This window comes from Oncorhynchus mykiss, chromosome 23, assembly GCF_013265735.2.
Source record: "Oncorhynchus mykiss isolate Arlee chromosome 23, USDA_OmykA_1.1, whole genome shotgun sequence".
NCBI classification, from domain to species: domain Eukaryota; kingdom Metazoa; phylum Chordata; class Actinopteri; order Salmoniformes; family Salmonidae; genus Oncorhynchus; species Oncorhynchus mykiss.
In genome coordinates this window covers 2,458,769-2,747,126 of record NC_048587.1, presented here as the reverse complement: position 1 = coordinate 2,747,126, position 288,358 = coordinate 2,458,769, and the positions used below count along the sequence as shown (strand labels likewise).

Here is a 288,358-nt window from a genome sequence, read left to right as displayed (position 1 = left end):
TGAAACTCTATTCCACAGTACTACACAGAGCCATGACTACATGGAACTCTATTCCACAGAGCCATGACTACATGGAACTCTATTCCACAGAGCCATGACTACATGGAACTCTATTCCACAGTACTACACAGAGCCATGACTACATGGAACTCTATTCCACAGAGCCATGACTACATGGAACTCTATTCCACAGAGCCATGACTACATGGAACTCTATTCCACAGAGCCATGACTACATGGAACTCTATTCCACAGAGCCATGACTACATGGAACTCTATTCCACAGTACTACACAGAGCCATGACCACATGGAACTCTATTCCACAGAGCCATGACTACATGGAACTCTATTCCACAGTACTACATAGAGACATGACTACATGGAACTCTATTCCACAGTACTACACAGAGACATGACTACATGGAACTCTATTCCACAGAGCCATGACTACATGGAACTCTGTTCCACAGTACTACATAGAGACATGACTACATGGAACTCTATTCCACAGTACTACATAGAGTCATGACCACATGGAACTCTATTCCACAGTACTACATAGAGCCATGACTACATGGAACTCTATTCCACAGAGCCATGACTACATGGAACTCTATTCCACAGAGCCATGACTACATGGAACTCTATTCCACAGAGCCATGACTACATGGAACTCTATTCCACAGTACTACACAGAGCCATGACCACATGGAACTCTATTCCACAGAGCCATGACTACATGGAACTCTATTCCACAGTACTACATAGAGCCATGACTACATGGAACTCTATTCCACAGTACTACACAGAGACATGACTACATGGAACTCTGTTCCACAGTACTACATAGAGCCATGACTACATGGAACTCTATTCCACAGAGCCATGACTACATGGAACTCTATTCCACAGAGCCATGACTACATGGAACTCTATTCCACAGAGCCATGACTACATGGAACTCTATTCCACATCAGGTAACTGATGCAGCAGTAGAATTATATATATTTTTTAAAACAGATTAAAAAACACCTTATGGAACTGCGGGGACTGTGGAGCAACACAAACATTGGCACAGACACATGCATACACACACACACACGCACGCACGCACGCACACACACACACACACACACACACACACACACACACACACACACACACACACACACACACACACACACACACACACACAATAACATACGCACTGGATTTAGTACTGTAGATATGTGGTAGTGGTGGAGTAGGGGCCTGAGGGCACACAGTGTGTTGTGAAATCTGTGAATGTATTGTGATGTTTTTACAATTGTATATTGTATTTTGCTGGACCCCAGGAAGAGTAGCTGCTGCTTTGGCATAATACATGTATCCATAATAACTACAAATGAACCAACACTAGACAGTTTTTGTATTAAACTGCTGTATCCATCTACCCTGTGCTGCAGTCCATCTTGCTGCTGGCTCTACTGGTCCCCGTGATGGTGCAGTCCTCCCTGCATCCAGTGGACTGTGATGAGGTCTATAGATCAGGTTCTGGACAAAACGGGGTCTACACCATCTACCCTGCAGGACCTACCTCACCTGTCCAGGTCTTCTGTGACATGGGGTTTGAAAGTGCATATCTAGGAAAGTGGACGGTCAGTTTCAATGTGTGGTATTGAAATACACTTAAAGACTAATTTACCATGAACAATCTCTCTCTCTCTCTTAATCTGTCAATTAAACAATCTCTCTCTCTCTCTTAATCTGTTAATTAAACAATCTCTCTCTCTCTTAATCTGTTAATTAAATAATCTCTCTCTCTCTTAATCTGTTAATTAAACAATATCTCTCTCTCTTAATCTGTTTATCAAACAATATCTCTCTCTTAATCTGTTAATTAAACAATCTCTCTCTCTCTTAATCTGTTAATTAAACATTATCTCTCTCTCTTAATCTGTCAATGAAACAATCTCTCTCTCTTAATATGTCAATTAAACAATCTCTCTCTCTTAATCTGTTAATTAAACAATATCTCTCTCTCTTAATCTGTCAATGAAACAATCTCTCTCTCTTAATCTGTCAATTAAACAATCTCTCTCTCTTAATCTGTCAATGAAACAATCTCTCTCTCTTAATCTGTTAATTAAACAATCTCTCTCTCTCTTAATCTGTTTATCAAACAATCTCTCTCTCTTAATCTGTCAATTAAACAATATCTCTCTCTTAATCTGTCAATTAAACAATCTCTCTCTCTCTTAATCTGTCAATTAAACAATCTCTCTCTCTTAATCTGTTAATTAAACAATATCTCTCTCTCTTAATCTGTAAATTAAACAATCTCTCTCTCTTAATCTGTCAATGAAACAATCTCTCTCTCTTAATCTGTGAATTAAACAATCTCTCTCTTAATCTGTCAATGAAACAATCTCTCTCTCTTAATCTGTCAATTAAACAATCTCTCTCTCTTAATCTGTCAATTAAACAATCTCTCTCTCTTAATCTGTCAATTAAACAATATCTCTCTCTTAATCTGTCAATGAAACAATCTCTCTCTCTCTCTTAATCTGTCAATTAAACAATCTCTCTCTCTTAATATGTCTCTAAATCAGCTGATTCAGAGCCGACAGGATGGATCAGTGAACTTCTACAGGAAGTGGGATCAGTACAAGAGTGGTTTTGGGAGCGCAGCTGGAGAGTACTGGCTGGGTAGGAACTGGTTTAACTTCTAGCCAACAGAACGTTCTCCTCCTAGAACCTTGTTCTACCACTGACTTCATCCGGTTTGTCCTAGTTCATTCAAGGCCATTTGTCATTGTATTCAGACAACACAGTGAACTGCTATGTTGATTTCATTCTCCAGGGCTGGAGACAATGCATCTCATGACTATGAAAGGAACCTATGAGCTGAGGGTGGACATGGAGGACTTTGAGGGGAATAAGGTCTATGCTCAGTACTCTTCCTTCTCCGTTGGACCAGAGGCTGAAGGATACCTGCTAACACTGGGCTCATTCAAAGATGGAGGAGCAGGTGGGTGACAATTTATATTGTCCAAGAAAAAATAACCCAAGAAAAAAAGTATACTAAAATAGTCCAAGAATATACTGTAGTACCATAATATAGTCCAATAATATACTGTAGTACCAGAATATATTGTAGTACAATAATATAGTACCAGAATATACTGTAGTACCAGAATATAGTCCAATAATATACTGTAGAACCAGAATATACTGTAGTACCAGAATATAGTCGAAGAATATTGCACCTGAATATAGACCAAGAATATAGTACCAGAATATAGTCCAAGAGTATAGTACAATAATATAGCACTAGAATATAGTCCAAGGGTATAGTACAAAAATATAGTACCAGAATATAGTACCAGAGTATAGTACCATAATATAGCACTAGAATATAGTCCAAGAGTATAGTACACGAATATAGCACTAGAATACAGTCCAAGGGTATAGTACAAAAATATAGTACCAGAATATAGTACCAGAGTATAGTACCAGAGTATAGTACCAGAATATAGTACCAGAGTATAGTACCATAACATAGTACCCTAATATAGTCCAAGAGTATAGTACCAGAACATAGTACCAGAATATAGTCCAAGAGTATAGTACCAGAGTATAGCACCTGAATATAGTACCAGAATATAGTACCAGAATATAGTACCAGAGTATAGTACCAGAGTATAGTGCCAGAATATAGTCCAAGAGTATAGTACCAGAGTATAGTACCATAATATAGCACTGGAATATATTACCAGAGTATAGTACCAGAATATAGTGGCATAATATAGCACTAGAATATAGTACCAGAGTATAGTACCAGAGTATAGTACCATAATATAGCACTAGAATATAGTACCAGAGTATAGTACCAGAATATAGCACTAGAATATAGTACCAGAATATAGTACCATAATATAGTCCATGAGCATAGCACTAGAACATAGTACAAGAGTATAGTACCAGAATATAGTACCAGAGAAAATTACAAGGAAAATAGTGCAAGAAAATCTGTCAACAAGGGTTCATTACTAGGGATGCACAATATATCGGTGAACATATCGGAATTGGCCGATATTAACTAAAAATGACAACATCAGTAGCGGCCTGATGTCTAGTTTAACGCTGATGTGCAAAACCGATGTCAGAGCTGACGTGCAAACCTATACAACGTAATGACGCCACGTAAAATGTTGCGCTACACGTGCAACACAGCATTCCTAACCTCGCCCACAATGTCTGCTGTGTGGATCGAGCAGACAACAAGTCCAGCAGTCATTTGAAAGGAAAACAACATTTCAGAGAGACGACTCAAAGATAATGGAATTCATTGCCCTTGACAATCAACCGTCCTTTGTAGTGGGTGATGTTGGTCGAGCACCGGTACACACTACCAAGTAGGCGCTATTTTTCAGATGTTGCCCTACCGAAGTTAGTATTAGCTAGGTTGCCATTTGTTGTTTGCATATTGAAATGGAACTTCAGTTCATGAAAATACATTTTTCAGATGTTGCCCTACCGAAATTACACAGTAATAGCGTCACTGCTATTAGCTTCACAACATACTATGGAACTATGGGGGTGGCACAGGGTTCAATTCTCGGGACGACTCTTTTCTCTGTATATATCAATGATGTTGCTCTTGCTGCGGGCAATTCCCTGATCCACCTCTACGCAGACGACACATTCTGTATACTTCTGGCCCTTCTTTGGACACTGTGCTATCTAACCTCCAAACGAGCTTCAATGCCATACAACACTCCTTCTGTGGCCTCCAACTGCTCTTAAACGCTAATAAAATCAAATGCATGCTTTTCAACCATTCGCTGCCTGCACCCGCATGCCCGACTAGCATCACCACCCTGGATGGTTCCGACCTTGAATATGTGGACATCTATAAGTACCTAGGTGTCTGGCTAGACTCTAAACTCTCCTTCCAGACTCATATCAAACATCTCCAATCTAAAATCAAATCTAGAGTCGGCTTTCTATTTCGCAAAACAAAGCCTCCTTCACTCACGCCGCCAAACTTACCCTAGTAAAACTGACTATCCTACCGATCCTCGACTTCGGCGATGTCATCTACAAAATAGCTTCCAATACTCTACTCAGCAAACTGGATGCAGTTTATCACAGTGCCATCCGTTTTGTTACTAAAGCACCTTATACCACCCACCACTGCGACCTGTATGCTCTAGTCGGCTGGCCCTCGCTACATATTCGTCACTAGACCCACTGGCTCCAGGTCATCTACAAGTCCATGCTAGGTAAAGCTCCACATTATCTCAGTTCACTGGTCACGATGGCAACACCCACCCGTAGCACGCGCTCTAGCAGGTGTATCTCACTGATCATCCCTAAAGCCAACACCTCATTTGGCCGCCTTCCCTTCCAGTTCTCTGCTGCCTGTGACTGGAAAGAATTGCAAAAATCGCTGAAGTTGGAGAATTTTATCTCCCTCACCAACTTTAAACATCTGCCATCTGAGCAGCTAACCGATCGCTGCAACTGTACATAGTCCATCGGTAAATAGCCCACCCAATTTACCTACCTCATCCCCATCCTGTTTTTATTTATTTACTTTTCTGCTCTTTTGCACACCAGTATCTCTACCTGCACATGACCATCTGATCATGTATCACTCCAGTGTTAATCTGCTAAATTGTAATTATTCGCCAACCTCCTCATGCCTTTTGCACACAATGTACAGTGCCTTGCGAAAGTATTCGGCCCCCTTGAACTTTGCGACCTTTTGCCACATTTCAGGCTTCAAACATAAAGATATAAAACTGTATTTTTTTGTGAAGAATCAACAACAAGTGGGACACAATCATGAAGTGGAACGACATTTATTGGATATTTCAAACTTTTTTAACAAATCAAAAACTGAAAAATTGGGCGTGCAAAATTATTCAGCCCCTTTACTTTCAGTGCAGCAAACTCTCTCCAGAAGTTCAGTGAGGATCTCTAAATGATCCAATGTTGACCTAAATGACTAATTATGATAAATACAATCCACCTGTGTGTAATCAAGTCTCCGTATAAATGCACCTGCACTGTGATAGTCTCAGAGGTCCGTTAAAAGCGCAGAGAGCATCATGAAGAACAAGGAACACACCAGGCAGGTCCGAGATACTGTTGTGAAGAAGTTTAAAGCCGGATTTGGATACAAAAAGATTTCCCAAGCTTTAAACATCCCAAGGAGCACTGTGCAAGCGATAATAGTGAAATGAAAGGAGTATCAGACCACTGCAAATCTACCAAGACCTGGCCGTCCCTCTAAACTTTCAGCTCATGCAAGGAGAAGACTGATCAGAGATGCAGCCAAGAGGCCCATGATCACTCTGGCTAAACTTTTTCTTCTTTTTTTTCTACTGTGTTATTGACTGGTTTATTGTTTACTCCATGTGTAACTCTGTGTTGTTGTCTGTTCACACTGCTATGCTTTATCTTGGCCAGGTCACAGTTGTAAATGAGAACTTGTTCTCAACTAGCCTACCTAGTTAAATAAAGGTGAAATAAAATCAATTTTAAAAAACGTTGTTTGGGTCTTGCAAAAAAGATACAGTTGCACTGTCAAAGCCGTACAAAAAAAAGTCTGCAAACAAGCAAACACCGGGCATGACCGATATGTTTTCAATACCGCGTTGGTAATAAAGCATCATTGGTCGACCGCAACTTCTGGGGAAGCCAGCATTAGCTTGGTACTTAGCTAGCATCAATACAACCAGCCTGAAAACAATGACCAGTAGAAACTGCAGTCATTTTCATTATTCTTGGCAATGATTTAGGAATCCTTGTGAGTTAGTATTAGCTAGGTTGCCACTTGTTGTTTGAAATGGAACTTCAGTTCATGAAAATAAATAGCTAGCCAGCTACTTAACCCTGTCTCCCAAAGCTAACGTTATAAGCAGCTAGCTAGCTTCATCTGGTTAGTGAGGCTCGACCGGACCGGGTTATGTGTTGTGAAGCTAGCCACAATAAGGATTAGGCACAATAGTGGAATTTGCAGTTTGCTTTCAAAATAAAAGTATGTCATTGACAGTGATGCAAATGAATACAAATAGTAGAATTATGCCATACTTGTATTTTGAAGGCTAACCGCAAAGTCCACTATTGTGGTTAATCCTTATTGTGGCTAGCTTCACATAGATGGGTCCGATGAATAATAAAATAAGATCTGTCTTACAAATTAGGGTTATTTTAGATGATGACACCTAGCTATATAGTTAGCTAGCTAACTAAAGCTACTGAAATAGATGTTTGCTAGCGAACTATAGCTACTGAAACAGATGTCAGCTAGCTAACTATAGCTACTTAAATAGATGTTAGCTAGCTAACTATAGCTACTGAAATATATGTTAGGTAGCAAAATATAGCTACTGAAATAGATGTTAGCTAGCGAACTATAGCTACTGAAATAGATGTTAGCTAGCTAACTATAGCTACTGAAATAGATGTTAGCTAGCTAACTATAGCTACTTAAATAGATGTTAGCTAGCGAACTATAGCTACTGAAACAGATTATGTCGTGTTTTGGGGGAAGAATATTGTTTTCATCCATCAACTAGCTAGCTTTTTTATGACCAGGACTGTAGGTGTGAGAGACAACTTTACCAGCATCATAGCATACGTATTGATGAATCTTTGTAACATGAAATACAAGTGATAGTGTAATCAATATGAGTGATGTGTAATAACTATGTAAAAAAAATATTAACGCCTTAAATTATTATGTGACGTGCAGTCATATTCAGGTCCTGATTGGTCAACAAGCTTAATTGACACGTCAAATTGTGTTAAATAGTAGATATTTTGACACGCAAAGACCCAAACGGCGTTCCATAGAAATCCTGGTTGAGAATGAAACGCCGGAACAAATTAACAACGAAACAGCACAGCAAGTAAGTGAAAGAAATAGGTTGTGATGATGTTTTTCTGGTAATGGGGACATACGTAAATGCCAACAAAATAACTTTTTGGTCAGTGTGGTGTTTGTGTGTAACCTTTATTTCACTAGGCAAGTCAGTTAAGAACAAATTCTTATTTACAATGACGGCCTACCCCGGCCAATGCTGGGACAATTGTGCTCCGCCCTACGGGACTCTCAATCACGGCCGGATGTGATACAGCCTGGATTCGAACCAGGGACTGTAGTGACGCCTCTTGCACTGAGATACAGTGCCTTAGACCGCTGCGCCCATATGTGTGTGTTAACTATTTAACTGTACTAGAATGCTTAAAAGGCTGCAAACATGTTTTATATCGGTTATCTGCATCGGTATCAGGTTTTTTTGGGCAAGGAACATATCGGATATCGGTATCGGCCAGACATGTCATATCGGTGCATCACTAGTTCATACCTAAAGCTGGTGGAAGTATTATCATTAAGTTACCTAGAGTCCTTATTTATCTCCTCTGTTTCCTCAGGAGATTGTCTGGTTTTTCACAATGGTCACAAATTTACAACGTTAGATAAAGACCAGGACCTTGCCGACGCCAACTGTGCCCAGGTGTACTACGGAGGATTTTGGTACACCAACTGCCATGTTACTAACCCCAATGGGATATATGCATGGGGCGAGTCTACCTTTGGTATTGGCATCAACTGGAAATCATGGAAAGGCTATACATACTCCCTGAAAGCCATCACCATGAAGATCAGACCAGCCCCAGCCCCTCAATAATTTCTAACACAATTGGAAAATCGGATTTTTCAATAACAATTATTGCCATACAAACATTTCCAGCACATGCACATATTCCATTTATAAGGGAGTCTTTGTTTTAAGTAGGGTTTGTGTTTGGGTCTTCAGAGTTTAGAAGGTGCAGCAGGATACAGAAGATCTCAGATCTACTCTGAAGTGCAGTGTTGCCATAGCAACAGAACCCTGACTGCAGTGGGGATTATATGACTCTGACCCATCATTTAACTATCTCTGTCTCTTACCTTAACACACTGTCTGTCTCTTACCCTAACACACTGTCTGTCTCTTACCCTAACACACTGTCTGTCTCTTACCTTAACACACTGTCTGTCTCTTACCCTAACACACTGTCTGTCTCTTACCCTAACACACTGTCTGTCTCTTACCCTAACACACTGTCTGTCTCTTAACTTAACACACTGTCTGTGTCTTAGCCTAACACACTGTCTGTCTCTTACCCTAACACACTGTCTGTCTCTTACCCTAACACACTGTCTGTCTCTTACCTTAACACACTGTCTGTCTCTTACCTTAACACACTGTCTGTCTCTTACCTTAACACACTGTCTGTCTCTTACCTTAACACACTGTCTGTCTCTTACCTTAACACACTGTCTGTCTCTTACCTTAACACACTGTCTGTCTCTTACCTTAACACACTGTCTGTCTCTTACCTTAACACACTGTCTGTCTCTTACCCTAACACACTGTCTGTCTCTTAACTTAACACACTGTCTGTCTCTTACCCTAACACACTGTCTGTCTCTTACCCTAACACACTGTCTGTCTCTTACCCTAACACACTGTCTGCCTCTTACCTTAACACACTGTCTGTCCCTTACCTTAACACACTGTCTGTCTCTTACCTTAACACACTGTCTGTCTCTTACCTTAACACACTGTCTGTCTCTTACCTTAACACACTGTCTGTCTCTTACCTTAACACACTGTCTGTCTCTTACCTTAACACACTGTCTGTCTCTTACCTTAACACACTGTCTGTCCCTTACCTTAACACACTGTCTGTCTCTTACCTTAACACACTGTCTGTCTCTTACCTTAACACACTGTCTGTCTCTTACCCTAACACACTGTCTGCCTCTTACCTTAACACACTGTCTGTCTCTTACCTTAACATACTGTATGTTATGATCACCAACACTTGAAATAAAGACAGATACTGTACCTGCAAAATGATGAATTCTCCCGCAGTTTATTGTGCAATGTTTAGAACCAACGGTCTTTGTTGCCATGCTAAACAACACATCACTTTAAGCTCCATATTGAAATAGCATCAGTTTATTATCTATGTGACTTTAGAGTAGTTACAGTACATGTGTGTAATGACTTCAGCCAACCATGTTGAATTGAGTTTGTGGGTCAGATGGTGAAGTGATTCCAATAATGAGGGTAGACCTATTGAGTGGCTTAAAGAAATACATCACAACATCAGGTCAATTGAGTGAGAAATGCCTCTTGTATGTGTGTAGATCTTTGTTTTGCTCTCACTGATTGATGCATTGTCATCTACTTCTACATGTGTCACATACAAACCTATTACTACCTGTCAGGGCAAGGAGATTGAGGTTGTAACCTCATATAAATATCTTGGAATTTTAATTGATGATGGCCTCTCTTTTAAATTGTATATTCAACAACTTACAAAAAAAATTAAGCTGAAGTTGGGATTTTATTTTAGGAATAAGGCCTGTTTTTCTTTTGAAGCCAGAAGGAGGCTAGTATTAGCTACATGTATGCCTTTCTAGACTACGGGGATATTTTATATAACGTTCAGAGCGCCCACTTGATGCTCTGGCCGATGATTTGTTTACCTCTGGATAACATGAAAACAGCCTAACCAGCTCTGCTGGCAACAATTTCATTACGCTTTTTTCAGACGTTTACTGACAGCGGCCATATTCAACGGGTGTTGTACACTTTAGCTTAATGTTGACGCTACCCATCCCGGTAGCGGGATAATTGTCATCAGCAACCGCTGAATAGCATAGCATCACAGTCAAATAATGTTACTAGAAAATATTCATATTCATGAAATCACAAGTGCAATAGAGGAAAACACAGCTTAGCCTTTTGTTAATCCACCTGTCATCTCAGATTTTTAAATTATGCTTTACAGCGAAAGCAATCCAAGCATTTGTGTAAATTTATCGATAGCACAGCATAGCATTATGTACACTAAGCATTAAGTAGCTTGGTCACGAAAATCAGAAAAGCAATAAAAAAAATTGTTTACCCTTGATGATCTTCAGATTTGTTTCACTCACGAGACTCGCAGTTACACAACAAATGTTCCTTTTGTTCCATAGAGATTATTTTATTTATACCCAAATACCGACGTTTGTTTGTCGTGTTATGTTCAGAAATCCACAGGAAAGAGCGGTCACCACAACGCAGACGTATATTCCAAATAATATCTATAATGTCCACAGAAACATGTCAAATGTTTTTTTATAATCAATCTTCAGATAGTTTTTAAAATATATATTCAATAATATATCAGTGTGTAGCTTTTTCCATAACAGCAGGAGGAACAATGCCGGCTTTACTCAATTGCGCACAAACTCACTCTGAGAGCCCCCACCTCTCCACTTGCGCAATGTGATCCTTCACGCTCATTTTTCTAAATAAAAGCCTGAAACTATGTCGAAAGACTTTTGACACCTTAGCCACAGAAAAATCTGGCTGATATCCCTTTAAATGGAGGATAGGCATGCATAGGAACACAGAGGTTTCAAAATAAGAGGCACTTCCTGATTGGATTTTCCTCAGGCTTTCACCTGCAATATCAGTTCTGTTGTACTCACATACAATATTTTTACAGTTTTGGAAACTTTAGAGTGTTGTCTATCCTAATCTGACAATTATATGCATATTATAGTTTCTGGGGCTGAGAAAAAGGCTGTTTCAAATGGGTACGTTTTTTAGCCAAAAAAGGAAATTCTGCCCCCTCTACACTCAACAAGTTAAGACATGTAGCTAGCTAGCTAGGTAAACAATGAACCTAGCTAGGTAAACAACGTCATGTAACGTTAGCTAACAAGCCAGCCAGCTAACAATAGCTAGTTAAACAACAATGAACATAGTGCCAAATCATGTTGTTTAAAGGGATATAATTTAAAGGGATATCAGCCAGATTCTGTGGCTTCCCTAAGGTGTCACTGTATGAATATGCTGGGAGCTAACCAACCAGGTTCAATGTTAGCTAGCTAGGTAAACAATGAAGCTAGCTAGGTAAACAATGAACCTAGCTAGGTAAACAACGTGTAAGATCACACACGTCACGTAATGTTAGCTAACAAGCCAGCCAGCTAACGTTAGCTAGTTAAACAACAATGAATATAGTGCCAAATCATGTTGTTACTATCCTGCATGAATCTGCTCAACAATCTGCTGGGAGCTAAACAACCATGTTCAAACTTAGCTAGCTAACATTAGGCTCAAACTAGCAAAGCCAACGGCTCTGGGATACGAATAATAACGCCATACTCGTAACGTTAGCTAGTGAGCCAGTCAACTAACGTTAGCTAGCTAGCTAACAGTACACTTTAACTTGAAAATAAACTTTCTGTCAAATTTAGAAACGTGTAATATCTGAAAATGAAGCTAGCTAAAGCTAGACTATCTTACCCGTATACATCATCATGCATGATGGACGCATCTCCCTGTCAGGGATGCCATACCACGGCTGCCCTTAGTTTGAAGATGTAATCCGGAGACAGGTGTTTTCTCCATCTCTTTAGCTATCATACTCTAATTACACTGATTTTAAAACTTGATCCTCCAGAAAGTGGAGAGCAACAATTATGCAGCTCCACTACACGATACATTTCATAAAAAGCCACGTTCGACAGTATTACCAACAGACTGACCAGCTCAAATAGACAGAAGCCCTCTATATGGCAGACCAATCTGAAATCCTCTCTCGGCATGTCCAGCCCACTCATTATCTCAGCCAATCACGGCTAGTTGGAAGGTTGCTGACTTTTTCTGTGGCTTAACCAATAAGGCTCGTAATTTATCAATTGTATTTGTATTTACAGACAGCATACATGTTTGTTATTAAGGCACATGAAAGTTCACATGTTCCAGAAGGCATTTCTGCCAAAAAACACATTTTGATTAAAACATATTTTTATTAAATGTTCTCCTGTGAAGTTGTGACTTGCGACACACGCCTAGTTTCCTGAAATGGGTCACAATTGACAACAGACTTTCAACACGCTTATTGGGAAGGACACTCAACATGCACATCACTTACACAAATGACTGATGATTGGCTGAGATAAATTTATGATAAAAAGATTGTGGGGGCTGTCTTGTTAGACTTCAGTGCAGCTTCTCCCATTATCGATCATAGTCTGCTGCTGGAAAAACGTATGTGTTATGGCTTTACATCCCCTGCTATATTGTGGATAAAGAGTTACCTGCCTAACAGGAAACAGAGGGTGTTCTTTAATGGAAGCCTCTCTGACATTATTCAGGTAGAATCAGGAATTCCCCAGGGCAACTGTCTAGGCCTCTTACATACTACTGGCTTTGAGTAAAGCCATTGTGTCTATGTATGCGGATGACTCAACACTATACAGGTCAGCTACTGCAGCGACTAAAATGACTGCAGAAGTCTGTAATAAAGTGCTACTCTGCCTTTTTAACAACACTATCAACAAGGCAGGTCCTACAGGCTCTAGTTTTGTCTCACCTGGACTACTGTTCAGTCGTGTGGTCAGGTGACACAAAGAGGGACTTAGGAAAATTGCAATTCGCTCAAAACAGGGTAGCACGGCTGGTGCTTGGATACACACAGAGAGCAAACAATAATATGCATGTCAATCTCTTCTGGCTCAAAGTGGAGGAGAGATTGACTTCATCACTACATGTATTTGTGAGAGGTATTGATATGTTGAAAGCACCAAGCTGTCTGTTTAAACGACTAGCACACAACTCAGACACCCAAGGAAAAACGTTTAGTCTTGAAATCTTTGGTTGTTTACTACACTACTCACTCTGTGAATCCTTAAAGAGATGGGTGGGGCTAAGGCTTAATAAGAGGGTGTGAACGATGCTGATTGGGTGCAGACGAATTAGAGCTCTCCATGTACACTACCGTTCAAAAGTTTGGGGTCACCTAGAAATGTCCTTGTTTTTAAAGAAAATGAAAAATTTTGTCCATTAAAATAACATCAAATTGATCAGAAACACAGTGTAGACATTGTTAATGTTGTAAATGACTATTGTAGGTGGAAACGGCTGTTTTTTAATGGAATATCTACATAGGCGTAGAGAGGCCCATTATCAGCAACCATCACTCCTGTGTTCCAATGGCAAGGTTGTGTTAACTAATCCAAGTTGATCATTTTAAAAGGCTAATTGATCATTAGAAAACCCTTTTGCAAATATGTTAGCACAGCTGAAAACTGCTGTCCTGATTAAAGAAGCAATAAACCTGGCCATCTTTAGACTAGTTGAGTATCTGGAGCATCAGCATTTGTGGGTTCGATTACAGGCTCAAAATGGCCAGAAAGTACTTTCTTCAGAAACTCGTCAGTCTGTTCTTGTTCTGAGAAATGAAGGCTATTCCATGTGAGAAATTACCAAGAAACTGAAGATCTGGTAGAACCCTCAGAACATGTGACACAGTGTGTAATCAACCCATTATGAAGACTCCAGAACCCTCAGAACATGTGACACAGTGTGTAATCAACCCATTATGAAGACTCCATAACCCTCAGAACATGTGACACAGTGTGTAATCAACCCATTATGAAGACTCCAGAACCCTCAGAACATGTGACACAGTGTGTAATCAACCCATTATGAAGGCTCCAGAACCCTCAGAACATGAAACAGTGTGTAATCAACCCATTATGAAGACTACAGGACCCTCAGAACATGTGATACAGTGTGTAATCAACCCATTATGAAGACTCCAGAACCCTCAGAACATGAAACAGTGTGTAATCAACCCATTATGAAGACTACAGGACCCTCAGAACATGTGATACAGTGTGTAATCAACCCATTATGAAGACTCCAGGACCCTCAGAACGTGAAACAGTGTGTAATCAACCCATTATGAAGACTCCAGAACCCTCAGAACATGTGACACAGTGTGTAATCAACCCATTATGAAGACTCCAGAACCCTCAGAACATGTGACACAGTGTGTAATCAACCAATTATGAAGACTCCAGAACCCTCAGAACATGAAACAGTGTGTAAATAACTCATTGAGAAGACTCCAGAACCCTCAGTGTGTTTGATAGTGACACAGTGTAATCATAATGAATCCCCTCTATGTAAATGCTGAAGCTGTCCTAGTTAGTTCTATTCTCTCTGTGTTGATGCAGTAAAGAGAAAACCCTGCAGCAGGATTAAAGACTTCACATTCAGTTTCCCCTAAAATATCAGCACCTTGTTTACCGCACACTCCTCTATCGCTCTCTTTCTCTAGCTCATTTCTCTCTTCTGTCCTCTTCTTTCCCACTCTCACTCTCTCATTTCTCTCTTCTGTCCTCCTCTTTCCCACTCTCACTCACTCATTTCTCTCTTCTGTCCTCTTTCCCACTCTCACTTTCTCATTTCTCTGTTCTGTCCTCCTCTTTCCCACTCTCACTCACTCTCTCACTCTCTCTCTCTCTCTCTCTCTCTCTCTCTCTCTCTCATTTCTCTCTTCTGTCCTCTTCTTCCCACTCTCACTCTCTCATTTCTCTCTTCTGTCCTCCTCTTTCCCACTCTCACTCTCTCTCTCTCTCTTTCTCTCTCTCTCTCTCTCTCTCTCTCTCCCTCTCTCTCTCTCTCGCTCTCTTTCTCTAGCTCATTTCTCTCTTCTGTCCTCTTCTTTCCCACTCTCACTCTCTCATTTCTCTCTTATGTCCTCCTCTTTCCCACTCAATTCAATTCAATTCAATTCAAGGGCTTTATTGGCATGGGAAACATGTGTTAACATTGCCAAAGCAAGTGAGGTAGATAATATATAAAGTGAATATATATATATATATATATATATATATATATATATATATATATATATATATATTCTCTCTCTCTCTCTAGCTCATTTCTCACTTCTGTCCCCCTCTTTCCTCTTCTCCCTCTCCCTCCCTGTGGTACTGTGCGTGGGCGTGGAATACCTCTCTACCCCCCACCAGGCCCTGCACCAATCACTGAGCCTCGTCTCCACTGCATGGTGGAGAGTTGTGCTCGAGCAATGAGGTTGGGGCTGCTCATCTTCCTCTCCTCCTCTCTCCTCTCCTCCTGTCCACTCCTTTCCTCTCCTCGCCCTTATCTCTCCTCTCCTTTACTCTCATCGCCCTCCTCTCTCCTCTCCTGTCCACTCCTTTCCTCTTCCTCTCCTCCTCTCTACTCTCCTCCCCTCCTCTCCTCGCCCTTATCTCTCCTCTCCTCTCCTCCTTTCCTCTCATCGCCCTCCTCTCTCCTCTCCTCCCCTCCTCTCCACTCCTTTCCTCTCCTCGCCCTTATCTCTCCTTCCTCCCCTCCTTTCCTCTTCCTCTCCTCCTCTCTCATCTCCTCCCCTCCTTTCCTCTCATCACCCTCCTCTCTCCTCTCCTCCCCTCCTTTCCTCTCATCGCCCTCCTCTCTCCTCTCCTCCCCTCCTCTCCACTCCTTTCCTCTCCTCGCCCTTATCTCTCCTTCCTCCCCTCCTTTCCTCTTCCTCTCCTCCTCTCTCATCTCCTCCCCTCCTTTCCTCTCATCACCCTCCTCTCTCCTCTCCTCCCCTCCTTTCCTCTCATCGCCCTCCTCTCTCCTCTCCTCCCCTCCTGTCCACTCCTTTCCTCTTCCTCTCCTCCTCTCTCCTCTCCTCCCCTCCTCTCCTCGCCCTTATCTCTCCTCTCCTCTCCTCCTTTCCTCTCATCGCCCTCCTCTCTCCTCTCCTCCCCTCCTCTCCACTCCTTTCCTCTCCTCGCCCTTATCTCTCCTTCCTCCCCTCCTTTCCTCTTCCTCTCCTCCTCTCTCATCTCCTCCCCTCCTTTCCTCTCATCACCCTCCTCTCTCCTCTCCTCCCCTCCTTTCCTCTCATCACCCTCCTCTCTCCTCTCCTCCACTCCTTTCCTCTCCTCGCCCTTATCTCTCCTTCCTCCCCTCCTTTCCTCTTCCTCTCCTCCTCTCTCCTCTCCTCCCCTCCTTTCCTCTCATCACCCTCCTCTCTCCTCTCCTCCCCTCCTTTCCTCTCATCACCCTCCTCTCTCCTCTCCTCCACTCCTTTCCTCTCCTCGCCCTTATCTCTCCTTCCTCCCCTCCTTTCCTCTTCCTCTCCTCCTCTCTCCTCTCCTCCCCTCCTTTCCTCTCATCACCCTCCTCTCTCCTCTCCTCCCCTCCTTTCCTCTCATCACCCTCCTCTCTCCTCTCCTCCCCTCCTGTCCACTCCTTTCCTCTCATCATCCTCAACTCTCCTCTCCTCTCCTCCCCTCCTCTCCACTCCTTTCCTCTCATCACCCTCATCTCTCCTTCCTCCCCTCCTTTCCTCTCATCACCCTCCTCTCTCCTCACCTCCCCTCCTTTCCTCTCATCACCCTCCTCTCTCCTCTCCTCCCCTCCTGTCCACTCCTTTCCTCTCATCGCCCTCCTCTCTCCTTCCTCCCCTCCTCTCCACTCATTTCCTCTGATGGGTTCAGTTCTATAATTCATGACAGTCATAGTGTTAAGAGCGTATCTTCCTCCACTCAGTCCTTCTGTTTTAGAAAGAGAGAGAGAGAGAGTGTCCTGCATGGTCCAACCTCCAAACCTCTCTACTGGTCAGAAAGAAAGGGCTTCAGCTCAGCTTGAACAAAGAAGGGAATGCTTAACGGAGGGACTAGTTATCTAGTTAATCAGGTGGGCTGATACAGTATTGTATCTCAGTAGAGAGATGAAGGGACTGTAGTATAGATCAGTAATGAAGAGGAACTGTACATTCTGAAGGGACGACAGGTAGACTGAAGGAGAAAGAGAGAGAGACCATTTGTACATTGTTGAAACACTGTATATATAATATGACACTTGTAATGTCTTTATTGTTTTGAAACTTCTGTATGTGTAATGTTTACTGTTAATTTTTATTGTTTATTTCACTTTTGTATATTATCTACCTCACTTGCTTTGGCAATGTTAACACGTTTCCCATGCCAATAAAGCCCCTTGAATTGAATTGAATTGAATTGAGAGAGAGAGACAGAGAGAGAGGACCACAAATACAAATTCCATCTAGACACCGTTGCCCTAGAGCACACAAAAAAAACGATACATACCTTGGCCTAAACATCAGCACCACGGGTAAGTTCCAGAAAGTTGTGAACGAGCTGAGAAACAAGGCAAGAAGGGCCTTCTATGCCATCAAAAGGAACATAAAATTCAACATACCAATTAGGATCTGACTAAAAATACTTGAATCAGTTATAGAACCCATTGCCCTTTATGGTGGTGAGGTCTGGGGTCCGCTCACCAACCAAGACTTCACAAAATGGGACAAACACCAAAACTGCATGCAGAATTCTGCTAAAATATCCTCTGTGTACAACGTAGAACACCAAATAATGCAGAGCAGAATTAGGCCGATACCCACTAATTATCACAATCCAAAAAAAGAGACGTTAAATTCTACAACCACCTAAAAGGAAGCGATTCCCAAACCTTCCATAACAAAGCCATCACCTACAGAGAGATGAACCTGGAGAAGAGTCCCCTAAGCAGGCTGGTCCTGGGGCTCTGTTCACAAACATAAACACACCCTACAGAGCCCCAGGACAGCAGCACAATTAGACCCAACCAAATCATGAGAAAACAAAAAGATAATTACTTGACACATTGGAAAGAATTAACAAAAAAACAGAGCAAACTAGAATGCTATTTGGCCCTAAACAGAGAGTACACAGTGGCAGAATACCTGACCACTGTGACTGACCAAACTTAAGGAAAGCTTTGACTATGTACAGACTCAGTGAGCATAGCCTTGCTATTGAGAAAGGCTGCCGAAGACAGACCAGACTCTCAAGAGAAGACAGGCTATGTGCACACTGCCCACAAAATGAGGTGGAAACTGAGCTGCACTTCCTAACCTCCTGCCCAATGTATGACCATATTAGAGAGACATATTTCCCTCAGATTATTCAGATCCACAAAGAATCTGAAAACAAATCCAATTTTGATAAACTCCCATGAACTCTCTATTGGGTGAAATACCACAGTGTGGAATCACAGCAGCAAGATTTGTGACCTGTTGCCACAAGAAAAGGGCAACCAGTGAAGAACAAACACCATTGTAAATACAACCCATATTTATGTTTAAATGCAGAAAAGTGGTAATTAACTACAATGGCCAGAAACCATTGCACCTATTCTTCCCAGCACCACACACAGAAGGCATGAGAGAGGAATGTAGCCTACACAACGCAGCGAGGAAACGAGACGGAGAGGGGTAGAGTTTGTGAGGAAGCTCTAACTCGATTGATAGTAGTAAGTCTTGAAAGTATGACTTATCTACTTTGAAGAACTACTAAAACAGTGATTTGGTCAGACAGCTCTGCAGCGTGGGCAGCTGTAGCAACCCAATGATCATGGGACACCCTATCCGCTGGCCAAGGCAGGGGAGCTTGGCTCGTTGGGGAGCACAGAGAACTTTAGATGGTTGTCTGGTTACTGCCTGAGATGAGATGATGACTTTATGAAATTAAATAATAAAGGCATCAAATTAAACAACAACTGGAATATGTTATTAAAGTAAAGAGAATAAATGATGGTTAATTAGTGATGAGCAGCAATGGGCAGTCATCATAGGGCTTTTATTCATTGTTTTATTATGTGTTGTTAGAGACAAATTAATGTTATCTCTGTCTCACTGTGACAGAGTGGCAGAACAGAGGAGTGAAGAGGGGGTATCTCTGTCTCTCTGTCTCACTGTGACAGAGTGGCAGAACAGAGGAGTGAAGAGGGGGTATCTCTGTCTCTCTGTCTCACTGAGACAGAGTGGCAGAACAGAGTGAAGAGGGGGTATCTCTGTCCCTCTGTCTCACTGAGACAGAGTGTCAGAACAGAGGTGTGAAGAGGGGGTATCTCTGTCTCACTGTCTCACTGTGACAGAGTGTCAGAACAGAGTGAAGAGGGGGTATCTCTGTCTCACTGTCTCACTGAGACAGAGTGGCAGAACAGAGTGAAGAGGGGGTATCTCTGTCTCACTGTCTCACTGTGACAGAGTGGCAGAACAGAGTGAAGAGGGGATATCTCTGTCCCTCTGTCTCACTGTGACAGAGTGTCAGAACAGAGTGAAGAGGGGGAATCTCTGTCCCTCTGTCTCACTGTGACAGAACAGAGTGAAGAGGGGGAATCTCTGTCCCTCTGTCCCTCTGTCTCACTGTGACAGAGTGTCAGAACAGAGAAGTGAAGAGGGGGTATCTCTGTCCCTCTGTCTCACTGTGACAGAGTGGCAGAACAGAGTGAAGAGGGGGTATCTCTGTCCCTCTGTCTCACTGTGACAGTGTCAGAACAGAGAAGTGAAGAGGGGGTATCTCTGTCCCTCTGTCTCACTGTGACAGTGTCAGAACAGAGAAGTGAAGAGGGGGTATCTCTGTCCCTCTGTCTCACTGTGACAGAGTGTCAGAACAGAGAAGTGAAGAGGGGGTATCTCTGTCCCTCTGTCTCACTGTGACAGTGTCAGAACAGAGTGAAGAGGGGGTATCTCTGTCCCTTTGTCTCACTGAGACAGAGAGTCAGAATAGAGGAGTGAAGAGGGAGTATCTCTGTCCCTTTGTCTCACTGAGACAGAGAGTCAGAACAGAGGTGTGAAGAGGGGGTATCTCTGTCCCTTTGTCTCACTGTTCCACATGACACAACTGCACTTCTACATACAGGGTTGCTCTAGGATAAGGTTTCCCATACTGCACTTCTACATACAGGGTTGTTCTAGGATAAGGTTTCCCATACTGCACGTCTACATACAGGGTTGTTCTAGGCTAAGGTTTCCCATACTGCACTTCTACATACAGGGTTGTTCTAGGCTAAGGTTTCCCATACTGCACGTCTACATACAGGGTTGTTCTAGGCTAAGGTTTCCCATACTGCACTTCTACATACAGGGTTGTTCTAGGCTAAGGTTTCCCATACTGCACGTCTACATACAGGGTTGTTCTAGGCTAAGGTTTCCCATACTGCACTTCTACATACAGGGTTGTTCTAGGCTAAGGTTTCCCATACTGCACTTCTACATACAGGGTTGTTCTAGGATAAGGTTTCCCATACTGCACTTCTACATACAGGGTTGCTCTAGGATAAGGTTTCCCATACTGCACTTCTACATACAGGGTTGTTCTAGGATAAGGTTTCCCATACTGCACCTCTATATACAGGGTTGCTCTAGGATAAGGTTTCCCATACTGCACTTCTACATACAGGGTTGTTCTAGGCTAAGGTTTCCCATACTGCACTTCTACATACAGGGTTGTTCTAGGCTAAGGTTTCCCATACTGCACGTCTACATACAGGGTTGTTCTAGGCTAAGGTTTCCCATACTGCACTTCTACATACAGGGTTGTTCTAGGCTAAGGTTTCCCATACTGCACTTCTACATACAGGGTTGTTCTAGGATAAGGTTTCCCATACTGCACTTCTACATACAGGGTTGCTCTAGGATAAGGTTTCCCATACTGCACTTCTACATACAGGGTTGTTCTAGGATAAGGTTTCCCATACTGCACTTCTACATACAGGGTTGTTCTAGGATAAGGTTTCCCATACTGCACTTCTACATACAGGGTTGCTCTAGGATAAGGTTTCCCATACTGCACTTCTACATACAGGGTTGTTCTAGGATAAGGTTTCCCATACTGCACTTCTACATACAGGGTTGTTCTAGGATAAGGTTTCCCATACTGCACTTCTACATACAGGGTTGTTCTAGGCTAAGATTTCCCATACTGCACTTCTAGATACAGGGTTGTTCTAGGATAAGGTTTCCCATACTGCACGTCTACATACAGGGTTGCTCTAGGATAAGGTTTCCCATACTGCACTTCTACATACAGGGTGTTCTAGGCTAAGATTCCACAGTCACAGATCACTCATATCTAAACCAATACAGTCGGTCAGCATCACAGTCACAGATCACTCATATCTAAACCAATACAGTCGGTCAACACCACAGTCACAGATCACTCATATCCAAACCAATACAGTCGGTCAGCACCACAGTCACAGATCACTCATATCTAAACCAATACAGTCGGTCAACACCACAGTCACAGATCACTCATATCTAAACCAATACAGTCGGTCAACACCACAGTCACAGATCACTCATGTCTAAACCAATACAATCGGTCAACACCACAGTCACAGATCACTCATATCTAAACCAATACAGTCGGTCAGCACCACAGTCACAGATCACTCATATCTAAACCAATACAGTCGGTCAGATACAAGTGACAGTGCAGACTGGCCTACAATCAATACAATCAGCAGCATTTGTCTTTGACCACTCCGCCAATAACCTAACATAGCAGGTGTAAAATACCTTAAACTAGAGCACATTCTGGTCTGGAAGAGAAGAAACAACACTGCTGGGGAGTAAATGTGGAGGAGATGGAGTGTCAACTTGTTAACGTCCAAAAGCGGAAGTCACGTTACAGAGTCTCTCTTTCATTTCCCCTGAAAACCAGAACATTGGTTTGTTGACGACCCTGCTGAGGACTCTGACACTGCAGGCTTCGTCTCCTTCATTCTCTCCCTCACATCCCTCAGCCAAGCCAGCTACACTGCTTCCTGTTGGCATGGTGTCTAGAGACCCATCACTGATGGTAGAGACCCATTACTGATGGTAGAGACCCATTACTGATGGTAGAGACACATTATTGATGGTAGAGACCCATTATTGATGGTAGAGACCCATTACTGATGGTAGAGACCCATTACTGATGGTAGAGACCCATTATTGATGGCAGAGACCCATTACTGATGGTAGAGACCCATTACTGATGGTAGTGACCCATTACTGATGGTAGTGACCCATTACTGATGGTAGTGACCCTGGACTGATGGTAGAGACCCATTACTGATGGTAGAGACCCATTACTGATGGTGAGACCCATTATTGATGGTAGAGACCCATTACTGATGGTAGATACCCTGGACTGATGGTAGTGACCCATTACTGATGGTAGAGACCCATTACTGATGGTAGATACCCATTACTGATGGTAGTCACCCATTACTGATGGTGAGACCCATTATTGATGGTAGAGACCCATTACTGATGGTAGATACCCTGGACTGATGGTGAGACCCATTACTGATGGTAGTGACCCTGGACTGATGGTAGAGACCCATTACTGATGGTGAGACCCATTACTGATGGTAGAGAGACCAATTACTGATGGTAGAGACCCATTACTGATGGTAGAGACCCATTACTGATGGTAGAGACCCATTACTGATGGTGAGACCCATTACTGATGGTAGAGATGGTAGAGACCAATTACTGATGGTAGTGAGACCCATTACTGATGGTAGAGACCAATTACTGATGGTAGAGACCCATTATTGATGGCAGAGACCCATTACTGATGGTGAGACCCATTACTGATGGTAGAGACCCATTACTGATGGTGAGACCCATTACTGATGGTAGATACCCATTACTGATGGTAGTGACCCTGGACTGATGGTAGAGACCCATTACTGATGGTAGAGACCCATTACTGATGGTAGAGACCCATTACTGATGGTAGAGACCCATTACTGATGGTAGTGACCCATTATTGATGGCAGAGACCCATTACTGATGGTAGAGACCCATTACTGATGGTAGTGACCCATTACTGATCGTAGTGACCCATTACTGATGGTAGAGATGGTAGAGACCAATTACTGATGGTAGTGAGACCCATTACTGATGGTAGAGACCCATTACTGATGGTAGAGACCCATTACTGATGGTAGAGATGGTAGAGACCAATTACTGATGGTAGTGAGACCCATTACTGATGGTAGAGACCCATTATTGATGGTAGAGACCCATTACTGATGGTAGTGACCCATTATTGATGGCAGAGACCCATTACTGATGGTAGTGACCCATTACTGATGGTAGTGACCCATTACTGATGGTAGAGACCCATTACTGATGGTAGAGATGGTAGAGACCAATTACTGATGGTAGTGAGACCCATTACTGATGGTAGAGACCCATTACTGATGGTAGAGACCCATTACTGATGGTAGAGATGGTAGAGACCAATTACTGATGGTAGTGAGACCCATTACTGATGGTAGAGACCCATTATTGATGGTAGAGACCCATTACTGATGGTAGTGACCCATTATTGATGGCAGAGACCCATTACTGATGGTAGTGACCCATTACTGATGGTAGTGACCCATTACTGATGGTGAGACCCATTACTGATGGTAGATACCCATTACTGATGGTAGTGACCCTGGACTGATGGTAGAGACCCATTACTGATGGTAGAGACCCATTACTGATGGTAGAGACCCATTACTGATGGTGAGACCCATTATTGATGGTAGAGACCCATTACTGATGGTAGATACCCTGGACTGATGGTAGTGACCCATTACTGATGGTAGAGACCCATTACTGATGGTAGATACCCATTACTGATGGTAGTGACCCATTACTGATGGTGAGACCCATTACTGATGGTAGAGACCCATTACTGATGGTGAGACCCATTATTGATGGTAGAGACCCATTACTGATGGTAGATACCCTGGACTGATGGTGAGACCCATTTCTGATGGTAGTGACCCTGGACTGATGGTGAGACCCATTACTGATGGTGAGACCCATTACTGATGGTAGTGATCCATTACTGATGGTAGAGACAATCCTATAGGACCATGACCAAACCAACCTCCATTGGTCATGGTTCTGGTGACGTCATTATGGTTTTGCCTGTCAGATGAAAGGGAAGGTAACCGTGGTGGAATAAACAGGGCTAAGAGGAGGGAGGGAGGACAGAGACTCAGCACAGACAGAAGAAGAACACAGGACCATGCTGGGAATGTTGCTGAATAGCCAATAGGTTTACTGTCTGTTATCATCTCCACTAATGGAAAATCCCATTCAGTACAGAGCAGAACGTTCCACAGAAGGAAAGGTACATCTAACATACAGTATCTGAACTGTAACAACAATATGAAATGTGTTTCTACATTCCACCAGAGAACTGATCCACATAGACTCTGAACCAGTCCAGAGAAACAACGGTAGGAAGACGCTGTTCGGTAGCTTCAGCTTCAGGAAAAACATAGCAACAAAGAGTCTGTTTACACCACACACCAGCTATATGACAAAGAGGAAATTACAATGTGAACATGAAGAAGAACACAGACGTGGAACACCCTGGAGTTAGAAGAACACAGACGTGGAACACCCTGGAGTTAGAAGAACACAGACGTGGAACACCCTGGAGTTAGAAGAACACAGACGTGGAACACCCTGGAGTTAGAAGAACACAGACGTGGAACACCCTGGAGTTAGAAGAACACAGATGTGGAACACCCTGGAGTTAGAAGAAGACACTATGTCTTGTGCCGTACCCACCAGCCCTGTTCAACTCTCTCTCCTGTTAGTTAGCCTGCAGGCTGCAGACATGCCTGCGCTACTGTATTACTGGCAGAGAGCCAAGTCTATATTACTAACCAGCATCACTGCAGTCCATCCATCACACTACAACACAGCACAGCACCACGCTAAACCTTTTGATAAACAGGTGAGGATTCCTCAGGCTGATACCACGGAAACAAGCAGCACCATGCCACACGGAGCAACAGAGAGGCTGAGAGGCTGAGAGAAGCTGAAAGAGGCTGAGAGAGGCTGAGAGGCTGAGAGACCACAGTCCCCTCTACTGTCCCATGTCTCTCTTCACCTGCTAACTCTGTCCTAATGGCCTATGTCTCTCTACCCCCGTGTCTCTCCTCCTCCCCTGTGTCTCTCCTCCTCCCCTGTGCCTCTCCTCCCCCGTGCCTCTCCTCCTCCCCTGTGTCTCTCCTCCCCTGTGCCTCTCCTCCTCCCCTGTCTCTCCTCCTCCCCTGTCTCTCCTCCTCCCCCATGTCTCTCCTCCTCCCCTGTGTCTCTCCTCCTCCCCTGTGCCTCTCCTCCTCCCCTGTGCCTCTCCTCTTCCTCTGTGTCTCTCCTCCTCCCCGTGCTTCTCCCCCGTACCTGTCCCACTCCCCAATAAGAGCCCACCCACACGGTGTGGTGTGAAGCTGCCGAGCTCTGTGGAGGAAAGGAACCAGGACAAAGGAATGAGAGCACCGGGAGACACTGAGCTTAACTCAGCCCCTCCTCCTCCTCCTCTCCCCCTCTCCTCCTCTTCCTCTCTCTGTCCTCTCCTCTCCTCTCCTTCTCCTGTACCTTTTTCTTCAGTTGCCGTTGGGCTTGTCTGATCTTCCTCTTCTTAAGCTTCTCGTCCTCAACAGAGGTGTCCACAATCGCTCTCTTCTTGATCTGAGATGCAGCCTGAGCCATGGTGCTGGGGAGCTGCGATGGAGCTGGCTGATATCCTTATAGAGCAGGATAGCAGGAGGAAGTCCTACCAGGTCTGGAAACAGCTCCTCTCTGTAGTATTGTATCCTACCAGGTCTGGAAGCAGCTCCTCTCTGTAGTATAGTATCCTACCAGGTCTGGAAGCAGCTCCTCTCTGTAGTATAGTATCCTACCAGGTCTGGAAACAGCTCCTCTCTGTAGTATAGTATCCTACCAGGTCTGGAAACAGCTCCTCTCTGTAGTATAGTATCCTACCAGGTCTGGAAACAGCTCCTCTCTGTAGTATCAGGGAGGAGGGCTGGGTGGTGATGGTGTGATGATGATGCTCTCTCTCAGGACAGCAGCAGAGGTAGTAACGTTAGCTAGCTATCTAGGTAGCAGGGAAAATAAAACAGACCAAGCTGCTCCTCCCTGAGTGGTGTGATCCAGTGTTGTAGTATCCAGGAGGAAGATGGAGTCTGGCAGCAGACAGACGGCCAGGACGGATCCGTCTCTAGAGAAACAGAACCAGCTCTCTCTCTCCTCTCGCCTGCTGACGTCTTCATGTGGCTCGTGGCCCTACCTGAACCACTACCCATCACATTCCCTTCTCCCAACACAGCATCCCTCAGACAGGACAGGCAATGTAATGAGAGGAAGGAAAGTAGGTAGGGCAGCGAGAGATTGAGTAGGAAGGAGAGAGAGAGAGAGAGAGAGAGAGAGAGAGAGAGAGAGAGAGAGAGATCGAGTAGGAAGGAGAGAGAGAGAGAGGCAGCTGAGACTGGGAGGCAGTGTTACACCACCAGCTGGAAGTGCCTGAGTGAAAGGGAGGATAGGAGAGGGAAGGAGAGGAGAGGAGAGGAGGAGGGGAGGAGTGGGGAGGGGAGGGAAGGAGAAGAGGAAGGGAGGGAAGGAGAGGAGAGGGGAGGGGAGGAGAGGGAAGGAGAGGAGGAGGGGAGGAGAGGGGATGGAAGGAGAGGAGGAGGGGAGGGAAGGAGAGGAGAGGGAAGGCGAGGAGAGGGAAGGAGAGGGGGAGGGGAGGAGAGGGAAGGGAAGGGGAGGAGAGGAGGAGGGGAGGAGAGGAGAGGGAAGGGAAGGAGAGGAGGAGGAGAGGGAAGGAGGGGAGGAGAGGAGGAGGGAGGAGAGGGAAGGAGAGGAGGAGGGGAGGAGAGGAGAGGGAAGGGGAGGAGAGGGAAGTGAAGGAGAGGAGAGGGAAGGAGAGGGGAGGGGGATAGGTGGATTACTGGTTCTACAGACAGGGGAGGGGGATAGGTAGATTACTGGTTCTACAGACAGAGGAGGGGGATAGGTAGATTACTGGTTCTACAGACAGAGGAGGGGGATAGGTAGATTACTGGTTCTACAGACAGAGGAGGGGGATAGGTAGATTACTGGTTCTACAGACAGAGGAGGGGGATAGGTAGATTACTGGTTCTACAGACAGAGGAGGGGGATAGGTAGATGACTGGTTCTACAGACAGGTACAGAGGAGGGGGATCTGTAGATTACTGGTTCTACAGACAGGGACAGAGGAGGGGATAGGTAGATTACTGGTTCTACAGACAGGTACAGAGGAGGGGATAGGTAGATTACTGGTTCTACAGACAGGGGAGGGGGATAGGTAGATTACTGGGTCTACAGACAGGGACAGAGGAGGGGGATAGGTAGATTACTGGTTCTACAGACAGGGGAGGGGGATAGGTAGATTACTGGTTCTACAGACAGGGGAGGGGGATAGGTAGATTACTGGTTCTACAGACAGGGGAGGGGGATAGGTAGATTACTGGTTCTACAGAAAAAGGAGGGGATAGGTAGATTACTGGTTCTACAGACAGGGACAGAGGAGGGGGATAGGAAGATTACTGGTTCTACAGACAGGGACAGAGGAGGGGGATAGGTAGATTACTGGTTCTACAGACAGGGGAGGGGGATAGGTAGATTACTGGTTCTACAGACAGAGGAGGGGGATAGGTAGATTACTGGTTCTACAGACAGAAGAGGGGGATAGGTAGATTACTGGTTCTACAGACAGGTACAGAGGAGGGGATAGGTAGATTACTGGTTCTACAGACAGGGGAGGGGGATAGGTAAATTACTGGTTCTACAGACAGGTACAGAGGAGGGGGATAGGTAGATTACTGGTTCTACAGACAGGTACAGAGGAGGGGGATAGGTAGATTACTGGTTCTACAGACAGAGGAGGGGGATAGGTAGATTACTGGTTCTACAGACAGGTACAGAGGAGGGGATAGGTAGATTACTGGTTCTACAGACAGGGGAGGGGGATAGGTAGATTACTGGTTCTACAGACAGGTACAGAGGAGGGGGATAGGTAGATTACTGGTTCTACAGAAAGAGGAGGGGGATAGGTAGATTACTGATTCTACAGACAGAGGAGGGGGATAGGTTGATTACTGGTTCTACAGACAGGTACAAAGGAGGGGGATAGGTAGATTACTGGTTCGACAGACATGGGAGGGGGATAGGTAAATTACTGGTTCTACAGACTGAGGAGGGGGATAGGTAGATTACTGGTTCTACAGACAGGTACAGAGGAGGGGGATAGGTAGATTACTGGTTCTACAGAAAGAGGAGGGGGATAGGTAGATTACTGATTCTACAGACAGAGGAGGGGGATAGGTTGATTACTGGTTCTACAGACAGGTACAAAGGAGGGGGATAGGTAGATTACTGGTTCGACAGACATGGGAGGGGGATAGGTAAATTACTGGTTCTACAGACTGAGGAGGGGGATAGGTAGATTACTGGTTCTACAGACAGAGGAGGGGGATAGGTAGATTACTGGTTCTACAGACAGAGGAGGGGGATAGGTAGATTACTGGTTCTACAGACAGAGGAGGGGGATAGGTAGATTCCTGGTTCTACAGACAGAGGAGGAGGATAGGTAGATTACTGGTTCTACAGACAGAGGAGGGGGATAGGTAGATTACTGGTTCTACAGACAGGTACAGAGGAGGGGGATAGGTAGATTACTGGTTCTACAGAAAGAGGAGGGGGATAGGTAGATTACTGATTCTACAGACAGAGGAGGGGGATAGGTTGATTACTGGTTCTACAGACAGGTACAAAGGAGGGGATAGGTAGATTACTGGTTCGACAGACATGGGAGGGGGATAGGTAAATTACTGGTTCTACAGACTGAGGAGGGGGATAGGTAGATTACTGGTTCTACAGACAGAGGAGGGGGATAGGTAGATTACTGGTTCTACAGACAGAGGAGGGGGATAGGTAGATTACTGGTTCTACAGACAGAGGAGGGGGATAGGTAGATTACTGGTTCTACAGACAGGTACAGAGGAGGGGGATAGGTAGATGACTGGTTCTACAGACAGGTACAGAGGAGGGGGATAGGTAGATTACTGGGTCTACAGACAGGGACAGAGGAGGGGGATAGGTAGATTACTGGTTCTACAGACAGGGGAGGGGGGTAGGTAGATTACTGGTTCTACAGACAGAGGAGGGGGATAGGTAGATTACTGGTTCTACAGACAGAGGAGGGGGATAGGTAGATTACTGGTTCTACAGACAGAGGAGGGGGATAGGTAGATTACTGGTTCTACAGACAGGTACAGAGGAGGGGGATCTGTAGATTACTGGTTCTACAGACAGGGACAGAGGAGGGGGATAGGTAGATTACTGGTTCTACAGACAGGTACAGAGGAGGGGGATAGGTAGATTACTGGTTCTACAGACAGAGGAGGGGGATAGGTAGATTACTGGTTCTCAACAATGTATTGTTGTCATCCTCAGCCATCACATGCAGTGCTGTACGAATTCTCTATGGGCCCTGGTAGAGACAGAGGCTGAGACGGAGAGACTGAGAGAGTGAGGCAGGGACTGCAGTGGTTGAATATTTAATGATAAGGAGGAGGCGGGGCTGAGGCTCTCTCATGGGCTGTGCCATGTGTAAAAGGAGCAGGAGGAGGCTGTGATTGGCTGGAAACATAGAGAACGAGGCTGTCATTGGCTACCTGGCTGGGATGTAACTGTGAGTGGGGTAGAGTTGGAGAAGTGGCAGCACCAGATGGTTTCTACACAGTAAGACAGACAGTGAGTCAGTCACATTACAGATCCTACTGTTGTCACTAGACAGTATCTACATTTACACAGCTTCATACCGTTCCTTTACCAGAGACCTGCCGGAGTATACAGTATTACAGACAGTGAGTCAGTCACATTACAGATCCTACTGTTGTCACTAGACAGTATCTACATTTACACAGCTTCATACCGTTCCTTTAACAGAGACCTGCCGGAGTATACAGTATTACAGACAGTGAGACAGTCACATTACAGATCCTACTGTTGTCACTAGACAGTATCTACATTTACACAGCTTCATACCGTTCCTTTACCAGAGACCTGCCGGAGTATACAGTATTACAGACAGTGAGACAGTCACATTACAGATCCTACTGTTGTCACTAGACAGTATCTACATTTACACAGCTTCATACCGTTCCTTTACCAGAGACCTGCCGGAGTATACAGTATTACAGACAGTGAGACAGTCACATTACAGATCCTACTGTTGTCACTAGACAGTATCTACATTTACACAGCTTCATACCGTTCCTTTACCAGAGACCTGCAGGAGTATACAGTATTACAGACAGTGAGACAGTCACATTACAGATCCTACTGTTGTCACTAGACAGTATCTACATTTACACAGCGTCATACCGTTCCTTTACCAGAGACCTGCCGGAGTATACAGTATTACAGACAGTGAGACAGTCACATTACAGATCCTACTGTTGTCACTAGACAGTATCTACATTTACACAGCTTCATACCGTTCCTTTACCAGAGACCTGCAGGAGTATACAGTATTACAGACAGTGAGTCAGTCACATTACAGATCCTACTGTTGTCACTAGACAGTATCTACATTTACACAGCTTCATACCGTTCCTTTACCAGAGACCTGCCGGAGTATACAGTATTACAGACAGTGAGTCAGTCACATTACAGATCCTACTGTTGTCACTAGACAGTATCTACATTTACACAGCTTCATACCGTTCCTTTACCAGAGACCTGCCGGAGTATACAGTATTACAGACAGTGAGTCAGTCACATTACAGATCCTACTGTTGTCACTAGACAGTATCTACATTTACACAGCTTCATACCGTTCCTTTACCAGAGACCTGCCGGAGTATACAGTATTACAGACAGTGAGACAGTCACATTACAGATCCTACTGTTGTCACTAGACAGTATCTACATTTACACAGCTTCATACCGTTCCTTTACCAGAGACCTGCCGGAGTATACAGTATTACAGACAGTGAGACAGTCACATTACAGATCCTACTGTTGTCACTAGACAGTATCTACATTTACACAGCTTCATACCGTTCCTTTACCAGAGACCTACCGGAGGATATAGTATTATAGATAGTGCACCCAAGGGCAACTATATCTTTCCAAACCTAAACAAAAAATTGTTTTAGATGCTAACAAATGCTAACCAAGTACTAGTGAATTCTCAATAGCGGACACTAGCTAAATGCTAACAGGCTCAAGGCAACATAAATGAATTGCAAGGACAGACAGAGTCAATACATATTAGAATCACCTTTGGCAGTGATTACAGCAGTGAGTCTTTCTGGGTAAGTCTCTAAGAGTGATTACAGCTGTGAGTCTTTCTGGGTAAGTCTCTAAGAGTGATTACAGCTGTGAGTCTTTCTGGGTAAGTCTCTACGAGTGATTACAGCTGTGAGTCTTTCTGGGTACGTCTCTAAGAGTGATTACAGCAGTGAGTCTTTCTGGGTAAGTCTCTAAGAGTGATTACAGCTGTGAGTCTTTCTGGGTAAGTCTCTAAGAGTGATTATAGCTGTGAGTCTTTCTGGGTAAGTCTCTAAGAGTGATTACAGCTGTGAGTCTTTCTGGGTAAGTCTCTAAGAGTGATTACAGCTGAGTCTTTCTAGGTAAGTCTCTAAGAGTGATTATAGCTGTGAATCTTTCTGGGTAAGTCTCTAAGAGTGATTACAGTTGTGAGTCTTTCTGGGTAAGTCTCTAAGAGTGATTACAGCTGTGAGTCTTTCTGGGTGAGTCTCTAAGAGTGATTACAGTTGTGAGTCTTTCTGGGTAAGTTTCTAAGAGTGATTATAGCTGTGAGTCTTTCTAGGTAAGTCTCTAAGCGTGATTATAGCTGTGAGTCTTTCTAGGTAAGTCTCTAAGCGTGATTATAGCTGTGAGTCTTTCTGGGTAAGTCTCTAAGAGTGATTACAGCTGTGAGTCTTTCTGGGTAAGTCTCTAAGAGTGATTATAGCTGTGAGTCTTTCTAGGTAAGTCTCTAAGCGTGATTATAGCTGTGAGTCTTTCTGGGTAAGTCTCTAAGAGCGATTACAGCTGTGAGTCTTTCTGGGTAAGTCTCTAAGAGTGATTACAGCTGTGAGTCTTTCTGGGTAAGTCTCTAAGAGCGATTACAGCTGTGAGTCTTTCTGGGTAAGTCTCTAAGAGCGATTACAGCTGTGAGTCTTTCTGGGTAAGTCTCTAAGAGTGATTACAGCTGTGAGTCTTTCTGGGTAAGTCTCTAAGAGCGATTACAGCTGTGAGTCTTTCTGGGTAAGTCTCTAAGAGCGATTACAGCTGTGAGTCTTTCTGGGTAAGTCTCTAAGAGCGATTACAGTTGTGAGTCTTTCTGGGTAAGTCTCTAAGAGCGATTACAGCTGTGAGTCTTTCTGGGTAAGTCTCTAAGAGTGATTACAGCTGTGAGTCTTTCTGGGTAAGTCTCTAAGAGTGATTATAGCTGTGAGTCTTTCTGGGTAAGTCTCTAAGAGTGATTATAGCTGTGAGTCTTTCTGGGTAAGTCTCTAAGAGCGATTACAGCTGTGAGTCTTTCTGGGTAAGTCTCTAAGAGCGATTACAGCTGTGAGTCTTTCTGGGTAAGTCTCTAAGAGTGATTATAGCTGTGAGTCTTTCTGGGTAAGTCTCTAAGAGTGATTATAGCTGTGAGTCTTTCTGGGTAAGTCTCTAAGAGCGATTACAGCTGTGAGTCTTTCTGGGTAAGTCTCTAAGAGTGATTACAGCTGTGAGTCTTTCTGGGTAAGTCTCTAAGAGCGATTACAGCTGTGAGTCTTTCTGGGTAAGTCTCTAAGAGCGATTACAGCTGTGAGTCTTTCTGGGTAAGTCTCTAAGAGTGATTACAGCTGTGAGTCTTTCTGGGTAAGTCTCTAAGAGCGATTACAGCTGTGAGTCTTTCTGGGTAAGTCTCTAAGAGCGATTACAGCTGTGAGTCTTTCTGGGTAAGTCTCTAAGAGTGATTACAGCTGTGAGTCTTTCTGGGTAAGTCTCTAAGAGTGATTACAGCTGTGAGTCTTTCTGGGTAAGTCTCTAAGAGTGATTACAGCTGTGAGTCTTTCTGGGTAAGTCTCTAAGAGCGATTACAGCTGTGAGTCTTTCTGGGTAAGTCTCTAAGAGCGATTACAGCTGTGAGTCTTTCTGGGTAAGTCTCTAAGAGCGATTATAGCTGTGAGTCTTTCTGGGTAAGTCTCTAAGAGCGATTACAGCTGTGAGTCTTTCTGGGTAAGTCTCTAAGAGTGTGTACAGCTGTGAGTCTTTCTGGGTAAGTCTCTAAGAGTGATTACAGCTGTGAGTCTTTCTGGGTAAGTCTCTAAGAGTGATTACAGCTGTGAGTCTTTCTGGGTAAGTCTCTAAGAGCGATTACAGCTGTGAGTCTTTCTGGGTAAGTCTCTAAGAGCGATTACAGCTGTGAGTCTTTCTGGGTAAGTCTCTAAGAGCGATTACAGCTGTGAGTCTTTCTGGGTAAGTCTCTAAGAGTGATTACAGCTGTGAGTCTTTCTGGGTAAGTCTCTAAGAGTGATTACAGCTGTGAGTCTTTCTGGGTAAGTCTCTAAGAGTGATTACAGCTGTGAGTCTTTCTGGGTAAGTCTCTAAGAGCGATTACAGCTGTGAGTCTTTCTGGGTAAGTCTCTACGAGCGATTACAGCTGTGAGTCTTTCTGGGTAAGTCTCTAAGAGTGATTACAGCTGTGAGTCTTTCTGGGTAAGTCTCTAAGAGCGATTACAGCTGTGAGTCTTTCTGGGTAAGTCTCTAAGAGCGATTACAGCTGTGAGTCTTTCTGGGTAAGTCTCTAAGAGTGATTACAGCTGTGAGTCTTTCTGGGTAAGTCTCTAAGAGCGATTACAGCTGTGAGTCTTTCTGGGTAAGTCTCTAAGAGCGATTACAGCTGTGAGTCTTTCTGGGTAAGTCTCTAAGAGTGATTACAGCTGTGAGTCTTTCTGGGTAAGTCTCTAAGAGCGATTACAGTTGTGAGTCTTTCTGGGTAAGTCTCTAAGAGCGATTACAGCTGTGAGTCTTTCTGGGTAAGTCTCTAAGAGCGATTACAGCTGTGAGGCTTTCTGGGTAAGTCTCTAAGAGCGATTACAGCTGTGAGTCTTTCTGGGTAAGTCTCTAAGAGTGATTACAGCTGTGAGTCTTTCTGGGTAAGTCTCTAAGAGCGATTACAGCTGTGAGTCTTTCTGGGTAAGTCTCTAAGAGCGATTACAGCTGTGAGTCTTTCTGGGTAAGTCTCTAAGAGTGATTACAGCTGTGAGTCTTTCTGGGTAAGTCTCTAAGAGCGATTACAGCTGCTAGGCTTTCTGGGTAAGTCTCTAAGAGCTTTGCACACCTGGATTGTACAATATTTGCCTATTATTCTTTAAAAAATTCTTCAAGCTCAAGCTGGTTGTTGTTTTTTGCAAGACAGCCATTTTCAAGTCTTGCCATAGATTTTCAAGCAGATTTAAGTCAAAACTGTAACTCGGCCTCTGAGGAACATTCACTGTCTTCTTGGTAAGTACCTCCTTGTGTTTTAGGTTATTGTCCAGCTGAAAGGAACATTCATCTCCCAGTGTCTGGTGGAAAACAGACTGAACCAGGTTTTCCCTCTAGGATTTTGCCTGTGCTGAGGTCCATTCCATTTATTTTGTATCCTAAAAAACTCCATAACGATTACAAGCATACCCATAACATGATGCAGCCACAACTATGACTGAAAATATGAAGAGTTTTACTTAGTGATGTATTGTATTTTCCCCAAACATAACGCTTTGTATTCAGGACAAAAAGTTAATTGCTTTGCCACATTTTTTCCAGTATTACTTAATGCCTTATTGAAAACAGGAAGCATGTTTTAGAATATTTGTATTCTGTAGAGGCGTCGTTCCTAACTCAGTTGCCGGAGAGGAAGGAAACCGCTCAGGGATTTCACCATGAGGCCAATGGTGAGTTTAAAACAGTTAGAGAGTTTAATTGGCTGTGAGACGAGGAAACTGAGGATGGATCAACAACATCGTGGTTACTCCACAATACTAACCTAATTGACAGGGTGAAAAGAAGGAAGCGTGTATCTTTGTAGTGACTGGGTGTATTGATACACCATCCAAAGTGTAATTCATAACCTCACCATGTTCAAAGGGACATCCAATGTCTGCTTTTTTTTTACCCATCTACCAATAGGCATCCTTTTTTGCGAGGCATTGGAAAACCTCCCTGGTCTTTGTGGATAAATCTGTTTGAAATACACTGCTCGACTGAGGGACATTACAGATAATTGTATGTGTGGGGTACAGAGGTGAGGTAGTCATTCAAAAATCATGTCCATGCAACTTATTATGTGACTTGTTAAGTACATTTTTATTCCTGAACTTATTTAGGCCACAAAGTGGCTGAATACTTATTGACTCAAAACATTTCAGCTTTCGCTTTTTGTACAAAGGTCTAAAAACAAAGTTTCACTTTGACATGATGGGGTATTGTGTGTAGACCTGTGACAAAACAACTCAATTGAATCCATTATACATTCAGTTTGTAACAAAACAAAATGTGGAAAAAGACAGAAGGTGTGAATACTTTCTGAAGGCGCTGATTTAAATGGAAACGTAAAATCAGATTTTCTGACATATCAATAACTAAGCCATCTAATCCCGTAGCTTTGGGCCTACACACAGAACTTGGTGTTATTTGGAGTTATGGTTCATCTAATCCCGTAGCTTTGGGCCTACACACAGAACTTGGTGTTATTTGGAGTTATGGTTCATCTAATCCCGTAGCTTTGGGCCTACACACAGAACTTGGTGTTATTTGGAGTTATGGTTAATCTAATCCCGTAGCTTTGGGCCTACACACAGAACTTGGTGTTATTTGGAGTTATGGTTCATCTAATCCCGTAGCTTTGGGCCTACTGTCACACCCTGGTCAAAGTATTTTGTGTTTATCTTTATTTATTTGGTCAGGCCAGGGTGTGGCATGGGTTTTTGTATGTGGTGTGTATGTATGGGGATTGTAGCTAGTGGGGTGTTCTAGCTAAGTCTATGGCTGTCTGAAGTGGTTCTCAATCAGAGGCAGGTGTTTATCGTTGTCTCTGATTGGGAACCATATTTAGGCAGCCATATTCTTTGAGTTTGTCGTGGGTGATTGTCCTTAGTGTCATTGTTCTGTGTTAGGTTACACAAGTATAGGCTGTTTCGGTTTTCGTTAAGTTTATTGTTTTGATAGTGTTTGTGTTTAGTGTGTTACTTCATTAAACATGGATTGCAATAGACACGCCGCATTTTGGTCCGACTCTCCTTCTCATCAAGAATACCGTTACAGAATCACCCACCACAAAAGGACCAAGCAGCGTGTCAACAGGCAGGAGCAGCGCGAGGAGAAGCGCAATAAGGATTTCTGGACATGGGAGGAAATCCTCGACGGGAGAGGACCCTGGGCTAAACCAGGGGAGTGTAGCCGCACTAGGGTGCAGCGGGAGAAGAAACAACAGGAACAGCCCAAGGAGGAGTACAGTATGGAGTATACTACTTGGGAGGAGATCGACAGGTGGGCGGCCGACCCAGGGAGAGTGCCGGAGCCCGCCTGGGATTCGCTGGAGCAGTGCGAGGAGGGTTACCGTAGAATGGAGGCGGTGAAAGCAGAGAGGCGCTGGTATGAGAAGGCAGCACGGCGACGCGGATGGAAGCCTGAGAGGCAGCCCCAAAAATTTCTTGGGGGGGGGCTAACAGGGAGTATGGCTATGCCAGGTAGGAGACCTGGGCAGACTCCCTGTGCTTACCGGGGGGCTGGAGAGACCGGACAGGCACCGTGTTATGCAGTGGTGCGCACGGTGTCTCCAGTGCGGGTGCATAGCCCGGTGCGGTATATTCCAGCTCCGCGTGTCTGCCGGGCTAGCTTGAGCGTCGAGCCTAATGCCATGAAGCCGGCTCTACGCAGCTGGTCCCCAGTGCGTCTCCTTGGGCCGGTTTACATGGCACCAGCCTTGCGCTCGGTGTCTCCGGTTCGCCTGCATAGTCCAGTGCGGGCTATTCCACCTCGCCGCACTGGCAGGGCGACCGTGAGCATTCAACCAGGTAAGGTTGGGCAGGCTCGGTGCTCAAGAGCTCCAGTGCGCCTGCACGGTCCGGTTTTTCCAGTACCACCTCCACACCCCAGCCCTCCGGTAGCAGCTCCCCGCACCAGGCCTCCTGTGCGTGTCCTCGGCCCAGTACCACCAGTGCCAGCACCACGCATCAGGCCTACAGTGCGCCTCGCCTGTCCAGCGCTGTCGGAGCCCTCCTCCTCTCCAGCGCTGTCGGAGTCTCCCGCCTGTTTAGCGCTGTTAGAGCCTTCCTTCTCTACAGCGCTGCCGGAGTCTCCTGCCTGTTCAGAACTGCCAGTTAGCATAGAGCTGCCAGTTAGCATAGAGCTGCCAGTTAGCATAGAGCTGCCAGTTAGCATAGAGCTGCCAGTTAGCAAAGAGCTGCCAGTTAGCATAGAGCTGCCAGTTAGCATAGAGCTGCCAGTCTGCATGGAGCTGCCAGTCTGCATGGAGCTGCCAGTCTGCAAGGAGCCGCCAGAGCTGCCTGTCTGCAGGATGCCGCCAGAGCTGCCAGTCTGCAAGGAGCCGCCAGAGCTGCCAGTCTGCAAGGAGCCGCCAGAGCTGCCAGTCTGCAAGGAGCAGCCAGGGCCGCCAGTCTGTATGGAGCAGCCAGGGCCGCCAGTCTGTATGGAGCAGCCAGGGCCGCCAGTCAGCATGGAGCAGCCAGGGCCGCCAGTCAGCATGGAGCAGCCAGGGCCGCCAGTCAGCATGGAGCAGCCAGGGCCGCCAGTCAGCATGGAGCAGCCAGGGCCGCCAGTCAGCATGGAGCAGCCAGTCAGCATGGAGCAGCCAGTCAGCATGGAGCAGCCAGAGCTGCCAGTCAGCATGGAGCAGCCAGTCAGCATGGAGCTACCAGAGCTACCAGTCATCATGGAGCAGCCAGTCAGCATGGAGCAGCCAGAGCTGCCAGTCGACCAGACTCTCCCAGATCTGCCAGTCGACCAGACTCTCCCAGATCTGCCAGTCGACCAGACTCTCCCAGATCTGCCAGTCGACCAGACTCTCCCAGATCTGCCAGTCGACCAGACTCTCCCAGATCTGCCAGTCGACCAGACTCTCCCAGATCTGCCAGTCGACCAGACTCTTCCAGATCTGCCAGTCGACCAGACTCTTCCAGATCTGCCGAAACCACCAGCCAGCCAGGTAGATTCATCAACCTGCCTGAGCTTCCTCTCACTCCTGAGCTTCCTCTCACTCCTGAGCTTCCTCTCACTCCTGAGCTTCCTCTCACTCCTGAGCTTCCCCTCAGTCCCGAGCTGCCTCAGTCCCGAGCTGCCCCTCAGTCCCAATCTGCTCCTCAGTCCAGTGGGGTTCTGGGTGAGGACTACTAGGCCATGGTCGGCGGCGAGGGTGGACTATCCAGGGACGCGAGGAGAAGGGACTAAGACATTGATTGAGTGGGGTCCACGTCCCGCGCCGGAGCCGCCACCATGGACAGACGCCCACCCGGACCCTCCCTATTGTTTTGAGGTGCGTTCGGGAGTCCGCACCTTAGGGGGGGGGTTCTGTCACACCCTGGTCAAAGTATTTTGTGTTTATCTTTATTTATTTGGTCAGGCCAGGGTGTGGCATGGGTTTTTGTATGTGGTGTGTATGTATGGGGATTGTAGCTAGTGGGGTGTTCTAGCTAAGTCTATGGCTGTCTGAAGTGGTTCTCAATCAGAGGCAGGTGTTTATCGTTGTCTCTGATTGGGAACCATATTTAGGCAGCCATATTCTTTGAGTTTGTCGTGGGTGATTGTCCTTAGTGTCCTTAGTGTCATTGTTCTGTGTTAGGTTACACAAGTATAGGCTGTTTCGGTTTTCGTTAAGTTTATTGTTTTGATAGTGTTTGTGTTTAGTGTGTTACTTCATTAAACATGGATTGCAATAGACACGCCGCATTTTGGTCCGACTCTCCTTCTCATCAAGAAAACCGTTACACCTACACACAGAACTTGGTGTTATTTGGAGTTATGGTTCATCTAATCCCGTAGCTTTGGGCCTACACACAGAACTTGGTGTTATTTGGAGTTATGGTTCATCTAATCCCGTAGCTTTGGGCCTACACACCGAACTTGGTGTTATTTGGAGTTATGGTTAATCTAATCCCGTAGCTTTGGGCCTACACACAGAACTTGGTGTTATTTGGAGTTATGGTTCATCTAATCCCGTAGCTTTGGGCCTACACACAGAACTTGGTGTTATTTGGAGTTATGGTTAATCTAATCCCGTAGCTTTGGGCCTACACACAGAACTTGGTGTTATTTGGAGTTATGGTTAATCTAATCCCGTAGCTTTGGGCCTACACACAGAACTTGGTGTTATTTGGAGTTATGGTTCATCTAATCCCGTAGCTTTGGGCCTACACACCGAACTTGGTGTTATTTGGAGTTATGGTTAATCTAATCCCGTAGCTTTGGGCCTACACACAGAACTTGGTGTTATTTGGAGTTATGGTTAATCTCGTAGCTTTGGGCCTACACACAGAACTTGGTGTTATTTGGAGTTATGGTTAATCTAATCCCGTAGCTTTGGGCCTACACACAGAACTTGGTGTTATTTGGATTTATGGTTAATCTCGTAGCTTTGGGCCTACACACAGAACTTGGTGTTATTTGGAGTTATGGTTCATCTAATCCCGTAGCGTTGGGCCTACACACCAAACTTGGTGTTATTTGGACTTATGGTTCATCAGAATAAGTTTTTAAAAGGTTTTCCACATTATGGGACTTCGAGGCAAATGTGTTCAATATGAGGTTTTAAGTTGGACTGCTTCCAACACTGCCCCCTATAGGCAGTCAGGACCATTATTTGTTATCAAGTTACTCATGGAATCTAGTTCCTGTTTGTTATCAAGTTGTTCATGGACTCTAGTTCCTGTTTGTTATCAAGTTATTAATGGACTCTAGTTCCTGTTTGTTATCACGTTATTCATGGACTCTAGTTCCTGTTTGTTATCAAGTTATTCATGTGCCAAATTAGAAAAAAAGTTAGCAATCTCTGCTTGAGTTATTTGGCCAAAAATATGAATTCAGACAATAACAATAGGTTTGACAGCTTCGTTGTGAACCCCTAAATATATTTTTGGGGGGTATTGATGGTATCGAATATCATACCGTGGAAATCTCAAAATACCCCGGTATACAGTATAAACGGCATTCTGCCCAAGCCTAGTTCCTACCTACTGACAAAAATACCTACTGACAAGATAAACACCATTAGATCTGAGCCTGCTGTCTGATCCTCAGAGAAACAGAGATGTTAAAACCAGAGAGAGAAACCCCAGTAGCTCTGAGCCTTGTGTCTGATCCTCAGAGAAACAGAGATGTTAAAACCAGAGAGAGAAACCCCAGTAGCTCTGAGCCTGCTGTCTGATCCTCAGAGAAACAGAGATGTTAAAACCAGAGAGAGAAACCCCAGTAGCTCTGAGCCTGCTGTCTGATCCTCAGAGAAACAGAGATGTTAAAACCAGAGAGAGAAATCCCAGTAGATCTGAGCCTGCTGTCTGATCCTCAGAGAAACAGAGATGTTAAAACCAGAGAGAGAAATCCCAGTAGATCTGAGCCTGCTGTCTGATCCTCAGAGAAACAGAGACGTTAAAACCAGAGAGAGAAATCCCAGTAGCTCTGAGCCTGCTGTCTGATCCTCAGAGAAACACAGATGTTAAAACCAGAGAGAGAAACCCCAGTAGCTCTGAGCCTGCTGTCTGATCCTCAGAGAAACAGAGATGTTAAAACCAGAGAGAGAAACCCCAGTAGCTCTGAGCCTTGTGTCTGATCCTCAGAGAAACAGAGATGTTAAAACCAGAGAGAGAAACCCCAGTAGCTCTGAGCCTGCTGTCTGATCCTCAGAGAAACAGAGATGTTAAAACCAGAGAGAGAAATCCCAGTAGCTCTGATCCTGCTGTCTGATCCTCAGAGAAACAGAGATGTTAAAACCAGAGAGAGAAACCCCAGTAGCTCTGAGCCTGCTGTCTGATCCTCAGAGAAACAGAGATGTTAAAACCAGAGAGAGAAACCCCAGTAGCTCTGAGCCTTGTGTCTGATCCTCAGAGAAACAGAGATGTTAAAACCAGAGAGAGAAATCCCAGTAGATCTGAGCCTGCTGTCTGATCCTCAGAGAAACACAGATGTTAAAACCAGAGAGAGAAACCCCAGTAGCTCTGAGCCTTGTGTCTGATCCTCAGAGAAGCAGAGATGTTAAAACCAGAGAGAGAAATCCCAGTAGCTCTGAGCCTTGTGTCTGATCCTCAGAGAAACAGAGATGTTAAAACCAGAGAGAGAAACCCCAGTAGCTCTGAGCCTTGTGTCTGATCCTCAGAGAAACACAGATGTTAAAACCAGAGAGAGAAATCCCAGTAGCTCTGAGCCTGCTGTCTGATCCTCAGAGAAACAAGAGCTTCTCTTACTAATGCTACTACAGAGGATTAGAAGGTAACATTAAAGTCACAGACCAGGGGAGAGGGAGACCTAAAGAGAAGCTCATCCCTGCTGTCTCTCACCACCCTGCACTGGGATCCACAGCATTACAGGACTGCCGGGTATTTCTGGATGTGAAAGAAAGACAGTACAGTTTTCTAACATCAAAGAGAGTCGTGGAGAAGCTTTGTGATCTCAGCTCTGTCAGGTCCTATGTGTTTAATGAGCTTCCTCTGGCAGCAGCAGATTACACTCAGATGATGTGGCCCCAGGATGGATAATCACTGTATTATAACGTTACTGTACTGGAGGTTATAATACTAAACACTCTGATCCAACAGAACACCACATATCACACAGCCTATGGGCCCTGGTCAGAGGTAGAGTATAGGGACAGGCCTCTGATCCAACAGAACACCACATATCACACAGCCTATGGGCCCTGGTCAGAGGTAGAGTATAGGGACAGGCCTCTGATCCAACAGAACACCACATATCACAGTAGTTAGTATATTCTGATAGATAGGTGAGACAACCACATATCACAGTAGTTAGTATATTCAGATAGCTAGGTGAGACAACCACATATTACAGTAGTTCGTATATTCAGATAGCTAGGTGAGACAACCACATATCACAGTAGTTAGTATGTTCAGATAGCTAAGTGAGACAACCACATATTACAGTAGTTAGTATATTCAGATAGCTAGGTGGGACAACCACATATCACAGTCATAGTCAGTACATCAACTGATAAACAGTCCTGATGTCCAGTTTTAACACTGTGTCTGATCAGACATCAACTGAGGATTGAAATGTCCCTACCTTGGCAAAAGCTGTTGGTTCCTTAGCTATAGTCAGATAGAAATAAGTAAGTAAAGAAGAATGTGATCTTAACTGACTTGCGTAGTTAAAAAAGGTTAAATATAACATTGACATTTGAATTGTAGTTGTATGTTTTGTAAGACAGTTCTCAGAGAGAACGTACTCTTCAACAACGGTTACCCACATGACTGTAATGTTGATCTCTGGGTCCCTCTAGTGGCCGCCCAGAGAACCTGCACCCTGCTACTGAACGTTCTGTCTAAGATCAGGTCTGTGGGTTGAGTGCATCATAACAACGGGATTACAACCTCTGACCATGGCACTGTGACTGGTAACCTCATGGGTACACTCAAAATGGCTGACGTGATCTCAGTAGGAGATAGAGGGTTATACGAGATAGGTTTCAGGGCTATAACATTAGGTGGATAGATATAAGAGAGAGGGTTATACGAGATACGTTACAGGGCTATAACATTAGGTGGATAGATATAGGAGAGAGAGGGTTATACGAGATAGGTTACAGGACTATAACATTAGGTGGGTAGATATAGGAGAGAGGGTTATACGAGATAGGTTACAGGACTATAACATTAGGTGGGTAGATATAGGAGAGAGGGTTATACGAGATAGGTTACAGGACTATAACATTAGGTGGATAGATATCCCCTCTCCTTCACTACACACTGGAGTCTCAGGCACCATCTCCTGTCTGTGTGGAGCTGGATCCTTGCAGAGCTGCAGTGGACCTAAATCTAATCCAATAATGGGAAGTATTGACAGCGTCCCAGATGACACCCTATCTCCTGTACAGCGCACTACGTTTGGCCAGGGCCCATAAGGTTTTGGTCAAAAGTAGTGCACTATGTAGGGAATAGGGTGTCATTTGGGACATAGTTTGCTTCCTTCTGTCTTGTTGACATCTATCAGAGAGAAATGGGATCAAAGTGCATTTCATGTCTTCTCCACTAGGTGGCATCAGTGTGCTGAGAGGAAGATGGATCATTCCAGAACTACTGTGTTGGTGAGGACCACACACACACACACACACACACACACACACACACACACACACACACACACACACACACACACACACACACACACACACACACACACACACACACACACAGAACATAAACAGTGCAGGGCACAGTTCCTGCAATCAACAAACAAGACTATTCATGTTTGCAAAGTTGGGCAATACGGCAATCAAAGCAACGGTTTCAAATCATTCAAACTGTTCCAACCAACTAGACATAACCCTACCCCTAACCCTACCCCTACCCCTAACCCCTAACCCCTAACCCTAACCCTGTTCCAACCAACTAGATCACTTTCATTTTCCTGGATGTCACAGACATAACACTAACCCTAACCCCTAACCCTAACCCTAACCCTAGATCCCTTTCATTTTCCTGGATGTCACAGACATAACCCTAACTCTAACCCCTAACCCTAACCCTAACCCTAGATCCCTTTCATTTTCCTGGATGTCACAGACATAACCCTAACCCTAACCCCTAACCCTAACCCTAGATCCCTTTCATTTTCCTGGATGTCACAGACATAACACTAACCCTAACCCCTAACCCTAACCCTAACCCCTAACCCTAACCCTAACCCTAGATCCCTTTCATTTTCCTGGATGTCAATGACATGCCATGCTATCTCCACACACTGAGTTAAATACCCAAACGGACCCATATAAGACCCATATTGTCAACGCATCTAATCAACATCTTAGTCATATTTCCCACAAAGCTGGCAGTATAATAATGACCGTGTCTTTCTGAAAGAGAGACCAGAGGAAAACCAATAATGACCGTGTCTTTCTGACAGAGGAAAACCAATAATGACCGTGTCTTTCTGACAGAGGAAACCCAATAATGACCATGTCTTTCTGACAGAGACCAGAGGAAAACCAATAATGACCGTGTCTTTCTGACAGAGACCAGAGGAAAACCAATAATGACCGTGTCTTTCTGACAGAGACCAGAGGAAAACCAATAATGACCGTGTCTTTCTGACAGAGGAAAACCAATAATGACTATAGCTAGGTATAGCTAGGTATGTACAGATGGTATTTATAGCTGGTATGTATAGCTGGTATGTATGGCTAGGTATAGCTAGGTATATATAGCTGGTATTTATAGCTGGTATGTATAGCTAGGTATAGCTAGGTATATATAGCTGGTATTTATAGCTGGTATGTATAGCTAGGTATAGCTAGGTATATATAGCTGGTATTTATAGCTGGTATGTATAGCTAGGTATAGCTAGGTATGTATAGCTGGTATTTATAGCTGCTATGTATGGCTAGGTATAGCTATGTATGTATAGCTGGTATGTATAGCTATGTATGTTTAGCAATGTATGTATAGCTAGGTATAGCTAGGTATAGCTATGCATGTATAGCTAGGTAGAAATAGCTGGTATGTATAGCTGGTATGTATAGCTAGGTAAATATAGCTGGTATGTATAGCTGGTAGATATAGCTGGTATGTATAGCTATGCATGTATAGCTGGGTAGATATAGCTGGTATGTATAGCTGGTATGTATAGCTAGGTAGATATAGCTGGTATGTATAGCTGGTATGTATAGCTAGGTAGATATAGCTGGTATGTATAGCTGGTATGTATAGCTGGTATGTATAGCTAGGTAGATATAGCTGGTATGTATAGCTATGCATGTATAGCTGGGTAGATATAGCTGGTATGTATAGCTGGTATGTATAGCTAGGTAGATATAGCTGGTATGTATAGCTGGTATGTATAGCTGGTATGTATAGCTAGGTAGATATAGCTGGTATGTATAGCTGGTATGTATAGCTGGTATGTATAGCTAGGTAGATATAGCTGGTATGTATAGCTGGTATGTATACCTGGTATGTATAGCTAGGTATGTATAGCTGGTATGTATAGCTGGTATGTATAGCTGGTATGTATAGCTAGGTAGATATAGCTGGTATGTATAGCTAGGTATGTATAGCTGGCATGCATAGCTGGTATGTATAGCTATGCATGTATAGCTAGGTAGATATAGCTGGTATGTATAGCTGGTATGTATAGCTAGGTAGATATAGCTGGTATGTACAGCTGGTATGTATAGCTGGTATGTATAGCTATGTATGGCTGGTATGTTCTGCTGGTATGTATAGCTATGTATGTATATCTAGGTAGATATAACTGGTATGTATAGCTGGTATATATAGCTGGTATGTTTGGCTGGTATGTGTAGCTGGTATGTACAGCTGGTATGTATAGCTGGTATGTTTAGCTGGGTAGATATAGCTGGTATGTTTAGCTGGTATGTATAGCTGGTATTTACAGCTGGTATGTATAGCTGGTATGTTTAGCTGGGTAGATATAGCTGGTATGTATAGCTGGTATGTATAGCTGGTATGTTTAGCTGGGTAGATATAGCTGGTATGTTTAGCTGGTATGTACAACTGGTATGTACAGCTGGTATGTATAGCTGGTATGTATAGCTGGTATGTATAGCTGGTATATTTAGCTGGTAGGTATAGCTGGTATATATAGCTGGTATATATAGCTGGTATGTATAGCTGGTATGTATAGCTGGTATGTATAGCTGGTATATTTAGCTGGTAGGTATAGCTGGTATATATAGCTGGTATATATAGCTGGTATATATAGCTGGTATGTATAGCTGGTATGTACAGCTGGTATGTATAGCTGGTATGTATAGCTGGTATATTTAGCTGGTAGGTATAGCTGGTATATATAGCTGGTATATATAGCTGGTATGTACAGCTGGTATGTACAGCTGGTATGTATAGCTGGTATATTTAGCTGGTAGGTATAGCTGGTATATATAGCTGGTATGTATAGCTGGTATGTATAGCTGGTATGTATAGCTGGTATATTTAGCTGGTAGGTATAGCTGGTATATATAGCTGGTATGTACAGCTGGTACGTATAGCTGGTATGTATAGCTGGTATGTACAGCTGGTACGTATAGCTGGTATATATAGCTGGTAGGTATAGCTGGTATATATAGCTGGTATATATAGCTGGTATGTACAGCTGGTACGTATAGCTGGTATGTATATGTATGTTTAGCTAGGTAGGGATGGTCCCACCTTCCTCCTCCATGCTCTAATCCCCTGTCTGCATGTTCTCATTCCCCAAAGCCACCTGGAGAAACTATATGTAAAACACCTTGGTTTATGGACACTGGACAGCTATAAAGGTGTGACGCTGCCATCTGTAGTCCTGCCTACCTTATCTAGTTCAAACAGCCTTACTGCCATTGTGATGTTTACCTCAGAGGCCTGATACTGTAGGACACACTGGACTTCCCCCTGTCCAACTGGTCTACTGGTGATGCATACAGCAACAGGTATCAGTTACGTCACCCAGCTGGAGAACATTTACCACCAAATCCATGCAATAGTCATTGACACAACAGTCAAAACGTTTGTCTAGAATCCTCCAGACAGTGTGTACTGTTCATAATGGAGCAATCAGCCAATCAACTGAATGAGCTTGGGGGTCGTTGGAATCACTCAGCTCTCATTGTTGGAAAAATCAACATGGCAACAAAAGGGCAATAATTTCAGCTCATTGTGTAAAGAGAAAGGGGTCGGAGGGTCGGAAGCAGAACTCCAGGAGAAGGGGGAATGGGATGGGGAACAGGGCTCTATTGAGGGGGTTTAGCTGTGTGGCTGGACCAATGAGGAGAGAGGATAGCAGGGGCTAGTGGGCTGTGTAGCTGGACCAATGAGGAGAGAGGATAACAGGGGCTAATGGGCTGTGTGGCTGGACCAATGAGGAGAGAGGATAGCAGGGGCTAGTGGGCTGTGTAGCTGGACCAATGAGGAGAGAGGATAGCAGGGGCTAGTGGGCTGTGTAGCTGGACCAATGAGGAGAGAGGATAACAGGGGCTAATGGGCTGTGTGGCTGGACCAATGAGGAGAAAGGATTATAGGGGCTAATGGGCTGTGTGGCTGGACCAATGAGGAGAGAGAAGCACAGGGGCTAGTGGGCTGAGGCATTAACAAAGGGTTGTGGGGAGGGGATGGTGTGTGTGTCGGTCTTGTTGGTCATGCAGGGCAGCAGGGATAAGGCCCAGCACACAGAGGCAGCAGGGATAAGGCCCAGCACACCGAGGCAGCATGGATAAGGCCCAGCACACCGAGGCAGCATGGATAAGGTCCAGCACACCGAGGCAGCATGGATAAGGCCCAGCACACAGAGGCAGCATGGATAAGGTCCAGCACACAGAGGCAGCATGGATAAGGCCCAGCACACAGAGGCAGCATGGATAAGGCCCAGCACACAGAGGCAGCAGGGATAAGGCCCAGCACACCGAGGCAGCATGGATAACGCCCAGCACACAGAGACAGCAGGGATAAGGCCCAGCACACCGAGGCAGCAGGGATAAGGCCCAGTACACCGAGGCAGCATGGATAAGGCCCAGCACACCGAGACAGCAGGGATAAGGCCCAGCACACCGAGGCAGCAGGGATAAGGCCCAGTACACCGAGGCAGCATGGATAAGGCCCAGCACACCGAGGCAGCATGGATAAGGCCCAGCACACAGAGACAGCAGGGATAAGGCCCAGTACACCGAGGCAGCAGGGATAAGGCCCAGCACACCGAGGCAGCATGGATAAGGCCCAGCACACAGAGCCAGCAGGGATAAGGCCCAGTACACCGAGGCAGCATGGATAAGGCCCAGCACACCGAGGCAGCATGGATAAGACCCAGCACACCGAGGCAGCATGGATAAGGCCCAGCACACAGAGGCAGCATGGATAAGGCCCAGCACACCGAGGCAGCATGGATAAGGCCCAGCACACCGAGGCAGCATGGATAAGGCCCAGCACACCGAGGCAGCATGGATAAGGCCCAGCACGCAGTGACAGCAGGGATAAGGCCCAGCACACAGTGACAGCAGGGATAAGGCCCAGCACACCGAGGCAGCACAGGGTTTTGTATCCATGTGATGGCAAACTGAGGGGCTCATACATTTCCCAACCCATCTTGTCTCTAAGCCCATTCCCCCTTCCCCAACACCCGCCCCACCCCATCCTGTCTCTAAGCCCATTCCCCCTTCCCCACCACCCACCCCACCCCATCCTGTCTCTAAGCCCATTCCCCCTTCCCCACCACCCACCCCACCCCATCCTGTCTCTAAGCCCATTCCCCCTTCCCCACCACCCACCCCAACCCATCTGGTCTCTAAGCCCATTCCCCCTTCCCCACCACCCACCCCACCCCATCCTGTCTCTAAGCCCATTCCCCCTTCCCCACCACCCACCCCAACACATCCTGTCTCTAAGCCCATTCCCCCTTCCCCACCACCCTGGCCTGGGACAAAGACAGCTGCCATAACCAGCAGAGGAGAGTAGAGCAGAGATGAGCTCTGTGTTTATCCTAGTGAGGTTTCATATTGTGACCCCAGCACTACAGCCAGTTACTGATTGACATGTTGGTTTGTTGCCAAAAGACAACAGTAACTCCACTATAGAGCTTGGACTCTGCAGTGTATTTCACACTGAACTGACATTAAAACAACCTTCTGACTTTCAGGCAAATCCAGTTGAATTTGTTGTTTCAAACAGGCAATATCTTAGGCCGTATGTTCAGCATCTCACAACATGTAGGGTTCCTTTACAATGTTTATGTTTTGTTAAGGTGGCTTGAAGCAGATGTGATGAGAAGTGAGACTGGGCATGTCAATCTTCCTCAGCATCAAACCTGTTCTCTGTGGCTGCAGGGCTGTAGGCAGAGATAGCCTGGGATGAACCTAAATTGACAGACTCCTTGATTTCTTTGCCTGAATCTCCTAATAACCAAACGACAACACCAGGTCAGAAACACCAGCCCTCCATCCAACACAATGGCTGGAGAGCTAGAGACCATGACTCTACATAACACTATAGCCTGTAGATCCTGTTGTTACTACAGACAGACTGACAGTCTTACAGGCAGACTGTAGATCCTGTTGTTACTATAGACAGACTGTAGATCCTGTTACTACAGACAGACTGTAGATCCTGTTGTTACTACAGACAGACTGTAGATCCTGTTGTTACTACAGACAGACTGTAGATCCTGTTGTTACTATAGACAGACTGTAGATCCTGTTACTACAGACAGACTGTAGATCCTGTTGTTACTACAGACAGACTGTAGATCATGTTACTACAGACATGCTGTAGATCCTGTTGTTACTACAGACAGACTGTAGATCCTGTTGTTACTACAGACAGACTATAGATCCTGTTACGACAGACAGACTGTAGATCATGTTGTTACTACAGACAGACTGACAGTCTAACAGACAGACTGTAGATCCTGTTGTTACTACAGACAGACTGACAGTCTAACAGACAGACTGTAGATCCTGTTACTACAGACAGACTGTAGATCCTGTTACTACAGACAGACTGTAGATCATGTTACTACAGACAGACTGTAGATCCTGTTGTTACTACAGACAGACTGTAGATCATGTTGTTACTACAGACAGACTGTAGATCCTGTTGTTACTACAGACAGACTGACAGTCTTACAGACAGACTGTAGATCCTGTTGTTACTACAGATAGACTGTAGATCCTGTTACTACAGACAGACTGTAGATCCTGTTGTTACTACAGATAGACTGTAGATCCTGTTGTTACTACAGACAGACTGTAGATACTGTTACTACAGACAGACTGTAGATCCTGTTGTTACTACATACAGACTGTAGATCCTGTTACTACAGACAGACTGTAGATCATGTTGTTACTACAGACAGACTGACAGTCTTACAGACAGACTGTAGATCCTGTTACGACAGACAGACTGTAGATCATGTTGTTACTACAGACAGACTGACAGTCTAACAGACAGACTGTAGATCCTGTTGTTACTACAGACAGACTGACAGTCTAACAGACAGACTGTAGATCATGTTGTTACTACAGACAGACTGTAGATCCTGTTACTACAGACAGACTGTAGATCCTGTTACTACAGACAGACTGTAGATCATGTTGTTACTACAGACAGACTGTAGATCATGTTACTACAGACAGACCAAAGGGCTTGTTCTAAAAGCTAAAACTAAAAGGTCATTCACATCAAAGCAGCCCGTCTCGCCGCTCATCCTTGTGTTGTTCCTTGTCTATGAAACACGTTAGAGGGCCTATCTTTACAACAGCCTTGTCTACAGACACGTTAGAGGGTCTATCTTCACAACAGCCTTGTCTATGGAACACGTTAGAGGGTCTATCTTCACAACAGCCGTGTCTATGGACACGTTAGAGGGTCTATCTTTACAACAGCCTTGTCATCTCAGACACTTGTTTACAAACACAGGTGCAGGCAGTAAAGCAACAAACAAACCTCCACTGAGAGACTGCCACTGAGCACGGCATCACACAGCCCTCCAGGTATTGTCATGTCAAACACACAGAAACCTTCAGATTCAGAGGAATGTTTGTTCTCTCCACTAACCTTTCAAATTATTGGAAATAATCTGGGGTCAAAAAGAAATAGAGTTTACACATAATGTTGTGAGGCAGCAAGGAAAATAATTTAAATGTAACGTCACCAGCAATGGTTAAAATGTTAGGAGAGAAGTGTCACGTATACTCCCCCCCAGGCCTCTAGGTCATCAGGCGGCTGTTTATCCCTCAGGCCTCTAGGTCATCAGGCTGCTGTTTATACTCCCCTCAGGCCTCTAGGTCATCAGACTGCTGTTTATACTCCCCTCAGGCCTCTAGGTCATCAGACTGCTGTTTATACTCCCCCTCAGGCCTCTAGGTCATCAGACTGCTGTTTATACTCCCCCTCAGACCTCTAGGTCATCAGGTTGCTGTTTATACTCCCATCAGGCCTCTAGGTCATCAGACTGCTGTTTATACTCCCCCTCAGGCCTCTAGGTCATCAGGCTGCTGTTTATCCCTCAGGCCTCTAGGTCATCAGGCTGCTGTTTATACTCCCCCTCAGGCCTCTAGGTCATCAGACTGCTGTTTATACTCGCCCTCAGGCCTCTAGGTCATCAGACTGCTGTTTATCCCTCAGGCCTCTAGGTCATCAGACTACTGTTTATACTCCCCCTCATTCCTCTAGGTCATCAGACTGCTGTTTATACTCCCCTCAGGCCTCTAGGTAATCAGACTGCTGTTTATATTCCCCCTCAGGCCTCTAGGTCATCAGACTGCTGTTTATACTCCCCTCAGGCCTCTAGGTCATCAGACTGCTGTTTATCCCTCAGGCCTCTAGGTCATCAGACTGCTGTTTATCCCTCAGGCCTCTAGATCATCAGACTGCTGTTTATCCCTCAGACCTCTAGGTCATCAGACTGCTGTTTATACTCCCCTCAGGCCTCTAGGTCATCAGACTGTTGTTTATACTCCCCCTCAGGCCTCTAGGTCATCAGGCTGCTGTTTATACTCCCCTCAGGCCTCTAGGTCATCAGGCTGCTGTTTATACTCCCCCTCAGGCCTCTAGGTCATCAGGCTGCTGTTTATCCCTCACACCTGTCACCATCGTCTCGCGCCTCATGACACTCACCTGGACTCCACCTTGATTATCTTCCCTGTATCTGTCACTGCCCTTGGTTCTTTCCTCAGGTTATTGACTCTGTTTCATGTCGGTGCGTTTTTGGTTTGTGTTGATTGTTTTAGTTATTAAAACATTCACTCCCTGAACTTGCTTCCTGACTCTCAGGGCACTCATTACAGAGATTATCAAAAGTAGTGTACTATATAGGGAATAGGGTGCCATTTGAGATGCAAACAATGTTTTGAAACAACAGTTTCCCCTGTTGGAGTACAGCATTAGAGGTTAAAATCAGCTGCTGCTGCAGGGGCCTCATAGTACCCAGTACAGGACAGGGTTCAGTACCCAGTACAGGACAGGGTTCAGTACCCAGTACAGGACAGGGTTCAGTACCCAGTACAGGACAGGGTTCAGTACCCTGTACAGGACAGGGTTCAGTACCCAGTACAGGACAGGGTTCAGTACCCAGAACAGGACAGGGTTCAGTACCCAGAACAGGACAGGGTTCAGTACCCAGTACAGGACAGGGTTCAGTACCCAGTACAGGACAGGGTTCAGTACCCAGTACAGGACAGGGTTCAGTACCCAGTACAGGACAGGGTTCAGTACCCAGAACAGGACAGGGTTCAATACCCAGTACAGGACAGGGTTCAGTACCCAGTACAGGACAGGGTTCAGTACCCAGTACAGGACAGGGTTCAGTACCCAGAACAGGACAGGGTTCAGTACCCACTGCAGAGCAGAGTTCAGTACCCACTACAGAGCAGGGTTCAGTACCCAGTACAGGACAGGGTTCAGTACCCAGAACAGGACAGGGTTCAGTACCCAGAACAGGACAGGGTTCAGTACCCAGAACAGGACAGGGTTCAGTACCCACTGCAGAGCAGAGTTCAGTACCCACTACAGAGCAGGGTTCAGTACCCAGTACAGGACAGGGTTCAGTACCCACTGCAGAGCAGAGTTAAGTACCCACTACAGAGCAGAGTTAAGTACCCACTACAGAGCATGGATCAGTACCCAGTACAGGACAGGGTTCAGTACCCAGTACAGGACAGGGTTCAGTACCCACTGCAGAGCAGAGTTCAGTACCCACTACAGAGCAGGGTTCAGTACCCACTGCAGAGCAGGGTTCAGTACCCAGTACAGGACAGGGTTCAGTACCCAGTACAGGACAGGGTTCAGTACCCAGTACAGGACAGGGTTCAGTGCCCAGTACAGAACAGGGTTCAGTACCCACTGCAGAGCAGGGTTCAGTACCCAGTACAGGACAGGGTTCAGTACCCACTGCAGAGCATGGTTCAGTACCCACTACAGAGCAGGGTTCAGTACCCGCTGCAGAGCAGGGTTCAGTACCCAGTACAGGACAGGGTTCAGTACCCAGTACAGGACAGGGTTCAGTACCCACTACAGGACAGGGTTCAGTACCCAGTCAAGACAGAGTTCAGTACCCAGTACAGGACAGGATTCAGTACCCACTACAGAGCATGGATCAGTACCCAGTACAGGACAGTGTTCAGTACCCAGTACAGGACAGGGTTCAGTACCCACTACAGAGCAGGGTTCAGTAGCCAGAGCAGAGCAGAGCAGGGTTCAGTACCCAGTATAGAGCAGGGTTCAGTACCCACTACAGAGCAGGGTTCAGTAGCCAGAGCAGAGCAGGGTTCCTTGATTTGGAAAGAAAGCATTCACAGAAATGGAGATGAAAAGTAATTGTCATTGTTTTGAGGAGTCTAATGGAGGACTCTATATTTTTGATAAGGAGCTGCCTGGAGGAACAGCCTCAGTCTCCACTCTGCCCTGTGCTCCAGGGGAATACAAGGTAATACAATACCCATACAAGAGCACAGAGCAGTGCTACGGACCGTTACCATGGAAGCAGAACAGTCACAGAACACATCCATCCAACGTTATGTAGTACCACCAACTAGCCAAATGCTGCAGACTCTATGGAAAGAACACAACTATGAAGTAGCCAATAACTGTCTGTGTGAAGTCCAAGTTAATTTCTAATAGGGTTGGGTGGTATACTGTATACGGTGTACCATATCTCAGGGTATTTCAAAATACCACCAGTATGATTTTACAATACCATCAATGCTGTTTTTGTTGATATAAACATTAATATTAGTTTAGTTATTGTTAAATAAATACCTGCAGTAAGTTGTGCTCCAGGTAATAGATAAAGCATATTGCATTCAACATTTCACCTGGTATCGTCATTTTACATGACGAAGCTTACCAGTACTAGTTATCTAAAACAGCAGATTGAACCAGTCAACTGTGTTTGTTTACAAAGAAGCACAACGAGCCAAATGGGAGCTGTGTAAGAGAGGTGAATCACTCCGGCAGACCCACTTAAGAGAGGTGAATCACTCCGGCAGCCCCACTTAAGAGAGGTGAATCACTCCGGCAGCCCCACTTAAGAGAGGTGAATCACTCCGGCAGGCCCACTTAAGAGAGGTGAATCACTCCTGCAGCCCCACTTAAGAGAGGTGAATCACTCCGGCAGGCCCACTTAAGAGAGGTGAATCACTCCGGCAGGCCCACTTAAGAGAGGTGAATCACTCCTGCAGCCCCACTTAAGAGAGGTGAATCACTCCGTCAGCCCCACTTAAGAGAGGTGAATCACTGCGGCAGGCCCACTTAAGAGAGGTGAATCACTCCGGCAGGCCCACTTAAGAGAGGTGAATCACTCCTGCAGCCCCACTTAAGAGAGGTGAATAACTCCGGCAGGCCCACTTAAGAGAGGTGAATCACTCCGGCAGGCCCACTTAAGAGAGGTCAATCACTCCTGCAGCCCCACTTAAGAGAGGTGAATCACTCCGTCAGCCCCACTTAAGAGAGGTGAATCACTGCGGCAGGCCCACTTAAGAGAGGTGAATCACTCCGGCAGGCCCACTTAAGAGAGGTGAATCACTCCGGCAGCCCCACTTAAGAGAGGTGAATCACTCCGGCAGCCCCACTTAAGAGAGGTGAATCACTCCGGCAGGCCCACTTAAGAGAGGTGAATCACTCCTGCAGCCCCACTTAAGAGAGGTGAATCACTCCGGCAGGCCCACTTAAGAGAGGTGAATCACTCCGGCAGGCCCACTTAAGAGAGGTGAATCACTCCTGCAGCCCCACTTAAGAGAGGTGAATCACTCCGTCAGCCCCACTTAAGAGAGGTGAATCACTGCGGCAGGCCCACTTAAGAGAGGTGAATCACTCCGGCAGGCCCACTTAAGAGAGGTGAATCACTGCGGCAGCCCCACTTAAGAGAGGTGAATCACTCCGGCAGGCCCACTTAAGAGAGGTGAATCACTCCGGCAGCCCCACTTAAGAGAGGTGAATCACTCCGGCAGGCCCACTTAAGAGAGGTGAATCACTCCGGCAGGCCCACTTAAGAGAGGTGAATCACTCCGGCAGCCCCACTTAAGAGAGGTGAATCACTCCGGCAGCCCCACTTAAGAGAGGTGAATCACTCCTGCAGCCCCACTTAAGAGAGGTGATCAAGTCACTACTAATATTTGCCAGCCATATAAACTGAACAAAAATATAAATGCAACATGTAAAGTGTTGGTCCCATGTTTCATGAGCTGAAATAAAAAATCACAGAAATGTTCCATATGCACAAAAAGCTAATATCTGACAGGTGTGGCATATCAAGAAGCTGATTAAACAGCATGATCATTACACAGCTGCACATTGTGCTGTGAACATTAAAAACCACTCTAAAATGTGTAGTTTTGTCACACAACACAGTGCCACAGATGTCTCAAGTTTTGAGGGAGCGTGCAATTGGCATGCTGACTGCAGGAATGTCCACCAGAGCTGTTGCCAGAGAATTGTTTATTTCTCTATCATAAGCCGCCTCTAACGTTGTTTTAGAGAATGTGGCAGTGTGTCCAGATGACCACGTGTATGGCGTCATGTGGGCGAGCAGATTGCTGATGTCTGTTAAATAGCCATCACTAGCCAGCTTCCACCCGGTTACGCAACCCTGCACCTAAGAGGCTGCTGCCCTATATACATAGGCTTGGAATCATTGCCTACTTTAATAATGGAACACTAGTCACTTTAATAATGTTTAAATAATGTTTTAAATATTACCTCAATTACCTCGACTAACCGTTGCCCCCGCACATTGACTCTGTACCGGTACCCCCTGTATATAGTCTCCACATTGGTACCCCCTGTATACAACCTCTAAATTGACTCTGTACCGAGTACCTCCTGTATATAGCCTCCACATTGACTCTGTACCGGTACCCCTGTATATAGCCTCCACATTGACTCTGTACCGGTACCCCCTGTATATAGCCTCCACATTGACTCTGTACCGGTACCACCTGTATATAGCCTCCACATTGACTCTGTACCGGTACCCCCTGTATATAGCCTCCACTTTAACTCTGTACCGGTACCCCCTGTATATAGCTTCCACATTGACTCTGTACCTGTACCACCTGTATATAGCCTCCACTTTAACTCTGTACCGGTACCCCCTGTATATAGCTTCCACATTGACTCTGTACCAGTACCCCCTGTATATAGCCTCCACATTGACTCTGTACCGGTACCCCCTGTATATAGTCTCCACATTGACTCTGTACCGGTACCCCCTGTATATCGCCTCCACATTGACTCTGTACCGGTACCCCCTGTATATAGCCTCCACATTGACTCTGTAGTGGTACACCCTGTATATAGCCTCCACATTGACTCTGTACCGGTACACCCTGTATATAGCCTCCACATTGACTCTGTACCGGTACCCCCTGTATATAGCCTCCACATTGACTCTATACCGGTACCCCCTGTATATAGCCTCCACATTGACTCTGTACCGGTACCCCCCTGTATATAGCCTCCACATTGACTCTGTACCGGTACCCCCCTGTATATAGCCTCTACATTGACTCTGTACCGGTACCCCCCTGTATATAGCCTCCACATTGACTCTGTACCGGTACCCCCTGTATATAGCCTCCACACTGACTCTGTACCAGTACCCCCCTGTATATAGCCTCCACATTGACTCTGTACTGGTACCCCCTGTATATAGCCTCTACATTGACTCTGTACCGGTACCCCCTGTATATAGCTTCCACATTGACTCAGTAATGGTACCCCCTGTATATAGCCTCCACATTGACTCTGTACCGGTACCCCCTGTATATAGCCTCTACATTGACTCTGTACCGGTACCCCCCTGTATATAGCTTCCACATTGACTCTGTACCGGTACCCCCTGTATATAGCCTCCACATTGACTCTGTACCGGTACCCCCTGTATATAGCCTCCACATTGACTCTATACCGGTACCCCCTGTATATAGCCTCCACATTGACTCTGTACCGGTACCCCCCTGTATATAGCCTCCACATTGACTCTGTACCGGTACCCCCCTGTATATAGCCTCTACATTGACTCTGTACCGGTACCCCCCTGTATATAGCCTCTACATTGACTCTGTACCGGTACCCCCCTGTATATAGCCTCCACATTGACTCTGTACCGGTACCCCCCTGTATATAGCTTCCACATTGACTCTGTACCGGTACCCCCTGTATATAGCCTCCACATTGACTCTGTACCGGTACCCCCCTGTATATAGCCTCCACATTGACTTGGTACCGGTACCCCCTGTATATAGCCTCCACATTGACTCTGTACCGGTACCCCCTGTATATCACCTCGCTATTGTTATTTTACCTATGCTCTTTAATTATTTGTTACTTTTATTTTAAATTTCTTTCCTTAACTTCTTAAAGCATTGTTGGTTAAGGGCTTGTAAGTAAGCATTTCACTGTGAGGTCGACACCTGTTGTATAGTTTAAGGTGCAGATCTAGTGCAGGGTTGGATACATCATCTCCACTTGGCCAGCCTGTCATTTTTGTCCCAGTCCTCATCGAATACCCTGGCAGTACCGCTGTCCTAAACACTCAGACACCACCCTGGTCTGTTATTGGGCCATCACATCATGGTTGGCTGGCTGGCTGGCTGGCTGGCTGGCTGGCTGTCCTAATGAAGTTATTTTCGGCTTTGGCTACATCTATGACCATTAAAATATCAAAATGCTTTCTTTTTGTTGACCAGTGCCTGGAGGTTTTGGTGAAGTATCTGAGTGGTTGGTGATATTGCTTCTGAAGTTGAGAATTCCCAGTTACCTGCTAGATGGCTAATTCATATCAGAGAACATCTAGTGTGACAGGAGAGGGAGGGAAACAACATGGTGGATAGATATGGCTGCTGACCTATCAGAGAACATCTAGTGTGACAGGACAGGGAGGGTAACAACATGGTGGATAGATACGGCTGCTGTCCTATCAGAGAACATCTAGTGTGACAGGACAGGGAAGGAAACAACATGGTGGATAGATACGGCTGCTGTCCTATCAGAGAACATCTAGTGTGACAGGACAGGGAGGGTAACAACATGGTGGATAGATACGGCTGCTGTCCTATCAGAGAACATCTAGTGTGACAGGACAGGGAGGGTAACAACATGGTGGATAGATATGGCTGCTGTCCTATCAGAGAACATCTAGTGTGACAGGAAAGGGAGGGAAACAACATGGTGGATAGATATGGCTGCTGTCATACTTCATAACCACCAAGGATGGAGGGGTTGATGGATGGAGTAAAGGTGGAGGAGAGGCACCAAGGAAGCCAGTCTGACAGCCTGTTTGGGTGAGGCAGAGGGAGGGATGGAGAGAAGGAGGAGGAGGAGAGGAGTCTGTCTGTTTGGGCGAGGTTAGAAGGATGGTAGATGGATGGATGGAGGGATGAGGGATGGAGGGAGGGAGGGAGGGAGGGAGGGAGGGAGGGAGGGAGGGAGGGAGGGAGGGAGGGAGGGAGGGAGGGGTCTGTCTGTTTGGGCGAGGTCAGCTCCAGTCCCCTGCTGGTATTCAGCCAGCTATCTCCTAGGCAACTGACATGAGCCACAAATAGAACACCACCACACTGAATCCCTACGCCGCACCGTGCCACACCAGACCTACACACTCAGATCCTTCCACCATGACAGATAACGCCTGGCAATAACACAGAGACCGGTCCACATCCGCCACACCTAACACATTACATCATCACTCATTCATAAACATGACGGCCTTCTAAAGTCCTTCCTTCACAGCGGCGGGAAGGGGGGATGGGGTGGGGAGGGGGGGTGAGGCGGGGTGAGGTGGGGAGGGGGCGTGAGGCGGGGTGAGGCGGGGAGGGGGGTGAGGCGGGGTGAGGCGGGGAGGGGGCTGAGGCGGGGTGGGGGGTGAGGCGGGACGAGGCGGGGAGGGGGGCTGAGGTGGGGATATGTCTATCCATCCATCCATCCATCCATCCATCCACTGAGATGGAAACATCAGCCACTTCTCAGCAGTAACCAACACAACACCCACTCAATATCTGTTCTGTCTCCGATGTGAACATGTCAGTCTAATGAAACTCTAGTTCTGTCTCCAATATGAACATGTCAGTCTAATGAAACTCTAGCTACCTTCACAATGAATACAGGTCAGTAGATGGAGAGATATAACCCCATTCTGTAAATCTATCAACAACATCAAATCACTGGTCACTTTAGCTTGGAATCACTGGCCCCTTTAATAATGGAACACTGGCCCCTTTAATTATGGAACACTGGTCACTTTGAAAATGGAACACTGGTCACTTTAATAATGGAACACTAATATCTACTGTACTGTTGGCGCAGGTATGTGACCAATAGATATTACTGTACTGTTGGAGCAGGTATGTGACCAATATATATTACTGTACTGTTGGAGCAGGTATGTGACCAATAGATATTACTGTTGGAGCAGGTATGTAACCAATAGATATTACTGTTGGAGCAGGTATGTGACCAATAGATATTACTGTACTGTTGGAGCAGATATGTAACCAATATATATTACTGTACTGTTGGAGCAGGTATGTGACCAATAGATATTACTGTACTGTTGGAGCAGGTATGTGACCAATATATATTACTGTACTGTTGGAGCAGGTATGTGACCAATAGATATTACTGTTGGAGCAGGTATGTAACCAATAGATATTACTGTTGGAGCAGGTATGTGACCAATAGATATTACTGTACTGTTGGAGCAGATATGTAACCAATATATATTACTGTTGGAGCAGCTATGTGACCAATATATATTACTGTTGGAGCAGGTATGTGACCAATAGATATTACTGTTGGAGCAGGTATGTGACCAATAGATATTACTGTACTGTTGGAGCAGATATGTAACCAATAGATATTACTGTACTGTTGGAGCAGGTATGTGACCAATAGATATTACTGTTGGAGCAGGTATGTGACCAATAGATATTACTGTACTGTTAGAGCAGGTATGTGACCAACAGATATTACTGTACTGTTGGAGCAGCTATCTGACCAATAGATATTACTGTACTGTTGGAGCAGGTATGTGACCAATATATATTACTGTTGGAGCAGGTATGTAACCAATATATATTACTGTTGGAGCAGGTATGTGACCAATATATATTACTGTACTGTTGGAGCAGATATGTAACCAATAGATATTACTGTCGGAGCAGCTATGTGACCAATATATATTACTGTTGGAGCAGGTATGTGACCAATATATATTACTGTACTGTTGGAGCAGGTATGTAACCAATAGATATTACTGTTGGAGCAGGTATGTGACCAATAGATATTACTGTACTGTTGGAGCAGCTATGTGACCAATAGATATTACTGTACTGTTGGAGCAGGTATGTGACCAATATATATTACTGTTGGAGCAGGTATGTGACCAATAGATATTACTGTTGGAGCAGATATGTGACCAATAGATATTACTGTACTGTTGGAGCAGGTATGTAACCAATAGATATTACTGTACTGTTGGAGCAGCTATGTGACCAATATATATTACTGTACTGTTGGAGCAGGTATGTGACCAATATATATTACTGTACTGTTGGAGCAGGTATGTGACCAATAGATATTACTGTACTGTTGGAGCAGGTATGTGACCAATATATATTACTGTACTGTTGGAGCAGGTATGTAACCAATATATATTACTGTTGGAGCAGGTATGTGACCAATAGATATTACTGTACTGTTGGAGCAGATATGTAACCAATAGATATTACTGTTGGAGCAGCTATGTGACCAATATATATTACTGTTGGAGCAGGTATGTGACCAATAGATATTACTGTTGGAGCAGGTATGTGACCAATAGATATTACTGTACTGTTGGAGCAGGTATGTAACCAATAGATATTACTGTACTGTTGGAGCAGATATGTAACCAATAGATATTACTGTACTGTTGGAGCAGATATGTGACCATTAGATATTACTGTACTGCTGGAGCAGGTATGTGACCAATATATATTACTGTACTGTTGGAGTAGGTATGTAACCAATAGATATTACTGTTGGAGCATGTATGAGACCAATAGATATTACTGTTGTAGCAGATATGTAACCAATAGATATTACTGTTGGAGCAGGTATGTGACCAATAGATATTACTGTTGGAGCAGGTATGTGACCAATAGATATTACTGTACTGTTGGAGCAGCTATGTGACCAATATATATTACTGTACTGTTGGAGCAGGTATGTGACCAATATATATTACTGTTGGAGCAGGCATGTGACCAATAGACATTACTGTTGGAGCAGGTATGTGACCAATAGATATTACTGTACTGTTGGAGCAGCTATGTGACCAATATATATTACTGTACTGTTGGAGCAGGTATGTGACCAATAGATATTACTGTACTGTTGGAGCAGGTATGTAACCAATAGATATTACTGTACTGTTGGAGCGGCTATGTGACCAATATATATTACTGTTGGAGCAGGTATGTAACCAATAGATATTTCTGTTGGAGCAGGTATGTGACCAATAGATATTACTGTACTGTTGGAGCAGCTATGTGACCAATATATATTACTGTTGGAGCAGCTATGTGACCAATATATATTACTGTTGGAGCAGGTATGTGACCAATAGATATTACTGTTGGAGCAGGTATGTGACCAATAGATATTACTGTACTGTTGGAGCAGGTATGTAACCAATAGATAGTACTGTACTGTTGGAGCAACTATGTGACCAATATATATTACTGTACTGTTGGAGCAGGTATGTGACCAATATATATTACTGTACTGTTGGAGCAGCTATGTGACCAATAGATATTACTGTACTGTTGGAGCAGGTATGTGACCAAAAGATATTACTGTACTGTTGGAGCAGGTATGTAACCAATAGATATTACTGTTGGAGCAGGTATGTGACCAATAGATATTACTGTACTGTTGGAGCAGATATGTAACCAATAGATATTACTGTTGGAGCAGCTATGTGACCAATATATATTACTGTTGGAGCAGGTATGTGACCAATAGATATTACTGTTGGAGCAGGTATGTGACCAATATATATTACTGTACTGTTGGAGCAGGTATGTAACCAATAGATAGTACTGTACTGTTGGAGCAGATATGTAACCAATAGATATTACTGTACTGTTGGAGCAGATATGTAACCAATAGATATTACTGTACTGTTGGAGCAGGTATGTGACCAATAGATATTACTGTACTGTTGGAGCAGGTATGTAACCAATAGATATTACTGTTGGAGCAGGTATGTGACCAATAGATATTACTGTACTGTTGGAGCAGATATGTAACCAATATATATTACTGTTGGAGCAGCTATGTGACCAATATATATTACTGTTGGAGCAGGTATGTGACCAATAGATATTACTGTTGGAGCAGGTATGTGACCAATATATATTACTGTACTGTTGGAGCAGGTATGTAACCAATAGATAGTACTGTACTGTTGGAGCAGATATGTAACCAATAGATATTACTGTACTGTTGGAGCAGATATGTGACCAATAGATATTACTGTACTGTTGGAGCAGGTATGTGACCAATATATATTACTGTACTGTTGGAGCAGATATGTAACCAATAGATATTACTGTACTGTTGGAGCAGGTATGTGACCAATAGATATTACTGTACTGTTGGAGCAGGTATGTGACCAATATATATTACTGTTGGAGCAGGTATGTGACCAATAGATATTACTGTACTGTTGGAGCAGCTATGTGACCAATAGATATTACTGTACTGTTGGAGCAGGTATGTGACCAATATATATTACTGTACTGTTGGAGCAGCTATGTGACCAATAGATATTACTGAACTGTTGGAGCAGGTATGTGACCAATAGATATTACTGTTGGAGCAGGTATGTGACCAATATATATTACTGTACTGTTGGAGCAGCTATGTGACCAATATATATTACTGTTGGAGCAGGTATGTGACCAATAGATATTACTGTTGGAGCAGGTATGTGACCAATAGATATTACTGTTGGAGCGGGTATGTGACCAATAGATATTACTGTTGGAGCAGGTATGTGACCAATAGATATTACTGTACTGTTGGAGCAGCTATGTGACCACCTCTATGATGTGAGCCTCTATGATGTGATGTGATCCTCTATGATGTGATTCTCTATGATGTGATCCTCTATGATGTGATGTGATCCTCTATGATGTGATTATCTATGATGTAATCCTCTATGATGTAATCCTCTATGATGTGATGTGATCCTCTATGATGTGATTCTCTATGATGTGATCCTCTATGATGTGATGTGATCCTCTATGATGTGATTCTCTATGATGTAATCCTCTATGATGTGATGTGATCCTCTATGATGTGATTCTCTATGATGTGATCCTCTATGATGTGATGTGATCCTCTATGATGTGATGTGATCCTCTATGTGATGTGAACCTCTGTGATGTGAACCTCTATGATGTGATCCTCTATGATGTGATCTTCTATGATTTGATGTGATCCTCTATGATGTGATGTGATCCTCTATGATGTGATCCTCTATGATGTGATCCTCTATGCTGAGATGTGATCATATATGATGTGATGTGAACCTCTATGATGTGATGTGATCCTCTATAATGTGATGTGATCGTCTATGATGTGATCCTCTATGATGTGATCCTCTATGATGTAATCCTCTATGATGTGAAACTCTATGATGTGAGGTGATCCTAATCCATGTTAAAGTGCCAGTTCTCCAGATTGATACAGGAGACTGCAGTTTGTGACATATTGCAAGGACAATACCAGGAGGACAAGATCTTCAACCAGAGGGTACTTCTCAACTCCATTTAGGGACACCACATTTTAGTCCAGACATCTTTTTCAGTCAGAGGGGTAACTGACTACTGTCATAAACCTCACCTAGTCAGAGAGGGAACTGAGTACTGACTGTCATAAACCTAACATAGTCAGAGAGGGAACTGAGTACTGACTGTCATCAACCTAACCTAGTCAGAGAGGGAACTGACTACAGACTTAAACCTAACCTAGTCAGAGAGGGAACTGAGTACTGACTGTCATAAACCTAACCTAGTCAGAGAGGGAACTGAGTACTGACATAAACCTAACCTAGTCAGAGAGGGAACTGAGTACTGTCATCAACCTAACCTAGTCAGAGAGGGAACTGAGTACTGACATAAACCTAACCTAGTCAGAGAGGGAACTGAGTACTGACATAAACCTAACCTAGTCAGAGAGGGAACTGAGTACTGACATAAACCTAACCTAGTCAGAGAGGGAACTGACTACTGTCATAAACCTAACCTAGTCAGAGAGGGAACTGAGTACTGACATAAACCTAACCTAGTCAGAGAGGGAACTGAGTACTGACATAAACCTAATGTAGTCAGAGAGGGAACTGACTACTGTCATAAACCTAACCTAGTCAGAGAGGGAACTGAGTACTGACATAAACCTAACCTAGTCAGAGAGGGAACTGAGTAGTGACATAAACCTAACCTAGTCAGAGAGGAAACTGACTACTGTCATAAACCTAACCTAGTCAGAGAGGGAACTGAGTACTGACATAAACCTAACCTAGTCAGAGAGGAAACTGACTACTGTCATAAACCTAACCTAGTCAGAGAGGGAACTGACTACTGACTGTCATAAACCTAACCTAGTCAGAGAGGAAACTGACTACTGTCATAAACCTAACCTAGTCAGAGAGGGAACTGAGTACTGACTGTCATAAACCTAACCTAGTCAGAGAGGGAACTGACTACTGTCATCAACCTAACCTAGTCAGAGAGGGAACTGAGTACTGACTGTCATAAACCTAACCTAGTCAGAGAGGGAACTGAGTACTGACTGTCATAAACCTAACCTAGTCAGAGAGGGAACTGAGTACTGACTGTCATAAACCTAACCTAGTCAGAGAGGGAACTGACTACTGTCATCAACCTAACCTAGTCAGAGAGGGAACTGAGTACTGACTGTCATAAACCTAACCTAGTCAGAGAGGGAACTGAGTACTGACTGTCATAAACCTAACCTAGTCAGCGAGGGAACTGAGTACTGACTGTCATAAACCTAACCTAGTCAGAGAGGGAACTGAGTACTGACATAAACCTAACCTAGTCAGAGAGGGAACTGAGTATTGTCATAAACCTAACCTAGTCAGAGAGGGAACTGACTACTGACTGTCATAAACCTAACCTAGTCAGAGAGGCAACTGACTACTGACATCAACCTAACCTAGTCAGAGAGGGAACTGAGTACTGATTGTCATAAACCTAACCTAGTCAGAGAGGGAACTGACTACTGACTGTCATAAACCTAACCTAGTCAGAGAGGGAACTGAGTACTGTCATCAACCTAACCTAGTCAGAGAGGGAACTGACTACTGACTGTCATAAACCTAACCTAGTCAGAGAGGGAACTGACTACTGTCATCAACCTAACCTAGTCAGAGAGGGAACTGAGTACTGACTGTGATATTACTGAAATGCAGGAGAAGGAGAAGAGGGCATTTCCTTCCAGAACATGACCCATCGTCATTAGGTTAAATCAACTGTACAGATTGACAGAGTGCTTTCCAAAGGGCTCCCTATTCCCTAAATAGGGCACTACTTAATACTACAGTCCTATTCCCTAAATAGACCCATAGGGAATAGTTTGCCATTTGGGCCACTGACAGAATGGCAGGAGAACACAGAGGAAGACGAGGGAAGGCGATCTCGTTGTGCTGAAAACAACCAAGTACACACAGCAACACAATGCCAGGGGCTGGTAACTCACCAGGCATGAAATTCTGTTAAACTGTTCTCCAGTGAACTAGGGCAACTAGCTAACACAGTTCCTTACTGTACTGAGACTGGTATAAAGTCTCATAAGGACAGGGTTTCTACCAGTCTAGATAACACAGTTCCTTATTGTACTGAGACTGGTATAAAGGCCTCATAAAGACAGGGTTTCTACCAGTCTAGATAACACAGTTCCTTATTGTACTGAGACTGGTATAAAGTCTCATAAGGACAGGGTTTCTACCAGTCTAGATAACACAGTTCCTTACTGTACTGAGACTGGTATAAAGGCCTCATAAGGACAGGGTTTCTACCAGTCTAGATAACACAGTTCCTTACTGTACTGAGACTGGTATAAAGTCTCATAAGGACAGGGTTTCTACCAGTCTAGATAACACAGTTCCTTACTGTACTGAGACTGGTATAATGTCTCATAAAGACAGGGTTTCTACCAGTCTAGATAACACAGTTCCTTCTTGTACTGAGACTGGTATAAAGGCCTCATAAGGACAGGGTTTCTACCAGTCTCACATCCCTCTTTCCTCTGTGTTGAAACGTACTAATCACAACAACAGTTCTTATTAACTCTTGTAATAACCTCTTAACTCTTGTAATAACCTCTTAACTCTTGTAATAACCTCATATTAATCACAACAACAGTTCTTATTAACTCTTATAATAACCTCTTATTAACTCTTATAATAACCTCTTATTAACTCTTATAATTGTGACCTGACTAACACACAACAAGTCTTCTCTAACAGCTCTTATTAGAAGCTGTTATTATCCACACAGCAGGTCAACAGCTATCACATGGAGGCCTGCAGACACCCCAGCATGGGGTAGCACCTGCTGCACTTCATCAGGGCTTCTGCTGAGTCCCTGGAACCCCATTAAATCATTAAAGACTTCAGCCACCCAGATCATAGACTGTTCCCTCTGCTGAGTCCCTGGAACCCCATTAAATCATTAAAGACTCCAGCCACCCAGATCATAGACTGTTCTCTCTGCTGAGTCCCTGGAACCCCATTAAATCATTAAAGACTCCAGCCACCCAGATCATAGACTGTTCCCTCTGCTGAGTCCCTGGAACCCCATTAAATCATTAAAGACTCCAGCCACCCAGATCATAGACTGTTCTCTCTGCTGAGTCCCTGGAACCCCATTAAATCATTAAAGACTCCAGCCACCCAGATCATAGACTGTTCTCTCTGCTGAGTCCCTGGAACCCCATTAAATCATTAAAGACTCCAGCCACCCAGATCATAGACTGTTCTCTCTGCTGAGTCCCTGGAACCCCATTAAATCATTAAAGACTCCAGCCACCCAGATCATAGACTGTTCTCTCTGCTTCTGCTGAGTCTCTGGAACCCCACAATGTGGAGCAGAAGGCAAACAGCCATATGATGAAGCAACAGGTGGACCCAGAGGAATAAACATGTATGACAGCCTTTAGCACCAGGAACCGTAAGCACCACTAGTTCCCCCTACAGCGGTCTGCAACTCTCCTCATGATATCTCAATGTGGAGTCTCAACACAAACTACATCACAAAGAACACAGCCGGTATTCCCTCCTCTGCTCAGATCACTACATAACTAACAACAACTCAGCATTAGTACTGAATAGCAAGTAGCCATCTCTCTCAGGCAGCAACCCAACGCATAGACACCAGGCTCTCTTCTATCTCAACTCCAACACACCAGTCTCACTGTTTACTGCTGGCCTAGAGAGAATATGTCTTTATTCCTACAGACTAGTCCCTGTTTACTGCTGCCCTAGAGAGAACATGTCTTTATTCCTACAGACTAGTCTCTGTTTACTGCTGCCCTAGAGATAACATGTCTTTATTCCTACAGACTAGTCTCTGTTTACTGCTGCCCTAGAGAGAACATGTCTTTATTCCTACAGACTAGTCTCTGTTTACTGCTGCCCTAGAGATAACATGTCTTTATTCCTACAGACTAGTCTCTGTTTACTGCTGCCCTAGAGAGAACATGTCTTTATTCCTACAGACTAGTCTCTGTTTACTGCTGCCCTAGAGATAACATGTCTTTATTCCTACAGACTAGTCTCTGTTTACTGCTGCCCTAGAGAGAACATGTCTTTATTCCTACAGACTAGTCTCTGTTTACTGCTGCCCTAGAGAGAACATGTCTTTATTCCTACAGACTAGTCTCTGTTTACTGCTGCCCTAGAGAGAACATGTCTTTATTCCTACAGACTAGTCTCTGTTTACTGCTGCCCTAGAGAGAACATGTCTTTATTCCTACAGACTAGTCTCTGTTTACTGCTGCCCTAGAGAGAACATGTCTTTATTCCTACAGACTAGCCTCTGTTTACTGCTGCCCTAGAGAGAACATGTCTTTCTTTACCTTCTTTCCTTTCTTCTTGCGGTGAGCAGCCGTCTTCCCAGAGTCCTTCTCCTTGGCTTCCTCACTCATGTCGCTGTGTGCGCTCCTCCGCTAATTAATCCAGCATGAAGACTAGAGCAGGGCTACTGTCAGACATGTCCATTCAGAGAGGAGAGGTGGCCAGCTGGTTGATCGAGAGGTTGAGGAGCTCTCTCTAGCTCTCTTTCTCTCACTCAATCACTCACTCATACAAAACAACTCTCTCTCTCAGCTCCACTTCCTCTGTTCTCGCTCTGCATCCCTCTTTCTCCCACACACTCCACAAGTTAGAGTGTCAGAGCAGCAACAGGCAGGAGAATCAAATAAATTAATATTCCTGAGAATCAATAATCCGTGGGCTCAGTATCTCTCTCAGCGTGGTGGTTGGTTGGCTGTTGGCCGCTGCTGCCTTCCAGCCCACACCTGTATAGACCTACACTGTTGCCTTCCAGCCCACACCTCTATAGACCTACACTGCTGCCTTCCAGCCCACACCTCTATAGGCCTACACTGCTGCCTTCCAGCCCACACCTCTATAGGCCTACACTGCTGCCTTCCAGCCCACACCTCTATAGGCCTACACTGTTGCCTTCCAGCCCACACCTCTATAGGCCTACACTGCTGCCTTCCAGCCCACACCTCTATAGGCCTACACTGCTGCCTTCCAACCCACACCTCTATAGGCCTACACTGCTGCCTTCCAGCCCACACCTCTATAGGCCTACACTGCTGCCTTCCAGCCCACACCTCTATAGGCCTACACTGCTGCCTTCCAGCCCACACCTCTATAGGCCTACACTGCTGCCTTCCAGCCCACACCTCTATAGGCCTACACTGCTGCCTTCCAGCCCACACCTCTATAGGCCTACACTGCTGCCTTCCAGCCCACACCTGTATAGACCTACACTGTTGCTCCACACTGTCTGTCTATAGACATACTCTGTTGCTCCACTCTGTTGCTCCACTCTGTCTCTCTATAGACCTACTCTGTTGCTCCACTCTGTCTGTCTATAGACCTACTCTGTTGCTCCACTCTGTCTGTCTATAGACCTACTCTGTTGCTCCACTCTGTCTGTCTATAGACCTACTCTGTCGCTCTGAGCCTCACAGTCTAAATGGTACTGATGGAAGATCGCTTTCTCTCTCAGCTGATATGGAGGGAAAGAGAGAGAGAGATAGAGAGGGAGGGGTGAGAAGGAGATTGTGAGGCACAATAAGGGTGATAAAGAGAGAGAGAGAGAGAGAGAGAGAGAGAGAGAGTGAAATACATCCACAGACAAAGAGTGACAGAGAAAAGTGAATGGTATAAGAGGTCTTTACTAGTGAATGGTAGATATGAGATGTCTTTACTAGTGAATGGTAGATATGAGAGGTCTTTACTAGTGAATGGTAGATATGAGATGTCTTTACTAGTGAATGGTAGATAGCTGAGAGGTCTTTACTAGTGAATGGTAGATAGCTGAGAGGTCTTTACTAGTGAATGGTAGATAGCTGAGAGGTCTTTACTAGTGAATGGTAGATAGCTGAGAGGTCTTTACTAGTGAATGGTAGATAGCTGAGAGGTCTTTACTAGTGAATGGTAGATAGCTGAGAGGTCTTTACTAGTGAATGGTAGATAGCTGAGAGGTCTTTACTAGTGAATGGTAGATAGCTGAGAGGTCTTTACTAGTGAATGGTAGATAGCTGAGAGGTCTTTACTAGTGAATGGTAGATATGGCCATAGCATCATGTCTTCCAGATCAGAAATAGTCATTTGACTGGGCCTGCCTGCCTGCCTGCGCCTGCCTGCCTGCCTGCCTGCCTGCCTGCCTGCCTGTCTGTCTGTCTGTCTGTCTGTCTGTCTGTCTGTCTGTCTGTCTGTCTGTCTGTCTGTCTGTCTGTCTGACAGACAAAGGACCCACCCTGACAGAGGCTGTGGCCCTGCTTGACCAGACAGACAGAGAGGACCCACCCTGACAGAGCGCCATAAGGCTGTGGTCAACAGTAGTCCACTACACTATAGAATGCATTTGGGACACAACCGGAGACTCATCACATGATGTTGTGTTATTAGGTGATGGTTTGACTCTACTGTTTGAATGAAATAAAGCTGTTGTACTACCCTCTCTCTGTGTTTCAACAGGAGCCTCACCAGTCTGCTCTCTGCTGGTGGATAGAAGTAAAGACATACAACCACACACAACAAGACGGAGGTAAACTGAGGCTGTTGTGTTGTGTTAAACAAAACCTATACTAATGAAGCATGGTGATGGTCAGGACAACTGATACCAAGCTGCTCTGAGGTCTCCAAAACACAGCTGTGGTCTGATGGGGGTGGATATTGTAGGGAACACTGTCAGTTTCTCTCCCTCACTCTGGAAAGAACAACCATACTGTCGCCCCGGAGTGTCTGTGCTCCTGTTGGCCTCAATATGTTGTGACAGGGGTGTAGGAGCAGTGTAGCTTGGTGGACAGCCTCAGTTGTTTCATTCCCAGGCTGACAGCTCATCAGGACCAATGGACCTCTGTCCATGACTGTGTCCCAAAATGGAACCCGATCTTTTGGTCAAAAGTAACACACTATGTAGGAAATAGGGGCTTATTTGGAACGCAGGTTAAATCCCCACGAATGCTGCCTCCAGACCCTCCTACCAGGATGCACCAGGAGCCACCAGTAACATGATCAACTAGTCCACCATGTCTGTGTTGTAGACTGAACATGGATCTGACTAGACTAGAGGTCGATCGATTAATCGGAATGGCCGATTTCAAGTTTTCATAACAATTGGAAATCGTTATTTTGGGCCGATTTGCTGATTTATTTTTATTTTTATACCTTTATTTAATCTTTATTTAACTAGGCAAGTCCGTTAAGAACACATTCTTATTTTCAATGACGGCCTAGGAACGGTGGGTTAACTGGCCTAGGAACAGATTTTCACCTTGTCAGCTCGGGGGATCCAATCTTGCAACCTTACAGTCAACTAATCCAACGCAATAACGACCTGCCTCTCTCTCGTTGCACTCCACAAGGAGACTGCCTGTTACGCGAATGCAGTAAGCCAAGGTAAGTTGCTAGCTAGCATTAAACGTATCTTATAAAAAACAATCAATCATAATCACTAGTTAACGACACATGGTTGATGATATTACTAGATATTATCTAGCGTGTCCTGCGTTGCATATAATCTGACTGAGCATACAAGTATATCTAAGTATCTGACTGAGCGGTGGTAGGCAGAAGCAGGTGCACAAACATTCATTCAAACAGCATTTTTGTGCGTTTTGCCAGCAGCGCTTCGTTATGCGTCAAGCATTGCGCTGTTTATGACTTCAAGCCTATCAACTCCCGAGATGAGGCTGGTGTAACCGAAGTGAAATGGCTAGCTAGTTAGCGCGCGCTAATAGCGTATCAAACGTCACTCGCTCTGAGCCTTCTAGTAGTTGTTCCCCTTGCTCTGCATGGGTAACGCTGCTTCTATGGTGACAGTTGTCGTTTTGTTGCTGGTTCGAGACCAGGGAGGAGCGATGAGAGGGACGGAATCTATACTGTTACACTGACAATACTAAAGTGCCTATAAGAACATCCAATAGTCAAAGGTTAATGAAATACAAATGGTATAGAGGGAAATAGTCCTATAATTCCTATAATAACTACAACCTAAAACTTCTTACCTGGGAATATTGAAGACTCGTGTTAAAAGGAACCACCAGCTTTCATATGTTTTCATGTTCTGAGCAAGGAACTGAAACGTTAGCTTTCTTACATAGAACATATTGCACTTTTACTTTCTTCTCCAACACTTTGTTTTTGTATTATTTAAACCAAATTGAACATGTTTCATTATCTACTTGAGGCTAAATTGATTTTATTGATGTATTATATTAAGTTCAAATAAGTGTTCATTCAGTATTGTTGTAATTGTCATTATTACAAATACATTTTAAAAAATTTAATCGGACGATTAATCGGTATCGGCTTTTTTGGTTCTCCAATAATCGGTATCGGCGTTGAAAAATCATAATCGGTCGACCTCTAGTTTCCTCCCGCAATAAACACCCGCATTTTAAGCCCCGCCTACACAAACGTGTGATTTGTTGGGGGGGGAAAAAAAGAACAAATCGGCAATTGTTATGAAAACTTGAAATCGTCCCTAATTAATCGGCCATTCAGATTAATGGGTCGACCTCTGGAGGAAACCCATCTGTCTAGAGAAACTATGCAGTACACAATTCACTGCAACTTTTTGATGTGAAGCAGAAGGCTTGAATGTTGGACTGGAAGTTGTAGAGTGACGAAAGTGACTGAGCTATCAGCACCACTGAGGCGGCAGGTTATGCAAAGGCCCAATGCAGTCGTTTTCATATCAATATCAAAAGACAAAAACCCCCGATAATGCAGTCCTGCAGGAAAACTGCATGTTGACTTCACTGGGCCTTTACAGTAAAGCCCCCAGAACAGAGATGTCAAATCCCAGAAACAAAATACTGCATTTTTATTCAAATAAACAAACAAACAACAGGTCTATTTAACCTCCTCTTCACCTGCAACTCTTTTCAAGTGGTATTTGCTTTAGGAAGAGGGCAGGGCAGAGAGGTCTGCAAACAGGGACACGCAGCATCTCCTCCATAATAACAATCAATATGACATCTGTAGACTTGTACATTATACTGCACTAGTCATTGAAAAGTCCATGAGGAAATCATCAGCATTAATAAGTGATGTAAATTAGTGTGTTGGCAGAGGTCTGTCCTAGCACTGTGCACTGTGTTCCTTTCAGGGTGATGAGGAATGGAACATGGCCACTATAAACACCAGCTATACTGTATATAGACTACAGTCTCTGGGTCAACTCACTATAAACACCAACTATACTGTATATAGACTACAGTCTCTGGGTCAACTCACTATAAACACCAGCTATACTGTATATAGACTACAGTCTCTGGGTCAACTCACTATAAACACCAGCTATACTGTATAAAGACTACAGTCTCTGGGTCAACTCACTATAAACACCAGCTATACTGTATATAGACTACAGTCTCTGGGTCAACTCACTATAAACACCAGCTATACTGTATAAAGACTACAGTCTCTGGGTCAACTCACTATAAACACCAGCTATACTGTATATAGACTACAGTCTCTGGGTCAACTCACTATAAACACCAGCTATACTGTATATAGACTACAGTCTCTGGGTCAACTCACTATAAACACCAGCTATACTGTATATAGACTACAGTCTCTGGGTCAATTCACTATAAACACCAGCTATACTGTATATAGACTACAGTCTCTGGGTCAACTCACTATAAACACCAGCTATACTGTATATAGACTACAGTCTCTGGGTCAACTCACTATAAACACCAGCTATACTGAAATAAGACTACAGTCTCTGGGTCAACTCACTATAAAGACTACAGTCTCTGGGTCAACTCACTATAAACACCAGCTATACTGTATAAAGACTACAGTCTCTGGGTCAACTCACTATAAAGACTACAGTCTCTGGGTCAACTCACTATAAACACCAGCTATACTATATATAGACTACAGTCTCTGGGTCAACTCACTATAAAGACTACAGTCTCTGGGTCAACTCACTATAAACACCAGCTATACTGTATATAGACTACAGTCTCTGGGTCAACTCACTATAAACACCAGCTATACTGTATATAGACTACAGTCTCTAGGTCAACTCACTATAAACACCAGCTATACTGTATATAGACTACAGTCTCTGGTTCAAGTCACTATAAACACCAGCTATACTGTATAAAGACTACAGTCTCTGGGTCAATTCACTATAAACACCAGCTATACTGTATATAGACTACAGTCTCTGGGTCAACTCACTATAAACACCAGCTATACTGTATATAGACTACAGTCTCTGGGTCAACTCACTATAAGGACTACAGTCTCTGGGTCAACTCACTATAAACACCAGCTATACTGTATAAAGACTACAGTCTCTGGGTCAACTCACTATAAACACCAGCTATACTATATATAGACTACAGTCTCTGGGTCAACTCACTATAAAGACTACAGTCTCTGGGTCAACTCACTATAAACACCAGCTATACTGTATAAAGACTACAGTCTCTGGGTCAACTCACTATAAACACCAGCTATACTGTATATAGACTACAGTCTCTGGGTCAACTCACTATAAACACCAGCTATACTGTATATAGACTACAGTCTCTGGGTCAACTCACTATAAACACCAGCTATACTATATATAGACTACAGTCTCTTGGTCAACTCACTATAAAGACTACAGTCTCTGGGTCAACTCACTATAAACACCAGCTATACTGTATATAGACTACAGTCTCTGGGTCAACTCACTATAAACACCAGCTATACTGTATATAGACTACAGTCTCTGGGTCAACTCACTATAAACACCAGCTATACTGTATATAGACTACAGTCTCTGGGTCAACTCACTATAAACACCAGCTATACTATATATAGACTACAGTATCTGGGTCAACTCACTATAAAGACTACAGTCTCTGGGTCAACTCACTATAAACACCAGCTATACTGTATAAAGACTACAGTCTCTGGGTCAACTCACTATAAACACCAGCTATACTGAAATAAGACTACAGTCTCTGGGTCAACTCACTATAAACACCAGCTATACTGTATAAAGACTACAGTCTCTGGGTCAACTCACTATAAACACCAGCTATACTGTATATAGACTACAGTCTCTGGGTCAACTCACTATAAACACCAGCTATACTGTATATAGACTACAGTCTCTGGGTCAACTCACTATAAACACCAGCTATACTGTATATAGACTACAGTCTCTGGTTCAAGTCACTATAAACACCAGCTATACTGTATAAAGACTACAGTCTCTGGGTCAACTCACTATAAACACCAGCTATACTGTATATAGACTACAGTCTCTGGGTCAACTCACTATAAACACCAGCTATACTGAAATAAGACTACAGTCTCTGGGTCAACTCACTATAAACACCAGCTATACTGTATAAAGACTACAGTCTCTGGGTCAACTCACTATAAACACCAGCTATACTATATATAGACTACAGTCTCTTGGTCAACTCACTATAAAGACTACAGTCTCTGGGTCAACTCACTATAAACAGCAGCTATACTGTATATAGACTACAGTCTCTGGGTCAACTCACTATAAACACCAGCTATACTGTATATAGACTACAGTCTCTGGGTCAACTCACTATAAACACCAGCTATACTATATATAGACTACAGTATCTGGGTCAACTCACTATAAAGACTACAGTCTCTGGGTCAACTCACTATAAACACCAGCTATACTGTATAAAGACTACAGTCTCTGGGTCAACTCACTATAAACACCAGCTATACTGAAATAAGACTACAGTCTCTGGGTCAACTCACTATAAACACCAGCTATACTGTATAAAGACAACAGTCTCTGGGTCAACTCACTATAAACACCAGCTATACTGTATATAGACTACAGTCTCTGGGTCAACTCACTATAAACACCAGCTATACTGTATATAGACTACAGTCTCTGGTTCAAGTCACTATAAACACCAGCTATACTGTATAAAGACTACAGTCTCTGGGTCAACTCACTATAAACACCAGCTATACTGAAATAAGACTACAGTCTCTGGGTCAACTCACTATAAACACCAGCTATACTATATATAGACTACAGTCTCTTGGTCAACTCACTATAAAGACTACAGTCTCTGGGTCAACTCACTATAAACAGCAGCTATACTGTATATAGACTATAGTCTCTGGTTCAAGTCACTATAAACACCAGCTATACTGTATAAAGACTACAGTCTCTGGGTCAACTCACTATAAACACCAGCTATACTGAAATAAGACTACAGTCTCTGGGTCAACTCACTATAAACACCAGCTATACTGTATATAGACTACAGTCTCTCCTCTGTTGACTTTAGTTTATTTGTTGGTATAAAATAGACAAGTGAAAGACAAACAGTGCAGATGAAAATGTATGCAGGTTGGGAACCAACGAGGGCTTATATGAAAACCACAGACAAAAATCATAATAATCATAGTGTCCATGATGAAGAGGATAAACACTCCTTCAGTCTGTCCATGATGAAGAGGACAAACAACTATCATTCAGTCTGTCCATGATGAAGAGGATAATCTCTCCTTCAGTCTGTACATGATGAAGAGGATAAACAACTCTCCTTCAGTCTGTCCATGATGAAGAGGACAAACAACTATCATTCAGTCTGTCCATGATGAAGAGGATAATCTCTCCTTCAGTCTGTCCATGATGAAGAGGACAAACAACTATCATTCAGTCTGTCCATGATGAAGAGGATAATCTCTCCTTCAGTCTGTACATGATGAAGAGGATAATCTCTCCTTCAGTCTGTACATGATGAAGAGGATAAACAAGTCTGTTGTTTGGAAGGGTTGAAATCCTTCCTTTAGATTAGCATTGAAGGGTTGAAATCCATCCTTTAGATTAGCATTGAAGGGTTGAAATCCATCCTTTAGATTAGCATTGAAGGGTTGAAATCCTTCCTTTAGATTAGCATTGAAGGGTTGAAATCCTTCCTTTAGATTAGCATTGAAGGGTTGAAATCCACCCTTTAGATTAGCATTGAAGGGTTGAAATCCATCCTTTAGATTAGCATTGAAGGGTTGAAATCCTTCCTTTAGATTAGCATTGAAGGGTTGAAATCCTTCCTTTAGACTTGCATTGAAGGGTTGAAATCCATCCTTTAGATTAGCATTGAAGGGTTGAAATCCTTCCTTTAGATTAGCATTGAAGGGTTGAAATCCACCCTTTAGATTAGCATTGAAGGGTTGAAATCCTTCCTTTAGATTAGCATTGAAGGGTTGAAATCCACCCTTTAGATTAGCATTGAAGGGTTGAAATCCACCCTTTAGATTAGCATTGAAGGGTTGAAATCCTTCCTTTAGATTAGCATTGAAGGGTTGAAATCCTTCCTTTAGATTAGCATTGAAGGGTTGAAATCCACCCTTTAGATTAGCATTGAAGGGTTGAAATCCACCCTTTAGATTAGCATTGAAGGGTTGAAATCCACCCTTTAGATTAGCATTGAAGGGTTGAAATCCACCCTTTAGATTAGCATTGAAGGGTTGAAATCCACCCTTTAGATTAGCATTGAAGGGTTGAAATCCACCCTTTAGATTAGCATTGAAGGGTTGAAATCCTTCCTTTAGATTAGCATTGAAGGGTTGAAATCCTTCCTTTAGATTAGCATTGAAGGGTTGAAATCCTTCCTTTAGATTAGCATTGAAGGGTTGAAATCCTTCCTTTAGATTAGCATTGAAGGGTTGAAATCCATCTTTTAGATTAGCATTGAAGGGTTGAAATCCATCCTTTAGATTAGCATTGAAGGGTTGAAATCCTTCCTTTAGATTAGCATTGAAGGGTTGAAATCCTTCCTTTAGATTAGCATTGAAGGGTTGAAATCCATCCTTTAGATTAGCATTGAAGGGTTAAGAAGATTCCACTCTAGATGCCAAATTAGATTATAATACAATTTCACTTCAGAGTTAAGGACCTGGAAAGAGGGAAACATTTGGTGTACAGACCAGTGATGAGAACAATCATATCTCATGACACGACATGACAATATACCTTACATAAAACAAGGCCTGCTTGCCTTTGGCCATTTGGTTAGTTCCTCAGCAGTGAGAAGAGAGAGCCGAGCCCTGCGGACAGAACGGAAGCCCGACTAAGGAAGGCACTCTACAAAGTGACAAACTCCACTCAACAACACATACAGTGACCAGCCGCACTTCTTCCACAGCAACAGAGAGGACAGGACTTCCACAATCACTAAACATGGTGAGATACAGAGAAAGAAACACTGACAACCACAGTTAACCACAGTGTTTTCAAGTTATCTAGCACTACTGTTGTACTTGTCCTAAACTGTAGGTCTATATTCTATTCACTGACACTTTCTAGAGATGATTAACCCACTGATGTAGTCACACTAGTAGGACTAGTGTAGGACAGTACCAGTCTAATAGGGAAGCTATCAGGACTAGTGTAGGACAGTACCAGTCTAGTATGGAAGCTATTAGGACTAGTGTAGGACAGTACCAGTCTAATAAGGAAGCTATCAGGACTAGTGTAGGACAGTACCAGTCTAGTAGAGACTGCAGTAGGCCAGAGAGGAGAAATACCTGCAGTAGGCCAGAGAGGAGAGAGACATGCAGTAGGCCAGAGAGGAGAGAGACATGCAGTAGGCCAGAGAGGAGAGAGACATGCAGTAGGCCAGAGAGGAGAGAGACCTGCAGTAGGCCAGAGAGGAGAGAGACATGCAGTAGGCCAGAGAGGAGAGAGACATGCAGTAGGCCAGAGAGGAGAGAGACATGCAGTAGGCCAGAGAGGAGAGAGACATGCAGTAGGCCAGAGAGGAGAAATACCTGCAGTAGGCCAGAGAGGAGAGAGACATGCAGTAGGCCAGAGAGGAGAGAGACCTGCAGTAGGCCAGAGAGGAGACAGACCTACCAGAGAGGAGAGAGACCTGCAGTAGGCCAGAGAGGAGAGAGACCTGCAGTAGGCCAGAGAGGAGAGAGACCTGCAGTAGGCCAGAGAGGAGAGAGACCTGCAGTAGGCCAGAGAGGAGAGAGACATGCAGTAGGCCAGAGAGGAGAGAGACCTGCAGTAGGCCAGAGAGGAGAGAGACCTGCAGTAGGCCAGAGAGGATCTTTCTTTGTCCTATAGTCTCAGCACAGTGAATCATTGAGCTTGATGAATGCTTCTGGTCACATCTATGCATAGTCACTTTAACTATACTAACTATGTATTGTACATATTGCCTCAATTAGACTGACTAAAAGGGGAGTCCACATGTTGACTCGGTACCGGGACCCCCTGTATATAGCCTCCACATTGACTCTGTACCGGTACCCCCTGTATATAGCCTCCACATTGACTCTGTGCCGGTACCCCCTGTATATAGCCTCCACATTGACTCTGTACCGGTACCACCTGTATATAGCCTCCACATTGACTCTGTGCCGGTACCCCCTGTATATAGCCTCCACATTGACTCTGTGCCGGTACCCCTGTATATAGCCTCCACATTGACTGTGCCGGTACCCCCTGTATATAGCCTCCACATTGACTCTGTACTGGTACCCCCCTGTATATAACCTCCACATTGACTCTGTACCGGTACCCCCTGTATATAGCCTCCACATTGACTCTGTACCGGTACCCCCTGTATACAGCCTCCACATTGACTCTGTACTGGTACCCCCTGTATATAGCCTCCACATTGACTCTGTACCGGTACCCCCTGTATATAGCCTCCACATTGACTCTGTACCGGTACCCCCTGTATATAGCCTCCACATTGACTCTGTACTGGTACCCCCTGTATATAGCCTCCACATTGACTCTGTACCGGTACCCCCTGTATATAGCCTCCACATTGACTCTGTACTGGTACCCCCCTGTATATAACCTCCACATTGACTCTGTACCGGTACCCCTGTATATAACCTCCACATTGACTCTGTACCGGTACCCCCCTGCAACATTTTCCATTTAGATGTGTCGTTCCTTGCCTTGCTGTCTTGGCAACTGGTTTGTAAAAGCCATTAAGCACAGCAGGGGTTTGTGGTATATGGCCTGTATACCGTAGCTAAGGGCTGTATCCAGGTACTCCGTGTTGCGCCGTGCGTAAGAACAACCCTTAGCCGTGGTATGTACTGTATGCCACACCCCCTCGGGCCTCACTGCTTCATACTACTGCTGATGCTTTATCAAGGAAACATTCAATGAGATTTAACATGAAACAACATTCAATGAGATTTAACATGAAACAACATCCAATGAGATATAACATGAAACAACATCCAATGAGATTTAACATGAAACAACATCCAATGAGATATAACATGAAACAACATCCAATGAGATATAACATGAAACAACATCCAATGAGATATAACATGAAACAACATCCAATGAGATATAACATTTAAACAACATTCAATGAGATATAACATGAAACAACATTCAATGAGATATAACATGAAACAACAAAGTGTTTAGGTGCTTAATACTCAAACAACATTCAATCTATAATAGATTCCCATTACACATGTAAACTTAATTTGTTTATTTAACTCTCCAAGGTGTCTTCTCTTCCTAAACCTTCTCTGACTGCAATTTGTCTCTCTACTCTTCCAGGAAAATGAAACCATGTACAGTTCATTTAGCCTCCAGCTGGCTGAGTCTCAGGATCCGACTACAGTAGCTATTTTATCCTGGCACCCAGAGCTTTCTCTTTCTATGAGCATGTGACCAGCAGCCAGTGCCATTTATCTGTTAGTTTATCAGGCTGACTGGCTCTGTGGATGTAACTGTGTGGACTGTGCTGGGTGGTGGGCATGATTCACTGGGCTGAGACTATTGGACAAAGAAAGGTCCTATCTGGCCTACTGCAGGTCTCTCTCCTCTCTGGCCTACTGCAGGTCTCTCTCCTCTCTGGCCTACTGCAGATCTCTCTCCTCTCTGGCCTACTGCAGATCTCTCTCCTCTCTGGCCTACTGGAGTCATATTCTTATCTGACCCAGCTCAGTGCACGCCTGGTCTATGGACTTTATTTATCTCATTACAACGAATCATAATTCCTGTCAAAGGCGCTGATCCTAGTCCATGGGCTCCAAAACCTCTGCTCTCCCCTCAGAAATCCCTATCCTCCTCCATCCCTCCTCCCTCCAAACCCCTGCCCTCCTCACTCCAAACCCCTGCACTCCTCCCTCCAAACCTCTACCTTCCTCCATTCCATCTCACTCCAAACCTCTGCTCTCATCCCTCCTCCCTCCAAAACTCTGCGCTCATCCATCCTCCCTCCAAACCCCTGCTCTCCTCCCTCCAAGCTCCTACCCTACTCCCTACCTCCTCCCTCCAAACCCCTGCCTTCCTCCCTCCAAGCTCCTACCCTACTCCCTACCTCCTCCCTCCAAACCCCTGCTCTCCTCCCTCCAAACCTCTGCTCTCCTCCCTCCAAACCTCTGCTCTCCTCCCTACAAACCTCTGCTCTCCTCCCTCCAAACCTCTGCTCTCCTCCCTCCAAACCCCTGCTCTCCTCCCTCCAAACCTCTGCTCTCCTCCCTACAAACCTCTGCTCTCCTCCCTACAAACCTCTGCTCTCCTCCCTCCAAACCTCTGCTCTCCTCCCTCCAAACCTCTGCTCTCCTCCCTCCAAACCTCTGCTCTCCTCCCTCCAAACCCCTGCTCTCCTCCCTCCAAACCTCTGCTCTCCTCCCTTCAAACCTCTGCTCTCCTCCCTACAAACCTCTGCTCTCCTCCCTCCAAACCTCTGCTCTCCTCCCTCCAAACCTCTGCTCTCCTCCCTCCAAACCCCTGGTCTCCTCCCTCCAAACCCCTGCCCTCCTCCCTCCAAACCCCTGGTCTCCTCCCTCCAAACCCCTGCCCTCCGCCCTCCAAACCCCTGCCCTCGGCCCTCCAAACCCCTGGTCTCCTCCCTCCAAACCCCTGCCCTCCTCCCTCCAAACCCCTGCCCTCCTCCCTCCAAATCCCTGATCTCCTCCCTCCAAACCTCTACCCTCCTCCATTCCTCCTACCTTCAAACCATCGCTCTCCTCCCTCCAAACTCCATAACGCTCAGGAAGGAGATGCGTTCTGTCGCCTAGAAATTAACGTATTTTGGTGCAAAAAGTGCAAATCAATCCCAGAACAACAGCAAAGAACCTTGAGAAGATGCTGGAGGAAACCGGTACAAAAGTATCTAAATCCACAGTAAACAAGTCCTATATCGACATAACCTGAAAGGCCGCTCAGAAAGGAAGAAGCCACTGCTCCAAAACTGCCATAAAAAAAGCCAGACTACAGTTTGCAACTGCGCATGGGGACAAAGAGTGTACTTTTTGGTCTGATTAAACAAAAATAGAACTGTTTGGCCATAATGACCATCGTTATGTTTGGAGGGAAAAGGGGGAGGCTTGCAAGCCGAAGAACACCACCCCAACCGTGAAGCACAGGGGTGGCAGCATCATGTTGTGGGGGTGCTTTGCTGCAGGAGTGACTGGTGCACTTCACAAAATAGATGTCATCAAGAAGCTGGAAAATTATGTGGATATATTGAAGCAACATCTCAAGACATCAGTCAAGAAGTTAAAGCTTGGGTCTTCCAAATGGACAATGACCCCAAGCATACTTCCAAAGTTGTGGCAAAATGGCTTAAGGACAACAAAGTCAATGTATTGGAGTGGCCATCACAAAGCCCTGACCTCAATCCCATGGAAAATCTGTGGGCAGAACTGAAAAAGTGTGTTCGAGCAAGAAGGCCTACAAACTTGACTCAGTTACACCAGCTCTGTCAGGAGGAATGGGCCAAGATTCACCCAATTTATTGTGGGAAGCTTGTGGAAGGCTACCCGAAATGTTTGACCCAAGTTAAACAATTTAAAGGCAATGCTACCAAATACTAATTGAGTGTATGTAAACTTCTGACCCACTGGGAATGTGATGAAAAAAAAAAAGTTGAAATAAATCATTCTCTCTACTATTATTCTGGCATTTCACATCCTTAAAATAAAGTGGTGATCCTAACTGACCTAAAACAGGGAATTTTTACTAGGATTCAATGTCAGGAATTGTGAAAAACTGAGTTTAAATGTATTTGGCTAAGGTGTATGTAAACGTCAGACTTCAACTGTATCTGACTGTGGATCTCTAATAATACTACCATTCTGTACATTTAGCTTATCCTCTTAGATGAACAGAATATAGACATGTTTCCAATATAACAGAAACCAACCAAATGAATGTGATCATTCACATATGTGACTTGTTTCAAGAAATTAGGCGTTGTGCATCACCACATTATGCCTACCACAGGAGCGCCATATCAAAATGTGTTTTTTTGGGCATAAATGCCTTCTGGAACATGTGAACTTTCATGTGCCTTAATAACAAATGTGTGTGCCATATGTAAATACAAACAAAACTGTTAAATTACGAGCCTAGTTGGTTTAGTCATGGAAAAAGTCAGCAACCTTCCCGCTAGCCATGATTGGCTGAGATAATGAGGAGGCTGGACATGCCGAGAGATGAGGTCGGATTGGTCCGCCATGTAGCTTGCTTCTGTCTATAACATGAGCTTGTCAGTATGTGCAGGTAATCCTTTCCTTTTTTTGCTTTTTTGAAAGACATCACGTAGTAGAACTGCATAAGTGTTGCTCTCCACTTTCTGGAGGACCGAGTTTTGAAATCAGTGGATTTAGAGTATAATAGCTAAGGAGATGGAGAAAATTCTGGTGTTTGATTGCAAATATGCAGACGGAGTCAAAAAGAGAACACACAGAAGGCTATTGTATAAAACACCTGTTACATCTTCAAACTAAGGGCAAACATGGCATCCGTGACAGAGAGGGAGAAGCGTCCATCTAGCTAGCTAGCTACATTTTCAGATATTACACGTTTCACATTATTTCAGGAAGTCGTTTTCATTTCAAGTCAAAGTGTACTGTTAGCTAGCTAGCTAACGTTAGCTGGCTGGCTCACTAGCTAATGTTACGTGTACGATCTTTGCAGTAATATTATTCGTATCTCAGAGCAATTTGCATTGCTAGTTATAGTCTAATGTTAGCTAGCTACCATTGAACCTGGTTGGTTAGCTACCTGCAGATTCATGCAGGGTAGTAACGTTATGAGTTGGGATTATGTTTCATTGTTTAGCTAGATAGCTAGCTAGTTAGCTAGCTACATGTCTAAACAAAAGACTCCACTATGCAAGTAAACATTTCAATAGAATATTCATGATGTCACTGCGACAAATGTCGATAGACGTAGCTGGTAAATTTGCTCAATCTACTCCGATTTCAGAGCACTCTCATCTGAGTGTGCCGGAGCGCAGAATAACTGACACGTTTACAACGCTCAACACCCATTGAAAGTGGCCGGTGTCAGTATACGTTGACAAAAAAAGCATAATTAAATTGTTGCAGTCACCAACGCTCTGGATAACCTAAAAACAGTCTAACCAGCTCTGCTAGGGCGAGTAAAATGGTCAGAGTGAGCTGTTCTCTCATTTGTGTCTGGAAGTAGCTAGCAAGCTAGCCAACGTTAGCCACTTATGTTGAGTGCTTGATTGCTGTTGTTATGTCAGAACGCTCGGCTCAACCAGTGTGCGCTCTGAATGCTGGGATCAACCCTACTCCTCGGCCAGAGTGTCCAGTGTGAGCTCTGAACGCTGGGATCAACCCTACTCCTCGGCCAGAGTGTCCAGTGTGAGCTCTGAACACTGGGATCAACCCTACTCCTCGGCCAGAGTGTCCAGTGTGAGCTCTGAACGCTGGGATCAACCCTACTCCTCGGCCAGAGTGTCCAGTGTGAGCGCTGAACACTGGGATCAACCCTACTCCTGGACCAGAGTGTCCAGTGTGAGCTCTGAACGCTGGGATCAACCCTACTCCTCGGCCAGAGTGTCCAGTGTGAGCTCTGAACGCTGGGATCAACCCTACTCCTCGGCCAGAGTGTCCAGTGTGAGCTCTGAACGCTGGGATCAACCCTACTGCTCGGCCAGAGTGTCCAGTGTGAGCTCTGAATGCTGGGATCAACCCTACTCCTCTGCCAGAGTGTCCAGTGTGAGCTCTGAACGCTGGGATCAACCCTACTCCTCGGCCAGAGTGTCCAGTGTGAGCTCTGAACGCTGGGATCAACCCTACTCCTCAGCCAGAGTGTCCAGTGTGAGCTCTGAACGCTGGGATCAACCCTACTCCTCGGCCAGAGTGTCCAGTGTGAGCTCTGAACGCTGGGATCAACCCTACTCCTCAGCCAGAGTGTCCAGTGTGAGCTCTGAACGCTGGGATCAACCCTACTCCTCAACCAGAGTGTCCAGTGTGAGCTCTGAACGCTGGGATCAATCCTACTCCTCGGCCAGTGTCCAGTGTGAGCTCTGAACGCTGGGATCAACCCTACTCCTCAGCCAGAGTGTCCAGTGTGAGCTCTGAACTTTAGAGGGTGTTAACAATGCTGAATGGGTGTAGACAAAGAAGAGCTCTCCAGTGGGTACCAAAAACAGTCAAGGGCCATTTTCTCAAAAGTGAGGTTACAAGTTGATCAACTTTCAAAGCAGAATTACTTTTCCATTGTTCCTCAACTGCAGTATATGATATACCATTTTCTAGCTCTTCTACTTCTTTCCAATGTAAAATACCCCATTTCAAATGTTGCTACATAAGACCGAACCGGTCGGTCACATATACTTTAATGATTGTCAGAGTGAACAGCAGGCTCACAAAGGAAACCAGCCCATTACAATAACTAGTGTGAAAGAGACCTGCTCAAACTGCCATATCCGTGCTGGCAGATATATGTGTTGATTTAAACTGTCTGATAACAGTAAAGTGAAAGTAGACATTGCTTCCTTCTACAGGATTGGTCCAACTCCCTAAGAACATCCCAAATGGCACCCTATTCCTTAAATAGTGACCTACTTCAGACCAGAGCCCTATGAGCCTCCAGAGAGAGAGAGACACTGCTTCTACAGGTCTGAACAGAAACCTCTGATGGGCTGATAGGTAGATAACACAGTATTAACAGGAAAGAGGGCTCTGACAAACAACAGCAATGTGATAACCTGGGGAATGCTTCCCAAAAGGCACCCTATTCCCTTTATATAGTGGGAACAGAGTGCTATTTGGGACGCGACCTGAGTCAGTAACATGTGGTGATTAGATCATCCATATGCACTGATAAAGGTGTATTCTTCCTGTTACAGTCAGGAAACCAACCCATTACATTACAGTCAGGAAACCAACCCATTACATTACAGTCAGGAAACCAAACCATTACATTACAGTCAGGAAACCAACCCATTACATTACAGTCAGGAAACCAACCCATTACATTACAGTCAGGAAACCAACCCATTACATTACAGTCAGGAAACCAACCCATTACATTGACAACACATTCTATGGGTTCACTGTATCTATCACCAGCCTGATGATGATGAACCATTGTGACCCCACCATGAACCCTTAACTACCACCAGACTGAGCTGATCTGTACACCTCTACCCAGATGTCTGTGAAGCCCCACTAAAACAAAACAGGAAGAGACCTCCCAGCCACCGCTGGTCCACTTTACTAGAGATGTACAACCATCAGAGGTTGACACCTCCTGACCTGGTGAAAGAGAATATTTGAAGGTGATCAGGAGGCTGAACAAACAGTCCTAGGTACATTGATAAAAGTGTGTGTGTGTGTGTGTGTGTGTGTGTGTGTGTGCGTGCGTGCGTTTGTGTGTGTGTGTGTGTGTGTGTGTGTGTGTGTGTGTGTTCTGTAATACTTGAATTTGTATAAATATATTTGGTATGATGTGGCACTTTCACCATCGGATCACCAAGACCTGTAAATACATCTACGCTCTGAGCTCATCAACCTGCCTTCACAACATCCCTATTTTACAATGACATCATCAAAGTGTGTTGTAGAATACATACTGTAAAGGGATGTCTGGAAGCCTCAATAAATAGACAACAATTTGTAGTTCAACAAGTCACTACATGTATAGATTTTTTTGGGGGGCATGACTTGAAAAAAAACGTGCGACTCAACCCGTTCTACTGGGGACTCGACTTGGACTGGACTCCAGACTCGACCCGTTCTACTGGGGACTCGACTTGGACTGGACTCCAGACTCGACCCGTTCTACTGGGGACTCGACTTGGACTGGACTCCAGACTCGACCTGTTCTACTGGGGACTCGACTTGAGACTCAGACCTCATGACTTGCTTGTGACTCCAATAATAATAATAGTGACTTGGTTCCACCTCTACTATACAGTGAACAGGGTGACATTAGAAACAGACAACATCTGTATGACTGTCATAGAAACAACTGTGAAACAGAAAACAGACCCACTCATATAGACCAGACTGCCTTTCTCCACCATGACACCAAGGAAGCATCCCATATGACACCCTGTTCTCTGTATAGTGCACTACATTTGACCAGAGCCCATAGTAGTGAACTATAAAGGAATATGGTGCCATTTGGGATACTGTTCAATAGTGTGTCTACTCTGCCTGTATCCTACAGTAGATAGATTCAACATTCGTATTTATTTATTTCACCTTAATTTAACCAGGTAGGCTAGTTGAGAACATCTTTATTTAACCAGGTAGGCTAGTTGAGAACACCTTTATTTAACCAGGTAGGCTAGTTGAGAAGAAGTTTTCATTTACAACTGCGACCTGGCCAAGATAAAGCACAGCAGTGTGACACAGACAACGACACAGAGTTACACATGGAATAAACCAAACATAGTCAATAACACAGTAGAACAAAAGAAAACAAAAAGTCTATATGCAGTGAGTGCAAATGAGGTAAGTTAAGGAAATAAATAGGCCATGGTGGTGAAGTAATTACAATATGGCAATTAAACACTGGAATGGTAGATATGCAGGAGATGAATGTGCAGGTAGAGATACTGGGGTGCAAAGGAGCAAAATAAATAAATAAATACAGTATGGGGATGAGGTAGGTAGATAGATGGGCTGTTAACAGATGGGCTATGTACAGGTGCAGTGATCTGTGAGCTGCTCTGACAGCTGGTGCATAATGCTAGTGAGGGAGATGTGAGTCTCCAGCTTCAGAGATTTTTGCAATTCGTTTCAGTCATGGGCAGCAGAGAACTGGAAGGAAAGACGACCAAAGGAGGAATTGGCTTTGGGGTGACCAGTGAGCTATACATACCTGCTGGAGCGCGTGCTACGAGTGGGTGCTGCTATGGTGACCAGTGAGCTGAGATAACGCGGGGCTTTACCTAGGAGAGACTTGTTGATAACCTGTAGCCAGTGGGTTTGGCGACGAGTATGGCCGTTCTGTGGCTGAGGATACTGTTCAACAGTGTGTCTACTCTGCCTGTATCCTACAGTAAATAGATTCAACATAATGGCTGTTCTGTGGCTGAGCTGAATAGAGCCCCATCACTAAGGTCAACAGCAGGCAGGCAGCAAGTCATGCAGGCAGGCAGCAAGTCATGCAGGCAACAAGTCATGCAGGCAAACAGCAAGTCATGCAGGCAGGCAGCAAGTCAGGCAGGCAGCAAGTCAGGTAGCAAGTCAGGCAGCAATATACGTATATAGGGAATAGGGCTCTGGTCAACAGTAGTGTTCTATATAGGGAATAGGGCTCTGGTCAACAGTAGTGTTCCATATAGGGAATAGGGCTCTGGTCAACAGTAGTGTTCTATATAGGGAATAGGGCCCTGGTCAACAGTAGTGTTCTATATAGGGAATAGGGCTCTGGTCAACAGTAGTGTTCTATATAGGGAATAGGGCTCTGGTCAACAGTAGTGTTCTATATAGGGAATTGGGCTCTTGTCAACAGTAGTGTTCTATATAGGGATTAGGGCTATGGTCAACAGTAGTGTTCTATATAGGGAATAGGGCTCTGGTCAACAGTAGTGTTCTATATAGGGAATAGGGCCATGGTCAACAGTAGTGCACTATATAGGGAATAGGGCTGTAGTATAAAGTAGTGCACTATATAGGGAATAGGGCTGTAGTATAAAGTAGTGCACTATATAGGGAATAGGGTTGTAGTATAAAGTAGTGCACTATATAGGGAATAGGGCTGTAGTATAAAGTAGTGCACTATATAGGGAATAGGGCTGTAGTATAAAGTAGTGCACTATATAGGGAATAGGGCTGTAGTATAAAGTAGTGTACTATATAGGGAATAGGGCTGTAGTATAAAGTAGTGCACTATATAGGGAATAGGGTTGTAGTATAAAGTAGTGTATAAAGTAGTGCATTATATAGAGAATATGGCTGTAGTATAGTGCACTGTATCGGGAACAGGGTGCGACTCTAGGTCAGCAGGACTGATAGAGGGAATAGGGCTGTAGTATAGTGTGGAGGGAACAGGGTGCCAGGGTGTGACTCTAGGTCAGCAGGACTGATAGAGGGATCTTTCATTCCTCTTCCATTGTCTCCAGAGCTGTATCAGCCTCAGCCCGTCACCAGCGGCACGTGGGGCTCTGGCATCAGAGCAGGGAATCACTGCATTATCTGTTTATCTCCCGAACAGAACCGGCTCAGGATGAGGACAAGTCACAACGCTATCACTAGGGTCACTACAATGCTACGACACATGACTGGCCTACCAGCCTTCTCCCCAACGCGCCACTGATGTCATTCTCTAGTTAGTGCGTTGTCATGGTTTCTAAAGCACTAAGAGAAACCAGAGAAGGAGACTGTTTGTCTCCAGAACGGAACGGCCTTAGAATGAGGACGTTACCACACTAGGTCACTAACATGGTAGACCTACCAGCCTTCTCCCCAACGTGCCACTGACATCATGCTCTAACTCATGTACCACACTAGGTCACTAACATGGTACACCTACCAGCCTTCTCCCCACTGACGTCATGCTCTAACTCATGTACCACACTAGGTCACTAACATGGTAGACCTACCAGCCTTCTCCCCAACGCGCCACTGACATCATGCTCTAACTCATGTACCACACTAGGTCACTAACATGGTAGACCTACCAGCCTTCTCCCCAACGTGCCACTGACATCATGCTCTAACTCATGTACCACACTAGGACACTAACATGGTAGACCTACCAGCCTTCTCCCCAACGTGCCACTGACATCATGCTCTAACTCATGTACCACACTAGGTCACTAACATGGTAGACCTACCAGCCTTCTCCCCACTGACATCATGCTCTAACTCATGTACCACACTAGGTCACTAACATGGTAGACCTACCAGCCTTCTCCCCACTGACATCATGCTCTAACTCATGTACCACACTAGGTCACTAACATGGTAGACCTACCAGCCTTCTCCCCACTGACATCATGCTCTAACTCATGTACCACACTAGGTCACTAACATGGTACACCTACCAGCCTTCTCCCCACTGACATCATGCTCTAACTCATGTACCACACTAGGTCACTAACATGGTACACCTACCAGCCTTCTCCCCACTGACATCATGCTCTAACTCATGTACCACACTAGGTCACTAACATGGTAGACCTACCAGCCTTCTCCCCACTGACGTCATGCTCTAACTCATGTGTGCCAAACTCATTCCACGGAGGGCCCGAGTGTCTGCAGGTGTTCATTCCTCCCTTGTACTTGATTGATGACTTAAGGTCACTAATGAGTAAAGAACTCCCCTCACCTGGTTGACTAAAAGCCTCCCCCCTGCTCTAACTCCACTGTTTATAAAGCACTAGCAGAATGACAGACAGTGATATTAAACACAGGACTTTAGTAGTGCATTAGTAAACAACACCACTCAAGACGCCATGAAGATGCAGTCAGCGGGCATCTGCAAGTCTCCACAGGCCAAACCACAAGTCCCTTTAAAGACTGTGTGTATTCCAAATGGTACCCTATTCCCTACATAGTGCACTACTATAGGCCAGGCCACTATGTAGGGAATAGGGTGCTGCACCACTTTAGACCAGGGCCACTATATAGGGAATAGGGTTCTGCACTACTTTAGACCAGGCCACTATATAGGGTTCTGCACTACTTTAGACCAGGCCAATATATAGGGTGCTGCACTACTTTAGACCAGGTCACTATGTAGGGAATAGGGTGCTGCACCACTTTAGACCAGGGCCACTATATAGGGAATAGGGTGCTGCACTACTTTAGACCAGGGCCACTATATAGGGAATAGGGTGCTGCACCACTTTAGACCAGGGCCACTATATAGGGAATAGGGTGCTGCACTACTTTAGACCAGGGCCACTATATAGGGAATAGGGTGCTGTACTACTTTAGACCAGGGCCACTATATAGGGAATAGGGTGCTGTACTACTTTAGACCAGGCCACTATATAGGGAATAGGGTGCTGTTTGAGATACAACCATAGTCATTCCCAGGATACTGTTAATCAGCGACACCATTACCTCAGAACCTGTTTCTCCAGAATCTTGAGTCCACTAGGATCTAATCATGCATCCCAAATGGCACCCTATTCCCTATATAGGGCACTTCTTTGACTAGAGCCCATGGGGCACTATGTAGCAAATAGTGTGCCATTTGGGACTCTGCCCTAGAGCAAGGCTTTTAGTTTGTTTGTTCTTTCCCAAAACCACTCCTTGATTTATAGACAATAGGGATTACTGGGGTTGAGGTTGCTTTATAGCCACAGAATAGATCAGCCATTAACTCTGAATGTGTTTTGTTCAGGCTGATGTTGGTAGGCTGTTATGAGTGATCAGTTATGCGCTTTACATAGAACAACTAACAACTATTCTACAATAAAAACAATCCTACACTTTATGTGTCACTACCAAGGTTTTCATATCAAATTCATTATGTGGATCCAATGTCATGTAATTGCATTATAACCCTTTATAACAGTATAACAGTAAGCAAGATGTGCAACTAACTGATTAGCATAAAGTAGCATAATAATACGACGACTAGAAAAGTCTGCAGAAAATGTTTGTATACGAATTGAATGAACAATATATGAGCTTCAATGTAGGTTAACAGACAAAAATAGCGTAGAGAAAAACGAGTGAACTCCCATATGAACAGGCAAAAGTTGACATGTCAATTGACTGTTTCCGATTTGTAGTCTATATATGTTTACTAAATCTCTCTAAATCATGCTTTACCAACAGAGTAAGTGAAAGCAAAACTTTCACTCCACGTTGTTGCGACACAATACTGTTTGCCCAGTTGCAAAATAACACAACACAAAGTCTGTGTAATTTCAGAAAGCATGATTATGCTGAATGATCAGGTGTATGAGTATAAATGTTAAATGAAGCAGTGTTTCGCCATAGTATCACTGTTAAATGAAGCAGTGTTTCGCCATAGTATCACTGTTAAATGAAGCAGTGTTTCGCCATAGTATAACTGTTAAATGAAGCAGTGTTTCGCCATAGTATAACTGTTAAATGAAGCAGTGTTTCGCCATAGTATAACTGTTAAATGAAGCAGTGTTTCGCCATAGTATAACTGTTAAATGAAGCAGTGTTTCGCCATAGTATAACTGTTAAATGAAGCAGTGTTTCGCCATAGTATCACTGTTAAATGAAGCAGTGTTTCGCCATAGTATAACTGTTAAATGAAGCAGTGTTTCGCCATAGTATAACTGTTAAATGAAGCAGTGTTTCGCCAGCGGTGTATTGGTACCTGTGTGCAGGGAAGGAAGGATCCTCACCTGTGAGTCTCGGCGGTCACCTGAGGAGGAAGCCATGTTGAAGACTTCTCAACTCCGGACAGCTGCTCAGATTCTCAGTCGTGCAAAATCCATAAACGTATAGAAAATATGAATTATCACGAAGCTATTATATCATAATATTATTTTTAAAAAACGAAATCAAGTCCTTCGTCTTCAACAAGTTTTCATTCTCGAAGGTCCTGATATTTCCCGGGCAAAACGTGTATGTGGCGCGAGATAGCTGTAGTGTCATTCTATGGAGCGTGCAGGTAGAGTCGCCTGACTACCCGGACTGGCTTAGTTATTACTCGGTGGTTATTACCCAGTGGTCATTACCCGGACTGGCTTAGTTATTACTCGGTGGTTATTACTCAGTGGTTATTACCCAGTGATTATTACGCAGTGGTTATTACCCCGACTGGGCAGTGGTAATTACCTGGACTGGCTTAGTTATTACTCGGTGGTTATTGACCAGAGATTATTACCCAGTGGTTATTGCCCAGAGATTATTACCCAGAGATTATTACCCAGAGATTATTACCCAGTGGTTATTACCCAGAGATTATTACCCAGAGATTATTACCCAGTGGTCATTGCCCCGACTGGCGCTGTTATTACCCAGTGGTTATTACCTGGACTGGCTTAGTTATTACTCGGTGGTTATTGACCAGAGATTATTACCCAGTGATTATTACCCAGTGGTTATTACCCAGAGATTATTACCCAGTGGTCATTGCCCCGACTGGCTCACTGGTAGGTGTATAGTTATTACCCAGTGGTCATTACCCCGACTGGCTCACTGGTAGGTGTATAGTTATTACCCAGTGGTCATTACCCAGTGGTTATTACCCCGACTGGCTCACTGGTAGGTGTATAGTTATTACCCAGTGGTCATTACCCAGTGGTCATTACCCCGACTGGCTCACTGGTAGGTGTATAGTTATTACCCAGTGGTCATTACCCAGTGGTCATTACCCCGACTGGCTCACTGGTAGGTGTATAGTTATTACCCAGTGGTCATTGCACCGACTGGCTCGCTGGTAGGTGTATAGTTATTACCCAGTGGTCATTACCCCGACTGGCTCACTGGTAGGTGTATAGTTATTACCCAGTGGTCATTGCACCGACTGGCTCGCTGGTAGGTGTATAGTTATTACCCAGTGGTCATTGCACCGACTGGCTCGCTGGTAGGTGTATAGTTATTACCCAGTGGTCATTACCCTGACTGGCTCACTGGTAGGTGTATAGTTATTACCCAGTGGTCATTACCCCGACTGGCTCACTGGTAGGTGTATAGTTATTACCCAGTGGTTATTACCCTGAGATTATTACCCAGTGGTTATTACCCAGTGGTTATTACCCAGAGATTATTACCCAGTGGTCATTGCCCCGACTGGGTCACTGGTAGGTGTATAGTTATTACCCAGTGGTTATTACCCTGAGATTATTACCCAGTGGTTATTACCCAGTGGTTATTACCCAGAGATTATTACCCAGTGGTCATTGCCCCGACTGGGTCACTGGTAGGTGTATAGTTATTACCCAGTGGTCATTGCCCCGACTGGGTCACTGGTAGGTGTATAGTTATTACCCAGTGGTCATTACCCCGACTGCTCTGTTTCATCACAGAAGTGCTACTGGGAGGATTCAATTAGGAGCTTGTGTATTATTAGGACAGTGTAATGCAGTTCTGTCACTATGAACTAGATGTTAAACCATAGTTTTCTGAGATCGCTTATTTATTTTTATTTCTCCTTTTTTTAACCAGGTAGGCCAGTTGAGAACACCTTTATTTAACCAGGTAGGCCAGTTGAGAACACCTTTATTTAACCAGGTAGGCCAGTTGAGAACAAGTTCTCATTTACAACTGCGACCTAGCCAAGATAAAGCAAAGCAGTGAGACAGAAACAACACAGAGTTACACATGGAATAAACATACAGCCAATAATACAGTAGAATAATCTATACACAGTGTGTGCAAATGTAGAAGATAAGAGAGGCAATAAATAGGCCATAGAGGTGAAAATATTTACAATTTAGCATTAATACTGGAGAGATAGATGTGCAGATGATGATGTGCAAGTAGAGATACATAGATACACAAACAAAAACATTTTAACCCAGGCAGCCATTATAATATTCCCTTCACAGTAATCAAATATATATTTTTTGAAAACATTAAGTAGCCTAAAACAAAATAGAGACAGAGATAGTGAATTAGCTAAACATGGGGTTCTGGACATATTCAGCAAACAGGCCGGCCTATCTGTCAAACAGCCTGATCATTTCATGTTTTATTATAAATAATTAGATCGTTATTTCTCATGGAAAAATATGATACAATTTGTACATAAACAAATGGTTGTGACATAAGGGGTTCCTAACACCCTCCTAAACTACATTACAGTGTTGTCATTATGTTTCTGGACCTCTAGAGGGAGCCAGAGTACAGCATCTGGGCCAGTCAATTCCAACTCATACCACTGTTGACCACTCTCTAAATCTGTTACATCAGCACAGAGAGCACACTCATACTATAGCTTCCCTAGCTCTATATTTCTGAACACTGGGGAGGGAACTATACTGTTGTAATATTTGATAAGGTTTGATATTCAATATGCTACATGTTACAAGGAAACTATAGCTTCAGTTTATCAATATGCTGCTGTTACTTCTGCATAGCTTTAGTCTCAGTTACAGTGCACCTCGGTTCAGCTAGCAGCACTGACTGCTACTGTGAATTATACTGGATGTGTGAGAAAGTTCTGATGGAGTTGAAGTAGTCTATTACAACAATATAATAACCCCATTGGTGAGCAGGGGGGGCCCAGAGAGGACTACAGATCTATTACAACAGTATAATAACCCCATTGATGAGCAGGGGGGCCCCAGAGAGGACTACAGATCTATTACAACAGTATAATAACCCCATTGATGAGCAGGGGGCCCCCAGAGAGGACTACAGATCTATTACAAGAGTAGAATAACCCCATTGATGAGCAGGGGGCCCCCGAGAGGACGACAGATCTATTACAACAGTAGAATAACCCCATTTATAAGCAGGGGGCCACAGAGAGGACTACAGATCTATTACAACAGTAGAATAACCCCATTGATGAGCAGGGGGCCCCCGAGAGGACGACAGATCTATTACAACAGTAGAATAACCCCATTTATAAGCAGGGGGCCACAGAGAGGACTACAGATCTATTACAACAGTAGAATAACCCCATTTATAAGCAGGGGGCCCCAGAGAGGACTACAGATCTATTACAGCAGTAGAATAACCCCATCAGACCACAACCAAGGAGCATCAAAAGTCGTGCTATAAATTCCCAGACAACACAAAGATTCCTTGATAACCTTCCAGACTCCCTCGGCCTACCCAAGGACGTCAGAGGACAAAAATCACTTAACCACCTAACTGAGGAACTCAATTTAACCTTGCGTATTACCCTAGATGCAGTTGCACCCCTAAAAACAAAAAACATTTGTCATAAGAAACTAGCTCCCTGGTATACAGAAAATACCAGAGCCCTGAAGCTTCCAGAAAATTGGAACGGAAATGGCGCCACACCAAACTGGAAACTCACTGTCTCCCTGAAGACAAACAATGTATACAAAATGCTTCAGTCTGGTTTTAGACCCCATCATAGCACTGAGACTGCACTTGTGAAGGTGGTAAATTACCTTTTAAATGGCATCAGACCGAGGCTCTGCATCTGTCCTTGTGCTCCTAGATCTTAGTACTGCCCTTGATACCATCGATCACCACATTCATTTGGAGAGATTGGAAACCCAAATTGGTCTACACGGACAAGTTCTGGCCTGGTTTAGATCTTATCTGTCGGAAAGATATCAGTTTGTCTCTGTGAATGGTTTGTCCTCTGACAAATCAACTGTAAATTTCGGTGTTCCTCAAGGTTCCGTTTTAGGACCACTATTGTTTTCACTATATATTTTACCTCTTGGGGATGTCATTCGAAAAGATAATGTTAACTTTCACTGCTATGCGGATGACACACAGCTGTACATTTCAACGAAACATGGTGAAGCCCCAAAATTGCCCTTGCTAGAAGCCTGTGTTTCAGACATAAGGAAGTGGATGGCTGCAAACGTTCTACTTTTAAACTCAGACAAAACAGAGATGCTTGTTCTAGATACTAAGAAACAAAGAGATATTCTGTTGAATCTGACAATTAATCTTAATGGTTGTACAGTCGTCTCAAATAAAACTGTGAAGGACCTCGGCGTTACTCTGGACCCTGATCTCTCTTTTGACGAACATATCAAGACTGTTTCAAGGACAGCTTTTTTCCATCTACGTAACATTGCGAAAATCAGAAACTTTCTGTCCAAAAATGATGCAGAAAAATTAATCCATGCTTTTTTTGCTTCTAGGTTAGACTACTGCAATGCTCTACTTTCCGGCTACCCGGATAAAGCACCAAATAAACTTCAGTTAGTGCTAAATACGGCTGCTAGAATCCTGACTAGAACCAAAACATTTGATCATATTACTCCAGCCTCTCTACACTGGCTTCCTGTTAAGGCAAGGGCTGATTTAAAGGTTTTACTGCTAACCTACAAAGCATTACATGAGCTTGCTCCTACCTATCTCTCTGATTTGGTCCTGCCATACATACCTACACGTACGCTACGGTCACAAGACGCAGGCCTCCTTACTGTCCCTAGAATTTCTAAGCAAACAGCTGGAGGCAGGGCTTTCTCCTATAGAGCTCAATTTTTATGGAATGGTTTGCCTACCCATGTGAGAGACGCAGACTCGGTCTCAACCTTTAAGTCTTTAATGAAGATTCATCTCTTCAGTGGGTCATATGATTGAGTGTAGCCTGGCCCAGGAGTGTGAACGTGAACGGAAATCCTCTGGAGCAACGAACCGCCCTTGCTGTCTCTGCCTGGCCGGTTCCCCTCTTTCCACTGGGATTCTCTGCCTCTAACCCTATTACAGGGGCTGAGTCACTGGCTTACTGGTGCTCTTTCATGCCGTTCCAAGGAGGGGTGCGTCACTTGTGTGGGTTGAGTCACTGATGCCCCCCCTTGGGTTGTGCCGTGGTGGAGATAGTTGTGGGCTATACTCGGCTTTGTCTCAGGATGATAAGTTGGTGGTTGAAGATATCCCTCTAGTGGTGTGGGGGTTGTGCTTTGGCAAAGTGGTTGGGGTTATATCCTTCCTGTTTGGCCCTGTCCGGGGGTGTCATCGGATGGGGCCACAGTGTCTCCTGAACCCTCCTGTCTCAGCCTCCAGTATTTATGCTGCAGTAGTTCATGTGTCGGGGGGCTAGGGTCAGTTTGTTATATCTGGAGTACTTCTCCTGTCTTATCCGGTGTCCTGTGTGAATTTAAGTATGCTCTCTCTAATTCTCTCTTTCTTTCTCTCTCGGAGGACCTGAGCCCTAGGACCATGCCTCAGGACTACCTGGCATGATGACTCCTTGCTGTCCCCAGTCCACCTGGCCGTGCTGCTGCTCCAGTTTCAAATGTTCTGCCTGTGATTATTATTATTTGACAATACTGGTAATTTATGAACATTTGAACATCTTGGCCATGTTCTGTTATAATCTCCACCCGGCAGAGCCAGAAGAGGACTGGCCACCCCTCATAGCCTGGTTCCTCTCTAGGTTTCTACCTAGGTTTTGGCCTTTCTAGGGAGTTTTTCCTAGCCACCGTGCTTCTACACCTGCATTGCTTGCTGTTTGGGGTTTTAGGCTGGGTTTCTGTACAGCACTTTGAGATATCAGCTGATGTATGAAAGGCTATATAAATAAATTTGATTTGTACCCTGTCCCACCCTAACACCACCCTGTATCTGTCCCACCCTAACACCACCCTGCTCCCTGTCCCACCCTAACACCACCTTGCTCCCTGTACCACCCTAACACCACCCTGTCTCTGTGCCACCCTAACACCACCCTGTCCCACCCTAACACCACCCTGTCTCTGTACCACCCTAACACCACCCTGTCTCTGTCCCACCCTAACACCACCCTGTACCACCCGAACACCACCCTGTACCACCCGAACACCACCCTGTACCCTGTCCCACCCTAACACCACCTTGCTCCCTGTCCAGCAGCTCAGAATGTGATTACCGCTCCTCTTCCTGCGGTTTATCCCGGTAGTGTCCCGCCGTAACTCCTCTCATCCTGCCAAGCCTGGGACTTAGTGCAATCTTCAGTTGACACACAATCCAGCACCACATACACGGTCAGTGGCAGTGCACCCTGCTCTGCACCACTCCTCTTATGTAATAGGAGTTTCCTCTTCTCTCACAAACAAGACACGATGAATGTGGGATGTGCAAAGCAGAGATCGCAAGGGCCAACGTTCCAGAACGCGGACAACATTCTAGAATGCAGAGAGCATATTCTATAGTGCAGACAACATTCTACAATGCAGACAACATTCTATAATGCAGAGAACATTCTACAGTGCCGACAACATTCTATAATGCCGACAACATTCTATAATGCCGACAACATTCTATAATGCCATCAAAGTTCTAGAATGTTAACAAGGTTCTGGAATACAAATCTTCTAGAAGGTTAACGATGTTCTAGAATATTAACATGAATAACAGCTGTTATAATAGGTTGGGACTTAAGACAGGAAGGAAATGAAGACACTCTTACAGTCCATATACTGGAACTACAACTTACTTTTATTGTAAGTTGATTATAATACACTCATGTTGACATTGGTTATAGAATCACCAGACAATATAATAATGATCATTACTAATAATAGAATGTGACATTGTGTTCCAAAGCTGTTATGTATACAGTGTTGGTCTGCCTCCTCAGTGACAGCTTGGGTACAGGCTGCTCTGCTCCCCTCCTCTCCTCTCCTGACAGAGTGAGGCTGAGTGGTTGTTGCCAAACCTTTCTCTCTCCCTCTGATGTTTACACTTTCATAACAGCAACATATCCTTCTATATAACAGTGTTGTACTGAACTCTAATCAGTTGAATAACTTGTTCTACATGACGGGTTCAGCTGATGGTGCTCCACTCAAAAGCATAAACCCATGATTACAATAGCATTATTAATAGATATGTGAAACAAACATTACATCTGAATTTGATTCATATAGTATTATTGACAGGTATGTGAAACAAACATTACATCTGAATTTGATTCATATAGTATTATTGACAGGTATGTGAAACAAACATTACTGCTCTCTTGCCAACTCCTTATGGAATTGTCAACCCAAACACATTAACAGGAACAGACTGGCACTCAGGCTCGTCTCAGTATGAGGATTGAAACAGTACATATTGTCTGCATTAAACTTTAGACCAACAGTCCAGACCCTAGGATATACACTGGGCAGTTCAAAGGAAAACTAGAATAAAGCAATTAAGTCAAATAATTTATTCAACAACATTCCCTTTAAATAAGAAAAAGAAGATGAAGGATGATGAGCAGCTAGATCAAAGACCTTTGACAGCTGGAACCAAGAGAACCAGCCACTTGGTTATAAAGAAGATGAAGGATGATGAGCAGCTAGATCAAAGACCTTTGACAGCAGGAACCAAGAGAACCAGCCACTTGGTTATAAAGAAGATGAAGGATGATGAGCAGCTAGATCAAAGACCTGTGACAGCAGGAACCAAGAGAACCAGCCACTTGGTTTCTATAGTAAATATCACCAACAAATAAATAATCACATGGTATATATATTAAAATATGATAAACTGACTAGTTATGGCTTTGGTTAACTAAAGAAAGCCTACTATACAGCTGATGAATAAAAACACATTGATTTCAAGTATAGAGTTTCCCCTTTACCATCACCAGGTGGGTTAAAGGAACAATCAGGTGTTTCAGAATACAGAGAAACACCTCCAGCTGGGTTCAATATACCGACCTGGGGATCGATTCAATCAGGAGCTCTGTTTATCCCTGGAGCTGTATCGGTATCCCAGTGAGCACAAGACGTACTTTCAACGTTGTTGTTGTTGATATTCCAAGGCTGCATGAAGCCCCGTCTATGAACAGGTCCTGTGTTTCATCAGGTTCAGAGTTATTTTTGCATCATTTATGATTCAGACTTTGATCCAGGGCTGGTGTCGGTGGCTGCAGCTAACATCAACAATCACAATTTACATCCATAAAGTTACATGTCTAACAGAAAGCACATACCACACTACGTTGACAGGTTGAACAACGTAGCTAGAATACTTCATTTTTATAGGTGCACTGGTGCTCCTAAATTCAAATTGCAGGTTGCACAGCAAAATATTTAGGCGCAAATGTAAGTAAAATGTACCCTCTGTAGAGCCCTGCCATGTGGAGGTTATTCATGTGGACCCAAGCAGAGAGGGTTGGACCTGACAGTGTATCATCAAGAGGGTAGGGCCAGACAGTGTATCATCAAGAGGGTAGGGCCTGACAGTGTATCATCAAGAGGGTAGGGCCAGACAGTGTATCATCAAGAGGGTAGGGCCTGACAGTGTATCATCAAGAGGGTTGGACCTGACAGTGTATCATCAAGAGAAGAGGGTTGGACCTGACAGTGTATCATCAAGAGGGTAGGACCTGACAGTGTATCATCAAGAGGGTAGGGCCTGACAGTGTATCATCAAGAGAAAAGGGTAGGGCCAGACAGTGTATCATCAAGAGAAGAGGGTAGGACCTGACAGTGTATCATCAAGAGAAGAGGGTAGGGCCAGACAGTGTATCATCAAGAGAAGAGGGTAGGACCTGACAGTGTATCATCAAGAGAAGAGGGTAGGGCCAGACAGTGTATCATCAAGAGGGTAGGGCCTGACAGTGTATCATCAAGAGGGTAGGGCCTGACAGTGTATCATCAAGAGAAGAGGGTAGGGCCTGACAGTGTATCATCAAGAGAAGAGGGTAGGACCTGACAGTGTATCATCAAGAGAAGAGGGTAGGGCCAGACAGTGTATCATCAAGAGGGTAGGGCCAGACAGTGTATCATCAAGAGAAGAGGGTAGGGCCTGACAGTGTATCATCAAGAGGGTAGGGCCTGACAGTGTATCATCAAGAGAAGAGGGTAGGGCCTGACAGTGTATCATCAAGAGAAGAGGGTAGGGCCAGACAGTGTATCATCAAGAGGGTAGGGCCTGACAGTGTATCATCAAGAGAAGAGGGTAGGGCCAGACAGTGTATCATCAAGAGGGTAGGGCCTGACAGTGTATCATCAAGAGAAGAGGGTAGGGCCTGACAGTGTATCATCAAGAGGGTAGGGCCTGACAGTGTATCATCAAGAGAAGAGGGTAGGGCCAGACAGTGTATCATCAAGAGGGTAGGGCCAGACAGTGTATCATCAAGAGAAGAGGGTAGGGCCAGACAGTGTATCATCAAGAGAAAAGGGTAGGGCCAGACAGTGTATCATCAAGAGGGTAGGGACAGACAGTGTATCATCAAGAGAAGAGGGTAGGGCCAGACAGTGTATCATCAAGAGAAAAGGGTAGGGCCAGACAGTGTATCATCAAGAGGGTAGGGACAGACAGTGTATCATCAAGAGAAAAGGGTAGGGCCAGACAGTGTATCATCAAGAGGGTAGGGACAGACAGTGTATCATCAAGAGAAGAGGGTTGGACCTGACAGTGTATCATCAAGAGAAAAGGGTTGGACCTGACAGTGTATCATCAAGAGGGTAGGGCCTGACAGTGTATCATCAAGAGAAGAGGGTAGGGCCAGACAGTGTATCATCAAGAGAAGAGGGTAGGGCCAGACAGTGTATCATCAAGAGAAGAGGGTAGGGCCAGACAGTGTATCATCAAGAGGGTAGGGCCAGACAGTGTACCATCAAGAGAAGAGGGTTGGACCTGACAGTGTATCATCAAGAGGGTAGGGCCTGACAGTGTATCATCAAGAGGGTAGGGCCTGACAGTGTATCATCAAGAGAAGAGGGTTGGACCTGACAGTGTATCATCAAGAGGGTAGGGCCTGACAGTGTATCATCAAGAGGGTAGGGACAGACAGTGTATCATCAAGAGAAGAGGGTAGGACCTGACAGTTCATCAAGAGAAGAGGGTAGGACCTGACAGTGTATTGTCAATAGAAGAGGGTAGGACCTGACAGTTCATCAATAAAAGAAGGTAGGACCTGACAGTTCATCAAGAGAAGAGGGTAGGACCTGACAGTGTATTGTCAATAGAAGAGGGTAGGGCCTGACAGTTCATCAATAAAAGAAGGTAGGACCTGACAGTTCATCAAGGGAAGAGGGTAGGACCTGACAGTGCATCGTCAGATAGTTATTTCCTGTTTTGATGCTCAGGTGATCTAACAGTAAAACATTGGTACAGCGTGTGTTGTTGGGACCTCTTTGCGGGGTGCAGGGTTAGAAGCTGGAGCACGGGGTAGGAGGCAGATTCCCTGGGCGGTTTGGGGCTAGGCAGACCCTTCTCAGACCTCTCAGGCCACGGCAGGGGAGGTGCTCCAGAAGCACCAACGTCGTCTGCTGTGGTGTTTGTTGAGAACCACGTCCTCTTTCTCCCTCTCCTTCCTCACCCGCTGGTAGTGGTCCTCCTCCTTCAGGTACCACACTGGGGGCCAGCGGTGCTTCTCAAAATATTCCTGGTTCTCTGGGAGGGAAACACAACACCGACAGACCATCAGACAACATGTAGTGTAGCTACCACAGACTGGGCAGTACAGAGCACAGGTGGCAAACTCATTCCATAGAAGGTTTTCACTCTTCCCTTGGACTTGATTGATCCATTAAGGTCACTAATTAGTTAGGCAGTCCAATCACCTTGTTTTCTAGGTCTTCATTAAACACAAATGGAAAGGAAATAACAAAAAGCAGCAGACATTATCAAGAGAAGAGGGTATCTGACAGGAAACACATGAATAGAAGTCCAAAACCAAACTGTTCAGTGTTCACCGTTCATTGATTGTGATTGGTTGTGTGCTGATCAGAACCAGCGGACGAATAACTCACCTGCAGATTTGGCCTTGATCTCTTTGCGATAGTTGGCACAGACATTGTTGTAGTGAGTGCAGATGTGATGTAAGCACCAAGCTGCTAACTGGTTAGCATTATGGAACTGGAAGAAAAACAAAACGAGGGGAAATACATTGAAACCTGCAGAACAATTATCCTATATTTAAAACTGCAGATCAATCATCCTATATTTAAAACTGCAGATCAATCATCCTATATTTAAAACTGCAGAACAATCATCCTATATTTAAAACTGCAGATCAATCATCCTATATTTAAAACTGCAGAACAATCATCCTATATTTAAACTGCAGAACAATCATCCTATATTTAAAACTGCAGAACAATCATCCTATATTTAAAACTGCAGAACAATCATCCTATATTTAAAACTGCAGAACAATCATCCTATATTTAAAACTGCAGAACAATCATCCTATATTTAAACTGCAGAACAATCATCCTATATTTAAAACTGCAGATCAATCATCCTATATTTAAAACTGCAGATCAATCATCCTATATTTAAACTGCAGAACAATCATCCTATATTTAAAACTGCAGAACAATCATCCTATATTTAAACTGCAGAACAATCATCCTATATTTAAAACTGCAGATCAATCATCCTATATTTAAACTGCAGAACAATCATCCTATATTTAAAACTGCAGATCAATCATCCTATATTTAAAACTGCAGAACAATCATCCTATATTTAAACTGCAGAACAATCATCCTATATTTAAACTGCAGAACAATCATCCTATATTTAAACTGCAGAACAATCATCCTATATTTAAAACTGCAGAACAATCATCCTATATTTAAACTGCAGAACAATCATCCTATATTTAAAACTGCAGAACAATCATCCTATATTTAAAACTGCAGATCAATCATCCTATATTTAAAACTGCAGAACAATCATCCTATATTTAAACTGCAGAACAATCATCCTATATTTAAACTGCAGATCAATCATCCTATATTTAAAACTGCAGAACAATCATCCTATATTTAAAACTGCAGAACAATCATCCTATATTTAAACTGCAGAACAATCATCCTAGGTGAATACCTCTGTCTATATCCTGTTCTAGTAAACCAACCTGAGCCAGTTCTAGACAGGTGAGTACCTCTCCGTCTATATCCCGTTCTAGTAAACCAACCTGAGTAAGTTCCAGACAGGTGAGTACCTCTCTGTCTATATCCTGTTCTAGTAAACCAACCTGAGCCAGTTCCAGACAGGTGAGTACTTCGCCGTCTATATCCTGTTCTAGTAAACCAACCTGAGCCAGTTCCAGACAGGTGAGTACTTCGCCGTCTATATCCTGTTCTAGTAAACCAACCTGAGCCAGTTCCAGACAGGTGAGTACTTCGCCGTCTATATCCTGTTCTAGTAAACCAACCTGAGCCAGTTCCAGACAGGTGAGTACCTCTCTGTCTATATCCTGTTCTAGTAAACCAACCTGAGTAAGTTCCAGACAGGTGAGTACTTCGCCGTCTATATCCTGTTCTAGTAAACCAACCTGAGCCAGTTCCAGACAGGTGAGTACCTCTCTGTCTATATCCTGTTCTAGTAAACCAACCTGAGCCAATTCCAGACAGGTGAGTACCTCTCTGTCTATATCCTGTTCTAGTAAACCAACCTGAGCCAGTTCCAGATAGGTGAGTACTTCGCCATCTATATCCTGTCCATCTTTGGAGGCTTTCACCAGCTCACTCACAGCATAGTGTTCTGTGGAGCAGACAGAGGAAACCTCTTCAGACAACCTTTATAATAAACTACATAGAGTTTCAGAACCCAAGTTGAAAGCAATATTCTATAGACGATGCTTCACGGTCACAAGGCACCCAAGAAAAACAATACAGAAAGGGTTAAAAAGGGTTCACTCCAGCAGTATGCAATCCCAGCTACCGCAGCACTGTAGTTACAGTTTTAATACTGTAGTAATACTGTAACTACAATGACACAGGTACAAATACACTATGAATCTCAGAATACACAGAGCTAGGAGACAAAGGTGTTTCTATATTAAGGCCTGTCTGCTGTCCTAAAGCCCTGCCTGTCTACCGAGCTCTACAGAGCAGAGGACGTTTGTTGTTGTTGATGTTTCCATTCCGTTTGGTTTGTTGTTGTTGATGTTTCCATTCCGTTTGGTTTGTTGTTGTTGATGTTTCCATTCCGTTTGGTTTGTTGTTGTTGTTGTTGTCATTCCGTTTGGTTTGTTGTTGTTGTTGTTTCCATTCCGTTTGGTTTGTTGTTGTTGTTGTTGTTTCCATTCCGTTTGGTTTGTTGTTGTTGTTGTTTCCATTCTGTTTGTTTTTTTTGTTGATGTTGATGTTGATGTTTCCATTCAGTTTGGTATGTTGTTGTTGTTGATGTTTCCATTCCGTTTGGTATGTTGTTGTTGATGTTTCCATTCCGTTTGGTTTTTTGTTGTTGTTTCCATTCCGTTTGGTTTTTTGTTGTTGTTTCCATTCTGTTTGTTTTTTTGTTGATGTTGATGTTTCCATTCAGTTTGGTATGTTGTTGTTGATGTTTCCATTCCGTTTGGTTTGTTGTTGTTGTTGTTGTTTCCATTCCGTTTGGTTGGTTGTTGTTGTTTCCATTCCGTTTGGTTTGTTGTTGATGTTTCCATTCCGTTTGGTTTGTTGTTGTTGATGTTTCCATTCCGTTTGGTTTGTTGTTGTTGTTGTTTCCATTCCGTTTGGTTTGTTGTTGTTGTTTCCATTCCGTTTGGTTTGTTGTTGTTGTTGTTGTTGTTGTTTCCATTCCGTTTGGTTTGTTGTTGTTGATGTTTCCATTCCGTTTGGTATGTTGTTGTTGATGATTCCTTTCCGTTTGGTGTGTTGTTGTTGATGTTTCCATTCCGTTTGGTATGTTGTTGTTGATGATTCCTTTCCGTTTGGTATGTTGTTGTTGATGTTTCCATTCCGTTTGGTTTGTTGTTGTTGTTTCCATTCCGTTTGGTTTGTTGTTGTTGTTTCCATTCCGTTTGGTTTGTTGTTGATGTTTCCATTCAGTTTGGTATGTTGTTGTTGATGTTTCCATTCCGTTTGGTTTGTTGTTGATGTTTCCATTCTGTTTGGTATGTTGTTGATGTTTCCATTCTGTTTGGTATGTTGTTGATGTTTCCATTTCGTTTGGTTTGTTGTATGTTCTGTTGTCATGTTCCAAAAGAAGCACAGGAATCATCTTGTACATACAGTAATATGCCTGATTTAATAAGCTTCAAAATAAAATCATTTTGAAACAGAAATGGCTGCCAGCAGAACAGTTACAGTCACTCACCCTCAAGACAACATGAAAACAGTTCAACCAGTTTTGCTAGAGAAAGTAAAATGGTCAATGATCAAAAGGTCAGAATGATCAGCTCAACTCTCCTCCTCAGCCAGTGTGTCCTGATCGACCCCGCTCCTCAGCCAGTGTGTCCTGATCGACCCCGCTCCTCAGCCAGTGTCCCCTGATCGACCCTGCTCCTCAGCCAGTGTGTCCTGATCGACCCCGCTCCTCAGCCAGTGTGTCCTGATCGACCCCGCTCCTCAGCCAGTGTCCCCTGATCGACCCCGCTCCTCAGCCAGTGTCCCCTGATCGACCCCGCTCCTCAGCCAGTGTCCCCTGATCGACCCTGCTCCTCAGCCAGTGTCCCCTGATCGACCCCGCTCCTCAGCCAGTGTGTCCTGATCGACCCCGCTCCTCAGCCAGTGTCCCCTGATCGACCCCGCTCCTCAGCCAGTGTGTCCTGATCGACCCCGCTCCTCAGCCAGTGTGTCCTGATCGACCCCGCTCCTCAGCCAGTGTCCTGATCGACCCCGCTCCTCAGCCAGTGTCCCCTGATCGACCCTGCTCCTCAGCCAGTGTGTCCTGATCGACCCCGCTCCTCAGCCAGTGTGTCCTGATCGACCCCGCTCCTCAGCCAGTGTCCTGATCGACTCCGCTCCTCAGCCAGTGTGTCCTGATCGACCCCGCTCCTCAGCCAGTGTGTCCTGATCGACCCCGCTCCTCAGCCAGTGTGTCCTGATCGACCCCGCTCCTCAGCCAGTGTGTCCTGATCGACCCCGCTCCTCAGCCAGTGTGTCCTGATCGACCCCGCTCCTCAGCCAGTGTGTCCTGATCGACCCCGCTCCTCAGCCAGTGTCCTGATCGACTCCGCTCCTCAGCCAGTGTGTCCTGATCGACCCCGCTCCTCAGCCAGTGTGTCCTGATCGACCCCGCTCCTCAGCCAGTGTGTCCTGATCGACCCTGCTCCTCAGCCAGTGTGTCCTGATCGACCCCGCTCCTCAGCCAGTGTCCTGATCGACCCCGCTCCTCAGCCAGTGTGTCCTGATCGACCCTGCTCCTCAGCCAGTGTCCCCTGATCGACCCTGCTCCTCAGCCAGTGTGTCCTGATCGACCCTGCTCCTCAGCCAGTGTCCCCTGATCGACCCTGCTCCTCAGCCAGTGTCCCCTGATCGACCCTGCTCCTCAGCCAGTGTGTCCTGATCGACCCTGCTCCTCAGCCAGTGTCCCCTGATCGACCCCGCTCCTCAGCCAGTGTCCTCTGATCAACCATGCTCCTCAGCCAGTGTGTCCTGATCGACCCCGCTCCTCAGCCAGTGTGTCCTGATCGACCCTGCTCCTCAGCCAGTGTCCCCTGATCGACCCTGCTCCTCAGCCAGTGTCCTCTGATCAACCATGCTCCTCAGCCAGTGTGTCCTGATCAACCCTGCTCCTCAGCCAGTGGATTTCGAACAAACAATCTATGAATGACCCAGAATGCACTGAGGAGCATTAACACATTGGAGTCAATTTAGGAACACCCCCTTAGAGAGTTGGGACATTGGAGTTCTGCATTGTGATGCACTGCAGCCATGTTATCTCCCCATTGACATTACATGGGGATAGTGAATGCTATGTAACTGAAGGTCTAGAACTAGAACAATATTCTACTGTCTAAAAGCCCAAATCTCGAAACAGATGGCTCTGGACAGAGCAGACTGCTGATGGATCAAGCACCTGTGAGGGCGGTCAGTCTGGGGAGACAGTCTGTTAGCCAGGGTTATGGTTAGTACCTGTCAGAGCAGTCAGTCTGGGGAGACAGTCTGTTAACCAGGGTTAGTACCTGTCAGAGCAGTCAGTCTGGGGAGTCAGTCTGTTAGCCAGGGTTAGTACCTGTCAGAGCAGTCAGTCTGGGGAGACAGTCTGTTAGCCAGGGTTATGGTTAGTACCTGTCAGAGCAGTCAGTCTGGGGAGACAGTCTGTTAACCAGGGTTATGGTTAGTACCTGTCAGAGCAGTCAGTCTGGGGAGACAGAGTCTGTTAACCAGGGTTAGTACCTGTCAGAGCAGTCAGTCTGGGAAGACAGTCTGTTAACCAGGGTTATGGTTAGTACCTGTCAGAGCAGTCAGTCTGGGGAGACAGAGTCTGTTAGCCAGGGCCGTCAACTCCATAGGATCCAGCTCTGCCATGGGACAAAGCTGATTGGTGTAGAGATACTCCAGAACAGCCTGCATACACACCCTGCTGGTGCCTGGGAACGAGACCTAAACACACAGATACACACAGACACACACAGGAAAGAACAGACATCATTTGACAACATCTAAATGTCCTGTTTCACTGTCAGTAAAGACCAACATTAGAGACTACAGGGGCTCTGTAAAGACTACAGAGGCCCTGCAAAGACTAGCAGCAGACTACAGAGGCTCTGTAAGGACTAGCAGCAGACTAGAGGCTCTGTAGAAACTAGGACACCGGGTAGTAGCTTGCTACCACACTAAAATAAAGATGTCCTCATGGTTAAAGAGAGAGGTAGTGTTAGCCTGCTGGTCTGCCTGTCTGCCTGCCTGAGAGCAGTGAAACAGAACAGGACTCTGTTCAGAGAGAGGTAGTGTTAGCCTGCTGGTCTGCCTGTTAGGCTGCTGGTCTGCCTGTTAGCCTGCTGGTCTGCCTGTTAGCCTGCTGGTCTGCCTGTTAGCCTGCTGGTCTGCCTGTCTGCCTGTCTGAGAGCAGTGAAACAGAACAGGACTCTGTTCAGAGAGAGGTAGTGTTAGCCTGCTGGTCTGCCTGTTTGGCTGCTGGTCTGCCTGTTAGCCTGCTGGTCTGCCTGTTAGCCTGCTGGTCTGCCTGTTAGCCTGCTGGTCTGCCTGTCTGCCTGTCTGAGAGCAGTGAAACAGAACAGGACTCTGTTCAGAGAGAGGTAGTGTTAGCCTGCTGGTCTGCCTGTTAGGCTGCTGGTCTGCCTGTTAGCCTGCTGGTCTGCCTGTTAGCCTGCTGGTCTGCCTGTTAGCCTGCTGGTCTGCCTGTCTGCCTGTCTGAGAGCAGTGAAACAGAACAGGACTCTGTTCAGAGAGAGGTAGTGTTAGCCTGCTGGTCTGCCTGTCAGCCTGCTGGTCTGCCTGTCAGCCTGCTGGTCTGCCTGTTAGCCTGCTGGTCTGCCTGTTAGCCTGCTGGTCTGCCTGTTAGCCTGCTGGTCTGCCTGTTAGCCTGCTGGTCTGCCTGCCTGCCTGCCTGAGAGCAGTGAAACAGAACAGGACTCTGTGTTCAGACAGTGTCCTTGTCCTAACGGCTATTTAAAGATCTCTGAATGACGTCTATTTTTACTCGTTACTCTGATGAATCGGTCATGTCACTGTTCCTACTGCTACCTGGGGTTTAATCAATGAACTGGAGACAACATCCCATATTCCCTATGGTCCTGGTCAACTGGAGACAACATCCCATATTCCCTATAGATCCTGGTCAACTGGAGACAACATCCCATATTCCCTATGGATCCTGGTCAACTGGAGACAACATCCCATATTCCCTATAGATCCTGGTCAACTGGAGACAACATCCCATTCCCTATATTCCCTATGGATCCTGGTCAACTGGAGACAACATCCCATATTCCCTATAGATCCTGGTCAACTGGAGACAACATCCCATTCCCTATATTCCCTATGGATCCTTGTAATCCCTATGGATCCTGGTCAGGTGTGTGCCTTTCCAAATCATATCCAATCAATTGAATTCACCACAGGTGGACTCCAATCAAGTTGAAGAAACATCAAGGACGATCAATGGAAACAGGATGCACCTGAGCTCAATTTCGAGTTTCATAGCAAAGGGTCCGAATACTTATGTAAATAAGGTATTTCTATATTTAATTTTGTATAAAAGTGCAATAAAGTGCAATAAAATAAAATAAAAATATGTATTTTCTCTTTGTCATTATAGGGTATTGTATGTGGAGTGATGACTTCGTCAATGTACTTATTAATGAAGCCAACTCCTCACTGGTACTTCCTGTTTTAGTGTTTGCTTGTAAATAAAATACCCTGCTCAAAAGTAGTTTACTACATAGGGAATAGGGTGCCATTTGGGACAAAGATAACCCTAACCCAGACTGTGCTGCAGACAAGTTAACTCTCCATGAAGGATCCTTCAAACACAGCACCCTAACCCCAACACTAGATATTACTCTGTGTTGTCGACTCACCTCGTTGTTAGCACTCTCCATGAAGGATCCTCCGAACACAGCAGCCATCCAATCACAGGAGGAGATGAGCAGAGGTCTGTGAGCATTGATGGTTCCATCCTCCAACCTGAAGGTGACGTCTGAGACAGAGAAATTATAACAACCTGAAGGTGACGTCTGAGACACATTACAACAACCTGAAGGTGACGTCTGAGATACAGACACATTATAACAACAACCTGAAGGTGACGTCTGAGACAGACATTATAACAACAACCTGAAGGTGACGTCTGAGACAGACATTATAACAACAACCTGAAGGTGACGTCTGAGATACAGACACATTATAACAACAACCTGAAGGTGACGTCTGAGATACAGACACATTATAACAACAACCTGAAGGTGACGTCTGAGACAGAGACATTATAACAACAACCTGAAGGTGACGTCTGAGACAGAGACATTAAAACAACAACCTGAAGGTGACGTCTGAGACAGAGACATTACAACAACAACCTGAAGGTGACGTCTGAGACAGAGACATTACAACAACAACCTGAAGGTGACGTCTGAGACAGAGACATTACAACAACAACCTGAAGGTGACGTCTGAGACAGAGACATTACAACAACAACCTGAAGGTGACGTCTGAGACAGAGACATTACAACAACAACCTGAAGGTGACGTCTGAGACAGAGACATTAAAACAACAACCTGAAGGTGACGTCTGAGACAGAGACATTACAACAACAACCTGAAGGTGACGTCTGAGACAGAGACATTAAAACAACAACCTGAAGGTGACGTCTGAGACAGAGACATTATAACAACAACCTGAAGGTGACGTCTGAGACAGAGACATTACAACAACAACCTGAAGGTGACGTCTGAGACAGAGACATTACAACAACAACCTGAAGGTGACGTCTGAGACAGAGACATTACAACAACAACCTGAAGGTGACGTCTGAGACAGAGACATTACAACAACAACCTGAAGGTGACGTCTGAGACAGAGACATTATAACAACAACCTGAAGGTGACGTCTGAGACAGAGACATTATAACAACAACCTGAAGGTGACGTCTGAGACAGAGACATTATAACAACAACCTGAAGGTGACGTCTGAGACAGAGACATTACAACATCAACCTGAAGGTGACGTCTGAGACAGAGACATTACAACAACAACCTGAAGGTGACGTCTGAGACACATTATAACAACAACCTGAAGGTGACGTCTGAGACAGAGACATTATAACAACAACCTGAAGGTGACGTCTGAGACAGAGACATTACAACAACAACCTGAAGGTGACGTCTGAGACACATTATAACAACAACCTGAAGGTGACGTCTGAGACAGAGACATTATAACAACAACCTGAAGGTGACGTCTGAGACAGAGACATTACAACAACAACCTGAAGGTGACGTCTGAGACAGAGACATTATAACAACAACCTGAAGGTGATGTGTGCCCCAGAGAAACACATTAAACACATCAACCCCATCCACATTTCCAAACACATGATAACTTCCTAGTCAAAAGCAACAGAAAACACTTTGATCTATGATGCAGCATGGTTTACCTGTGAATGTGTTCTTGTTGAGACACTCCTTGATGCGGTTGGATTTCCTGACGTGGAAGGCCTTGGTGATCTCCTGGTTCATGAAGCCTTCATGGTTCATGATGTTCTCCACCATCATCCTCAGGTCAAACACCTCCAGGACCTCCGCGATCTGGGCGATCTTCATCAGATCCCGCTCCTCTTCATCCAGCTCCCCAGTGTAGAGGAACCTCAACACGGCACTGAACGGACCCAGCTGGATGGAGTAGTCCATCTTCACCACCGTCATGTGAGCTGGGGAGCCCGTCACAGGGTTGGTCACGCTCTCCTTGTGGATGCTGTAGAAGGCCTTGCTCCAGGAGGCCAAGGACAGCTTGGTGCGCCGGTGCTTACCAGAGAAGCTCATCATCTTCAGGGTGCCGTCACTCTTAGAGGCCCGGAGGGAGCAGGGGGAGAGGTTGGGGAGCACAGCCACGTCCTCCTCTGTGTCCAGACTAAGGGTCCTGAGGAGAGAGTCCCGGGCATGCCGCTCCGTCACCACCAGGCACTGGGACTCGTCACTGAAGTCCATCTGGAAACAATCACATTTATAACAGGTTTTTTTTATGTCACAAAGTGCTCTACAGAAACCCAACCGGAAACCACAGAGAGCAAGCAATACTGAGGCAGAAGCACAGTGGCTAGGAATAAAAACCTAGAAGGAAGGAATCCGAGAGAGGAACCTAGAGAGGAACCTAGAGAGGAACCTAGAGAGGAACCAGGCAAAGAGACACTACCTGGAACAGGTCATAAAACTTGGAGGAGGAGGTGGAGAGGTAGATCTTGTGGGCGAAGATGTGGATGTGGTCCTGGAGGATGAACATGACGTCAGCACAAAGAGGACTGTCCAATAGGAGGCCAGGACCCTCCCCGTTGTTGATGACACACTCTGGAATCTTGATGAGAGGGGGCGGTGCTTTGGGCGGCAGGAAGGGCGCCTGGAGGAGGGGCTTCTGGACCTTCCGGAGGTGGGACTTCCAGAACTGCAGGTGTCGACGGGAGATGAGCGCGGCTCGAATGGCATTGTCGAAGATGTCCTTGATGCCAAACTGGTCGAACACACTGGTCTCATAGTAGGAGATGCCCAGCTCCTTGGCCACCTCCCGGCCACTCTCTGGAGGAAGGATGTCTCCGGGCTTTATCGGCCTGGTGGGGAGGAAATAAGAGCTATTCTCAATACGGAAGAATACAAAGTCATTATCTATTAAATGTATGTAAACCGGTTTGCTTAATTTAATAAAATGTCAGTAGTTACTGCACATAGAGTTTCAACTAGCACGAAAATGTATAGATCTCGTCAATCAAAACCAGCTACATGATGATGTAACGCTGATTTTATACCTGGCTAGTGGCCTCCTGGCCCTGTTGACAGCCACATGGTGACATAATGCTGATTCTATACCTGGCTAGTGGCCTCCTGGCCCTGTTGACAGCCACATGGTGACATAATGCTGATTCTATACCTGGCTAGTGGCCTCCTGGCCCTGTTGACAGCCACATGGTGACATAATGCTGATTCTATACCTGGCTAGTGGCCTCCTGGCCCTGTTGACAGCCACATGGTGACATAATGCTGATTCTATACCTGGCTAGTGGCCTCCTGGCCCTGTTGACAGCCACATGGTGACATAATGCTGATTCTATACCTGGCTAGTGGCCTCCTGGCCCTGTTGACAGCCACATGGTGACATAATGCTGATTCTATACCTGGCTAGTGGCCTCCTGGCCCTGTTGACAGCCACATGGTGACATAATGCTGATTCTATACCTGGCTAGTGGCCTCCTGGCCCTGTTGACAGCCACATGGTGACATAATGCTGATTCTATACCTGGCTAGTGGCCTCCTGGCCCTGTTGACAGCCACATGGTGACATAATGCTGATTCTATACCTGGCTAGTGGCCTCCTGGCCCTGTTGACAGCCACATGGTGACATAATGCTGATTTTATACCTGGCTAGTGGCCTCCTGGCCCTGTTGACAGCCACATGGTGACATAATGCTTATTCTATACCTGGCTAGTGGCCTCCTGGCCCTGTTGACAGTCACATGGTGACATAATGCTTATTCTATACCTGGCTAGTGGCCTCCTGGCCCTGTTGACAGCCACATGGTGACATAATGCTTATTCTATACCTGGCTAGTGGCCTCCTGGCCCTGTTGACAGTCACATGGTGACATAATGCTTATTCTATACCTGGCTAGTGGCCTCCTGGCCCTGTTGACAGCCACATGGTGACATAATGCTGATTTTATACTTGGCTAGTGGCCTCCTGGCCCTGTTGACAGCCACATGGTGACATAATGCTGATTCTATACCTGGCTAGTGGCCTCCTGGCCCTGTTGACAGCCACATGGTGACATAATGCTGATTCTATACCTGGCTAGTGGCCTCCTGGCCCTGTTGACAGCCACATGGTGACATAATGCTGATTTTATACTTGGCTAGTGGCCTCCTGGCCCTGTTGACAGCCACATGGTGACATAATGCTGATTCTATACCTGGCTAGTGGCCTCCTGGCCCTGTTGACAGCCACATGGTGACATAATGCTGATTCTGTACCTGGCTAGTGGCCTCCTGGCCCTGTTGACAGCCACATGGTGACATAATGCTGATTCTGTACCTGGCTAGTGGCCTCCTGGCCCTGTTGACAGTCACATGGTGACATAATGCTGATTCTATACCTGGCTAGTGGCCTCCTGGCCCTGTTGACAGTCACATGGTGACATAATGCTGATTCTATACCTGGCTAGTGGCCTCCTGGCCCTGTTGACAGTCACATGGTGACATAATGCTTATTCTATACCTGGCTAGTGGCCTCCTGGCCCTGTTGACAGTCAGATGGTGACATAATGCTTATTCTGTACCTGGCTAGTGGCCTCCTGGCCCTGTTGACAGTCACATGGTGACATAATGCTTATTCTATACCTGGCTAGTGGCCTCCTGGCCCTGTTGACAGCCACATGGTGACATAATGCTGATTATATACCTGGCTAGTGGCCTCCTGGCCCTGTTGACAGCCACATGGTGACATAATGCTGATTCTGTACCTGGCTAGTGGCCTCCTGGCCCTGTTGACAGCCACATGGTGACATAATGCCGATTCTATACCTGGCTAGTGGCCTCTTGGCCCTGTTGACAGCCACATGGTGACATAATGCTGATTCTATACCTGGCTAGTGGCCTCCTGGCCCTGTTGACAGCCACATGGTGACATAATGCTGATTTTATACCTGGCTAGTGGCCTCCTGGCCCTGTTGACAGCCACATGGTGACATAATGCTGATTCTATACCTGGCTAGTGGCCTCCTGGCCCTGTTGACAGCCACATGGTGACATAATGCTGATTCTATACCTGGCTAGTGGCCTCCTGGCCCTGTTGACAGCCACATGGTGACATAATGCTGATTCTATACCTGGCTAGTGGCCTCCTGGCCCTGTTGACAGCCACATGGTGACATAATGCTGATTCTATACCTGGCTAGTGGCCTCCTGGCCCTGTTGACAGCCACATGGTGACATAATGCTGATTCTGTACCTGGCTAGTGGCCTCCTGGCCCTGTTGACAGCCACATGGTGACATAATGCTGCTTTTATACCTGGCTAGTGGCCTCCTGGCCCTGTTGACAGCCACATGGTGACATAATGCTGATTCTATACCTGGCTAGTGGCCTCCTGGCACTGTTGACAGGCACATGGTGACATAATGCTGATTCTATACCTGGCTAGTGGCCTCCTGGCCCTGTTGACAGCCACATGGTGACATAATGCTGATTTTATACCTGGCTAGTGGCCTCCTGGCCCTGTTGACAGCCACATGGTGACATAATGGTGATTTTATACCTGGCTAGTGGCCTCCTGGCCCTGTTGACAGCCACATGGTGACATAATGCTGATTCTGTACCTGGCTAGTGGCCTCCTGGCCCTGTTGACAGCCACATGGTGACATAATGCTGATTCTGTACCTGGCTAGTGGCCTCCTGGCCCTGTTGACAGCCACATGGTGACATAATGCTTATCCTGTACCTGGCTAGTGGCCTCCTGGCCCTGTTGACAGTCACATGGTGACATAATGCTGATTCTATACCTGGCTAGTGGCCTCCTGGCCCTGTTGACGGCCTCCAGATCAGCGTAACGCAGGTCCAGCTGACAACCCACCAGGATGACAGGCGTCCTGGGACAAAAGTGCTTGATCTCCATGTGCCACATGGTCTTGACGTGATGCAGAGAGTTGGGGTTGGCGATGGAGAAACACAGCACAACCACGTCTGACCTGGAGAGAACAGAGAGGAGCCAGAAAGACACACCAGATAATCAAAGCCAGAAAGACACACAGAAAGCTACTGTTTACAGGCCTCCTGGGCCGTATGCAGCGTCACTAACTGAGTTCCCTGAATTCCTATCAGACCTTGTTGTCAGGGCAGATAATATTCTAGTTTTTGGTGACTTTAATATTCACATGGAAAAGTCCACAGACCCACTCCAAAAGGCTTTCGGGACCATCATCAACTCAGTGGGTTTTGTCCAACATGTCTCGAGACTTACTCACTGCCACAGTCAAACTCTGGATCTAGTTTTGTCCCGTGGAATAAATGTTGTGGATCTTAATGTTTTTCCTCATAATCGTGGACAAATTGACCACGATTTTATTACATTTGCAACAAATAATCTGCTCAGACCCCAACCAAGGATCATCAAAAGCCGTGCTATGAATTCTCAGACAACCCAAATATTCCTAAATTCCCTTCCAGACTCCCTCCACCTACACAAGGACGTCGGAGTACAATTATCGGTTAACCACCTAACTGAGGAACTAAATTTAACCTGGTCTCTGACAAGACAACAGCTACAGTAGTACACCAAACAGAACACCACTCTGACAAGACAACAGCTACAGTACTACACAAAACAGATCATTAACAGTCAGACTGGATCACAGTGTATTGTCATGGCCAAGGCCTTAGTGTATTGTCATGGCCAAGGCCATAGTGTATTGTCATGGCCAGGATCACAGTGTATTGTCATGGCCAAGGCCATATTGTATTGTCATGGCCAAGGCCTGCATTCCGATCATACTGTAGAAGGCCTATAACCAAACAGGTACAGAACACAACAATAGTACTAGGTACTCTGGAATATTTAGGGACAACTCATATTCTTGTTGAATATAGTGTTTTCACATCATAACACAATGTGCCTGTGCCTTTAAGTACAGTGATTTAAGTCTTAAGACAGAACTAAGGCAAATAAGTGCTAACCAAGTCCCCTCTCAAGCAAACCTGGGCTCAGGTGCCAAAGCAGAACTTATAATGGGGTCTAGAACCAGTAGACCTTGATTAGAGTCAGAAATCAATGTGTCAGGTGTTCAGCAGCTATCACAGAATTTATAATGAATGATTAGAGGGGTGTGGGTTTAAACTGCCTACTAGGTAAACAGACAGACAGATCAATGTGTCAGGTGTTCAGCAGCTATAACAGAGGTTATAATGAATGATTAGAGGGGTGTGGGTTTAAACTGCCTACTAGGTAAACAGACAGACAGATCAATGTGTCAGGTGTTCAGCAGCTATAACAGAGGTTATAATGAATGATTAGATAGGTGTGGGTTTAAACTGCCTTCAAGGTAAACAGACAGACCGACCTCATGTCTCGCCGACATCAACAGAGATGTTAGAGGATGATGGTGGCAGCTTGACAACGATCAATCCACCAATCAATGAAAGCTCATCGGAGGCACCAGTTCCATTAAGACCGTCTGAGGCATCATTTAAGAATAACACAGTCGGATACTAAGATCGAGAGTAAACTAATTTACAGGAAGTCTAAAACCAGCTGAATATTTTAGTGTCCAGAGGGCCAGAGCCGGGAACCCAGGTCGCTGGCATTGGGCCAATAGGGTTAACCCACTCGGTGGGAATTGTAACATGGCTCATTAGACCGGATCACTACACTATGCATGCAGCCATCAGTCCATGCCAAATACATCAGGACTCACGTCTATTATGCTACACTGTAAATGACTACACCAAACCAGACCCTAGCAGGGTAGTAGATACTACCTAACCAAGCAGAGTAGCAGACACTACCTAACCTAGCAGATACTACCTAACCTAGCAGATACTACCTAACCAAGCAGAGTAGCAGACACTACCTAACCTAGCAGGGTGGTAGATACTACCTAACCAAGCAGAGTAGCAGACACTACCTAACCTAGCAGAGTAGCAGATACTACCTAACCTAGCAGATACTACCTAACCAAGCAGAGTAGCAGACACTACCTAACCTAGCAGAGTAGCAGATACTACCTAACCTAGCAGAGTAGCAGATACTACCTAACCTAGCAGAGTAGCAGATACTACCTAACCTAGCAGAGTAGCAGATACTACCTAACCTAGCAGATACTACCTAACCTAGCAGATACTACCTAGCAGAGTAGCAGACACTACCTAACCTAGCAGAGTAGCAGATACTACCTAACCTAGCAGATACTACCTAACCTAGCAGACACTACCTAACCTAGCAGAGTAGCAGATACTACCTAACCTAGCAGATACTACCTAACCTAGCAGACACTACCTAACCTAGCAGATACTACCTAACCTAGCAGATACTACCTAACCTAGCAGAGTAGCAGATACTACCTAACCTAGCAGATACTACCTAACCTAGCAGACACTACCTAACCTAGCAGAGTAGCAGACACTACCTAACCTAGCAGAGAAGTAGATACTACCTTACCAAGCAGAGTAGCAGACACTACCTAACCTACCAGGAACTACCTAACCTAGCAGAGTAGCAGATACTACCTAACCTAGCAGATACTACCTAACCAAGCAGAGTAGCAGGTACTACCTAACATAGCAGAGAAGCAGATACTACCTAACCAAGCAGAGTAGCAGACACTACCTAACCTAGCAGGAACTACCTAACCTAGCAGTGAAGCAGATACTACCTAACCTAGCAGATACTACCTAACCTAGCAGATACTACCTAACCAAGCAGAGTAGCAGACACTACCTAACCTAACAGAGAAGCAGATACTAGCAGATACTACCTAACCTAGCAGAGTAGCAGATACTAGCAGACACTACCTAACCTAGCAGAGAAGCAGATACTAGCAGATACTACCTAACCTAGCAGATACTACCTAGCAGAGTAGCAGACACTACCTAACCTAGCAGAGTAGCAGATACTACCTAACCTAGCAGAGTAGCAGATACTACCTAACCTAGCAGAGAAGCAGATACTACCTAACCTAGCAGAGAAGCAGATACTACCTAACCAAGCAGATACTACCTAACCTAGCAGATACTACCTAACCTAGCAGAGTAGCAGATACTACCGAACCTAGCAGATACTACCTAACCTAGCAGAGTAGCAGGTACTACCTAACCTAGCAGATACTACCGAACCTAGCAGAGTAGCAGACACTACCTAACCTAGCAGAGAAGCAGATACTACCTTATCTAGCAGAGTAGCAGATACTACCTTACCTAGCGGATACTACCTAACCAAGCAGATACTACCTAACCAAGCAGATACTACCTAACCTAGCAGATACTACCTAACCTAGCAGATACTACCTAACCTAGCAGAGTAGCAGATACTACCGAACCTAGCAGATACTACCTAACCTAGCAGAGTAGCAGGTACTACCTAACCTAGCAGAGTAGCAGACACTACCTAACCTAGCAGAGAAGCAGATACTACCTAACCTAGCAGATACTACCTAACCTAGCAGAGTAGCAGATACTAGATAATACCTAGATACTACCTAGATACTACCTAACCTAGCAGATGCTACCTAGCCTAGCAGAGTAGCAGATACTTCCTAACCTAGCAGATACTACCTAACCTAGCAGACACTACCTAACCTAGCAGACACTACCTAACCTAGCAGACACTACCTAAACTAGCAGAGGAGCGGGTACTACCTAACCTAGGAGATACAACCTAACCAAGAAGGTACTACCTAACCTAGCAGAGTAGCAGATACTACCTAACCAAGCAGATACTACCTAACCTACAGGTTCTGCCCATACAGTATTCTGTGTACAGGTTCTGCCCATACAGTATTGCAAGTGGAGCCATATAGCCCATCATCTAACAGAGTAGAACAGAGCTCCAGATACTACCTAACCTAGGAGATACTACCTAACCAAGAAGGTACTACCTAACCTAGCAGAGTAGCAGATACTACCTAACCAAGCAGATACTACCTAACCTACAGGTTCTGTCCATACTGTCCCATCCTTACCCATCCCATCCTTACCCATCCCATCCTTACCCATCCTTCCTCATCGCATCCTTACTCATCCCATCCTTACCAATCCTTACTCATCCCATCCTTACCCATCCCATCCTTACCCATCCCATCCTAACTCATCCCATCCTAACTCATCCCATCCCATCCTTACCCATCCCATCCTTACTCATCCCATCTTAACTCATCCCATCCTTACCCATCCATCCATCCTTACCCATCCCATCCTTACCCATCCTTACCCATCCATCCCATCCATCCCATCCTTACCCATCCTTACCCATCCCATCCCTACCCATCCTTACCCATCCATCCCATCCTTACCCATCCCATACTTACCCATCCCATCCTTACACATCCATACCCATCCCATCCTTACACATACCATCCTTACCCATCCTTACACATCCTTACACATCCCATCCTTACCCATCCCATCATTACACATCCCATCCTTACCCATCCCATCCTTACCCAACCTTACCCATCCCATCCTTACCCATCCCTACCCAACCCTACCTGTCCCATCCTTACTCATCCCATCCTTAGCCATCCTTACACATCCCATCCTTACCCATCCCATCCTTACCCATCCCATCCATCCTTACCCATCCCATCCTTACCCATCCCATCCTTACCCATCCCATCCTTACCCATCCCATCCTTACACATCCCATCCTTACCCATCCCATCCTTACCCATCCTTAATCATCCCATCCTTACCCATCCTTACTCATCCCATCCTTACCCATCCCATCCTTACCCATCCCATCCTTAACCATCCTTACCCATCCCATCCTTACGCATCCCATCCTTAATCATCCCATCCTTAATCATCCCATCCTTACCCATCCCATTCTTACTCATCGTTACCCATCCCATTCATACCTATCCCATCCATCCATCCTTACCCATCCCATCCTTACCAATCCTTAATCATCCCATCCTTACCCATCCCATCCTTACTCATTCCATCCTTAACCATCCCGTCCTTACCCATCCCGTCCTTACCCATCCCGTCCTTACCCATCCCGTCCTTACCCATTCCGTCCTTACCCATTCCGTCCTTACCCATCCCGTCCTTACCCATCCCGTCCTTACTCATCCCATCCTTACTCATCCCATCCTTACTCATCCCATCCCTACCATCCATCCATCCTTACCCATCCCATCCTTAAACATCCCATCCTTACACATCCCTAACCATACTTACCCATCCCTACCCATCCTTACCCTCCCTACCCATCCTTACTCATCCTTACCCATCCCAACCTTACCCATCCTTACCCATCCCATCGTATCCCATCCTTACCCATCCCATCCTTACCCATCCTTACCCATCCCATCCCATCCCATCCTTACCCATCCAATCCCATCCTTACCCATCCATCCCATCCATCCCATCCTTACCCATCCCATCCTTAACCATCCCATCCTTACCCATCCCATCCTTACCCATCCCATCACTACCCATCCCCATCAATCCCATCCATTCCATCCTTACCCATCCCATCCCATCCTTAGCCATCCTTAACCATCCCATCCTTACACATCCTTACACATCCCATCCTTACCCATCCCATCCTTACACATCCTTACCCATCCCATCCTTACCCAACCTTACCCATCCCATCCTTACCCATCCCATCCTTACCCATCCCTACCCATCCCATCCTTACCCATCCCATCCTTACCCATCCCTACCCAACCCTACCTGTACCATCCTTACTCATGCCATCCTTAGCCATCCTTACCTATCCCATCCTTACAAATCCCATCCTTACCCACCCCATCCTTACCCATCCCATCCTTACACATCCCATCACTACCCATCCCCATCAATCCCATCCATTCCATCCTTACCCATCCCATCCCATCCTTAGCCATCCTTAACCATCCCATCCTTACACATCCTTACTCATCCCATCCTTAACCATCCCTACACATCCTTACCCATCCCATCCTTACCCATCTCATCCTTACCCATCCCATCCTTACCCATCCTTACCCATCCCATCCCTACCCATCCTTACCCATCCATCCCATCCTTACCCGTCCCATACTTACCCATCCCATACTTACCCATCCCATCCTTACACATCCATACCCATCCCACCCTTACACATCCCATCCTTACCCATCCTTACCCATCCCATCCTTACACATCCTTACCCATCCCATCCTTACCCATCCTTACCCATCCCATCCTTACACATCCTTACCCATCCCATCCTTACCCATCCCATCCTTACCCATCCATACCCAACCCTACCTGTCCCATCCTTACTCATGCCATCCTTAGCCATCCTTACACATCCCATCCTTACCCATCCCATTCTTACCTATCCCATCCATCCTTACCCATCCTTACCCATCCCATCCTTACCCATCCCATCCTTACACATCCCATCCTTACCCATCCCATCCTTACCCATCCCATCCTTACCCATCCCATCCTTACCCATCCATCCTTACTCATCCCATCCTTACCTATCCCATCCATTCTTACCCATCCTTACCCATCCCATCCTTACCCATCCCATCCTTACCCATCCCATCCTTACTCATCCCATCCTTACTCATCCCATCCTTACCCATCCCATCCTTAACCATCCCATCCTTACCCATCCTTACCCATCCCATCCTTACCCATCCCATTCTTACTCATCCTTACCCATCCCATCCTTACTCATCCCATCCTTACACATCCCATCCTTACCCATCCCATCCTTACCTATCCCATCCATTCTTACCCATCCTTACCCATCCCATCCTTACCCATCCCATCCTTACCCATCCCATCCTTACTCATCCCATCCTTACTCATCCCATCCTTACTCATCCCATCCTTACCCATCCCATCCTTACCCATCCCATTCTTACTCATCCTTAATCATCCCATCCTTAACCATCCCATCCTTACTCATCCTTACCCATCCCATCCTTACTCATTCCATCCTTACCCATCCTTAATCATCCCATCCTTACCCATCCCATCCTTACCCATCCTTACTCAACCCATCCTTACCTATCCCACCCATCCATCCTTACCCATCCCATCCTTACCCATCCCATCCTTACCAATCCTTAATCATCCCATCCTTACCCATCCCATCCTTACCCATCCTTACTCAACCCATCCTTACCCATCCCATTCTTACTCATCCTTACCCATCCCATCCTTACCCATCCTTACCCATCCCGTCCTTACCCATCCCGTCCTTACTCATCCCGTCCTTACTCATCCCGTCCTTACTCATCCCATCCCTACCATCCATCCCTACTTACCCATCCCATCCTTACACATCCCATCCTTACACATCCCTAACCATACTTACCCATCCTTACCCTCCCTACCCATCCCATCCTTACTCATCCTTACCCATCCCATCCTTACCCATCCTTACCCATCCCATCGTATCCCATCCTTACCCATCCCATCCTTACCCATCCCATCCCATCACTACCCATCATTACCCATCCATCCCATCCCATCCTTACCCATCCCATCCAATCCCATCCTTACCCATCCATCCCATCCTTACCCATCCCATCCTTACCCATCCTTACCCATCCCATCCTTACCCATCCCATCCTTACCCATCCCATCCTTACCCATCCCATCACTACCCATCCCCATCAATCCCATCCATTCCATCCTTACCCATCCCATCCTTAGCCATCCGTAACCATCCCATCCTTACTCATCCCATCCTTACCCATCCCTACACATCCTTACCCATCCCATCCTTACCCATCTCATCCTTACCCATCCCATCCTTACCCATCCTTACCCATCCCATCCCTACCCATCCATCCCATCCTTACCCGTCCCATACTTACCCATCCCATACTTACCCATCCCATCCTTACACATCCATACCCATCCCACCCTTACACATACCATCCTTTCCCATCCTTACACATCCTTACACATCCCATCCTTACACATCCTTACCCATCCCATCCTTACCCAACCCATCCTTACACATCCCATCCTCACACATCCCATCCTTACACATCCTTACCCATCCCATCCTTACCCAACCTTACCCATCCCATCCTTACCCATCCCATCCTTACCCACCCCTACCTGTCCCATCCTTACCCATCCCATCCTTACCCATCCCATCCTTACCCATCCCATCCTTACCCATCCCATCCTCAACCATCCCATCCTTACCCATCCCATCCTTACCCATCCCATCCTTACCCATCCTTAAATCATCCCATCCTTACCCATCCTTACTCATCCCATCCTTACCCATCCCATTCTTACTCATCCTTACCCATCCCATCCTTACCCATCCCATTCTTACCCATCCCATCCATCCATCCTTACCCATCCCATCCTTACCCATCCCATCCTTACCCATCCTTACCCATCCCATTCTTACTCATCCTTACCCATCCCATCCTTACCCATCCTTACTCATCCCGTCCTTACCCATCCCGTCCTTACTCATCCCGTGCTTACTCATCCCGTCCTTACTTATCCCGTCCTTACGTCATCCCATCCCTACCATCCATCCATCCTTACCCATCCCATCCTTACACATCCCTAACCATACTTACCCATCCCTACCCATCCTTATCCTCCCTACCCATCCCATCCTTACCCATCCTTACCCATCCCATCACTACCCATCATTACCCATCCATCCCATCCTGCCCATCCCATCCTTACCCATCCCATCCTTACCCATCCCATCCAATCCCATCCTTATCCATCCCATCCTTACCCATCCTTACCCATCCTTACCCATCCATCCCATCCCATCCCATCCTTACCCATCCCATCCAATCCCATCCCATCCCATCCCATCCTTACCCATCCCATCCTTACCCATCCATCACATCCATCCCATCCATCCCATCCCATCCTTACCCATCCCATCCTTAACCATCCCATCCTTAACCATCCCATCCTTACCCATCCCATCCTTACACATCCCATCACTACCCATCCCCATCAATCCCATCCATTCCATCCTTACCCATCCCATCCCATCCTTAACCATCCCATCCTTACACATCCTTACTCATCCCTACACATCCTTACCCATTCCATCCTTACCCATCCTTACCCATCCCATCCCTACCCATCCTTACCCATCCATCCCATCCTTACCCGTCCCATACTTACCCATCCCATACTTACCCATCCCATCCTTACACATCCATACCCATCCCACCCTTACACATACCATCCTTACCCATCCTTACACATCCTTACACATCCCATCCTTACCCATCCCATCCTTACCCATCCTTACACATCCTTACCCATCCCATCCTTACCCAACCTTACCCATCCCATCCTTACCCATCCCATCCTTACCCATCCCTACCCAACCCTACCTGTCCCATCCTTACTCATCCCATCCTTAGCCATCCTTAAACATCCCATCCTTACACATCCTTACCCATCCCATCCTTACCCAACCTTACCCATCCCATCCTTACCCATCCCATCCTTACCCATCCCTACCCATCCCATCCTTACCCATCCCATCCTTACCCATCCCTACCCAACCCTACCTGTACCATCCTTACTCATGCCATCCTTAGCCATCCTTACCTATCCCATCCTTACAAATCCCATCCTTACCCATCCCATCCTTACCCATCCCATCCTTACCCACCCCATCCTTACCCATCCCATCCTTACACATCCCATCACTACCCATCCCCATCAATCCCATCCATTCCATCCTTACCCATCCCATCCCATCCTTAGCCATCCTTAACCATCCCATCCTTACACATCCTTACTCATCCCATCCTTAACCATCCCTACACATCCTTACCCATCCCATCCTTACCCATCTCATCCTTACCCATCCCATCCTTACCCATCCTTACCCATCCCATCCCTACCCATCCTTACCCATCCATCCCATCCTTACCCGTCCCATACTTACCCATCCCATACTTACCCATCCCATCCTTACACATCCATACCCATCCCACCCTTACACATCCCATCCTTACCCATCCTTACCCATCCCATCCTTACACATCCTTACCCATCCCATCCTTACCCATCCTTACCCATCCCATCCTTACACATCCTTACCCATCCCATCCTTACCCATCCCATCCTTACCCATCCATACCCAACCCTACCTGTCCCATCCTTACTCATGCCATCCTTAGCCATCCTTACACATCCCATCCTTACCCATCCCATTCTTACCTATCCCATCCATCCTTACCCATCCTTACCCATCCCATCCTTACCCATCCCATCCTTACACATCCCATCCTTACCCATCCCATCCTTACCCATCCCATCCTTACCCATCCCATCCTTACCCATCCATCCTTACTCATCCCATCCTTACCTATCCCATCCATTCTTACCCATCCTTACCCATCCCATCCTTACCCATCCCATCCTTACCCATCCCATCCTTACTCATCCCATCCTTACTCATCCCATCCTTACCCATCCCATCCTTAACCATCCCATCCTTACCCATCCTTACCCATCCCATCCTTACCCATCCCATTCTTACTCATCCTTACCCATCCCATCCTTACTCATCCCATCCTTACACATCCCATCCTTACCCATCCCATCCTTACCTATCCCATCCATTCTTACCCATCCTTACCCATCCCATCCTTACCCATCCCATCCTTACCCATCCCATCCTTACTCATCCCATCCTTACTCATCCCATCCTTACTCATCCCATCCTTACCCATCCCATCCTTACCCATCCCATTCTTACTCATCCTTAATCATCCCATCCTTAACCATCCCATCCTTACTCATCCTTACCCATCCCATCCTTACTCATTCCATCCTTACCCATCCTTAATCATCCCATCCTTACCCATCCCATCCTTACCCATCCTTACTCAACCCATCCTTACCTATCCCACCCATCCATCCTTACCCATCCCATCCTTACCCATCCCATCCTTACCAATCCTTAATCATCCCATCCTTACCCATCCCATCCTTACCCATCCTTACTCAACCCATCCTTACCCATCCCATTCTTACTCATCCTTACCCATCCCATCCTTACCCATCCTTACCCATCCCGTCCTTACCCATCCCGTCCTTACTCATCCCGTCCTTACTCATCCCGTCCTTACTCATCCCATCCCTACCATCCATCCCTACTTACCCATCCCATCCTTACACATCCCATCCTTACACATCCCTAACCATACTTACCCATCCTTACCCTCCCTACCCATCCCATCCTTACTCATCCTTACCCATCCCATCCTTACCCATCCTTACCCATCCCATCGTATCCCATCCTTACCCATCCCATCCTTACCCATCCCATCCCATCACTACCCATCATTACCCATCCATCCCATCCCATCCTTACCCATCCCATCCAATCCCATCCTTACCCATCCATCCCATCCTTACCCATCCCATCCTTACCCATCCTTACCCATCCCATCCTTACCCATCCCATCCTTACCCATCCCATCCTTACCCATCCCATCACTACCCATCCCCATCAATCCCATCCATTCCATCCTTACCCATCCCATCCTTAGCCATCCGTAACCATCCCATCCTTACTCATCCCATCCTTACCCATCCCTACACATCCTTACCCATCCCATCCTTACCCATCTCATCCTTACCCATCCCATCCTTACCCATCCTTACCCATCCCATCCCTACCCATCCATCCCATCCTTACCCGTCCCATACTTACCCATCCCATACTTACCCATCCCATCCTTACACATCCATACCCATCCCACCCTTACACATACCATCCTTTCCCATCCTTACACATCCTTACACATCCCATCCTTACACATCCTTACCCATCCCATCCTTACCCAACCCATCCTTACACATCCCATCCTCACACATCCCATCCTTACACATCCTTACCCATCCCATCCTTACCCAACCTTACCCATCCCATCCTTACCCATCCCATCCTTACCCACCCCTACCTGTCCCATCCTTACCCATCCCATCCTTACCCATCCCATCCTTACCCATCCCATCCTTACCCATCCCATCCTCAACCATCCCATCCTTACCCATCCCATCCTTACCCATCCCATCCTTACCCATCCTTAAATCATCCCATCCTTACCCATCCTTACTCATCCCATCCTTACCCATCCCATTCTTACTCATCCTTACCCATCCCATCCTTACCCATCCCATTCTTACCCATCCCATCCATCCATCCTTACCCATCCCATCCTTACCCATCCCATCCTTACCCATCCTTACCCATCCCATTCTTACTCATCCTTACCCATCCCATCCTTACCCATCCTTACTCATCCCGTCCTTACCCATCCCGTCCTTACTCATCCCGTGCTTACTCATCCCGTCCTTACTTATCCCGTCCTTACGTCATCCCATCCCTACCATCCATCCATCCTTACCCATCCCATCCTTACACATCCCTAACCATACTTACCCATCCCTACCCATCCTTATCCTCCCTACCCATCCCATCCTTACCCATCCTTACCCATCCCATCACTACCCATCATTACCCATCCATCCCATCCTGCCCATCCCATCCTTACCCATCCCATCCTTACCCATCCCATCCAATCCCATCCTTATCCATCCCATCCTTACCCATCCTTACCCATCCTTACCCATCCATCCCATCCCATCCCATCCTTACCCATCCCATCCAATCCCATCCCATCCCATCCCATCCTTACCCATCCATCACATCCATCCCATCCATCCCATCCCATCCTTACCCATCCCATCCTTAACCATCCCATCCTTAACCATCCCATCCTTACCCATCCCATCCTTACACATCCCATCACTACCCATCCCCATCAATCCCATCCATTCCATCCTTACCCATCCCATCCCATCCTTAACCATCCCATCCTTACACATCCTTACTCATCCCTACACATCCTTACCCATTCCATCCTTACCCATCCTTACCCATCCCATCCCTACCCATCCTTACCCATCCATCCCATCCTTACCCGTCCCATACTTACCCATCCCATACTTACCCATCCCATCCTTACACATCCATACCCATCCCACCCTTACACATACCATCCTTACCCATCCTTACACATCCTTACACATCCCATCCTTACCCATCCCATCCTTACCCATCCTTACACATCCTTACCCATCCCATCCTTACCCAACCTTACCCATCCCATCCTTACCCATCCCATCCTTACCCATCCCTACCCAACCCTACCTGTCCCATCCTTACTCATCCCATCCTTAGCCATCCTTAAACATCCCATCCTTACCCATCCCATCCTTACCCATCCCTACCCAACCCATCCTTACTCAACCCATCCTTACCCATCCCATTCTTACTCATCCTTACCCATCCCATCCTTACTCATTCCATCCTTACCCATCCTTACCCATCCCATCCTTACCTATCCCGTCCTTACCCATCCCTAACCATACTTACCCCGCCCTACCCATCCTTACCCATCCCTACCCATCCCATCCTTACTCATCCTTACCCATCCCATCCTTACCCATCCCATCCTTACCCATCCCATCCTTACCTATCCTTACCCATCCCATCCCATCACTACCCATCATTACCCATCCATCCCATTCATCCCATCCCATCCTTACCCATCCCATCCAATCCCATCCTTACCCATCCTTACCCATCCATCCCATCCTTACCCATCCCATCCTTAACCATCCCATCCTTAACCATCCCATCCTTACCCATCCCATCCTTACCCATCCCATCACTACCCATCCCCATCAATCCCATCCATTCCATCCTTACCCATCCCATCCTTAGCCATCCTTAACCATCCCATCCTTACACATCCTTACTCATCCCATCCCTACACATCCTTACCCATCCCATCCTTACCCATCTCATCCTTAACCATCCCATTCTTACCCACCCTTACCCATCCCATCCTTACCCATCCCATCCATCTCATCCTTACCCATCCCTACCCAACCCTACCCATCCCATCCTTACTCATCCCATCCTTAGCCATCCTTACACATCCCATCCCATCCATCCTTAACCAACCTTACCCATCCCATCCTTACCCATCCCATCCTTACCCATCCCATCCTTACCCATCCCATCCTTACCCATCCTTAACCATCCCATCGTTACCCATCCTTACCCATCCCATCCTTACTCATCCCACCCTTACCCATCCTTACCCATCCCATCCTTACCCATCCCATCCTTACCCATCCTTAAATCATCCCATCCTTACCCATCCCATCCTTACCAATCCTTAAATCATCCCATCCTTACCCATCCCATTCTTACTCATCCTTACCCATCCCATCCCTACCCATCCCATCCTTACCCATCCCATCCATTCATCCTTACCCATCCCATCCTTACCCAACCCATCCTTACCCATCCTTACTCAATCCATACTTACCCATCCCATTCTTACTCATCCTTACCCATCCCATCCTTACTCATTCCATCCTTACCCATCCTTACCCATCCCATCCTTACCCAACCCATCCCTACCATCCCGTCATTACTAATCCCGTCCTTACTCATCCCATCCCTACCATCCATCCATCCTTACCAATCCCATCCTTACTCCTCCCATCCTTACCATCCTTACCCATCCCATATTTACTCATCCCATCCTTACTCATCCCATCCTTACCCATCCCATCCTTACCCATCCTTACCCATCCCATCCTTACTCATCCCATCCTTACACATCCATACTCATCCAATCCCTACCCATCCCCATCCATCCTTACCCATCCCAACCCATCCTTACCCATCCTTACTCAACCCATACTTACCCATCCCATCCTTACCCATCCTTACCCATCCCATCCCTACCCATCCCGTCATTACTCATCCCGTCCTTACTCATCCCGTCCTTACTCATCCCATCCCTACCATCCATCCATCCTTACCCATCCCATCTTTACTCATCCCATCCTTACTCCTCCCATCCTTACTCCTCCCATCCTTACTCCTCCCATCCTTGCCCATCCTTACTCCTCCCATCCTTGCCCATCCTGACCCATCCCATCCTTACTCCTCCCATCCTTACCCATCCCATATTTACTCATCCCATCCTTACTCATCCCATCCTTACCCATCCCATCCTTACCCATCCTTACCCATCCCATCCTTACTCATCCCATCCTTACACATCCATACTCATCCAATCCCTACCCATCCCCATCCATCCTTACCCATCCCAACCCATCCTTACCCATCCTTACTCAACCCATACTTACCCATCCCATCCTTACTCATTCCATCCTTACCCATCCTTACCCATCCCATCCCTACCCATCCCGTCATTACTCATCCCGTCCTTACTCATCCCGTCCTTACTCATCCCATCCCTACCACCCATCCATCCTTACCCATCCCATCTTTACTCATCCCATCCTTACTCCTCCCATCCTTACTCCTCCCATCCTTACTCCTCCCATCCTTGCCCATCCTTACTCCTCCCATCCTTGCCCATCCTGACCCATCCCATCCTTACCCATCCCATCCTTATCCATCCTTATCCATCCTTACCCATCCTTACCCATCCTTACCCATCCTTACCCATCCCTACCTTACCCATCATCCCATCCTTACTCATCCCATCCTTACTCATCATCCCATCCTAACTCATCCCATCCTAACTCATCCCATCCTTACCCACCCCTACACATCCTTACCCATCCCACCCTTACCCATCCTTACCCATCCCTACCCATCCCATCCTTACCCATCCCATCCTTACTCATCCGTACTCTACCCATCCTTACTCTACCCATCCTTACTCTACCCATCCTTACCCATCCCATCCTTACACATCCAAACCTTACACATCCAAACCTTACCCATCCCATCCTTACCCATCCTTACCCATCCCATCCTTACTCATCCCATTCTTACCAATCCTTACTCATCCCATCCTTACCCATCCTTACTCATCTCATCCCATCCTTACTCATCCCATCCTTACTCATCCCATCCTTACCCATCCCATCCTTACTCATCCCATCCTTACACATCCCATCCCATCCTTACTCATCCCATCCTTACTCATCCCATCCTTACCCATCCCATCCTTACCCATCCATCCTTACCCATCCTTACCCATCCTTACCCATCCTTACCCATCCCATCCTTACCCATCCCTACCCATCCTTACTCATCCCATCCTTACTCATCCCATCCTTACCCATTCTTACTCATCCCATTCCTACCCATCCCATCCTTACCCCTACCTACCGATCCCTACCCATCCATACATCCTTATCCATCCCATCCCTACCATCCATCCCATCCTTACCCATACCTAACCACCCTTACCCATCCCACCCTTACCCATCCTTACTCATCCCACCCTTACCCATCCCATCCTTACTCATCGCACCCTCACCCATCCTTACCCATCCTTACTCATCCTTACTCATCCCACCCTTACCCATCCTTACTCATCCCATCCTTATCCCATCCTTACACATCCCATCCTTACTCCTCCCATCCTTACTCCTCCCATCCTTACCCATCCCATCCTTACTCCTCCCATCCTTACCCATCCCATCCTTACCCATCCTTACCCATCCCATATTTACTCATCCCATCCTTACCCATCCTTACCCATCCCATCCTTACCCATCCCATCCTTACCCATCCCATCCTTACCCATCCCATCCTTACCAATCCTTAAATCATCCCATCCTTACCCATCCCATCCTTACCAATCCTTAAATCATCCCATCCTTACCCATCCCATTCTTACTCATCCTTACCCATCCCATCCCTACCCATCCCATCCCATCCTTACCCATCCCATCCATTCATCCTTACCCATCCCATCCTTACCCAACCCATCCTTACCCATCCTTACTCAATCCATACTTACCCATCCCATTCTTACTCATCCTTACCCATCCCATCCTTACTCATTCCATCCTTACCCATCCTTACCCATCCCATCCTTACCCATCCCATCCCTACCATCCCGTCATTACTCATCCCGTCCTTACTCATCACGTCCTTACTCATCCCATCCCTACCATCCATCCATCCTTACCCATCCCATCCTTACTCCTCCTATCCTTACCCATCCCATCCTTACCATCCTTACCCATCCCATATTTACTCATCCCATCCTTACTCATCCCATCCTTACCCATCCCATCCTTACCCATCCTTACCCATCCCATCCTTACTCATCCCATCCTTAAACATCCATACTCATCCAATCCCTACCCATCCCCATCCATCCTTACCCATCCCAACCCATCCTTACCCATCCTTACTCAACCCATACTTACCCATCCCATTCTTACTCATCCTTACCCATCCCATCCTTACTCATTCCATCCTTACCCATCCTTACCCATCCCATCATTACTCATCCCGTCCTTACTCATCCCGTCCTTACTCATCCCATCCCTACCATCCATCCATCCTTACCCATCCCATCTTTACTCATCCCATCCTTACTCCTCCCATCCTTACTCCTCCCATCCTTACTCCTCCCATCCTTGCCCATCCTTACTCCTCCCATCCTTGCCCATCCTGACCCATCCCATCCTTACCCATCCCATCCCATTCTTACCCATCCCATCCTTATCCATCCTTAACCATCCTTATCAATCCTTATCCATCCTTACCCATCCTTACCCATCCTTACCCATCCCTACCTTACCCATCATCCCATCCTTACTCATCATCCCATCCTAACTCATCCCATCCTAACTCATCCCATCCTTACCCACCCCTACACATCCTTACCCATCCCACCCTTACCCATCCCATCCTTACCCATCCCATCCTTACCCATCCTTACCCATCCCATCCTTACCCATCCCATCCTTACCCATCCTTACTCTACCCATCCTTACTCTACCCATCCTTACTCTACCCATCCTTACTCTACCCATCCTTACTCATCCCATCCTTACCCATCCCATCCTTACCCATCCCATCCTTACACATCCAAACCTTACCCATCCCATCCTTACCCATCCTTACCCATCCCATCCTTACTCATCCCATCCTTACCAATCCTTACTCATCCCATCCTTACCCATCCTTACTCATCTCATCCCATCCTTACTCATCCCATCCTTACTCATCCCATCCTTACCCATCCTTACCCATCCCATCCTTACTCATCCCATCCTTACCCATCCCATATTTACTCATCCCATCCTTACTCATCCCATCCTTACCCATCCCATCCTTACCCATCCTTACCCATCCCATCCTTACTCATCCCATCCTTACACATCCATACTCATCCAATCCCTACCCATCCCCATCCATCCTTACCCATCCCAACCCATCCTTACCCATCCTTACTCAACCCATACTTACCCATCCCATCCTTACTCATTCCATCCTTACCCATCCTTACCCATCCCATCCCTACCCATCCCGTCATTACTCATCCCGTCCTTACTCATCCCGTCCTTACTCATCCCATCCCTACCACCCATCCATCCTTACCCATCCCATCTTTACTCATCCCATCCTTACTCCTCCCATCCTTACTCCTCCCATCCTTACTCCTCCCATCCTTGCCCATCCTTACTCCTCCCATCCTTGCCCATCCTGACCCATCCCATCCTTACCCATCCCATCCTTATCCATCCTTATCCATCCTTACCCATCCTTACCCATCCTTACCCATCCTTACCCATCCCTACCTTACCCATCATCCCATCCTTACTCATCCCATCCCTACTCATCATCCCATCCTAACTCATCCCATCCTAACTCATCCCATCCTTACCCACCCCTACACATCCTTACCCATCCCACCCTTACCCATCCTTACCCATCCCTACCCATCCCATCCTTACCCATCCCATCCTTACTCATCCGTACTCTACCCATCCTTACTCTACCCATCCTTACTCTACCCATCCTTACTCTACCCATCCTTACTCTACCCATCCTTACCCATCCCATCCTTACACATCCAAACCTTACACATCCAAACCTTACCCATCCCATCCTTACCCATCCTTACCCATCCCATCCTTACTCATCCCATTCTTACCAATCCTTACTCATCCCATCCTTACCCATCCTTACTCATCTCATCCCATCCTTACTCATCCCATCCTTACTCATCCCATCCTTACCCATCCCATCCTTACTCATCCCATCCTTACACATCCCATCCCATCCTTACTCATCCCATCCTTACTCATCCCATCCTTACCCATCCCATCCTTACCCATCCATCCTTACCCATCCTTACCCATCCTTACCCATCCTTACCCATCCCATCCTTACCCATCCCTACCCATCCTTACTCATCCCATCCTTACTCATCCCATCCTTACCCATTCTTACTCATCCCATTCCTACCCATCCCATCCTTACCCCTACCTACCCCTCCCTACCCATCCATACATCCTTATCCATCCCATCCCTACCATCCATCCCATCCTTACCCATACCTAACCACCCTTACCCATCCCACCCTTACCCATCCTTACTCATCCCACCCTTACCCATCCCATCCTTACTCATCGCACCCTCACCCATCCTTACCCATCCTTACTCATCCTTACTCATCCCACCCTTACCCATCCTTACTCATCCCATCCTTATCCCATCCTTACACATCCCATCCTTACTCCTCCCATCCTTACTCCTCCCATCCTTACCCATCCCATCCTTACTCCTCCCATCCTTACCCATCCCATCCTTACCCATCCTTACCCATCCCATATTTACTCATCCCATCCTTACCCATCCTTACCCATCCCATCCTTACCCATCCCATCCTTACCCATCCCATCCTTACCCATCCCATCCTTACCAATCCTTAAATCATCCCATCCTTACCCATCCCATCCTTACCAATCCTTAAATCATCCCATCCTTACCCATCCCATTCTTACTCATCCTTACCCATCCCATCCCTACCCATCCCATCCCATCCTTACCCATCCCATCCATTCATCCTTACCCATCCCATCCTTACCCAACCCATCCTTACCCATCCTTACTCAATCCATACTTACCCATCCCATTCTTACTCATCCTTACCCATCCCATCCTTACTCATTCCATCCTTACCCATCCTTACCCATCCCATCCCTACCATCCCGTCATTACTCATCCCGTCCTTACTCATCACGTCCTTACTCATCCCATCCCTACCATCCATCCATCCTTACCCATCCCATCCTTACTCCTCCTATCCTTACCCATCCCATCCTTACCATCCTTACCCATCCCATATTTACTCATCCCATCCTTACTCCTCCCATCCTTACCCATCCCATCCTTACCCATCCTTACCCATCCCATCCTTACTCATCCCATCCTTACACATCCATACTCATCCAATCCCTACCCATCCCCATCCATCCTTACCCATCCCAACCCATCCTTACCCATCCTTACTCAACCCATACTTACCCATCCCATTCTTACTCATCCTTACCCATCCCATCCTTACTCATTCCATCCTTACCCATCCTTACCCATCCCATCATTACTCATCCCGTCCTTACTCATCCCGTCCTTACTCATCCCATCCCTACCATCCATCCATCCTTACCCATCCCATCTTTACTCATCCCATCCTTACTCCTCCCATCCTTACTCCTCCCATCCTTACTCCTCCCATCCTTGCCCATCCTTACTCCTCCCATCCTTGCCCATCCTGACCCATCCCATCCTTACCCATCCCATCCCATTCTTACCCATCCCATCCTTATCCATCCTTAACCATCCTTATCCATCCTTATCCATCCTTACCCATCCTTACCCATCCCTACCTTACCCATCATCCCATCCTTACTCATCATCTCATCCTAACTCATCCCATCCTAACTCATCCCATCCTTACCCACCCCTACACATCCTTACCCATCCCACCCTTACCCATCCCATCCTTACCCATCCCTACCCATCCTTACCCATCCCATCCTTACCCATCCCATCCTTACCCATCCTTACTCTACCCATCCTTACTCTACCCATCCTTACTCTACCCATCCTTACTCTACCCATCCTTACTCATCCCATCCTTACCCATCCCATCCTTACCCATCCCATCCTTACACATCCAAACCTTACCCATCCCATCCTTACCCATCCTTACCCATCCCATCCTTACTCATCCCATCCTTACCAATCCTTACTCATCCCATCCTTACCCATCCTTACTCATCTCATCCCATCCTTACTCATCCCATCCTTACTCATCCCATCCTTACCCATCCTTACCCATCCCATCCTTACTCATCCCATCCTTACACATCCCATCCTTACACATCCTTACTCATCCCATCCTTACTCATCCCATCCTTACTCATCCCATCCTTACCCATCCCATCCTTACCCATCCCTACCCATCCATCCTTACCCATCCTTACCCATCAATACCCATCCTTACCCATCCTTACCCATCCATCCCATCCCTACCCATTCAACCCATCCATCTCATCCATCCCATCCTTACCCATCCCATCCTTACCCATCCCTACCCATCCTTACTCATCCCATCCTTACCCATTCTTACTCATCCCATTCCTACCCATCCCATCCTTACCCCTACCTACCCCTCCCTACCCATCCATCCATCCTTATCCATCCCATCCCTACCATCCATCCCATCCTTACCCATACCTAACCACCCTTACCCATCCCATCCTTACCCATCCCACCCTTACCCATCCTTACTCATCCCACCCTTACCCATCCCATCCTTACTCATCGCACCCTCACCCATCCTTACCCATCCTTACTCATCCCACCCTTACCCATCCCATCCTTACCCATCCTTACTCATCCCATCCTTATCCCATCCTTACACATCCCATCCTTACTCCTCCCATCCTTACTCCTCCCATCCTTAACCATTCCCATCCTTACCCATCCTTACCCATCCCATATTTACTCATCCCATCCTTACTCATCCCATCCTTACCCATCCCATCCTTACCCATCCCATCCTTACTCCTCACATCCTTACCCATTCCATCCGTTCCCATCCTTACCCATCCCATCCTTACTCATCCCATTCTTACTCATCCCATCCTTACCCATTCCATCCGTTCCCATCCTTACCTATCCCATCCCTACTCATCCCATCCTTACACATCCTTACTCATCCAATCCCTACCCATCCCCATCCATCCTTACCCATCCTTACCCATCCCTACCCATCCTTACCCATCCATCCTTACCCATCCCATCCTTACCCATCCTTAACCATCCCATCCTTACCCATCCCTACCCATCCTATCCTTACCCATCCTTGCCCATCCCATATTTACTCATTCCATCCTTACTCCTCCCATCCTTACTCCTCCCATCCTTACCCATGCCCATCCTTACCCATCCCATCCCTACCCATCCCCATCCATCCTTACCCATCCCTATCCATCCTTACCCATCCTTACCCATCCCTACCCATCCTTACCCATCCCTACCCATCCATCCCATCCCTACCCATCCATCCCATCCCTACCCATCCATCCCATCCTTACACATCCCATCCCTACCCATCCAACCCATCCATCTCATCCATCCCATCCTTACCAATCCCATCCTTACCCATCCCATCCTTACCCAACCCTACCCATCCTTACTCATCCCATCCTTACTCATCCCATTCCTACCCATCCCATCCTTACCCCTACCTACCCCTCCCTACCCTTCCATCCATCCTTACCCATCCCATCCCTACCATCCATCCCATCTTTACCCATACCTACCCATCCCATATTTACTCATCCCATCCTTACTGATCCCATCCTTACCCATCCTTACTCATCCCACCCTTACCCATCCCATCCTTACTCATCCCACCCTCACCCATCCTTACCCATCCTTACTCATCCCACCCTTACCCATCCCATCCTTAGTCATCCCACCCTTACCCATCCCATCCTTACCCATCCCATCCTTACTCATCCCATCCTTACTCATCCCATCCTTACTCCTCCCATCCCATCCTTACCCATTCCATCCTTACCCATCCTTACCCATCCCATATTTACTCATCCCATCCTTACTCATCCCATCCTTACCCATCCCATCCTTACCCATCCTTACCCATCCCATCCTTACTCATCCCATCCTTACACATCCTTACTCATCCAATCCCTACCCATCCCCATCCATCCTTACCCATCCCTACCCATCCTTACCCATCCATCCCATCCTTACCCATCCCATCCTTACCCATCCCTACCCATCCCTACCCATCCTATCCTTACCCATCCTTGCCCATCCCATCCTTACCCATCCCATATTTACTCATTCCATCCTTACCCATCCCATCCTTACCCATCCTTACCCATCCCATCCTTACCCATCCTTACACATCACATCCTTACTCATCCAATCCTTACTCATCCCATCCTTATTCATCCTTACGCATCCCATCCTTAACCATCCTTACTCATCCCATCCTTACCCATCCCATCCTTACCCATCCCATCCTTACCCTTCCTTACACATCCCAACCAATCCTTACTCACCCCATCCTTACCCATCCTCATCCATCCTTACCCATCCCATCCTTATCCATCCTTACCCATCCTTATCCATCCTTACCCATCCTTACCCATCCCATCCCTACCCATCCTTACCCATCCCTACCCATCCCTACCCATCCCATCCTTACTCATTACCCCATCCTTACTCATCCCATCCTTACTCAACCCATCCTTACACATCCCATCCTTACACATCCCATCCTTACACATCCCATCCTTACCCATCCCATCCTTACCCATCCCATCCCTACCCATCCTTACCCATCCCTACCCATCCCTACCCATCCCATCCTTACTCATTACCCCATCCTTACTCATCCCATCCTTACTCATCCCATCCTTACACATCCCATCCTTACCCATCCCATCCTTACCCATCCCATCCTTACCCATGCCTACCCATCCTTACCCATCCCATCCTTACTCATTCCATCCTTACCCATCCCGTCCTTACCCATCCCGTCCTTACCCATCCCATCCCTACCCATCCCGTCCTTACTCATCCCGTCCCTACCATCCATCCATCCTTACCCATCCCATCCTTACTCCTCCCATCCTTACTCCTCCCATCCTTACTCCTCCCATCCTTGCCCATCCTTACCCATCCCATCCTTACCCATCCCATCCTTACCCATCCTTACTCATCCCATCCTTACTCATCCCATCCTAACTCATCCCATCCTAACTCATCCCATCCTAACTCATCCCATCCTTACCCATCCCATCCTTACCCATCCCATCCTTACCCAACCCATCCCATCCTTACCCATCCCATCCATCCTTAAACATCCTTATCCATCCTTATCCATCCTTACCCATCCCATCCTTACCCATCCCCACCCATCCCATCCTTACCCATCCTTACTCATCCCATTCTAACTCAACCCATCCTTACTCATCCCATCCTTACTCATCCCATCCTTACACATCCCAACCAATCCTTACTCACCCCATCCTTACCCATCCTTATCCATCCTTACCCATCCTTACCCATCCTTACCCATCCTTACCCATCCCATCCTTATCCATCCTTACCCATCCTTATCCATCCTTACCCATCCCTACCCATCCTTACCCATCCCTACCCATCCTTACTCATCCCATTCTAACTCATCCCATCCTTACTCATCCCATCCTTACTCATCCCATCCTTACACATCCCATCCTTACCCATGCCTACCCATCCTTACCCATCCCATCCTTACTCATTCCATCCTTACCCATCCCGTCCTTACCCATCCCATCCCTACCCATCCCGTCCTTACTCATCACGTCCTTACTCATCCCATCCCTACCATCCATCCATCCTTACCCATCCCATCCTTACTCCTCCCATCCTTACTCCTCCCATCCTTACTCCTCCCATCCTTACTCATCCCATCCTTACCCATCCCATCCTTACTCATCCCATCCTAACTCATCCCATCTTTACCCATCCCATCCTTACCCATCCCATCCTTACCCATCCCATCCTTATCCATCCTTATCCATCCTTATCCATCCTTACCCATCCCATCCTTACCCATCCCTACCCATCACATCCTTACCCATCATCCCATCCTTACTCATCATCCCATCCTAACTCATCCCATCCTAACTCATCCCATCCTTACCCATCCCATACTTACACATCCTTACCCATCCCACCCTTACCCATCCCACCCTTACCCATCCCACCCTTACCCATCCCATCCTTACCCATCCCTACCCATCCTTACCCATCCCATCCTTACTCTACCCATCCTTACTCTACCCATCCTTACTCTACCCATCCTTACTCATCCCATCCTTCCTCATCCCATCCTTCCTCATCCCATCCTTACCCTTACCATCCCATCCTTACCCATCCCATCCTTACACATCCAAACCTTACCCATCCCATCCTTACCCATCCTTACCCATCCTTACCCATCCCATCCTTACTCATCCCATCCTTACCCATCCCATCCTTACTCATCCCATCCTTACTCATCCCATCCTTACCAATCCTTACTCATCCCATCCTTACCCATTCTTACTCATCTCATCCCATCCTTACTCATCCCATCCTTACCCATCCCATCCTTACTCATCCCATCCTTACTCATCCCATCCTTACCCATCCTTACCCATCCCATTCTTACTCATCCCATCCTTACACATCCCATCCTTACACATCCTTACTCATCCCATCCTTACTCATCCCATCCTTACTCATCCCATCCTTACCCATCCCATCCTTACCCATCCCTACCCATCCCCATCCCTCCTTACCCATCCCTACCCATCCTTACCCATCCCTACCCATCCCTACCCATCCCTACCCATCCATCCCATCCTTACACATCCCATCCCTACCCATCCAACCCATCCATCTCATCCATCCCATCCTTACTCCTCCCATCCTTACCCATCCCATACTTACACATCCTTACCCATCCCACCCTTACCCATCCCACCCTTACCCATCCCACCCTTACCCATCCCATCCTTACCCATCCCTACCCATCCTTACCCATCCCATCCTTACTCTACCCATCCTTACTCTACCCATCCTTACTCTACCCATCCTTACTCATCCCATCCTTACTCATCCCATCCTTCCTCATCCCATCCTTACCCTTACCATCCCATCCTTACCCATCCCATCCTTACACATCCAAACCTTACCCATCCCATCCTTACCCATCCTTACCCATCCTTACCCATCCCATCCTTACTCATCCCATCCTTACCCATCCCATCCTTACTCATCCCATCCTTACTCATCCCATCCTTACCAATCCTTACTCATCCCATCCTTACCCATTCTTACTCATCTCATCCCATCCTTACTCATCCCATCCTTACCCATCCCATCCTTACTCATCCCATCCTTACCCATCCTTACCCATCCCATTCTTACTCATCCCATCCTTACACATCCCATCCTTACACATCCTTACTCATCCCATCCTTACTCATCCCATCCTTACTCATCCCATCCTTACCCATCCCATCCTTACCCATCCCTACCCATCCCCATCCCTCCTTACCCATCCCTACCCATCCTTACCCATCCCTACCCATCCTTACCCATCCCTACCCATCCCGTCCTTACCCATCCCGTCCTTACCCATCCCATCCCTACCCATCCCGTCCTTACTCATCCCGTCCTTACTCATCCCGTCCTTACTCATCCCGTCCCTACCATCCATCCATCCTTACCCATCCCATCCTTACTCCTCCCATCCTTACTCCTCCCATCCTTACTCCTCCCATCCTTGCCCATCCTTACCCATCCCATCCTTACCCATCCCATCCTTACCCATCCTTACTCATCCCATCCTTACTCATCCCATCCTAACTCATCCCATCCTAACTCATCCCATCCTAACTCATCCCATCCTTACCCATCCCATCCTTACCCATCCCATCCCATCCTTACCCATCCCATCCATCCTTAAACATCCTTATCCATCCTTATCCATCCTTACCCATCCCATCCTTACCCATCCCCACCCATCCCATCCTTACCCATCCTTACTCATCCCATTCTAACTCAACCCATCCTTACTCATCCCATCCTTACTCATCCCATCCTTACACATCCCAACCAATCCTTACTCACCCCATCCTTACCCATCCTTATCCATCCTTACCCATCCTTACCCATCCTTACCCATCCATACCCATCCCATCCTTATCCATCCTTACCCATCCTTATCCATCCTTACCCATCCTTACCCATCCCTACCCATCCTTACTCATCCCATTCTAACTCATCCCATCCTTACTCATCCCATCCTTACTCATCCCATCCTTACCCATGCCTACCCATCCTTACCCATCCCATCCTTACTCATTCCATCCTTACCCATCCCGTCCTTACCCATCCCATCCCTACCCATCACGTCCTTACTCATCCCGTCCTTACTCATCCCATCCCTACCATCCATCCATCCTTACCCATCCCATCCTTACTCCTCCCATCCTTACTCCTCCCATCCTTACTCCTCCCATCCTTACTCATCCCATCCTTACTCCTCCCATCCTTACCCATCCTTACTCATCCCATCCTTACTCATCCCTACTCATCCCATCCTTACTCATCCCTACTCATCCCATCCTTACCCATCCCTACTCATCCCATCCTTACTCATCCCTTCCTTACTCATCCCATCCTTACCCATCCCTACTCATCCCATCCTTACTCATCCCATCCTTACCCATCCCTACTCATCCCATCCTTACCCATCCCATCCTTACCCATCCCCATCCTTACCCATCCCCATCCTTACACATCCCCATCCTTACACATCCCATCCTTACACATCCCATCCTTACTCATCCCATCCTTACCCATCCTTACCCATCCTTACCCATCCCATCCTTAGTCATCCCATCCTTACTCATGCCATCCTTACTCATCCCATCCTTACTCATCCCATCCTCACACATCCTTACCCATCCCATCCTTACTCATCCCATCCTTACCCATCCCATCCTTACCCATCCCTACCCATCCTTACCCATCCTTACCCATCCATCCCATCCTTACCCATCCCATCCTTACCCATCCTTAACCATCCCATCCTTACCCATCCCTACCCATCCCTACCCATCCTATCCTTACCCATCCTTGCCCATCCCATCCTTACCCATCCCATATTTACTCATTCCATCCTTACCCATCCCATCCTTACCCATCCCATCCCATCCTTACCCATCCTTACCCATCCTTACACATCACATCCTTACTCATCCAATCCTTACTCATCCCATCCTTATCCATCCTTACTCATCCCATCCTTAACCATCCTTACTCATCCCATCCTTATCCATCCTTACTCATCCCATCCTTACCCATCCTTACTCATCCCATCCTTACTCATCCCATCCTTACCCATCCCTACTCATCCCATCCTTACTCATCCCTTCCTTACTCAGCCCATCCTTACACATCCTTACACATTCTTTCCTTACCCATCCCATCCTTACCCATCCTTACCCATCCCATCCTTACCCATCCCATCCTTACTCTACCCATCCTTACTCATCCCATCCTTACTCATCCCATCCTTACTCATCCCATCCTTACCCATCCCATCCTTTCCCATCCTTACTCATCCCATCCTTACTCATCCCATCCTTACCCATCCCTACTCATCCCATCCTTACCCATCCCTACTCATCCCATCCTTACTCATCCCATCCTTACTCATCCCATCCTTACCCATCCCTACTCATCCCATCCTTACTCATCCCATCCTTACCCATCCCTACTCATCCCATCCTTACCCATCCCATCCTTACCCATCCCCATCCTTACCCATCCCCATCCTTACACATCCCCATCCTTATACATCCCATCCTTACACATCCCATCCTTACACATCCCATCCTTACTCATCCCATCCTTACCCATCCTTACCCATCCTTACCCATCCCATCCTTAGTCATCCCATCCTTACCCATCCTTACCCATCCCATCCTTACTCATCCCATCCTCACACATCCTTACCCATCCCATCCTTACTCATCCCATCCTTACCCATCCCATCCCATCCCTACCCATCCCATCCCATCCCTACCCATCCCATCCCTACCCATCCATCCTTACCCATCCCTACCCATCCTTACCCATCCCTACCCATCCCATCCTTACCCATCCCATCCTTACTCATTATCCCATCCTTACTCATCCCATTCTAACTCATCCCATCCTTACTCATCCCATCCTTACTCATCCCATCCTTACTCATCCCATCCTTACACATCCTTTCCTTAACCATCCCATCCTTACCCATGCCTACCCATCCTTACCCATCCCATCCTTACCCATCCCGTCCTTGTCAATCCCATCCCTATCCATCCTTACTCATCCCGTCCTTACTCATCCCGTCCTTACTCATCCCATCCCTACCATCCATCCATCCCTACCCATCCCATCCTTACTCCTCCCATCCTTACTCCTCCCATCCTTACTCATCCCATCCTTACCCATCCCATCCTTACCCATCCCTACCCATCCCCATCCCTCCTTACCCATCCCTACCCATCCCTACCCATCCTTACCCATCCCTACCCATCCATCCCATCCTTACACATCCCATCCCTACCCATCCAACCCATCCATCTCATCCATCCCATCCTTACTCCTCCCATCCTTACTCCTCCCATCCTTACTCCTCCCATCCTTGCCCATCCTTACCCATCCCATCCTTACTCATCCCATCCTAACTCATCCCATCCATACCCATCCCATCCATACCCATCCCATCCATACCCATCCCATCCTTACCCATCCCATCCCATTCTTACCCATCCCATCCTTATCCATCCTTAAACATCCTTATCCATCCTTATCCATCCTTACCCATCCCATCCTTACCCATCCCTACCCATCATCCCATCCTTACTCATCATCCCATCCTTACTCATCATCCCATCCTAACTCATCCCATCCTAACTCATCCCATCCTTACCCATCCCATCCTTACCCATCCCATCCTTACACATCCCATACTTACACATCCTTACCCATCCCACCCTTACCCATCCCATCCTTACCCATCCCATCCTTACCCATCCCTACCCATCCTTACTCTACCCATCCTTACTCTACCCATCCTTACTCTACCCATCCTTACTCTACCCATCCTTACTCTACCCATCCTTACTCATCCCATCCTTACTCATCCCATCCTTACCCATCCCACCCTTACTCATCCCACCCTTACCCATCCCATCCTTACTCATCCCACCCTCACCCATCCTTACCCATCCTTACTCATCCCACACTTACCCATCCCACAATTACCCATCCTTACTCATTACATCCTTATCCCATCCTTACTCATTACATCCTTATCCCATCCTTACACATCCCATCCCATCCTTACTCCTCCCATCCTATCCTTACCCATCCCATCCTTACCCATCCCATCCTTACCCATCCCATATTTACTCATCCCATCCTTACCCATCCCATCCTTACCCATCCTTACCCATCCCATACTTACTCCTCCCATCCTTACCCATCCCATCCTTACTCCTCCCATCCTTACCCATCCCATCCTTACCCATCCTTACCCATCCCATCCTTACCCATCCTTACCCATCCCATATTTACTCATCCCATCCTTACTCCTCCCATCCTTACCCATCCCATCCTTACCCATCCCATATTTACTCATCCCATATTTACTCATCCCATCCTTACCCATCCCACCCATCTTTACTCATCCCACCCTCACCCATCCTTACCCATCCTTACTCATCCCACCCTTACCCATCCCATCCCATCCTTACTTATCCCATCCTTACACATCCCATCCTTACTCATCCCATCCTTACTCATCCCATCCTTACTCATCCCATCCTTACTCATCCCATCCTTACCCATCCCATCCTTACCCATCCTTACCAATCCCATCCTTACCCATCCCATCCTTACCCATCCCATCCTTACCCATCCTTACCCATCCCATATTTACTCATCCCACCCTCACCCATCCTTACCCATCCTTACTCATCCCACCCTTACCCATCCCATCCCATCCTTACTTATCCCATCCTTACACATCCCATCCTTACTCATCCCATCCTTACTCATCCCATCCTTACTCATCCCATCCTTACTCATCCCATCCTTACCCATCCCATCCTTACTCATCCCATCCTTACACATCCTTACTCATCCAATCCCTACCCATCCCCACCCATCCTTACCCATCCCTACCCATCCCTACCCATCCATCCTTACCCATCCCATCCTTACCCATCCTTAACCATCCCATCCTTACCCATCCTATCCCATCCCATATTTACACATCCCATCCTATCCCATCCCATATTTACACATCCCATCCTTACTCATTCCATCCTTACTCCTCCCATCCTTACTCCTCCCATCCTTACTCCTCCCATCCTTGCCCATCCTTACCCATGCCCATCCTTACCCATCCCATCCTTACTCATCCCATCCTTACTCATCCCATCCTTACTCATCCCATCCTTACCCATCCCATCCTTACCCATCCCATCCCTACCCATCCATCCTTACCCATCCCTACCCATCCTTACTCATCCCTACCCATCCTTACCCATCCTTACCCATCCATCCCATCCCTACCCATCCATCCCATCCTTACACATCCCATCCCTACCCATCCAACCCATCCATCTCATCCATCCCATCCTTACCCATCCCATCCTTACCCATCCCATCCTTACCCATCCCTACCCATCCTTACTCATCCCATCCTTACCCATTCCTACCCATCCCATCCTTACCTACCCCTCCCTACCCATCCATCCATCCTTACCCATCCCATCCCTACCATCCATCCCATCTTTAACCATACCTACCCTTACCCATCCTTACTCATCCCACCCTTACTCCTCCCATCCTTACTCATCACACCCTCACCCATCCTTACCCATCCCATCCTTACCCATCCTTACTCATCCCATCCTTATCACATCCCATCCTTACCCATCCCATCCTTACTCCTCCCATCCTTGCCCATCCCATCCTTGCCCATCCCATCCTTGCCCATCCCATCCTTAACCATCCCATCCTTAACCATCCCATCCTTAACCATCCTTGCCCATCCCATCCTTACCCATCCCTACCCATCCTATCCTTACCCATCCTTGCCCATCCCATCCTTACCCATCCCATATTTACTCATTCCATCCTTACCCATCCCATCCCATCCTTACCCATCCAATCCTTACTCATTCCATCCTTACACATCCTTACCCATCCCATCCTTACCAATCCTTACACATCCCAACCAATCCTTACTCACCCCATCCTTACCCATCCTTATCCATCCTTACCCATCCTTACCCATCCCATCCTTACTCATCCCATCCTTACCCATCCCATCCTTACCCATCCCATCCTTACCCATCCCATCCTTACCCATCCCTACCCATCCTTACCCATCCTTACCCATCCTTACCCATCCTTAACCATCCCATCCTTACCCATCCCTACCCATCCCTACCCATCCTATCCTTACCCATCCTTGCCCATCCCATCCTTACCCATCCCATATTTACTCATCCCATCCTTACTCATCCCATCCTTACCCATCCCATCCCTACCCATCCATCCTTACCCATCCCTACCCATCCTTACTCATCCCTACCCATCCTTACCCATCCCTACCCATCCTTACCCATCCATCCCATCCCTACCCATCCATCCCATCCTCACACATCCCATCCCTACCCATCCAACCCATCCATCTCATCCATCCCATCCTTACCCATCCCATCCTTACCCATTCCTACCCATCCCATCCTTACCCCTACCTACCCCTCCCTACCCATCCATCCATCCTTACCCATCCCATCCCTACCATCCATCCCATCTTTACCCATACCTACCCTTACCCATCCTTACTCATCCCACCCTTACTCCTCCCATCCTTACTCATCCCACCCTCACCCATCCTTACCCATCCCATCCTTACCCATCCTTACTCATCCCATCCTTATCACATCCCATCCTTACCCATCCCATCCTTACTCATCCCATCCTTACTCCTCCCATCCTTGCCCATCCCATCCTTGCCCATCCCATCCTTGCCCATCCCATCCTTAACCATCCCATCCTTAACCATCCCATCCTCACCCATCCTTGCCCATCCCATCCTTACCCATCCCTACCCATCCTTACCCATCCTATCCTTGCCCATCCCATCCTTACCCATCCCATATTTACTCATTCCATCCTTACCCATCCCATCCTTACCCATCCCATCCCATCCTTACCCATCCCATCCTTACCCATCCTTACACATCACATCCTTACTCATCCAATCCTTACTCATCCCATCCTTACACATCCTTACCCATCCCATCCTTGCCAATCCTTACACATCCCAACCAATCCTTACTCACCCCATCCTTACCCATCCTTACCCATCCTTACCCATCCCATCCTTACTCATCCCATCCTTACCCATCCCATCCTTACCCATCCCATCCTTACCCATCCCTACCCATCCTTACCCATCCTTACCCATCCTTAACCATCCCATCCTTACCCATCCCTACCCATCCCTACCCATCCTATCCTTACCCATCCTTGCCCATCCCATCCTTACCCATCCCATATTTACTCATTCCATCCTTACCCATCCCATCCTTACCCATCCCATCCCATCCTTACCCATCCTTACACATCACATCCTTACTCATCCAATCCTTACTCATCCCATCCTTATCCATCCTTACTCATCCCATCCTTAACCATCCTTACTCATCCCATCCTTATCCATCCTTACTCATCCCATCCTTACCCATCCTTAACCATCCCTACCCATCCCATCCCTACCCATCCCATCCTTACCCATCCCATCCTTACTCATTATCCCATCCTTACTCATCCCATTCTAACTCAGCCCATCCTTACTCAGCCCATCCTTACTCAGCCCATCCTTACTCAGCCCATCCTTACTCAGCCCATCCTTACACATCCTTACACATTCTTTCCTTACCCATCCCATCCTTACCCATCCTTACCCATCCCATCCTTACCCATCCCATCCTTACTCATCCCATCCTTACTCATCCCATCCTTACTCATCCCATCCTTACCCATCCCATCCTTACCCATCCTTACTCATCCCATCCTTACTCATCCCTACTCATCCCATCCTTACCCATCCCTACTCATCCCATCCTTACTCATCCCTTCCTTACTCATCCCATCCTTACCCATCCCTACTCATCCCATCCTTACTCATCCCATCCTTACCCATCCCTACTCATCCCATCCTTACCCATCCCATCCTTACCCATCCCCATCCTTACCCATCCCCATCCTTACACATCCCCATCCTTACACATCCCATCCTTACACATCCCATCCTTACACATCCCATCCTTACTCATCCCATCCTTACCCATCCTTACCCATCCTTACCCATCCCATCCTTAGTCATCCCATCCTTACTCATGCCATCCTTACTCATCCCATCCTTACTCATCCCATCCTCACACATCCTTACCCATCCCATCCTTACTCATCCCATCCTTACCCATCCCATCTTACCCATCCCTACCCATCCTTACCCATCCTTACCCATCCATCCCATCCTTACCCATCCCATCCTTACCCATCCTTAACCATCCCATCCTTACCCATCCCTACCCATCCCTACCCATCCTATCCTTACCCATCCTTGCCCATCCCATCCTTACCCATCCCATATTTACTCATTCCATCCTTACCCATCCCATCCTTACCCATCCCATCCCATCCTTACCCATCCTTACCCATCCTTACACATCACATCCTTACTCATCCAATCCTTACTCATCCCATCCTTATCCATCCTTACTCATCCCATCCTTACCCATCCTTACTCATCCCATCCTTACTCATCCCATCCTTACCCATCCCTACTCATCCCATCCTTACTCATCCCTTCCTTACTCAGCCCATCCTTACACATCCTTACACATTCTTTCCTTACCCATCCCATCCTTACCCATCCTTACCCATCCCATCCTTACCCATCCCATCCTTACTCTACCCATCCTTACTCATCCCATCCTTACTCATCCCATCCTTACTCATCCCATCCTTACCCATCCCATCCTTTCCCATCCTTACTCATCCCATCCTTACTCATCCCATCCTTACCCATCCCTACTCATCCCATCCTTACCCATCCCTACTCATCCCATCCTTACTCATCCCATCCTTACTCATCCCATCCTTACCCATCCCTACTCATCCCATCCTTCCTCATCCCATCCTTACCCATCCCTACTCATCCCATCTTTACCCATCCCATCCTTACCCATCCCCATCCTTACCCATCCCCATCCTTACACATCCCCATCCTTATACATCCCATCCTTACACATCCCATCCTTACTCATCCCATCCTTACCCATCCTTACCCATCCTTACCCATCCCATCCTTAGTCATCCCATCCTTACCCATCCTTACCCATCCCATCCTTACTCATCCCATCCTCACACATCCTTACCCATCCCATCCTTACTCATCCCATCCTTACCCATCCCATCCCATCCCTACCCATCCCATCCCATCCCTACCCATCCCATCCCTACCCATCCATCCTTACCCATCCCTACCCATCCTTACCCATCCCTACCCATCCCATCCTTACCCATCCCATCCTTACTCATTATCCCATCCTTACTCATCCCATTCTAACTCATCCCATCCTTACTCATCCCATCCTTACTCATCCCATCCTTACTCATCCCATCCTTACTCATCCCATCCTTACACATCCTTTCCTTAACCATCCCATCCTTACCCATGCCTACCCATCCTTACCCATCCCATCCTTACCCATCCCGTCCTTGTCAATCCCATCCCTATCCATCCTTACTCATCCCGTCCTTACTCATCCCGTCCTTACTCATCCCATCCCTACCATCCATCCATCCCTACCCATCCCATCCTTACTCCTCCCATCCTTACTCCTCCCATCCTTACTCCTCCCATCCTTGCCCATCCTTACCCATCCCATCCTTACCTATCCCATCCTTACCCATCCTTACTCATCCCATCCTTACTCATCCCATCCTAACTCATCCCATCTTTACCCATCCCATCCTTACCCATCCCATCCCATTCTTACCCATCCCATCCTTATCCATCCTTATCCATCCTTACCCATCCCATCCTTACCGATCCCTACCCATCCCATCCTTACCCATCATCCCATCCTTACTCATCATCCCATCTCATCCCATCCTTACACATCCTTACCCATCCCACCCTTACCCATCCCATCCTTACCCATCCCTACCCATCCTTACCCATCCCATCCTTACCCATCCCATCCTTACTCTACCCATCCTTACTCTACCCATCCTTACTCTACCCATCCTTACCCATCCCATCCTTACTCATCCCATCCTTACTCATCCCATCCTTACCCTTACCCATCCCATCCTTACCCATCCTTACCCATCCCATCCTTACTCATCCCATCCTTACCCATCCCATCCTTACCCATCCTTACCCATCCTTACCCATCCTATCCTTACCCATCCCATCCTTACTCATCCCATCCTTACTCATCCCATCCTTACTCATCCCATCCTTACCAATCCTTACTCATCCCATCCTTACCCATCCTTACTCATCCCATCCTTACCCATCCTTACTCATCCCATCCTTACCCATCCTTACCCATCCCATTCTTACTCATCCCATCCTTACAGATCCCATCCTTATACATCCTTACTCATCCCATCCTTACTCATCCCATCCTTACTCATCCCATCCTTACTCATCCCATCCTTACCCATCCCTACCCATCCCCATCCATCCTTACCCATCCCTACCCATCCTTACCCATCCTTACCCATCCCATTCTTACTCATCCCATCCTTACACATCCCATCCTTACACATCCTTACTCATCCCATCCTTACTCATCCCATCCTTACCCATCCCATCCTTACCCATCCCTACCAATCCCCATCCATCCTTACCCATCCCTACCCATCCTTACCCATCCTTACCCATCCATCCCATCCTTACACATCCCATCCCTACCCATCCAACCCATCCATCTCATCCATCCCATCCTTACCCATCCCATCCTTACCCATCCCTACCCATCCTTACTCATCCCATCCTTACCCATTCTTACTCATCCCATTCCTACCCATCCCATCCTTAACCCTACCTACCCCTCCCTACCCATCCATCCATCCATCCTTACCCATCCCATCCCTACCATCCATCCCATCCTTACCCATACCTACCCATCCTTACCCATCCCATCCTTACCCATCCCACCCTTACCCATCCTTACTCATCCCACCCTTACCCATCCCATCCTTACTCATCCCACCCTTACCCATCCCACCCTTACCCATCCCATCCTTACCCCTCCCATCCTTACTCCTCCCATCCTTACTCCTCCCATCCTTACCCATCCCATCCTTACCCATCCCATCCTTACCCATCCCATCCTTACTCCTCCCATCCTTACCCATCCCATCCTTACCCATCCTTACCCATCCCATATTTACTCATCCCATCCTTACTCCTCCCATCCTTACCCATCCCATCCTTACCCATCCCATATTTACTCATCCCATATTTACTCATCCCATCCTTACCCATCCCACCCTTACCCATCCCATCCTTACCCATCCCATCCTTACTCCTCCCATCCTTACCCATCCCATCCTTACCCATCCCATATTTACTCATCCCATCCTTACTCATCCCATCCCATCCTTACCCATCCTTACCCATCCCATCCTTACTCCTCCCATCCTTACCCATCCCATCCTTACCCATCCTTACCCATCCCATATTTACTCATCCCATCCTTACTCCTCCCATCCTTACCCATCCCATCCTTACCCATCCCATATTTACTCATCCCATATTTACTCATCCCATCCTTACCCATCTTTACTCATCCCACCCTCACCCATCCTTACCCATCCTTACTCATCCCACCCTTACCCATCCCATCCCATCCTTACTTATCCCATCCTTACACATCCCATCCTTACTCATCCCATCCTTACTCATCCCATCCTTACTCATCCCATCCTTACTCATCCCATCCTTACTCATCCCATCCTTACCCATCCCATCCTTACCAATCCCATCCTTACCCATCCCATCCTTACCCATCCCATCCTTACCCATCCCATATTTACTCATCCCATCTTTACCCATTCCATCCTTACCCATCCTTAACCATCCCATCCTTACCCATCCTATCCCATCCCATCCCATATTTACACATCCCATCCTTACTCATTCCATCCTTACTCCTCCCATCCTTACTCCTCCCATCCTTACTCCTCCCATCCTTGCAAATCCTTACCCATGCCCATCCCTACCCATCCTATCCTTACCCATCCTTGCCCATCCCATCCTTACCCATCCCATATTTACTCATTCCATCCTTACCCATCCCATCCTTACCCATCCCATCCCATCCTTACCCATCCTTACACATCACATCCTTACTCATCCAATCCTTACTCATCCCATCCTTACACATCCTTACCCATCCCATCCTTACCAATCCTTACACATCCCAACCAATCCTTACTCACCCCATCCTTACCCATCCTTATCCATCCTTACCCATCCTTACCCATCCCATCCTTACTCATCCCATCCTTACCCATCCCATCCTTACCCATCCCATCCTTACCCATCCCTACCCATCCTTACCCATCCTTACCCATCCTTACCCATCCTTAACCATCCCATCCTTACCCATCCCTACCCATCCCTACCCATCCTATCCTTACCCATCCTTGCCCATCCCATCCTTACCCATCCCATATTTACTCATCCCATCCTTACTCATCCCATCCTTACCCATCCCATCCCTACCCATCCATCCTTACCCATCCCTACCCATCCTTACTCATCCCTACCCATCCTTACCCATCCCTACCCATCCTTACCCATCCATCCCATCCCTACCCATCCATCCCATCCTTACACATCCCATCCCTACCCATCCAACCCATCCATCTCATCCATCCCATCCTTACCCATCCCATCCTTACCCATCCCATCCTTACCCATCCCTACCCATCCTTACTCATCCCACCCTTACTCCTCCCATCCTTACTCATCCCACCCTCACCCATCCTTACCCATCCCATCCTTACCCATCCTTACTCATCCCATCCTTATCACATCCCATCCTTACCCATCCCATCCTTACTCATCCCATCCTTACTCATCCCATCCTTGCCCATCCCATCCTTGCCCATCCCATCCTTGCCCATCCCATCCTTAACCATCCCATCCTCACCCATCCTTGCCCATCCCATCCTTACCCATCCCTACCCATCCTTACCCATCCCTACCCATCCTATCCTTACCCATCCTTGCCCATCCCATCCTTACCCATCCCATATTTACTCATTCCATCCTTACCCATCCCATCCTTACCCATCCCATCCCATCCTTACCCATCCCATCCTTACCCATCCTTACACATCACATCCTTACTCATCCAATCCTTACTCATCCCATCCTTACACATCCTTACCCATCCCATCCTTGCCAATCCTTACCCATCCCATCCCATCCTTACCCATCCTTACCCATCCTTACCCATCCTTACACATCACATCCTTACTCATCCAATCCTTACTCATCCCATCCTTATCCATCCTTACTCATCCCATCCTTAACCATCCTTACTCATCCCATCCTTACTCATCCCATCCTTACCCATCCTTAACCATCCCTACCCATCCCATCCCTACCCATCCCATCCTTACCCATCCCATCCTTACTCATTATCCCATCCTTACTCATCCCATTCTAACTCAGCCCATCCTTACTCAGCCCATCCTTACTCAGCCCATCCTTACTCAGCCCATCCTTACTCAGCCCATCCTTACACATCCTTACACATTCTTTCCTTACCCATCCCATCCTTACCCATCCTTACCCATCCCATCCTTACCCATCCCATCCTTACTCATCCCATCCTTACTCATCCCATCCTTACTCATCCCATCCTTACTCATCCCATCCTTACTCATCCCATCCTTACCCATCCCATCCTTACCCATCCTTACTCATCCCATCCTTACTCATCCCTACTCATCCCATCCTTACCCATCCCTACTCATCCCATCCTTACTCATCCCTTCCTTACTCATCCCATCCTTACCCATCCCTACTCATCCCATCCTTACTCATCCCATCCTTACCCATCCCTACTCATCCCATCCTTACCCATCCCATCCTTACCCATCCCCATCCTTACCCATCCCCATCCTTACACATCCCCATCCTTACACATCCCATCCTTACACATACCATCCTTACTCATCCCATCCTTACCCATCCTTACCCATCCTTACCCATCCCATCCTTAGTCATCCCATCCTTACTCATCCCATCCTTACTCATCCCATCCTTACTCATCCCATCCTTACTCATCCCATCCTTACCCATCCCTACTCATCCCATCCTTACTCATCCCATCCTTACCCATCCCTACTCATCCCATCCTTACCCATCCCATCCTTACCCATCCCCATCCTTACCCATCCCCATCCTTACACATCCCCATCCTTACACATCCCATCCTTACACATACCATCCTTACTCATCCCATCCTTACCCATCCTTACCCATCCTTACCCATCCCATCCTTAGTCATCCCATCCTTACTCATCCCATCCTTACTCATCCCATCCTTACTCATCCCATCCTTACCCATCCCATCCTTACCCATCCCTACCCATCCTTACCCATCCTTACCCATCCCATCCTTACCCATCCCATCCTTACCCATCCTTAACCATCCCATCCTTACCCATCCCTACCCATCCCTACCCATCCTATCCTTACCCATCCTTGCCCATCCCATCCTTACCCATCCCATATTTACTCATTCCATCCTTACCCATCCCATCCTTACCCATCCTTACCCATCCCATCCCATCCTTACCCATCACATCCTTACCCATCCAATCCTTACTCATCCAATCCTTACTCATCCCATCCTTATCCATCCTTACTCATCCCATCCTTACCCATCCCATCCCATCCTTACCCATCCTTACCCATCACATCCTTACTCATCCAATCCTTACTCATCCCATCCTTATCCATCCTTACTCATCCCATCCTTACCCATCCTTAACCATCCCTACCCATCCCATCCCTACCCATCCCATCCTTACCCATCCCATCCTTACTCATTATCCCATCCTTACTCATTATCCCATTCTAACTCATCCCATCCTTACTCAGCCCATCCTTACTCAGCCCATCCTTACTCAGCCCATCCTTACTCAGCCCATCCTTACTCAGCCCATCCTTACACATCCTTTCCTTACCCATCCCATCCTTACCCATCCTTACCCATCCCATCCTTACCCATCCCATCCTTACTCTACCCATCCTTACTCATCCCATCCTTACTCATCCCATCCTTACTCATCCCATCCTTACACATCCCTACTCATCCCATCCTTACCCATCCCTACTCATCCCATCCTTACTCATCCCATCCTTACTCATCCCATCCTTACCCATCCCTACTCATCCCATCCTTACTCATCCCATCCTTACCCATCCCTACTCATCCCATCCTTACCCATCCCATCCTTACCCATCCCCATCCTTACCCATCCCCATCCTTACACATCCCCATCCTTACACATCCCATCCTTACACATCCCATCCTTACCCATCCTTACCCATCCTTACCCATCCTTACCCATCCTTACCCATCCCATCCTTAGTCATCCCATCCTTACCCATCCTTACCCATCCCATCCTTACTCATCCCATCCTCACACATCCTTACCCATCCCATCCTTACTCATCCCATCCTTACCCATCCCATCCCATCCCTACCCATCCCATCCCATCCCTACCCATCCCATCCCTACCCATCCCATCCTTACTCATCCCATCCTTACTCATCCCATCCTTACACATCCTTTCCTTAACCATCCCATCCTTACCCATGCCTACCCATCCTTACCCATCCCATCCTTACCCATCCCGTCCTTGTCAATCCCATCCCTATCCATCCTTACTCATCCCGTCCTTACTCATCCCGTCCTTACTCATCCCGTCCTTACTCATCCCATCCCTACCATCCATCCATCCCTACCCATCCCATCCTTACTCCTCCCATCCTTACTCCTCCCATCCTTACTCCTCCCATCCTTGCCCATCCTTACCCATCCCATCCTTACCCATCCCATCCTTACCCATCCTTACTCATCCCATCCTTACTCATCCCATCCTAACTCATCCCATCTTTACCCATCCCATCCTTACCCATCCCATCCCATTCTTACCCATCCCATCCTTATCCATCCTTATCCATCCTTACCCATCCCATCCTTACCGATCCCTACCCATCCCATCCTTACCCATCATCCCATCCTTACTCATCATCCCATCCTTACTCATCCCATCCTAACTCATCACATCCTTACACATCCTTACCCATCCCTACCCATCCTTACCCATCCCATCCTTACCCATCCCATCCTTACTCTACCCATCCTTACTCTACCCATCCTTACTCTACCCATCCTTACCCATCCCATCCTTACTCATCCCATCCTTACTCATCCCATCCTTACCCTTACCCATCCCATCCTTACCCATCCTTACCCATCCCATCCTTACTCATCCCATCCTTACCCATCCCATCCTTACCCATCCTTACCCATCCTATCCTTACCCATCCCATCCTTACTCATCCCATCCTTACTCATCCCATCCTTACTCATCCCATCCTTACTCATCCCATCCTTACTCATCCCATCCTTACCCATTCTTACTCATCCCATCCTTACTCATCCCATCCTTACCCATCCTTACCCATCCCATTCTTACTCATCCCATCCTTACAGATCCCATCCTTACACATCCTTACTCATCCCATCCTTACTCATCCCATCCTTACTCATCCCATCCTTACTCATCCCATCCTTACCCATCCCTACCCATCCCCATCCATCCTTACCCATCCCTACCCATCCTTACCCATCCTTACCCATCCCATTCTTACTCATCCCATCCTTACACATCCCATCCTTACACATCCTTACTCATCCCATCCTTACTCATCCCATCCTTACTCATCCCATCCTTACCCATCCCATCCTTACCCATCCCTACCAATCCCCATCCATCCTTACCCATCCCTACCCATCCTTACCCATCCTTACCCATCCCTACCCATCCATCCCATCCTTACACATCCCATCCCTACCCATCCAACCCATCCATCTCATCCATCCCATCCTTACCCATCCCATCCTTACCCATCCCTACCCATCCTTACTCATCCCATCCTTACCCATTCTTACTCATCCCATTCCTACCCATCCCATCCTTAACCCTACCTACCCCTCCCTACCCATCCATCCATCCTTACCCATCCCATCCCTACCATCCATCCCATCCTTACCCATACCTACCCATCCTTACCCATCCCATCCTTACCCATCCCACCCTTACCCATCCTTACTCATCCCACCCTTACCCATCCCATCCTTACTCATCCCACCCTTACCCATCCCACCCTTACCCATCCTTACTCATTCCATCCTTATCCCATCCTTACACATCCCATCCTTACTCCTCCCATCCTTACCCATCCCATCCTTACCCCTCCCATCCTTACTCCTCCCATCCTTACCCATCCCATCCTTACCCATCCCATCCTTACTCATCCCATCCTTACCCATCCCATCCTTACCCATCCTTACCAATCCCATCCTTACCCATCCCATCCTTACCCATCCTTACCCATCCCATATTTACTCATCCCATCTTTACCCATTCCATCCGTTCCCATCCTTACCCATCCCATCCTTACTCATCCCATCCTTACACATCCTTACTCATCCAATCCCTACCCATCCCCATCCATCCTTACCCATCCCTACCCATCCCTACCCATCCATCCTTACCCATCCCATCCTTACCCATCCTTAACCATCCCATCCTTACCCATCCTATCCCATCCCATATTTACACATCCCATCCTTACTCATTCCATCCTTACTCCTCCCATCCTTACTCCTCCCATCCTTACTCCTCCCATCCTTGCAAATCCTTACCCATGCCCATCCTTACCCATCCCATCCTTACCCATGCCCATCCTTACCCATGCCCATCCTTACCCATCCCATCCTTACCCATCCTTACTCATCCCATCATTACTCATCCCATCCTTACCCATCCCATCCTTACCCATCCCCATCCATCCTTACCCATCCTTACCCATCCCTACCCATCCTTACCAATCCATCCCATCCCTACCCATCCATCCCATCCTTACACATCCCATCCCTACCCATCCAACCCATCCATCTCATCCATCCCATCCTTACCCATCCCATCCTTACCCATCCCTACCCATCCTTACTCATCCCATCCTTACCCATTCCTACCCATCCCATCCTTACCCCTACCTACCCCTCCCTACCCATCCATCCATCCTTACCCATCCCTTCCCTACCATCCATCCCATCTTTACCCATACCTACCCTTACCCATCCTTACTCATCCCACCCTTACTCCTCCCATCCTTACTCATCCCACCCTCACCCATCCTTACCCATCCTTACTCATCCCATCCTTACCCATCCTTACTCATCCCATCCTTATCACATCCCATCCTTACCCATCCCATCCTTACTCATCCCATCCTTACTCCTCCCATCCTTACTCCTCCCATCCTTGCCCATCCCATCCTTGCCCATCCCATCCTTGCCCATCCCATCCTTAACCATCCCATCCTTAACCATCCCATCCTTGCCCATCCTTGCCCATCCCATCCTTACCCATCCCTACCCATCCTTACCCATCCTTGCCCATCCCATCCTTACCCATCCCATATTTACTCATTCCATCCTTACCCATCCCATCCCATCCTTACCCATCCTTACACATCACATCCTTACTCATCCAATCCTTACTCATCCCATCCTTACACATCCTTACCCATCCCATCCTTACCAATCCTTACACATCCCAACCAATCCTTACTCACCCCATCCTTACCCATCCTTATCCATCCTTACCCATCCTTACCCATCCCATCCTTACTCATCCCATCCTTACCCATCCCATCCTTACCCATCCCATCCTTACCCATCCATCCCATCCTTACCCATCCCATCCTTACCCATCCCTACCCATCCTATCCTTACCCATCCTTGCCCATCCCATCCTTACCCATCCCATATTTACTCATTCCATCCTTACCCATCCCATCCTTACCCATCCTTACCCATCACATCCCATCCTTACCCATCCTTACACATCACATCCTTACTCATCCAATCCTTACTCATCCCATCCTTATCCATCCTTACTCATCCAATCCTTAACCATCCTTACTCATCCCATCCTTATCCATCCTTACTCATCCCATCCTTACCCATCCTTACCCATCCTTACCCATCCTTAACCATCCCTACCCATCCCATCCTTACCCATCCCATCCTTACTCATTATCCCATCCTTACTCATCCCATCCTTACTCAGCCCATCCTTACTCAGCCCATCCTTACTCAGCCCATCCTTACTCAGCCCATCCTTACTCAGCCCATCCTTACACATCCTTACACATTCTTTCCTTACCCATCCCATCCTTACCCATCCCATCCTTACCCATCCCATCCTTACTCTACCCATCCTTACTCATCCCATCCTTACTCATCCCATCCTTACCCATCCCATCCTTACCCATCCTTACTCATCCCATCCTTACTCATCCCATCCTTACCCATCCCTACTCATCCCATCCTTACCCATCCCATCCATCCTTACCCATCCTTACCCATCCCTACCCATCCTTACCCATCCCTACCCATCCTTACCCATCCATCCCATCCCTACCCATCCATCCCATCCTTACACATCCCATCCCTACCCATCCAACCCATCCATCTCATCCATCCCATCCTTACCCATCCCATCCTTACCCATCCCTACCCATCCTTACTCATCCCATCCTTACCCATTCCTACCCATCCCATCCTTACCCCTACCTACCCCTCCCTACCCATCCATCCATCCTTCCTTACCCATCCCATCCCTACCATCCATCCCATCTTTACCCATACCTACCCTTACCCATCCTTACTCATCCCACCCTTACTCCTCCCATCCTTACTCATCCCACCCTCACCCATCCTTACCCATCCTTACTCATCCCATCCTTACCCATCCTTACTCATCCCATCCTTATCACATCCCATCCTTACCCATCCCATCCTTACTCATCCCATCCTTACTCATCCCATCCTTGCCCATCCCATCCTTGCCCATCCCATCCTTGCCCATCCCATCCTTAACCATCCCATCCTTACCCATCCTTGCCCATCCCATCCTTACCCATCCCTACCCATCCTTACCCATCCCTACCCATCCTATCCTTACCCATCCTTGCCCATCCCATCCTTACCCATCCCATATTTACTCATTCCATCCTTACCCATCCCATCCTTACCCATCCCATCCCATCCTTACCCATCCTTACACATCACATCCTTACTCATCCAATCCTTACTCATCCCATCCTTACACATCCTTACCCATCCCATCCTTACCAATCCTTACACATCCCAACCAATCCTTACTCACCCCATCCTTACCCATCCTTATCCATCCTTACCCATCCTTACCCATCCCATCCTTACTCATCCCATCCTTACCCATCCCATCCTTACCCATCCCATCCTTACCCATCCCTACCCATCCTTACCCATCCTTACCCATCCATCCCATCTTTACCCATCCCATCCTTACCCATCCTTAACCATCCCATCCTTACCCATCCCTACCCATCCTTACCCATCCCTACCCATCCTATCCTTACCCATCCTTGCCCATCCCATCCTTACCCATCCCATATTTACTCATTCCATCCTTACCCATCCCATCCTTAACCATCCTTACCCATCCCATCCCATCCTTACCCATCCTTACCCATCCTTACACATCACATCCTTACTCATCCAATCCTTACTCATCCCATCCTTATCCATCCTTACTTATCCCATCCTTAACCATCCTTACTCATCCCATCCTTATCCATCCTTACTCATCCCATCCTTACCCATCCTTACCCATCCTTACCCATCCTTAACCATCCCTACCCATCCCATCCCTACCCATCCCATCCTTACCCATCCCATCCTTACTCATTATCCCATCCTTACTCATCCCATTCTAACTCATCCCATCCTTACTCAGCCCATCCTTACTCAGCCCATCCTTACTCAGCCCATCCTTACTCAGCCCATCCTTACTCATCCCATCCTTACCCATCCCATCCTTACCCATCCCATCCTTACCCATCCTTACTCATCCCATCCTTACTCATCCCATCCTTACCCATCCCTACTCATCCCATCCTTACCCATCCCTACTCATCCCATCCTTACTCATCCCATCCTTACTCATCCCATCCTTACCCATCCCTACTCATCCCATCCTTACTCATCCCATCCTTACTCATCCCATCCTTACCCATCCCTACTCATCCCATCCTTACCCATCCCATCCTTACCCATCCCCATCCTTACCCATCCCCATCCTTACACATCCCCATCCTTACACATCCCCATCCTTACACATCCCATCCTTACCCATCCTTACCCATCCCATCCTTAGTCATCCCATCCTTACCCATCCTTACCCATCCCATCCTTACTCATCCCATCCTCACACATCCTTACCCATCCCATCCTTACTCATCCCATCCTTACCCATCCCATCCTTACCCATCCCATCCCATCCCTACCCATCCCATCCCTACCCATCCCCATCCATCCTTACCCATCCCTATCCATCCTTACCCATCCCTATCCATCCTTACCCATCCCTACCCATCCTTACCCATCCCTACCCATCCTTACCTATCTTTACCCACCCATCCCATCCCTACCCATCCATCCCATCCTTACACAACCCATCCCAACCCATCCATCTCATCCATCCCATCCTTACCCATCCCATCCTTACCCATTCCTACCCATCCTTACTCATCCCATCCTTACCCATTCTTACTCATCCCATTCCTACCCATCCCATCCTTACCCCTACCTACCCCTCCCTACCCATCCATCCATCCATCCCCACCCATCCCATCCCTACCATCCATCCCATACCTACCCATCCTTACCCATCCCATCCTTACCCATCCTTACTCCTCCCATCTTTACTCCTCCCATCCTTACTCCTCCCATCCTTGCCCATCCGTACCCATCCAATACGTACCCATCCTTACTCCTCCCATCCTTACTCCTCCCATCCTTACTCCTCCCATCCGTACCCATCCCATACGTACCCATCCCATCCTTACTCATCCCATCCTTACCCATCCCATCCTTACCCATCCTTACCCATCCCATCCTTACACATCCTTACTCATCCCATCCTTACCCATCCCACCCTTACCCATCCCACCCTTACTCATCCTTACCCATCCTTACTCAGCCCACCCTTACCCATCCCATCCTTACCCATCCATCCCACCCTTACCCATCCATCCCACCCTTACCCATCCCATCCGTACCCAATCCACCCCTACTCATCCTTAGCCATTCCAGAAAAAAAAATACGCCTCAGCCCCAGCCTCAGCCCCAGCCTCAGCCCCAGCCTCAGCCCCAGCCCCAGCCCCAGCCTCAGCCTTAGCCTCAGCCTTAGCCTCAGCCTTAGCCTCAGCCTTAGCCTCAGCCTCAGCCCCAACCTCAGCCCCAGCCCCAACCTCAGCCCCAGCCCCAACCTCAGCCCCAGCCCCAACCTCAGCCCCAACCTCAGCCCCAGCCCCAACCTCAGCCCCAGCGCCCCAGCATCTCAGCCCCAGCATCTCAGCCCCAGCATCTCATCCCCAGCATCTCATCCCCAGGTTTCAGCTTACCTTCCGTATGCGAAGCGTCTGTCTTTATGATGATCGCCAAAAGTGTCCCACAGCCTGAGAGACACACTGACCTCATCCACCACATCCCTGGAGCGCTCCAACACCTACAGCGGGTCACACAGAGACACATATTAGAAAACATACAGATTTTTAAACAAGATTAATTTAAAATACTGTACATAGAATGCAGGTGGGGGTGAGTGATGACAAGTGGGAGGTGAGTGATGACAGGTGAGTGATCAAGTAAGTCTTGAATTAGAGGGTGATGCCTTTAAATTTATACACTGATTGAGTCGGTGAAGTAATGGAGATTGTACTCCTGTTAGAGAGGCAGTTCCTCAGTTTAGGGTTCTATAATGTTGATTGGAGATTAACAATGTTTGCAGATCTGTGCCATGTCACTCAGCTGTGATTATCCAATTAACTGTCCATTTATCCATGTGGTCTGGAAATAATAAACATGAATACAATGGCATCAATACTAAGATAAGGCACATTCATTTAGCAATAACAAGATACAGTCTCCATCTGTTAAAATAATCCAATGAGTGAAACAAAAATACAAGTAGCTAGCAACATCAGACTAACCAGCTAACAATTATAGGCAAAAATGTAGCTAATAATGTTAGATAGCTAGCATAAAAACAATATATATAATGCTGTAATAATGACAGAAATATTCTTAAACTATTGACATCTTTCATCAGTAAAACATATACCTTAGCTGTGACATCATCGCTGAGTTCTTAAAGGGACAGGCTTTCTTAGGTAGGGCTGTTTGTTGACAGTAGGGCTGTTTGGTGACAGGTAGGGCTGTTTGGTGACAGGTAGGGCGACAGGTAGGGTGACAGGTAGGGCTGTTTGTTGACAGGTAGGGCTGTTTGATGACAGGTAGGGCTGTTTCAGCTGCAGTGTAGAGAGACAGGTAGTGACAGACTGTATTGGTCTATAGCCCAGACCGTAGGGATGTGTGTTGGGGTTAGGTGTCAGGGTTAGGTTTATACCTCTTGACAGACTCTGTACTGGTCTATAGCCCAGACTGTAGGGATGTGTGTTGGGGTTAGGGGTCAGGGTTAGGGTTGTACCTCTTGACAGACTCTGTACTGGTCTATAGCCCAGACCGTAGGGATGTGTGTTGGGGTTAGGGGTTAGGGTTGTACCTCTTGACAGACTCTATACTGGTCTATAGCCCAGACCGTAGGGATGTGTGTTGGGGTCAGGGGTCAGGGTTAGGTTTGTACCTCTTGACACACTCTGTACTGGTCTATAGCCCAGACCGTAGGGACGTGTGTGGCCAGTAGTTGGTACTGGTTCAGAGTGGTGTTGCAGGCCCGAGCACAGATCAGCCGTGTCTTCCCTACGGCGTTGTCTCCCACCACAACACACTTAATGGTCTCAACATTGGGTCTCTCGTAGTCCATACTAGTGTTCAGGGCCCTGTGTGACAGGAGAGAAAACAGGCTCAATCACGTTGGATGATGATGATGCAACGTCCGGTAGTAGATCGCCTAAACAACGCAGATGAACAACATAATGTAGGTACACGTTTAAATTAAGACTTCATTTTCACTCAGTTCATTCAAAACAACCGTGAAACAGCAGCTATTCACATTCTTATGATTATACTGATGACATGGCGACAGGATAGTATTAACACTGAGGTCCACTAATCTGTCACTCTGCTGCTCTAGAACCACACTACTGCAGAACACATCCAGAGGTCAGGGAATAGAGGGAGGAGTAGGAAACTGGCTCTAATCCGCAGCCCTGCATCCAAAACAAATCAGTTTAGCTCTTCAACAGAGAAGGGACTATGGACCAACCAAGCTTTGTGTTTGCTTCAGCCGTTACACTACTGTTGAATTTACACTTGTTGTTTAGTATTATCTGAGGTCAGAAGAGGGGCCAGCCGAAAGGTCTCGGGTAAAGAGGGGCCAGCCGAAAGGTCTCGGGTAAAGAGGGGCCAGCCGACAGGTCTCGGGTAAAGAGGGGCCAGCCGACAGGTCTCGGGTAAAGAGGGGCCAGCCGACAGGTCTCGGGTAAAGAGGGGCCAGCCGACAGGTCTCGGGTAAAGAGGGGCCAGCCGACAGGTCTCGGGTAAAGAGGGGCCAGCCGACAGGTCTCGGGTAAAGAGGGGCCAGCCGACAGGTCTCGGGTAAAGAGGGGCCAGCCGACAGGTCTCGGGTAAAGAGGGGCCAGCCGACAGGTCTCGGGTAAAGAGGGGCCAGCCGACAGGTCTCGGGTAAAGAGGGGCCAGCCGACAGGTCTCGGGTAAAGAGGGGCCAGCCGACAGGTCTCGGGGTAAAGAGGGGCCAGCCGAAAGGTCTCGGGTAAAGAGGGGCCAGCCGAAAGGTCTCGGGTAAGAGGGGCCAGCCGAAAGGTCTCGGGTAAAGAGGGGCCAGCCGAAAGGTCTCGGGTAAAGAGGGGCCAGCTGAAAGGTCTCGGGTAAAGAGGGGCCAGCTGAAAGGTAGAATTTAGTCCTACTGCATGGCATTCAGAACAGTTGACCTCAGTAGCTAAGAGGAGGAAACGGGCCTAGTCAACACCAGTGATGCTACTCTGAAAGAGGAGGAAACGAGCCTAGTCAGCACCAGTGATGCTACTCTGAAAGAGGAGTTAACGGGCCTAGTCAGCACCAGTGATGCTACTCTGAAAGAGGAGTTAACGGGCCTAGTCAGCACCAGTGATGCTACTCTGAAAGAGGAGTTAACGGGCCTAGTCAGCACCAGTGATGCTACTCTGAAAGAGGAGTTAACGGGCCTAGTCAGCACCAGTGATGCTACTCTGAAAGAGGAGTTAACGGGCCTAGTCAGCACCAGTGATGCTACTCTGAAAGAGGAGTTAACGGGCCTAGTCAGCACCAGTGATGCTACTCTGAAAGAGGAGTTAACGGGCCTAGTCAGCACCAGTGATGCTACTCTGAAAGAGGAGGGCACGGAGTGTAACAACATGTCAGAGGTTTGATGACACGAGATATTCCCCAAAATGGGCCTGAGTGTAACATCATGTCAGAACTTAAGAATTTCACTGTACCCTGCAATTGCATTTGTGACCCTGTGCATGTGACTAATAAACTAATCTAATTAGCTACATAATTTTTTTTATAATTAAACATGACTTGTTTATAATTTCTGAAGATAGTTGATGGGAGTCTGCTGCTTGGCATAATCACTGTGATGTCATTTAGGTGCAAAGTCTTTAAACGTTTCCAAACCTCCACAATGTGTTTCACAACCAGACTGCTGTAGTTTACTCGAAATTGACACTAACCTGGGACTCAAATAATGAAATCAATCAAATAATGTAACAAGAACGATGTCCTTGCATGATATAATTTGTATCCACATTAAAATGAGTTAAAGTGCCTCTCGACTCAACTACCGTGTAAGTGCCAGGCACAGCTCTGTAGTGAAGTACCAGAGAGGACGACACCCTAGTCTTCGTTCCAGTTGGCCAAGATGTCATAACAGAAGCACCTACCGTTCTCTAGGGCTGAGTGAGTGTGATCTGGTCAACCAAAACTACAGGCAGGAGTTCAGAGTGCGATTCAATAATTGCAGGTAGCTCGATGGCTCCTGTACAAATAAGAATCGCTCGCCGCTAGCTAGGCAAATACTGCAAGATCATTTCGTAACTGGTATCGCGCCCCAGCTTGTTGAACGTTAATCCTTTTCTCCCAATGTAACAATAACCACTACTATGTATCTAGCTTGATTGTTCGGGCTGCCTTCAGAAGTACTCCGTCCGTCCCCATCCGAAAGCGCTTCGGGAAAAAAATAATCTGCAGACACAACAGCACGGAACAAAACGACGTGATGCGGCTTCCATGGTGACGTCAAGCCCCGTCCGTTCTATTTATAGCGCGAGGCGAGCTACGGTTTCATTCAGAAAACCAGGTGGTTCAGCCCGCGACCGGAGAGGTTATACGCGTACGCCGGGTGCCTAAATTGATGACGTTTGGAGCGCAGTTGAGAGTCGAGTGGAGACAAACGGATTCGGTTCAGTCAGTCATCCTGATTCTCAGTTAGCGGATTTATGTTTTTGTCTAGAAATGTCAGTGATCATTTGAAACGTGTCTGTCGAAGTTGGGACGTGGGAGTGTTCAGAATCATTCCGTTCTACCGGACTAATAGTGTTATTTATTTATTTAGACATAAATGTCTCTTTAGACCGATATTAATGCCATAGTTGTACATTTTCGGCGAAAACCTCTACAATGAATGTGCTTTAGCTTTCACCCTGGCCTGATATTGGCTACACTATATCTATCTACTTCCACCTCCAGCAGGAGCGATGACACTGATATGGCCCATGTTGTATCACATCCGGCCGTGATTAGGAGTCCCATAGAGCGGCACACAATTGGCCCAGCGTCGTCCAGGTTTGGCCGGGGTAGGCCGTCATTGTAAATAATAATTTGTTCTTAACAGACTTTCCTTGTTAAATAAAATAAAAATGTTGTGATGTAGGCTTGCAGCGCAAACTCTCCCCATTGAGCAGTGTAGACTGTATCACGGTGACATCCCGACAGTTACTACCACTATTACAAGTTATTTATCGTGTAGGCTGCTATCCTACTCGTAATAAAATCAAGTGGGATGGAACAAATTGAAGATGGTGACCAATACTACAAGTAATTTCTCCCTCGGCCATCGAAATAAACATCACTTTCTTTTACAATGTTGAACTAGTGCCATGCTGCGTCTGTTGCTAAACTTTATCGGAAGGGCTTATCAGGACGACTGACTGAACCGAATTCATTTGTCTCCATACACCCTTCACTTTTAAACTGCGCAACATACATCATCCATGTGGACACCAGGCTTGTCTGTATAGCCTGTCCCGCTGGAGACAGAGAGAGACCGGGCAGGGAGGGACGCTGCTGAGCTGAGCGTTTCGACCGACGCCATATGTGAATATAGGAGACATGTTTATCATTTTAGAGAAATATGTTATACAGAATGTAAACATTTGATAAAGTTATAACCGAAGTGGTATTGACAACAAGGTAAATATCTTGTGCACTAATGATATACTGTACCGGGCAAGCAGTAGTATCTGGACCACTATGTTTCAACTGACACTGCCATTGAAGTCCAGGCACTAAAAAGGACAGCAGCAAAAAGCATCATTAATATTAAAATGAGTTATGTAAGCCTTCCATTGTAATAATGCAGAGATTGGAAACGGAACATAATCATGTGATAGACTAGACAGAGCGGTTGGAAGGGCTGAAGTAGAGACAAGGACCAATCAGAATCATTCAAGCTTTCCGCATCCTGTTGTTTGCATCCATTCAAATTCTGTCAAGTAAAACTGTCTTAACTAAACTAACAGGTTAAAGCAGTGATCCGTTAGATATGAGCCGCAGCAATTTAAATGATTGGGACGCAATTAGCTTTTTCCCTGTATATAAGATGACAACACATCAAAACAACACAGCATTCTGTAGATATGTCAGACACATCAGAACAACACAGCATTCTGTAGATATGTCAGACACATCAGAACAACACAGCATTCTGTAGATATGTCAGACACATCAGAACAACACAGCATTCTGTAGATATGTCAGACACATCAGAACAACACAGCATTCTGTAGATATGTCAGACACATCAGAACAACACAGCATTCTGTAGATATGTCAGACACATCAGAACAACACAGCATTCTGTAGATATGTCAGACACATCAGAACAACACAGCATTCTGTAGATATGTCAGACACATCAGAACAACACAGCATTCTGTAGATATGTCAGACACATCAGAACAACACAGCATTCTGTAGATATGTCAGACACATCAGAACAACACAGCATTCTGTAGATATGTCAGACACATCAGAACAACACAGCATTCTGTAGATATGTCAGACACATCAGAACAACACAGCATTCTGTAGATATGTCAGACACATCAGAACAACACAGCATTTTATAGATATGTCAGACACATCAGAACAACACAGCATTTTATAGATATGTCAGACACATCAGAACAACACAGCATTCTGTAGATATGTCAGACACATCAGAACAACACAGCATTTTATAGATATGTCAGACACATCAAAACCAAACAGTATTCTTCAGATAGCTGGGACTGGGAGCACTGAACAGCCTCTCTACTATAGCTGGGACTGGGAGCACTGAACAGCCTCACTGCTATAGCTGGGACTGGGAGCACTGAACAGCCTCTCTGCTATAGCTGGAACTGGGAGCACTGAACAGCCTCTCTGCTATAGCTGGGACTGGGAGCACTGAACAGCCTCTCTACTATAGCTGGGACTGGGAGCACAGAACAGCCTCTCTACTATAGATGGGACTGGGAGCACTGAACAGCCTCTCTACTATAGATGGGACTGGGAGCACTGAACAGCCTCTCTACTATAGCTGGGACTGGGAGCACTGAACAGCCTCGCTACTATAGCTGGTACTGGGAGGACTGAACAGCCTCTCTACTATAGCTGGGACTGGGAGCACTGAACAGCCTCTCTGCTATAGCTGGGACTGGGAGCACTGAACAGCCTCTCTGCTATAACTGGGACTGGGAGCACAGAACAGCCTCTCTGCTATAGCTGGGACTGGGAGCACTGAACAGCCTCTCTACTATAGCTGGGACTGGGAGCATTGAACAGCCTCTCTGCTATAGCTGGGACTGGGACTGGGAGCACTGAACAGCCTCTCTGCTATAGCTGGGACTGGGAGCACAGAACAGCCTCTCTGCTATAGCTGGGACTGGGAGCACTGAACAGCCTCTCTGCTATAGCTGGGACTGGGAGCACTGAACAACCTCTCTACTATAGCTGGGACTGGGACTGGGAGCACTGAACAGCCTCTCTGCTATAGCTGGGACTGGGAGCACAAAACAGCCTCTCTACTATAGCTGGGACTGGGAGCACTGAACAGCCTCTCTACTATAGATGGGACTGGGAGCACTGAACAGCCTCTCTGCTATAGCTGGGACTGGGAGCACTGAACAGCCTCTCTACTATAGCTGGGACTGGGAGCACTGAACAGCCTCTCTACTATAGCTGGGACTGGGAGCACTGAACAGCCTCTCTGCTATAGCTGGGACTGGGAGCACTGAACAGCCTCTCTACTATTGCTGGGACTGGGAGCACTGAACAGCCTCTCTACTATAGATGGGACTGGGAGCACTGAACAGCCTCTCTGCTATAGATGGGACTGCGATCACTGAACAGCCTCTCTACTATAGATGGGACTGGGAGCACTGAACAGCCTCTCTACTATAGATGGGACTGGGAGCACAGAACAGCATCTCTACTATAGCTGGGACTGGGAGCACAGAACAGCCTCTCTACTATAGATGGGACTGGGAGCACTGAACAGCCTCTCTACTATAGATGGGACTGGGAGCACAGAACAGCCTCTCTACTATAGCTGGGACTAGGAGCACTGAACAGCCTCTCTACTAAAACTGGGACTGGGTGCACTGAACAGCCTCTCTGCTATAGCTGGGACTGGGACTGGGAGCACTGAACAGCCTCTCTACTATAGATGGGACTGGGAGCACTGAACAGCCTCTCTACTATAGCTGGGACTGGGAGCACTGAACAGCCTCTCTGCTATAGCTGGGACTGGGAGCACTGAACAGCCTCTCTGATATAGCTGGGACTGGGAGCACTGAATAGCCTCTCTACTATAGCTGGGACTGGGAGCACTGAACAGCCTCTCTACTATAGCTGGGACTGGGAGCACTGAACAGCCTCTACTATAGCTGGGACTGGGAGCACTGAACAGCCTCTCTACTATAGATGGGACTGGGAGAACTGAACAGCCTCTCTGCTATAGCTGGGACTGGGAGCACTGAACAGCCTCTCTGCTATAGCTGGGACTGGGAGCACAGAACAGCCTCTCTGCTATAGCTGGGACTGGGAGCACTGAACAGCCTCTCTGCTATAGCTGGGACTGGGAGCACAGAACAGCCTCTCTGCTATAGCTGGGACTGGGAGCACTGAACAGCCTCTCTGCTATAGCTGGGACTGGGAGCACTGAACAACCTCTCTACTATAGCTGGGACTGGGACTGGGAGCACTGAACAGCCTCTCTGCTATAGCTGGGACTGGGAGCACAAAACAGCCTCTCTACTATAGCTGGGACTGGGAGCACTGAACAGCCTCTCTACTATTGCTGGGACTGGGAGCACTGAACAGCCTCTCTACTATAGATGGGACTGGGAGCACTGAACAGCCTCTCTGCTATAGATGGGACTGCGATCACTGAACAGCCTCTCTACTATAGATGGGACTGGGAGCACTGAACAGCCTCTCTACTATAGATGGGACTGGGAGCACAGAACAGCATCTCTACTATAGCTGGGACTGGGAGCACAGAACAGCCTCTCTACTATAGATGGGACTGGGAGCACTGAACAGCCTCTCTACTATAGATGGGACTGGGAGCACAGAACAGCCTCTCTACTATAGCTGGGACTAGGAGCACTGAACAGCCTCTCTACTAAAACTGGGACTGGGTGCACTGAACAGCCTCTCTGCTATAGCTGGGACTGGGACTGGGAGCACTGAACAGCCTCTCTACTATAGATGGGACTGGGAGCACTGAACAGCCTCTCTACTATAGCTGGGACTGGGAGCACTGAACAGCCTCTCTGCTATAGCTGGGACTGGGAGCACTGAACAGCCTCTCTGATATAGCTGGGACTGGGAGCACTGAATAGCCTCTCTACTATAGCTGGGACTGGGAGCACTGAACAGCCTCTCTACTATAGCTGGGACTGGGAGCACTGAACAGCCTCTACTATAGCTGGGACTGGGAGCACTGAACAGCCTCTCTACTATAGATGGGACTGGGAGAACTGAACAGCCTCTCTGCTATAGCTGGGACTGGGAGCACTGAACAGCCTCTCTGCTATAGCTGGGACTGGGAGCACAGAACAGCCTCTCTGCTATAGCTGGGACTGGGAGCACTGAACAGCCTCTCTGCTATAGCTGGGACTGGGAGCACAGAACAGCCTCTCTACTATAGATGGGACTGGGAGCACTGAACAGCCTCACTACTATAGATGGGACTGGGAGCACTGAACAGCCTCTCTACTATAGATGGGACTGGGAGCACTGAACAGCCTCTCTGCTATAGCTGGGACTGGGAGCACTGAACAGCCTCTCTGCTATAGCTGGGACTGGGAGCACTGAACAGCCTCTCTGCTATAGCTGGGACTGGGAGCACAGAACAGCCACTCTGCTATAGCTGGGACTGGGAGCACTGAACAGCCTCTCTACTATAGCTGGGACTGGGAGCACTGAACAGCCTCTCTACTATAGCTGGGACTGGGAGCACTGAACAGCCTCTACTATAGCTGGGACTGGGAGCACTGAACAGCCTCTCTACTATAGCTGGGACTGGGAGCACTGAACAGCCTCTTTGCTATAGCTGGGACTGGGAGCACTGAACAGCCTCTCTACTATAGATGGGACTGGGAGCACTGAACAGCCTCTCTACTATAGCTGGGACTGGGACTGGGAGCACTGAACAGCCTCTCTACTATAGCTGGGACTGGGAGCACTGAACAGCCTCTCTACTATAGCTGGGACTGGGAGCACTGAACAGCCTCTCTGCTATAGCTGGGTCTGGGAGCACTGAACAGCCTCTCTACTATAGATGGGACTGGGACTGGGAGCACAGAACAGCCTCTCTGCTATAGCTGGGACTGGGACTGGGACTGGGAGCACTGAACAGCCTCTCTACTATAGCTGGTACTGGGAGCACTGAACAGCCTCTCTACTATAGCTGGGACTGGGAGCACTGAACAGCCTCTCTGCTATAGCTGGGACTGGGACTGGGAGCACTGAACAGCCTCTCTACTATAGCTGGGACTGGGAGCACTGAACAGCCTCTCTACTATAGCTGGGACTGGGAGCACTGAACAGCCTCTCTGCTATAGCTGGGACTGGGACTGGGACTAGGACTGGGAGCACTGAACAGCCTCTCTACTATAGCTGGGACTGGGAGCACTGAACAGCCTCTCTACTATAGCTGGGACTGGGAGCACTGAACAGCCTCTCTGCTATAGCTGGGACTGGGACTGGGACTGGGAGCACTGAACAGCCTCTCTGCTATAGCTCGTACTGGGAGCACTGAAAAGCCTCTCTACTATAGCTGGGACTGGGAGCACTGAACAGCCTCTCTGCTATAGCTGGGACTGGGACTGGGAGCACTGAACAGCCTCGCTACTATAGCTGGGACTGGGAGCACTGAACAGCCTCTCTACTATAGCTGGGACTGGGAGCACTGAACAGCCTCTCTGCTATAGCTGGGACTGGGACTGGGACTAGGATTGGGAGCACTGAACAGCCTCTCTACTATAGCTGGGACTGGGACTGGGACTGGGAGCACTGAACAGCCTCTCTGCTATAGCTGGGACTGGGAGCACTGAACAGCCTCTCTGCTATAGCTGGGACTGGGACTAGGACTGGGAGCACTGAACAGCCTCTCTGCTATAGCTGGGACTGGGACTGGGACTGGGACTGGGACTGGGAGTGGGAGCACTGAACAGCCTCTCTGCTTTCCCGGGCTGTATCATAACCGTCCGTGATCGGGAGTCCCATAGGGCAGCTCACAATTGGCCCAGCATTTTCCAAGTTATGGGAAGGTTTGACCGGGGTAGGCGGTCATTGTAAATAAGAATTTGTTCCTAACTGACTTGCCTTGTTAAATAAAATCTACACACAGTACCCCATAATGACATCAGAGTACCCTAAAATGACATCACAGCACCCCATAAGGACATCACAGTACCCCATAATGACATCACATTACCCCATAATTACATCACAGTACCCCATAATGACATCACATTACCCCATAATGACATCACAGTACCCCATAATGACATCACAGTACCCCATAATGACATCACAGTACCCCATAATGACATCACAGTACCCCATAATTACATCACAGTACCCGATAATGACATCACAGTACCCCATAATGACATCACATTACCCCATAATGACATCACAGTACCCCATAATGACATCACATTACCCCATAATGACATCACAGTACCCCATAATGACATCACAGTACCCCATAATGACATCACAGTACCCCATAATGACACAGCAAAAACAGTTTTTTTGACATTTTAGCACATTTATGAAAAATATTACATTTACTTATGTAATATTTCAGTTTTCTGTCTTTATGAGGTACTGTGTGTAGATTGATGATGGGTAAAATTCTATTACCTGCTGTTTGTTCACCCGCACCGCAATTGCTGAAAACTCATCCACAACAGCCCAAATATATTTGATGAAGTTTAAACCTGAAGCCCCATCTGACCCTAACCCACTAATATAGAACATGAGCTGTAGACTACAGTCAGAGACCCTAACCCACTAATATAGAACATGAGCTGTAGACTACAGCCAGAGACCCTAACCCACTAATATGAGCTGTAGACTACAGTCAGAGACCCTAACCCACTAATATGAGCTGTAGACTACAGTCAGAGACCCTAACCCACTAATATAGAACATGAGCTGTAGACTACAGTCAGAGACCCTAACCCACTAATATTAGCTGTAGACTACAGTCAGAGACCCTAACCCACTAATATGAGCTGTAGACTACAGTCAGAGACCCTAACCCACTAATATAGAACATGAGCTGTAGGCTACAGTCAGAGACCCTAACCCACTAATATGAGCTGTAGACTACAGTCAGAGACCCTAACCCACTAATATGATCTGTAGACTACAGTCAGAGACCCTAACCCACTAATATAGGATATGAGCTGTAGACTACAGTCAGAGACCCTAACCCACTAATATAGAACATGAGCTGTAGACTACAGTCAGAGACCCTAACCCACTAATATAGGATATGAGCTGTAGACTATATCTGTGTCAGTCTACTGTATGATGTATCAGTCTGCTGCATGATGTATCAGTCTACTGTATAATGTAGCAGTCTACTGTACTGTATGATGTAAAAGTCTACTGTACTGTATGAATTGGCAGTCTACTGTACTGTATGATGTAACAGTCTACTGTACTGTATGATGTAGCAGTCTACTGTACTGTATGATGTAACAGTCTACTGTACTGTGGGATGTAGCAGTCTACTGTACTGTGTGATGTAGCAGTCTACTGTACTGTATGATGTAGCAGTCTACTGTACTGTATGATGTATCAGTATACTGTATGATGTATCAGTCTACTCTATGATGTAGCAGTCTACTGTACTGTATGATGTAGCAGTCTACTGTATGATGTATCAGTCTACTGTACTGTATGATGTAGCAGTCTACTGTACTGTATGATGTAGCAGTCTACTGTACTGTATGATGTAGCAGTCTACTGTACTGTATGATGTAACAGTCTACTCTATGATGTAGCAGTCTACTGTACTGTATGATGTAGCAGTCTGCTGTATGATGTATCAGTCTACTGTATGATGTAACAGTCTACTGTACTGTATGATGTATCAGTCTACTCTATGATGTAGCAGTCTACTGTACTGTATGATGTAGCAGTCTACTGTATGATGTATCAGTCTACTGTACTGTATGATGTATCAGTCTACTGTACTGTATGATGTATCAGTCTACTGTACTGTATGATGTAGCAGTCTGCTGTATGATGTAACAGTCTACTGTACTGTATGATGTAACAGTCTACTGTACTGTATGATGTAACAGTCTACTGTACTGTATGATGTAACAGTCTACTGTACTGTATGATGTAACAGTCTACTGTACTGTATGATGTAGCAGTCTACTGTACTGTATGATGTAGCAGTCTACTGTACTGTATGATGTAGCACTCTACTGTATGATGTAACAGTCTACTGTACTGTATGATGTAACAGTCTACTGTACTGTATGATGTAACAGTCTACTGTACTGTATGATGTAGCAGTCTGCTGTATGATGTATCAGTCTACTGTATGATGTAACAGTCTACTGTACTGTATGATGTAGCAGTCTACTGTATGATGTAGCACTCTACTGTATGATGTAGCAGTCTACTGTACTGTATGATGTAACAGTCTACTGTACTGTATGATGTAACAGTCTACTGTACTGTATGATGTAGCAGTCTGCTGTATGATGTAACAGTCTACTGTACTGTATGATGTAACAGTCTACTGTACTGTATGATGTAACAGTCTACTGTACTGTATGATGTAACAGTCTACTGTACTGTATGATGTAACAGTCTACTGTACTGTATGATGTAGCAGTCTGCTGTATGATGTATCAGTCTACTGTATGATGTATCAGTCTACTGTACTGTATGATGTAACAGTCTACTGTACTGTATGATGTAGCAGTCTACTTTACTGTATGATGTAGCAGTCTGCTGTATGATGTAGCAGTCTACTGTACTGTATGATGTAGCAGTCTTTTGTATGATGTAACAGTCTACTGTACTGTATGATGTAGCAGTCTACTGTACTGTATGATGTAACAGTCTACTGTACTGTATGATGTAGCAGTCTACTGTACTGTATGATGTATCAGTCTACTGTACTGTATGATGTAACAGTCTACTGTACTGTTTGATTCTGTATTCAGACACAAAATATTTATGTACTCTGTAGAATGACTATTATGACTGTAACTTAACTCATGTGGCCTTGTTGTTTAGTGACCCATACCTCCTCCTGGAGGACAGATTATGTCATTACTATTGTTGTTTAGTGACCCATACCTCCTCCTGGAGGACAGATGATGTCATTACTATTGTTGTTTAGTGACCCAATACCTCCTCCTGGAGGACAGATGATGTCATTACTATTGTTGTTTAGTGACCATACCTCCTCCTGGAGGACAGATGATGTCATTACTATTGTTGTTTAGTGACCCAATACCTCCTCCTGGAGGACAGATGATGTCATTACTATTGTTGTTTAGTGACCCAATACCTCCTCCTGGAGGACAGATGATGTCATTACTATTGTTGTTTAGTGACCATACCTCCTCCTGGAGGATAGATGATGTCATTACTATTGTTGTTTAGTGACCATACCTCCTCCTGGAGGACAGATGATGTCATTACTATTGTTGTTTAGTGACCCAATACCTCCTCCTGGAGGACAGATGATGTCATTACTATTGTTGTTTAGTGACCCATTACCTCCTCCTGAAGGACAAATGATATCATTACTTTTCCTTGAACAGTATAATGATTCTGTCCTACATCTACACTGAGTGGACAAAACATTAGGAACCTAAGATTCCCAATATGGAATTGCACCCCGTTTTGCCCTCAGAACAGCCTCAAGTCATCATCGGGGCATGGACTCTAGAAGTTGATGAAAGCGTTCCACAGGGATGCTGGCCCATGTTGACTCCAATGCTTCCCACTTGTATCAAGTTGGCTGGATATCTTTTGGGTGGTTGACCATTCTTGATCCACACAGGAAAGTGTTGAGTGTGAAAAAAGTCTACTGTACTGTATGATGTAACAGTCTACTGTACTGTATGATGTAGCAGTCTACTGTACTTTATGATGTAACAGTCTACTGTACTGTATGATGTAACAGTCTACTGTACTGTGTGATGTAGCAGTCTACTGTACTGTATGATGTAACAGTCTACTGTACTGTATGATGTAACAGTCTACTGTACTGTATGATGTAACAGTCTACTGTACTGTATGATGTAGCAGTCTACTGTACTGTATGATGTAACAGTCTACTGTACTGTATGATGTAACAGTCTACTGTACTGTATGATGTAGCAGTCTACTGTATGATGTAACAGTCTACTGTACTGTACAATGTAGCAGTCTACTGTACTGTATGATGTAACAGTCTACTGTACTGTATGATGTAGCCGTCTACTGTACTGTATGATGTAACAGTCTACTGTACTGTATGATGTTGCAGTCTACTGTACTGTATGATGTAAAAGTCTACTGTACTGTATGAATTGGCAGTCTACTGTACTCTATGATGTAACAGTCTACTGTACTGTATGATGTATCAGTCTACTGTACTGTATGATGTAGCAGTCTACTGTACTGTATGATGTAACAGTCTACTGTACTGTATGATGTAACAGTCTACTGTACTGTATGATGTAGCAGTCTACTGTATGATGTAGCACTCTACTGTATGATGTAGCAGTCTACTGTACTGTATGATGTAACAGTCTACTGTACTGTATGATGTAGCAGTCTGCTGTATGATGTAACAGTCTACTGTACTGTATGATGTAACAGTCTACTGTACTGTATGATGTAACAGTCTAATGTACTGTATGATGTAACAGTCTACTGTACTGTATGATGTAGCAGTCTGCTGTATGATGTATCAGTCTACTGTATGATGTATCAGTCTACTGTACTGTATGATGTAGCAGTCTACTTTACTGTATGATGCAACAGTCTACTGTACTGTATGATGTAGCAGTCTACTTTACTGTATGATGTAGCAGTCTGCTGTATGATGTAGCAGTCTACTGTACTGTATGATGTAACAGTCTACTGTACTGTATGATGTATCAGTCTACTGTACTGTATGATGTAGCAGTGTACTGTATGATGTAACAGTCTACTGTACTGTATGATGTAGCAGTCTACTGTACTGTATGATGTATCAGTCTACTGTACTGTATGATGTAACAGTCTACTGTACTGTTTGATTCTGTATTCAGACACAAAATATTTATGTACTCTGTAGAATGACTATTATGACTGTAACTTAACTCATGTGGCCTTGTTGTTTAGTGACCCATACCTCCTCCTGGAGGACAGATTATGTCATTACTATTGTTGTTTAGTGACCCATACCTCCTCCTGGAGGACAGATGATGTCATTACTATTGTTGTTTAGTGACCCAATACCTCCTCCTGGAGGACAGATGACGTCATTACTATTGTTGTTTAGTGACCCAATACCTCCTCCTGAAGGACAGATGATGTTATTACTATTGTTGTTTAGTGACCCAATACCTCCTCCTGGAGGACAGATGATGTCATTGCTATTGTTTTTTAGTGACCCAATACCTCCTCCTGGAGGACAGATGATGTCATTACTATTGTTGTTTAGTGACCCAATACCTCCTCCTGGAGGACAGATGATATCATTACTATTGTTGTTTAGTGACCCAATACCTCCTCCTGGAGGACAGATGATGTCATTACTATTGTTGTTTAGTGACCATACCTCCTCCTGGAGGACAGATGATGTCATTACTATTGTTGTTTAGTGACCCAATACCTCCTCCTGGAGGACAGATGATGTCATTACTATTGTTGTTTAGTGACCCATTACCTCCTCCTGAAGGACAAATGATATCATTACTTTTCCTTGAACAGTATAATGATTCTGTCCTACATCTACACTGAGTGGACAAAACATTAGGAACCTAAGATTCCCAATATGGAATTGCACCCCGTTTTGCCCTCAGAACAGCCTCAAGTCATCATCGGGGCATGGACTCTAGAAGTTGATGAAAGCGTTCCACAGGGATGCTGGCCCATGTTGACTCCAATGCTTCCCACTTGTATCAAGTTGGCTGGATATCTTTTGGGTGGTTGACCATTCTTGATCCACACAGGAAAGTGTTGAGTGTGAAAAAAGTCTACTGTACTGTATGATGTAACAGTCTACTGTACTGTATGATGTAGCAGTCTACTGTACTGTATGATGTAACAGTCTACTGTACTGTATGATGTAACAGTCTACTGTACTGTGTGATGTAGCAGTCTACTGTACTGTATGATGTAACAGTCTACTGTACTGTATGATGTAACAGTCTACTGTACTGTATGATGTAACAGTCTACTGTACTGTATGATGTAGCAGTCTACTGTATGATGTAACAGTCTACTGTACTGTATGATGTATCAGTCTACTGTACTGTATGATGTAACAGTCTACTGTACTGTATGATGTAGCCGTCTACTGTACTGTATGATGTGACAGTCTACTGTACTGTATGATGTAACAGTCTACTGTACTGTATGATGTTGCAGTCTACTGTACTGTATGATGTATCAGTCTACTGTACTGTATGATGTATCAGTCTACTGTATGATGTAAAAGTCTACTGTACTGTATGAATTGGCAGTCTACTGTACTGTATGATGTAACAGTCTACTCTACTGTATGATGTAACAGTCTACTGTACTGTATGATGTAACAGTCTACTGTACTGTATGATGTAACAGTCTATTGTACTGTATGATGTAACAGTCTACTGTACTGTATGATGTAGCAGTCTGCTGTATGATGTATCAGTCTACTGTATGATGTATCAGTCTACTGTACTGTATGATGTAACAGTCTACTGTACTGTATGATGTAACAGTCTACTGTACTGTATGATGTAGCAGTCTACTTTACTGTATGATGTAGCAGTCTGGTGTATGATGTAGCAGTCTACTGTACTGTATGATGTAGCAGTCTACTGTATGATGTAACAGTCTACTGTACTGTATGATGTATCAGTCTACTGTATGATGTAACAGTCTACTGTACTGTATGATGTAACAGTCTACTGTACTGTATGATGTAACAGTCTACTGTACTGTATGATGTAGCAGTCTACTGTACTGTATGATGTATCAGTCTACTGTACTGTATGATGTATCAGTCTACTGTATGATGTAAAAGTCTACTGTACTGTATGAATTGGCAGTCTACTGTACTGTATGATGTAACAGTCTACTGTACTGTATGATGTAGCAGTCTACTGTACTGTATGATGTAACAGTCTACTGTACTGTGGGATGTAGCAGTCTACTGTACTGTGTGATGTAGCAGTCTACTGTACTGTATGATGTAGCAGTCTACTGTACTGTATGATGTAGCAGTCTACTGTACTGTATGATGTAACAGTCTACTGTATGATGTAGCAGTCTACTGTATGATGTAGCACTCTACTGTATGATGTAGCAGTCTACTGTACTGTATGATGTATCAGTCTACTGTACTGTATGATGTATCAGTCTACTGTACTGTATGATGTAGCAGTCTACTGTACTGTATGATGTAGCGGTCTACTGTATGATGTATCAGTCTACTGTACTGTATGATGTATCAGTCTACTGTACTGTATGATGTAGCAGTCTACTGTACTGTATGATGTAGCAGTCTACTGTACTGTATGATGTAGCAGTCTACTGTACTGTATGATGTAACAGTCTACTGTACTGTATGATGTAACAGTCTACTGTATGATGTAGCAGTCTACTGTATGATGTAGCACTCTACTGTATGATGTAGCAGTCTACTGTACTGTATGATGTAGCAGTCTACTGTACTGTATGATGTAGCACTCTACTGTATGATGTAGCACTCTACTGTATGATGTAACAGTCTACTGTACTGTATGATGTAACAGTCTACTGTACTGTATGATGTAGCAGTCTACTGTACTGTATGATGTAGCAGTCTACTGTATGATGTATCAGTCTACTGTACTGTATGATGTATCAGTCTACTGTACTGTATGATGTATCAGTCTACTGTACTGTATGATGTAGCAGTCTACTGTACTGTATGATGTAGCAGTCTACTGTACTGTATGATGTAACAGTCTACTGTACTGTATGATGTAACAGTCTACTGTACTGTATGATGTAGCAGTCTACTGTATGATGTAGCACTCTACTGTATGATGTAGCAGTCTACTGTACTGTATGATGTAACAGTCTACTGTACTGTATGATGTAACAGTCTACTGTACTGTATGATGTAGCAGTCTGCTGTATGATGTAACAGTCTACTGTACTGTATGATGTAACAGTCTACTGTACTGTATGATGTAACAGTCTACTGTACTGTATGATGTAACAGTCTACTGTACTGTATGATGTAGCAGTCTGCTGTATGATGTATCAGTCTACTGTATGATGTATCAGTCTACTGTACTGTATGATGTAACAGTCTACTGTACTGTATGATGTAACAGTCTACTGTACTGTATGATGTAGCAGTCTACTTTACTGTATGATGTAGCAGTCTGCTGTATGATGTAGCAGTCTACTGTACTGTATGATGTAGCAGTCTACTGTATGATGTAACAGTCTACTGTACTGTATGATGTAGCAGTCTACTGTACTGTATGATGTATCAGTCTACTGTACTGTATGATGTAACAGTCTACTGTACTGTTTGATTCTGTATTCAGACACAAAATATTTATGTACTCTGTAGAATGACTATTATGACTGTAACTTAACTCATGTGGCCTTGTTGTTTAGTGACCCATACCTCCTCCTGGAGGACAGATTATGTCATTACTATTGTTGTTTAGTGACCCATACCTCCTCCTGGAGGACAGATGATGTCATTACTATTGTTGTTTAGTGACCCAATACCTCCTCCTGGAGGACAGATGATGTCATTACTATTGTTGTTTAGTGACCCAATACCTCCTCCTGAAGGACAGATGATGTTATTACTATTGTTGTTTAGTGACCCAATACCTCCTCCTGGAGGACAGATGATGTCATTGCTATTGTTTTTTAGTGACCCAATACCTCCTCCTGGAGGACAGATGATGTCATTACTATTGTTGTTTAGTGACCCAATACCTCCTCCTGGAGGACAGATGATGTCATTACTAATGTTGTTTAGTGACCCAATACCTCCTCCTGAAGGACAGATGATGTTATTACTATTGTTGTTTAGTGACCCAATACCTCCTCCTGGAGGACAGATGATGTCATTGCTATTGTTTTTTAGTGACCCAATACCTCCTCCTGGAGGACAGATGATGTTATTACTATTGTTGTTTAGTGACCCAATACCTCCTCCTGGAGGACAGATGATGTCATTACTATTGTTGTTTAGTGACCCAATACCTCCTCCAGGAGGACAGATAATGTCATTACTATTGTTATTTAGTGACCCATACCTCCTCCTGGAGGACAGATGATGCCATTACTATTGTTGTTTAGTGACCCATACCTCCTCCTGGAGGACAGATGATGTCATTACTATTGTTGTTTAATGACCCATACCTCCTGGAGGACAGATGTCATTACTATTGTTGTTTAGTGACCATACCTCCTGGAGGACAGATGTCATTACTATTGTTGTTTAGTGACCCATACCTCCTCCTGGAGGACAGATGATGTCATTACTATTGTTGTTTAGTGACCCATACCTCCTCCTGGAGGACAGATGATGTCATTACTATTGTTGTTTAGTGACCCAATACCTCCTCCTGGAGGACAGATGATGTCATTACTATTGTTGTTTAGTGACCCAATACCTCCTCCTGAAGGACAGATGATGTTATTACTATTGTTGTTTAGTGACCCAATACCTCCTCCTGGAGGACAGATGATGTCATTGCTATTGTTTTTTAGTGACCCAATACCTCCTCCTGGAGGACAGATGATGTCATTACTATTGTTGTTTAGTGACCCAATACCTCCTCCTGGAGGACAGATGATGTCATTACTATTGTTGTTTAGTGACCCAATACCTCCTCCTGAAGGACAGATGATGTTATTACTATTGTTGTTTAGTGACCCAATACCTCCTCCTGGAGGACAGATGATGTCATTGCTATTGTTTTTTAGTGACCCAATACCTCCTCCTGGAGGACAGATGATGTTATTACTATTGTTGTTTAGTGACCCAATACCTCCTCCTGGAGGACAGATGATGTCATTACTATTGTTGTTTAGTGACCCAATACCTCCTCCAGGAGGACAGATAATGTCATTACTATTGTTATTTAGTGACCCATACCTCCTCCTGGAGGACAGATGATGCCATTACTATTGTTGTTTAGTGACCCATACCTCCTCCTGGAGGACAGATGATGTCATTACTATTGTTGTTTAATGACCCATACCTCCTGGAGGACAGATGTCATTACTATTGTTGTTTAGTGACCATACCTCCTGGAGGACAGATGTCATTACTATTGTTGTTTAGTGACCCATACCTCCTCCTGGAGGACAGATGATGTCATTACTATTGTTGTTTAGTGACCCATACCTCCTCCTGGAGGACAGATGATGTCATTACTATTGTTGTTTAGTGACCATACCTCCTCCTGGAGGACAGATGATGTCATTACTATTGTTGTTTAGTGACCCATTACCTCCTCCTGAAGGACAAATGATATCATTACTTTTCCTTGAACAGTATAATGATTCTGTCCTACATCTACACTGAGTGGACAAAACATTAGGAACCTAAGATTCCCAATATGGAATTGCACCCCGTTTTGCCCTCAGAACAGCCTCAAGTCATCATCGGGGCATGGACTCTAGAAGTTGATGAAAGCGTTCCACAGGGATGCTGGCCCATGTTGACTCCAATGCTTCCCACTTGTATCAAGTTGGCTGGATATCTTTTGGGTGGTTGACCATTCTTGATCCACACAGGAAAGTGTTGAGTGTGAAAAAAGTCTACTGTACTGTATGATGTAACAGTCTACTGTACTGTATGATGTAGCAGTCTACTGTATGATGTAACAGTCTACTGTACTGTATGATGTAGCAGTCTACTGTACTGTATGATGTAACAGTCTACTGTACTGTATGATGTAACAGTCTACTGTACTGTATGATGTAGCAGTCTACTGTACTGTATGATGTAGCCGTCTACTGTACTGTATGATGTAACAGTCTACTGTACTGTATGATGTAACAGTCTACTGTACGATGTAAAAGTATACTGTATGATGTAACAGTCTACTGTACAGTATGATGTAACAGTCTACTGTACTGTATGATGTAGCAGTCTACTGTACTGTATGATGTAGCAGTCTACTGTATGATGTAGCAGTCTACTGTACTGTATGATGTATCAGTCTACTGTACTGTATGATGTAGCAGTCTACTGTACTGTATGATGTAGCAGTCTACTGTACTGTATGATGTATCAGTCTACTGTACTGTATGATGTAACAGTCTACTGTACTGTTTGATTCTGTATTCAGACAGAACATATTTATGTACTCTGTAGAATGACTATTATAACTGTAACTTAACTCATGTGGCCTTGTTGTTTAGTGACCCATACCTCCTCCTCAAATCAAATCAAATCAAATCAAATTTTATTTGTCACATACACATGGTTAGCAGATGTTAATGCGAGTGTAGCGAAATGCTTGTGCTTCTAGTTCCGACAATGCAGTAATAACAAGTAATCTAACTAACAATTCCAAAACTACTGTCTTGTAAGGGGATAAAGAATATGTACATAAGGATATATGAATGAGTGATGGTACAGAGCAGCATAGGCAAGATACAGTAGATGGTATCGAGTACAGTATATACATATGAGATGAGTATGTAAACAAAGTGGCATAGTTAAAGTGGCTAGTGATACATGTATTACATAAGGATACAGTCGATGATATAGAGTACAGTATATACGTATGCATAGGAGATGAATAATGTAAGGTAAGTAACATTATATAAGGTAGCATTGTTTAAAGTGGCTAGTGATATATTTACATCATTTCCCATCAATTCCCATTATTAAAGTGGCTGGAGTTGAGTCAGTGTCAGTGTGTTGGCAGCAGCCACTCAATGTTAGTGGTGGCTGTTTAACAGTCTGATGGCCTTGAGATAGAAGCTGTTTTTCAGTCTCTCGGTCCCAGCTTTGATGCACCTGTACTGACCTCGCCTTCTGGATGATAGCGGGGTGAACAGGCAGTGGCTCGGGTGGTTGATGTCCTTGATGATCTTTATGGCCTTCCTGTGACATCGGGTGGTGTAGGTGTCCTGGAGGGAAGGTAGTTTGCCCCCTCCTGGAGGACAGATGATGTCATTACTATTGTTGTTTAGTGACCCACACCTCCTCCTGGAGGACAGATGATGTCATTACTATTGTTGTTTAGTGACCCATACCTCCTCCTGGAGGACAGATGATGTCATTACTATTGTTGTTTAGTGACCCACACCTCCTCCTGGAGGATAGATGATGTCATTACTATTGTTGTTTAGTGACCCATACCTCCTCCTGGAGGACAGATGATGCCATTACTATTGTTGTTTAGTGACCCATACCTCCTCCTGGAGGACAGATGATGTCATTACTATTGTTGTTTAGTGACCCATACCTCCTCCTGGAGGACAGATGATGTCATTACTATTGTTGTTTAGTGACCATACCTCCCATAGCTCCCATAACAGACCAGAGTTAGAGACATTATAGCTCCCATAACAGACCAGAGTTACAGAGACATTATAGCTCCCATAACAGACCAGAGTTACAGAGACATTATAGCTCCCATAATAGACCACAGAGTTACAGAGACATTATAGCTCCCATAACAGACCACAGAGTTACAGAGACATTATAGCTCCCATAACAGACCACAGAGTTACAGAGACATTATAGCTCCCATAACAGACCACAGAGTTAGAGACATTATAGCTCCCATAACAGACCACAGAGTTACAGAGACATTATAGCTCCCATAACAGACCACAGAGTTAGAGACATTATAGCTCCCATAACAGACCACAGAGTTACAGAGACATTATAGCTCCCATAACAGACCACAGAGTTACAGAGACATTATAGCTCCCATAACAGACCACAGAGTTACAGAGACATTATAGCTCCCATAACAGACCACAGAGTTAGAGACATTATAGCTCCCATAACAGACCACAGAGTTACAGAGACATTATAGCTCCCATAACAGACCACAGAGTTACAGAGACATTATAGCTCCCATAACAGACCACAGAGTTAGAGACATTATAGCTCCCATAACAGACCACAGAGTTACAGAGACATTATAGCTCCCATAACAGACCACAGAGTTAGAGAGACATTATAGCTCCCATAACAGACCACAGAGTTACAGAGACATTATAGCTCCCATAACAGACCACAGAGTTAGAGAGACATTATAGCTCCCATAACAGACCACAGAGTTACAGAGACATTATAGCTCCCATAACAGACCACAGAGTTAGAGACATTATAGCTCCCATAACAGACCACAGAGTTACAGAGACATTATAGCTCCCATAACAGACCACAGAGTTACAGAGACATTATAGCTCCCATAACAGACCACAGAGTTACAGAGACATTATAGCTCCCATAACAGACCACAGAGTTAGAGACATTATAGCTCCCATAACAGACCACAGAGTTACAGAGACATTATAGCTCCCATAACAGACCACAGAGTTACAGAGACATTATAGCTCCCATAACAGACCACAGAGTTACAGAGACATTATAGCTCCCATAACAGACCACAGAGTTACAGAGACATTATAGCTCCCATAATAGACCACAGAGTTACAGAGACATTATAGCTCCCATAACAGACCACAGAGTTACAGAGACATTATAGCTCCCATAACAGACCACAGAGTTACAGAGACATTATAGCTCCCATAACAGACCAGAGTTACAGAGACATTATAGCTCCCATAACAGACCAGAGTTAGAGACATTATAGCTCCCATAACAGACCAGAGTTACAGAGACATTATAGCTCCCATAACAGACCAGAGTTACAGAGACATTATAGCTCCCATAATAGACCACAGAGTTACAGAGACATTATAGCTCCCATAACAGACCACAGAGTTACAGAGACATTATAGCTCCCATAACAGACCACAGAGTTACAGAGACATTATAGCTCCCATAACAGACCACAGAGTTAGAGACATTATAGCTCCCATAACAGACCACAGAGTTACAGAGACATTATAGCTCCCATAACAGACCACAGAGTTAGAGACATTATAGCTCCCATAACAGACCACAGAGTTACAGAGACATTATAGCTCCCATAACAGACCACAGAGTTACAGAGACATTATAGCTCCCATAACAGACCACAGAGTTACAGAGACATTATAGCTCCCATAACAGACCACAGAGTTAGAGACATTATAGCTCCCATAACAGACCACAGAGTTACAGAGACATTATAGCTCCCATAACAGACCACAGAGTTACAGAGACATTATAGCTCCCATAACAGACCACAGAGTTAGAGACATTATAGCTCCCATAACAGACCACAGAGTTACAGAGACATTATAGCTCCCATAACAGACCACAGAGTTAGAGAGACATTATAGCTCCCATAACAGACCACAGAGTTACAGAGACATTATAGCTCCCATAACAGACCACAGAGTTAGAGAGACATTATAGCTCCCATAACAGACCACAGAGTTACAGAGACATTATAGCTCCCATAACAGACCACAGAGTTAGAGACATTATAGCTCCCATAACAGACCACAGAGTTACAGAGACATTATAGCTCCCATAACAGACCACAGAGTTACAGAGACATTATAGCTCCCATAACAGACCACAGAGTTACAGAGACATTATAGCTCCCATAACAGACCACAGAGTTAGAGACATTATAGCTCCCATAACAGACCACAGAGTTACAGAGACATTATAGCTCCCATAACAGACCACAGAGTTACAGAGACATTATAGCTCCCATAACAGACCACAGAGTTACAGAGACATTATAGCTCCCATAACAGACCACAGAGTTACAGAGACATTATAGCTCCCATAATAGACCACAGAGTTACAGAGACATTATAGCTCCCATAACAGACCACAGAGTTACAGAGACATTATAGCTCCCATAACAGACCACAGAGTTACAGAGACATTATAGCTCCCATAACAGACCAGAGTTACAGAGACATTATAGCTCCCATAACAGACCAGAGTTAGAGACATTATAGCTCCCATAACAGACCAGAGTTACAGAGACATTATAGCTCCCATAACAGACCAGAGTTACAGAGACATTATAGCTCCCATAATAGACCACAGAGTTACAGAGACATTATAGCTCCCATAACAGACCACAGAGTTACAGAGACATTATAGCTCCCATAACAGACCACAGAGTTACAGAGACATTATAGCTCCCATAACAGACCACAGAGTTAGAGACATTATAGCTCCCATAACAGACCACAGAGTTACAGAGACATTATAGCTCCCATAACAGACCACAGAGTTAGAGACATTATAGCTCCCATAACAGACCACAGAGTTACAGAGACATTATAGCTCCCATAACAGACCACAGAGTTACAGAGACATTATAGCTCCCATAACAGACCACAGAGTTACAGAGACATTATAGCTCCCATAACAGACCACAGAGTTAGAGACATTATAGCTCCCATAACAGACCACAGAGTTACAGAGACATTATAGCTCCCATAACAGACCACAGAGTTACAGAGACATTATAGCTCCCATAACAGACCACAGAGTTAGAGACATTATAGCTCCCATAACAGACCACAGAGTTACAGAGACATTATAGCTCCCATAACAGACCACAGAGTTAGAGAGACATTATAGCTCCCATGACAGACCACAGAGTTACAGAGACATTATAGCTCCCATAACAGACCACAGAGTTACAGAGACATTATAGCTCCCATAACAGACCACAGAGTTACAGAGACATTATAGCTCCCATAACAGACCACAGAGTTAGAGACATTATAGCTCCCATAACAGACCACAGAGTTACAGAGACATTATAGCTCCCATAACAGACCACATAGTTACAGAGACATTATAGCTCCCATAACAGACCACAGAGTTACAGAGACATTATAGCTCCCATAACAGACCACAGAGTTAGAGACATTATAGCTCCCATAACAGACCACAGAGTTACAGAGACATTATAGCTCCCATAACAGACCACAGAGTTACAGAGACATTATAGCTCCCATAACAGACCACAGAGTTACAGAGACATTATAGCTCCCATAACAGACCACAGAGTTACAGAGACATTATAGCTCCCATAATAGACCACAGAGTTACAGAGACATTATAGCTCCCATAACAGACCACAGAGTTACAGAGACATTATAGCTCCCATAACAGACCACAGAGTTACAGAGACATTATAGCTCCCATAACAGACCAGAGTTACAGAGACATTATAGCTCCCATAACAGACCAGAGTTAGAGACATTATAGCTCCCATAACAGACCAGAGTTACAGAGACATTATAGCTCCCATAACAGACCAGAGTTACAGAGACATTATAGCTCCCATAATAGACCACAGAGTTACAGAGACATTATAGCTCCCATAACAGACCACAGAGTTACAGAGACATCATAGCTCCCATAACAGACCACAGAGTTACAGAGACATTATAGCTCCCATAACAGACCACAGAGTTAGAGACATTATAGCTCCCCTAACAGACCACAGAGTTACAGAGACATTATAGCTCCCATAACAGACCACAGAGTTAGAGACATTATAGCTCCCATAACAGACCACAGAGTTACAGAGACATTATAGCTCCCATAACAGACCACAGAGTTACAGAGACATTATAGCTCCCATAACAGACCACAGAGTTACAGAGACATTATAGCTCCCATAACAGACCACAGAGTTACAGAGACATTATAGCTCCCATAACAGACCACAGAGTTACAGAGACATTATAGCTCCCATAACAGACCACAGAGTTAGAGACATTATAGCTCCCATAACAGACCACAGAGTTACAGAGACATTATAGCTCCCATAACAGACCACAGAGTTAGAGAGACATTATAGCTCCCATAACAGACCACAGAGTTACAGAGACATTATAGCTCCCATAACAGACCACAGAGTTAGAGAGACATTATAGCTCCCATAACAGACCACAGAGTTACAGAGACATTATAGCTCCCATAACAGACCACAGAGTTAGAGACATTATAGCTCCCATAACAGACCACAGAGTTACAGAGACATTATAGCTCCCATAACAGACCACAGAGTTACAGAGACATTATAGCTTCCATAACAGACCACAGAGTTACAGAGACATTATAGCTCCCATAACAGACCACAGAGTTAGAGACATTATAGCTCCCATAACAGACCACAGAGTTACAGAGACATTATAGCTCCCATAACAGACCACAGAGTTACAGAGACATTATAGCTCCCATAACAGACCACAGAGTTACAGAGACATTATAGCTCCCATAACAGACCACAGAGTTAGAGAGACATTATAGCTCCCATAACTGAGGACAGAGTTAGAGACATTATACGGTGCATTCCCAAAGTATTCAGACCCCCTAATACTGCAGAAATGTTTTGGTATCCCCTTCCCCAGATCTGTGCCTCGACACAATCCATTCTCAGAGCTCTACGGACAATTCCTTTGACCTCATGGCTTGGTTTTTGCTCTGACTTGAACTGTAAACTGTGGGACCTTATATAAACAGGTGTGTGCCTTTCCAAATCATGTCCAATCAATTGAATTTACCACAGGTTCACTCTAATCAAGTTGTAGAAACATCTCAAGGATGATCAATGGAAACAGAATGCACCGGAGATCAATTTCAAGTCTCATAGCAAAGGGTCTGAATACTTATATAATTAAGGTATTTCTGTTTTTGCTTTGTCATTAGGGGGTATTATGATGTCATTAGGGGGTATTATGATGTCATTATGGGGTATTATGATGTCATTATGGGGTATTATGATGTCATTATGGGGTATTGTGATGTCATTATGGGGTATTTTGATGTCATTAGGGGGTATTGTGATGTCATTAGGGGGTATTATGATGTCATTAGGGGGTATTATGATGTCATTATGGGGTATTGTGATGTCATTAGGGGGTATTATGATGTCATTAGGGGGTATTGTGATGTCATTAGGGGGTATTATGATGTCATTAGGGGGTATTATGATGTCATTAGGGGGTATTGTGATGTCATTAGGGGGTATTATGATGTCATTAGGGGGTATTATGATGTCATTATGGGGTATTGTGATGTCATTAGGGGGTATTATGATGTCATTAGGGGGTATTGTGATGTCATTAGGGGGTATTATGATGTCATTAGGGGGTATTATGATGTCATTAGGGGGTATTGTGATGTCATTAGGGGGTATTATGATGTCATTAGGGGGTATTATGATGTCATTAGGGGGTATTATGATGTCATTAGGGGGTATTATGATGTCATTAGGGGGTATTATGATGTCATTAGGGGGTATTGTGTGTAGATTGATGAGGAAAACGGGCTGTAACGTAACAAAAGGTGGAAAAAGTCAAGGGGTCTGAATATTTTCTGAATGCACTGTATATTCCAAAATGTTATAACCACCCATATATAATCACCCTTCAGCTCCCCTCAACCCCTCCCATCTATCTCTGACCACCATCCAGTCCCCCCCTTCAGCTCCCCTCAACCCCTCCCATCTATCTCTGACCACCATCCAGTCCCCCCCTTCAGCTCCCCTCAACCCCTCCCATCCATGTTGTTTATATTTGTCATATAGTTTTTTCTCAACTGTGCTGTGATGTTTCACACAAGTTCTAAAACGTTCTATTCTCATAGTTTCTACAGATTGTAAATGAAAGATAAAATATTTGTACAGTACTTGATTGAACTGCTAAGGCAACGGTTGGCCATACATTCAACTGTTGAATAAAATAAAGATGCAGCATAATACAACGACATGGAATTACATTCTTCTGTTATGAGCGTTGCTACTATCTAGCTATACTGACTACTGATTAAAACCATTCACTGACATTCCCCACACAGGCTGTACAAATCAGTTGCTTACCACCCCAATAGATCCACAAACGATGCAATCGCCATCACTCTGCCTTATCCCATCTGGACAAGAGGAATACCTATGTAACAATGCTGTTCATTGACTATAGGTCAGCATTCAACACCACAGTACACTCCAAGCTCATCATTAAGCTCGAGGCACTGGGTCTGAGCACCGCCCTGTGCAATTGGGTCCTGGACTTCCTGACGGGCCGCCGCCAGGTGGTGAAGGTAGGTAACAACACCTCCACTTCACTGAACCTCAACACTGGGGCCCCACGGGGGGACGAGACAGCCTACAGGGAGGAGGTGAGGGCTCTGGGAGTGTGGTGCCAGGAAAATAACCTTTCACTCAACGTCAACAAAACAAAGGAGATGATTGTGGAAACAGCAGGGAGCACCCCCCTATCCACATCTACAGGGCCGCAGTGGAGAAGGTGGAAAGCCTCAAGTTCCTAGGCATCACATCACTGACAAAATGAAATGTTCCACCCACACAGTGTGGTGAAGGTGCAACACCTTGGCACCTAAAACCCTCAGACACTTTTATAGATACACAGTTGAGAGCATCCTGTCGGGCTGTATCACCGCTTGGTACGGAAACTGCACCTCCCACAACCGTAGGGCTCTCCAGAGGGTAGTGAGGTCTGCACAACGCATCACCGGGGACAAACTACCTGCCCTCCAGGACACCTACACCACCAGATGTCACAGGAAGGACAAAAATATCAAGGACAACAACAACCCAAGCCACTGCCTGTTCACCCCATTACCATCCAGAAGGCGAGGTCAGTACAGTTGCATCAAAGCAGGGACCGAGAGACTGAAAAACACCTATCTCAAGGCCATCAGACTGTTGAACAGCCATCACTAGCACGGAGAGGCTGCTGCCTACACAGACTCGAAATCATTGGGCAATTGAATAAATGGATCACTAGTCACTTTAATAATGTTTACATCTCTTGCATTACTCATCTACACACTCTTAGTCTATGCCGCTCTGACATTACTCACCCATATATTTCTATATTCCAATCCTTTACTTAGATTTGTGTGTATATGTTGTGAAATTGTTAGATATTACTGCACTGTAAGGGTTTTGACTTGAGGTTGTCATGTACTGTCATGTTGTGTCTTGTCTCTGTCCTTTCCCTTCACCCTGTCTCCCTCTGCTGGTCGTTGTTAGGTTACCTTTTCTCCCCCGCTTTCCCCCAGCTGTTCCTTGTCTCCTCTAACTACCCATTCACCCCGTTTCCCACCTGTTCCCTTTTTCCCTCTGATTAGGTCCCTATATCTCTCTCTGTTTCTGTTCCTGTCCTTGTCGGATTCTTGTTTGTTGTGTTTCATGCCTGAGCCAGACTATCGTCATGTTTGCTGTAACCTTGTCCTGTCCTGTCGGAATCTGCCGGTCTATCTGAGCCTACCTATGTTTGGTTATTAAAGAAGCTCTGTTTAAGTTAGTTCGCTTTTGGGTCCTCATTCACTCACCATAACAGAAGAATCCGACCCAGAATGGACCCAGCGACTTCGGATCCTCTCCACTCAGCCGTCGGGATCCAGGGAGCGATGCTAGGCAGACACGAGCAGGAAGTGTCTGCTGCTCGACATGCCGTTGAGACCCTGGCCACCCAAGTCTCCAACCTCACAGAACAGGTTCACCATCTCCGCCTCGATCCACCGGCCACTTCCAGGGCTTTCGAATCTCCGGAGCCCAGAATCAATAACCCGCCGTGTTACTCTGGGGAGCCCACTGAATGCCGCTCGTTCCTCACCCAGTGTGATATTGTGTTTTCTCTCCAGCCCAACACTTACTCCAGGAGCACTGCTCGTGTCGCCTACGTCATATCTCTCCTTATTGGACGGGCTCGTGAGTGGGGCACGGCAATCTGGGAGGCAAGGGCTGAGTGTACTAACCAGTATCAAGACTTTAAGGAGGAGATGATACGGGTTTTTGATCGATCTGTTTTTGGGGAGGAGGCTTCCAGGGCCCTGTCTTCCCTATGTCAAGGCAATCGATCCATAACAGACTACTCTATTGAGTTTCGCACTCTTGCTGTCTCCAGTGGCTGGAACGAGCCGGCCTTGCTCGCTCGTCTTCTGGAGGGTTTCCGCGCAGAGGTAAAGGATGAGATTCTCTCCCGGGAGGTTCCTTCCAGCGTGGATTCCTTGATTGAACTCGCTATTCGCATTGAGCGACGGGTTGATCTTCGTCACCGAGCTCGTGGAAAGGAGCTCGCGCTCTCCGTCGCCTCCCTCTCCGCATCACTACCATCTTCCTCTGCCGGCTCGGGTGCTGAGCCCATGCAGCTGGGAGGTATCCGCATCTCGACTAAGGAGAGGGAACGGAGAATCACCAACCGCCTCTGTCTCTATTGCGGTTCCGCTGGTCATTTTGTCACTTCATGTCCAGTAAAAGGCCAGAGCTCGTCAGTAAGCGGAGGGCTACTGGTGAGCGCTACTACTCCTGTCTCTCCTTCAAGATCCTGCACTACCTTGTCGGTCCATCTACGCTGGACCGGTTCGTCAGCTTCCTGCAGTGCCTTAATAGACTCTGGGGCGGAGGGCTGTTTTATGGACGAGACCTGGGCTCGGGAACATGACATTCCTCTCAGACAGTTAAAGGAGCCCACGGCCTTGTTCGCCCTGGATGGTAGTCCTCTCCCCAGGATTCAGCGTGAGACGCTACCTTTAACCGTCACTGTTTCTGGTAATCATAGTGAAACCATTTCTTTTTTAATTTTTCGTTCACCTTTTACACCTGTTGTTTTGGGCCATCCCTGGCTAGTTTGTCATAATCCTTCCATTAATTGGTCTAGTAATTCTATCCTCTCCTGGAACGTCTCTTGTCATGTGAAATGTTTAATGTCTGCTATCCCTCCTGTTTCCTCTGTCTCTTCTTCACAGGAGGAGCCTGGTGATTTGACAGGGGTGCCGGAGGAATATCACGATCTGCGCACGGTGTTCAGTCGGTCCAGGGCCACCTCTCTTCCTCCACACCGGTCGTATGATTGTAGTATTGATCTCCTTCCGGGAACCACCCCCCCCCGGGGTAGACTATACTCTCTGTCGGCTCCCGAACGTAAGGCTCTCGAAGATTATTTGTCTGTAGCTCTTGACGCCGGTACCATAGTCCCCTCCTCCTCTCCCGCCGGAGCGGGGTTTTTTTTTGTCAAGAAGAAGGACGGGTCTCTGCGCCCCTGCATAGATTATCGAGGGCTGAATGACATAACAGTGAAGAATCGTTATCCGCTTCCTCTTATGTCTTCAGCCTTCGAGATCCTGCAGGGAGCCAGGTTTTTCACTAAGTTGGACCTTCGTAACGCTTACCATCTCGTGCGCATCAGGGAGGGGGACGAGTGGAAGACGGCGTTTAACACTCCGTTAGGGCACTTTGAATACCGGGTTCTTCCTTTCGGCCTCGCTAACGCTCCAGCTGTCTTTCAGGCATTAGTCAATGATGTCCTGAGAGACATGCTGAACATCTTTGTTTTCGTTTACCTTGACGATATCCTGATTTTTTCACCGTCACTCCAGATTCATGTTCAGCACGTTCGACGTGTCCTCCAGCGCCTTTTAGAGAATTGTCTTTTTGTGAAGGCTGAGAAGTGCACTTTTCATGCCTCCTCCGTCACATTTCTCGGTTCTGTTATTTCCGCTGAAGGCATTAAGATGGATCCCGCTAAGGTCCAAGCTGTCATTGATTGGCCCGTCCCTAAGTCACGCGTCGAGCTGCAGCGCTTTCTCGGCTTCGCGAACTTCTATCGTCGTTTCATCCGTAATTTCGGTCAGGTGGCAGCTCCTCTCACAGCCCTTACTTCTGTCAAGACGTGCTTTAAGTGGTCCGTTTCCGCCCAGGGAGCTTTTGATCTCCTCAAGAATCGTTTTACATCCGCTCCTATCCTTGTTACACCTGACGTCTCTAGACAGTTCGTTGTCGAGGTTGACGCGTCAGAGGTGGGCGTGGGAGCCATCCTTTCTCAGCGCTCCCTTTCTGACGACAAGGTCCACCCATGCGCGTATTTTTCTCATCGCCTGTCGCCGTCGGAACGTAACTATGATGTGGGTAACCGCGAACTGCTCGCCATCCGGTTAGCCCTAGGCGAATGGCGACAGTGGTTGGAGGGGGCGACCGTTCCTTTTGTCGTTTGGACTGACCATAGGAACCTTGAGTACATCCGTTCTGCCAAACGACTTAATGCGCGTCAGGCGCGTTGGGCGCTGTTTTTCGCTCGTTTCGAGTTCGTGATTTCTTATCGTCCGGGCTCTAAGAACACCAAGCCTGATGCTTTGTCTCGTCTCTTCAGTTCTTCAGTAGCCTCCACTGACCCCGAGGGGATTCTCCCTGAGGGGCGTGTTGTCGGGTTGACTGTCTGGGGAATTGAGAGGCAGGTAAAACAAGCGCTCACTCACACTCCGTCGCCGCGCGCTTGTCCTAGGAACCTTCTTTTCGTTCCCGTTCCTACTCGTCTGGCCGTTCTTCAGTGGGCTCACTCTGCCAAGTTAGCCGGCCACCCTGGCGTTCGGGGCACGCTTGCTTCCATTCGCCAGCGTTTTTGGTGGCCCACCCGGGAGCATGACACGCGTCGTTTCGTGGCTGCTTGTTCGGTCTGCGCGCAGACTAAGTCCGGTAACTCTCCTCCTGCCGGCCGTCTCAGGCCGCTTCCTATTCCCTCTCGACCGTGGTCTCACATCGCCTTAGATTTTGTCACCGGACTGCCTTCGTCAGCGGGGAAGACTGTTATTCTTACGGTTGTCGATAGGTTCTCTAAGGCGGCTCATTTCATTCCCCTTGCTAAGCTTCCTTCTGCTAAAGAGACGGCACAAATCATCATCGAGAATGTTTTCAGAATTCATGGCCTTCCGTCAGACGTCGTTTCGGACAGAGGTCCGCAATTCACGTCTCAATTTTGGAGGGAGTTTTGCCGTTTGATTGGGGCTTCCGTCAGTCTCTCTTCCGGCTTTCACCCCCAGTCTAACGGTCAAGCAGAACGGGCCAATCAGACTATTGGTCGCATCTTACGCAGTCTTTCTTTTCGTAACCCTGCGTCTTGGTCAGAACAGCTCCCCTGGGCAGAATACGCCCACAACTCGCTTCCTTCGTCTGCGACCGGGCTATCTCCTTTTCAGAGTAGCCTCGGGTACCAGCCTCCGCTGTTCTCATCTCAGTTCGCCGAGTCCAGGCTCCGCTCAGGCTTTTGTCCAACGTTGCGAGCGCACCTGGAAGAGGGTCAGGTCTGCACTTTGCCGTTATAGGACGCAGACTGTGAGGGCTGCTAATAAGCGTAGAACTAAGAGTCCTAGATATTGTCGCGGTCAGAGAGTTTGGCTCTCCACTCAGAACCTTCCCCTTAAGACGGCTTCTCGCAAGTTGACCCCGCGGTTCATTGGTCCGTTCCGTATTTCTCGGGTCATTAATCCTGTCGCAGTTCGACTTCTTCTTCCGCGATACCTTCGTCGCGTCCACCCGGTCTTCCATGTCTCCTGCATCAAGCCCGTCCTTCGCGCCCCCGCTCGTCTTCCCCCCCCCCCCCCCCCATCCTTGTCGAGGGCGCACCCATCTACAGGGTCCGTAGAATTTTGGACATGCGTCCTCGGGGCCGTGGTCACCAGTACCTCGTAGATTGGGAGGGGTACGGTCCTGAGGAGAGGAGTTGGGTTCCCTCTCGGGACGTGCTGGACCGTGCGCTGATCGAGGATTTCCTCCGTTGCCGCCAGGTTTCCTCCTCGAGTGCGCCAGGAGGCGCTCGGTGAGTGGGGGGGTACTGTCATGTACTGTCATGTTGTGTCTTGTCTCTGTCCTTTCCCTTCACCCTGTCTCCCTCTGCTGGTCGTTGTTAGGTTACCTTTTCTCCCCCGCTTTCCCCCAGCTGTTCCTTGTCTCCTCTAACTACCCATTCACCCCGTTTCCCACCTGTTCCCTTTTTCCCTCTGATTAGGTCCCTATATCTCTCTCTGTTTCTGTTCCTGTCCTTGTCGGATTCTTGTTTGTTGTGTTTCATGCCTGAGCCAGACTATCGTCATGTTTGCTGTAACCTTGTCCTGTCCTGTCGGAATCTGCCGGTCTATCTGAGCCTACCTATGTTTGGTTATTAAAGAAGCTCTGTTTAAGTTAGTTCGCTTTTGGGTCCTCATTCACTCACCATAACAGAGGTTGTTTATAGGGGTGCCAGGTAGGTTGTGCCTACCAGAGAAAACATTGGTTTCTCCTTTTGGTTTGGGAGGGAATGAGTCCCATCTGGTCCGTCAAGTCTACACCAATACAAAGGACTTATGTAAAAGTCAGGATGGAAATAAACTTTTCATAAACCCTTAAAACATTGAAAAGAACTTCAAAAACAACTATTCTTTTGTGTGTTGTATTACCAACAAATGATCACACACACATAACAATATCACACAATGAGTTCTGGTTCCTCCAGAAATGTCCTGTACCTCGGGCCTAAAAGAGTCCAGCCCGGTAAAGGACTGTTAAAAATCCAGACAGACACCTCTGCTGTCAGCCCTCTACCACCCTAACCCAGAGATATTTATCAGTTCAGACAGACACCTCTGCTGTCAGCCCTCTACCACCCTAACCCAGAGATATTTATCAGTTCAGACAGACACCTTTGCTGTCAGTGTTACGATTTTCTTTAGGTGAAGGAGAGTCGGACCAAAATGCGGCGTGGTTATTTAGATACATCTTTAATGAAGATGAAACACGAACAATACAAAAACCATAAACGTAACGTGAAAACCGAAACAGCCTAAACTGGTGCAAACTAACACAGAGACAGGAACAATCACCCACGAAACGCTCAAAGAATATGGCTGCCTAAATATGGTTCCCAATCAGAAACAACGATAAACACCTGCCTCTGATTGAGAACCACTCCAGACAGCCATAGACTATGCTAGAACACCCCACTAAGCCACAATCCCAATACCTACGAAAACCCCAAGACAAAACACACCACATAAATAAACCCATGTCACACCCTGGCCTGACCAAAATAATAAAGAAAACACAGAATACTAAGACCAGGGCGTGACAGAACCCCCCCCCCCCCCCCCCAAGGTGCGGACTCCCGACCGCACAACTAAACCCATAGGGGAGGGTCCGGGTGGGCGTCTGTCCACGGTGGCGCCTCCGGCGCGGGACGTGGACCCCACTCTAACAAAGTCTTAGTCCCTTTGCCCCGCGTCCTTAGATAGGCGACCCTCGCCGCCGACCTTGGCCTAGTAGTCCTCACCAAGGGCCCCACTGGACTGAGGGGCAGCTCGGGACTGAGGTAGCTCGGGACCGAGGTAGCTCGGGACTGAGGGGTAGCTCAGCACTGAGAGGAAGCTCAGCACTGAGAGGAAGCTCAGGCAGGTAGTTGGCTCTGGCAGATCCTGGCTGGCTGGCAGATCCTGGCTGACTGGCGGATCCTGGCTGAATGGCGGATCCTGGCTGACTGGCGGATCTGGAAGATCCTGGCTGACTGGCAGCTCTGGCTGCTCCATGCTGACTGGCTGCTCTGGCTGCTCCATGCTGACTGGCTGCTCCATGCTGACTGGCTGCTCCATGCTGACTGGCTGCTCCATGCTGACTGGCTGCTCCATGCTGACTGGCTGCTCCATGCTGACTGGCTGCTCCATGCAGACTGGCTGCTCTGGCTGCTCCATGCTGACTGGCTGCTCCATGCTGACTGGCTGCTCCATGCAGACTGGCTGCTCCATGCAGACTGGCGGCTCCATGCAGACTGGCGGCTCCATGCAGACTGGCGGCTCCATGCAGACTGGCGGCTCCATGCAGACTGGCTGCTCCATGCAGACTGGCGGCTCCATGCAGACTGGCGGCTCCATGCAGACTGGCGGCTCTGGCTGCTCCATGCAGACTGGCGGCTCTGGCTGCTCCATGCAGACTGGCGGCTCTGGCTGCTCCATGCAGACTGGCGGCTCTGGCTGCTCCATGCAGACTGGCGGCTCTGGCTGCTCCATGCAGACTGGCGGCTCTGGCTGCTACATGCAGACTGGCGGCTCTGGCTGCTCCATGCAGACTGGCGGCTCTGGCTGCTCCATGCAGACTGGCGGCTCTGGCTGCTCCATGCAGACTGGCGGCTCTGGCTGCTCCATGCAGACTGGCGGCTCTGGCTGCTCCATGCAGACTGGCGGCTCTGGCTGCTCCATGCAGACTGGCGGCTCTGGCTGCTCCATGCAGACTGGCGGCTCTGGCTGCTCCATGCAGACTGGCGGCTCTGGCTGCTCCATGCAGACTGGCGGCTCTGGCTGCTCCATGCAGACTGGCGGCTCTGGCTGCTCCATGCAGACTGGCGGCTCTGGCTGCTCCATGCAGACTGGCGGCTCTGGCAGCTCCTTGCAGACTGGCAGCTCCTTGCAGACTGGCAGCTTCTTACAGACTTGCAGCTCCTTGCAGACTGGCAGCTACTTGCAGACTGGCAGCTCTGAACAGGCAGGAGACTCCGGCAACGCTGTAGAGGCGGAAGGCTCTGGCAGCGCTAAACAGGCGGGAGACTCCGGCAGCGCTATAGAGGAGGAAGGCTCTGACTGCGCTGAATAGGCGGGAGACTCCGGCAGCGCTGTAGAGGAGGAAGGCTCTGGCAGCGCTAAACAGGCAGGAGACTCCGGCAGCGCTGGAGAGGAGGAAGGCTCTGGCAGCGCTGTAGAGGAGGAAGGCTCTGGCAGCGCTAAACAGGCAGGAGACTCCGGCAGCGCTGGAGAGGAGGAAGGCTCTGGCAGCGCTGGACAGGCGAGGCGCACTGTAGGCCTGATGCGTGGTGCTCGCACTGGTGGTACTGGGCCGAGAACACGCACAGGAAGCCTGGTGCGGGGAGCTGCCACCGGAGGGCTGGTGCGTGGAGGTGGTACTGGATAGACCGGACCGTGCAGGCGCACTGGAGCTCTTGAGCACCGAGCCTGCCCAACCTTACCTGGCTCGATGCCCCTCTAGCCCGGCCGATACGAGGAGCTGGTATGTACCGCACCGGGCTATGCACCCGCACTGGAGACACTGTGCGCACCACAGCATAACACGGTGCCTGCCCAGTCTCTCTAGCCCCCCGGTAAGCACAGGAAGTTGGTCTCCTGGAGAGTCGGACCAAAATGCAGCGTGGTTATTTAGATACATCTTTAATGAAGATGAAACACGAACAATACAAAAACCATAAACGTAACGTGAAAACCGAAACAGCCTAAACTGGTGCAAACTAACACAGAGACAGGAACAATCACCCACAAAACACTCAAAGAATATGGCTGCCTAAATATGGTTCCCAATCAGAGACAACGATAAACACCTGCCTCTGATTGAGAACCACTCCAGACAGCCATAGACTATGCTAGAACACCCCACTATACCACAATCCCAATACCTACAAAAACCCCAAGACAAAACACACCACATAAATAAATCCATGTCACACCCTGGCCTGACCAAAATAATAAAGAAAACACAAAATACTAAGACCAGGGCTTGACAGTCAGCCCTCTATCCACCCTAACCCAGAGATATTTATCAGTTCAGACAGACACCTCTGCTGTCAGCCCTCTACCACCCTAACCCAGAGATATTTATCAGTTCAGACAGACACCTCTGCTGTCAGCCCTCTATCCACCCTAACCCAGATATATTTATCAGTTCAGACAGACACCTCTGCTGTCAGCCCTCTATCCACCCTAACCCAGAGATATTTATCAGTTCAGACAGACACCTCTGCTGTCAGCCCTCTACCACCCTAACCCAGAGATATTTATCAGTTCAGACAGACACCTCTGCTGTCAGCCCTCTATCCACCCTAACCCAGAGATATTTATCAGTTCAGACAGACACCTCTGCTGTCAGCCCTCTATCCACCCTAACCCAGAGATATTTATCAGTTCAGACAGACACCTCTGCTGTCAGCCCTCTATCCACCCTAACCCAGAGATATTTATCAGTTCGCAGGAGAGCAAAACCAGTGTTTCCAACGGCGCAGTTTAATCATAAAAACCACCGGAAAACAGAACAATCAATAAATGGTACAAAAACCCGTCGCACACCAGCATAACGTGCACAAGCCCTTACAAACATTATTACGGACAAGGACATGGGGTTAAATAAACAACATGTAATGAATGGAATTGGAACCAGGTGTGTGGAAAGACAAAAAACTAATGGAAAATGAAAGGTGGATCGGCGATGGCTAGAAGACCGGTGACGTCGACCGCCGAACGTCGCCCGAACAAGGAGAGGGACCGACTTCGGAGGAAGTCGTGACAATAACCCCAGATCAACCTGAAGCCTTGTAGTCGCAGTAGATGGCAAACAGACGGTAGAAGTTCAGAATGACCACCAGGAAGTTCTTGATGGCGAAGAAGATGAGCATCTGGTGTATGACGTGGAAGTAGAGGATGAGGGTGAGGCGGACCACCAGGAAGGGTCCGTCCTGGACGAAGAGGCTCTCCACCATGCTCCATATATCTGTCCTTAGTCTGGCCAGCAGAGACACACCCTGGTCCCCCTCTGAATATTCATCAGGTCTGGAGGTAGACACTGGGGAGAGAAGAGACATTGGTCAGCTGGTCATGTGGGATAAGTTAGTGACATTGAAATCCAGAATCTGTGTCTAAATATCGCCACATACGTACATACTGACTGAATAAAATAAATATAAATATATTTGCAGTGGGGTCCCAAGAAATTCTGGTGGAAAATATTGTCATTACCGTAATTCCCTGTATAACAGTACAATAACATTATGGTTACCATAAATCCCTGTATAACAGAGCAAGCAGAAATTTGTATTCTGTAGCACAAACTCAAAAAAGTTCTGGAGAATAAGAGCACCTCCTCCCAGCTGCCCATTGCACTGAGGCTAGGAAACACTGTTACCACCGATAAATCCACAATAATTGAGAATTTCAATAAGCATTTTTCTACGGCTGGCCATGCTTTCCCCCTGGCTACCCCTACCCTGGTCAACTGCCCGGCACCCTCCACACACCCCATTTCTCCTTCACCCAAATCCAGATAGCTGATGTTCTGAAAGAGCTGCAAAATCTGGACCCCTACAAATCAGCCGGGCTAGACAATCTGGACCCCCTCTTTCTAAAATTATCTGCCGAAATTGTTGCAACCCCTATTACTAGCCTGTTCAACCTCTCTTTCGTATCGTCTGAGATTCCCAAAGATTGGAAAACTTCCGTGGTCATCCTCCTCTTCAAAAGGGGGAGTCACTCTAGACACAAACTGCTACAGACCTATATCTATTCTACCCTGCCTTTCTAAGGTCTTTGAAAGCCAAGTTAACAAACAGATTACTGACCATTTCGAATCTCACTGTACCTTCTCCACTATGCAATCTGGTTTCAGAGCTGGTCATGGGTGCACCTCAGCCACGCTCAAGGTACTAAAAGATATCAGAACCGCCATCGATAAGAGACATTACTGTGCAGCCGTATTCATCGACCTGGCCAAGGCTTTCGACTCATTTACAAAATAGCCTCCAATACTCTACTCAACAAATTGGATGCAGTCTATCACAGTGCCATCCGTTTTGTCACCAAAGCCCCATATACTACCCACCACTGCGACCTGTATGCTCTCGTTGGCTGGCCCTCACTACATACTTGTCGCCAAACCCACTGGCTCCAGGTCATCTACAAGTCTCTGCTAGCTAAAACCCTGCCTTATCTCAGCTCACTGGTCACCATAGCAGCACCCACCCATAGCACGTGCTCCAGCAGGTATATCTCACTGGTCACCCCCAAAGCCAATTCTTCCTTTGGCCGACTTTCCTTCCAGTTCTCTGCTGCCAATGACTGGAACGAACTGCAAAAACCTCTGAAGCTGGAGACTCTTACCTGCCTCACTAACTTTAAGCGCCAGCTGTCAGAGCAGCTCACAGTTCCCTGCACCTGTATGTAGCTCATCTGTAAATAGCCCATCCAATCTAACTCATCCCCATTCTGTATTTATTTATTTTTAGCTTTCTCCTTTTCACCCCATTATCTCTACTTGCACATTCATCTTCTGCACATCCTACCATTCCAGTGTTTAATTGCTATATTGTAATTACTTCGCCACCATGGCCTATTTATTGATTTACCTCCCTAATCTTACCTCATTTGCACATGCTGTATATAGATTTGTGTACTGTATTATTGATTGTATTTGTTTATTCCATGTGTAACTCTGTGTTGTTGTTTGTGTCGAACTACTTTGCTTTATCTTGGCCAGGTTGCAGTTGCAAATGAGAACTTGTTCTCGACTACCTGGTTAAATAAAGGTTTCTCCTATAGAGCTCAATTTTTATGGAATGGTCTGCCTACCCATGTAAGAGACGCAAACTCGGTCTCAACCTTTAAGTCTTTACTGAAGACTCATCTTTTCAGTGGGTCATATGATTGAGTGTAGTCTGGCCCAGGAGTGGGAAGGTGAATGGAAAGGCTCTGGAGCAACGAACCGCCCTTGCTGTCTGTGCCTGGCCGGTTCCCCTCTTTCCACTGGGATTCTCTGCCTCTAACCCTATTACAGGGGTTAGAGTCACTGGCATACTGGGGCTCTTTCATACCGTCCCTGGGAGGGGTGCGTCACTTGAGTGGGTTGAGTCACTGATGTGATCTTCCTGTCTGGGTTGGCGCCCCCCCTTGGGTTGTGCCGTGGTGGAGATCTTTGTGGGCTATACTCGGCCTTGTCTCAGGATGGTAAGTTGGTGGTTGAAGATATCCCTCTAGTGGTGTGGGGCTGTGCTTTGGCAAAGTGGGTGGGGTTATATCCTTCCTGTTTGGCCCTGTCCGGGGGTGTCCTCGGATGGGGCCACAGTGTCTCCTGACCCCTCCTGTCTCATTCTCCAGTATTTATGCTGCAGTAGTTTATGTGTCGGGGGGGCTAGGGTCAGTTTGTTATATCTGGAGTACTTCTCCTGTCCTATTCGGTGTCCTGTGTGAATTTAAGTGTGCTCTCTCTAATTCTCTTTCTCTCTTTCTTTCTCTCTCTCGGAGGACCTGAGCCCTAGGACCATGCCTCAGGACTACCTGACATGATGACTCCTTGCTGTCCCCAGTCCACCTGGCCGTGCTGCTGCTCCAGTTTCAACTGTTCTGCCTTATTATTATTGGACCATGCTGATCATTTATGAACATTTGAACATCTTGGCCATGTTCTGTTATAATCTCCACCCGGCACAGCCAGAAGAGGACTGGCCACCCCACATAGCATGGTTCCTCTCTAGGTTTCTTCCTAGGTTTTGGCCTTTCTAGGGAGTTTTTCCTTGCTACCGTGCTTCTACACCTGCATTGCTTGCTGTTTGCGGTTTTAGGCTGGGTTTCTGTACAGCACTTTGAGATATCAGCTGATGTACGAAGGGCTATATAAATACATTTGATTTGATTTGATTTTGATAATTCCCTGTAGAACAGAGCAATAACATTATGGTTACCATAATTCCCTGTATAACACAGCAATAACATTATGGTTACCATAATTTCCTGTATAACAGAGCAATAACATTATGGTTACCGTAATTCCCTGTATAACAGAGCAATAACATGATTGTTACCGTAACCATAAGAAGAGCCAGGATATAAACACACAGTACCTGACAGGTGGAGAGGAAACTGGAACATACTCCACGTCCAGACTCCGAGGATGACGTACACCATGCTGGGACTGCTGTCCCTGTGGGAGACATGGTTTAACATTGTTAAGGGTGTGAAGCTGCAGAAACATTCACATGTATGTTTCTCTGCACTGGTACTATAGCCTGGGTCCAGTCTGTTTCTGTTTCTAATGGAATTGTCATGGTACTATAGCCTGGGTCCAGTCTGTTTCTGTTCCTATTGGAATTGTCATGGTACTGTAGCCTGGGTCCAGTCTGTTTCTGATCCTAATGGAATTGTCATGGTACTGTAGCCTGGGTCCAGTCTGTTTCTGTTCCTATTGGAATTGTCATGGTACTATAGCCTGGGTCCAGTCTGTTTCTGATCCTAATGGAATTGTCATGGTACTGTAGCTTGGGTCCAGTCTGTTTCTGTTCCTAATGGAATTGTCATGGTACTATAGCCTGGGTCCAGTCTGTTTCTGTTCCTAATGGAATTGTCATGGTACTATAGCCTGGGTCCAGTCTGTTTCTGTTCCTAATGGAATTGTCATGGTACTATAGCCTGGGTCCAGTCTGTTTCTGTTCCTAATGGAATTGTCATGGTACTATAGCCTGGGTCCAGTCTGTTTCTGTTCCTAATGGAATTGTCATGGTACTGTAGCCTGGGTCCAGTCTGTTTCTGTTCCTAATGGAATTGTCATGGTACTATAGCCTGGGTCCAGTCTGTTTCTGTTCCTAATGGAATTGTCATGGTACTATAGCCTGGGTCCAGTCTGTTTCTGTTCCTAATGGAATTGTCATGGTACTATAGCCTGGGTCCAGTCTGTTTCTGTTCCTAATGGAATTGTCATGGTACTATAGCCTGGGTCCAGTCTGTTTCTGTTCCTAATGGAATTGTCATGGTACTATAGCCTGGGTCCAGTCTGTTTCTGTTCCTAATGGAATTGTCATGGTACTATAGCCTGGGTCCAGTCTGTTTCTGTTCCTAATGGAATTGTCATGGTACTATAGCCTGGGTCCAGTCTGTTTCTGTTCCTAATGGAATTGTCATGGTACTATAGCCTGGGTCCAGTCTGTTTCTGTTCCTAATGGAATTGTCATGGTACTATAGCCTGGGTCCAGTCTGTTTCTGTTCCTAATGGAATTGTCATGGTACTATAGCCTGGGTCCAGTCTGTTTTTGTTCCTAATGGAATTGTCATGGTACTATAGCCTGGGTCCAGTCTGTTTCTGTTCCTAATGGAATTGTCATGGTACTATAGCCTGGGTCCAGTCTGTTTCTGTTCATTATGGAATTGTCATGGTACTATAGCCTGGGTCCAGTCTGTTTCTGTTCATTATGGAATTGTCATGGTACTGTAGCCTGGGTCCAGTCTGTTTCTGTTCATTATGGAATTGTCATGGTACTATAGCCTGGGTCCAGTCTGTTTCTGTTCCTAATGGAATTGTCATGGTACTATAGCCTGGGTCCAGTCTGTTTCTGTTCCTAATGGAATTGTCATGGTACTGTAGCCTGGGTCCAGTCTGTTTCTGTTCCTATTGGAATTGTCATGGTACTGTAGCCTGGGTCCAGTCTGTTTCTGTTCATTATGGAATTGTCATGGTACTATAGCCTGGGTCCAGTCTGTTTCTGTTCATTATGGAATTGTCATGGTACTATAGCCTGGGTCCAGTCTGTTTCTGTTCCTAATGGAATTGTCATGGTACTATAGCCTGGGTCCAGTCTGTTTCTGTTCCTAATGGAATTGTCATGGTACTATAGCCTGGGTCCAGTCTGTTTCTGTTCCTAATGGAATTGTCATGGTACTATAGCCTGGGTCCAGTCTGTTTCTGTTCCTAATGGAATTGTCATGGTACTATAGCCTGGGTCCAGTCTGTTTCTGTTCCTAATGGAATTGTCATGGTACTATAGCCTGGGTCCAGTCTGTTTCTGTTCCTAATGGAATTGTCATGGTACTATAGCCTGGGTCCAGTCTGTTTCTGTTCCTAATGGAATTGTCATGGTACTATAGCCTGGGTCCAGTCTGTTTCTGTTCCTAATGGAATTGTCATGGTACTATAGCCTGGGTCCAGTCTGTTTCTGTTCCTAATGGAATTGTCATGGTACTATAGCCTGGGTCCAGTCTGTTTCTGTTCCTAATGGAATTGTCATGGTACTATAGCCTGGGTCCAGTCTGTTTCTGTTCCTAATGGAATTGTCATGGTACTATAGCCTGGGTCCAGTCTGTTTCTGTTCCTAATGGAATTGTCATGGTACTATAGCCTGGGTCCAGTCTGTTTCTGTTCCTAATGGAATTGTCATGGTACTATAGCCTGGGTCCAGTCTGTTTCTGTTCCTAATGGAATTGTCATGGTACTATAGCCTGGGTCCAGTCTGTTTCTGTTCCTAATGGAATTGTCATGGTACTATAGCCTGGGTCCAGTCTGTTTCTGTTCCTAATGGAATTGTCATGGTACTATAGCCTGGGTCCAGTCTGTTTCTGTTCCTAATGGAATTGTCATGGTACTATAGCCTGGGTCCAGTCTGTTTCTGTTCATTATGGAATTGTCATGGTACTATAGCCTGGGTCCAGTCTGTTTCTGTTCATTATGGAATTGTCATGGTACTGTAGCCTGGGTCCAGTCTGTTTCTGTTCATTATGGAATTGTCATGGTACTATAGCCTGGGTCCAGTCTGTTTCTGTTCCTAATGGAATTGTCATGGTACTATAGCCTGGGTCCAGTCTGTTTCTGTTCCTAATGGAATTGTCATGGTACTGTAGCCTGGGTCCAGTCTGTTTCTGTTCCTATTGGAATTGTCATGGTACTGTAGCCTGGGTCCAGTCTGTTTCTGTTCATTATGGAATTGTCATGGTACTATAGCCTGGGTCCAGTCTGTTTCTGTTCATTATGGAATTGTCATGGTACTATAGCCTGGGTCCAGTCTGTTTCTGTTCCTAATGGAATTGTCATGGTACTATAGCCTGGGTCCAGTCTGTTTCTGTTCCTATTGGAATTGTCATGGTACTATAGCCTGGGTCCAGTCTGTTTCTGTTCCTAATGGAATTGTCATGGTACTATAGCCTGGGTCCAGTCTGTTTCTGTTCCTAATGGAATTGTCATGGTACTATAGCCTGGGTCCAGTCTGTTTCTGTTTCTATTGGAATTGTCATGGTACTATAGCCTGGGTCCAGTCTGTTTCTGTTCCTAATGGAATTGTCATGGTACTATAGCCTGGGTCCAGTCTGTTTCTGTTCCTAATGGAATTGTCATGGTACTATAGCCTGGGTCCAGTCTGTTTCTGTTCCTAATGGAATTGTCATGGTACTATAGCCTGGGTCCAGTCTGTTTCTGTTCCTAATGGAATTGTCATGGTACTATAGCCTGGGTCCAGTCTGTTTCTGTTCCTAATGGAATTGTCATGGTACTATAGCCTGGGTCCAGTCTGTTTCTGTTCCTATTGGAATTGTCATGGTACTATAGCCTGGGTCCAGTCTGTTTCTGTTCCTAATGGAATTGTCATGGTACTATAGCCTGGGTCCAGTCTGTTTCTGTTCCTAATGGAATTGTCATGGTACTATAGCCTGGGTCCAGTCTGTTTCTGTTCCTAATGGAATTGTCATGGTACTATAGCCTGGGTCCAGTCTGTTTCTGTTCCTAATGGAATTGTCATGGTACTATAGCCTGGGTCCAGTCTGTTTCTGTTCATTATGGAATTGTCATGGTACTATAGCCTGGGTCCAGTCTGTTTCTGTTCATTATGGAATTGTCATGGTACTGTAGCCTGGGTCCAGTCTGTTTCTGTTCATTATGGAATTGTCATGGTACTATAGCCTGGGTCCAGTCTGTTTCTGTTCCTAATGGAATTGTCATGGTACTATAGCCTGGGTCCAGTCTGTTTCTGTTCCTAATGGAATTGTCATGGTACTGTAGCCTGGGTCCAGTCTGTTTCTGTTCCTATTGGAATTGTCATGGTACTGTAGCCTGGGTCCAGTCTGTTTCTGTTCATTATGGAATTGTCATGGTACTATAGCCTGGGTCCAGTCTGTTTCTGTTCATTATGGAATTGTCATGGTACTATAGCCTGGGTCCAGTCTGTTTCTGTTCCTAATGGAATTGTCATGGTACTATAGCCTGGGTCCAGTCTGTTTCTGTTCCTAATGGAATTGTCATGGTACTATAGCCTGGGTCCAGTCTGTTTCTGTTCCTAATGGAATTGTCATGGTACTATAGCCTGGGTCCAGTCTGTTTCTGTTCCTAATGGAATTGTCATGGTACTGTAGCCTGGGTCCAGTCTGTTTCTGTTCCTAATGGAATTGTCATGGTACTATAGCCTGGGTCCAGTCTGTTTCTGTTCCTAATGGAATTGTCATGGTACTGTAGCCTGGGTCCAGTCTGTTTCTGTTCCTAATGGAATTGTCATGGTACTATAGCCTGGGTCCAGTCTGTTTCTGTTCCTAATGGAATTGTCATGGTACTATAGCCTGGGTCCAGTCTGTTTCTGTTCCTAATGGAATTGTCATGGTACTATAGCCTGGGTCCAGTCTGTTTCTGTTCCTAATGGAATTGTCATGGTACTGTAGCCTGGGTCCAGTCTGTTTCTGATCCTAATGGAATTGTCATGGTACTATAGCCTGGGTCCAGTCTGTTTCTGTTCCTAATGGAATTGTCATGGTACTATAGCCTGGGTCCAGTCTGTTTCTGTTCCTATTGGAATTGTCATGGTACTGTAGCCTGGGTCCAGTCTGTTTCTGTTCATTATGGAATTGTCATGGTACTGTAGCCTGGGTCCAGTCTGTTTCTGTTCATTATGGAATTGTCATGTCAAGAGTGCAGAAACAGACTGGCACCCAGGCTACATATAATGTCTACTGACTTAAAATATCTACATCAGACAGTATCTCTGAAGTTAAGGGTTAGGGGTCGGGGTTAAGGTACTGACTTGACATTAGACAGTATCTCTGAGGTTAGGGTTAGGGGTTAGAGGTCAGGGAGTGTCTCTGAGGTGAGCTCCAGGATGCCAGGTTATGGTTAGGGGTTAAGGGTTAGGGTTTAGGGGTTAGAGGTCAGGGTTTAGGGACTCACTTGACATCCAACAGTGTCTCTGAGGTGAACTCCAGGATGTCAGCGGCAGTGCCTACGAAGATGAGGAGGAGCTGAGACAGTTCATCCCTGGTCACCCCTCCTGCAACAGGGAGCAGCCACTTCCCTATGACCAGCAGGATCAACAGGGTCTGGTGCAGGGCCAGGATCCAGTCGTTAGCGCACACTGACGACAACAGAGATACTGAACCCTGTTGGGCCAAGCAGAGAGACACATAGTGGTTAGTATAACTGATTAGAGGTTATTAATGGCTAGGTAACTCCAACCAGAGAGACACATAGTGGTTAGTATAACTGATTAGAGGTTATTAATGGCTAGGTAACTCCAACCAGTGTTGTTATTATTAAAGATCAGTATCTCAAAATCTCCCTTAAAAAACATGAATTAATGTTTTCTAAGAGGTTAAGGGAGAGCCCAGTTCAGGCCAGGGGAGGGTACTACAGCCAGCAGCAGAGTCTGCCACATGAATAAAAGTCCTGTGTGACTAAGCTTGTAATAGTTTTTATTACGGGTTGTTTAGTTAAAAAACTACCTCTGTAGATGTATTTTAGTTATAAAAAGTCTGAGCTCACAATAAAGTCTTTGAGGTGCACCAGCAGCATTACCAAACAAACTGGTGTTAAAGACAGCCTCTGTCTAGTTAGGCCTGTAGGAAAAACCTGCAGGACACAGGAAACACTGTGGCTTCTGCCCACCTGGAGTAACGTCTCGCTGCCATTGGTGGAATTCCCTCTCCACATGTTTAACAGGCTCTTTATGTTTTCAGATGAATCCAGTTTGTCACACTGAGGATGAACAGACATACAGTCATGAGTTAAATTGATACGATACTATGTGTTCTAGCCTACAGTATGGACAATAGAAAAGAAACAGCATCATTTACACACAGTACATGATTATATTCACCATCATTTACACACAGTACAGTATATGATTCCATTCACCATCATTTACACAGAGCACAGTATATGATTCCATTCACCATCATTTACACAGAGTACAGTATATGATTACATTCACCATCATTTACACAGAGTACAGTATATGATTTCATTCACCATCATTTACACAGAGTATATGATTCCATTCACCATCATTTACACACAGTATATGATTCCATTCACCATCATTTACACAGAGTACAGTATATGATTTCATTCACCATAATTTACACACAGTATATGATTTCATTCACCATCATTTACACAGAGTATATGATTCCATTCACCATCATTTACACACAGTATATGATTCCATTCACCATCATTTACACAGAGTACAGTATATGATTTCATTCACCATAATTTACACACAGTATATGATTTCATTCACCATCATTTACACACAGTATATGATTTCATTCACCATCATTTACACACAGTACATGATTACATTCACCATCATTTACACAGAGTACAGTATATGATTTCATTCACCATCATTTACACAGAGTACAGTATATGATTTCATTCACCATCATTTACACAGAGTACAGTATATGATTCCATTCAGCATTATTTACACAGAGTACAGTATATGATTTCCGCTCATTATGCAAGTTACAAATAAATGTACAACTAAAGTAAAGGAATAAATGATTAAAAATCCTAAATAAAACAGAACATCAAAGTCCTTACCCTGGAATCAGTAGCTTTGTTCTGTTGATGATGTAACTCTAGAATCCATAGAGATGGAATGATACTGATGAGGAACAGGAAGATGGCAGGAGAAAACCTGGAGACACGGAAAGATAACTTGAAAAGGTATTAAAAACAAAACAAACAAACAAATCAAGGCTACTAAACTTTAAGAAAAAGTAATTTCACAGTTCTATGTTATTTAGATTTACCATTTATAATCCTGTAATTTCACAGTTCTATGTTATTTAGATTTACCATTTATAATCCTGTAATTTTTTTCTCTTCAGGGTTAAAATCATCTCGACCACCAGAGGAAGATAAAGGATCGTCAAGAACCAATAAAGAGCATTATTCTTAACCCAGACCACTCTCCATACTCCTATCAGAGAGATGAGAAGGAATAGCGACCGGGTAACAACCGCACAGATAAACTTCACTATCATCTTTTTGTCTGGGTCGGAGAAATACTATACAACTCCAGCTGCCTCATTAACGGGGCATGCTTCTAGTCTGCTCGCTGTCAGCCACTTCAACACACCGTTGAAAAAGTGACCGTTTAGGCACGCCTCCGCACAACAAATACCCAATGGGTGCTGCCGGTGGCAAAATGCTGCGCTTGACGCGAGACATTGCAAAGCAATTAGTTGAGTAAAAGTAAATGTTACATGTTTAAAGGAGTTGCATGTAGGAAGTATTATTATACGGTGCATTCGGAAAGTATTCAGACCCGTTTCTACATTTTGTTACGTTACAGCCTTATTCTAAAATTTATACAATTCTTTTTTTTTCTCATCAATCTACACTATACCCCATGATTACAAATCGAAAACAGTTTTTTAATTTGAGCAAATTTATAAAAAATGAACACATAAATACCTTATTTACATTAGTATTCAGACCTTTGACTACGAGACTCAAAATTGAGCTCAGGTGCATCCTGTTTCCATTGTTCATCCTTGAGACGTTTCTACAACTTGATTGGAGTCCAACTGTGGTAAATTCAATTGATTGGTCATGATTTGGAAAGGCACACACCTGTTTATATAAGGTCCCACAGTTGACAGTGCAATTCAGAGCAAACCCCCCCCCTCAAATAATAATTTAAAACTACATTGTTGGCTAGAGGCTCGTAAGTAAGCATTGCACTGTAAGGTTGTATTCGGCGCATGTGACTTATAAAATTTGATTTGATGGAGCAGTGTGCAGTGTGATGGCGATTGCATTGTCTGTAATGCACGAACACGTCTCATAAAAGTAATGATGTTTTTGTTTGGGTAGCTTTTGGAAATTGTAGAAATAAAACATTTTCCTTCTTCAGAAGTTCCAACTAGGCAGGCTAACGTTAGTTAATTTGCTAGGTATCATACAGTAGGCGTATATTATTAATGATATAGTTAATATAAGTAGACATGCAATCATAATTGACTGTAGCGTATGTAAAGCACCCATAAACTACCGGTGGCTGAAAGCACAATCGTTGCGGAACGAACGAGTGACACCTTTCCGGGAAAGGCCGGTCCATTTTAAAAAAATCATTCCTGCCTCCTTCGCCCTGCAAGTGTATACTCGTCAGACGTCATGAAACGTTATCAGAAGCGTCCACTTAATTTGAGGGCTGAGGGGACAGGGGGTGTCGTTTAAGTGTTTGGAAAGCAACCCTAGAGCAAATACATTTGTACGAAGCTGAATCAGGAAATTAATGTCCACTCTTCATTGCAGATCCCGCCTTCATTCTTGTTTGATAATTTCTCGAAATCTAAAAGCACAACATAGATTTAAGCTAGTGTCTTAAGTAGCTGAACATGTTATTACTCCAACCAAGTGAAAGAGAGAAATTACACGTTTTCATTTTCATCAAAAACAAATGCCTTTGAGTTGACGGCTTGCGCAGTTCGGTGCGAGACAACCGTTAACCCGAAGACATGTCTCTCTACCCATGAGTTCAGCCAGTCACCATGTCAACGCCTGGTTTTCTATAGCAGCTTCTGCCTCTCTTCATGCTTTACTTTCATTGACTTTGTTTTATAGAGACGGTATGCTATTCGGCCAAAATTAGAAGTACCAGTACGGCGCTCCGGACAGCACTGGTTACAGGTTGACTAGACAGATCTAACACAGTGTTGCCAACTCCTCAGTATGGAAAGTAGCTATTGGCGGTTCGTTTTTTAATTATTTTTAATTTGTCGCTAGAGGGGTCTGAATACTCGCTAAGTTGACAACACTGCGATTCTAGAATCAGCTTTATCCATCTCGATAGACTAGACTGCCCAGAAGCTCACCGCCCGGAAGCTCATCACCCGGACCGGAAGCTCACCGCCCGTCCACTGTGGACATGTTGCCATGGTAACGCCGATGACTAAAACATGTCTGCAAAAGCGAAACAAAGCAACAAGTCAGCGGATAAAAATGCAAACGATAGAAATGACGTTGCGTCCAAAGTAGGAAGATATGTTAAAACCGTATTAATATTGAATATTATTTGAAATATTTACTACATCATTTGTCTGGTTATTATTTGTCAAACTGTTATCATAGCTAGAGCTAACCTAGTTTGGCCTGCTAACCAAACTCAACTTGTGTTCTGAATCCAATTAATACAGGAAAATTATGCTGAAAAAGCCAACCCTCAATGGAAACTTATTTCCCATGAACAAATCAACACGCTGTTGGATTTGACAGTGGAACAAGTGCAATTGTAAGTAACGAGGATATATAGGCCTACTGGCCAGTTTATTTGGAAGTGTTTCATGTATGCCAACCTTTTGTTTTACAACAGCCAGTTTGAAGAAATACTTGGTTTGAAGAACTACCAGACGTGTCTGAAGGAGGCTTCCCTGTTGGACTACTTTGTCTCTGGCTTCTGGTGGACCAGGGAGATGAACTACACCTGTCAACAGATCTCATTCATCATGGCTCTACTGCAATTGTTACTGGACAATATCAGTGGTAAGTCAGAGGATTTATAGGTAACAGACAGTATCAAATCAAATTTTATCGGTCACAGATCGAATCCCCGAGCTGACAAGGTACAAATCTGTCGTTCTGCCCCTGAACAAGGCACTTAACCCACTGTTCCGAGGCCGTCATTGAAAATAAGAATTTGTTCTTAACTGACTTGCCTATTTAAATAAAGGTCAAATAAATCAAATTAGCAGATGTTATTGCGGGTGTAGCGAAACGCTTGTGCTTCTAGCTCCGACAGTGCAGTAATATCTAACACGTAATATCTAACAAATTACACAACATAAACCCAATACACACAATACACTAAGTGAAGGACAAGTGATGTCAGAGCGGAACGGACTAAGATAGAATACAGTATGTACATATGAGATGAGAAATGCAAGATATGTAAACATTATTAGAGATGAGAAATGCAAGATATGTATAAACATTAAATGAATGAGATACCGTAGAATAGAATAGAATAGATACCTATTATAATATACCTATTATTTTTATATTTTTAGAATTTTACCCCATTTTTCAACCCCAATTTCGTGGTATCCAATTAGCAGTATCTTGTCTCATCGCTACAACTCCCGTACGGGCTCGGGAGAGACGAAGGTTGAAAGTCATGTGTCCTCTGATACACAATCCAAACCAAGCCGTACTGCTTCTTAACACAGCGCGCATCCAACCCGGAAGCCAGCCGCACCAATGTGTTGGAGGAAACACTGTGCACCTGGCAACCACTGCGCCCAGCCCGCCACAGGAGTCGCTGGTGCGCGATGAGACAAGGATATCCCTACCGGCCAAGCCCTCCCTAACCCGGACGACGCTGGGCCAATTGTGCGTCGCCCCACGGACCTCCCGGTCGTGGCCGGTTACGACAGAGCCTGGGCGCGAACCCAAAGTCTCTGGTGGCACAGCTGGCGCTGCAGTACAGCGCCCTTAACCATTGCGCCACCCGGGAGGCCGCAACCTATAATTTTGATTTGTTATCACGAGTGTGCCCCAACCAGGGATGGAGAAACTTGGGGTGTGGGCCACAAAATTGGGGTGTGGGCCGCAAAATCTGAACTCATCATGACCGGCCACAGTGGCTCGCAGGCCTGCATATCCACATCTATACCCACACATGCAGACAGCCTAGTTTAGTTGGGGTCCCACCCCACCCTGCGAGAATTTAAGTTGCCCCCCTCATGACAGCAGAGTGAAGAAAATGGAGTTAATTTCCTCCAAAACTTCACAATTTGAGATAATGTTGCCGTTTGAAAGCAAGTTTCCTGCAATTCTACTCATTTTGCCATGGAACAGAGTCATGGAGAGAAGACTGAGCAATTTATAACTAATTTCAGGCAATTCTACTCATTTTGCCCTTTATTAGGGACTGTGTGTTCACCTAATCATCAATACCTTCATTAGGGACTGTGTGTTCACCACCTAATCATCAAGACCTTCATTAGGGACTGTGTGTTCACCACCTAATCATCAAGACCTTCATTAGGGACTGTGTGTTCACCACCTAATCATCAAGACCTTCATTAGGGACTGTGTTTGTTGTGGAATTCATCAATATAGCCATAAGAATCCAACCAGACGTGTAATACTTCTCTCTCTAGCTGAGTGGTGCTCTGCCAGAATGTGGAAACCACGGAGCCGGCGCGAGATATGGCTCGGACAACGTTCCTCAATACATGAATGGGAGATGGCGCTGTATTCCTAATTATCCCAACTGAAAAATTGAGAAGATTGAAATACTGCTAGTTTTTTTAATGAAACTGCCATTTTGTCAGCATGCTAGGCTAGCTAATGCTAAATATGCCCATTGAATTCCATTAAAATGCAATGCGTTGTGGTGAGTATCTAACGAAAGTGTTGTCGAATCTAATGGGTTGCTTTAGCATTAGCTAGCCTAGCATGCTGACAAATGGCCGTTTCATTAAAAACTAGCAGTATTTCAATCTTCTCGATTTGTCCGTTGGGATAATTAGGAATACAGCGCCATCTCCCATCCTTGGATTAAGGTATGTTTTCCGAGACACATCTCACGCTCGTTCCTGTCCTGATCTTGGCATGGCACCGTTCCTGCCTCAGAGAGAGAAGTAATGAACGTCCAGTCAGATTCTTATGGCTAACGTCAATATGGACTGGCTGTGGCTAATATCTGTCCTCAATGTCCCAGAGAAGCAGATGCCGTTTGTTGATAACCTGAATGAGTTTGCCAAGATGATATCAGGAACGCGCCAGTCTCCTTCTCCAGAGGTTGACTCACTGTTTGATGCTGAGCAGGCCATGTCCATCACTGACTACCTGAAGTGCAGGTAGCAAGACTCTTCTCTGTTAGCTTTTTTTAGTAAGGCCTACATGATTAATATCACATGAACACTGTCCTTACTTACCTGGTGATAATCCATTCAGAGCAGTGACCCTCATAGGGGATGCTGAAGTTCTGGTCTGTTGGTTACTTATCTTGGTTCACCTGTTTTACTATAGTCTCTTTCAGAACTACCAACTCTATGAGTTTCTCTTCAGCCAACCTAGAGAGGAGCTGCTCCTTGGGAAGAAGGTGAGACTGCCTGCGTCATTGTGTCCGTATGTATGTTGAGGTTTCCTTAAGGAAGCTAGTGAGTAACTTCTACTCCAACCACGGCCAACAGCTCCGCCCCCCCCCCCCCCCCCCGCAGCTACTCGCTCAAGCCTCTCCAGGTTCTCCTTTACCCAAATCCAAATAGCAGATGTTCTGAAAGAGCTGCAAAACCTGGACCCGTACAAATCAGCTGGTCTTGACAATCTGGACCCTCTATTTCTGAAACTATCCGCCGCCATTGTCGCAACCCCTATTACCAGCCTGTTCAACCTCTCTTTCATATCGTCTGAGATCCCCAAGGATTGGAAAGCTGCCGCAGTCATCCCCCTCTTCAAAGGGGGCGACACCCTGGACCCAAACTGTTACAGACCTATATCCATCCTGCCCTGCCTATCTAAGGTCTTCGAAAGCCAAGTCAACAAACAGGTCACTGACCATCTCGAATCCCACCGTACCTTCTCCGCTGTGCAATCTGGTTTCCGAGCCGGTCACGGGTGCACCTCAGCCACGCTCAAGGTACTAAACGATATCATAACCGCCATCGATAAAAGACAGTACTGTGCAGCCGTCTTCATCGACCTTGCCAAGGCTTTCGACTCTGTCAATCACCATATTCTTATCGGCAGACTCATTAGCCTCGGTTTTTCGGATGACTGCCTTGCCTGGTTCACCAATTACTTTGCAGACAGAGTTCAGTGTGTCAAATCGGAGGGCATGCTGTCCGGTCCTCTGGCAGTCTCTATGGGGGTGCCACAGGGTTCAATCCTCGGGCCGACTCTTTTCTCTGTATATATCAATGATGTTGCTCTTGCTGCGGGCGATTCCCTGATCCACCTCTACGCAGACGACACCATTCTATATACTTCCGGCCCGTCCTTGGACACTGTGCTATCTAACCTCCAAACGAGCTTCAATTCCATACAACACTCCTTCCGTGGCCTCCAACTGCTCTTAAACGCTAGTAAAACCAAATGCATGCTTTTCAACCGTTCGCTGCCTGCACCCGCACGCCTGACCAGCATCACCACCCTGGATGGTTCCGACCTTGAATATGTGGACATCTATAAGTACCTAGGTGTCTGGCTAGACTGCAAACTCTCCTTCCAGACTCATATCTAACATCTCCAATCAAAAATCAAATCAAGAGTCGGCTTTCTATTCCGCAACAAAGCCTCCTTCACTCACGCCGCCAAACTTACCCTAGTAAAACTGACTATCCTACCGATCCTCGACTTCGGCGATGTCATCTACAAAATTGCTTCCAACACTCTACTCAGCAAACTGGATGCAGTCTATCACAGTGCCATCCGTTTTGTCACTAAAGCACCTTATACCACCCACCACTGCGACTTGTATGCTCTAGTCGGCTGGCCCTCGCTACATATTCGTCGCCAGACCCACTGGCTCCAGGTCATCTACAAGTCCATGCTAGGTAAAGCTCTGCCTTATCTCAGTTCACTGGTCACGATGGCAACACCCATCCGTAGTACGCGCTCCAGCAGGTGTATCTCACTGATCATCCCTAAAGCCAACACCTCATTTGGCCGCCTTTCGTTCCAGTTCTCTGCTGCCTGTGACTGGAACGAATTGCAAAAATCGCTGAAGTTGGAGACTTTTATCTCCCTCACCAACTTCAAACATCTGCTATCTGAGCAGCTAACCGAACGCTGCAGCTGTACATAGTCTATCGGTAAACAGCCCACCCATTTTTACCTACCTCATCCCATACTGTTTTTATTTATTTACTTTTCTGCTCTTTTGCACACCAATATCTCTACCTGTACATAACCATCTGATCATTTATCACTCCAGTGTTGTTAATCTGCAAAATTGTAATTATTCGCCTACCTCCTCATGCCTTTTGCACACAATGTATATAGACTCCCCTTTTTTTTCTACTGTGTTACTGACTTGTTAATTGTTTACTCCATGTGTAACTCTGTGTTGTCTGTTCACACTGCTATGCTTTATCTTGGCCAGGTCGCAGTTGCAAATGAGAACTTGTTCTCAACTAGCCTATCTGGTTAAATAAAGGTGAAATAAAAATTTTAAAAAATTAAAAACTTGGAAGGGCAGTGACCATAAAGAGTCCTTTCCTGTCATTGTCCCTAACCATTTATCTGTCATCTCTGACTAACTCACCATCAGGAGGCCATTTATCTGTCATCTCTGTCTAACTCACCATCAGGAGAAGTCAAACTAGTGGAACCACTTTACTGTAAATGTACTGGCCCTATACTGCATGTACTGTGCTGAAACAAAAGTCAATCACAACAGTTCACTCTGTTCCTCTCACAACATGTATGGAGCCTATAATAACATTAGATCTCATTATCACAACATGTATGGAGCCTATAATAACATTAGATCTCATTATCACAACATGTATGGAGCCTATAATAACATTAGATATCATTATCACAACATGTATGGAGCCTATAATAACATTAGATATCATTATCACAGCATGTATGGAGCTTATAATAACATCAGATCTCATTATCACAGCATGTATGGAGCCTATAATAACATCAGATCTCATTATCACAGCATGTATGGAGCCTATAATAACATCAGATCTCATTATCACAACATGTATGGAGCCTATAATAACATTAGATCTCATTATCACAACATGTATGGAGCCTATAATAACATTAGATCTCATTATCACAGCATGTATGGAGCCTATAATAACATCAGATCTCATTATCACAGCATGTATGGAGCCTATAATAACATCAGATCTCATTATCACAGCATGTATGGAGCCTATAATAACATCAGATCTCATTATCACAGCATGTATGGAGCCTATAATAACATCAGATCTCATTATCACAGCATGTATGGAGCCTATAATAACATCAGATCTCATTATCACAGCATGTATGGAGCCTATAATAACATATCTCATTATCACAGCATGTATGGAGCCTATAATAACATTAGATATCATTATCACAGCATGTATGGAGCCTATAATAACATTAGATCTCATTATCACAGCATGTATGGAGCCTATAATAACATCAGATCTCATTATCACAACATGTATGGAGCCTATAATAACATCAGATCTCATTATCACAACATGTATGGAGCCTATAATAACATCAGATCTCATTATCACAACATGTATGGAGCCTATAATAACATTAGATATCATTATCACAACATGTATGGAGCCTATAATAACATTAGATATCACTATCACAGCATGTATGGAGCCTATAATAACAAATCTCATTATCACAGCATGTATGGAGCCTATAATAACATTAGATCTCATTATCACAGCATGTATGGAGCCTATAATAACATTGGATCTCATTATCACAGCATGTATGGAGCCTATAATAACATTGGATCTCATTATCACAGCATTTATGGAGCCTATAATATCAGAGCCCATTAAATTGATTTGTTCAACCAGAGCTCTTTTCTAGGAGCTGCAACATTCCAGGATGTGACATAATAAACTACTCATCATTTCCAGATCGAGCTGTAGTATAGTGATTCATCCCTGACAGTTTGGAGCTATTATGAATGAGTCTGTTTGATTTCCCATTGATACCTTAACAAGGTCTGTCACCAGTTAATATGATCCTTTTCTTAATATATTCACAAATGTGAAGGCAAACATCCAACATATTCTACTGTAAGATCATGGGTGAGACTACAACCTCTGTTTCCTGACTTACTGTATTCCAGAGGACCATAGAGGTGATCAGCTCAGCAGACTTTGTAGCCCCACTGGAGGAAGGCATGAATACTGATGACTACCTCCATTACATGACTCCTGTTGAACAGCAGGAAGAGGTACTGTACTGTAGGACTACTGATGACTACCTCCATTACATGACTCCTGTTGAACAGCAGGAAGAGGTACTGTACTGTAGGACTACTGATGACTACCTCCATTACATGACTCCTGTTGAACAGCAGGAAGAGGTACTGTACTGTAGGACTACTGATGACTACCTCCATTACATGACTCCTGTTGAACAGCAGGAAGAGGTACTGTACTGTAGGACTACTGATGACTACCTCCATTACATGACTCCTGTTGAACAGCAGGAAGAGGTACTGTACTGTAGGACTACTGATGACTACCTCCATTACATGACTCCTGTTGAACAGCAGGAAGAGGTACTGTACTGTAGGACTACTGATGACTACCTCCATTACATGACTCCTGTTGAACAGCAGGAAGAGGTACTGTACTGTAGGACTACTGATGACTACCTCCATTACATGACTCCTGTTGAACAGCAGGAAGAGGTACTGTACTGTAGGACTACTGATGACTACCTCCATTACATGACTCCTGTTGAACAGCAGGAAGAGGTACTGTACTGTAGGACTACTGATGACTACCTCATTACATGACTCCTGTTGAACAGCAGGAAGAGGTACTGTACTGTAGGACTACTGATGACAACCTCATTACTCCTGTTGAACAGCAGGAAGAGGTACTCTACTATAGGACTACTGATGACTACCTCATTACATGACTCCTGTTGAACAGCATGAAGAGGTACTGTACTGTAGGACTACTGATGACAACCTCATTACTCCTGTTGAACAGCAGGAAGAGGTACTGTACTGTAGGACTACTGATGACAACCTCATTACTCCTGTTGAACAGCAGGAAGAGGTACTCTACTATAGGACTACTGATGACTACCTCATTACATGACTCCTGTTGAACAGCAGGAAGAGGTACTGTACTGTAGGACTACTGATGACTGCCTCATTACATGACTCCTGTTTAACAGCAGGAAGAGGTACTGTAATTGACTCTACCATGGGCTCTGCTTAGGTTACTTCTCACAGCTGATGTTTTTATATTTTCGTGTACTATCTGGATTTAAAAGACAAGTAGATTAATAAATAATACAGATTGTATTATTGTGTATTATTTCTGAGTTAGTGTCACTCCTATTCCAAAACTCCTATTCCAAGTCAGTGATCCTGCTATTTCCCATAAGACCACAGGTGGGTGCTGTCACACTGTTGAAGACCTCTTCACTGAGAACTGAAGCTTGACTTTATGACTGATCAATGTGTTACCACTACTACTAGTACATACCATAACGGTTGATTTGAACATGTAGCAACAGAATGTAAGGGTAGGAGATTGTAGTTAAATACCATAACGGTTGATTTGAACATGTAGCAACAGAATGTCTGATACTGACCCAGGGACAGAGGACCAGCCTGTCTGATAGGTGGTGTTCTGTTGACCCAGGGACAGAGGACCAGCCTGTCTGATAGGTGGTGTTCTGTTGACCCAGAGGACTAGCCTGTCTGATAGGTGGTGTTCTGTTGACCCAGAGGACCAGCCTGTCTGATAGGTGGTGTTCTGTTGACCCAGGGACAGAGGACCTTCCTGTCTGATAGGTGGTGTTCTGTTGACCCAGGGACAGAGGACCAGCCTGTCTGATAGGTGGTGTTCTGTTGACCCAGGGACAGAGGACCAGCATGTCTGATAGGTGGTGTTCTGTTGACCCAGAGGACCAGCCTGTCTGACAGGTGGTTTTCTGTTGACCCAGGGACAGAGGACCAGCCTGTCTGATAGGTGGTGTTCTGTTGACCCAGAGGACCAGCCTGTCTGATAGGTGGTGTTCTGTTGACCCAGGGACAGAGGACCAGCCTGTCTGATAGGTGGTGTTCTGTTGACCCAGGGACAGAGGACCAGCCTGTCTGATAGGTGGTGTTCTGTTGACCCAGGGACAGAGGACCAGCCTGTCTGATAGATGGTGTTCTGTTGACCCAGGGACAGGACCAGCCTGTCTGATAGGTGGTGTTCTGTTGACCCAGGGACAGAGGACCAGCATGTCTGATAGGTGGTGTTCTGTTGACCCAGAGGACCAGCCTGTCTGATAGGTGGTGTTCTGTTGACCCAGAGGACCAGCCTGTCTGATAGGTGGTGTTCTGTTGACCCAGAGGACCAGCCTGTTTGATAGGTGGTGTTCTGTTGACCCAGAGGACCAGCCTGTCTGATAGGTGGTGTTCTGTTGATCCCAGGGACAGAGGACCTTCCTGTCTGATAGGTGGTGTTCTGTTGACCCAGGGACAGAGGACCAGCCTGTCTGATAGGTGGTGTTCTGTTGACCCAGGGACAGAGGACCAGCATGTCTGATAGGTGGTGTTCTGTTGACCCAGAGGACCAGCCTGTCTGATAGGTGGTGTTCTGTTGACCCAGAGGACCAGCCTGTCTGATAGGTGGTGTTCTGTTGACCCAGAGGACCAGCCTGTCTGATAGGTGGTATTCTGTTGACCCAGGGACAGAGGACCTTCCTGTCTGATAGGTGGTGTTCTGTTGACCCAGGGACAGAGGACCAGCCTGTCTGATAGGTGGTGTTCTGTTGACCCAGGGACAGAGGACCAGCATGTCTGATTGGTGGTGTTCTGTTGACCCAGAGGACCAGCCTGTCTTACAGGTGGTTTTCTGTTGACCCAGGGACAGAGGACCAGCCTGTCTGATAGGTGGTGTTCTGTTGACCCAGAGGACCAGCCTGTCTGATAGGTGGTGTTCTGTTGACCCAGGGACAGAGGACCAGCCTGTCTGATAGGTGGTGTTCTGTTGACCCAGAGGACCAGCCTGTCTGATAGATGGTGTTCTGTTGACCCAGGGACAGAGGACCTTCCTGTCTGATAGGTGGTGTTCTGTTGACCCAGGGACAGAGGACCAGCCTGTCTGATAGGTGGTGTTCTGTTGACCCAGGGACAGAGGACCAGCCTGTCTGATAGATGGTGTTCTGTTGACCCAGGGACAGGACCAGCCTGTCTGATAGGTGGTGTTCTGTTGACCCAGGGACAGAGGACCAGCATGTCTGATAGGTGGTGTTCTGTTGACCCAGAGGACCAGCCTGTCTGATAGGTGGTGTTCTGTTGACCCAGAGGACCAGCCTGTCTGATAGGTGGTGTTCTGTTGACCCAGAGGACCAGCCTGTTTGATAGGTGGTGTTCTGTTGACCCAGAGGACCAGCCTGTCTGATAGGTGGTGTTCTGTTGACCCAGGGACAGAGGACCTTCCTGTCTGATAGGTGGTGTTCTGTTGACCCAGGGACAGAGGACCAGCCTGTCTGATAGGTGGTGTTCTGTTGACCCAGGGACAGAGGACCAGCATGTCTGATAGGTGGTGTTCTGTTGACCCAGAGGACCAGCCTGTCTGATAGGTGGTGTTCTGTTGACCCAGAGGACCAGCCTGTCTGATAGGTGGTGTTCTGTTGACCCAGAGGACCAGCCTGTCTGATAGGTGGTATTCTGTTGACCCAGGGACAGAGGACCAGCCTGTCTGATAGGTGGTGTTCTGTTGACCCAGGGACAGAGGACCAGCATGTCTGATAGGTGGTGTTCTGTTGACCCAGAGGACCAGCCTGTCTTACAGGTGGTTTTCTGTTGACCCAGGGACAGAGGACCAGCCTGTCTGATAGGTGGTGTTCTGTTGACCCAGAGGACCAGCCTGTCTGATAGGTGGTGTTCTGTTGACCCAGGGACAGAGGACCAGCCTGTCTGATAGGTGGTGTTCTGTTGACCCAGAGGACCAGCCTGTCTGATAGATGGTGTTCTGTTGACCCAGGGACAGAGGACCTTCCTGTCTGATAGGTGGTGTTCTGTTGACCCAGGGACAGAGGACCAGCCTGTCTGATAGGTGGTGTTCTGTTGACCCAGGGACAGAGGACCAGCCTGTCTGATAGATGGTGTTCTGTTGACCCAGGGACAGGACCAGCCTGTCTGATAGGTGGTGTTCTGTTGACCCAGGGACAGAGGACCAGCATGTCTGATAGGTGGTGTTCTGTTGACCCAGAGGACCAGCCTGTCTGATAGGTGGTGTTCTGTTGACCCAGAGGACCAGCCTGTCTGATAGGTGGTGTTCTGTTGACCCAGAGGACCAGCCTGTTTGATAGGTGGTGTTCTGTTGACCCAGAGGACCAGCCTGTCTGATAGGTGGTGTTCTGTTGACCCAGGGACAGAGGACCTTCCTGTCTGATAGGTGGTGTTCTGTTGACCCAGGGCAGAGGACCAGCCTGTCTGATAGGTGGTGTTCTGTTGACCCAGGGACAGAGGACCAGCATGTCTGATAGGTGGTGTTCTGTTGACCCAGAGGACCAGCCTGTCTGATAGGTGGTGTTCTGTTGACCCAGGGACAGAGGACCAGCCTGTCTGATAGGTGGTGTTCTGTTGACCCAGGGACAGAGGACCTTCCTGTCTGATAGATGGTGTTCTGTTGACCCAGGGACAGAGGACCTTCCTGTCTGATAGGTGGTGTTCTGTTGACCCAGGGACAGAGGACCTTCCTGTCTGATAGGTGGTGTTCTGTTGACCCAGGGACAGAGGACCAGCCTGTCTGATAGGTGGTGTTCTGTTGACCCAGGGACAGAGGACCTTCCTGTCTGATAGATGGTGTTCTGTTGACCCAGGGACAGAGGACCTTCATGTCTGATAGGTGGTGTTCTGTTGACCCAGGGACAGAGGACCAGCCTGTCTGATAGGTGGTGTTCTGTTGACCCAGGGACAGAGGACCTTCCTGTCTGATAGATGGTGTTCTGTTGACCCAGGGACAGAGGACCTTCATGTCTGATAGGTGGTGTTCTGTTGACCCAGGGACAGAGGACCAGCCTGTCTGATAGGTGGTGTTCTGTTGACCCAGAGGGCCAGCCTGTCTGATAGGTGGTGTTCTGTTGACCCAGGGACAGAGGACCTTCCTGTCTGATAGATGGTGTTCTGTTGACCCAGGGACAGAGGACCAGCCTGTCTGATAGATGGTGTTCTGTTGACCCAGGGACAGAGGACCAGCCAGGAGGAGGATGGAGAGGTACCAGGTGAAACAGCTCTGGAGCAGGAGAAGGAGAACAAGGCTACAGGGTTGGAAGGATACAACGTTCAGGATGTCAAAGACGTGCTGGGAGACCTGACCAAAGAGATGCTGGGAACCCTACAGGTAGGATTTCATGATGAATCTGAATCCTTTAAAGCTGTTGTTGTGTAGTTTTTATTGAAATAAACAACCTTCATGTATTCTGGTGTTTCGTACAGTTGAATTTTATCATTGTTCCCGACCCACCCACCCACTGGCATACTGGCTGACTGTCTATGTTGTATACTGACTGACATACTGACTGACATACTGACTGACATACTGACTGACATACTGGCTGACTGTCTATGTTGTATACTGACTGACATACTGACTGACATACTGACTGACTGTCTATGTTGTATACTGACTGACATACTGACTGACATACTGACTGACATACTGACTGACTGACTATGTTGTATACTGACTGACATACTGACTGACATACTGACTGACATACTGACATACTGACTGACATACTGACTGACATACTGACTGACATACTGACTGACTGACTGACATACTGACTGACTGTCTATGTTGTATACTGACTGACTGACATACTGGCTGACTGTCTATGTTGTATACTGACTGACATACTGACTGACATACTGACTGACTGTCTATGTTGTATACTGACTGACATACTGACTGACATACTGACTGACATACTGACTGACTGACTATGTTGTATACTGACTGACATACTGACTGACATACTGACTGACATACTGACATACTGACTGACATACTGACTGACATACTGACTGACATACTGACTGACTGACTGACTGACTGACATACTGACTGACTGACTGACATACTGACTGACTGTCTATGTTGTATACTGACTGACTGACATACTGGCTGACTGTCTATGTTGTATACTGACTGACATACTGACTGACACACTGACTGACATACTGACTGACTGACATACTGACTGACATACTGACTGACATACTGACTGACTGACATACTGACTGACATACTGACTGACTGACATACTGACTGACTGACATACTGACTGACTGACTGACATATTGACTGACTATCTATGTTGTATACTGACTGACATACTGACTGACTGTCTATGTTGTATACTGACTGACATACTGACTGACTGTCTATGTTGTATACTGACTGACATACTGACTGACATACTGACTGACTGACATACTGACTGACTGACATACTGACTGACATACTGACTGACTGTCTATGTTGTATACTGACTGACATACTGACTGACATACTGACTGACTGACATACTGACTGACTGTCTATGTTGTATACTGACTGACACACTGACATACTGACTGACTGACTATGTTGTATACTGACTGATTGACTGACACACTGGCATACTGACTGACTGACTGACATACTGACTGACTGTCTATGTTGTATACTGACTGACTGACATACTGGCTGACTGTCTATGTTGTATACTGACTGACATACTGACTGACACACTGACTGACATACTGACTGACATACTGACTGACATACTGACTGACTGTCATACTGACTGACATACTGACTGACATACTGACTGACTGACATACTGACTGACATACTGACTGACTGACATACTGACTGACTGACTATGTTGTATACTGACTGACATACTGACTGACATACTGACTGACTGACATACTGACTGACTGACATACTGACTGACATACTGACTGACTGACATACTGACTGACTGACATACTGACTGACTGACTGACATATTGACTGACTGTCTATGTTGTATACTGACTGACATACTGACTGACTGTCTATGTTGTATACTGACTGACATACTGACTGACTGTCTATGTTGTATACTGACTGACATACTGACTGACATACTGACTGACTGACATACTGACTGACATACTGACTGACATACTGACTGACTGTCTATGTTGTATACTGACTGACATACTGACTGACTGACATACTGACTGACTGACATACTGACTGACTGACATACTGACTGACTGTCTATGTTGTATACTGACTGACACACTGACATACTGACATACTGACTGACTGACTATGTTGTATACTGACTGATTGACTGACACACTGGCATACTGACTGACTGACTATGTTGTATACTGACTGACTGACCGACCGACCGCCACGCTGACCGCCACGCTGACCGGCACGCTCAGGGATACATGGAGCCAGGGGAATACATGGAGCCAGGGGGAATACACGGAGCCAGGGGGAATACACGGAGCCAGGGGGAATACACGGAGCCAGGGGGAATACACGGAGCCAGGGGGAATACACGGAGCCAGGGATATGCAATGGTCTTTTGGATGACAACGTTGAAACACTCTTCATGTGGTAAATAATGAGTAATTATCCAAACTATTATCAATGGCTTTCCTCTTGTGTTGTTACAGGCTGAATTCACAGAGAAGCTGAGAGTCCAGGAGGAGAGTTTCAGTACCAGACTAGAACCACTGAAACATTCTGCCTGCAAATAGCTACAATACACCTCATAGTATAACATATCCACTATGAACACAATACACCTCACAGTCTATAATATATCCACAATACACCACACAGTCTCTAACATATCCACAATACACCACACAGTCTATAATATATCCATAATACACCACACAGTCTATAATATATCCACTATGAACACAATACACTACACAGTCTATAATATATCCACTATGAACACAATACACCACACAGTCTATAATATATCCACTATGAACACAATACACTACACAGTCTATAATATATCCACAATACACCACACAGTCTATAATATATCCACAATACACCACACAGTCTCTAACATATCCACAATACACCACACAGTCTATAATATATCCACTATGAACACAATACACCACACAGTCTATAATATATCCACTATGAACACAATACACCACACAGTCTATAATATATCCACAATACACCACAAAGTCTATAATATATCCACAATACACCACACAGTCTATAATATATCCACTATGAACACAATACACCAACCACCCGAGCCACTGCCTGTTCACCCCGCTACCATCCAGAAGGCGAGGTCAGTGCAGGTGCATCAAAGCTGGGACCAAGAGACTGAAAAACACCTTCTATTTCAAGGCAATCAGACTTAAATAACCATCACTAGCCAGCTACCACCCAGTTACTCATCCCTGCACCTTAGAGGCTGCTGCCCTATATACAGAGACATGGATTCACGGGTCACTTTAATAATCGAACACTAGTCTGTTTAATAATGTTTACATACTTCTTTACTCATTTCATATGTATATAGGACCTATGTTCGACTGTATTTTAGTCAATGCCGCTCTGACATTGCTTGTCCTAGTATTTATATATTTCTTAATTCCATTATTTTACTTTTAGATGTGTGTGTATTGTTGTGAATTGTTAGATATTACTGCACTGTTGGAGCTAGGAACACAAGCATTTAGTTAGATATTACAGCACTGTTGGAGCTAGGAGCACAAGCATTTAGTTAGATACTACTGCACTGTTGGAGCTAGGAACACAAGCATTTAGTTAGATATTACAGCACTGTTGGAGCTAGAAAAACAAGCATTTAGTTAGATAATTACTGCACTGTTGGAGCTAGGAACACAAGCATTTAGTTAGATACTACTGCACTGTTGGAGCTACAAACACAAGCATTTAGTTAGATATTACTGCACTGTTGGAGCTAGGAACACAAGCATTTAGTTAGATACTACTGCACTGTTGGAGCTAGGAACACAAGCATTTAGTTAGATACTACTGCACTGTTGGAGCTAGAAACATAAGCATTTAGTTAGATCATTACTGCACTGTTGGAGCTAGGAACACAAGCATTTAGTTAGATACTACTGCACTGTTGGAGCTAGGAACACAAGCATTTAGTTAGATATTACAGCACTGTTGGAGCTAGGAACACAAGCATTTAGTTAGATACTACTGTACTGTTGGAGCTAGGAACACAAGCATTTAGTTAGATACTACTGCACTGTTGGAGCTAGGAACACAAGCATTTAGTTAGATATTACAGCACTGTTGGAGCTAGGAACACAATCATTTAGTTAGATACTACTGCACTGTTGGAGCTATGAACACAAGCATTTAGTTAGATATTACAGCACTGTTGGAGCTAGAAAAACAAGCATTTAGTTAGATAATTACTGCACTGTTGGAGCTAGGAACACAAGCATTTAGTTAGATACTACTGCACTGTTGGAGCTACAAACACAAGCATTTAGTTAGATATTACTGCACTGTTGGAGCTAGGAACACAAGCATTTAGTTAGATACTACTGCACTGTTGGAGCTAGGAACACAAGCATTTAGTTAGATACTACTGCACTGTTGGAGCTAGAAACATAAGCATTTAGTTAGATCATTACTGCACTGTTGGAGCTAGGAACACAAGCATTTAGTTAGATACTACTGCACTGTTGGAGCTAGGAACACAAGCATTTAGTTAGATATTACAGCACTGTTGGAGCTAGGAACACAAGCATTTAGTTAGATACTACTGCACTGTTGGAGCTAGGAACACAAGCATTTAGTTAGATACTACTGCACTGTTGGAGCTAGGAACACAAGCATTTAGTTAGATATTACAGCACTGTTGGAGTTAGGAACACAAGCATTTAGTTAGATACTACTGCACTGTTGGAGCTAGGAACACAAGCATTTAGTTAGATACTACTGCACTGTTGGAGCTAGGAACACAAGCATTTAGTTAGATATTACTGCACTGTTGGAGCTAGAAACATAAGCATTTAGTTAGATAAATACTGCACTGTTGGAGCTAGAAACACTTTTCGCAATAACTGCTAAATATGTGACCGATAACATTCTATTTGGTTTGATTTGAACCAACTCACAGCCTGAGTAGCTGAGTGGCCATATACAGACTATCTATTATTTAAGCTGAATAGTACCTTGCCGCTGCATTTGAATTAATCGACCTGAAACAACTAGAACTACTCACTGCTGCAGATGAAAAAGAATGCTGATGAAATGGTTTTATTAACTTATTTACCTATCTGGTGTTATTTCTGTCTTCTTTAGTGTTGTCCCAGCAGATTAGTAGTGCAGTAGTGCACTATATGAAATAGGGTGCAGTTTGGGAGACATTATCTGGTGTTATATCATTATCTTGGTTCTCAGGTGATTTTTCTTTTACAAATATTTAATGTTCACATCTGTTTTAATCTCCCAAAATGTTATTTTGCTTCCAACTCATTATACAGAGTCGTGTCATTTCCTCCTCCATCATGGATTGTGTCTGAATGTAAATACCAAAACCATTATTAGCATGTTTTAATTTTATTTTATTTTTATTTCACCTGTATTTAACCAGGTAGGCTAGTTGAGAACACCTTTATTTAACCAGGTAGGCTAGTTGAGAACAAGTTCTCATTTACAACTGCGACCTGGACAAGATAAAGCATAGCAGTGTGAACAGACAACAACACAGAGTTGCACAGTAGGGGGGGGGGGAGTCTATATACATTGTGTGCAAAAGGCATGAGAAGGTAGGCGAATAATTACAATTTAGCAGATTAACACTGGAGTGATAAATGATCAGATGGTCATGTGCAAAAGAGCAGAAAAGTAAATAAATAAAAACAGTATGGGGATGAGGTAGGTAAATTGGGTGGGCTGTTTACCGATGGACTATGTACAGCTGCAGCGATCGGTTAGCTGCTCAGATAGCAGATGTTTAAAGTTGGTGAGGGAGATAAAAGTCTCCAACTCCAGCGATTTTTGCAATTCGTTCCAGTCACAGGCAGCAGAAAACTGGAAGGAAAGGCTAATTAATCCTATAAAAATAGTAGATTTACTCAACAAGAAGGTCTGATTTCATTACTACTGAAACAGGACCCAGGTGGTATAAAGATCCATTTAAACAACTGGAGGCCTCTTACACTTCAATGTTGTGTTTGAAAATCCTGGTGAAATGCATAACACAGAGAATAAAAAGGTTTTACCAGGTATTGTTCATCCTGATCAGACAGATTTTACCAGGTATTGTTCATCCTGATCAGACTGGTTTTTACCAGGTATTGTTCATCCTGATCAGACAGGTTTTACCAGGTATTGTTCATCCTGATCAGACTGGTTTTACCAGGTATTGTTTATCCTGATCAGACTGGTTTTACCAGGTATTGTTTATCCTGATCAGACAGGTTTTTTACATGGACGATACATTGGAGATAATATACGACAACTACTGGAACCAACTGAACATTACGAAACATCTAAGATACCAGGCCTGGTCTGCATAGCAGATTTTTAAAAGGTGTTTGATAAAGTACAACAAAAATGTATATACATAACATTCAGAAAGTATTCATACCACTTGACTTTTCCCACATTTTTTTATGTTAAAGCTTTATTCTAAAATGTATTAAATCGTTTTTCCCCCTCATCAATCTACAAACAATACCCCATAATACCAAAGCATAAACAGCTTTTTAGAACATTTTGCAAATGAATAAAAAATACAAAACTGAAATATCACATTTACATCAGTATTCAGACCCTTTACTCAGTACTTTGTTAAAATACCTTTTTCAGTAATTACTGCCTCGATTCTTGGGTATGTCGCTAAAACACCTGTATTTAGGGATTTCTCCCGTTCTTCTCTTGGATGGGTTGGATGGGGAGCGTCGCTGCACAGCTATTTTCAGGTCTCTTCAGAGATGTTTGATCGTCTGGGCTCCAGCTGGGCCACTTAAGGACGTTCAGCCACTCTTGTGTTGTCTCGGCTGTGTGCTTAGGGTCGTTGTCCTGTTAGAAGTTCAACCTTCTCCCCAGTCTGAGGTCCTGAGTTCTTTGGAGCAAATTTTCATCAAGGATCTCTCTGTACTTTGCTTCGTTCATCTTTCCCTCGAGCCTGACTAGTCTCCCAGTCCCTGCCGCTGAAAAACATCCGCACAGCATGATGCTGCCACCACCATGCTTCACCGTAGGGATGGTGCCAGGTTTCCTCCAGATGTGACACTTGGCATTCAGGCCAAAGAGTTCAATATGGGTTTCATCAGACCAGAGAATCTTGTTTCTCATGGTCTGAGAGTCCTATAGGCAAACTGTTATGAGGCTTCCGTCTGGCCACTCCACCATAAAGGCCTGATTGGTGGAGTGGTGCAGAGATGGTTGTCCTTCTGGAAGGTTCTCCCATCTCCCCAGAGGAACTCTGGAGCTCTGTCAGAGTGACCATCGGGTTCTTGGTCACCTCTTTGACCAAGGCCCTTCTCCCCCGATTGCTTAGTTTGGCCGGGCGGCCAGCTCTAGGAAGAGTCTTGGTGGTTCCAAACTTCTTCCATTTAAGAATGATGGAGGCCAATGTGTTCTTGGGAACCTTCAATGCTGCAGACATGTTTTGGTACCCTTCCTCAGATCTATGCCTCAACACAATCCTGTCTCTGAGCTCTACTGACAATTCCTTCGATCTCATGGCTTGGTTTTTGCTCTGACATGTACTGTCAACTGTGGAACCTTTATATAGACAGGTGTGTGCCTTTCCAAATCATGTCCAATCAATTGAATTTACCAGAGGTGCACTCCAATCAAGTTGCAGAAACATCTCAAGGATGATCAATGGAAACAGGATGCACCTGAGCTCAATTCCGAGTCCCATAGCAAACAGTCTGAATACAGTACTTATGTAAATAAGGTATTTCTGTTTTTGTTTTTTAAATTTGCAAACATTTCTAAAAATCTGTTTTCACTTTGTCATTATGGGGTTTTGTGTGTAGATTGATGAGGAGTTTTTAAATATATATAGTCAAGCTTAGAATAGGGCTGTGACATTACAAAATGTGGAAAAAGTCCAGGGGTCTGAATAATTTCCGAATGCAGTGTAAATGCCTGGATTACTTTAACTTTGGTGATTGTCTTATACAATATGTTAAAGTTATGTACAGCAACCCCAGGTGTAAAATAGTAAACAATGGTTACTTCTCAGAAAGTATTCAGCTCATTAAGAGGAGTCCAACAAGGTTGTCTGTCTCCATATCTATTTATTATCTCCTTTTGAATTTCTAGCTATTGATTCAACAAGAACATCAAGGGGTTGGAAATCCAGGGTTTAGAAACTAAAGTGTTACGTTTTTTCTTAAGTCAGCAATCTGGATGCCTTCTCGTTGAACATCTTGGTTACTTTTCTAGCCTCTCTGGACTAAAACCTAACAAGGGTACCATATTACGTATTGGATCGTTAAAAATACAGTGTTTACACTAACTTGTAATTGACCAATAAAATGGACAGATGGAAAAGTAGACAGATTTTGGTATTCACATCTCTAAAAATATAAATGAACTTACCACAATTAATTTCAGTAGAAAGTTTGCAAAAATAGATAAGATTCTGCAACCATGGAGAGGTGAATACTTGTCTATTTATGGAAAAATCATATTTGATTAACTCTCTGGTCCTGTCACAGTTTACTTACTAATGGTCTTATCACATTGATTAACTCTTTGGTCCTGTCACAGTTACTGACTAGTGGCTCTGCCTACTCCAGACATCTCGTTTTGAAATCATATTGATTAACTCTCTGGTCCTGTCACAGTTACTAGTGGACTAGTGGCTCTGCCTACTCCAGACATCTCGTTTTGAAATCATATGAGCAAAACAAATATGTAACTTTATGTGGAATGCTAAACCAGATTAAATTAAACGTCCCTGTTAATATAATGAAAAGGAGTTTGGGGGCTAAACTTATTAAATATTAAAGCTTTAATCCTCTCACTAAAAGCTTCACTAAGTTAAAACTGAAACCCCAAATGGTTCTCCAGTGGATTATTAAGACTCCTCCTTTGTTAAAATGGCCTTTTTGCCTTCATACAGATTACAACTTCTCATTTCCCACTAATTAAAAATGAAATTTTGTTTAAAGTGTCACCCTTTCTTACACAAGCCATACAAAGCTGTTTACAATTTCAGTTTTATCCTGCAAAAAAGTATTTAGTCAGCCACCAATTGTGCAAGTTCTCCCACTTAAACAGATAAGAGAGGCCTGTAATTTTCATCATAGGTACACTTCAACTATGACAGAGAAAATGAGAAAAAAAATCCAGAAAATCACATTGTAGGATTTTTAATGAAATTATTTGCAAATTATGGTGGAAAATAAGTATTTACAGGCCTCTCTCATCTTTTTAAGTGGCTGACTAAATACTTTTTTGCCCCACTGTATATTAATAATAATAGCGGGTAGTGAGTACGGCCCGGTACATCACTGGGGCCAAGCTTCCTGCCATCCAGGACCTATATAGAGGGTAGTGAGTACGGCCCGGTACATCACTGGGGCCAAGCTTCCTGCCATCCAGGACCTATATAGCGGGTAGTGAGTACGGCCCGGTACATCACTGGGGCCAAGCTTCCTGCCATCCAGGACCTATATAGAGGGTAGTGAGTACGGCCCGGTACATCACTGGGGCCAAGCTTCCTGCCATCCAGGACCTATATAGCGGGTAGTGAGTACGGCCCGGTACATCACTGGGGCCAAGCTTCCTGCCATCCAGGACCTATATAGAAGGTAGTGAGTACAGCCCGGTACATCACTGGGGCCAAGCTTCCTGCCATCCAGGACTCTATACTAGGTGGTGTCAGAGGAAGGTCCAAAAAGTCTACAGTCACCAAAGTCAGAGACTGTTCCCTCTGCTACGCACGGAAAGTGGTACCGGAGAGCCAATTCCAAGAGGCTTTCTACCCCCAAGCTATAAGACTGCTGAACATTTAATCAAATGGCCACCCAGCCTATTGGCCCCCCCTTTGTTTTTAAACTGCTGCTATTCACTGTTTATTATCTATGCATATTCAATTCACCCCTACCTACATGTACAAATTACCTCGACTAACCTGTACCCCGCACATTGACTTGGTACCGGTACCCCCTGTATATAGCCTCATGATTGTTATTTTATTGTGTTGCTTTTTAAAAATTGACTTTAGTTTATTTAGTAAATATTTGACTCTATTTTCTTAAAACTGCATTGTTGGTTAAGGGCTTGTAAGTAAGCGTTTCAGGGTAAGGTCTACCTACACCTGTTGTATTCAGCATTTCACTGTAAGGTCTACTACACCTGTTGTATTCGGCGCATGTGACAAATAAAAATGTATTTGATCATGTTTACCCCCTCAGCAGATATCATGTTTACCTCAGCAGATATCATGTTTACCTCCTCAGCAGATATCATGTTTACCTCCTCAGCAGATATCATGTTTACCTCCTCAGCAGATATCATGTTTACCCCCTCAGTAGATATCATGTTTACCCCCTCAGCAGATATCATGTTTTCCTCCTCAGCAGATATCATGTTTACCTCCTCAGCAGATATCATGTTTACCCCCTCAGCAGATATCATGTTTACCCCCTCAGCAGATATCATGTTTACCTCCTCAGCAGATATCATGTTTACCCCCTCAGCAGATATCATGTTTACCCCCTCAGCAGATATCATGTTTACCCCCTCAGCAGATATCATGTTTTCCTCCTCAGCAGATATCATGTTTACCTCCTCAGCAGATATCATGTTTACCTCCTCAGCAGATATCATGTTTACCCCCTCAGCAGATATCATGTTTACCCCCTCAGCAGATATCATGTTAACCTCAGCAGATATCATGTTTACCTCCTCAGCAGATATCATGTTTACCTCCTCAGCAGATATCATGTTTACCCCCTCAGCAGATATCATGTTTACCTCCTCAGCAGATATCATGTTTACCCCCTCAGCAGATATCATGTTTACCCCCTCAGCAGATATCATGTTTACCTCCTCAGCAGATATCATGTTTACCCCCTCAGCAGATATCATGTTTACCTCCTCAGCAGATATCATGTTTTCCTCCTCAGCAGATATCATGTTTACCCCCTCAGCAGATATCATGTTTACCTCCTCAGCAGATATCATGTTTACCCCCTCAGCAGATATCATGTTTACCCCCTCAGCAGATATCATGTTTACCTCCTCAGCAGATATCATGTTTACCCCCTCAGCAGATATCATGTTTACCTCCTCAGCAGATATCATGTTTACCTCCTCAGCAGATATTGTTTACCTCAGCAGATATTGTTTAACTCAACAGATATCATGTTTACCCCCTCAGCAGATATCATGTTTACCTCCTCAGCAGATATCATGTTTACTTGATGAATAAAAACCATACAGCTTTTCAAGTCATTATTGGTTTACACTTTACAAACGTTAATATGGATGGATGACATTATAGAACAACAAACAGCTGCAGTTTCATGACTACTATGTCAAACATTATCTAATTGACTGAGTTACTACATCTGCCCCATTCAGGGACTTCCCCATTGTGGGTTTGATTGAATGGCGCTTGGGCCGTTCACGAGGCCAGATGGCGAACTTTCCTTTTAAGCTGGAAGTTATGAGGCTTCGGGTTTAGGATGCCTCTTGGCTCTCTCCACACATTCCCTAATTACCATGTCATTCTTCACCTTGTTTTCATTGCAAAATACCGGAATGCTGCATTGAATTCTGAGCGGTCGCAGTTGTGTTATAGGAAACACTAAACTAATATTCCCATTTGTTAGATGAAATCCCAGTAACTTCAGCATGGAGTTACTGCACTAATGTACGTGTATGGTGGGTTAAACATAATTGTAGACTTCATGCGGTGTAAATCAAAAGGAGTCAAAAGGATTGTAGAACTGAACATGACAAGGGTTTGTTTAAATCAATGTAAAGGCAGGAAGATAAACACTAAGCTCATACTCCACCGCTGACATTCAATATGTTTCTTCTCTCTCAACAAACCAGATGAAACCCAGCCCCTGGTTCAGACCATTACCGTATTCATGTAAAGACCTGGTAGGAACCATTATTGTTGCTGACATAATGCCTTTCATTCAGTCTCTCTCTGTAGGGCTCCTTGTAGAAATCATTCATTCAGTCTCTCTCTGTAGGGCTCCTTGTAGAAATCATTCATTCAGTCTCTCTCTGTAGGGCTCCTTGTAGAAATGATTCATTCAGTCTCTCTCTGTAGGGCTCCTTGTAAAAATCATTCATTCAGTCTCTCTCTGTAGGGCTCCTTGTAGAAATCATTCATTCAGTCTCTCTCTGTAGGGCTCCTTGTAGAAATCATTCATTCAGTCTCTCTCTGTAGGGCTCCTTGTAGAAATCATTCATTCAGTCTCTCTCTGTAGGGCTCCTTGTAGAAATCATTCATTCAGTCTCTCTCTGTAGGGCTCCTTGTAGAAATCATTCATTCAGTCTCTCTCTGTAGGGCTCCTTGTAGAAATCATTCATTCAGTCTCTCTCTGTAGGGCTCCTTGTAGAAATCATTCATTCAGTCTCTCTCTGTAGGGCTCCTTGTAGAAATCATTCATTCAGTCTCTCTCTGTAGGGCTCCTTGTAGAAATCATTCATTCAGTCTCTCTCTGTAGGGCTCCTTGTAGAAATCATTCATTCAGTCTCTCTCTGTAGGGCTCCTTGTAGAAATCATTCATTCAGTCTCTCTCTGTAGGGCTCCTTGTAGAAATCATTCATTCAGTCTCTCTCTGTAGGGCTCCTTGTAGAAATCATTCATTCAGTCTCTCTCTGTAGGGCTCCTTGTAGAAATCATTCATTCAGTCTCTCTCTGTAGGGCTCCTTGTAGAAATCATTCATTCAGTCTCTCTCTGTAGGGCTCCTTGTAGAAATCATTCATTCAGTCTCTCTCTGTAGGGCTCCTTGTAGAAATCATTCATTCAGTCTCTCTCTGTAGGGCTCCTTGTAGAAATCATTCATTCAGTCTCTCTCTGTAGGGCTCCTTGTAGAAATCATTCATTCAGTCTCTCTCTGTAGGGCTCCTTGTAGAAATCATTCATTCAGTCTCTCTCTGTAGGGCTCCTTGTAGAAATCATTCATTCAGTCTCTCTCTGTAGGGCTCCTTGTAGAAATCATTCATTCAGTCTCTCTCTGTAGGGCTCCTTGTAGAAATCATTCATTCAGTCTCTCTATAGGGCTCCTTGTAGAAATCATTCATTCAGTCTCTCTCTGTAGGGCTCCTTGTAGAAATCATTCATTCAGTCTCTCTCTGTAGGGCTCCTTGTATAAATCATTCATTCAGTCTCTCTCTGTAGGGCTCCTTGTAGAAATGATTCATTCAGTCTCTCTATAGGGCTCCTTGTAATTAATTCAGTCTCTCTCTGTAGGGCTCCTTGTAGAAATCATTCATTCAGTCTCTCTCTGTAGGGCTCCTTGTAGAAATCATTCATTCAGTCTCTCTCTGTAGGGCTCCTTGTAGAAATCATTCATTCAGTCTCTCTCTGTAGGGCTCCTTGTAGAAATCATTCATTCAGTCTCTCTCTGTAGGGCTCCTTGTAGAAATCATTCATTCAGTCTCTCTCTGTAGGGCTCCTTGTAGAAATCATTCATTCAGTCTCTCTCTGTAGGGCTCCTTGTAGAAATCATTCATTCAGTCTCTCTCTGTAGGGCTCCTTGTAGAAATCATTCATTCAGTCTCTCTCTGTAGGGCTCCTTGTAGAAATCATTCATTCAGTCTCTCTCTGTAGGGCTCCTTGTAGAAATCATTCATTCAGTCTCTCTCTGTAGGGCTCCTTGTAGAAATCATTCATTCAGTCTCTCTCTGTAGGGCTCCTTGTAGAAATCATTCATTCAGTCTCTCTCTGTAGGGCTCCTTGTAGAAATCATTCATTCAGTCTCTCTCTGTAGGGCTCCTTGTAGAAATCATTCATTCAGTCTCTCTCTGTAGGGCTCCTTGTAGAAATCATTCATTCAGTCTCTCTCTGTAGGGCTCCTTGTAGAAATCATTCATTCAGTCTCTCTATAGGGCTCCTTGTAGAAATCATTCATTCAGTCTCTCTCTGTAGGGCTCCTTGTAGAAATCATTCATTCAGTCTCTCTCTGTAGGGCTCCTTGTATAAATCATTCATTCAGTCTCTCTCTGTAGGGCTCCTTGTAGAAATGATTCATTCAGTCTCTCTATAGGGCTCCTTGTAATTAATTCAGTCTCTCTCTGTAGGGTTCCTTGTATAAATCATTCATTCAGTCTCTCTGTAGGGCTCCTTGTAGAAATCATTCATTCAGTCTCTCTCTGTAGGGCTCCTTGTAGAAATCATTCATTCAGTCTCTCTCTGTAGGGCTCCTTGTATAAATCATTCATTCAGTCTCTCTCTGTAGGGCTCCTTGTAGAAATGATTCATTCAGTCTCTCTATAGGGCTCCTTGTAGAAATCATTCATTCAGTCTCTCTCTGTAGGGCTCCTTGTAGAAATCATTCATTCAGTCTCTCTCTGAAAGGGCTCCTTGTAGAAATCATTCATTCTCTCAGAACACTGGGCAGTAAATCAACCTTCCTGTTCTTCTCCTTCTCATTTGTTTGTCTGGCTAAATGTAATTTCTTCGTGGAAAGATAAGCTGCTGTATCCCCTTCTGTAGTGAAGGTAGCAGCGAGGGGAATATAGTAGTGGTCCATATAAACTGTTACAAAGCTCCATTCTTCTTGACATACCAGAAGCACTTCGCAGACATGTGGATACACAGAACACAACATTTCAAATCATTTGTAATCGTCTGCAACTGTTGTTTCTGATGTGATTTCTAGTCTTCTGAATTGTATCAGTCATAATAATGTTTATCTTTCTAGGTCAAAGTATTGTATGATCATGGAAAGCATTCTGGTAATATTTACAGCATAGCATTGTGATAATATTTACAGCATAGCATTCTGGTAATATTTACAACATAGCATTCTGGTAATATTTACAGCATAGCATTCTGGTAATATTTACAACATAGCATTGTGATAATATTTACAACATAGCATTGTGATAATATTTACAACATAGCATTCTGGTAATATTTACAGCATAGCATTCTGGTAATATTTACAACATAGCATTGTGATAATATTTACAACATAGCATTGTGATAATATTTACAACATAGCCTTGTGTCAATGTCATTCTGTGTTTGACTTCAATCCAGTAGACTGTTAGATGTTAACATGGCTAAATGCCATTAGGCTGAACTTCCACTCAGCAGTAGACTGTTAGATGTTAACATGGCTAAATGCCATTAGGCTGAACTTCCACTCAGCAGTAGACTGTTAGATGTTAACATGGCTAAATGCCATTAGGCTGATCTTCCACTCAGCAGTAGACTGTTAGATGTTAACATGGCTAAATGCCATTAGGCTGAACTTCCACTCAGCAGTAGACTGTTAGATGTTAACATGGCTAAATGCCATTAGGCTGAACTTCCACTCAGCAGTAGACTGTTAGATGTTAACATGGCTAAATGCCATTAGGCTGATCTTCCACTCAGCAGTAGACTGTTAGATGTTAACATGGCTAAATGCCATTAGGCTGAACTTCCTCTAAAATACCAACACCTAAAGACCGTCTCAGTAATTATTGTTGGACAGATGTTGACATATTTCACATTTGTCATGATCGTATTAATATATTTATTGTATTGTGAAATCAGTATGTTTCAACATGTGGTTGGTTGTTAATGTTGCAAGTCCAGGCTTTGCTTCTGCTGTGACTTGAAATATGTGTTTTGTCTTTCGCTGTTCAGGACCTGAACGGGGCTGACAGGGTACTGTTGCAACATGATAGGTGTGTGTCATTTAATTGAAGCAGAAATGTAGCTCAGCTTGAGTAATGATGTCTTACAGCGTTCTAGTGCCCTGCCCTGTTCTCTACCTGTCCTCTCCCTGTTCTCTACCTGTTCTCTCCCTGTCCTCTCCCTGTTCTCTACCTGTTCTCTACCTGTTCTCTCCCTGTCCTCTCCCTGTTCTCTCCCTGTTCTCTCCCTGTTCTCTCCCTGTTCTCTACCTGTCCTCTCCCTGTTCTCTACCTGTTCTCTCCCTGTCCTCTCCCTGTTCTCTACCTGTTCTCTCCCTGTTCTCTACCTGTTCTCTCCCTGTTCTCTCCCTGTTCTCTCCCTGTTCTCTCCCTGTCTTCTCCCTGTCTTCTCCCTGTCTTCTCCCTGTCTTCTCCCTGTCTTCTCCCTGTCCTCTCCCTGTCCTCTCCCTGTCCTCTCCCTGTCCTCTTCCTGTCTTCTCCCTGTTCTCTCCCTGTCCTCTGAACTGCCTGATCCTCATTGAATATGATAATGGTAACGTTTTAAAATGAAACAGTAGTTCTCTGCCTGTATGAGAACCCAGATGAGTGTTGTATAACAATCTCACTATGAATGTTGACTATCCATCCTTAGAGCACGGCTCCACTGTAATGACTATCCATCCTTAGAGCACGGCTCCACTGTAATGACTATCCATCCTTAGAGCACGGCTCCACTGTAATGACTATCCATCCTTAGAGCACGGCTCCACTGTAATGACTATCCATCTTTAGAGCACGGCTCTACTGTAATGACTATCCATCCTTAGAGCACGGCTCCACTGTAATGACTATCCATCCTTAGAGCATGGCTCCACTGTAATGACTATCCATCCTTAGAGCACGGCTCCACTGTAATGACTATCCATCCTTAGAGCACGGCTCCACTGTAATGACTATCCATCCTTAGAGCACGGCTCCACTGTAATGACTATCCATCCTTAGAGCACGGCTCTACCGTAATGACTATCCATCCTTAGAGCATGGCTCTACTGTAATGACTATCCATGACGGCTCTACTGTAATGACTATCCATCCTTAGAGCATGGCTCTACTGTAATGACTATCCATGACGGCTCTACTGTAATGACTATCCATCCTTAGAGCACGGTAATAGCACTATTCTAGACTATTGGTAATAGTATTATTCTAGACTATTGGTAATAGTATTATTCTAGACTATTGGTAATAGTATTATTCTAGACTATTGGTAATAGTATTATTCTAGACTATTGGTAATAGTATTATTCTAGACTATTGGTAATAGTATTATTCTAGACTATTGGTAATAGTATTATTCTAGACTATTGGTAATAGCATTATTCTAGACTATTGGTAATAGTTTTATTCTAGACTATTGATAATAGTATTATTCTAGACTATTGGTATTAGTAGTATTCTAGACTGCAGTGTGATTGGCTGGGCTGCATGGGACTCGGGTCTGCAGTGTGATTGGCTGGGCTGCATCGGACTCTGGTCTGCAGTGTGATTGACTGGGCTGCATGGGACTCTGGTCTGCAGTGTGATTGGCTGGGCTGCATGGGACTCTGGTCTGCAGTGTGATTGGCTGGGCTGCATGGGACTCGGGTCTGCAGTGTGATTGGCTGGGCTGCATGGGACTCTGGTCTGCAGTGTGATTGGCTGGGCTGCATGGGACTCTGGTCTGCAGTGTGATTGACTGGTCTTTTCTTATCAACCTCTGTTACCCCTCTGTGTGTCACATTACACTGTTTAATCACTGCATGTCAAAGCATCTCTTCAATCTGCAACTACAATAACATTTGATTTGAAACTGGTTGCTTCCACATTCAAATCTCTGTTAACATTTTCGTCTTGTATCTTCTGTGCAAAATTATTTAAAAAAACATTGTAACTGTATAAGAATTATTCACATAACTTTATGAATATTCAAACATGTTGCACATTGTAATTAACAACAGTATATAAAGTAGGCGATTATTTCCCCCTTTGTTTACAACATAAAAGATTACCTGCCTGAAGCCAAAATATATTAGGCTATTATTTGATCTATATATGTTTAGCCTATTAGATTACCTGCCTGAAGCCACAATATATTAGGCTAATTATTTGATCTATATATGTTTAGCCTATTAGGTTACATGCCTGAAGCCAAAATATATTAGGCTAATTATTTGATCTATATATGTTTAGCCTATTAGATTACATGCCTGAAGCCAAAATATATTGGGCTATTATTTGATCTATATATGTTTAGCCTATTAGATTACATGCCTGTGTCACGTTCTGACCATAGTTCTTTTGTGTTTTCTTTGTTTTAGTGCTGGTCAGGACGTGATCTGAGTGGGCATTCTATGTTGTATGTCTAGTTTGTCTATTTCTATGTTTGGCCTGATATGGTTCTGAATCAGGGGCAGGTGTTCGTCGTTGTCTCTGATTGGGAACCATATTTAGGTAGCCTGTTTTGTGTTGGGTTTTGTGGGTGGTTGTCTTCTGTCTTTGTCTATGCACCAGATAGGACTGTTTTGGTTTTTCACATTTGTTGTTTTGGTATTTTGTAGTGTTCACGTTTATGGTCTTTATTAAACATGATGAACACTAACCACGCTGCGCTTTGGTCCGATCCTTCGTCGACAGAGAACCGTTACATGCCTGAAGCCAAAATATATTAGGCTAATTATTTGATCTATATATGTTTAGCCTATTAGATTACATGCCTGAAGCCAAAATATATTAGGCTAATTATTTGATCTATATATGTTTAGCCTATTAGATTACATGCCTGAAGCCAAAATATATTCATCTATTTTTGTCTGTAGCCTAATGTTGTTAACAGGCTGCAACGTCAAGGCATTTTAATACAGCAGCAGGCCTGTGTAATTCACTCGTTCCTGTCATGCATGCCTCCTTTTAGCTCCGCCTACAACCAAATCCCCTTCATCTATACAATTAATGACCAACAGATCTATGTTTACAGATATTATGAAGTGTCATTGATAAAATAGTCGGTGGAACAAATATAGCAATATCCTTTGACAAATCAATAGTTCTATTTTTTTTAAATATATATATATCGTGTCCATTGTGTCCGATTACCCTCGTGACTGTTAAACATTGCATAACGTAGCCTATAAAAAAGATCTGACATTAGCCTGCAGTTTTTAATCACGTTAGCAGCGTTTATTAGGCAGGAGACCCAATTCCACATGAATAACGTCTGACTTCAGAGACAGCTGCAAATAACTTCCCTTATTGTTCATTTATTTAGCAACATTGCCTAATCCGCTGCCTTTCTTTCTCCTCGTGTTCAGGCTTAAATCTTTAAAAACTATATACATGTCTATATATATATATAGTGCGCTGCGTTTAGATCGGGCTACAATTCACTACCTGTATAGTCTAATGTAATTGCCAATAGGCTGCACCAAATGAGTTGCATTTAGCCTAAATGACATCATTAAAACATGTGGTATTAAAACTAGGATATTACTTAGTCATCTTGCTGCCAGCAGCGGTGAAAAGCTTGTTCCGTCCCTATCCAGAATGATTAAGTTCACAGACTCTCTCAACCTCTGTGCAGTTATGTTCATGTTCGGCAGGATAAAGCCTACACTCAAAGCTGCCTTACTGTTGCCTTATTGTTGCCTTCAGTCTTTAGAACATGACACTGTTTGGTTGTGGAGCATCCGATGGAAAAAAGCTAAATATTAACGGTAAAAAACAATCTATTAACGGGTAAAAACAATATATTAACGGTTAAAAAACAATATATTAACTGTTAAAAACAATATATTAACTGTTAAAAACAATATATTAACGGTTAAAAACAATATATTAACTGTTAAAAACAATATATTAACGGGTAAAAACAATATATTAACGGTTAAAAAACAATATATTAACGGGTAAAAACAATATATTAACGGTTAAAACAATATATTAACTGTTAAAGACAATATATTAACTGTTAAAAACAATATATTAACTGTTAAAAACAATATATTAACTGTTAAAAACAATATATTAACTGTTAAAAACAATATATTAACGGGTAAAAACAATATATTAACGGTTAAAAAACAATATATTAACGGGTAAAAACAATATATTAACGGGTAAAAACAATATATTAACGGTAAAAAACAATATATTAACTGTTAAAAACAATATATTAACTGTTAAAAACAATATATTAACGGTTAAAAACAATATATTAACGGGTAAAAACAATATATTAACGGTAAAAAACAATATATTAACTGTTAAAAACAATATATTAACGGGTAAAAACAATATATTAACGGTTAAAAAACAATATATTAACGGTTAAAACAATATATTAACGGTTAAAACAATATATTAACTGTTAAAGACAATATATTAACTGTTAAAAACAATATATTAACTGTTAAAAACAATATATTAACGGGTAAAAACAATATATTAACGGTTAAAAAACAATATATTAACGGTTAAAACAATATATTAACGGTTAAAACAATATATTAACTGTTAAAGACAATATATTAACTGTTAAAAACAATATATTAACTGTTAAAAACAATATATTAACTGTTAAAAACAATATATTAACTGTTAAAAACAATATATTAACTGTTAAAAACAATATATTAACTGTTAAAAACAATATATTAACGGGTAAAAACAATATATTAACTGTTAAAAACAATATATTAACGGTTAAAACAATATATTAACGGGTTAACGGGTGGAAACAATATATTAACGGTTAAAAAACAATATATTAACGGTTAAAAACAATATATTAACGGGTAAAAACAATATATTAACGGTTAAAAACAATATATTAACGGTTAAAAACAATATATTAACGGGTAAAAACAATATATTAACGGTTAAAAAACAATATATTAACGGTTAAAAACAATATATTAACGGGTAAAAACAATATATTAACGGTTAAAAACAATATATTAACGGTTAAAAACAATATATTAACGGTTAAAAACAATATATTAACGGGTAAAAACAATATATTAACGGTTAAAAACAATATATTAACGGTTAAAAACAATATATTAACGGGTAAAAACAATATATTAACGGTTAAAAAACAATATATTAACGGTTAAAAAACAATATATTAACGGTTAAAAACAATATATTAACGGTTAAAAAACAATATATTAACGGTTAAAAACAATATATTAACGGGTAAAAACAATATATTAACGGTTAAAAAACAATATATTAACGGGTTAACGGGTGGAAACAATGTAACAACTATTTAACGGGTATAGACACAATGTAACAACTAATTAACGGGTATAGACACAATGTAACAACTAATTAACGGGTATAGACACAATGTAACAACTAATTAATGGGTATAGACAACAATGTAACGACTAATTAACTGGCATAGACACAATGTAACGACTCTGGAACTGCCCATATCTGTCTCCGGCAGCAAGCGAGATTTCACAGGTGGCGAATGTGAGCAGAGGTTCGGCGAGATTTCACAGGTGGCGAACGTGAGCAGAGAGGTTCGGCGACATTTCACAGGTGGCGAACGTGAGCAGAGGTTCGGCGAGATTTCACAGGTGGCGAACATGAGCAGAGGTTCGGCGAGATTTCACAGGTGGCGAACATGAGCAGAGGTTCGGCGAGATTTCACAGGTGGCGAACGTGAGCAGAGAGGTTCGGCGAGATTTCACAGGTGGCGAACGTGAGCAGAGGTTCGGCGAGATTTCACAGGTGGCGAACGTGAGCAGAGGTTCGGCGAGATTTCACAGGTGGTGAACGTGAGCAGAGGTTCGGCGAAAGTACATACAGTTTAGCTGATGCATTCTAGAAATAAGAAGAGTGAGAGGGAACAGACAGCGCGAGAGACATAGAGAGAGGGAAGAGAGAGACATGGCGAGAGAGGGAAGAGAGAGACATAGAGAGATATGGAAGAGAGCGACATAGCGAGAGAGACATAGAGAGATATGGAAGAGAGAGACATAGAGAGATATGGAAGAGAGAGACATAGAGAGATATGGAAGAGAGAGACATAGAGAGATATGGAAGAGAGAGACATAGAGAGATATGGAAGAGAGAGACATAGAGAGATATGGAAGAGAGAGACATAGCGAGAGAGACAGAGAGAGATATGGAAGAGAGAGACAGAGAGAGAGATGGAAGAGAGAGACATAGAGAGATAGGGAAGAGAGAGACATAGAGAGATAGGGAAGAGAGAGGGAAGAGAGATATGGAAGAGAGAGGGAAGAGAGATACATAGAGAGAGACATGGAGAGAGACATAGAGATAGGGAAGAGAGAGACATGAAGAGAGAGACAGAGAGAGACATAGAGAGATAGGGAAGAGAGAGACAGAGAGAGAGAGGGAAGAGTGAGACAGAGTGAGAGAGGGAAGAGTGAGACATAGAGAGACATAGAGAGATAGGGAAGAGAGAGACAGAGAGAGACATAGAGAGAGAGGGAAGAGAGAGACAGAGAGAGACATAGAGAGACATAGAGAGATAGGGAAGAGAGAGACAGAGAGAGACATAGAGAGAGAGGGAAGAGAGAGACAGAGAGAGACATAGAGAGATAGGGAAGAGAGAGACATAGAGAGAGACATAGAGAGATAGGGAAGAGAGAGACAGAGAGATAGGGAAGAGAGAGACAGAGAGAGACATAGAGAGACATAGAGAGATAGGGAAGAGAGAGACATAGAGAGACATAGAGATAGGGAAGAGAGAGACATAGAGAGAGACAGAGAGAGACATAGAGAGATAGGGAAGAGAGAGACAGAGAGAGACAGAGAGAGACATAGAGATAGGGAAGAGAGAGACATAGAGAGACAGAGAGAGACATAGAGAGATAGGGAAGAGAGAGACAGAGAGAGACATAGAGATAGGGAAGAGAGAGACATAGAGAGACAGAGAGAGACAGAGAGAGACAGAGAGAGACAGAGAGAGAGAGAGAGAGACATAGAGAGATAGGGAAGAGAGAGACAGAGAGAGACATAGAGAGAGACATAGAGAGAGACATAGAGATAGGGAAGAGAGAGACAGAGAGAGACATAGAGAGATAGGGAAGAGAGAGACATAGAGAGATAGGGAAGAGAGAGACAGAGAGAGACATAGAGAGATAGGGAAGAGAGAGACATAGAGATAGGGAAGAGAGAGACAGAGAGAGACAGAGAGAGAGAAAGAGACCTTGCATCTCTGCAGGAAATGATATTTTTTATTATTACATATTCAAACGTCCTTGCTTCAGGTCCTGACAGAGACATAACTGTGTTATTACACATATTGGATGATTATAGGCTGAAATCGTTCTGAATAAATATAGTTTGTATCGCAGCATCACCGGTATGTGGATATTGTCCTGTCGGCAAGAGCAGATCACAATAATTAGATCATCCTGATGTTTTAATGGATATGGATTTCACACCAGCCTCTCTATGAGGGCATGCACCCATGCCTTTTGGAATTTATCATGGCTATTTCCTTTTGCAATTCTACAACAAAAATGTACATTTGAAATAAAGTACACTGAAGAAATATTAGACTACATTTTCATACATTTTGGGTGTACTAGATTGCTAATATTTAGATTTCATATTGACGCAGGACGCAATACTGCGTGCGCATATATTGCTCCCTTCCAGGACCGTTTAGCAGTCCATTCAAGCGGACAGTTTTGGAGTGAATGTTGAGAGCGTCGAGATGGAGCCCAACTCACTCACGGTATTTATCATTATCTACCCCGATTCTCTTTTATCGCATTTAATTTCTTAGTGATGGAAGCCAAAGTTACGGATATTGTGTTATATATAATAATAATGCATGAATACAGGAAACTTTTTAACAACATTTTATAGGCTATTTTATAAATCATTATGTTCTATCAGATCATTTGTTTTTTAAAAAAGTACCCTTTAAATCATATTGCGATCGTTATACGGTTTTAACGTTTCAATTCAATCAAGTGCATGTTGCTTTTGATTTGTGCTTGTTTTATATGCCTGGTACTGGGTGATCCGTGAAATGAATGACTTATCGCTGTTTCCGCAGTGGCTCGGCTCACCTTGCGGTTTTCACGGACCTTACATTTTCTACAAGGCTTTTAGGTTTGACATTGAAGCCAATCCTCGGATCCTGTCTCTGGGAGACTTTTTCCTAGTGAGGTGTAGACCCGGGGAACCGCTCTGCATAGCGGAGCTACAGCTGTTATGGGAAGAAAGAAGCAGAAAACAACTTTTATCCAGCTCCAAACTTTATTTTCTCCCCGAAGACACCCCTCAGGGACGGACTGTCAGTCACGGAGAGGTGATTACACATTTTCTTTCTGCCTTATACTTTGTGTGATAAATTATAGACTGCATTCTTCTGCGAATAACATTTAAAATAATGTCTGTGTCGGTGGTATGACCAAAATGGAGCTGCTATCTCGATTCCGCTTTCTGTGTGACACAAAAACGGATAACACCTCGTATTTCCTCTAGTGAGACAACCGATGCGGTTATTCATGTCACATAGGCTACTAATGGGGCCTGAAATTACCTGCTGTCCTCTCTACACAATCCCCTGGCTCTAGCGCTGACTAGTCATTTTGTTTTGTCGCTTATTTTAGTTTGATGAAATAGGCCTATATATATATATATATATATTGGCCATCTGTGTGAAAGCATCGATTGTGATATTATAAAGTTGTTAGATCACTACTTTTCATATTTCATATCCCCGTTTAGTAGAACCGTGCGGATATCCTAAGCATGAGACCATTAATCAAAAGCCGTATTTTGTCAGTGTCGAGCAGATTGCCTCATGACTGGTTGTCAATATGATGAATTGGAATTCTTGATTGTCATGTGCGTTTTGTAAAGCTACATTAACAACCTAGAGCGGGAAGGACCGCGGCAGCCGGTCTGTGAATGTGATCTGTCACGTTTATTAGACAGCTCCAAATGTTAAGCAATGCCTTTATTATAGACCTGAATCAGCTGCGTTCACACTAGACTACAAGTATTGTAAGCGGACATTTTCTCCATACCCTCTCCGGGCTGTGGGAATTGATTTACAAGCAGATAAAGCACCAAGCTGGGATGCCTTAACGGGTCGGCTGACATTTGTGAAGGTTATTACGGAAAAGTGCTGCAGCTTCATTCCGTATCGCTGATAGGGGCATCTGCTATCAGGGCAATTTGTGAGAAAGAAAAATGCATGAAAACTTAACCCTTTAATTGCCGCATCGACTTGATGAGTTGCGCTGCGTGCATTATTATATGCGCTATTTCAAGAATGTAATGTATTATGGAACAAGGCAATGGAGTGGAAACGCTCAGCGGCTGGCCACATCGCTAATGTAGCGTAGTAAAGGATGAATGTATTTTATGTTGTTATGCTGCTGTAATCAGTCAGACACATTACAAAGAAAACAACTCCTCTCTCACTGAACCCCCCGAGGAGCGGAGGATCACATTTCCTTCTCATAATAAGCAACAGGTTTTCTGTATCTCTGCTGCTCCGGAGAATGTCAAGGTCTCACTGCAGAAAGATGAACGATGGGGGATATTAGAGAAACTTCAGTCTGAATAGAGCTGGATGTTTAGTCAATGTAACACGGTGGAAAATAGTAAAACCAGAGTTAACCTGCTGTTAGTTCAGTTAACTAGACCCATATTCAGACCCTCTAACTAACTTGTCATCTGTTAGAGCTACCCTCTTCCCACCCCTCCTCCTCTCCTACCCGCCTCCTCTCCTCCTCCTTCCCTGTCTCCCCTCCACCTCCTCTCCTCCTCCTCCTAAGCTCCCATCCCCCTCATCCTCTCCTCCTCCTCCCATCCCCCTCCTCCACCTCCTCCTCCCATCCTCCCATCCCCCTACACCCCCTCTCCTCTTCCTCCTCCCTCCTCCTCCTCCTTCTCCTCCTCTCCTCCTCCTCCCAAGCTCCCATCCCCCTCCTCCCCCCTCCACCTCCTCCTCCTCCCATCCTCCCATCCCCCTTCACCCCCTCTCCTCTTCCTCCTCCCTCCTCCTCCTTCTCCTCCTCTCCTCCTCCTCCCACAAGCATGGTGAATTATTTTCTCTCAAATGTGTTGAGTACATTTTTTATAATTACATTTTTATTGACCCTTTATTTAACTAGGCCCATGACAATAAATAATTACAGTTTACATGATAGGTGTTCCAGAGACAGCAAGGTGGATAGGATTACCAGCCCAAGGACAACACTTTATTCAAAACAAGTTCAGTATAATTAAGCAATAAGGCACGAGCGGGTGTGGTATATAGCCAACTCGGAGTGCATGGACTCAGCCCTTAGCCGTGGTATATTGGCCGTATATCACAAACCCCCAAGGTGCCTTATTGCTGTTATAAACTGGTTACCAATATAATAAGAGCAGTAAAAATACATGTTTTGTCATACCCGTGGTATTCAGCCAATCAGCATTCAGTTCTCGAACCACCCAGTTTATAATTTAGGATAACCGATGCTAGGGTTATTGTATGTTTTATTGATCAGTTATAATCAATGATTAGTCACGTAATCTGATCATGTTAAACTGTGTGTGTGTCAGCCATTAGTTCCTGAATGTTTTAAGAGCTGTAGGAAAATTAGCCCCATATGGAGAATCTAAACAACAATGTGATTGAGTGTGAACCTGGCCACTAGTAATTTGACACCCACAGTGCCCCTCGCTGCCACAACATTTATACTGCCCTCAGCAAATTGGAAAACTGAATTACATTAGCATTTGTACAGAATAACTCACATGCCTATCCATAAAAATGGAAATTAGGTGAGAGAGAGAGAGAGAGAGAGAGAGAGAGAGAGAGAGAGAGAGAGAGAGAGAGAGAGAGAGAGAGAGAGAGAGAGAGAGAGAGAGAGAGAGAGAGAGAGAGAGAGAGAGAGAGAGAGAGAGAGAGAGAGAGAGAGAGAGAGAGAGAGAGAGAGAGAGAGAGAGAGAGAGAGAGAGAGAGAGAGAGAGAGAGAGAGAGAGAGAGAGAGAGAGAGAGACTCTCTCAAACGGCCACCGGACTATTTACACTGCTGTTACTAGCTCTTTATTATCTATGCATAGTCACGTCACCCCTACCTACATGTACAAATTACCCAGACTAACCTGTGCCCGCTGTATATAGCCTCTACATTGACTCTGTACCGGTACCCCCTGTATATAGCTTCCACATTGACTCTGTACCAGTACCCCCTGTATATAGCCTCCACATTGACTCTGTACCAGTACCCCCTGTATATAGTCTCCACATTGACTCTGTACCGGTACCCCCTGTATATAGCCTCCACATTGACTCAGTAATGGTACCCCCTGTATATAGCCTCCACATTGACTCAGTAATAGTACCCCCTGTATATAGCCTCCACATTGACTCAGTAATGGTACCCCCTGTATATAGCCTCCACATTGACTCTGTACCGGTACCCCCTGTATATAGCTTCCACATTGACTCTGTACCGGTACCCTCTGTATATAGCCTCCACATTGACTCTGTACCGGTACCCCCTGTATATAGCCTCCACATTGACTCAGTAATGGTACCCCCTGTATATAGCCTCCACATTGACTCAGTAATAGTACCCCCTGTATATAGCCTCCACATTGACTCAGTAATGGTACCCCCTGTATATAGCCTCCACATTGACTCAGTAATGGTACCCCCTGTATATAGCCTCTACATTGACTCTGTACCGGTACCCCCTGTATATAGCTTCCACATTGACTCTGTACCAGTACCACCTGTATATAGCCTCCACATTGACTCTGTACCAGTACCCCCTGTATATAGCCTCCACATTGACTCTGTACCAGTACCCCCTGTATATAGTCTCCACATTGACTCTGTACCGGTACCCCCTGTATATAGCCTCCACATTGACTCTGTACCGGTACCCCCTGTATATAGCCTCCACATTGACTCAGTAATGGTACCCCCTGTATATAGCCTCCACATTGACTCAGTAATAGTACCCCCTGTATATAGCCTCCACATTGACTCAGTAATGGTACCCCCTGTATATAGCCTCCACATTGACTCAGTAATGGTACCCCCTGTATATAGCCTCCACATTGACTCAGTAATGGTACCCCCTGTATATAGCCTCCACATTGACTCTGTACCGGTACCCCCTGTATATAGCCTCCACATTGACTCAGTAATGGTACCCCCTGTATATAGCCTCCACATTGACTCAGTAATGGTACCCCCTGTATATAGCCTCCACATTGACTCTGTAATGGTACCCCCTGTATATAGCCTCCACATTGACTCTGTACCGGTACCCCCTGTATATAGCCTCCACATTGACTCTGTACCGGTGCCCCCTGTATATAGTCTCCACATTGACTCTGTACCGGTACTCCCTGTATATAGCCTCCACATTGACTCTGTACTGGTACCCCCTGTATATAGCCTCCACATTGACTCAGTAATGGTACCCCCTGTATATAGCCTCCACATTGACTCAGTAATGGTACCCCCCTGTATATAGCCTCCACATTGACTCAGTAATGGTACCCCCCTGTATATAGCCTCCACATTGACTCAGTAATGGTACCCCCTGTATATAGCCTCCACATTGACTCAGTAATGGTACCCCCCTGTATATAGCCTCCACATTGACTCAGTAATGGTACCCCCCTGTATATAGCCTCCACATTGACTCAGTAATGGTACCCCCCTGTATATAGCCTCCACATTGACTCAGTAATGGTACCCCCCTGTATATAGCCTCCACATTGACTCAGTAATGGTACCCCCCTGTATATAGCCTCCACATTGACTCTGTACCGGTACCCCCTGTATATAGCCTCCACATTGACTCAGTAATGGTACTCCCTGTATATAGCCTCCACATTGACTCAGTAATGGTACCCCCCTGTATATAGCCTCCACATTGACTCAGTAATGGTACTCCCTGTATATAGCCTCCACATTGACTCAGTAATGGTACCCCCTGTATATAGCCTCCACATTGACTCAGTACTGGTACCCCCCTGTATATAGCCTCCACATTGACTCAGTACTGGTACCCCCTGTATATAGCCTCCACATTGACTCAGTAATGGTACCCCCCTGTATATAGCCTCCACATTGACTCTGTACCGGTACCCCCTGTATGTAGCCTCCACATTGACTCTGTACCGTAACACCCTGTATATAGCCTCCACATTGACTCTGTACCGGTACCCCCTGTATATAGCCTCCACATTGACTCTGTACTGGTACCCCCTGTATATAGCCTCCACATTGACTCAGTAATGGTACCCCCTGTATGTAGCCTCCACATTGACTCAGTAATGGTACCCCCCTGTATATAGCCTCCACATTGACTCAGTAATGGTACCCCCCTGTATATAGCCTCCACATTGACTCAGTAATGGTACCCCCCTGTATATAGCCTCCACATTGACTCAGTAATGGTACCCCCTGTATATAGCCTCCACATTGACTCTGTACTGGTACCCCCTGTATATAGCCTCCACATTGACTCTGTACCGGTACCCCCTGTATATAGTCTCTACATTGACTCTGTACTGGTACCCCCTGTATATAGTCTCCACATTGACTCTGTACCGGTACCCCCCTGTATATAGCCTCCACATTGACTCAGTAATGGTACCCCCCTGTATATAGCCTCCACATTGACTCTGTACTGGTACCCCCTGTATATAGCCTCCACATTGACTCTGTACCGGTACCCCCTGTATATAGTCTCTACATTGACTCTGTACTGGTACCCCCTGTATATAGTCTCTACATTGACTCTGTACTGGTACCCCCTGTATATAGTCTCCACATTGACTCTGTACCGGTACCCCCTGTATATAGCCTCCACATTGACTCTGTACCGGTACCCCCTGTATACAGCCTCCACATTGACTCTGTACCGGTACCCCCCTGTATATAGCCTCCACATTGACTCTGTACCGGTACCCCCTGTATACAGCCTCCACATTGACTCTGTACCGGTACCCCCTGTATATAGCCTCCACATTGACTCTGTACCGGTACCCCCTGTATATAGCCTCCACATTGACTCAGTACTGGTACCCCCTGTATACAGCCTCCACATTGACTCTGTACCGGTACCCCCCTGTATATAGCCTCCACATTGACTCTGTACCGGTACCCCCTGTATACAGCCTCCACATTGACTCAGTAATGGTACCCCCTGTATATAGTCTCCACATTGACTCTGTACCGGTACCCCCCTGTATATAGCCTCCACATTGACTCTGTACCGGTACCCCCTGTATATAGCCTCCACATTGACTCTGTACCGGTACCCCCTGTATATAGTCTCCACATTGACTCTGTACCGGTACCCCCCTGTATATAGCCTCCACATTGACTCTGTACCGGTACCCCCTGTATATAGCCTCCACATTGACTCAGTACTGGTACCCCCTGTATATAGCCTCCACATTGACTCAGTAATGGTACCCCCCTGTATATTGCCTTGTTATTGTTATTTTAATCTGTTACTTTTTATTGTTTTTTTACTTTAGTTTATTTGGTAAATATTTTCTGCACTGTTGGTTAATGGCTTGTAAGTAAGAATTTCACAATAAGGTCTACCTACACCTGTTGTATTCGGCGCAGGTGACAAATAAAGTTTGATTTGATTTACCTATATGTACTTATCTATGTCATTACCTGGTACCCCTGCACATTTACTCAGTACTGGTACTTCCTGTATGTAGCCAAGTTATTACCTGTTACTTCCTGTATATAGCCATGTTATTACCTGGTACTTCCTGTATATAGCCATGTTATTACCTTGTAGCACAGTGTAATGTAGCCATGTTATTACCTGGTAGCACAGTGTAATGTAGCCCTGTTATTACCTGGTAGCACAGTGTAATGTAGCCATGTTATTACCAGATAGCACAGTGTAATGAAGCCCATGTTATTACCTGGTAGCACAGTGTAATGTAGCCATGTTATTACCTGGTACTTCCTGTATATAGCCATGTTATTACCTGGTACTTCCTGTATATAGCCATGTTATTACCTGGTACTTCCTGTATATAGCCATGTTATTACCTGGTACTTCCTGTATATAACCATGTTATTACCTGGTACTTCCTGTATATAACCATGTTATTACCTGGTACTTCCTGTATATAACCATGTTATTACCTGGTGCTTCCTGTATATAGCCATGTTATTACCTGGTACTTCCTGTATATAGCCATGTTATTACCTGGTAGCACAGTGTAATGTAGCCATGTTATTACCTGGTAGCACAGTGTAATGTAGCCCTGTTATTACCTGGTAGCACAGTGTAATGTAGCCAGGTTATTACCTGGTAGCACAGTGTAATGTAGCCATGTTATTACCTGGTAGCACAGTGTAATGTAGCCATGTTATTACCTTGTAGCACAGTGTAATGTAGCCATGTTATTACCTGGTAGCACAGTGTAATGTAGCCCATGTTATTACCTGGTAGCACAGTGTAATGTAGCCATGTTATTACCTGGTAGCACAGTGTAATGTAGCCCATGTTATTACCTGGTAGCACAGTGTAATGTTGCCCTGTTATTACCTGGTAGCACAGTGTAATGTAGCCCTGGTATTACCTAGTAGCACAGTGTAATGTAGCCCATGTTATTACCTGGTAGCACAGTGTAATGTAGCGCTGTTATTAACTGGTAGCACAGTGTAATGTAGCCCATGTTATTACCTGGTAGCACAGTGTAATGTAGCCCATGTTATTACCAGATAGCACAGTGTAATGTAGCCATGTTATTACCAGATAGGACAGTGTAATGTAGCCCTGTTATTACCTGGTAGCACAGTGTAATGAAGCCCATGTTATTACCTGGTAGCACAGTGTAATGTTGCCCTGTTATTACCTGGTAGCACAGTGTAATGAAGCCCATGTTATTACCTGGTAGCACAGTGTAATGTAGCCCATGTTATTACCTGATAGCACAGTGTAATGTAGCCCATGTTATTACCTGATAGCACAGTGCAATGTAGCCCTGTTATTACCTGGTAGCACAGTGTAATGTAGCCCATGTTATTACCTGGCAGCACAGTGTAATGTAGCCCATGTTATTACCTGGTAGCACAGTGTAATGTAGCCCATGTTATTACCTGGTAGCACAGTGTAATGTAGCCCATGTTATTACCTGGTAGCACAGTGTAATGTAGCCCATGTTATTACCTGGTAGCACAGTGTAATGTAGCCCATGTTATTACCTGGTAGCACAGTGTAATGTAGCCCATGTTATTACCTGGTAGCACAGTGTAATGTAGTCCATGTTATTACCTGGTAGCACAGTGTAATGAAGCCCATGTTATTACCTGGTAGCACAGTGTAATGTAGCCCATGTTATTACCAGATAGCACAGTGTAAGGAAGCCCATGTTATTACCTGGTAGCACAGTGTAATGTAGCCATGTTATTACCTGGTAGCACAGTGTAATGTAGCCCATGTTATTACCTGGTAGCACAGTGTAATGTAGCCCATGTTATTACCTGGTAGCACAGTGTAATGTAGCCCATGTTATTACCTGGTAGCACAGTGTAATGTAGTCCATGTTATTACCTGGTAGCACAGTGTAATGAAGCCCATGTTATTACCTGGTAGCACAGTGTAATGTAGCCCATGTTATTACCTGGTAGCACAGTGTAATGTAGCCCATGTTATTACCTGGTAGCACAGTGTAATGTAGTCCATGTTATTACCTGGTAGCACAGTGTAATGAAGCCCATGTTATTACCTGGTAGCACAGTGTAATGTAGCCCATGTTATTACCAGATAGCACAGTGTAAGGATGCCCATGTTATTACCTGGTAGCACAGTGTAATGTAGCCATGTTATTACCTGGTAGCACAGTGTAATGTAGCCCATGTTATTACCTGGTAGCACAGTGTAATGTAGCCCATGTTATTACCTGGTAGCACAGTGTAATGTAGCCCATGTTATTACCTGGTAGCACAGTGTAATGTAGCCCATGTTATTACCAGATAGCACAGTGTAATGTAGCCCATGTTATTATCTGGTAGCACAGTGTAATGTAGCCCATGTTATTACCTGGTAGCACAGTGTAATGAAGCCCTGTTATTACCTGGTAGCACAGTGTAATGAAGCCCATGTTATTACCTGGTAGCACAGTGTAATGTAGCCCATGTTATTACCTGGTAGCACAGTGTAATGTAGCCCATGTTATTAGCTGGTAGCACAGTGTAATGAAGCCCATGTTATTACCTGGTAGCACAGTGTAATGAAGCCCATGTTATTACCTGGTAGCACAGTGTAATGAAGCCCATGTTATTACCTGGTAGCACAGTGTAATGAAGCCCATGTTATTACCTGGTAGCACAGTGTAATGAAGCCCATGTTATTACCTGGTAGCACAGTGTAATGTAGCCCTGTTATTACCTGGTAGCACAGTGTAATGTAGCCCATGTTATTACCTGGTAGCACAGTGTAATGTAGCCATGTTATTACCTTATTAACCATCAGTTGTTGTGTATTTATTAATCAGATGGAAGGCCGTGGTGTTATTATGTGTGATGTCATCAGTTGTTGTGTATTTATTAATCAGATGGAAGGCCGTGGTGTTATTATGTGTGATGTCATCAGTTGTTGTGTATTTATTAATCAGATGGAAGGCTGTGGTGTTATTATGTGTGATGTCATCAGTTGGAACAGAACAGAAACTAGAAGAGGTTAGGCCATGGTCTTAAATGACATCCTGTTCCCCAGTGCACTATGGGGACCAATGGGCTCTGGTCAAAAGTAGTGCAATAAGAAGGAATAGGGTGTCATTTGGGATGCACCCTGGGAGCAAAACTAAAGTATATTGTCCTCATGGTTTCCATGATATTGGAGCCAGTTGTTGGACAGCTTTTCTCCTCTCTGTGAATATCAGCAGCACACTGCCGAAGCTGCGGCCGTCCTGGCAACCCCCAGGAATAATGCTTTTAGTCAGGCAGAAGTAAAACAGCTTTCTATAAATAGATCAGTATCTGAATCCATCAGCAGTTTGACTATGTTACTCTACCTAGCTGTTGTAACACTAAGCTCCCTCAACTGTATGTTACTCTACCTAGCTGTTGCAACACTACACATCAACACTAAGCTCCCTCAACTGTATGTTACTCTACCTAGCTGTTGTAACACTACACATCAACACTAAGCTCCCTCAACTGTATGTTACTCTGCCTAGCTGTTGTAACACTACACATCAACACTAAGCTCCCTCAACTGTATGTAACTCTGCCTAGCTGTTGTAACACTACGCTCCCTCAACTGTATGTTACTCTACCTAGCTGTTGCAACACTGCACATCAACACTAAGCTCCCTCAACTGTATGTAACTCTGCCTAGCTGTTGTAACACTACGCTCCCTCAACTGTATGTTACTCTACCTAGCTGTTGTAACACTACGCTCCCTCAACTGTATGTTACTCTACCTAGCTGTTGTAACACTACGCTCCCTCAACTGTATGTTACTCTACCTAGCTGTTGTAACACTACGCTCCCTCAACTGTATGTTACTCTACCTAGCTGTTGTAACACTACACATCAACACTAAGCTCCCTCAACTGTATGTTACTCTGCCTAGCTGTTGTAACACTGCACATCAACACTAAGCTCCCTCAACTGTATGTTACTCTGCCTAGCTGTTGTAACACTGCACATCAACACTAAGCTCCCTCAACTGTATGTTACTCTACCTAGCTGTTGTAACACTACGCTCCCTCAACTGTATGTTACTCTACCTAGCTGTTGTAACACTGCACATCAACACAAACCCTGTGACTTGGGACTATTCAGGCAGCCCTGTGACTTGGGACTATTCAGTCAGCCCTGTGACTTGGGACTATTCAGTCAGCCCTGTGACTTGGGACTAAACAGGCAGCCCTGTGACTTGGGACTAAACAGGCAGCCCTGTGACTTGGACTATTCAGGCAGCCCTGTGACTTGGACTAATCAGGCAGCCCTGTAACTTGGGACTAATCAGGCAGCCCTGTGACTTGGGACTAAACAGTCAGCCCTGTGACTTGGACTATTCAGGCAGCCCTGTGACTTGGACTAAACAGGCAGCCCTGTGACTTGGGACTAAACAGGCAGCCCTGTGACTTGGACTAAACAGGCAGCCCTGTGACTTGGACTAAACAGGCAGCCCTGTGACTTGGACTAAACAGTCAGCCCTGTGACTTGGACTATTCAGGCAGCCCTGTGACTTGGGACTATTCAGTCAGCCCTGTGACTTGGGACTAAACAGGCAGCCCTGTGACTTGGGACTATTCAGTCAGCCCTGTGACTTGGGACTAAACAGACAGCCCTGTGACTTGGGACTATTCAGTCAGCCCTGTGACTTGGGACTAAACAGGCAGCCCTGTGACTTGGGACTAAACAGGCAGCCCTGTGACTTGGACTATTCAGGCAGCCCTGTGACTTGGACTAATCAGGCAGCCCTGTAACTTGGGACTAATCAGGCAGCCCTATGACTTGGGACTAAACAGTCAGCCCTGTGACTTGGCACTAAACAGGCAGCCCTGTGACTTGGGACTATTCAGGCAGCCCTGTGACTTGGACTAAACAGGCAGCCCTGTGACTTGGACAATTCAGGCAGCCCTGTGACTTGGGACTAAACAGGCAGCCCTGTGACTTGGGACTAAACAGGCAGCCCTGTGACTTGGACTATTCAGGCAGCCCTGTGACTTGGACTATTCAGGCAGCCCTGTGACTTGGGACTAAACAGACAGCCCTGTGACTTGGGACTATTCAGTCAGCCCTGTGACTTGGGACTAAACAGGCAGCCCTGTGACTTGGGACTAAACAGGCAGCCCTGTGACTTGGACTATTCAGGCAGCCCTGTGACTTGGACTAATCAGGCAGCCCTGTAACTTGGGACTAATCAGGCAGCCCTGTGACTTGGGACTAAACAGTCAGCCCTGTGACTTGGCACTAAACAGGCAGCCCTGTGACTTGGGACTATTCAGGCAGCCCTGTGACTTGGACTAAACAGTCAGCCCTGTGACTTGGGACTATTCAGGCAGCCCTGTGACTTGGGACTATTCAGGCAGCCCTGTGACTTGGGACTATTCAGGCAGCCCTGTGACTTGGGACTATTCAGTCAGCCCTGTGACTTGGGACTAAACAGGCAGCCCTGTGACTTGGACTATTCAGGCAGCCCTGTGACTTGGACTAATCAGGCAGCCCTGTAACTTGGGACTAATCAGGCAGCCCTGTGACTTGGGACTAAACAGTCAGCCCTGTGACTTGGCACTAAACAGGCAGCCCTGTGACTTGGGACTATTCAGGCAGCCCTGTGACTTGGACTAAACAGTCAGCCCTGTGACTTGGGACTATTCAGGCAGCCCTGTGACGTGGGACTATTCAGGCAGCCCTGTGACTTGGGACTATTCAGTCAGCCCTGTGACTTGGGACTATTCAGTCAGCCCTGTGACTTGGACTATTCAGTCAGCCCTGTGACTTGGGACTAAACAGACAGCCCTGTGACTTGGGACTATTCAGTCAGCCCTGTGACTTGGGACTAAACAGTCAGCCCTGTGACTTGGGACTATTCAGTCAGCCCTGTGACTTGGACTATTCAGGCAGCCCTGTGACTTGGACTATTCAGGCAGCCCTGTGACTTGGGACTATTCAGTCAGCCCTGTGACTTGGGACTATTCAGTCAGCCCTGTGACTTGGGACTATTCAGTCAGCCCTGTGACTTGGGACTATTCAGTCAGCCCTGTGACTTGGGACTATTCAGTCAGCCCTGTGACTTGGACTATTCAGGCAGCCCTGTGACTTGGACTATTCAGGCAGCCCTGTGACTTGGGACTATTCAGGCAGCCCTGTGACTTGGGACTATTCAGTCAGCCCTGTGACTTGGGCTGGGGGTGCAGAGAGAGGAGAGGGAATGTGCGGCAGACTTCCAGACATATATCTGCTGCTTGGCACACGGACATGTTTGTATTTTCATGCCTGGAACATATGTATTAGATCATCAGCTTGTTTCTTTGTGAAGTAATATTGTTCTGTGTGACATTCACAGTGGTCGTCAGAATAGTTTCCTGAACTGAACACGCTGGTGTCCCCAGACATTCACAGTGTTAGTCAGAATAGTTTCCTGAACTGAACACGCTGGTGTCCCCAGACATTCACAGTGGTCGTCAGAATAGTTTCCTGAACTGAACACGCTGGTGTCCCCAGACATTCACAGTGTTAGTCAGAATAGGTTCCTGAACTGAACACGCTGGTGTCCCCAGACATTCACAGTGGTAGTCAGAATAGTTTCCTGAACTGAACACGCTGGTGTCCCCAGACATTCACAGTGGTCGTCAGAATAGTTTCCTGAACTGAACACGCTGGTGTCCCCAGACATTCACAGTGGTAGTCAGAATAGTTTCCTGAACTGAACACGCTGGTGTCCCCAGACATTCACAGTGGTCATCAGAATAGGTTCCTGAACTGAACACGCTGGTGTCCCCAGACATACACAGTGGTCGTCAGAATAGGTTCCTGAACTGAACACGCTGGTGTCCCCAGACATTCACAGTGTTAGTCAGAATAGTTTCCTGAACTGAACACGCTGGTGTCCCCAGACATTCACAGTGTTAGTCAGAATAGGTTCCTGATCTGAACACGCTGGTGTCCCCAGACATTCACAGTGGTAGTCAGAATAGGTTCCTGAACTGAACACGCTGGTGTCCCCAGACATTCACAGTGGTCGTCAGAATAGGTTCCTGAACTGAACACGCTGGTGTCCCCAGACATTCACAGTGTTAGTCAGAATAGTTTCCTGAACTGAACACGCTGGTGTCCCCAGACATTCACAGTGGTAGTCAGAATAGGTTCCTGATCTGAACACGCTGGTGTCCCCAGACATTCACAGTGGTAGTCAGAATAGGTTCCCGAACTGAACACGCTGGTGTCCCCAGACATTCACAGTGGTCGTCAGAATAGGTTCCTGAACTGAACACGCTGGTGTCCCCAGACATTCACAGTGGTCGTCAGAATAGGTTCCTGAACTGAACACGCTGGTGTCCCCAGACATTCACAGTGGTAGTCAGAATAGGTTCCTGATCTGAACACGCTGGTGTCCCCAGACATTCACAGTGGTAGTCAGAATAGGTTCCTGAACTGAACACGCTGGTGTCCCCAGACATTCACAGTGGTCATCAGAATAGGTTCCTGAACTGAACACGCTGGTGTCCCCAGACATACACAGTGGTCGTCAGAATAGGTTCCTGAACTGAACACGCTGGTGTCCCCAGACATTCACAGTGTTAGTCAGAATAGTTTCCTGAACTGAACACGCTGGTGTCCCCAGACATTCACAGTGTTAGTCAGAATAGGTTCCTGATCTGAACACGCTGGTGTCCCCAGACATTCACAGTGGTAGTCAGAATAGGTTCCTGAACTGAACACGCTGGTGTCCCCAGACATTCACAGTGGTCGTCAGAATAGGTTCCTGAACTGAACACGCTGGTGTCCCCAGACATTCACAGTGTTAGTCAGAATAGTTTCCTGAACTGAACACGCTGGTGTCCCCAGACATTCACAGTGGTAGTCAGAATAGGTTCCTGATCTGAACACGCTGGTGTCCCCAGACATTCACAGTGGTAGTCAGAATAGGTTCCTGAACTGAACACGCTGGTGTCCCCAGACATTCACAGTGGTCGTCAGAATAGGTTCCTGAACTGAACACGCTGGTGTCCCCAGACATTCACAGTGGTCGTCAGAATAGGTTCCTGAACTGAACACGCTGGTGTCCCCAGACATTCACAGTGGTAGTCAGAATAGGTTCCTGATCTGAACACGCTGGTGTCCCCAGACATTCACAGTGGTAGTCAGAATAGGTTCCTGAACTGAACACGCTGGTGTCCCCAGACATTCACAGTGGTAGTCAGAATAGGTTCCTGAACTGAACACGCTGGTGTCCCCAGACATTCACAGTGGTAGTCAGAATAGGTTCCTGAACTGAACACGCTGGTGTCCCCAGACATTCACAGTGGTAGTCAGAATAGGTTCCTGAACTGAACACGCTGGTGTCCCCAGACATTCACAGTGGTAGTCAGAATAGTTTCCTGAACTGAACACGCTGGTGTCCCCAGACATTCACAGTGGTAGTCAGAATAGGTTCCTGATCTGAACACGCTGGTGTCCCCAGACATTCACAGTGGTAGTCAGAATAGTTTCCTGAACTGAACACGCTGGTGTCCCCAGACATTCACAGTGGTAGTCAGAATAGTTTCCTGAACTGAACACGCTGGTGTCCCCAGACATTCACAGTGGTAGTCAGAATAGGTTCCTGAACTGAACACGCTGGTGTCCCCAGACATTCACAGTGGTAGTCAGAATAGTTTCCTGATCTGAACACGCTGGTGTCCCCAGACATTCACAGTGTTAGTGGAATAGGTTCCTGAACTGAACACGCTGGTGTCCCCAGACATTCACAGTGGTAGTCAGAATAGGTTCCTGAACTGAACACGCTGGTGTCCCCAGACATTCACAGTGGTAGTCAGAATAGTTTCCTGAACTGAACACGCTGGTGTCCCCAGACATTCACAGTGGTAGTCAGAATAGTTTCCTGAACTGAACACGCTGGTGTCCCCAGACATTCACAGTGTTAGTCAGAATAGGTTCCTGATCTGAACACGCTGGTGTCCCCAGACATTCACAGTGGTCGTCAGAATAGGTTCCTGATCTGAACACGCTGGTGTCCCCAGACATTCACAGTGGTAGTCAGAATAGGTTCCTGAACTGAACACGCTGGTGTCCCCAGACATTCACAGTGGTAGTCAGAATAGTTTCCTGAACTGAACACGCTGGTGTCCCCAGACATTCACAGTGGTAGTCAGAATAGTTTCCTGAACTGAACACGCTGGTGTCCCCAGACATTCTTATCTTTCTCATAGAGCTCAGAGGAAATCACACTGCTGTTTAGAGAGAAGGGGAGAGGAAGTAAAGACTTATTTTAATAATAATAACGATACATCACAATATCAGCAATGTGGAATATCAACACTTCAAATGTGAGGCAGCCATGTTGTTTTGTCATACTGAGATCCACATGCAGATTAGCAGTCTGATCCTCAACAGTTTGGATTCTTCCAGCGATCCACATGCAGATTAGCAGTCTGATCCTCAACAGTTTGGATTCTTCCAGCGATCCACATGCAGATTAGCAGTCTGATCCTCAACAGTTTGGATTCTTCCAGCGATCCACATGCAGATTAGCAGTCTGATCCTCAACAGTTTGGATTCTTCCAGCGATCCACATGCAGATTAGCAGTCTGATCCTCAACAGTTTGGATTCTTCCAGCGATCCACATGCAGATTAGCAGTCTGATCCTCAACCGTTTGGATTCTTCCAGCGATCCACATGCAGATTAGCAGTCTGATCCTCAACCGTTTGGATTCTTCCAGCGATCCACATGCAGATTAGCAGTCTGATCCTCAACCGTTTGGATTCTTCCAGCGATCCACATGCAGATTAGCAGTCTGATCCTCAACAGTTTGGATTCTTCCAGCGATCCACATGCAGATTAGCAGTCTGATCCTCAACAGTTTGGATTCTTCCAGCGATCCACATGCAGATTAGCAGTCTGATCCTCAACAGTTTGGATTCTTCCAGCGATCCACATGCAGATTAGCAGTCTGATCCTCAACAGTTTGGATTCTTCTAGCGGCCTAATATGACAGATGTATTTTCTGATATAGAGGCTTTATTTCAGCTGTGGTGTCATGTTTTATCAGATCCCACCATGTAATTAACTCAGGCTTTGAACTAGATCAATTCTTGAAAGAAACAATTGTTCATTTAACTTTTAACAGCAAAGCAAAGCTTTCCCCTCTGTGTCTGCTGAGCACATTGTTCATGTTAGCAGGTCAATAACTCAATAGGCGTGCAAGCAGGTGGACAAATCTGCAGTGACCTGGGGAATTCTTGGCCCGACCCCTGAAACACTGGAGTGAAACATTCTGTGTAAAACTGTTAGTGGGTTTCTCAACATTACTGCTGCTTCACTTTGAGCCTCTGTTACCGCTCTGCTCAAAGCTCTGGGGCTCCCTTTCTCTCTCTCTGCCCTCTCCCCCTCTCTCTCTGCCTTCTCTCCCTCTCTCTCTCTCTCTCTGCCTTCTCTCCCTCTCTCTCTCTCTCTCTGCCTTCTCTCCCTCTCTCTCTCTCTCTCTGCCTTCTCTCCCTCTATATCTCTGCCCTTTCTCTCTGCCCTCTCCCCCTCTCTCTCTCTTGCCCCCCCCCTCTCTCTCTCTCCCTCTCTCTCTCTCTCTCTCTCTCCCTCTCTCCCTCTCTCTCTCTCTCTCGCTCCCCACCCTCTCTGTCTCTCTCTCTCGCCACCCCCCCACTCTCTCTCTCTCACCCCCCCCTCTCTCTCTCTCTGTTGCTTTACAGCTCTCCCCTCTGAGTGGCTAATTCCTCCGTTCCCCCTGAAGTGTCATTACCAAGAGCCAATTGTTTTGCAGAGCTTCAAATCTAAAAGATGGAAACCTTTAAACCATTAGAATGGATTCTTTGAATGTTTCTCAGAACACGGTTTACAACCACAAGGTAAACAAACTGAACTATCAGGAAGAAGAGTTATCACTAAATATTCTCCAGATCAGCCAGCCAATAAGGAGGTAAAGTTTGCTGCGTCGCCATTAGGTTTAATAATGTTTAACCCACTTGGTTTTATAGGAGCATGAAAACAGATGCCTACAGTCCCTCCCTCCCTCCACACTGGAATGATTATTGTGCAGAGCGCTGGAGCAGGTCTGAAAGCTGTTACTTATAGTAGAGGACTATAGTCAGAACTGTTACTTATAGTAGAGGACTATAGTCAGAACTGTTACTTATAGTAGAGGACTGTAGTCAGAACTGTTACTTATAGTAGAGGACTATAGTCAAAACTGTTACTTATAGTAGAGGACTGTAGTCAGAACTGTTACTTATAGTAGAGGACTAGTCAGAACTGGGCTTCTGTTACTTATAATAGAGGACTGTAGTCAGAACTGTTACTTATAGTAGAGGACTATAGTCAGAACTGTTACTTATAGTAGATGACTATAGTCAGAACTGTTACTTATAGTAGAGGACTATAGTCAGAACTGTTACTTATAGTAGAGGACTATAGTCAGAACTGTTACATATAGTAGAGGACTGTAGTCAGAACTGTTACTTATAGTAGAGGACTATAGTCAGAACTGTTACATATAGTAGAGGACTGTAGTCAGAACTGTTACTTATAGTAGAGGACTAGTCAGAACTGGGCTTCTGTTACTTATAATAGAGGACTGTAGTCAGAACTGTTACTTATAATAGAGGACTGTAGTCAGAACTGTTACTTATAGTAGAGGACTGTAGTCAGAACTGTTACTTATAGTAGTGGACTGTAGTCAGAACTGTTACTTATAGTAGAGGACTGTAGTCAGAACTGTTACTTATAGTAGAGGACTATAGTCAGAACTGTTACTTATAGTAGAGGACTATAGTCAGAACTGTTACTTATAGTAGTGGACTGTAGTCAGAACTGTTACTTATAGTAGAGGACTGTAGTCAGAACTGTTACTTATAGTAGAGGACTATAGTCAGAACTGTTACTTATAGTAGAGGACTGTAGTCAGAACTGTTACTTATAGTAGAGGACTATAGTCAGAACTGTTACTTATAATAGAGGGATGTAAGTCAGAACTGTTACTTATAGTAGAGGACTATAGTCAGAACTGTTACTTATAGTAGAGGACTGTAGTCAGAACTGGGCTTCTGTTACTTATAATAGAGGACTGTAGTCAGAACTGTTACTTATAATAGAGGACTGTAGTCAGAACTGTTACTTATAATAGATGACTATAGTCAGAACTGTTACTTATAGTAGCGGACTATAGTCAAAACTGTTACTTATAGTAGAGGACTATAGTCAGAACTGTTACTTATAGTAGAGGACTATAGTCAGAACTGTTACTTATAGTAGAGGACTGTAGTTAGAACTGTTACTTATAGTAGAGGACTATAGTCAGAACTGTTACTTATAGTAGAGGACTGTAGTCAGAACTGTTACTTATAGTAGAGGACTATAGTCAGAACTGTTACTTATAGTAGAGGACTATAGTCAGAACTGTTACTTATAGTAGAGGACTATAGTCAGAACTGTTACTTATAATAGAGGACTGTAGTCAGAACTGTTACTTATAATAGAGGACTGTAGTAAGAACTGTTACTTATAGTAGAGGACTATAGTCAGAACTGTTACTTATAGTAGAGGACTGTAGTCAGAACTGTTACTTATAATAGAGGACTGTAGTCAGAACTGTTACTTATAGTAGAGGACTATAGTCAGAACTGTTACTTATAGTAGAGGACTATAGTCAGAACTGTTACTTATAGTAGAGGGATGTAAGTCAGAACTGTTACTTATAGTAGAGGACTATAGTCAGAACTGTTACTTATAGTAGAGGACTGTAGTCAGAACTGTTACTTATAGTAGAGGACTGTAGTCAGAACTGTTACTTATAGTAGAGGGATGTAAGTCAGAACTGTTACTTATAGTAGAGGACTATAGTCAGAACTGTTACTTATAGTAGAGGACTGTAGTCAGAACTGGGCTTCTGTTACTTATAGTAGAGGACTATAGTCAGAACTGTTACTTATAATAGAGGACTATAGTCAGAACTGTTACTTATAGTAGAGGACTATAGTCAGAACTGTTACTTATAGTAGAGGACTGTAGTCAGAACTGGGCTTCTGTTACTTATAGTAGAGGACTATAGTCAGAACTGTTACTTATAATAGAGGACTATAGTCAGAACTGTTACTTATAGTAGAGGACTATAGTCAGAACTGGGCTTCTGTTACTTATAGTAGAGGACTATAGTCAGAACTGTTACTTATAATAGAGGACTATAGTCAGAACTGTTACTTATAATAGAGGGATGTAAGTCAGAACTGGGCTTCTGTTTTCAAGGTGGAAATTCTAGTCTGATGTGATTCCTACGGAATTGGCCATTTTGAGGTTCAAATAGACAAATGTTTTGTTTTTACTCTGGAACTCTTGAACATGTCTTTGTCATTCCATGTTCACCTCTACAGAACATAGAATTTAACACGATGAATTAACTCTGTGAATAGAAACATTCTTATAGATATAGAAAATATAGAACATGAAAAATGGATAATAACACAATAATACAAGTACATAGATTGGTGCAATACAAATTAGATAATGGAAAAATGAAAAATACTAAATGTAGGTTTGTAATGGGAGATGGAGCTATATAGGATGACTCTATAGTAATGGGAGATGGAGCTATATAGGATGGTTATATAGTAATGGGAGATGGAGCTAAATAGGATGGTTCTATAGTAATGGGAGATGGAGCTATATAGGATGACTCTATAGTAATGTGAGATGGAGCTATATAGGATGGTTCTATAGTAATGGGAGATGGAGCTATATAGGATGGTTCTATATTAATGGGAGATGGAGCTATATAGGATGGTTCTATAGTAATGGGAGATGGAACTATATAGGATGGTTCTATAGTAATGTGAGATGGAACTATATAGGAGGATTCTGACTTGCCTTGTTAAATAAAGGACATTTCTAAATGTCTTCAAACTTTTGAACGGTGGTCTATATATATATAATAGTCTCTCTGTGATGGAGCTGGTCTGACTCAGGAAGATATCCTCTCTCTCTGTGATGGAGCTGGTCTGACTCAGGAAGACAAGCTCTCTCTCTGTGATGGAGCTGGTCTGACTCAGGAAGATATCCTCTCTCTCTGTGATGGAGCTGGTCTGACTCAGGAAGATATCCTCTCTCTCTGTGATGGAGCTGGTCTGACTCAGGAAGACAAGCTCTCTCTCTGTGATGGAGCTGGTCTGACTCAGGAAGATATCCTCTCTCTCTGTGATGGAGCTGGTCTGACTCAGGAAGATATCCTCTCTCTCTGTGATGGAGCTGGTCTGACTCAGGAAGATATCCTCTCTCTCTGTGATGGAGCTGGTCTGACTCAGGAAGACAAGCTCTCTCTCTGTGATGGAGCTGGTCTGACTCAGGAAGATATCCTCTCTCTCTGTGATGGAGCTGGTCTGACTCAGGAAGATATCCTCTCTCTCTGTGATGGAGCTGGTCTGACTCAGGAAGACAAGCTCTCTCTCTGTGATGGAGCTGGTCTGACTCAGGAAGATATCTTCTCTCTCTGTGATGGAGCTGGTCTGACTCAGGAAGACAAGCTCTCTCTCTGTGATGGAGCTGGTCTGACTCAGGAAGATATCCTCTCTCTCTGTGATGGAGCTGGTCTGACTCAGGAAGACAAGCTCTCTCTCTGTGATGGAGCTGGTCTGACTCAGGAAGATATCCTCTCTCTCTGTGATGGAGCTGGTGTGATGGAGTGGGTCTGACTCAGGAAGAAGCTCTCTCTGTGATGGAGCTGGTCTGACTCAGGAAGAAGCTCTCTCTGTGATGGAGCTGGTGTGATGGAGTGGGTCTGACTCAGGAAGATATCCTCTCTCTCTGTGATGGAGCTGGTCTGACTCAGGAAGAAGCTCTCTCTGTGATGGAGCTGGTCTGACTCAGGAAGATATCCTCTCTCTCTGTGATGGAGCTGGTCTGACTCAGGAAGAAGCTCTCTCTGTGATGGAGCTGGTGTGATGAAGCGGGTCTGACTCAGGAAGAAGCTCTCTCTGTGATGGAGCTGGTCTGACTCAGGAAGAAGCTCTCTCTGTGATGGAGCTGGTGTGATGGAGCGGGTCTGACTCAGGAAGAAGCTCTCTCTGTGATGGAGCTGGTCTGACTCAGGAAGAAGCTCTCTCTGTGATGGAGCTGGTGTGATGGAGCGGGTCTGACTCAGGAAGAAGCTCTCTCTGTGATGGAGCTGGTCTGACTCAGGAAGAAGCTCTCTCTGTGATGGAGCTGGTGTGATGGAGCGGGTCTGACTCAGGAAGAAGCTCTCTCTGTGATGGAGCTGGTGTGATGGAGCGGGTCTGACTCAGGAAGAAGCTCTCTCTGTGATGGAGCTGGTCTGACTCAGGAAGAAGCTCTCTCTCTGTGATGGAGCTGGTCTGACTCAGGAAGAAGCTCTCTCTGTGATGGAGCTGGTCTGACTCAGGAAGAAGCTCTCTCTGTGATGGAGCTGGTGTGATGGAGCTGGTCTGACTCAGGAAGAAGCTCTCTCTGTGATGGAGCTGGTCTGACTCAGGAAGAAGCTCTCTCTGTGATGGAGCTGGTCTGACTCAGGAAGAAGCTCTCTGTGATGGAGCTGGTCTGACTCAGGAAGAAGCTCTCTGTGATGGAGCTGGTGTGATGGAGCTGGTCTGACTCAGGAAGAAGCTCTCTCTGTGATGGAGCGGGTCTGACTCAGGAAGAAGCTCTCTCTGTGATGGAGCTGGTCTGACTCAGGAAGAAGCTCTCTCTGTGATGGAGCTGGTCTGACTCAGGAAGACATCCTCTCTCTCTGTGTGATGGTGCTGTTGCGTTTAATATGCCCCCCTCCTAAATTGTCTCATGTTTGAACTACTTTGTTATATGATATGATATTCCATTATATTATCTCCCCCCTGTCTGCAGGATGAGGTGCTGGCTGTGTCTGAGAAGGTGGTGGTGAAGTTACAGGACCTGGTCAGATGGACTGTATGGGACTCTTCAGGCTGGAGCAGGGGCCTGAAGGCTGCACCTCTAAAGCCCAGTGAGGTGCTCCAAGAGCTGGAGAAGAATGGACAGAGAGACACCCCCGTCCTCCACCGGTACAGAGAGTCAACACTCAACAGCGGCCTCAACTTCAAATACGTTTTAAAGGAAAAGACTCAACTAGGTAACACTGGCATTTCTCTTTCTCTCTGACTTTACGCTCTTACATCTCAGCTGTTCATGTCTGTAGCATGCAGTATGATGAGGTAGATGTCATGTCTGTAGCATGCAGTATGATGAGGTAGAGGTCATGTCTGTAGCATGCAGTATGATGAGGTAGATGTCATGTCTGTAGCATGCAGTATGATGAGGTAGATGTCATGTCTGTAGCATGCAGTATGATGAGGTAGAGGTCATGTCTGTAGCATGCAGTATGACGAGGTAGAGGTCATGTCTGTAGCATGCAGTATGATGAGGTAGATGTCATGTCTGTAGCATGCAGTATGATGAAGTAGAGGTCATGTCTGTAGCATGCAGTATGATGAGGTAGAGGTCATGTCTGTAGCATGCAGTATGACAAGGTAGATGTCATGTCTGTAGCATGCAGTATGATGAGGTAGAGGTCATGTCTGTAGCATGCAGTATGATGAAGTAGAGGTCATGTCTGTAGCATGCAGTATGATGAGGTAGAGGTCATGTCTGTAGCATGCAGTATGATGAGGTAGAGGTCATGTCTGTAGCATGCAGTATGATGAGGTAGAGGTCATGTCTGTAGCATGCAGTATGATGAGGTAGATGTCATGTCTGTAGCATGCAGTATGATGAAGTAGAGGTCATGTCTGTAGCATGCAGTATGATGAGGTAGATGTCATGTCTGTAGCATGCAGTATGATGAGGTAGATGTCATGTCTGTAGCATGCAGTATGATGAGGTAGATGTCATGTCTGTAGCATGCAGTATGATGAGGTAGAGGTCATGTCTGTAGCATGCAGTATGATGAAGTAGAGGTCATGTCTGTAGCATGCAGTATGACAAGGTAGATGTCATGTCTGTAGCATGCAGTATGACGAGGTAGAGGTCATGTCTGTAGCATGCAGTATGATGAGGTAGAGGTCATGTCTGTAGCATGCAGTATGATGAAGTAGATATCATGTCTGTAGCATGCAGTATGATGAAGTAGATATCATGTCTGTAGCATGCAGTATGATGAAGTAGAGGTCATGTCTGTAGCATGCAGTATGATGAAGTAGAGGTCATGTCTGTAGCATGCAGTATGATGAGGTAGAGGTCATGTCTGTAGCATGCAGTATGATGAAGTAGAGGTCATGTCTGTAGCATGCAGTATGACGAGGTAGAGGTCATGTCTGTAGCATGCAGTATGATGAGGTAGAGGTCATGTCTGTAGCATGCAGTATGATGAGGTAGAGGTCATGTCTGTAGCATGCAGTATGATGAGGTAGAGGTCATGTCTGTAGCATGCAGTATTTACATATCTACCTCAATTACCTGGCACCCCTGCACATCGTCTCGGTACTGGTACCCAGTGTATATAACCATGTTATTAGCTGGTACCCCTGTATATAACCATGTTATTAGCTGGTACTCCCTGTATATAGCCAAGTTATTACCTGGTACCCCTGCACATCGTCTCGGTACTGGTACCCCGTGTATATAACCATGTTATTAGCTGGTACCCCTGTATATAACCATGTTATTAGCTGGTACCCCTGTATATAACCATGTTATTAGCTGGTACTCCCTGTATATAGCCAAGTTATTACCTGGTACCCCTGCACATCGACTCAGTACTGACACCCCGTGTATATAACCATGTTATTACCTGGTACCCCTGAACATTGACTCAGTACTGACTCCCCGTGTATATAACCATGTTATTACCTGGTACCCCTGCACATCAACTCAGTATTGGCACCCCGTGTATATAACGTGTATTTAACCATGTTATTACCTGGTACCCCTGCACATCGACTCAGTATTGACACCCCGTGTATATAACCATGTTATTACCTGGTACCCCTGCACATTGACTCAGTACTGACACCCCGTGTATATAACCATGTTATTACCTGGTACCCCTGCACATTGACTCAGTATTGGCACCCCGTGTATATAACCATGTTATTACCTGGTACCCCTGAACATTGACTCAGTACTGACTCCCCGTGTATATAACCATGTTATTACCTGGTACCCCTGAACATTGACTCAGTACTGACTCCCCGTGTATATAACCATGTTATTACCTGGTACCCCTGCACATCGACTCAGTACTGACACCCCGTGTATATAACCATGTTATTACCTGGTACCCCTGAACATTGACTCAGTACTGACTCCCCGTGTATATAGCCAAGTTATCATTATTCATTGTGTATTTATTCCTCATGTTATTATTTTTCTATTTCAAAAAATATATCTCTGCATTGTTGGTAAGGGCCCGTCAGTCAGCATTTCACTGTTAGTGTCACGATCGTCGTAAAGGGGAGACCAAAGCACAGCGTGATTAGAATACATTCTTCTCTTATTGAAGGACGAACACGAAGAGCAGTTCAACAAAAACAACAAGACGCTATGACCACCGAGTGCAGACACAGGCAATAACCCACGAACCACAATACAAAACAGGTTACCTAAATATGGTTCCCAATCAGAGACAACGACAAACACCTGCCCCTGATTGAGAACCATATCAGGCCAAAACACATAGAAACAGACTAACTAGACATGCAACATAGAATGCCCACTCATATCACACCCTGACCAAACAAAACATAGAAACAAACAACGTAAATGATGGTCAGAGTGTGACAGTCTACTACACCTGTTGTTTACCAAGCATGTGACAAATCATATTTGATTTGATATGATTAATATAGAAAATATTTAGATAAAGCAAATCTTTCCCCTTATACGATTCCCTAAATGTTTTATATTTTATTTTTTAATCTCAAATAATATACCTAAATAATAAATGTTCAACTATAAAAATGACATTTTTGTGCCAGATAATGATTGTCCCAACTTTCAACAATCCCTGTACTAAGTCTTTGTAAGAATGGAAAGAGATCAGGAGAGGGCCTCAATCAGTTTGGAGCCCCACCTGTTCAGCTAATTTTTTTTATAACAAAATAATAATAATTGGCCTATTTTGCATGTTATTTCATGTCACATATCAGTCAGTTTGCAAACAATGTAAAAAAAATGTTTCCCTTGAGTTAATTTGGTCACCAACAAACAAGCTTTCTGGCTCTCACAGACCTGTAACTTCTTCTTTAAGAGGCTCCTCTGTCCTCCACGTGTTACCTGTATTAATGGCACCTGTTTGAACTTGTTATCAGTATAAAAGACACCTGTCCACAACCTCAAACAGTCACACTCCAAACTCCACTATGGCCAAGACCAAAGAGCTGTCAAAGGACACCAGAAACAAAATTGTATACCTGCACCAGCCTGGGAAGACTGAATCTGCAACAGGTAAGCAGCTTGGTTTGAAGAAATCAACTGTGGGAGCAATTATTAGGAAATGGAAGACATACAAGACCACTGATAATCTCCCTCGATCTGGGACTCCACGCAAGATTTCAACCAGTGAGGTCAAAATGATCACAAGTACGGTGAGCAAAAATCCCAGAACCACACCCCCCGTTTGACCTAGTGAATGACCTGCAGAGAGCTGGGACCAAAGTAACAAAGCCTACCATTAGTAACACACTACGCCGCCAGGGACTCAAATCCTGCAGTGCCAGACGTGTCCCCCTGCTTAAGCCAGTACATGGTCCAGGCCTGTCTGAAGTTTGCTAGTGAGCATTTGGATGATCCAGAAGAAGATTGGGAGAATGTCATATGGTCTGATGAAACCAAAATATAACTATTTGGTAAAAACTAAACTCGTCGTGTTTGGAGGACAAAGAATGCTGAGTTGCATCCAAAGAACACCATACCTACTGTGAAACATGGGGGTGGAAACATCATGCTTTGGGGCTGTTTTTCTGCAAAGGGACCAGGACGACTGATCCGTGTAAAGGAAAGAATGAATGAGGACATGTATCGTGAGATTTTGAGTGAAAACCTCCTTCCATCAGCAAGGGCATTGAAGATTAAACGTGGCTGGGTCTTTCAGCATGACAATGATCCCAAACACACCGCCCGGACAACGAAGGAGTGGCTTCGTAAGAAGCATTTCAAGGTCCTGGAGTGGCCTAGCCAGTCTCCAGATCTCAACCCCACAGAAAATCTTTGGAGGGAGTTGAAAATCCGTGTTGCCCAGCAACAGCCCCAAAACATCACTGCTCTAGAGGAGATCTGCATGGAGGAATGGGCCAAAATACCAGCAACAGTGTGTGAAAACCTTGTGAAGACTTACAGAAAACGTTTGACCTCTGTCATTGCCAACAAAGGGTATATAACAAAGTATTGAGAAACTTTTGTTATTGACCAAATACTTATTTTCCACCATAATTTGCAAATACATTCATTAAAAATCCGACAATGTGATTTTCTGGATTTTTTTTTCTCATTTTGTCTCTCATAGTTGAAGTGTACCTATGATGAAAATTACAGGCCTCTCTCATCTTTTTAAGTGGGAGAACTTGCACAATTGGTGGCTGACTAAATACTTTTTTGCCCCACTGTATATGGGGCTTTGGTGACAAAACGGATGGCACTGTGATAGACTGCATCCAGTTTTCTGAGTAGAGTGTTGGAGGTTATTTTGTAAATGACATCGGTAGGATAGTCAGTTTTACGAGGGGATGTTTGGCGACGTGAGAGAAGGAGGCTTTGTTGCGAAATAGAAAGCCGATTCTAGTAGAACACTACTGTTCTGTCACTACTGTCAACACTACTGTTGACCAGAGCCCTATTCCCTATATAGAACACTACTGTTGACCAGAGCCCTATTCCCTATATAGACCACTACTGTTGACCAGAGCCCTATTCCCTATATAGAACACTACTGTTGACCAGAGTCCTATTCCCTATATAGAACACTACTGTTGACCAGAGCCCTATTCCCTATATAGAACACTACTGTTGACCAGAGCCCTATTCCCTATATAGAACACTACTGTTGACCAGAGCCCTATTCACTATATAGAACACTACTGTTGACCAGAGCCCTATTCCCTATATAGACCACTACTGTTGACCAGAGCCCTATTCCCTATATAGAACACTACAGTTGACCAGAGCCCTATTCCCTATATAGAACACTACAATTGACCAGAGCCCTATTCCCTATATAGAACACTACTGTTGACCAGAGCCCTATTCCCTATATAGAACACTACTGTTGACCAGAGCCCTATTTAACTCCCCGTGTGAGTCAAGATGGACGCGGGCCAGCACATCAAAATCTGGGAGTCAGAGTATTGTGAGAGCAGGAGTGGAAAGAAACAGTTTTTTGTTACTTTATTTCAAAGTCCGTCCTCTAGTTGTCAGTTCTCCCTCTATATGAAGTGTTGTGGTACTGTTCTGTCCTCTAGTGTTGTGGTACTGTTCTGTCCTCTAGTGTTGTGGTACTGTTCTGTCCTCTAGTGTTGTGGTACTGTTCTGTCCTCTAGTGCTGTGGTACTGTTCTGTCCACTAGTGTTGTGGTACTGTTCTGTCCTCTAGTGTTGTGGTACTGTTCTGTCCTCTAGTGTTGTGGTACTGCTCTGTCCTCTAGTGCTGTGGTACTGTTCTGTCCTCTATATGAAGTGTTGTGGTACTGTTCTGTCCTCTAGTGTTGTGGTACTGTTCTGTCCTCTAGTGTTGTGGTACTGTTCTGTCCTCTAGTGTTGTGGTACTGTTCTGTCCTCTAGTGTTGTGGTACTGTTCTGTCCTCTAGTGCTGTGGTACTGTTCTGTCCTCTAGTGTTGTGGTACTGTTCTGTCCTCTAGTGTTGTGGTACTGTTCTGTCCTCTAGTGTTGTGGTACTGTTCTGTCCTCTAGTGTTGTGGTACTGCTCTGTCCTCTAGTGCTGTGGTACTGCTCTGTTCTCTAGTGTTGTGGTACTGTTCTGTCCTCTATATGAAGTGTTGTGGTACTGTTCTGTCCTCTAGTGTTGTGGTACTGTTCTGTCCTCTATATGAAGTGCTGTGGTACTGCTCTGTCCTCTATATGAAGTGCTGTGGTACTGTTCTGTCCTCTATATGAAGTGTTGTGGTACTGTTCTGTCCTCTAGTGTTGTGGTACTGTTCTGTCCTCAATATGAAGTGCTGTGGTACTGTTCTGTCCTCTATATGAAGTGTTGTGGTACTGCTCTGTCCTCTATATGAAGTGCTGTGGTACTGCTCTGTCCTCTAGTGTTGTGGTACTGTTCTGTCCTCTATATGAAGTGCTGTGGTACTGCTCGGTCCTCTATATGAAGTGCTGTGGTACTGCTCTGTCCTCTATATGAAGTGCTGTGGTACTGCTCTGTCCTCTAGTGTTGTGGTACTGTTCTGTCCTCTAGTGTTGTGGTACTGCTCTGTCCTCTAGTGTTGTGGTACTGCTCTGTCCTCTAGTGTTGTGGTACTGCTCTGTCCTCTAGTGTTGTGGTACTGCTCTGTTCTCTAGTGTTGTGGTACTGCTCTGTCCTCTAGTGTTGTGGTACTGCTCTGTCCTCTAGTGTTGTGGTACTGCTCTGTTCTCTAGTGTTGTGGTACTGCTCTGTCCTCTAGTGTTGTGGTACTGCTCTGTTCTCTAGTGTTGTGGTACTGCTCTGTCCTCTAGTGTTGTGGTACTGCTCTGTCCTCTAGTGTTGTGGTACTGCTCTGTCCTCTAGTGTTGTGGTACTGTTCTGTCCTCTATATGAAGTGCTGTGGTACTGCTCGGTCCTCTATATGAAGTGCTGTGGTACTGCTCTGTCCTCTATATGAAGTGCTGTGGGACCGCTCGGTCCTCTATATGAAGTGTTGTGGTACTGCTCTGTCCTCTATATGAAGTGCTGTGGTACTGCTCGGTCCTCTATATGAAGTGCTGTGGGACCGCTCGGTCCTCTATATGAAGTGCTGTGGTACTGCTCTGTCCTCTATATGAAGTGTTGTGGTACTGCTCTGTCCTTTATATGAAGTGCTGTGGGACCGCTCGGTCCTCTATATGAAGTGTTGTGGTACTGCTCTGTCCTCTATATGAAGTGCTGTGGGACCGCTCGGTCCTCTATATGAAGTGCTGTGGGACCGCTCGGTCCTCTATATGAAGTGCTGTGGTACTGCTCTGTCCTCTATATGAAGTGCTGTGGGACCGCTCGGTCCTCTATATGAAGTGCTGTGGTACTGCTCTGTCCTCTATATGAAGTGCTGTGGTACTGCTCTGTCCTCTATATGAAGTGCTGTGGGACCGCTCGGTCCTCTATATGAAGTGTTGTGGTACTGCTCTGTCCTCTATATGAAGTGCTGTGGTACTGCTCTGTCCTCTATATGAAGTGCTGTGGGACCGCTCGGTCCTCTATATGAAGTGTTGTGGTACTGCTCTGTCCTCTATATGAAGTGCTGTGGTACTGCTCTGTCCTCTATATGAAGTGCTGTGGTACTGCTCTGTCCTCTATATGAAGTGCTGTGGTACTGCTCTGTCCTCTATATGAAGTGCTGTGGTACTGCTCTGTCCTCTATATGAAGTGCTGTGGGACCGCGGCTGCTCTATATGAAGTGCTGTGGGACCGCTCGGTCCTCTATATGAAGTGCTGTGGTACTGCTCTGTCCTCTATATGAAGTGCTGTGGGACCGCGGCTGCTCTATATGAAGTGCTGTGGGACCTCTCGGTCCTCTATATGAAGTGCTGTGGTACTGCTCTGTCCTCTATATGAAGTGCTGTGGGACCGCTGCTGCTCTATATGAAGTGCTGTGGTACTGCTCTGTCCTCTATATGAAGTGCTGTGGGACCGCGGCTGCTCTATATGAAGTGCTGTGGTACTGCTCTGTCCTCTATATGAAGTGCTGTGGGACTGCTCTGTCCTCTATATGAAGTGCTGTGGTACTGCTCTGTCCTCTAAATGAAGTGCTGTGGGACCGCGGCTGCTCTATATGAAGTGCTGTGGTACTGCTCTGTCCTCTATATGAAGTGCTGTGGGACTGCTCTGTCCTCTATATGAAGTGCTGTGGTACTGCTCTGTCCTCTATATGAAGTGCTTTGGGACCGCGGCTGCTCTATATGAAGTGCTGTGGTACTGCTCTGTCCTCTATATGAAGTGCTGTGGTACTGCTCTGTCCTCTATATGAAGTGCTGTGGGACTGCTCTGTCCTCTATATGAAGTGCTGTGGTACTGCTCTGTCCTCTATATGAAGTGCTGTGGTACTGCTCGGTCCTCTAGTGTTGTGGTACTGCTCTGTCCTCTATATGAAGTGCTGTGGGACCGCGGCTGCTCTATATGAAGTGCTGTGGTACTGCTCTGTCCTCTATATGAAGTGCTGTGGGACTGCTCGGTCCTCTATATGAAGTGCTGTGGTACTGCTCTGTCCTCTATATGAAGTGCTGTGGTACTGCTCTGTCCTCTATATGAAGTGCTGTGGTACTGCTCTGTCCTCTATATGAAGTGCTGTGGTACTGCTCTGTCCTCTATATGAAGTGCTGTGGTTCTGCTCTGTCCTCTATATGAAGTGCTGTGGTACTGCTCTGTCCTCTATATGAAGTGCTGTGGTACTGCTCTGTCCTCTATATGAAGTGCTGTGGTACTGCTCTGTCCTCTATATGAAGTGCTGTGGTACTGCTCTGTCCTCTATATGAAGTGCTGTGGTACTGCTCTGTCCTCTATATGAAGTGCTGTGGTACTGCTCTGTCCTCTATATGAAGTGCTGTGGTACTGCTCTGTCCTCTATATGAAGTGCTGTGGTACTGCTCTGTCCTCTATATGAAGTGCTGTGGTACTGCTCTGTCCTCTATATGAAGTGCTGTGGTACTGCTCTGTCCTCTATATGAAGTGCTGTGGGACTGCTCTGTCCTCTATATGAAGTGCTGTGGTACTGCTCTGTCCTCTATATGAAGTGCTGTGGGACCGCGGCTGCTCTATATGAAGTGCTGTGGTACTGCTCTGTCCTCTATATGAAGTGCTGTGGGACTGCTCTGACCTCTATATGAAGTGCTGTGGTACTGCTCTGTCCTCTATATGAAGTGCTGTGGGACCGCGGCTGCTCTATATGAAGTGCTGTGGTACTGCTCTGTCCTCTATATGAAGTGCTGTGGGACTGCTCTGTCCTCTATATGAAGTGCTGTTGGACTGCTCTGTCCTCTATATGAAGTGCTGTTGTACTGCTCTGTCCTCTATATGAAGTGCTGTGGGACTGCTCTGTCCTCTATATGAAGTGCTGTGGGACCACTCGGTCCTCTATATGAAGTGCTGTGGGATCGCGGCTGCTCTATATGAAGTGCTGTGGGACCGCGGCTGCTCTATATGAAGTGCTGTGGGACCGCGGCTGCTCTATATGAAGTGCTGTGGTACTGCTCTGTCCTCTATATGAAGTGCTGTGGGACCGCGGCTGCTCTATATGAAGTGCTGTGGTACTGCTCTGTCCTCTATATGAAGTGCTGTGGGACCGCGGCTGCTCTATATGAAGTGCTGTGGTACTGCTCTGTCCTCTATATGAAGTGCTGTGGGACTGCTCTGTCCTCTATATGAAGTGCTGTGGGACTGCTCTGTCCTCTATATGAAGTGCTGTGGTACTGCTCTGTCCTCTATATGAAGTGCTGTGGGACCGCGGCTGCTCTATATGAAGTGCTGTGGGACCGCGGCTGCTCTATATGAAGTGCTGTGGGACCGCGGCTGCTCTATATGAAGTGCTGTGGGACCGCGGCTGCTCTATATGAAGTGCTGTGGGACCGCGGCTGCTCTATATGAAGTGCTGTGGGACCGCGGCTGCTCTATATGAAGTGCTGTGGGACCGCGGCTGCTCTATATGAAGTGCTGTGGGACCGCGGCTGCTCTATATGAAGTGCTGTGGGACCGCGGCTGCTCTATATGAAGTGCTGTGGGACCGCGGCTGCTCTATATGAAGTGCTGTGGGACCGCGGCTGCTCTATATGAAGTGCTGTGGGACCGCGGCTGCTCTATATGAAGTGCTGTGGGACCGCGGCTGCTCTATATGAAGTGCTGTGGGACCGCGGCTGCTCTATATGAAGTGCTGTGGGACCGCGGCTGCTCTATATGAAGTGCTGTGGGACCGCGGCTGCTCTATATGAAGTGCTGTGGGACCGCGGCTGCTCTATATGAAGTGCTGTGGGACCGCGGCTGCTCTATATGAAGTGCTGTGGAACCGCGGCTGCTCTATATGAAGTGCTGTGGGACCGCGGCTGCTCTATATGAAGTGCTGTGGGACCGCGGCTGCTCTATATGAAGTGCTGTGGGACCGCGGCTGCTCTATATGAAGTGCTGTGGGACCGCGGCTGCTCTATATGAAGTGCTGTGGGACCGCGGCTGCTCTATATGAAGTGCTGTGGGACCGCGGCTGCTCTATATGAAGTGCTGTGGGACCGCGGCTGCTCTATATGAAGTGCTGTGGGACCGCGGCTGCTCTATATGAAGTGCTGTGGGACCGCGGCTGCTCTATATGAAGTGCTGTGGGACCGCGGCTGCTCTATATGAAGTGCTGTGGGACCGCGGCTGCTCTATATGAAGTGCTGTGGGACCGCGGCTGCTCTATATGAAGTGCTGTGGGACCGCGGCTGCTCTATATGAAGTGCTGTGGGACCGCGGCTGCTCTATATGAAGTGCTGTGGGACCGCGGCTGCTCTATATGAAGTGCTGTGGGACCGCGGCTGCTCTATATGAAGTGCTGTGGGACCGCGGCTGCTCTATCGACCGTCTAAAATGTTCCACTGCTGCTCTCTGAGGCCTTGCTGACCTTAAAGGAAATGTATTGACTGTCTGTTATTGCTGTGAGACAACACTGGGTTAATTAATGTGTATGATGTTATATTCTTTAAGGAAGTATCTCACCTCCATCCAAGCAGCCATACTTGAGTTAGTCATCATATCCTGAGGACTCTCATTTTGTTTTTCACCAAATAAAACAATGTCTTTTTATGTGCTGAGTGTTGCCAAATCCCGCCCCCTTGCCGATCAGGACGCCAAGCCCCGCCCACAGCCAGTCAAGATGATGACTAATGTGTTATTATGGCCAGACAATCATGTCACTGCAAGCTGGGGGCAAACATTTCCTTAAATATGAAACATTTTGGAAGTTCCACAGTTACCGCTCTGAGGCGAATAAATCCATGGTTTGGCACCGGCCCTTTAAAAGCAGCCTCTCTGTGCTAATTCTAAATCATTAGATTGAGTCATGGGAAAGGAGCTGCTGACAGGACCAGAACTGTACTGCAGGTCATTAGTCACTAACTGAAGAACCCTTGAAAGCCTGACTGAGTGTTGATACCCTGTCCCCCCCCAAATCCCACTGTCACCCCGCCCCCCCACCCTCCCTGTCACCAACCCAAATCCCACTGTCACCACCCCACCCTCCCTGTCACCCCCCCCCCCCCCACCCTCCCTGTCACCAACCCAAATCCCACTGTCACCCCCCCACCCTCCCTGTAACCCCCCCCCCACCCACCCTCCCTGTCACCAACCCAAATCCCACTGTCACCCCCCACCCTCCCTGTAACCCCCCCCACCCACCCTCCCTGTCACCAACCCAAATCCCTCTGTCACCCCCCCCCACCCTCCCTGTCACCCCCCCCCCCCACCCTCCC

The 288,358-nt window shown here is 45.6% G+C and overlaps 6 protein-coding genes and 2 long non-coding RNA genes across 46 annotated transcripts in view; 3 read left to right on the top strand and 5 right to left on the bottom strand.

Moving 5' to 3' along the window:
- The window catches only part of LOC110510403 (microfibril-associated glycoprotein 4), a 13,785-nt gene extending 4,749 nt beyond the window's left edge, over positions 1–9,036 (top strand). Inside the window, exons 3-6 of the mRNA XM_036960369.1 lie at positions 1,447–1,638; positions 2,593–2,689; positions 2,844–3,011; positions 8,432–9,036. Of these exons, the coding sequence (XP_036816264.1) occupies positions 1,447–1,638; positions 2,593–2,689; positions 2,844–3,011; positions 8,432–8,688 (714 nt within the window). The 3' untranslated portion in view covers positions 8,689–9,036. The remainder of the gene's footprint in view (positions 1–1,446; positions 1,639–2,592; positions 2,690–2,843; positions 3,012–8,431) is intronic.
- LOC110510594 (ankyrin-3) overlaps positions 1–26,915 on the bottom strand; it is a 203,377-nt gene extending 176,462 nt beyond the window's left edge. For 5 of the 12 annotated variants that reach the window (XM_036960360.1, XM_036960363.1, XM_036960362.1 and 2 more), the window contains exon 1: positions 26,099–26,582. In XM_036960360.1, the coding sequence (XP_036816255.1) occupies positions 26,099–26,212 (114 nt within the window). In that variant the 5' untranslated portion in view covers positions 26,213–26,582. Of the gene's footprint in view, positions 1–26,098 lie in introns of all 12 variants that reach the window. The other 7 variants (XM_036960356.1, XM_036960357.1, XM_036960359.1 and 4 more) reach the window with 4 other exon arrangements.
- A 72,866-nt stretch (positions 26,916–99,781) lies between these two features.
- On the bottom strand, positions 99,782–170,179 carry LOC110514481 (rho-related BTB domain-containing protein 1). 24 transcript variants are annotated; one of them, XR_005039128.1, is made up of 12 exons: positions 167,505–167,684; positions 166,264–166,367; positions 117,213–117,398; positions 113,864–114,272; positions 113,109–113,658; positions 111,531–111,649; positions 109,440–109,590; positions 105,714–105,802; positions 104,059–104,164; positions 102,010–103,699; positions 101,622–101,684; positions 99,782–101,476 (listed from the first exon to the last, which is right to left on the bottom strand). XR_005039128.1 is itself a non-coding variant. In XM_036959896.1 (11 exons), the coding sequence occupies exons 2-11, from the start codon at positions 167,682–167,684 to the stop codon at positions 103,530–103,532; spliced, it is 2,064 nt and encodes a 687-aa protein (XP_036815791.1). In that variant the 5' UTR covers positions 167,685–167,700; positions 169,744–170,170; the 3' UTR covers positions 99,782–103,529. The 24 variants fall into 24 exon arrangements, 3 of the variants coding, with proteins under 3 accessions (XP_036815791.1, XP_036815792.1, XP_036815794.1); XR_005039129.1 differs by having other exon boundaries at positions 101,622–101,655; XR_005039127.1 differs by having other exon boundaries at positions 99,782–102,775; positions 102,941–102,998; positions 103,033–103,699.
- Positions 170,180–179,814: 9,635 nt separating this feature from the next.
- LOC118943820 lies at positions 179,815–180,073 on the bottom strand. The gene is made up of 2 exons (XR_005039099.1): positions 180,026–180,073; positions 179,815–179,971 (listed from the first exon to the last, which is right to left on the bottom strand). It is a non-coding gene; the product is annotated as an uncharacterized LOC118943820 (long non-coding RNA).
- A 5,309-nt stretch (positions 180,074–185,382) lies between these two features.
- On the bottom strand, positions 185,383–186,080 carry LOC118943864. The gene is made up of 2 exons (XR_005039171.1): positions 185,594–186,080; positions 185,383–185,539 (listed from the first exon to the last, which is right to left on the bottom strand). It is a non-coding gene; the product is annotated as an uncharacterized LOC118943864 (long non-coding RNA).
- A 19,677-nt stretch (positions 186,081–205,757) lies between these two features.
- On the bottom strand, positions 205,758–216,671 carry LOC110513179 (transmembrane protein 26-like). The gene is made up of 6 exons (XM_036960524.1): positions 216,361–216,671; positions 216,103–216,199; positions 215,161–215,250; positions 214,447–214,655; positions 209,381–209,460; positions 205,758–206,334 (listed from the first exon to the last, which is right to left on the bottom strand). The coding sequence occupies exons 1-6, from the start codon at positions 216,546–216,548 to the stop codon at positions 206,072–206,074; spliced, it is 927 nt and encodes a 308-aa protein (XP_036816419.1). The 5' UTR covers positions 216,549–216,671; the 3' UTR covers positions 205,758–206,071.
- Positions 216,672–218,280: 1,609 nt separating this feature from the next.
- LOC118943899 (ciliary-associated calcium-binding coiled-coil protein 1-like) lies at positions 218,281–233,148 on the top strand. Of its 5 annotated transcripts, none has more exons than XM_036960757.1 (8): positions 218,281–218,448; positions 218,706–218,800; positions 218,882–219,051; positions 221,234–221,372; positions 221,545–221,617; positions 225,353–225,988; positions 230,433–230,591; positions 232,916–233,148. In XM_036960757.1, the coding sequence occupies exons 1-8, from the start codon at positions 218,446–218,448 to the stop codon at positions 232,997–232,999; spliced, it is 1,359 nt and encodes a 452-aa protein (XP_036816652.1). In that variant the 5' UTR covers positions 218,281–218,445; the 3' UTR covers positions 233,000–233,148. The 5 variants fall into 5 exon arrangements, with proteins under 5 accessions (XP_036816652.1, XP_036816655.1, XP_036816651.1 ...); XM_036960760.1 differs by having other exon boundaries at positions 218,437–218,543; positions 225,353–225,460; XM_036960756.1 differs by having other exon boundaries at positions 218,437–218,543.
- A 20,627-nt stretch (positions 233,149–253,775) lies between these two features.
- LOC118943863 (AT-rich interactive domain-containing protein 5B-like) overlaps positions 253,776–288,358 on the top strand; it is a 105,331-nt gene continuing 70,748 nt past the window's right edge. Inside the window, exons 1-3 of the mRNA XM_036960207.1 lie at positions 253,776–253,819; positions 254,147–254,401; positions 276,638–276,881. Coding sequence (XP_036816102.1) covers positions 253,799–253,819; positions 254,147–254,401; positions 276,638–276,881 — 520 coding nt within the window. The 5' untranslated portion in view covers positions 253,776–253,798. The remainder of the gene's footprint in view (positions 253,820–254,146; positions 254,402–276,637; positions 276,882–288,358) is intronic.

Bases quoted from the DNA above. Each gene is read 5' to 3' on its own strand.
- LOC110513179 (XM_036960524.1), bottom strand. From the start codon at position 216,548: ATGATAGTGAAGTTTATCTGTGCGGTTGTTACCCGGTCGCTATTCCTT. The intron at 216,200-216,360 runs GTAAATCTAAAT...CCGTGTCTCCAG, and splicing joins AAATTACAGGATTATAAATG to GTTTTCTCCTGCCATCTTCC. The intron at 206,335-209,380 runs GTACTGTGTGTT...TTCTCTCCCCAG, and splicing joins GTTTCCTCTCCACCTGTCAG to TGTCTACCTCCAGACCTGAT.
- LOC110514481 (XM_036959896.1), bottom strand. From the start codon at position 167,684: ATGGACTACGAGAGACCCAATGTTGAGACCATTAAGTGTGTTGTGGTG. The intron at 111,650-113,108 runs GTAAACCATGCT...TCTCTGTCTCAG, and splicing joins CAACAAGAACACATTCACAG to ACGTCACCTTCAGGTTGGAG. The intron at 104,165-105,713 runs GTTGGTTTACTA...TTTTTCTTCCAG, and splicing joins CCTATCTGGAACTGGCTCAG to TTCCATAATGCTAACCAGTT.
- LOC118943899 (XM_036960756.1), top strand. From the start codon at position 218,469: ATGTCTGCAAAAGCGAAACAAAGCAACAAGTCAGCGGATAAAAATGCA. The intron at 225,989-230,432 runs GTACTGTACTGT...CTGTTGACCCAG, and splicing joins CTGTTGAACAGCAGGAAGAG to GGACAGAGGACCAGCCAGGA. The intron at 230,592-232,915 runs GTAGGATTTCAT...GTGTTGTTACAG, and splicing joins AGATGCTGGGAACCCTACAG to GCTGAATTCACAGAGAAGCT.